Source organism: Frieseomelitta varia, unplaced genomic scaffold (genome assembly GCF_011392965.1).
Source record: "Frieseomelitta varia isolate USP_RPSP 00005682 unplaced genomic scaffold, Fvar_1.2 scaffold_560, whole genome shotgun sequence".
In the NCBI taxonomy this organism is placed as follows: Eukaryota; Metazoa; Arthropoda; class Insecta; order Hymenoptera; family Apidae; genus Frieseomelitta; species Frieseomelitta varia.
In genome coordinates, this window is record NW_025110324.1 from 140,027 (window position 1) to 352,111 (window position 212,085).

General features: G+C 29.3%; 13 protein-coding genes across 29 annotated transcripts; 8 read left to right on the plus strand and 5 right to left on the minus strand.

Moving 5' to 3' along the window:
* The first annotated feature begins 9,877 nt into the window (after positions 1–9,877).
* On the plus strand, positions 9,878–11,657 carry LOC122533904 (CCR4-NOT transcription complex subunit 11). The gene has a single exon (XM_043664049.1). It carries the CDS (start codon positions 10,184–10,186, stop codon positions 11,546–11,548), a length of 1,365 nt encoding a protein of 454 aa, XP_043519984.1. The 5' UTR covers positions 9,878–10,183; the 3' UTR covers positions 11,549–11,657.
* A 14,087-nt stretch (positions 11,658–25,744) lies between these two features.
* LOC122533895 (carboxypeptidase M-like) lies at positions 25,745–37,350 on the minus strand. Of its 5 annotated transcripts, none has more exons than XM_043664035.1 (11): positions 37,274–37,350; positions 34,615–34,872; positions 32,693–32,934; positions 32,371–32,504; positions 31,458–31,594; positions 31,074–31,261; positions 30,790–30,819; positions 28,699–28,994; positions 27,808–27,984; positions 27,474–27,566; positions 25,745–26,119 (listed from the first exon to the last, which is right to left on the minus strand). In XM_043664035.1, exons 3-11 carry the CDS (start codon positions 32,931–32,933, stop codon positions 25,934–25,936), a joined length of 1,482 nt encoding a protein of 493 aa, XP_043519970.1. In that variant the 5' UTR covers position 32,934; positions 34,615–34,872; positions 37,274–37,350; the 3' UTR covers positions 25,745–25,933. The 5 variants fall into 5 exon arrangements, with proteins under 5 accessions (XP_043519970.1, XP_043519967.1, XP_043519969.1 ...); XM_043664032.1 differs by lacking the exon at positions 37,274–37,350 and adding an exon at positions 35,017–35,169; XM_043664034.1 differs by lacking the exon at positions 37,274–37,350 and adding an exon at positions 34,975–35,021.
* Positions 28,919–52,647, plus strand: LOC122533892 (methyl farnesoate epoxidase-like). 6 transcript variants are annotated; one of them, XM_043664028.1, is made up of 9 exons: positions 28,919–29,001; positions 29,067–29,186; positions 41,424–41,721; positions 42,406–42,594; positions 42,679–42,865; positions 44,565–44,682; positions 45,841–46,021; positions 47,018–47,277; positions 51,905–52,647. In XM_043664028.1, exons 3-9 carry the CDS (start codon positions 41,603–41,605, stop codon positions 52,606–52,608), a joined length of 1,758 nt encoding a protein of 585 aa, XP_043519963.1. In that variant the 5' UTR covers positions 28,919–29,001; positions 29,067–29,186; positions 41,424–41,602; the 3' UTR covers positions 52,609–52,647. The 6 variants fall into 6 exon arrangements, with proteins under 6 accessions (XP_043519963.1, XP_043519959.1, XP_043519964.1 ...); XM_043664024.1 differs by lacking the exons at positions 28,919–29,001; positions 29,067–29,186 and adding exons at positions 39,971–40,037; positions 40,752–40,862; XM_043664029.1 differs by lacking the exons at positions 28,919–29,001; positions 29,067–29,186; positions 51,905–52,647 and adding exons at positions 39,972–40,037; positions 40,752–40,862; positions 48,571–48,766.
* Positions 52,648–56,235: 3,588 nt separating this feature from the next.
* LOC122533894 lies at positions 56,236–65,009 on the plus strand. Its single transcript, XM_043664030.1, has 10 exons — positions 56,236–56,450; positions 56,813–56,939; positions 57,557–57,700; positions 57,849–57,976; positions 58,655–58,846; positions 59,338–59,543; positions 60,287–60,436; positions 60,867–61,053; positions 61,187–61,514; positions 64,322–65,009. The coding sequence occupies exons 1-10, from the start codon at positions 56,301–56,303 to the stop codon at positions 64,675–64,677; spliced, it is 1,968 nt and encodes a 655-aa protein (XP_043519965.1). The 5' UTR covers positions 56,236–56,300; the 3' UTR covers positions 64,678–65,009.
* A 1,438-nt stretch (positions 65,010–66,447) lies between these two features.
* LOC122533890 lies at positions 66,448–99,066 on the plus strand. The gene is made up of 11 exons (XM_043664020.1): positions 66,448–66,994; positions 67,531–67,801; positions 68,875–69,038; positions 70,221–70,359; positions 70,717–70,881; positions 71,093–71,185; positions 71,271–71,457; positions 72,175–72,500; positions 73,569–73,760; positions 75,670–75,839; positions 99,021–99,066. Exons 1-10 carry the CDS (start codon positions 66,914–66,916, stop codon positions 75,819–75,821), a joined length of 1,770 nt encoding a protein of 589 aa, XP_043519955.1. The 5' UTR covers positions 66,448–66,913; the 3' UTR covers positions 75,822–75,839; positions 99,021–99,066.
* Positions 80,935–95,830, minus strand: LOC122533889. Its single transcript, XM_043664018.1, has 6 exons — positions 95,449–95,830; positions 85,803–87,875; positions 83,971–84,318; positions 83,387–83,620; positions 81,488–81,973; positions 80,935–81,381 (listed from the first exon to the last, which is right to left on the minus strand). The coding sequence occupies exons 1-6, from the start codon at positions 95,461–95,463 to the stop codon at positions 81,361–81,363; spliced, it is 3,177 nt and encodes a 1,058-aa protein (XP_043519953.1). The 5' UTR covers positions 95,464–95,830; the 3' UTR covers positions 80,935–81,360.
* Positions 97,114–102,971, plus strand: LOC122533891 (probable endochitinase). 3 transcript variants are annotated; one of them, XM_043664023.1, is made up of 3 exons: positions 97,114–97,444; positions 98,898–98,904; positions 102,742–102,971. In XM_043664023.1, the coding sequence occupies exons 1-3, from the start codon at positions 97,188–97,190 to the stop codon at positions 102,934–102,936; spliced, it is 459 nt and encodes a 152-aa protein (XP_043519958.1). In that variant the 5' UTR covers positions 97,114–97,187; the 3' UTR covers positions 102,937–102,971. The 3 variants fall into 3 exon arrangements, with proteins under 3 accessions (XP_043519958.1, XP_043519956.1, XP_043519957.1); XM_043664021.1 differs by lacking the exon at positions 98,898–98,904 and having other exon boundaries at positions 97,114–97,474; positions 102,711–102,971; XM_043664022.1 differs by lacking the exons at positions 97,114–97,444; positions 98,898–98,904 and having other exon boundaries at positions 102,375–102,971.
* A 2,204-nt stretch (positions 102,972–105,175) lies between these two features.
* On the plus strand, positions 105,176–129,321 carry LOC122533901. Of its 3 annotated transcripts, none has more exons than XM_043664044.1 (8): positions 105,176–105,658; positions 114,054–114,584; positions 122,893–123,171; positions 123,931–124,476; positions 125,174–125,410; positions 125,649–125,744; positions 127,259–127,360; positions 128,839–129,320. In XM_043664044.1, exons 2-8 carry the CDS (start codon positions 114,087–114,089, stop codon positions 129,046–129,048), a joined length of 1,968 nt encoding a protein of 655 aa, XP_043519979.1. In that variant the 5' UTR covers positions 105,176–105,658; positions 114,054–114,086; the 3' UTR covers positions 129,049–129,320. The 3 variants fall into 3 exon arrangements, with proteins under 3 accessions (XP_043519979.1, XP_043519980.1, XP_043519982.1); XM_043664047.1 differs by lacking the exon at positions 105,176–105,658 and adding an exon at positions 118,621–118,744 and having other exon boundaries at positions 114,408–114,584; positions 128,839–129,321; XM_043664045.1 differs by lacking the exon at positions 127,259–127,360 and having other exon boundaries at positions 105,179–105,658; positions 128,839–129,319.
* A 5,788-nt stretch (positions 129,322–135,109) lies between these two features.
* Positions 135,110–137,042, minus strand: LOC122533902 (60S ribosomal protein L11). The gene is made up of 5 exons (XM_043664048.1): positions 136,995–137,042; positions 136,414–136,566; positions 136,037–136,186; positions 135,819–135,966; positions 135,110–135,287 (listed from the first exon to the last, which is right to left on the minus strand). The coding sequence occupies exons 1-5, from the start codon at positions 136,998–137,000 to the stop codon at positions 135,160–135,162; spliced, it is 585 nt and encodes a 194-aa protein (XP_043519983.1). The 5' UTR covers positions 137,001–137,042; the 3' UTR covers positions 135,110–135,159.
* Positions 137,043–142,749: 5,707 nt separating this feature from the next.
* On the minus strand, positions 142,750–163,172 carry LOC122533896. Of its 2 annotated transcripts, XM_043664037.1 has the most exons (20): positions 162,964–163,172; positions 162,564–162,807; positions 162,246–162,290; positions 161,044–162,160; positions 160,235–160,598; positions 159,186–159,495; positions 158,283–158,785; positions 157,753–158,048; positions 156,637–157,144; positions 156,262–156,403; positions 156,014–156,187; positions 155,350–155,895; positions 149,598–155,213; positions 148,785–148,969; positions 148,518–148,672; positions 146,979–148,150; positions 146,304–146,515; positions 144,380–145,435; positions 143,308–143,751; positions 142,750–143,211 (listed from the first exon to the last, which is right to left on the minus strand). In XM_043664037.1, the coding sequence occupies exons 2-20, from the start codon at positions 162,649–162,651 to the stop codon at positions 143,128–143,130; spliced, it is 13,017 nt and encodes a 4,338-aa protein (XP_043519972.1). In that variant the 5' UTR covers positions 162,652–162,807; positions 162,964–163,172; the 3' UTR covers positions 142,750–143,127. The 2 variants fall into 2 exon arrangements, with proteins under 2 accessions (XP_043519972.1, XP_043519973.1); XM_043664038.1 differs by lacking the exon at positions 162,964–163,172 and having other exon boundaries at positions 162,564–162,837.
* A 1,063-nt stretch (positions 163,173–164,235) lies between these two features.
* LOC122533900 (RING finger protein 11-like) lies at positions 164,236–167,096 on the plus strand. Its single transcript, XM_043664043.1, has 2 exons — positions 164,236–165,098; positions 165,399–167,096. The coding sequence occupies exons 1-2, from the start codon at positions 164,967–164,969 to the stop codon at positions 165,750–165,752; spliced, it is 486 nt and encodes a 161-aa protein (XP_043519978.1). The 5' UTR covers positions 164,236–164,966; the 3' UTR covers positions 165,753–167,096.
* A 676-nt stretch (positions 167,097–167,772) lies between these two features.
* LOC122533897 (leucine-rich repeats and immunoglobulin-like domains protein 3) lies at positions 167,773–174,380 on the plus strand. 2 transcript variants are annotated; one of them, XM_043664040.1, is made up of 14 exons: positions 167,773–168,400; positions 169,478–169,549; positions 169,659–169,802; positions 169,901–170,038; positions 170,128–170,268; positions 170,355–170,642; positions 170,744–170,887; positions 170,965–171,203; positions 171,298–171,444; positions 171,532–171,843; positions 171,914–172,195; positions 172,293–172,568; positions 172,660–172,944; positions 173,030–174,380. In XM_043664040.1, exons 1-14 carry the CDS (start codon positions 168,105–168,107, stop codon positions 173,149–173,151), a joined length of 2,886 nt encoding a protein of 961 aa, XP_043519975.1. In that variant the 5' UTR covers positions 167,773–168,104; the 3' UTR covers positions 173,152–174,380. The 2 variants fall into 2 exon arrangements, with proteins under 2 accessions (XP_043519975.1, XP_043519974.1); XM_043664039.1 differs by having other exon boundaries at positions 167,774–168,400; positions 172,642–172,944.
* An 809-nt stretch (positions 174,381–175,189) lies between these two features.
* Positions 175,190–187,281, minus strand: LOC122533898 (trehalase). 2 transcript variants are annotated; one of them, XM_043664041.1, is made up of 5 exons: positions 186,463–187,281; positions 185,472–185,605; positions 184,118–184,671; positions 183,196–183,437; positions 175,190–179,454 (listed from the first exon to the last, which is right to left on the minus strand). In XM_043664041.1, exons 1-5 carry the CDS (start codon positions 187,203–187,205, stop codon positions 179,313–179,315), a joined length of 1,815 nt encoding a protein of 604 aa, XP_043519976.1. In that variant the 5' UTR covers positions 187,206–187,281; the 3' UTR covers positions 175,190–179,312. The 2 variants fall into 2 exon arrangements, with proteins under 2 accessions (XP_043519976.1, XP_043519977.1); XM_043664042.1 differs by lacking the exon at positions 175,190–179,454 and adding an exon at positions 180,907–182,456 and having other exon boundaries at positions 183,191–183,437; positions 186,463–187,280.
* Positions 187,282–212,085: the final 24,804 nt, after the last annotated feature.

Here is a 212,085-nt window from a genome sequence, read left to right on the forward strand (position 1 = left end):
ATTTTATTATATAATTTAACTACATATATATTTAATTGTATAATAATTGTATAACAATTTTTCACGTTTAACGAATTAAGATCACCTTTAATTCTTTATATATTTAGAATATAATTTTATTTGCATATAATTGTATAATTTTATAGTTATATTATTTTATTATTTATATAGCAATATAATTTATGTAATATAGTAATTAATACTATAATTCTATCTCTGTTTTCTTGTGATATCAAGACAAATTCAAACAAATAATAAATGATACCAATTATATATAACTTTATATTTAATTATATATAATTTTAATTAATATTTAATAATATTTAAGTAATATTTAATTATATATAATTTTATTATATAATTGAACTACATATATAATATTTAATTGTATAACAATTTTTCACGTTTAACGAATTAAGGTCACCTTCAATTCTTTATATATTTTAGAATATAATTTTATTTGCATATAATTGTATAATTTTATAGTTTTATTATTTTATTGCTTGTATAATACAATATAACAATATAATTTATGTAACATAGTAATTAATGCTATAATTCTATCTCTGTTTGCTTGTCATATCAAGACAAATTCAAACAAATAGTAAATCATAGTGTGGGAACGATATCAAGTGTGGGAAGATGAATTTAGCGTTCAACACATTAACTCGTTTTATCGATGCTGCTACGAGCGTTGCTCGAAATGGTACAAAAATGGGGCAGGACGAAGTATCCTTTGCTCGAGCACGTTTAATTTGTTTGCACACGCAGCAGAAATCTCGACCCCGCGTCGTTTTTATCACCCCGATGCAGCGAAACCGTGGCGGGCCAGGCCAACTTCAAACAATTCGTCTGTTAACATAGCCTGATGCCGCTGTAAACACGCGTCTATGTAAACTCAGGCTCGCGACACGGCGTCTAGTATAGTTCAAACTCATACGTTTGAGCAGCACCGTCCAAGAACAAACTCTGAAACCATCCTGAAATTACCGTAGAATTTGTACACTGCCGGACGTTCAACAACGTGCCCCCGGAAATTAAAATTCCAAATTGAATCTCGTCCGACACAGAACGATACGAATTCTCTTTGTAGCGCTCCACGTGAAACCTCACTCGCGTGATGCGATGTGATGTGAACGATATGTGAATGATAAGTTTATTCTCTCTTGATAATTTCTATCCGGTGATATCGTACCGGCGAGTTCAAAAGAAAAAGAGAGCGACGAATTATTGTATACGGTTCGGCCGCTCGTTATGGTCCGCCGAACCAGTTGCCAGCGCAAGGGGGTTAATCACAATTTTTTTTTGAGGTTATGTTAGTTGTTTGAGGTTAGTAGCGAGAATGAACATGAGTGCGAGTATTTTTTTTTTTTTTTTTTTTTTTGTTGACGTAATACTTCTGTGGAAGTAGAAGATCATTCTATGAGCGATATACAGAGATGATTGTGTGGTGGTAGAACGAAGGAAAGTAGGTGATTTTTCATGAGAAAATAAAAAGTCGAAAAGAACAAAATTTTTTTGCTTAAGTCTTCGTTTTCAAGAAACTCGAGTTTGGAAATTTGTCAAATATATTTGAATTTAGCCGAGTGTAGACTGATTTTACACGAAAAAATAAGTTGAAAATAAAGAACAAAATTTTTTTGCTTAAGGCTTCGTTTTCAAGAAAATTAAGTTTGGAAATTTACCAAATGTAATATTTGAATTTCGACGAGTTTAGATTGATTTTAAAGTGGGTGGTTTTACACGACATAATAATTTGGAAAGAAGAAACGAAATTTTTTCGTTTAAGGCCTCGTTTCCAAGAAACTCGAGTTTGGAAATTACAATTTTGAATTTAGCTGAGTGTAGATTGATTTTACACGAAAAAATAAGTTGAAAATAAAGAACAAAATTTTTTTGCTTAAGCCCTCGTTTTCAAGAAAATAGACGTTAAATATATTTAATCAGAAATTGATTTATCAATTAAATATAATTAAATATGAATTTTCAGAAATTTCGCAGGTGCAATAATTTCATTGCTCATTTCTAATCGTCCAATAACTTACAGTTGATAAATTCAATCAAGCTTAATATTCTCGAAAACAAAGAATATTTATTCTCCCATTTCCGGCTTACATTTTCTTAACAAGCAGAGTCACCCGCTTGAAAATTCACTCCGCGAAGCATCTTTCTTGCTGCGCATAATTTAAATAACAGTAAACAATTAACCGTCGACGATCGATCGACTCGTATCTCAATAGTAGTAGATTCAACGCGATAATTAATTAACATCTACTTTCATTTATCTTCTGTAATTGGAGGAACTCGATGGAAAAGTTGCTTTTGCAGCTGCAATTTGAATTTCGTACTTTCATACAATTAATTAAGCATCGACGACGAATTCCCCCTCCGTGAAGGGCGTTTGTAACAGGAAATTCACAAACACTCGTTAGGTGACACGCGTCGCGAGTAATCAAAATGTTCGTTGGACGATAACGCGGCGTGAAAGTTGTTGAATTAACGTTTGAAGACGGTTGCTTGCTGCGCGAACGTTGCTTCAACGACGTGGCTGATGAAATTCAACGCCACGTTGTTTTTCATTTTAGTGGAAATAAATTAAGGGAAGGCGGAGAAGGTAGTTTGGGAATGTGAACAGCGGCAATATTTGGGAAATATATTACGGAAGCTGTATAATTTACGAGGGGCGACTCAGCGAGAGAAATGGCGTTTCGAATGGAAGCGTCATCACGATTAGGCAACATCCGGTTGCCTAGAGAGAGAGAGAGAGAGAGAGAGAACTAACTCGAAATGCATACTGAGTTTCATTAGAAATTCCATAATTGTAACCACCTTTTTTTTTAAATTACTTTTCATTGCTTCACAACAAGCAAATTCCGTTTTTGTGTCAAGTGATAAAAAGTAATTTTTAATAAATTTTTCGTACATTTTAATATGACATACGTTTAGAAAAGAAATGTTAGTGTAATCTATCTTATTTGCTGCTCAAACTGAATTTTATATAAATTTACTTTCGTAAATAAGGATTGATAGAGATCCAGTTAGGTTAATAGTTCCTTCTTTGTCGCTCATCTTCCGATTTACATTTCGACCCATTACAAACGAGTGTCAAGCAAAATATCTGTCTCGAAAATCGTCAGCAACAGTCGCGAACAGCGAACAAAAGTCTCGTGATGATTTAATCATTTGCCTGCAACCTAATTATTTTCATCGCGATCGACGCGTTTCGGCAAGGTTCGCTTTCTTCCAGAGGTCGAGCAAACTCTCGATGATCAAGCCGCTGTTCGAAATCGAAGGAACCGAGAGAACGAAAGAGAGAGAGAGACGGAGAGGCAGGAAACGATTACGCCACCATGGAAAAAGAGTGGCCTCTGCCCACGGTCAATTTTTGTGCCCACGGTGCGCGCACGTGTGAGTCCGGTGGTGACGTCCACGCACGTGACTATCAGTTCGTGGTACGGCCACGTACGAGGAACACGATGGATATGCAAGTGTGAGTAATCTCGGGACGAGTGATCTTCCCGTACCACGCACCACGGCAATGCCGCTCCCTGTCGAAACGAATCTCTCGCAGCGTAGAAGAACTGGCGATGTTTGCCAGCCTCAGACAGAGATGTACAATTTCCAATCGATCGCGAATCGGATCGTGATCCACCAGCCAATCCTCCGCGCATCATCCACGCCGAGAGCAAAATACGATATTTCATTTGGCCCCATTCATTCTACCTTTATCATGTAAAATACCCCAGCTACAACACGACGCTGGCTACATTTCGTCCCATTCGTTCGTACGTTCGTTCGTTCTGCTTTTATCGCGTGAAATGTTGAGCGAGTAGAAACATACTGACACAGCTCGTGGAAATTTGTTTATGATTCTACGACGCGAAGTTTATTCTTGTTGCGAGGTAGGTGAAGATCGGTGCTGATCAGGATGCATTACGACGAATATTGGAATGTTGAACATCTTGCCACGCGCGTCGAGAATTTTTTTTTTTTTTTCTCAAAATTGCGCAACATTTTCGCAGTTTTAAGTATATATTTAAGCAAATAATAAATTTATCAGTTTCTAATAATTTCTATCCATCGTGATATCGAGATGCCGAGAAGTTCAAAAGAGAAAGAAAGCAACGAGTTGTATACGATTCGGTCGCTCGTTAAGGTCCGCAGTCAGTTGCCAGCGCAAAGGGGAGTTAAGCGGAGTTATCGAAGCGATCGATTTTTCGTGGAAATTCCATCTGGATGATTTATAAATTCTTTACTATGTTATGAACTTTTTCTTATTCCCTGTATAGTAATTTTTCTGACATAAGTTTTACGATTCAGTCGCACAAACTTCACGATTTAGTCCAGTGTTGATCTCTAAAATTGTTGTTTATTGAGACATTTTATGTAAAAATAATTATTTACAATCGACTGTAATCTAACCAACAATGCAATAAATTATTCCGATCATAAACGTACAAAGATCCACAAAATTATCATTTCCATAAATTTCATCAAATTATATTTTGCATATAAAATCAAATATTCCAAATAAAACTATTCTAAATAAAACTACCTTCGCAAAATCTTTTTCTAGAAAGATTGAAAAATTTTCTACACTTCATCAAAGTCTCCATTTTCAAAGTATATACCCGTTTCAAGAAATCTTCGAGCAAACTGTGAAACTGCAAAATAATATTCAAAAACAAACGAACTTCTCCAGAAAATCTCTAAAAAGAAATTTAACAAAATAAATTTGAAAGAAATAATAATATAATAATATGAAATAATAAAATAATAATATTAAGAAATAAATTTATAATTTTAACACGTTTGAACTTCACGTCTCGCGAGGTGAAATAAAAAAAAAAAATCTTCTCGCAAAATGGTCCAATTAACGTCACAACGATTCACCCTACTTCAACGAAAGTTTTATTTCCCGTATGAAGAATGAGGGAAAGGATCTCGACGAACAGACTGAGAAATCGCGCAAGTACACGGAAGCTGAGTTTGCGAGCAAAGCCTCCTTTCTTCTCGCGGATTCGATCGCTGGTGATGTCTAAAGTATGTTTGAAATTGACCGTTTGAGAGCACGAGAAAATAAGAGAGACCGGAGGAGAGAATAACGTTAGGGGGGGAGGGGGGAGAACTATTTCGATCCTCGCGATCCTATTTGCGAATCGTCGACGTTATCGTTCGTAGTAGGTTTCTACGTTTTATTGACAGTGGCAATAGCGTTGCTCCGTGTCCTTTCATTCGTGCCGCAAACACAGCAATCTGTTGCTGCACGTATCCGTCGAGGTTCGTTTACACGCTTGTGTTAATTAACCGTTTGCAACTGCACGAGAAAAATTAATCCAGTAGCGATACTTTGGTACTTCTACTGTTTTCTTTTTTAAATTAAAAAAAAAAAAAAAAAAAAAAAAAAAACACAAGATGATATAATATTCAATTTCTCCATTTCATCAATTTCTTCCATTCATTTCAATAGATCATTTTTACAATCAATAAGTTTTATTATCATTCAAATTTTCACAGCAAATTAAATCGTCTATAATAATTTGTAACAAAAATAGACTAAATTTTGTTGTCTTTCTGTATGAATAATAATTACAATTTATATATTGCAAAAATATTTATCCGTTAAAAATACCTTAAATATATAGGGTTTCATTTTTATTCTTCCAAACAATGTCTGTCAGCATGTACTATCAATAAGAAAAAAAATTTTATATAAACATAAAGTCGTATTTATAATATAGTTATAACAATATCAAAATAATAAACGATTGATTTCTCGTTTGAATATAAACGTTGTCAATATTTAACTGTATTAGAGAGGTGAGTAACAGACTCAATTTATCAACAATGTCAATTTTGTATATATATCTATATAAAAGTTAATCAATACTAAATATAAGTTATTTACAAATATTTATTATTATACTAATTATTATTTTTATTGAATAACTCAAATGTTTTCAACTAAAAATACTTATCATTTTGGTTGTGATTATCTCAAATTTCATTAATTCAGTATAAAATATATTGATAGGACAGGTGTAGTAACATTATTTTAAACAGATATAATTACATGGTTATGATTATTCATTTATATTTTCAATTGATAGCTTAATATATATTTTTATTATAACTTCGATTTATTAAATCTTTTTTAATAGTTTATTTTTTTAATAGGAAAAATGCTCATTTTTATGAATTAATTTTGTGCGTGATTTAAATTTTAAACAATATTAATATTAATAAATATTTATAAATCCAATTAACTTTTGGTATGCGAACTTTCATTAACGACTGATAGAAGTTCAAAGTACAGAAATTTAGACTTGATCAACTAATGGTGATTATATAACCGTAAAGATAAGTTTGTAATTGATCATTCTATTATTTTAATGACGAAAGAAATAATCATTTATTGAACAAGTTTCAATCTCGAAAAAAACCGCTTGGACAGACTATTACATAATCTGAATTGAGTCTTACTATATTTACTGCAGTACGTAATGTTCTATAGATACATTTAAAGTGTATTACGATTACACAAACATTCCTCTAACTGTCGGTAATAATTGTTTCTAGAAATTTTCTACTGAATTTCATCTTTAATCTAACAATGAAATTATATTAAGAATATTAACTATAAGTATTAAAAAAGTATCAAAACGCTCAAATCTTTTCCAGTTACAAATAAATGTATTATACAGTAAAAATTTACATCGTTGAGATTTACATTTACATATATCGAACGGTACGGTACAGTTACATAAGTTTATTTCAACTATTCGTTCCTAGACAAAAAGAGAAAAGAAAGAAGGACTGGAAAAATGTTTGAAAGAACTGGTTTATATCTCAGTATTTGCAATTTTTGAATCTTAAATTATTGTCAATATTCTCATACTATTTTCATATTTATCATATATTTTTTGAAATGAAGAAACAATATTTATCTGGATTCTATGTCGATATAACATACCACGTGTATTACATCGTTTAATCCTGAAAGTCGAGACCGAGGTAAAGAATGCATATTTTGTAGGAGCTGTTTTACATTCTAATTTGCAAACATCATTCCGCCAGATAGAGATTCCAGTGTATCGAGCTAGACTTTCGTGTCTTATTGTGTCTCTCGAGTGGCACTTCAAGGTCTACCTTTTGCGTGGATATACGCATCAATTGCGACGCAATAGTGAAACGGTTTATAATATGCGGCACACTGATAGAATTTATGAAATATCAAAGTATATTTTTTTTAGATTCTCTTTTTATCCTGATATATGTATCATAATCTACCTATTCGTATTAAACTTTTGCAACAATTTTTCGAAGACAAATTGATTTACTTAATAGGTCAATCAGTTTTACATTTTCATTTGATGTGACATTTCATTTTACGTTGAAAGATTCCTTTGCTACGGGAATACACGTGTACTTCTTTCACCCGTCAATTTATCTGTGCTCGAATTGTTCAAGTCTCGATCGATCGATTAGAAAACACGCACGCAATTATCTATTGTTCCGCATGCCAGGGTGGAGTTTCTTGAATCGCGCGTTTGGTATGTTTCTATTGAAACGTTGCGGGTAAGTAACGCTGTAGCAATGAATTCCAATTTATCGTGCAACAAATTCCATTCGGTTTATGTATATTTGTAGTGTAAAAGTATAAGTCGGCAAGCACGATAAGTTGTTATTCTCAATGATAAAGAATAATGGTTTTCCAAATTATGTAGTTGTCGCAAGAACGTCTGCCGCTCGAACAGCTAGAGCGCGCTCGAGCGAGCGCAAGACAGCAAAATGCGAACCACGATCTGTCATTACGACTTTCACGATACATTATTACCGGCAGGTGATGATATACATACATGTACGAAAAAAAATACAGAGAACTTACCCCTCTGTTTACGCCACTGTTTGTAAAGAAACGCAGCAACTAGCAGCAGGAGAATCGTTGTAATGAAAGTACCGATTACAGCCCCTGCCACATTTCCTGCCCCGAAACAGGTATCCCGCGGCTCGTCCTCCATTGCTCCTTCTTAAACTCTTCTCCGATGCATTTCCAATCTGGCTGCTGCAGTGGACCCACTGTTTCTTTCTCCGGGTTGAATCTTCGAACGAAATTAGACTTTGCACTGTTCACCGCGATTCGATTCGACGTGCACAAGAAGACATTATTTTCACTTTGTAAAGTCGTTGCCCTTTACTAAAGAATCAGCACCGCGATCAAAGACCGTCCTACTACCGTGGCACCGTGCACGATACTGAAGGGAAAGAGAAAGAAAAGCAGCAAGAGAAAGAGAAACGAGAGAACGGCCCCATGGATCGAGTAAAACAGGTAGCTGCGCAACAGGTGCTTCTGCCTATGAAGTGGGGATTCCATCTCTGCACAATTTACTGAGGGCCGGGGGCAGGAGTGGAACGAGTATGCGAAATCAGTGGGGGACTCTGGCATTCCTTCACCGTTTCAGAGCTGACCGTATTTCTCATATCTAGCCTAGAAGTATTGCACGAATATAAGCCGTAGGCGTGTAAAGAAATGATTCTTATATGGATTGACTTTTATAAAGTGTTTTTATAAACGTGCTATTGATACAAATCGCTTTTCAAGAATAATTCCAAGCGTAATCCTTGATCGACAGTATTTGTCAATAGTATTACGTTTGGTAAAATGTATTTAAAAAAATACATATAATGCAATAATTAACATGCCAATTTAGACAAATTAATGTCGATATATTATATAAGCAATTAAAAAAATGAAAATTTCAAGCGTTACACTTATCGCGTTAATCAATAAAAAAAGGAATAGGGTATAATTATTAGGGTATAAAAATTAATTTCATTTTGATTTTTTATGAAGATTACTGTTAATTAAATTTTAGATTACACGTAATGATTTACTAGCCAAAAAATGCAAAATATTGTTTGAAAATTATCGTAAAGCACAGTCAATATCTAATTATAAATTTCCTAAATTATCAATAATCAAACTTTATTCGCTCAGCAAACTTAATTATTTCGAATATGTCATAATGTGCCGTTTCTACATGATTCTTCCTAATTTATATGCATCAGATCGTGGTTTAGTTTCTATACACCGAAAATTCTAAGACAAAAGAATATAAATTATAATCTAAAAAAATTTCGTTTTCGTTTCAAAAATTAAAATTTAATGCATGTAGAATGTTCTGCAATATTAAATAATTATGAAACTAAAAAATATGCATTGAAGAAAATAATTAATAAAAAGATAGATTCAGATATGTAGTTAAGAATTTAGTATATATATTGCTTATTTATAATTAAAAAATAATATGTTAAATAAATTATTAAATTTACTAAATTAAACTTAGATTATAGATATGTTCAAAATTGATTTTAAGTAGCCATGGATGTACATATATATTTTATATATATATATATTATAATTAAAGAAAATTTAGTAATTAATTATTAATTAATTAACGATTAGTAATGTTTATCGATCTAATAATTACTCTTTATGTTTTTTTGGGTGAATAATAATTTTAATATTATTTATTGATGTAATAATATGTATTTATTCTTAGTTTTAAATTAATTAACAATAAAATGACAAAAAAGATAAAGATAGAATATTTTAAAACATTAATTATAAATAGATTTATAGATGTAGATTTATAAAATATTAATTATAAATAAACAAATGTATGAAATTATATACTTACAATGAATACATATGAATAAACAAATACAATGAATATTATAAATAAACAAATGTATGAAATTATATACTTACAATGAATACATATGAATTTTGAAATTAGCGCCATAGAAATACTGAAATAGATAGCGCTGAAGTTTGGTGTTATTGAGATATACAGTTTCTATTGCTTTTTCTGAAGTTTTGTGACCTATACTCATTGTCAGTTCCGCACTGCAATAGAAACAGTTCGCTATTTTTAGTTGAATATATAGGTTATACGCTATTCTAATCATAATCTATAAAGTGACGACTCATAATCTACAAAATGAAACAAAACTAAATGGATGTATAGTAACATGCTACAAGTTAAAAAATAATGTTGTACATAATTATTAATTTAAAGAAAAAATTACCGTATTTGAACCTCGATATTCATGAATATATTTGTAAAAAGAAAATATAATCGGGGTGCTGTAACTTAGTTCAATTTGTTACTAAGACATCATGACACTTACACCGAAAGATTTAACAAAATTATTGGATATCCTCGAAGAAGAAAATCTAGATACGAGTTTGGAGAATCTTTGCAACCAGTTACATCAAACATTTTCAAAAGAAGATCGGTTCAAAGTAGGAATGACATTAGTCCTCCTTTTACAACATATAGATTTATTGCCAAAAAATGTCCAACGTGTGATAGCAGTGGCATTGTTGTTTGATCTTTATAGAGGAGAAACTCTGGCCTCGACACCATTTGCTCCTATTTTTGTCCAAGTTTTAAAATTTCAAGAAGATACAAGTAATGGAGTATCAAAGGCTAATTTTTCAGAACATATACTAGTTTTATCACAATGTGAAAAAAATCTTTTAATAAGTTTACTGGGTTATAATCAAAAGGACATTTTAAAGAAAACTCCAAGGCAAATTGTGGATGAATTGTATTTTGTATCTGCACCACCTATTGACTTAAGTAATTTGCAAGTACAACTAGCAGAGCGCCATTCAGAATTACCTTCCATTGCCAAGTGTGGAAATTCTGTGATCTTATCTGATATGGATCATTCTAAAGTAACAGAGATTGATAAAAATGCAACAAAAAGCATGACTGAAGTTTTAATTGCCAATGATCCACCTTTATATAGTCAAAGTTATCAACCTGAATTTTTACGATTAGTACCTCCTCTGTATCGCTCAGTTGACGAATTACCATGGTTTAATGTTACAGAACCATCTCAATTTACAATTGAATATGACACTAATATGTGTGTTTCAAATTGTGCTGGTGCAGAAGCTCGTAGATTAATGGGCAAGGCATTTAAAAGTGTATTGACATTACAGCAACAACAGCATCTTGTTAATGAATTAGACAGAGATCCAAAATTGGTATATCACATTGGTCTTACTCCAGGAAAACTACCAGATTTAGTTGAAAATAACCCTTTGATAGCAATTGAAGTTTTGTTAAAACTGATGCAATCAAGTCAAATAACAGAATATTTTAGTGTTTTGGTAAATATGGAAATGTCACTTCATTCAATGGAAGTGGTCAATAGACTAACTACTACTGTAGATTTACCTACGGAATTTGTTCATTTATACATTAGTAATTGTATCTCTACTTGTGAAACTATAAAAGATCGTTATATGCAGAATCGTTTAGTGCGTTTAGTTTGTGTCTTCTTGCAATCTTTAATCAGGAACAAAATTATAAATGTGAAAGAACTTTTTATCGAAGTGCAAGCTTTTTGCATAGAATTTAGCCGTATTAGGGAAGCTGCAGCTCTCTTTCGTTTACTTAAACAACTAGAATCTGGTGATATTGGTGGATTAAATGCACCACCCACTAACAATAAATTGGATATGTGTTAATATCATTATAATGGATATTTAGAAAATTTTAACTAATATTTTGATTATTCAATTTACAATAAATTAAAAAATATGATTTGACAATGCATATTTTTGCAATTGAAAATTATAAAAGTTTAATGAAATTTTATATATAATTTTAATATTTGTAAATAAATTATAAACTACGATCCGTTTATTTTCAACTAATTGAAAATAACAATTTCATTAAATGAATTAAGAGAAAAAATGTTTTTATAATAATACGTCTAAAGTATATTTATTCATATTTTGTTAGAATTAAATGAAATGTATACTTTTATCATGGATGTATTATAATATATGATATGTGTTAAAAAATAATGTAAGTTATTTTTTAGTAATAATAAATTGTAAAAATTATTTTTGAAACAAAATAAAATAGATTATTATTTGCAATACAGAGACATTCCTTGTTATTAATGTTTTGAAACATTTTGTAATATTTTATATATTTTTCTAAAATAACACATTTTATATTTCAAAAACAAAGAAAAAGAAATAATATTTTTTATATTTTGAATATAGAAATTGAAATATTTTTTACATAGAAATAGGATATTAAGTTTCTATGATGAAAATTACCATAAATTATTCTGTTATATTTTTTAAATCTGTAAATGAATAATATATTGTATAAAAATTAAAAATTGTTCTTGTAATAAATTTTTTTTTTAATTAAATTGAATAAATCTTTATAAAATAAAGTAAATAAGTACTGATATTATGTAAGTAAGTAAATATTTATACTATGTTTATCATATTGATAAAATATCAGAATAATCCAAATTGATATAAAATAATAGTGGTGTTATTTTATTCTACAAAATACAAATATAAAATTTTAAATTTCATTGTGAAAATTACAAATGTAGACTGAATCAAATTAAATCAAATTATATGCTATAAGTAAGTTTGTAAAATAAGTGATATTAAAAATTTATTTAAAATTTATTTCATTTGTGTATTTTTTACTGGAAACACAAACTTAAGATAATAGTATAATTTATGTTTCAGTTTTGTAACCATTTTATTTTCACTATTTAATGTGAATACATTTTTTTAAAAGTTAAATATTTATTTATCATTTTTATTTATTACTAAAGAAAAATTTAGTTTTATTAAAATAAGTATTTTATTTTAATTACTCATTTAGTTTTTTATTTACTTTAAAAAATAATTATGTATATTATTAATTAATTCTTGAATTGAATTTATAATACTAAATTATATTTATTAGTTAAATTCTTTTTAATTAAAGAGAAATTCATTTTTTTAAGTAAAAATATATAGTTCATTTTTTTAATAAAAGGAAGTATAAATTTAATAACTTATTATGCTATAAATTCAATAATATTGTATCGCATTATTTTATTAAATTTTTACAATAAGATATTAAATTTATAATATTAGAATTATAAAAAGTAAAATATTTAATAAATTAGATAATATTTGATAGTTAAATGGAAATAACTGACAAATATTAAAATGGAAACTGATCTAAATAAATAAAATGATAACTACAGTTAATTCAGCACTGAATTATTTTTAATTTAATATGTTCAATTTAATTTTAAGATGTTATTAATTGTTATCATTGTAAAAAGGCTAAATATTTTATATATGTTAAAAATAATATTTTATTAATTTGTTTTACTGATTTGTTTGACTATTGAACAATTTTAATATCAATCCATATTCTCAATGATGTAACAATGTCATCTTTAAAATCATGTATTACAATTATATATAGAATTATATATTATACATTATATTAAGGAATTATTATTAAGGAATTCTAATATTTATAATTTATTATGTAATTAGTGGTTATTTGTAAATATGACGTTCAAATAAAATTACATGCAGTTATAAATCAAAATTTGTAAAATAGTATAAATAATATTATTATTACTATTATATTATATAATTATATTGTGCATGTATTAAACAAGATTTAATATTATATATAATGTTAAATTATATAGTGTATTATGCATCACAAGGGACAAAAATCTCAAGAAGCCAAATGAATTGTTCTCTTGGAAAAGGATTTCAGGAACTCCATTAAATTGTAATTACTTTAATGTTCAATTCAACTAATGTCTACATTTCATAATCAGGTAAAAAATAAATAGGTAGCATGTTATTAACAAGAAAACTTGCAAATGAAACGTATAGAAGTGTCTAGTGCTTATAAAGGTCACTTAGGTTTTCTTGATAATACACATATCTCGAAAATGAAAACATGTAACATGCGACCTTTATCTGTACAATCACAAAAATATCAGTACATACTTCGGGAATTACACAATAATAGAAATGAAACTGCAGTACTAATTTTAAATCTTCATAAATTTTCTCTATGGCTAAAAATCTTAGTATTACAGAAAATTTTTCTTCTGTACTAATTATATTTCTCATTATTGTGGTTTCCATTATACGAAATCGAATACACAAGGATTTTCGTAGTTCGGTTTATGACATATTCGCCAAGGAATGGTTGTTTTCGAAAAAATATATTTTTGGTATTACCAGCAATACCAATTATTCATTACTTTCAATACAATTAATCAATACGTTCAATACAAACTTACGAATTTCATTTTGTTTCGTCTTCGATAGTCGGTTATGTCATAAATTCGAGATTTGCGAAAGGATAGTACTTCATATATATGTACATATGTTATTTTCATATGTATACTATCTAGAGGAAATTTCTCGAATTTAGAAATTCTCATAACATTAAGGAAATTTCAAAGGACGAGCACACCAGAGAAACATACTTATTGTAAAATAATTTTGTGCAAACTCAATCAACGTGTCTATTTAAGAACAGAGCTGAATCGGACTTGAATCTCATATGCACACAGAATTTTATATAATTTTATATAATTTTGATCAATATCGTTAAATGTTTCAATATTATTAATTAGTATTTCATAGATTTCCGGGAAGGACTTTCATAAATAATATTCGATTTTGATTTGCAGTTCGCCAAGGAATTGAAAGATCGTTGTAACATAAAATAAACTACAACTCAATAAAATTTTTTCTTAGTTTAGTGTATTAAATCGCTGTATTTTCAATATATAAATATATTCAAAATACTCCATACATATATAAATTCATTTTTTTAAAATTTTTATTTCATAAATAACATAAAATTGTAAAGATGTTGAATTCATTTGATTCAACAGTGAACTCTATTGTCACATCTTTTTTGTGCTCGGGATTATCCACGTTGTGTCCATTGAAAAAAGGTGATTATCAGTGAGTTTATACTTTATTTGTGAACTACACCAAAAAATGTCGGAGAGATTCTTTTTGTATCTGAGAATTTAAAATTCTGCCTGATCTTCCCGCATTTCGTCCTCGAGGAAAATTGGTTTCTTCAGTAGGAAAAATCTTTCTGGAAAGGGATACTGAATTTCTTCATGCAGACAGAAATTTAACGATGAAGGGAAATTTTCACTTTTACTCATTGTCAGTGTCATTCATTTTGACAATCGCGTGGAAATTCTGAGATTTATGACACGGATTGATGACTCTACCAAAGATTTGATATTTCAAATCTGGTATTTGAGATTTTTTATAATCCAAAAGGATCTCAGAAATCTCAAAAAACAGATACAGGCCATAACTCGCCTTCATTGTTGGCTTTAAAAGCAGTAAAAGTGAAAGAAAGAAACAGTATATTTTTTTAACATCTTGAAAGAAATATTGATTGAAAATACTTTAAAATAATAATTATAATTGGAACATTAAATTTCAACCAATAATTTATAGTTTTAGCGGAAAGATGCTTTTATTTTATATATGGTATCATTTCATAAATTTTAATATGTTTACGTATGTATATAGAAACATTATTATATTCGAGATTAAAAATTTGGTTTTAGGAACTAAAATTGGAAATTATTCAAAATTCTTTTTTATCTTTTTCTTTTAATTTTGTAAATTATTAATAATGAAATTTATAAAAATCTGAAATTATGTAAAATATGAAATACTAATGATGCAAAAGCAATTTTAAATATTGATATTGGATGATGTAATGATGCAAAAGCAATTTTAAATATTGATATTGGATGATGTAATGATGAAAAAGCAATTTTAAATATTGTTATTGGATTATTTTAATAATATGTTATTGTTTATAATTATATCACTATTTTAATATACATTACTATAACAGTATAAAATTTAAAAAAGTATATATTGTGTGTGTGTCTATATATAAATAAATAAATGAAATTCAGTATAATAAATTAATAATATTCAATAAATATTTTTAGAATAAATAATAAATAATTAAAAATAAAGTAAATATATTCAAATGCTGTATTTAGAATATTGGATTTCTTCATTTATTTACTCATAATTAGAGTAGTTCTTTCGAACAAAATATTTGTATTTTAAGTAATATTTGTACACATTAATATTTGTATATGTAGTATTTATACATAAATTATAGCTACTACATATTTAATCATTTTTTATATTTGTATGTCATAACACCATTGTACAATAATAAAATTTTACAAAATATTAACATTTCATAGTCATTTATTGCGTGAAATAAACAATACAATATATATACATAAACAAATTGTAATATTTAGTTATATTACATCGTCATTAACGTCGCCTTTCTGGTTCAAACAAGGCAGTGTTTACTGTTTATGCAACACATTCATTATTACTATTTACTATAGTCTTCTTAATTGTTAGTATTTCTAAAATAGCTTCTACTATCCATTATATAACATACATATGTGTATATATATTTATTTATTTTTATTTCGTACTTATACGCAATTTATTTTTATTCGTACTTATACGCATATAATATAGACTCTTTTGAGTTTCGATGGATTTTACTTTATTACTATTAATGTTAATACTACAAAAGTACAAATAAAAGTTATGATCTCTGTTAGTAGGTAAACTATATAAAAATAGTGTATACATACAAATTATTACATTTGTCACTTTTGCAATAATTGCTAGTGTTACGTTTTCTATATATGTATACATGGTGTTTCAAATATAATAGTACAAAAAAAAGATGATTATACATGAAAAAATAAGTGAAAAACGAAGAATAAAATTTTTTTATGTAAGGCCTTATTTTTATGAAAATTGAGTTTGAAATTTTATCAAATGTTCTTAAAAATAAATTAAGAAAATAAAGTATAATTTTTTCATAAGACGCTTCATTTTCGATAAAATTATATTTGAAAATTAATTACATACACCTGTATCAAGCCAATTCTTAATCAAACACGTATTCAACTTCATATTCTCGTAAACAAGGCTTTAAATAGAAGAATTTTTTCTATAGTTCATACTTATTTTCGCAGGTAGAATAATCTTCTGTTCGTTTCTATTTCAGTTTAGAAATAGCAAAATTCAAATATGATAGTTGATAAAAATTAGATATTTCAAACACGAAGCCTTAAGTTTAATTTTTTCGAAAAAGAGAACTTAAATAAAACAAAATTTATTTCTTTTTTCGATTAATTTTTTCATGTAGAATCATCCCCTTTCTGGATTGCTATCGGATCAAAAATAGCTCATATAATTACATATAAAACTACTATTTATTTCAGAAATAACTTATCAATGAAAAATAAAACTTTTAATAAAATTTTTATTGCTAACATTCGTTTCGTTATGGTTTCATACAGTTGTTCAAGCGAACTAATAAATAATTTCAATGAACTTCAAGATTACAAGACTGAAAAATTATTTTTAAATACTTTGAGTGAAAATTAATATAATCTTTATTATCAATGAATTTTTAAATTCATTGTAATGTGTTTAAGTTCATATTTATGTTTTTAAGTTAGAATATTATATTTCTCAATATTTCTTATAGATATATAAAATTCTTATTTTAAAATTCACGCATGAATATATTTTCTTGTATAAATAATTGAACATTTGGTATAATTCCATTAAAATCTTGATATTTTTGTAATTTCGACCGTTTTTCTGCTATTAATTTTCTATAATTTTAAATTTCATTCATTTTTAATGCTTTTGTTAAGTTAATGCTTCATGTTCTGAAATTTCAACAATGAACATATATACTTAAGGTCACTTTTCAGAGTTCTTAGTTACCCAATTATTATATTAGCTGTCCTTTTTATTAATATTTATTAATTATATTTGTTAAAATAAAATTAAAGAGATTAATTTGAATTGTATTTTATATTACAATAATTTAGAAATGTCCAAATATTTATACACGTCAGTATATACTATATATATATAAATAAATTTTTCCTTGCGAGAAATATAAATGTGCGCGCTATTAACGTGCATCAAATTGAGTTGCTGCTTTAGAAATAATTTTAGTTATTGAATATTATGAAAATAATTTTGAAAGAAAAATTTTTGAATTAATTGAATTGATGATAGAAGTCATGGGAGTTATTTATTAGATATTATTAATTTTTAATTTAACTGTTTTTTTTTAAATTCGAATATCGATGAATATACAGACGTTTCTGATAATTCAATCGAAAGAGAATGTTCCAAATAAAAATTAGTCAATCTCTAATCGATAATAAATTGCAATACTAAATATTGTCGAAAAGTTTTTTTTCAATAAAAAAATCATGATTATCTTTATTTTTATTTCCTAATACCTAGTACATTAATACACAAAGTCAAATTTAGCTTCTGTAGGTCAATTAATTATTTGTAAAAATAAATGGCACTTTATATTATATAACTCACATAAAGATTAGTGATATGATTGATACGACTTGAAATACGATTTTTCGTCATAGCATACACCTAAGTCTTGTTTTTCGCAATCGGATGCGTTCCGTATAAAAAATCGTGTAAAAATGTTTGTTGAGAAAAATAAAAAAAGTTAATATCTTCTATAAAAGCCAGTGTTTTATTCATTATCGTTTTTCGTTATATTATACAGTGAATTCGATTTCTTGCTACTGAAATAGTGATACTGGAAAGTATCGTTATATGTTATCGTTCAATGTATCTTTTGTACTATTATTTTCTGTATATATATGAATTACATGAATTAATACATATTTTCAATTGTACTTTATTATAATTTAACTTTTAATTAAACATCGTTTTACTGTGTAACTGTGAAAAAAATTGTAAAATATTCATGTGATTAAAATATGTAAAAAAATCTGTGTAATTATAAATTGTACCGTATAAGAAAACGCGAATGAGGTGTATATATCGAGTTGTAAAAGCATCAATGATTAAACTTTGATTTATAGAAATTACCTCCGATTCTTATAAGTTGAATTTTCTTGAATTCGACTTATACAAAATTGTTATTCTTACAACTCAAAAAATTTTATAAAGATTATAGATATATTAGCGATGTTATTATATAGATTATGGATCTTTATGCTATACTTCTATATTTTTGGGAATATAATTGAGGAAACTGAACACAAACAAAAATTTATTTCCTCTATTAAACATTGGGTATATTTGTGTATATTTACATCTTTAAATTTCTTATAGAAAGCATAAATTAATATAAAATTCCATTAAAGAAAATTTTTGTTTTCAACTTAGTTAAAAGTTTTTTTGAATATAATGACTTTTTTTTGTTAAATAAGTTGTATGTTTAATGTTTTGTAACTGAATGTATAAAAAAAGAAATACATTTTCATGCATTTTTGACCTATATTGCATTGATAAAATTACATTTCAGAATGACTTAGTTATTGAAAGTTATTGAAAAATATTTACAATGTTATTTACAAAAATAAAAACAAACTTGATTTTTTACTGAAAAAACTTTTTAATGATTTTTAATATTGTAATTTATTAGCGATTGAATGTTGATTAATTTTTTGTAACAATATCATTCGTAGCAATGAACACCATGTATATTAAGATAATAATAATGAAGTAATAATTTCGTATTATAATAGACTACAAATACAAAATAGAAAATCCATTTAAAAATGTATTGAAAATTTATTTTCAATAAAAAAATTAATAATAATATATATCGTTTGAAGACATATTTAAAAGGAAATTTTAATTGAAGATAAATGTAGAGTTTTATTTTTTAATAAAAATCTTTTTAATTATTAAAATATTTAAGGCTGTTTTGAATTATATTTATCATACTTCAATGGAAAACTTTAATTTATAATAATTTTAATTTATGAAATAATACGAAAAAATGACTTGTTTGGAATATATAATTTAAGTACTTACATTTAGTTGATTCCGAGAATAATCTTCAAGTTAAACTTTTATTTCCGATTTGCTATTAATTTTTTAACTAAAATATTTGTAAATAATAATTGTGTTAAAATAATATATCAGAATTAATATTAAATTTTTGGAATTTTACATATTACGTATCTTATTCAATATTTAAAAAACGAAATTACAGAAGAGCGCAGAATTATAAAGGGTAATAAAAAAATAAAAAATGATTTTAATCTATTTGTGTGCAGTCGTTTTCACATTTCGCAATAAAACTACAAGATATGCAAAAAAAATTATAGTACGTTAATGATTTTCTTTTTTTTTTCATTATTGCTTTTTTATACATTCTATATAATAGTATTTTTTATATAATAATATTTTATATACAGTTTTATGAAATAGCCATGATTTGAGAGATTTGAAAACTTTGTTAATAAATTCATTTCTGTAACTGCGATAACACATTCCTATAACTACGATAAAACTTTAAGACGATTCAATAGACGATTCTCAAGGTCGAGAATATTACGTTTTAGAAACATAATAATCAAAACATAACAATTATCGCAATTTAGATGAAAATTATGTTGCATGAAAATCTTATTTTTGTATAAATAATAATGATTAAAGTTGTAGGGTCATAATGTTTCAACCATTTCAATAATGTTTTATGTTTTATAGTTTTGTTGCATATCTTTTTTTTTATGAAATTTAGTATTCTTAGTAATATTTAACACCACTGGAGTTATTGAAATTACTTTAAATATAACATATATATAATACTCCCATGAATATTCGAACATTAAATTATTCGATTTTTAAGAAATTGTTAATATTGTAAAAAAAAAATCGTAAAACAACATCCACTTGATGTTATTTTAAGAATTGAAGCCCCCATTTTCGCAAATCTGAAATTATTTTTTCAAAGATGTTTGTATATCATTTTTACATCAATGGGTAAAAGATGTTCAGAAGATATTTTTTCTTCTAAAATTGCTAATTGAAATCGAAAATTTAATATTTCAATGTTTATGATTAAATGTAGATATATAGCATTTATTAAAGAATTTTAACTTCGACAATTTTTTGGCAATATATTGCTATATGTATGTAGTTTTATTGCAAATGTATTATAAACAAATCTTTGTTATACTATTATGTATATTTCAATTTAAATTTCAAGTTCTTCTTGTATCTTTTTTTTTTATTTCAGTTAATATACGATATGTGATATCAATCAAATATCTCTTAAAATATAAAATTTCAAATAAAATATAATTAAGACCTAATTAAATTATATTGTATGATCTTTTTTTTGAATTAATGAATTTGTCTTCAGTTTAGTAAAAATATTAATAATAGATAAGTTTATATATGTATAATAAATTTAAGCATTTCGAATTTTTTATTTTAGATTGCGTCACATTTTTAATTTTGCAATATTTAATGATTATACTTTTGTATATACTTGTATTGTACTTTTGTATAATCATTAACTATTAATACTTAAATAATTTTCATCGTAATATATCATCAGAGTAAATAATACTTTTCAGAATAAATAATTAGTTGAAGTCAGAATAAATAATTGAAGATATATAATTTTTGAAGGCAATTATGTTAAAACACATGTTATATCAACATGCAAAATGTTAAAACATTTTAATTACCTTTTCTCATTTTCTGCAGATTTTAAAGTTAGATTAGTTATAAAAATTTTATTTGTAGTTATTAAGTTGCTCTTTCTTAATATGTCAATATGCGAAACAAAATTTTCAGTATCCTGTATTATAGGATCATTCTGTTGGAAATCACATTTTGAGTGACTATTATTAAATTTTTTATTATTTTATTGTTTATCGCAATTAATATTGAATAATTGCATTGAACACATACTTCATTACAATATACTGAATACCTCGTTTAAACTAATTTCAATTAGAAAATGTTAATATTAATATTGTTTTACGTAATTCGGTTATAATATAACACTTTTTTAAATATATTTTTAAATATATCTATAGTTTTTATATCTATAATTTTTTACTTTGGATGCTAAAGGCTCTACAAAAATATTATTTTTACATTTAAAGACGTTGAATAGTTTATAGTTATTATATTTATATTACGTAGATTTTCATACTAGCTATATCGCAACTTTCTTTTCTCCTATAATTGTATCTTGTCTTCGATTTAAATATCTTCTTTTTTAATATCGCTTCTATGATAAAATATTATACAACATGTTAAATATAATGTCGATATTGTTTAAAATTCTTTCGTTTAATATAGATATACAGCGTGTCCGGTTTATCTATGAACAGTAAAATATCTTGACAAATATGAATAATACGAAAAAAAATGTTATAAGAGAGACACCTGATCTTGCAATAACATTGAAACATCCTGTAAAGGTCATGTTAAAATTTTTAAATTTAAATTTTATACTTTTTATTACATTTTTTGTACGTGACATTCAAACGCCTTCGAAATATCATTATAATAACTTTTATAATAATTATAATATATTAATAATAATTTATTATAAACTTGTTATATTCGCATAAATTGTTATCGAGATGCAAGCATTTAAGACATGCCGCCTATTAGCGGCACGATACTCAATGTATACTGTGAAAACGTTGCTCAGTCGGAATTTTTGAAACAAATTGTTTATAACACTATAAATGATATTACAAACAAGAATCATTAACATATGGAACTATTACTTTGCAAATTTTAAAAAATATAGAAACAAAATATCTGCGATGAATATAGAGTTTTATGCTTTTCGAGTAGCAAAGGAAAAGTAAAATAACAAAAGTAAATGAAGCATTAAGAAATATCAAACTATTAAAGAATATTAAATACTGAATTTACTGAAGTTATTATACTGAGATTACTGAAGACGATTGCTAATTTATTTATCTTTTACAAGACAAATTGAACTATTCATATACATATATACAAAGTGAATCATGTAACTTACACACCTGAAATTGCACACAAAATCGGATCTTTTTACATACTATGTTCAAACGAATACTTTTCTTGTACAAGTATACAAGATGGTTCATCTAAGTGAGGCCACCTAAATATCTTTCAGAATTGTGATGATGTAAAAAATAAGTTTTGCCTAAGATGAGTGGTATTTGAAAGGTTAATAATTGGTAAAAATATTTTTTTCAAGGATTTTCCAAGCTCATTGATGTTTTTTTTTTCCATTATGAATTACTGACAAACTTTGATACACTGCTGAGGATTTCAAGCTACTAAAAGAGATTATCATTGACAATGATACCATACTCGTGGCTCTTCTCCTTTTTATCATATATGTATATTAACGACATGCCAAAATCGAAGAACGCGCACACGGCAATATACGCAAATGACACTGCTATCTTTGCCTCCTCCTTCACCATAAAAATCCTACTAAATACATCCAGGACCACCTAGATAAACTTCAGATTTACTTTCGTAACTGGAAGCTTAGTAGTCAATCCTACGAAGATTCAAGCCATCGCATTTACCAGAAAAAGAATCACACTCACAAACCAGGCAAAAGTAGCAGGACATTGTATCTCACCCCTATAGTCAATCTCCGAGTCATCCTAGACTCGAAAATATGGGCCCCGGCAATAACAAAAAGAACGAATCTAGCTTATTCCGCTTTAAAAAAAAGTTCTACCTTCTCCTGTCCAGAAACAGTAAACCAAAATTTCCATCAAACTCAACCTATACAAAATATGCGTTAGACTAATCATCATGTACGTATCAAATCTGAACGGTAGCGGCCAAAACTCACATTAATATGTTACAAAAAAATATAAAACAAATTTCTCCGCATTATCCTGAATAAACCGTGTGACATGCCACACCACGCAGCCAACATACAGACCATCCGGAAATACATCAGGGACTCAATGGAATCAGCCTGCGACACCAAATACCATAACCCACTAATTAGAAACACCGGAAACTATCATCTGACATCAATAACATGCCATTTAAAATAGAAACCAGACTACCAAACACGTACAATTTACACTGGTAGACTACGCACTGCATATAAGAAGAACTCAACAAAGAAAGCAAGTTGTTTGTAAATTACTCTAAACATAAATCTAAACTAAAATGATTAGAATAATGACAACCAAAATGATTAGATAAATAATGACAAACAAACCTCTCATATTAAATACAGGTAATAGGATAATACTATCCCAGACACTATTACTAGGACAATTTAGGATAAGACAAAAAAAAAAAAAAAAAAAAAAAAGAAGTGTCGTGACCGTCAGTAAATAGTACACAAAACTTAGCAAGTCACGATGTAACAAAGACGCGACCACCATTGAATTCCCAAAGATACTATTCATATTAGGCAAAAAATATTTGTTACATCGTCACAATTCGAAAAGATATTTAGGTGACTTACTTAATGGTAACAATAATAATGTTAATATCGTGGCATGTCGATTAAATAATAACACATATTTGAAAATTTGAAAACATATCTCAATAACAATTTACGTTGGTACGAATCATAAGAATATACAGAATCTTGAAAACATCTTGATGTTAGCTATGCGATTAGAAATGCGTAATGAAAAATATATGTTTCTATTTAAAATTTTAAATGTGACTTTTACAGGGTTTCTGAAGATTATTACAAGATCAAATAAATACCACCAACATATGTCGAAATGTTTTTAAAATTATCACAAGATCAAACAAATATCACCAACATATGTCCTCTAAAATGTAAGATATCTTTCGAGATATACACAGATAAATCGAACACACTATATGTGCTTTTAAAAAATATAAGTAATTTATGTTTAATATGCAAAGGAAAATATAGCAGGTCCCTTCGTTATTCGAATTTTCGACTTTTAGCTACTTTTATTATCATTTGCATGGCTAGCTTGAGATTTGTACGAGGACAACAAAATATAATTCGAGTAATAAATCTTTAAGGCCATTTTTTGATACTATTCCTAAAACGTGTAATACCAACAATTTCGACAGCGAAGGCACAATACTTTGGCATGCCTTTTGTACAAAAAACAAATATGATAAACTCTCTATTTGAAACATTGCAATTAAAAAATTATATTTTTGGATTTTATCTTATTATGCATAATAATTACAGAAATAATTGTTATTTTTAGAAGAAAATGTTGACAAATAATCTTTATTAAATATGAATCTATATTATTAAATAGTCTTTGTTATCAAAAAATAAATAACATAAATTTACACTTATCACGAATATCCACGGAAAAATTCTATTCCTTGTATAATAAATATTATTTCGTGAATTTTTTAGATCATTATATAGACAATTAATTGATATGAAATAAATTATGTACTTCTTATATTTTATATTGTGAGCGTTAAATTTAAATGAAATATTTAATTGATGTATGAAACATTTAATTTTCCTTTGAGTTATTTTTTAATTAATTTAATTTATAAAGTTTTAAAGTTCATTTAGTTAGTTTAACAGATGAAAATTTTATTCGTTAGAAGAAAATTAAAAACAAAATGTTGAACGGGAAGAAATATCTAGAAATAAAGTATATTTGCGTTGCACTGAAATAATTTTGTTCGTTTACAGAATCGGTGTAAAATAATTTTTAAGTGCTTAACATAATATAATAAGTATTTTTTCTAGGTCTAATAAATATTTTAAATCCTGTATAAAAATAAAAATAAAAATGACTAATACATTGATAACTTTTAAATAATATAAATAAGCAGTTTAAACATATATATAAAAAATAAATTATATCGAAATTATAGAGATATGTAAAATTAAAAAATATAAATATTCATTAATTGCATGAATTATAATATTTACAGATCAAATTATATACATTTAAATTTGAGGTCTTCACATTTGATTCAAATTTCTTCAAATAACAAAGGAAATTTCTTTGTTATTTGTTTTCAATTTTATCAATGATATCTATTTTATAAATTATTATATCTTCATTTAGAATAGAATAGCAGAATAAAGTAACAACTAATGATAAATATTTTCAACGCTGTTTCGTTTCTATTGATCATTATGAGACCAACATAATGCAATAATATTGTTAAAAAATTAGCTCTTTGCTAAGTTATAATTAATCACCCAAACCAATTATTGACGAAGGAATTGAATCCGTTACTAAGGGATGAAAAAATTCCGCTATTTGCTTCGGATGCAGTATTGGTTCCAGAATGTGGTCGAAAATGTATCACATGATCTCGATTAGTATGGTCCCTGTTTCCATTATAAAAATTGGATCCAGTTTCATCCTCAATTGGATGTCTCTATTATCAAAGTATGTAATAAGATTAAAATCAATTAATAAAAAAAATATGAATATTTCATATCGTAATATGTATATAGATTTATAGATATAGATTTATAAAACAGCCTCTCGTCGTTGAATTAGAACCACTCAAAATTTTCAACATTCTCTGTGTTCTAACAAAATTATAAAGATTTTTCAATAAAATTATTTTCTATTAAAATTAATTTCTCTTAATAATTTTCTAATAAAATTATAAAGATATAGGGAGAAAGTGAGGGATAACATGTTGAATTTGTGCTGTTTCGGTAGGTACAAATATTTTTAGCGATAATAAAGTTGCTATAGATGTATGCCAATATGACTATATGATATCGTATATGTGTATATATCGTGATATGATATCGATTATCGATAACATGAAACGTCTGAGTAATAATTTAGATAGCCAAAGACAATTTATGACATAATGTTGTAATTAAAACAATGAAATTTCTGCATGTGGTCCTGACTTTTCTTAATAGTCAGGAATTGTTTATTTTAAAATTTTATTATTAATGTAGAAATAAGTTATTTTTTATATGTCTGATTATTGACTAAGAAAGTAATTAAATTTAATTTATTTAAGTGTGAAGCTTGAGTGAATGTAAATTATGGACGTAGATGTGATAACAGGATACGATTAAATAAATAATTGAAAATAAATTGATTTAAAAGTTCAATCGAGTATAATTATATACATGTAATATTATAATTAGACCGTGGAAAATTTAAAAATGCAAAATCAGACAGAGAGCATAAAATACGTAAAATATCTGAAGTATAAATTTTATGATATTTAATAAATTAAATAAATCTCAATAAATTAAATAAATCTCGCGTTGTTTTTATTTTTATAACTAGTTTATAAAATTTGAATTTCCATACATATTAACAGTCTAGTTATAATGTTATATTTATTATGTATCTGTAATTTTTATAATATTTTGAATGAATTGAAATAAGATGACTTTTTTCTTTATATTCCTACATTAATAATATACTAGTTATATTGATATTTTTATTTTATAAGAACTTTTTTGAAAAAATTCATTTTCTTAAACCAATTCTAATTAAATTCGATATTTAATTAATATTTTATACTAGTGTATAACATATGTATCTAACTGTAGAATTTTTGATCTATTTCTTTCAAATTATTCAGTAAAAATATCAAAAAGAGACATTGTTCACAAAAGACCTTAAACTTGAACTAATAAAATTTCAAAATTAATATAAAAATACATCATTGAAAATGTAATTAAAAACAGTACATAATTGTAATTGTGAAACAATATATAACTATTTGCACTAATTTTTTAAATTATACTTACACTTGCTCTGTATAATGTTACATTGAAAGACGTTGGATGTTGTTCTACTACCCTAAATTCTACTTCGCGTGGAAGATATCCATTTGCATATACCTACAAAATATACAATAATAAAAATTGTACAAATAAGTTTATTACATACTATATTCTATTGTGTGATGTCATCGAGTGTATAAATATGATATTCTTAATTATAATATAATTAAATATAATATATTATCATATTATTATATATTATATAATTGTTTCAAAATTTGCTAGTAACATATTAAATGATATAGGCATAAAAGTATTGTCTATTTTGTTATTGTTAGTTTGATTTTCAGAAAGTTACCTCTAATTTGTATATTCCTGGTAGTAAAATTCTCCAAAATTCACCATATTTTGTAGTAAGAAAACTAACATCCCGTGATTTTACTTTGATAGATGCTCTCTCAATGGGATTTCCATTTTCATCGATAACAAATCCACGAACTCCTCTATGAGCTTCTGCTAAAAATTTAATGAGAGCCTAAAAAAGTTAAAATACATATATGAAATTTCTTACGTTTTTAACATGAAGAGTAAGTTGCGTGAAAAATGGTGAATGAAATATACGCAATGTAATTACAATAAACTGTATTTATATTATTTTATTATGATTTCTATTGGTTTTTGATATTAAATATCTAAAGGAAGAATTGCCGGAGGAATTCTAAGAATCAAGAAAGTGTGAATATTGCAGAGAAGATATTTAACAACATGTTTATCTTTTAAAATATATTCTTGTCATTTTAATTGATTAATGCCTTGGAGAAGTATATATATTTTGATTGCTGCTATTATTATCTGTCGATAAAATTCTCAGACGCTGTTCTTTGAATTATTTATCCGTTTGCTCGTCCGTGTGTAACATACATTCAAAAGTTAATCGTTTTAATCGAATATCAATTTTGTGCAAATCTTTACAGATAAGTATATTTATTTGTTTTGTTAGAAATAATGAAATGTTAGAGGCTAACGAGCGATTGATACAAACTGTTTAAATAGTTTGATAAACATTACAGTCACAGACTTTTAATGACATTGTCATTTCTTAAAAAATGTGGATGAATTCCATTAAGTACACTTCTCAATAAAATTTTGCAAAACCATTACGATAATTTCATATTTTAAATTTTAATTAATGCATTAATAAGCATTTAATTAATGCAATAATTAAGGCATTAATAGAATAATTGCTTACCACGCGATTTTCCTCCCAATAAAATTGCAAGTCAGACGCAGGAGGATATTTGCAGCACGAAAGTTCTAATGTAATTTCCATACATCCATTCCACACGTAGTTAAAATCTTGCATTCCACCGGTGAGTGGATACCATTGTGCTCCATTAGTGATACCGTTTTTAAATCCCGGCTGAGATGGCGAACAGGGCATTCCTTGGTACATAGATCCATGGTTTCGGGAATACACTAACGACAGGTGTTGAAATACATCATCATCTGGGGAAATACTTGGCGCCGAAGTGTAACTCTGAAACACTAAATTGTTCGTATAAATCTTGGACCTGATTTATCATTAAAAAGATTTTTAAAATTTTGAAACTTCTATAGCAGTCTTTAAATACATTACGAGTTATAATTTATCTAACCCATTGGAAATTTATCTCAAGAAACTCTCGGATACGCTGTCACGTCGATTCTTTGTATTCTACTATACCGAGATATCTCATTGTAAGTAAAATTTTATGTCGTTGTTTAATTAAAATAAAATATTAATGATAATCGTATTTTCAATAATAATATTTCCTTTTCATCTTTCTGTACAAAGTAGAGTAATTGCGAGAGAGATATCGTACAGTTGCGTTTTGAGTGTTTAAAATGAAAGTAATAAATCAATAGCATTGTTGATTATATTTGTTTAGAATGAGTTTTGTTTGTCTTTCGACATAAGTGAATTACATTTTGCCTTTATAATTATATTTATGTATTTATTTCGACTATCATATTATAGACTGATTACAGGATTATCGATTAATGGCGAATCCTATTTACATATATATTTATATTATAATAAAATTTTATTAGTTTATTATTTATAGATATTTTATTAGTTTATTAGACTCTTAGACTAATTGAGAACATTATTATTACACGAACGTGTTTTAAAGTTCTTACTAAACTTAATATTTTTAGGTCAATCGAGAACGTTACGGTTTATATATAAATGCATCTCTAAAAATACTGATTCAGATCCAATAAATCCAAACGTAAAAAAGTTACAATCATAAACGCCAGTTTTTAAAATTTATCTTACTATCTCTCTGTAGTAAATAAATTTGTAAGAAGTTCTTCGTTAATCGTCGTCAATAGCGGATACTGAATTCTACTGTAACTGACTTTTATTTATTTATAATATATATAAGGCACTGTAAAGTGCTTCTCTGTACAAATAAATAATTTTCGCAACACAACATGGAAATAGGAAAACGTATCGATTTTTAGATATTGCATATTTAATCAGGATGGATGCTGCACTATTTCTATGGAAGCTAAGTTGAAATGATACCTTTAATGTCTAAAATACAAAATAAATGTTTTAAAATAAACCATTGAAATATTTAAGCGTTGCAATGAAAACCTATTTATTTTCAAAATTTGATAATTAAACATATTTACGGACTTTTTGCTTATTACGAAGATGCCGATTCAATTTAAGTACAAAAATAATGCTAAGTTTAATTAAAAGAAAAACATTTACACTATAGACACTTACACTATAGAAAACAGAGGTAATTAATTGATGTTTCAGGATTTCAGAAAATAATAATTTCGTCATTCTAATTGCGTCATTCTACCTTTAATAATTTATTAAATAAAAAGTATCAATAAGCAAGTTTAAGTTGAAAATTTTTAATTTTTGAAATATAGCTTCACTCTTGAAAATAAGACGTCTCATCCTGATGTATATTAAACGTCATGTATATTGAAACTTTAATTTGTTTCAATAAAGTGATAGTACAAGTGCAAGTAGTAAATACAAATACATTTTCAAAAATGTACGACATCTCTCTTCTAACTCAATATTATTCTACATGTAAAAAAATGAAGAGATAATATATTTTTCAATAAGGCAAGTTAGATGTGTTTTGATTATAAATAACATGATTAATTGAAAAAAAGTATTGTATCAAATATTTAAACTATATACGTTATATTTTATTAAGTTACTTGACGTGAGAGTATGTTTGTTAGCTAAATATTTATTTTTTATTCCTACAAAAATAATATTGTAGAAGCGTTACGACAGATTTTCTGATTAGTAAATATACTATACCTGCACATAATGGCGCTGACCGGCATATTCCTGACAGCATGAAAAGTTACACAATACGATCAGATTGCTTTCAATTAGATTAATGAAGTAATACAATTCGCATCATAGCATTAATTTGCTATTGCAATATGTTTAACATACAGATGTGTACGTCGTTATACTTTTAATGATCTATTTTCAAAATGTAATATTGCAAATCTTTTAATTCAAATATGAAATACATTTCAATTATTTATGTAGTAAATCTCTTAGCAAAAAATGACTACATATAAAAACAGACTTACGCGAGTTAGGTGTGTTATCGAATGGATAACTTGCAACTAAGGCACCACCATGTAAACTTCCAGACAAAACGAACTGAATTTTCGAGACCCATTCCTTTACAGCTTCTGTCTCTGGTTGACTTTTTTTGTTATTTTGTTTAAAATAATCGGGGAAATTTCGATTTAAATCGAAACCACGTGCGTTATACCTAAAAAGACATTTACATATTCCTTTAAACATAAACAACAATTAAAGAAATCTAATCATTCAATAAAAGGAAATAGGAAAGAAATATTCATTTCATATATACAGCTTTTTACTGTAAGTTGTTTCTACTGATGAAATACCATTTTGTTTTATTATTTTGTTAACTTTAACAATATAAAAAAATTGGATAGCCTTACCTGCCTTGACCACCTTCGCAATATCCTTCTTTTGAAACCTCAAAGCCATCAGGGTTCATTGATGGAAGAATGTGAATTCTGGTATTGTCTAAAAGCCACGTAATATACGGATCTGATCCATAATTTGTCACAAAGAACTATAAATAAAAAATAGAATTTGCTTCATTAATACTGTTTTATGATAACGATATGATAATTGATGATACTGTTTACGATAATCTATGCGTGCATGATTAAAAATTTGAAGTGTATTATTCAATTACGTTCCATTATCGATTAATTCAAATATATATATTTGAACTTTTTTGATAAAAATTTTTCAAAATAATGTCTCCTCTCTTTTTCTTCTTCATTTAAAATCGAAATTTTTTTAAAAAATCTAATTCCTTTTTCTTAATTACCACGAATGTGTGTCAACTGAATTACAGTTTATTATTTCTTAGTCTTTAAATGAAAGAAGAGTAATAATTGTAAACAATATTCTCAGAAATTGTGAAATAGAATAATTTGTAATCATTCAGGATGTTTTTAAGATGCTTACGATATTTTCCTCAGCTTAAAACATATTAGAAATAATTAATAAAATTAACGAGTCGGTTTTGAAATATTTCACTATTGCGCAAAATTTTACAAACACATTTAATATAAAGCGTAATTCATGAAGTAAATATATTTAATATATCGAACGAAAGGAGTTTTATATAAGGAATGTTAACGTTTAACGTTTACACAATTATTAAAAATATTAATTATTGATATAAAATAGCTATTGAATTCTTTATACAAAATATATGTGCGTGCGTGCGTGCGTGCGTGTGTGTGTGTGTGTGTGTGTAATGTACGACACTATTTTTCTTGAAAATGAAAAATACAAGATTAGTAAAATTGTGACATGTATTATACGACTACTTACGTAAATCAGATGTAACATTAATTCACGGCCCACAGCTTCGTTCCCATGTATATTGGCCACATATTTTACGTCAGGCTTACCGATCATATGCTCGTAAGGCGAGGAAGAAACAACCATTACCCACAAATCACGACCTACGAAACACATCTTTTATACACATCTATACTCATATCTTTCGATCCTATGTCTAACATCAAAGAAATCAATGATTATCAACTGATATTTAATAAAGTAATTGCTTTAAAATCGCAATACGTAAATATCTGGACAAGTACTAAAATGGTAGTAAGTAGAACAAGGAAATGTTTCCTAGGGAGCATACCTTTTACGGATTTTCCTATAGAATATAAGGCAGTGAGGTTTTGAAATCGAAGAGACGTTGTTCGTAGAAAACGACTCATTTGCTCGTAATTATGATATGTGAAGTCGATACTGTACGGTTCTTCGTAAACGTGAAAACGAGCATTGTAGTGGTTCGTGAGATCTTTGTTAATGTGTTGCGAGGCAGCGGCAATTTCACGAAATGCTCCCAGAATGGAAACGAAGAAAATCGGTCCATACATTCTATGAATTGAACAAGAAACAATGTTTATTTCACAGAAGCAATGTTCCACTGTCACGAATCAATTGGTTTCGTTAGTTTATTTTTATAAATGGGATTTTATCTTTTCATGATATAACAATGATATAATGTGTTACCTATAATGTATTGTAACCATACGCACGTATGTATAGTTATATGTATAAGGAGTCTAATTATTATTATTATTGCTTCTCCCTTTCGTCATTCATTGTTTTTATACGTATGATACAGTTTTATATATTAACTATAATTTTATCATAATTAATATAAATCAGTTATGATTCATTTATGACTAATGCAAGACAATTTCTGTGATATTCGCAATTGCAAATTGTGTTCAACTTTTGCAAAATTATGCTTTATAACTTTAGTAGTACATAATAGATAAAACGACTGTAAAACGGTATCATTTCAAGCTCACACGATGCATATAAAATCAGATCAAGGCTTGATATCCCTCTATGTAAATTATAACGAACTAGTAGGAACTAAAGAAAATTGCAATGCTTTGCTATATTATATCAAGCATTTTCGACATACAAATTTGACTTTTATATGTTGTTTTCTTTATTTATATGTTGCATGCTATTTTCGATTCCTTTCACTATTTTTTCGTTAAAATCGATTTCTGTCGAAAAGGAGTATAATTATTATGTATTAAATGGAGTCAGCGAGAATCTAAAAATACAAGGCTTCGTAAAAAAAAAATTGGGTTACAATTATTGGGCACGGACAAAATTAGTCGTCGATCAATCAGAGAATACTTCTATAAAATCTCTGCAAAGGTTAGCTATATTCGTTAGAGAAAGTGTAAAAATTTAAATATACTATAAAACCAAATTAAATATCTTACAAATCATATTTTATTTGAATTAAATTGCAAGAAAGTTATATTAATTAATTATACAATACAAGAAATTTAATACAAAAGCTTATTTCTTTGTTTTTTTCAATGTTACATATAATAGATCATTATATTGAAAAATTATATGATATAACAATATTAAAAATTACTTACGTGAATACTACAATTTTTTTACGATCACAGCATGTTTTATCTCGTAATAATTTTTCTTCATCATTGTATTTTTATGATTATCAAAGTTTCATAAATTTGGTGAAATAATTTAAAAACAATATCATCGATGTTGAATTTAATAGAATTTGTAAATAAATTAAACTTATTTGCTAAAAATATATAATATAGTTAAACAAAATGTAAGATATTTATACTATATATAAACATTTTATACTTTTCAAAGGATTTTAATATACAAGCATAATAAATATAGCGGAAAATTAAAATGATATATTTTACAAAACTGTCCTCGCGTTTCAACTTGACCGTGTACTTTCTCATATATTTTTAAAATCTGTTTGTGTAATGTTCTTTACGAATGATGAATTTTTCACATACATCATTTTAAAAATAAAAATAATTAACAAAAATAGTTCGACAAACAGACCGATGATCGTAAAGCTTTATTAATTACTAATTAAAATTAGCGATGGTAACTAAATATTATAAAATGCAAGAAGGATGTGCGATGTGCGTTGTATAAACATTAGTTACGTGACTTCTTTATGTAAATCTCCAAATAATAATACGTATAAAAACAGTAAAATAATGTGCATTAGGTTTTAAAAGGAAAAGAAATTACCTGATTTGTTTAATAGGCGAAGCGTGAAAGTGCCGTTGGAGGAACTTGGTCAAGTCGTTGAAACCGTTCGCGCGGCGGATCGGAAAAATTGGGGGAAAAAAATCCAAAGGATGCGAAGCACGTGGCGACGGAAAGGTCGCGGAGAGAAATCTGATTCTTCGCTCGTTCAGACGGATCCTCTCAATGACATAGTACACTAGTAACAGTAGCAAGGCCGAGGCCGTCTCTCGCGGTTGAACACATTGGATGCTCGATTCTCTGCAAACACGGTTACACGAATAGTCATAGAAAAAGAGAGAATAATCCCGCGGATACGATGGACAGAATCGAATCACGGAGGAGAGGAACAGTTTATTTCACCTGCGAGAGTAACCCGAGGTGCGTGATACTGTGAGAACTTACAAAGAGAAGCGCGAAGTGTGCCGCGTGCTCACTACCACCACCTCCACTACTACTAATGAAAGCCACTTCCTTCGTCGCTAGCATCTGACGTTCTAGAACGGCTACCACTACACATTCGTCGTTTAGTAAATACGTAGTTAACACCATTGCGCCCTACTACTACCACTTTCGGCAAAACAATGAGTAACACACGAACGGTGTCATTCTGGCCCCTTCTCTTCTTTTCTCTTCTCTTCTCTTCTCTTCTCTTCTCTCCTCTGCTCTCTTATCGTCTCTTCTCTTCTGCTCTCCTCTCCTCTTCTATTCTCTTCTCCTCTCACTGGTACCTCGTCAATTCCTCATCCTCTTTTCCCACTTCTACCTGCCTCTATTTCTGCGTTCTCCAAAAAAATTTCAGGAAATCTATCTATTTGCCGGATATTTCGAAAAATTCCACTTTATTCTTCCTGTGCATAACACTGTATAGGCGGAAATGTCCATTGAAAACTCGATAAGTCACGCTTGACGACAGGCCTTTTAACATTTTTGAATTACCTACATTTCCTGACGCGCTTTCTTTTATTTCCTCGGTTGTGTCGGCGCGCATGCCTGTACGTTCGTTTCGAATAATTTCGTCCGATTATCTTCGTATGAAACACGTGTAATTTTTGTTATAAATTTTGTATTGCTAAATATTATTTAGTTAAACGTTTTCGCGTAAATTTTTCTCTGTCGTGTCGTTACTGTTTTTCTCTCTCTCTTTCCTTTTTTTTTTTATTTCATTATCAAGTTCTCGTGACTTAAAAAAAAAAAAAAGAAAGAAATAAAAAAAATCGTACCGTTTAGTCCTTTTTCTCGCGTACGCGCAACTTTTTTGAAGCGTCGTTAGTTCATTTCTGCAAATGGAGGCACTTCTTCCGTCAAAATCCGGTTTCATATCTTAGATTCTTGAATTTCAAATTTTTTGCGTGCGTATGACTGCATATCCGAGGGGAACTCTGGCGTAAAATGAGAAACCTACTTTACAAAATATGAAAACAGAACGCGACTTACGAGAAATGGTCGTACAAGTTTACCTCAAATAATGGTGTCGTACGAATACGAGAGAGAAAGTAAGTAGAACGAAATAATCGATATTCCATTCGGAATTTTCGAATAAATGAAAGCGTTTTTATTAATTTTTGCGTTGCAAAAATAAGCCGTTCGATGAAAACAAAATGTTTTTGCTAAAGATGTTTGAGTTTGTCTCACTTTTGAACAACAAATATCACCGTATATGAACACTTTTGGTTTTGTTGCGTGTTGTTTTTTTTAAATGTGATTAATATTATAAATTATCTACAAGTCCTATAAGAGCTACATATAATATATAATATATAATATAATAACGTATAATATACAATATATAATAATATATAAAAGTTATAATAATTTCAATTTCAGTAATATTTTATAATGGTGTGTTAGGTATATCAAACAATAAATAAACATGTAAATTTAAATTTAATTAAGTAAATCTTCATTAGTAATCTTTTACCATTAATGTTATAGTAAATGTTTCTAATTTCTAAATAAAACGATATCTTTCATATATCTCTATTCATATTCTTAAATTCTATTTGGAAAATCTAATTTCACTAATTTTCAGTGAAAAAGATAATTTTAATTGTTCAAATAATATTATAAGTAATTAATGTTATTTTAGAAAAATGTTGTAAATTTCTGATACTTAATTAAAATGAAATTTGAACAAGTTTAAAATCCGAACAAAATTAATACTAAAAGTTTCTATGCATTTAAGTTTTCAATTTTTTATTTCTCTCCTTCTTTTTTACGCAAACTTAGGAATAGTGCAAAAAATCTAGTGATAATTTACGCACATTAACAACAGATTTAAACACAACTAGTGAAAGTTGTCTAAATTTCTAGTTAATTATCGCTTTATTTCCAGAAACTTTCGCCCCTTTTCTCTGTTATTCACGTCAATAGGCCACCTTGCAATAAGTAAATTACTATTTCACCGCTGTGTTCGACATTTCGTGACAGTGAGATAAATATTGCGAACATCAAACAATTGCATATAGGGCAGTTGCATAGGCAATTGTATATATGTAAACAAGGTCGCATTTTTGCTAGGCTGTCGTAACGTGTCGTAACGTTTGATAAATGATAATCTAAAAATTGATAAGCTAGTAGGAAGAGCAAGCGTTACTTTCGAAGCAGCCCTTGTACACGTTCCAAGAGCTATCGAGACCAGTGTCCTACTAGCAGTGCTTACCGGGTAACAGATCATACTCTTGGATGGATCGTTGAACCCTGAAGTATGGAACACGTTTGAAAAAAATTCCAGTCAGAAGTGTGTCACAGCGGTGTATGATACTAGCTGTTGAGAGTGGAGGTGGAGGAAAATGGGAGTGTTGGTAAGGGGGGCAGAGTGGGGAGGCTGGAGAAGAGAACTTCTCACGGTCGATGATCTACCTTGAGATGACCACGGGACCTCATTCTTAAAGGTCAGTGGATATTTTCAGCTTCTAATTTTAATACACTTAGTACCACGTGTTTTATTTTATCAACTGTAATTTCAGATCGTTGATGCAATTTCGGTGTTCGGCTACTTAAAGGTTCCATTCCGCGCGGGGAATTTATGAACGGAAATGCGTGCACAGAAATGGTCAATGTTTGAAGAACGCTTGTGTACGCTTCTGAGGTATAGAAGAAAGGAAGAGAGCGCTTGAAGAAAGAGCTTCTTTATTCCTGCAATGCGCGAATGTTTACAATGATTAATATTGTCTTATTGATATTTTTGTTGCTGTTGAAGGTGTCTTCATTATGAATAAAAAATAAAATCGCAGTCGAATGGAACTAAATTTATTTGACCATGAAGGGATGAGCTATGGGTATTTTTATAAGATAATATTGCCTCATTGAAGTTGCCATTATATCAAATAAAATACCGAAGAAATATTAACTTAAAAGGTTAAATTGTTTTTAAGAGGTTAAATTGAAATATTAACTTAAAAGGTTAAATTGTTTTTCCATAAGATAAGTGTTCGTTAATTTCTTTTGCTTGATAATACGCACACATTTTCTTTTTTAAAATTTTTTTAAATTACCATTTTTTTTTGTTGGCAAATAATATATCATTTTATTATCATACATTTAGAAATCAGAAATTCTATTTTTAAAAATTTTTAAACTATTAGAAAAATTAGATGATAAATTATATTTAAATTACAAAGTCTCGAGTTTGTTTTTAAACGTTTTTGCAAATTATCATTATTGTATAATATTGGATTTCATAATCATAAGACACATAATTTACAAACTTTCTTTCTATTAAATCTATTTCTTTGCTTATAATATATGAGCAGAAATTCAGTTACATTTTGTTACAAATTATTAGAACAATATTGTTTTTAACGGAAATTAATTTTCCGTTTTTTTATGAAAAATTAAAAATATAATAGTAATACAAAAAGAAAGTATTCATTTTCCACTATTTTAAATAACAATAAAGCATAAAATTTGTGATTTTCTTGTTTATAAAAAAAAGGGAAACAAATATTGAAGCAATATAAAATATAAAATATAATAATTACTAGCGATAGTAGTGATTATATAGTAGTTAATACAAATTGATGTAAATAATTTAAATAAAACAAATTCGGCAATTTTTAAGTACTGTAAGCGTGCAACAAAAACAATACAACTCGAAAAATACTTGTAAATATTAGACTAGAATAAAATGATTAAAATAAAATTCGTACAAAAAAGACGCATTTATAAAAAAAGTACAATATCACATAAATTAGGAAGAACGATCTTAATTGCTTTCTAATTATGTCAAATTATGAAGATAAATGGACAAGATTTTCATGGTGCTAAATCAAAAATTACAAAATACATTTTGTCCAGTTGTATCACTTTTGTTGAGTGAGCGATATATAACAATATTTAATAAATAAAAACAATATTTAAAGATATTTCACAAAAAATATTGTAAATATTAAGTTTTTAAAGGTTTTGTTATGTTTTTTAATAACTAGAAAGATAAATAAATCTATTGCTCGTTAAATAAAGAAAATTAGATGTTTTCTTTTTTAGGGAAAAATATAAGTATTAAATGATGTTTGGTGTTATAATATTGTAATTAATGCTATATTGCAGTATTATAATTGACGTTAATTAGAAAATATCTTGTACTTACTAGTTTTATATTTATTGATAATTGAAACTATATTTTATTTATTTATAAAATTATATTTTATTTTTTAATTAAAACTTTGATTTGAATTATATTTTATTTATTGATAAAATTGTCTTTTATTTTAAAGTTTTGATTTGAAGAGAAAAATCTCTATGAAATTATCAGTCAAATTATTTTTTACTAAAAGATATATTGAAAAGAACTATATACATTTAAATTATTTTCTTAAAACATGTTATATAATTTAGTTTATTATTATTATTTTGTTGATAATATAAAGTTTATGATAAATAACAAGATTGACGTCGAACTTTTCAATTAGATAGGACAAATATCAAAAGTAAACTGCTACATAATTCTACAATTTGATCAATTTTTAACTTTAATTTGATTTTCAAATCAATGAATCTAATAAAAAGATATAAGTTTTCATATTTTATAAAAAATTGTAGCTATAAGTTAATGATTTCAAAAATATAAATTACAGAAGACGTGTAGATGAATGTTTTAAAAAAAATGTATCATGAAGTATTAAATTTTAAATTCTTATAATTTTGTAATACTAAAGAACATAATTAAATATTATTAATTTTACTAGAAAAAAGCATTTCTTTTATAATTTAACAATACTTTCAAATATAAAATGTAACGTGTAAACTTAAGCAGTTTATTTTATACGTATGTATATGTCAAAGAATTTCATCATTTCAAGAGGTTTAAAATAGACTTGGTATATACTCTTAGCCAATACTTTGGTGAAAGGACTATTTTCACTATATAACACGTTTCGAACTGAGTAGTGTGGCTTTTTGCGTTATGTCTTGACAAAGTAGAGGTAAATTATATAGTATTTTTTCTGACTGGTTGTGTTTTCAATTTTGTTATAAATTTTAAATAAAATAGTGAAAGTGATGAATTATATTTTTTCAAGTTCAAATACGTCGTTGTGTTAACATAATTATAAAATTATAATTTGGACAAATATTGCATACATAAGTATACAAAAGTATAAATATAAATATAAGGAAGATTATATTTTCAAATTTTTTTTTTATTCAACAAAAGGTCGTTTATTAAAATTTAAATACTTCTTACAATTTATAAAATTATTTATTTTGTGCGTAACAAAATTCTAGTGTTTCTGAAAACTTTTTAATTATCAAAATGTTTGCAGTGATATTTTTCTACTTTAAAAAGTAGAAGACATTTTCTACTTTTAAAAGTCGTCTTGTGTTTAAAAATTTATTGCTCTGACAAAACAAATTTAGATAAGAAGAAAAAAACAGATGTAATTAATTTTGTCATACAAGGATAATATATGTTTATATCAAAAAATATATTAACTTAGAAATTTATGAGAGAGTCTACAATTTTAATCAATCATTTATTTCATAATGAAAATAAGTAAAATGTCTTTCATGTTAGACAATTAAAAATACATTTTAATTTAAATTAAGAGTTTTAGATTTAAACAAAAATTTAACACTGTGTCAAAATTTGTGAAACTAATTCTATAAGATTCAATAATTATTTTATCATATATTTGAAGTTAGTGATTGTGAAGATTCAATGACAATGTGGATCATTATTCTGTGTCTCGTGATAACATTAATAATAAAAGTATTGTTCAACTATAGACGACCGCTAAAATTTCCCCCGGGTACCATTTTCTATAAAGTTATATATTTGTTAAGTGTATAAATTAATTAATGAAATAATTGCAATTTTATTTTGAATTCAAATTTTCTTATGCTCTCTTTGTGCCAATGTTTCAAATGAAGAAATAAAAAACAAATAAGTGTTATTAATTTCAAAAAACAGTAACATGCAATGTACCAATGTCTTCTTTCTATATTTCAATTAGTAATGTATTTTTTAGGTTGTTTTTTTAATTTCTCTCTTACGCAGAGTATTTATCTAATCCTCTTTAAACCACTATTTATTTTTATCATTTCAGTTGAAGAGCTTCAAAAAGTATTATTGAGTTTTTTACCTTAAAACTGATATCTTTTTGAAAAAACAGAATTCAAAAGTTGTCTAATAGGATAAATGTATAAAAAATAATGAAGATTACTTTCCAGATTAAAATATATCTTGCTATTTGTAAATAAACGATAAATTCATCGAAAAAAACGAATTTATCTGCCACGAATTAATTTATACACCTAATATATGCAAATAGTTATATTTTTAAAGATGCTTAAAAATGTATTGATTTAAGGTCCACGAGGTTTACCTTTCATTGGAAATATATTTGATATCGCAAGATTAGTAAATGAGACGAAATATTATTGCGATGCTTGGTGTCGATTAGCTGACAAATACGGACCTATTGTTGGTCTCCGGATAGGTTTCGATGAACCGCTAATTATAGTTTCTGGAAAGTCTGCAATTACAGAGATGTTGAATCGATCTGAATTTGACGGCAGACCAAATGGATTTTTATATAAACATAGAAGTGGTGGTGTTCGACGAGGAATATTGTTTACAGACACTGATGTCTGGTACAGTCAAAGAAGGTATCATTGAAATAAAATTTATTTCTAATTTATAAATATTATTAATAGATTAATATTTATATAAATGTAAATACTTAATAATATTTACATAAATACGTAATATTTATATAAATGTAAATAGTTAATAATAATATTATGGTTCTGATTTAGTTATTATACATTAGTACATAACTCTTTGAGTATTAGTCTGTAAAAATTACATAAATAATGTTATATATGGATCTTTTTTGCAAATCTATGTTTTAGAGACTCAATGAAAAACTAGAACTTTAGAACGATAGAAAATTATTTTCTAAATTAAATATTACAAAAAATACTAAATTTTAAATGTACTATTATACGTTTTCATATTATGTTCATTCTGTACAATTTTGCATTTCAAATTATTTTATAAATCTGTAATCTACTTATAATCAATAATAAAATAATTAGTTTATTTGTTAGAATATTTATTTTTATTGTTTATTTAATGAAATATATCAAAAGGCTGAGTCTGTTTTTAAATTGCTCCTTATTCAGTATTAAATTTTTAGATTTTTGGTAAAGGATTAAAGATATTTTTATCAATTTAAAAAAATTTAACTGAATGTTTTAATATCTATTTCTCTTGTTTAATATATATTTCTCCGAAATTTTTTGAAAATATTTTTTAGCATAATTGTTTTTATTTATTATTTTTAATAGATTTGCATTAAAAACACTAAAACAGTTCGGTTTTGGAAATAATTCAATGGAAAGTGTACTCCAACACGATGCAATTACATTGACAAATATTATTACTGAATTAACAGAAAAGGGAACAAGTACAAATATTCGATCCATCATTTCAGCAGCGGTTCTGTGCAATTTGTGGCTTCTCATAGATGGTACAAAGTATGTGATTAGGATAAGAAAGAAAGACTTGATTAGTATCACTCTAGTATTTGTTATTAAATTGTTACATGTTTACATATTCAGATTTGATGTAGGAACGGAAAGTACAAATTTAAAGGAAGCAATACATATATTAAAAGATCTTGTTAGAAGTACGAATGTTTCTGGTGGAATTTTAAACCAATTTCCCTTTCTCAGATACATATTTCCAAATTTAACAGGATATTCGATGTTTGTAGAACGTCAAAATCGTATAAATGATTTTTTTATGGTAAGACGCTATAAATTTACATATTAATTTGTTTCCTTTTTCGTAATAATCATTAATATTTCATTTTCAAATAATGATCAATCAAATATAAATATTATTTCCAGTTATAAATACTAATACTTCAAGTATTTTTTTTTCTTACAAAGTGTTTCAATTCTCTTTTTAATAAAAATTTATCAATATATAAGTAGGTATAAATATGGAGAAAACATTCTATAGTCTATATATATATATAGATCATTTAAAGTTTTAATAGTTTATACAATTATTATAATTATAAATGATTATATATTAATTATAGTTAATTATACTAATGAATTATCATAAAAATCGTAAATGTTATCTCTATGATGAGTTAATACTAATAATAATACAAAATTGTTTCTAGATGAAACAAAATAGTAATAAATTAAATCATTATTATTCTTACGTTTATTGATTTTGAAATGATATCCATTTTCAAAAAGGATACTAATTGAAAATATTGCACATAAATTTTAAATCTATTTTTGTATCATTACTATCATTATTTTATATATCATAATAATCATTGTCTATACAGAGTACTATAGATATAATATCTTCATCATATACATATGTATCATCATAAACTTTCGTAGATAGAAAATTTTTGATAATCTCAGGATCACTTTTATTTTTTTAAATACCATATTAATTTTTTTTAATTCTCTCTTTTAATAGCAAATATTTGGACTTAGATGATTTCAATGATTTATTATATAATACAATATAATACGATATTAGACTAAAAAATAAAACAAAGGATCCTACATTACAAAATATAATGTATATGACTCTTCTAATTAATTAATTTGATGACTCGTACATTTTTTATCTCTTTTTGATTGATTATAGCATATATTATATAATAGTTAGTTTTCTACGGGTATATAAAATAGTATTAATAGTTATTTTTCTATAGGTATATAATATTTTTGAAAGTTGCACAGAGAAAGAAATCAAGTAATATAGAGAATTGACCACGATATTTATAGATTTGGAAATATTCTATTGTGTATATATGTAACTGTTATATGCATATATACACACTATATATGGTTCTATTATGAATAATTCATGGGAATAAATTATTTTTTTGAACAAACTTTTTTTCCAGAACAGTCAACAATACCGACAGGATCAATTCTAAATAATAGAAAGTATACGTATGGAGTTCGGCAATCAAATTCTTTATGTAATGTCGAAAAATCTTGTATTAAAGATTATTGAAATCATTTAAACATTTCTATTCTGTGTTATTGACGATAAAAAAAGTACAGTATGTCGTTGAAAAAAATAGAAATGAATTCAAATCGTAAAGAAACATTGTTTATTAAAGAGTTATTTACTTATATATATTAATATTACAATTACTCGTGATTAAAATGTAAAACTTGTATCAAGAATATTAAAATATTTCAGGAAATTAAAAACAAAGTAGCAAAAAATATTAATGTGATAAAATACATAGATTTTTATTTAAAATATATATTTTATGAAAAAAATACAAATTTTCAAATATACAAAATTACAAATAGTCTTTTTAATCATTCTAATAGTTCTGGTGCTAAGACCCTCTCATGCAACATATTTCAAACCCATTGCAAATAATAAAGGGGAAAGTTTTTCTTACTGTGATACTTAATTTTGTTCTTATTTTTTTTACAATTAATTTCAGCACGTAATATCGAAACATAAACGTGATAAAATAAATGGAGAATATGCAAATTTTATAGATGTTTATTTACAACAAATAGAAGCACAAAAGATGAATTCATCTCATTCTTTGTTCAATGGTAATTATTTTATCTAAATCAATTTAATTGTAAGTTATCAATAAACAAATACAATGATATTTAATCAAATATCAATGATATTTATTTATTATAATGCAATCAATGTTAAAGTGAACAAATAATCCAATAAATAAATATTCTGAGACATTACTGATTATAAATTATAATTCACTATGAATTGTCATTAATTTTAAAATATAAAATTAAAATCGTTATATAATATTTAGTTTATGCAATATTCAGTTGCGATTTTATACATGAATGATGCATTATTCGGGTAATTAATTCTTTCTGTACATAACAGATTCTTAAAATTTAAAATTCTAGGATGGAGTTTAATATTTACACACGGAGTTGAATATTTAAAATGAAACACTATCTAAAATAAATATCAGTCTTATATGTCTATATAAATTAATTACTTTAATCTATTTAATTCAACTCAATTCATCATCGAATCTATTCTGCACACCAAGGTTGGGAAAATCTTTATTTAAATAAAGATGAAAAATAACAATTTGAAATAATCATTTCCACCAAATTAGTAATTTATTATTTTTATTTGAAATTTATACAAAAAAGTGAAATTTATACGATAGAATTAGAAATTACTTGAAAATTGTTTAAACAAATAGATATAAAATACAAAATGAATTAGGAAATTATTTTATTTGGTAGTCAAATAAGAAAAATTATTTGCTTGTTTTAATAAATTTATGTAAAATTATTTCAAGATAACATTGAGTCAAGTAAAGTGATATATTATTCAAATAATCATTTTTCAAATATTTTATTCAAATAATTTACCAATTTTATTGTGTTTTTGATTGAAATAATTCTCATTTATTTTTATAGTCCTATAGATATATTGAGCCAAGTTAAAATCCTGCGAAATTACTGATGAACAAAAAATAATTAAATTTTATTGTGCATTAGTGAATCGCAATTGATTATGAATTATAAAAATATAAAATTTAATTCGAAATAAAAGCGAATAATTTTATTATTAAAAATTATTGAATATCATTAAAATATAATTATATTTTCTTAGCAAATAAAACTTTATTTACTTCTTTAAAGTAAAATAAAATAAATGTCATGAAATTTTATACTTATTCCAGAAGTTGTGTATCTTTAATGAAATTTTTTCTTTTATAGAAAATCAACTATTATATGTAATAAAGGATTTATTTAGTGCTGGTGTTGATACTACTGACAATACTATCGGTTTTGTAATAGCATTTCTAGTAGTTCATCAAGATGTACAAGCTAAAGTATACGATGAAATCAACAGGGTTATAGGCAAAGATGTATATCCTTCTCTTAGTGATAAAGATCGGTAAGTTGTATTTAAATATTATAATAAAGATTTCTCAAAACTATCTTGTATAACAGATTATTAATAATTGCAATGAAAACGTTCATAATATTCAAATATAGAATAATTTAAATAATAGTTTTATATTTTTGTTTTTTCATATATTTTCAATTAATATGTTTATTTATATAAGTATACTGTCATAAGCTTTTACTTTAAATTTGAATCATTAATAAATTAAATCAAATAAATGTCTACAATGTATTTTTTTAATTTTATTAGATAGATATTTTTTTAATTTTTTAACGTACCTTTTCAAATTAACAATATTTTAAATTACGTTATAACTCAAATTTATATAAATATATTTATATAATACATTTGTAATATTAATAAAATTTGATGAATAATATTGATAAAATGAAATGATCTTTAATTATATTCATTAATGATTTAATGAATATAACTTGAGATCAAAACGATACACTTTGATTCAATCTCACTAAGTAAATGTGTATACGCTTTTATGGGAAGACTTTTATGGAAATGAATAGGAACAAAAGAAGACTAAAATAGTGTGTTTTTTGTGGACATATGCAATAAATTCGAAAGTAAATACTTTCTAACAAATATTAATATGACTTAATAAATAGGTGTTTTAAATTACTATTTTAATCCTGCTACGTTCTTCCACTCATTTTCAACCTATATATCCTTTATATTTCTTTATATTCCTTTATATTCTTCTCAAGTTTAAATAAAATATGAAGAAATTCTTATTAGTATGCATTATTCTTCGATTAAGTTTTCTGTCAAGCATCTTTTAAAAATATTATAAATTCTTTTTATTTGCTAAACTAAATATAAGATCGAAATATAAAAATTTGAAGATCGTGGCAGAGTTAAGCAAATATTATTATTTAAGAAAAAGAATTTAAGAATAATTATCTTCCTAACAATAAAAATATTTAAAATCCATTGAAATTAAGATACTGTTTTTACAATTATCGTTTGCAGATTACCATATATAAAAGCAGTTTTAGCAGAAGTATCAAGACTAGCCAATATTGGTCCAACTTCCATTCCACACCGAGCAATAATAGATTCCAACTTGCTAGGTTTTGAAATTAAAAAAAATTATACTTTATTAGCTAATCTTAAAAGTGTTCACATGGACAAAGAGCATTGGGGAGATCCGGAAGTATTTCGACCAGAAAGATTTATCGATGAGAATGGAGAATTTATTAATGATTCTTGGCTCATACCTTTTGGCCTAGGTAAGAAAAACAAATTGTTTGATACTTGATTGTATTCTTATTTGTATCTTGATATAATTGAAACATTTAGATATTGAGATATTTTATGATGATATTATGTTTTATCTTATTCTAAATAATATTTAGACATTGTCAGTTAATGTTGCAAAAATGAGTCCAGAGCCTCGAGCTTCGGAAGTTAGAATCGCGATTTAAGCCTTAAGGGCTAGAGCTGTCTCTGAACCTTGAGTTGTTGAAAAATTTGTTCTTAACGCTCAAATTCTTAAACTCGGAAATTCAAGCTGTCTGGATTATATACAACAATGTAAAGAGTATTGTAGACTGTGAAATGTCACGTATACAGATGATATTTAAGAAATTTGAGAGCTAGATCTTCTAATTAAACTTCAGTCTTAAAACTTTGAAAGCTTAAGCTTATAATAGTCTTAAAAACTCAGGTTTTGAAATTGAGTCTTGAAGTTTAGAAGGCTTAAGCTTTATACAATATTTATATTCGAAATATTTTAATTAGTATTAAAGAGAAATTTTTTTTTTATACAAAGTTTTAATCAAAACTAATAGAAAGTAAATACAAATGATAAAACTGATGTTTAGGGAAAATAAGTCCAATAACGTTAACCTTCACATACATTGTCAAGGACACTGTTCTGATTAACGATAAAATAGATTATATTAGTTTATGTTCAATTTCGGAGTAAGAGTACGGAGGGAGGGGTATGTGTTGGAGTTCTAAACAAATTTTTCATTTAATAATAATGAAATATTCTTATATCATAATCCTCTTAATTTTTTTAGATAATTTATCGATTAACGATTTATCGCTTTAAATGACTTTTTTTCAAAATAATTGCTATATTTTTCAAATATTTAGAAAAAAAATGATGATTAAAATCTCTTAGAAGTTACTTCAAGAATATGATAATACTTGACAATATATGTGAAAGACTTTGAATTATAATACTATAAGTCTAAATTCTTATAATTTAAATTAGTAATATTTTCTAAGTGTTGAAGGCTTTATATATTTTTCATGACCAACTATTATAACTTTATTTACTAATGAGAAATGACTTCATTTTAGTAATTAAGAAAGCAATAGTAGTAAACACATAACATAATAATTTTACGAGAAATATCATAAGAATGACACTTACATTATTATGATTCTCAATCCTTCATATATCAAAGTTGGACTAAACGTTCTTAAACGTCAATTTCATCATATATTTAAATCATAATATAATTATATTATTTCTTGTCATATAAAAATTTATTATATTTATTTTTTGACAGGTCGCAGGAAATGTTTGGGTGAAACTTTTGCGAAAAATACAGTTTTTCTTTTTGTGGTATGCTTAATGCAAAAACTTCATTTCATGTTGCCATCAAATCATCCTACGCCTTGTTTACAAGGTGTTGATGGATTTGTAATTGCACCACCTGTGATGGATATTATTGCTGTTCAAAGATAATGATTAACATAATAAAAGAAAAAATTATTTAATTAGAATTATTTAATTAGAAAAATTATTTGTCAGAATAATTATCGAAATTATTGAATTATAAATTATATACTGATAATATGATTAAAAAAAATTGTTATTGAAATAAAATTGTTATTTAGGAAATTCGCATCCAATAATCTTGATCTTTACATATCATAGCTTTGCAAAAAAAGTGACGCAACTCAAAAAACATGATTTTCGAGGTATTACAATAAAAATTACAGAAAGCCTTGATTAATTATGAAAATTTTATTCAATGATTTGATCGATAGAAAGAAATTGTGTGTCACGTGATGCTGTGTTACTATGAATTTTATCTTGACTATCATTGTGAATAAATGCATATTGATAACATGAGAAATGCATTACTTTGAATTGCATTGTTTTTTAAATTAATAAAATAATATCCAATTTTATTCAAAACTAGTTTTTTGCTTTTCCTGAAAAATATATTTTTTATAATTATGCCACTTTCTTTGCAAAGGTGCAATATTATTAAAATCACTTTCTTCGATGATGAAGAAGTTTTAACTGTTTCTCGTTACTCGTTAAGAAATTATTAACAAAATAATTTTCACAAGTAGAATGTACTTTTTTAACACTGGGTATATATTTGTAACATAAGTCAACTTTATTTTCTTTCATACTTATCCTACAAATATTTTAATTTATTTTAAACCTCTTATCGCAAACAGTAGTCTTGTAATAATTTATGTATATAGAAAAAAATTTTTTTTAAGAAATTGCAAAAATGAAGAGCAACTGATATCGATATTTGCTTTAATACCATCTTCAATTATGTTATTATTTTTAAAAGTTAAGATAACCCAGATTTTTTATTGAATAAACACTTTTTGATTATTTTTATTATAATTTATTACTTATATCTGTTTATTATCATTTGTTACGCAACGACATTGTTCGGGACATTTTTAAAAATTGTGGCATTAAAAAAAATATATATATATATTCGAAGCATACTCGGAGAATATTCAAAGCTGATTTATTAAAAAAAAAAATTTTATTCATTTTCGATTTATTTTTTTATGTATAGAATCATCTCCTCTTCGCCTGTGCTATCGACGCAGGGATATCTTGTATATATATCATATTGGAAATTGTTCTTTGATTTCTTAACTTTATTTATACAAAAGAAAATCCTGATTAGCAAACTCGGTATGTGTATTTACATTATTTTAGTTGAACTTTTTAAAGCTAAGACGAAGAAGTGGAAATATAAAGGAAATTAGGACATCTCACTATTAACTAATCAAGAAATAATGTTGCGTGATTACAAAATTGCGTAATTTAATTGTGCTTATAGAATGTAAACAGATTTTTAAATTCTTCCAATAAAAACGAGTTTAAATATTGTATATTTTCAATTAAATAATTGAATGTAAAGTTTTTGAGGCGATATAATTTCTCTAATCAAATTGTTATTAATAAACGCAAAAGATATTAAAATTGTTAAAAAAAAATAAAACAAAATTTTATTATATAAAAGAGTTTCAAACTCTGAAAGATTCGAAAGGATACATATATTTTTCTTTATTCTAGGTTAGTTTTTAATAAAAAAAAAGTATTGAAATATTAATATGTATGTTGTTATTACATACATGTGTCGATTATGCTATTAACATTGCATTACTGATGTAGTAGTAATGAGAAATTTAAGGTTGTAAAAGAATTAAAATATGATTCAATTTGACGAATTTGAAGATGAAATGTTTAAAATTTTTAAACAATCAGTTTCAATTCCTGTTTTGACACTCCAAATATAAAATTATGCATCATTGCGTCACAGAGATATATTATTTAAATAAAGATATATTTCGAATATATACGAAAAATATATTTAATTAAAATATTTAATATACTAAAGTAGATTGTTGCTTAGACAAAGATCGATTTAAAGTGCTACTTTACTTTTTTATTCAATATACTAAGATAAGGAATTGAGATTTAAAGAAGTTTAATATTTAAATAATTGTTTTATTTTTTTTGAAATTTTGTTGTAATTGAATTGCGCGATTAAGAATTATAACAAATATAGTTTTTGAATACTAAATTTTCTAATTTGTTATGCAATTTTATTATAACAATACCAATTTTACCTGCTTTAATATTTATGATGATAAAAGGAAATTGATTTATTTTTTATTTATGAAAAGATAAGTTCTATATATATATATATATATATATATATATATATATATATATATATATATATATATATATATATATATATATATAAATTTCTAATTATAATAAACACAACACTTGCATATTAATATAACGTAAAGTAAATAATAAATAAATTAAAATCCGCGCTCAAATTATTAAGGCGGATGTACAATGATAGGCAAATACGCATATTACAGATGTTCAATATAATTAATGAAAAGAGTAGTAGCAAAATGAGAGGGATTTGAGAGAATGAATTTTAAATTTGATTGGCTATAAGAAGATACAGAAGAAAATATTATGATTTATTCTTTAAATTTGGAATTTCTCATGCTACTTTGAATAATTAGGTACTATGTAAATACATTTCTTTTTTTGTATATGCAAATTAATAGGGGAAATTTTGCCTTACGTATTTATATTGTTAATTGACAATTGTATTTAAAGCTATATTTACACGATAATATTAAAATCGAATATGTTCTGTGCGCCATCTGTGAGAGTTTTATCATATATTTTTATTTGTTATTGTACGTGAGTTTCTTCTCTATTTTGTTTCAATTTATACGTTGTATACGAGAGGAATATAATTTGAATTTACAATTAATATAGAAGAAACAAGGATTGTCTGCTTTTTGTCTCAAAAATGATTAAAAAAAATTGTTAACAGTTGTTGTTACATTTCTGTGGTAATATCTGTTATACGTAGAAAATGTTATTAACATAAAGTAGAAAAATTATGTCATATACTGCAATATCTACTTGCAAAAAATAATCAAATAAATGACGTAATTCAAAAATGTTAATATATATTAAATTTTGTTCATTTGTTATATATATATAGTTTATTGTATTATGGTGTATAATCTTAGATGATTTACTTTTATTTACTTTTAATATATAATTTCAAATATAATTCAAATTTAATTTTTCAGATTTCCATCCATATTATTTAGTAGTTGACAATATGGCAAAAGATCCATCAAATGAAACTGTTTTGAGTTATTATGACTGTTTACTGAGAACAAGTGATGTTGCATTACTTCAAGGACCACATTGGTTAAACGATGTCATAATCGGATTTTACTTTGAATATCTGAATGAGACACTTAACAAAAATGAGAAAAAGGAATTATATTTTATCAGTCCTGAATTAACACAGTTATTGAAAATGACAGATCCATCGCAGTACAATATATTTTTAGACCCTTTAAATGTATCAGAGTGCAAATGTATCCTTTTCCCTTTGAATAATTGTGATAGAAAAGATGCAGCTGGAGGATCACATTGGAGTTTATTAATATTTTGTAAACAAGATAAAATATGTTATCATTTTGATTCATCAAAAGGGTATAATGGTAATATCGCTGCAAAATTTGCAAAGAATATAATGAATTGTGTACTTGATAAAGATGAATCTAACAAGTTTGTTGATGTAGATTGTCCACAACAAGATAATGGTTATGATTGTGGAGTTTATGTTTTATGTTTAGCAGATGTAATTACAAAGCATGTTCTAAAAACTGGAAGGATAGATGGATGTAATTATAATCAGATTAAAAAATTAGTGCATGCAAAACGAACAGAATTATTAAACTTAATAAATGATCTTAAATGTAAATCAAATATTGATAAATGATATAACATGCAATATAAACAAATAATTTATAATTATATTTAATTATTTTTGTATAATGTTATTTATTACTTAATGTTATTAAATAATTTATTTGTAATTCTGTGTTGCATTTATATATATGTAAGTAATAAATGTGTAAATATAATATATTACTATTTTTATTATTATATATTTATAAACTTAAAATGTATTATATGTATAATATATAGTATATGAATTTAAGTATACATGTCATTTAATATGATATAAAGTACAGAATGAGAAATATTCAAACGTTTATATTTGCAATTTTTGCTGTAGGATATCTTAAAAATATTCTATTAAAATTAACTCTATGTTTATTATCATCATATCATGATTATATTAATCACAAGAGTTTTCCATTGATATGAACTTCCATGTTCAAATTTATTATCTAATAAAATCAACATTTTAAATTCCTCAAATAACAATTAATTCAAATGAACTTTTTTTATTTCAATATCCAGTTCTAATTTTAATTTTATTCATTGTCATGTAAAGAAGAATATTCATTTGATTTAATGCCATTAACAAAATGTAAAGAATATTCATTTGATTTAATGCCATTAACAAAATGTAAAGCATTCGATCATTATTTTAAAAGTATGTTTTGATAAAATCCAAAGATAGAAGAGTTATAAAGAGTAACAAAATTAATGGCAGAGATGATATATAAAGACAATCAACCATTATCTATAATGGAGGGATAAATAATATGGAATATAGGATTTTGAAAGCTTAACCATCTTGAACCAAGGTATACTATTACAACAAAATATTTAAAACAAATAAAACAGTCTCAGAGTTATATGAAGAAATCAAAATAAAAGTTCAAAAATTATTGGAAGAAGTGGAGTTTGTTGGAGTTATAACTGATATGTGGACATTAATCTTCTAATGATTATTTTAGTTTAACAATATATTTTTGGAATAAAAGTTTTGAATATGTATTGTGTCACATTTATGTTTACAGTGCATCATTTCAAGAGATTTCACGTAAAACATATGCAATTTAAACCTTTATCATAAAAACTATTGAACAATGGAATTTTGTATATTATGAGGAATAACGAGCCAAATATCATTGCAGCTTTAGAACGCGCTGCGTTTATTTGTGTATCTTGTTCATTAATTTGAATTAGTCATTGAAAACGGATTATTGAACAAAACTAATGTCAAGTAACTAATTTGTTATAAAATAGTTCGACAGTTTAAGCATTTGTCCAGAGTAATGAAAGTATTACGAATAGCTCAGGAAGAATTAAATCTTGTCGCTTAATACAAGATCAATCAATAAGATGGAATTCTCAGCTTCATATGTTCTTTTGTTTCGTAGAATAAAGATAAGCTATTTTTCTTAAGCATTAAATTTAAATTTTTAATTAGATATTTCATTCCGATAATGAGTAGTTATTAGAGAAATAATTAAAATCTTAGATGTGACAAGGCTATCTTCGTAACTAATTATTCCCTTAGTAAATAGCATTATTAGTGCTATCCAAAAGTTTAAGTTAAATTTTAATTTCAGATAAAGTTTCCGATATGTTTTTGAAAGACAATGAATCAGAGAGAGAGAGAGAGAGAGAGAGAGAGAGAGAAACTGTACACTAGCAATCATATTAAATTTACAATTTAAAGCAAGTGTATTTCAAAATGAAGACAATTTCAGACAGGCAAAATTACTACTTATTGATGAAATTAATAGTTTGCAATTAAATGCTAAAAATTGAGAAGCAGCAATAGAAAATTTTTTAGACGTTGGAAACCATAAAATTTATGGTTGTGGAGTTTCTTTTGATAAATAATTTCTTTTACTTCGTTCATAAACAGTTTCTATAAGATTCCTATAAGTCCCTACAAGAAAAAGAAATAAAAAAAAAAATACCTTCAAGAGTCACTCTTTTTGAACTTGAAACATAACTCTCCGTTGGATAACATAAAATATCCAAATTTAAAGAAAGTATCAAAAAAGTATTTTATTATATCACCATCAATAATATTCTGAAAGACTTTTTAATATATCCAGTATAATCGATAAAAAAAAAAGTAAATTAGAGTCAGAAAGAGTCCGAATGTTAATATCTTTAAATAAGAATCTGGATCAAAAATTTTTATGTGTTATTATGTTTTTGTTTTGTATTTTATTTAGCCGATAGAAATTTATATTAAAAAATATTAATTGGAGTTATTAAAACAAGAAATTTCTTTTACAAAATAAAACTAGCATTTAAAATTTCAAGAGTTTCGAGACCTTACAAAGTTTCGGATTCGAGTTTCGAGAATTTAAAAATTAGTTTCGAATACATTTCGATATTGTTAGTAAATGAAGAATTATTGTTAAACGTTTCAAAATAACAGATAATCTGAGAAACAAAACATCACCTGTCATTTAAAAAGCATTAATTAAGCAAAAAAATTCGACTTTGAACAAGTATCGTACTACAATATTTTAATTAAAATATATTCTGAATTAATGGTTGTATATTCTTTTTATAGGAAATGACGAGTTGAATCGATTAGTATATTGACAAATATACAATTAATATATTATTGTACGATTAATATATTGAGAAGTTATGATTTTACTTAAAAGAAACAAATTTGACTTTCAAACGCTTTCTATGCATCCACACTAAAAAATAATTATATTAATTAATGTTTCTTTTAAAATTATTCAACTTTTGCCTAAAATATTTTTCAATAATTAATCATTTAGAAAATTTTTTAGTTTCTAATCTTAGGTGACTCACTTGTTTCTCTGCTTACCTCTATACTGATAAGCGTGCACTATATTGGTAAAATATTATCGCTTTTTTTATGTAAATGTTTTTACAACATGAGAATATTTTGCAAATAAAAAATTTACACTTGATGAGCTAATCATGATAATATTTAGTTCTGACGCAATCATTGAATATATACATAACTTCCAAGGTGCACAATTGGAAGCTAAGAAATATTGTCAAATATTAATCTCGGCCACTGTTAAACGTGAGTCAGTGTGTACGAAGTGTAGTATATATCTTGTATCACAATCGTACATACGCCAGTTTATACTCAGTTTATACTTCTTTATACTTCGTATATGCAAACTGTTTTTCGAGGATTATTTTCATTTTCTGAGTTTTTAATAAGAATCTTATTTTAACACAACAAAATATATTACAATCTAATTTATATGTTAATTGTGTTAGTGCTCCAAAAATAAGCATTTACTCAAGTAGAAATGAAAGTGAAATGAAAACCTTCAGTATATAGCAGCATTATTTATAAATTTTCTAATAATACCTTTAGTAATATGTAATAAATTGAAGATGATTTAATTTCTTCGATTTATTGCAATGAAATTTCAACATATCATAAACGTATGAAATAATAAAATATTTATCCCAAAAATATATAATTCGAAGTATTAAATTTAAGTAATAAAAAAAATTTTTCTAGTAATTGAATTAATGTGAGAGAATTTTTAAACTATCTTATTTATAAACTATTTTAAACTAATTAATAAAAATTATAAATAAAATAATCATTAGTTTTGATTTAAAATAACTTATATGTCTAATAATATGTTAAATGCTTTTTTTAGACACTAGTTCATACTAAGAAATCAATGTGAAATTAATAAATGTATAAATTTTCATGCAAATGTGAAATTCAGCCACGTAAACATGTCTGTCAAACAAAATATAGCATTTAATGAAAATGAAAAAAAATTAAAAGACCAGACAGAAAATGTAAATACAAATTCCAATGAAAATTTTGATCCACCTGATGGCGGCTGGGGTTGGATTATAATAGTAGCAGCTGGATTGTCTAATGTAAGTTATGATTAATTTTAAGAAATGTTTCGTATAGTACATATCAAGTTTTTAAAAATTCTTTTATGGTGAAACGTTAAATTAGTAATCTAATCTAATATAATGAAAAACATTTACTCTAAAAGTTCCTTCTCAAGTAAAATTTGTTTTTTATGTTGTAATGATTTATTTTAAATATAAATTCAATTTAATTATATTATATTATATTATTATATTATATTGTTATTATTATTAATTTAATTATTATTATAATTGATTATTAACTTATTAACTTATGAGTATCTTTAATGCAGAGAAACATTTTACATAGAAAATTATCAGTTACTAAAAATAAATTCAATTTTGACTTGCAATTCTTACAGTTTTGTATATTTTCGATATTGCAATCTTTCGGATTAATATTTAAAGACAGATTCGCAGAATTGGGGATCAATTCGTCACAAACGACAACTATATTAAATATAAATTTCGCAGTAACTTCTTGCATTGGTAAGTTATTTTCTAATTGTTCGTCTTTAATTGTTCGTCTGTAATTATTTTAAACGTTTCGTCATTGAACATGATGACATAATACTATCAGCTCTTAACGTATTTATCAATTTATTGATAAAAAGTAATATGATGTTATCTTAATACCGATTGGAGATTTTGTATTTTTTCATTATCTTATGATTCACTGTTAGATATAATCATTATTTATCATTTTATGTCATCTATAATAGTCATGCAATGTTGCGAAAGAAAATTTCATTTTTATTGAATTTAATTGATTTGAAACAATTCTCATTATTGTTATATAATTCTCATTGCTATTACACAATTTTTGAGAAGAATTGAAAATAGGAATGATACAGCTTACAATTAGTTATTTGTTCAGACATCAAGTAATGTCCTCTACAATTTATAAAATAAAAATTTAATTTATAATTCATTTATGTTAAACGTAATTTAGCATGTTTTTTACATTGTATAATGTTAATTTTTTATTATATTAATTGTAATATCATTATTATTAATTGTTATTCTTGTATACATATCTTCGTAATTATCAACAGAAATAAGTGAATCAATTTATCAGGTGTTCATTAATAGACTTTACGTTGCAGGTTTAGCTAATGGCCCTCTTTTTAGAAAATATAGTTACAGGCAAATAGCTTTCGTAGGCGCTTTAATTTGCGCTATATCAATTACAGTATTATCAATGACGAAAAATTTTACTGCAGTTTTAATTGTATTTTCAATTTTATATGGTAAGTTAATGATGACAATAGGAGACGAATAAATTCAGAATAAAGAAAAATATAAGAACCTGTAATACATATATGACAAAACGTATACAAATTTTAATGATATTTTGTTGATAATGTAGGTATTTAATATTTACGTTCCCGATTTTAGGTACTGGAATTGGTATAACAATGTCGGCAAATGCTTTAGCTTTAAATACATACTTTAAAAAAAGAAAAAGAATTGCTGTTGGTCTTAGCTGGACCTGTACAGGCATGGGACCAATTATCATGCCACAAGTAATTATAATTTAGATGAAAGAATGATAACCTTTGAATATAAATAAATAAAAAGTCAGATAGAAAGATCAGATATTCAAAGAATTCCATATAATTTTCAATTAAAAATTGTTTAATTTTATAGAAATTAGTGTCACGTAACGTAATTCCTAATTATTGATTTTACATATAAAATTTTTCTATAAATATAATGAAATTGAATATTTTCTAACAAAACAAGAGTACAAAACGATGTCGAATAATATTTAGATAGCCCAAGGACTCACATTTATACATATACATATATATATGATTGTTCTACTAGTCGTGAGACATAAATTGTGTTCGTGGTTAATAATATGTCAAGATTAAACGTTTTTTATGATTGCATTAGGAAATTATTCAAGAATTTAAAAGTATGGTCTATAAATCTGTAAAAGTATCAATTTTATGAAAAAAATATAATTTTAAAAAATTTGTATTATGTATGACAATAAATATTTAAAAAAATAAAAAAGTGTGTCATAAAATTATATAATAAAAGAGAATATAAATATAATTATTTTAATTCTATCAGATTTTTTTCATATAAAAAAACAACATTTTTTTATAATATTTTTCATAGCTTTTTTTAACTAAATTAATTACAGAACAATTAATACAAAATAAGACAAAACTAATAATTATATTAATTTTTAGATAGTTACATTACTAATGCCAATATATGGCATGGAAGGTACCGTTCTTATTTTTGGTGGTCTTGCATTTAACGCTGTAGTTTGTGCTCTCCTGTTACAACCTGTTTCTTTGCACGTAAAAAGAAGACAAAATACAAAAACAACTTTCAATAACGAAAATGTGAAGCTTGAAGAATTGTTAATAACTGATAAGGTATAATCTTATTATTTAATAACAAATTTAATAGTAATTATTTAATAGTAAATTTCATAATAAATGTTTGATATAAAATATAAAATAGTTAAAATATTAATTATTTCTTCAAGATATGTATTTTTATTAATTCTTTTTTTAAACAAATAAATTTTGCAATATTTATGTACATATCTATTTTCAAGATCTCCTAACACTTAACGGACAAACCACGTAGATTTACGTTTTTCCTTATATTTTGATTACTCTATGTTAGTTTCTTATTTTTATACCCATTTCATTCTTATTTATGCCTAACGATTTAAAACCATACATACGTTTTTATTTAATTTCTTAAAAAATTAACCGGAAACTGAAAAAGATAGAGAAAAAACAACCCGTCCGTTAAGTGTTAAAATAAATTAAAAGAAAACACAACAGCAAGAAGATTAAAAGATATTGTTCGATTATAACTATTAACGATTAGTGAAATTCAATCATATTTTTTATAGGATAGTCATAAAAATTACGAAAATACTTATCAAAATAAACCGTTAGAAAATTTTTCTGAGAATACGCAAGGTGGTGGTACTTTGAGTTTTGTAAAAGAAAAATTTGGAAGTCAGTATTTGTATTACGACGATGAAGAAGATGGTGCTTCCGGTATAGACATAATAGATCCTGGAACACCGATGATGTCCCGAGCTAATGACGGATGGTACGTATGAATAAAGTAATAATAAAGATTGAAGTACATAGTGAATCGTATATATAGTAAATCATTATAAATATACAATATAGAGAATGATAACAAAAGTAGGATAGCAGTTTAATTTAATACGAATGATTTTTTTAAAATTTAATATTATTGCTAGAAATTTAGCATTAAACTTTAAATTTAAAATATATGCTAAAATATAACCTGTTATATTATATATTATACCTTATTTCATTAATAATTATTATATTTTACTGTTTTATTATTTTATTATATCTTAATAATTAATTACTTTAATTATTTAGCATATAAGAATTATTAATGGTATATTAATACGTAAATTTATTTTCTTATTATTAATAATAAGAAAAAAAATACGTATAGATATAATAAATCAATTTTTATTGCAATAAACTGATATCTATATAATATACAATATTAGAAAAAATTATTTAAAAAAAAAATTTAAAGATTTATCTCTTCAAATTTTCTTTATTGCTTAAATTATGTAGATTAATTCATTCTTGGAAGCCCTAGAAGTTTAAAATAGAAATATATTTTTTATAAAGTAAACATTACAAATTTTGTAAAATTGTTAAATAGAAACTAAAAATTGTTTAATATACAAATGTTTTATTTATATATTTATATATTATATTTGTATATGCTTTCTATTACGTATTTGTTAAATTACATAACTTACATATGTATAATAAAATGTAGAAAATAAAAACATAAAATAGGTTTTCTAGAAAAAATACTTCAACTACATCGATAACGTCTAGATTATCAAAACAGGAAAGCTCTTTAAAAAATCAAAGCCGGACACCATCGTTAAATTTAAGTAGACAATCCAGTTTCAATAGAGGAATGTCGCTAAGAAGTCTTAATAGGTAAATACATATATATTTACTGTCAAATCTTACAAATTTAGTAATTTATTTTTATTATATAATTGTATACAGTATTAATTAAATAATACCTATTTTAATGATATCTTCTTGTATTTCTACAGTTTTTAGTAATCGTATTAATGATGGTAATTTGATGGTATATTAATGTTAGATAATAAAAACTTTATTTTAAATATCAAGTTTTCACTTTTCGAATACTTTAATCGTTAAATGAATCATTCGTATTTATAATTTCTAATTTTGTATATACTGCGTATTATACATTTATTTTGTAATAAATATGTTATATGATGATTATGTTAATTAATATAAATATAAATATGTAAGCATTAAATATACATTTCATATTGTCTTGTCTCTAAACAATTTTTCTTCTATTGCTTCAATATTTGTTCATAATTATTTACAGACAAAATAGCGAGACGGAAAAAAGTCGAAAAAGATTTTCGAATTATCAACCATCAACTGCCCCGTTGATTATCGTTGACGAATCTTGCGAAAATGGAGACTTTGAATATTGCAAAAATCCAAATTGTGATCATAAATTCCAACAAAAGCTACCCGAAGAAGTTGAAACTGATCAACTGTTGAAAGAAGTAAGTTTTAAGTTTTAATCATTTAAAAGTGAACAAACATGAACAATGAACAATAATAGACAATAAGTAATAAATAATATTATTTAAATCATGTAAAATGTATTCAACAAATAGAAAAATATATTCATTTTAGGAACTTGTCCAAGAAATTAGGAAGAAAACGTTTCTCGAAGCGCTGATGATTTTTTTCGATTTAGATCTGCTTCGTGATCTTGTTTACGTAAATATGATGTTGGGTATCACCTTCGCCAATTTCACAGAAATGAATTTCTCACTTTTAACGCCGTTTATATTGGGTGAATATGGATTCTCAAAAAATCAAATTGCAACCGTGATGTCGATTCTTGCTGGTTTTGATGTGTTCACTAGATTGACAATTCCTTTTATTGCCAATTTTATTGGATGGCAGAACAGGACGTTCTTCCTAGTCGGTATTTGCGGAATGGCAACAGGTCGGATCGGTAAGGAATTAATAGTTATTTGTTTGAAATTTAGTAATTTTCTTCTTTTAGTTTTATAATTACAGATATTGAAAATGTCTTAGTAATAACTAAGAAAATAAGATTATAAACTTTTGCTCATTTTGATATTCATTTTGACTGAAACTTCATTGACGTTTTACACATCCTCACGTTTTCTTTTCTGAAGTAGAGACTATGTATTTTAACGTCCGTTGTACTTAAAGAATGATTTCAAGATGTTGGACTTTGAATTATATCTGTTTGTTATTTTGTCAGTGTATGACATTCAAAAATTCTTGATATGTATAACATTCAAAAACAAAATCAATTTTATTCAAATATTTGCAGATAAGTATGTTGTACATATATTTCTTTTCTTAAAAATAATGTTTACATAACATATTCGCATAGTCTGTCTTTTAATGACAATATTATCAATTTGAAAAATATGAAAGAACTCAAGCAAGTACATCATTTTCTTTTTTTCGACAATAGACGCATAATGTTAATTTTCAAATGTATCCTTCATTTAAGATCCTTCTAATGAAATTTTGAAAAAACATCAATCACAATAATTCCAGATTTTTAACGGGCGCTAATGAGTTAATGCATTAAATGGAAAAATTTTATTTTTCATTAAAAATTTCAATAAAAATTTTATTTTACATTTTCGATTTACCTTTTCATGAATAATCATTCTTTGTTCCACTTCTGCATGCTGTAGAACACACTGTATATTTGACTACATGACAGTAGAAGTTTGTTGACTAGATGACAGAAGAATTGAACTGATTCTTATTGAATATGATATAGTGTTTACACGTGGCGTGTAAAACATCTGTAAAGTCCTAGCCTTTATCTATTTGATATACAGAGTGTCCATAAAGTCTCTTTACAATTTCAAAAATTTATTACAAAGGCAAATGAAAAGACAGATAAGTGGAAATTATTAAAAAATGAAATGTATATATTTAAGTTTTTTTTTTTTTTGCTACATTTAATATATCTCTATATGGACATGATTAGTTGCACGAAGCACATCAAGACGGTACTCGATTTCTATGTTCGCTGTAGCATACCCTCATCAGTGGTGGCAATGGCATCAGAGATCTTCTGCTTTAGATTAGTGATGTTCCGTACCATTTGTTCGATACACGATATCTTTAACAAATATATAATGTATTTTTAGAGATGTAAATTTTTTAATTTTAGGCTTTAGTTGTTGATTGTTCCAGTATTAATTGATATTCAATATATAAATATATTAAAATAATATATTTAACATATATTCAATATATAAATATATTAAAATATTTAAATATCAATATTTATTTATTAATATATTGTCTTATTACTTTAAATGTGGATTCTTGTATACAAAATCATCAGTTTTGTTTTGTGTAATACTCGAATATTACAGATTTCAATATTTATTTCAATATTTAAAAATTTTATTTTTTGGGAAGACTATTGAAAATCTTTTTAGCATAATTAAAAGTTGTGTTCTTTTTGTGCTTCAAAGCATCAGTATAATTTCATCATTTTTTCATTTGTTGTGTCAGTTTGTAGGCAAATTATGTCTATGGCATTTTCGTCACACATAAACGAAACATTGATTTATTATAATCTCATAATTAATATTATGAGTAGACTATGGATTTGTTTATTTATGAGAAATTAAAAATTGGAAAAATGCAGGCAGTGTGCATAATATGTAGAAATATATAAAATTTCGAAAATATGTAGAATATTTATTATGACACATAGCAATCAAAATTTAGAAATGTATGAAAATCCACAGGCTAATATGAGATTAATATTATAACATAATCTCTTACTTGCTCCATATTGTTTTTAGTAAAATTTTGTACCTCATATTTTAATAAGTTTTCTTTGCAGTTATAAAAAGTCACAACATAATATAATACATATAAAATAAATTGGTATAAGAAAAGATGGCAATACTACAGTATTCGGGAAGCAAAATTTTTTGTCCAAGTATTTACGGACATCATTATAATTAATTTTATTCACATACGCATATCTGTGATACAGCCACAAACATTAAATTTCTCACACAAGTAAAAAAAAAGATATTTCAGTTAATTTTATTTTACCTGGTCACCTTAGAGTCAATTACTTTTTTACAAATATCTATTTATTTTCGTCAAAAATGATCTTTAGGTTGCAATGTTCCAAAATATATAATAATATATCCAAAATATATAAAATTTTTCGAAACAAAAAATGTGGATTAAAAATTTTACTTTTCGAATACTGTACAGTAAAACAGCGTTTATATCAAAAGATTAAGAGACTTGATGGTTTATATAGAGTGTGATCGAATGATATATCAAGCGGGCAAGAAATATAGAGTAAAATCCTTTGATAATAGAATCAAGAAATATAGAATAAAATTCTTTTATACAATAGAATCAGAAGCTGAGAAATTTGGAAACGGTTACAAAATATAAAATGAAATAAAATGTTATAATAGCCAAGTAATCAAATAATTTAGAGAAAAGTCATTTGCTTGTTTAAATAAACTAACGTAGGATTATTTCAAGATAATATCGAATCAAACAAGATGATAGGTTATTTAAATAATCATTTTTGAAATATTTTATTCAAACAAAACCGAGATTGTTTATTACTAGTAAATATTCTGTTTGGATAGTAGTTTTACATACTCTGTATAATTTGAGTTCAGATATCGGAGAGTTTGTAGTCAGGATCTATCATTATATATTATATACTATGCAGGTAGAAAGATAAATAATTCGTATATTTTTATCAATTTTTTCTAGCACTAGCACACATTCAAGATTTTGGAGTTACTTTAGCAATTGCGGCTCTAATTGGTGTTGGAAAAGGTTTGCGAACAATTTTCATGGCTCTTGTAATCCCTACTCATGTTCCTCTATCAAGGCTTCCGGGCGCCACCGGTATCCAACTTTTAACTAGCGGTATTATTGCATTGACCTTAGGACCAGTAGTAGGTTGGATTAAAGATGTAACTTCAAATTACGCAATTATGCTTCACTGTTTAAATATTTTTACGTATTTGACTGTAATTTCATGGTCGTCAGAAATCTGGTATGTGAAACGAAAATCAAGGAAAACGGAAGAAGAAAAACAAATGTCAAATAAATTAAACATTTAAAACATCGACTGTCCGTGCTATTTTAACTCGGAGTATTATTCCTGTTCTTTTTCGTTCAATATGGAATGAATGGAAAAATTCTGCTTCCTTTTCTCTTGTAGATAAATATTGCCTTTCACGTATAAAATACTCTGATCAAAGTGTATTAGTATATTTAATTGTACATGTATTTCACAGAAAAGTTTCTAAAAAAGTATCTATTAAAATTGCAAAGAAAAATGTTTATTTATTTATTTATTATGTCGTAACTTAAGTTAGTAGAAAGAAGTTTCAGTTCAACTTACAATTAGATCATTCCCATTGAATTGCATCGATAATGTGTTAAATTTATATAATATGGTTACACTATAATTAAATAATCTTTAAACTGACATGAACAAATAAACAAAAACATATATTTTGTATTTATTTGAAATAAAAGTACTATTTATAAACATGTACATGTTATAATACTTGAATTAAGTAAATATATTAACTTCGAAAAGTTAAATACAAGTTTCTAAGAGATAAAAAATAAATATGATTACTTTTGATTGTCTATCTTTGTAGTAACCCTGCGAGCAATTTCGTCATAATCTGATTCGTTAAGTAATTCGATATATATCATTTTGTGTATGCAGGAATTGTACGAAATTAATATCAAATTTTGAATCTGAAATTAAGTCATTCTATATCATAATTACCTTTTTATGCTATGAAATTATTCATCTATCAAATAAATAAATGTTTTTTTAATATGTTCACGTCGTAAGTATTAAATTAATAAATTATTATCAACGCAAAAATGAAATTCAGTAAAGATTCTCTGTTATTATAACGACATCAGGCTGTTTCAATGACGAAAAAGTTCGCAATTAATTTTTACGAGTGCTAATATTCGATGGAAACGACATACATATTTTAATTTAATAATGTTTCAATGAGATTAATCAAACCTCAAAGTATATTGTTAAGGTATTTAAACAATTTATAGAAAAAAATAACATATCGTTATTTTCTTGATCACACATTACAGAATCCTGATTAAAAATAGTGCACTACTATAGCACTGTATGGAATGAATTCGATCGTAAAATGTCACAAAAATTAAATAATATAGTATTTGATATTACAAAAAAATTAAAATAATTTAATATTAAAATAATAATTAAAATTTAGAATTGTCTTAAAACATACAGAATGAAAATTAAATTCTTGGGAATTAAAAAAAAACTAATGTTATATATATAATTAAAAACTAATGTCATAGCATATTGAATTAATTATTATTACAAGTTATAAAAGCTATTAAAGTTTTTATTAAATATATATGATTTAGAGAGATTGTAATTTTATTTATACAATATCAATTTAATTTCTGATGGAAGTTAATTACTTAAACTTACTTATTATAGAATTTTTTAATTTGATTAAAAATTTTTTTGAATTTTAATAAAAAATTATTTACTATACTACTATTTCAGAATCTGAATAAATTGTATTATTCTTAATACAATTGTATTATGTTGTTTAACTTTTCATTTTTCATTTATTTTTGCTGTATTTTTTCTCGTTTTATTAAAATGATAAACGTTAATTTAATTGTTTAAAAATTAAATTAAAATTAAATTTCATTTGCTACGATTTTATGTTAGTAATAAGCTTGCCTGTTTTTGTGATATGCAATGACAAAGCAGTATAAAATCAAAGATTAGATTAATCACAAGTACTTACCTTTATCGAAGTATAATAAGTATAATCGAAGTATAATAAGCATTCACTTTGTATTAACATCTCTTAGAAACCTGTTAGAAATATGACTGTTAACGTAATTTATTGAAATTAATGTATTTTGTTACAAAAATTGTGTCAATTTTACCTGACAAATATCATTGTGAAATTGTGAGATATAACGTAATAATATAATTAACAATGTGATTTTTTTTATTTATTCAAGTGTGAGAGTGATTTCTAATTTATGTGTTTTATTACCAAAAAGTTTAGCGTACTTACTAAAAAATTAATTAAATTAATCTTAAGAAAATTTATATTGCAACAGTGTTATTTGTTGTTCTAAATATTATGAGTGTACGAAACATAGTATTAAGTAATATAACTATTAAAAAATAAGTTAACTAAACAATCGTGAAGAAGATTATTTAAAGGTTAATACATCGTTATTGTCAAATATCAAGAAATTGTTGCAATAACATTTTATTATGGTGTACGTTTGAATAATAAAGAAAGGACTAACAAGATGAATAAATCAGAAACTACCAAATTACCTCCAGATGGAAGCTGGGGTTGGATGATTGTCCTGGCATATTCATTAAATGGAGTACGTTAATAAACAATTAAAATTAATAATAAATTTATAGAATCTATTATCAAATAGCGAAATTGTAAAAATCAATAGAATCAAACTGGCGCTGCTATCATAGTTCAAAGTATACCAATCTTTTCTGATAAAATGTTGCTATGTATCTCCCTTAGTTAAAATAAAATTTCTATCGAAACATTTGTTTATCTCTAGTTACAAAATGTATTAATTAAAATTGATTTTCGATTAATATTTTCCTACTAGTTACGTGATAGTGTCATATTGTTATTTTATCATAGGGATGATAATTATTTTTGATTTCTTCGAGCGATTTTAAGCATCGATTGCTTGTAAAATAATAATTTCTATATAATTCTTCCATTGATAAAAATAATGCATTATTATTGAGTAGTTTATACTTGAAGATTTAATTACATATGTAATATGATTAAAATTATATCGCATATTTTACGATTATTAATAATACATATTTATCAATTAGTATAATTTAACATTGTATACTGTTAATAATACGGAATTTTTCTTATATGTAGATATGTACTATATCCATTATGCAAGGATTTGGATTAATATTCAAAGATACTTTTCCTCGTTTGGGGTTCAATGCGACGGAAGGAACGATCATCCTTAATACGAACTTAGCTTTTGGTATGATACTTGGATTGGTAAATGGTCCTTTTTTACGAATTTACGGATATAGAAAAATGGCTCTGGTCGGTAGTACCTTTTTGAGTAGTGGAATAATTACAACAGCATTTGCCAAATCTTTTACCACTTTAATGATATCTTATGGCATACTCGCATGTAAGTAAAATTTACATTGTATGCTATTATGATAGAATATGTATTTAAATAAATAATTAAATATAATTAAAAGAATATGTTAGTAGATTACGAATGATATTTTTGAAAACATAATTGAAAGGATGGAAACTCAAAGGAAAATTAATTTACGTATTAAAATTTAGAAAGCGCTTGGATATTTCACTATAAACATTTTATAGATTTCCTCGTATTTTGTGAATTTTGCACTTTGCAATTTTGTATTTTGAGATTTTCTATAAATGCATGAAATTTCTATAATTATTATATAATAACTATTAACTATTTCTATAATTATTATATAATATTAACTATTCAATTCTTTTCTATTGAATGAGTATTGGGTTTTTCTACTAGATTTCTATTCTTCTTTCTAGATTTCTATTTTTTCCTTTTTTCAATCAATTAAGACACAAATTATTATGTTTCATGATAGTTTGTTTATTTTACTATTTATTAAAAAAGTAGAATTATCAATCATTAGATTGATATTTTATTTTACAATAAGCAAACGTTCTTATAGAAAAGTACATCCTTATAAAAAAAATACTGCAAGTGCTAAAATTGAGTGAAAGTAGAAGTACGCGTCAATATTTTTTGTAAAACTAATATGGTAACACAGCATTTTCATTATGCTTAAATTAAATTTTATATGTATAACTTAAAATTTTTTAAAATTAAAGTTTTATATATATAACTACACGTTATATTATATTACATAATATCATATCATACAATTTATATTAAACTAAATTAGGTTGTTGCGTCAAATATATTATTATAATATATATAATTATTATATGATATTATAATATACATATAATTTAAACAAATTATAAAAATAGAATATAGATTATAAGTATGTAATATAGATATAAATAACAATTTATTTATTACTTATTATAATTATTTATAAGAATTTTTTAATGAAAAAATATTATTAACATTAGTATTATCATTATTATCAATATCAATTGATAATAAATTGTTAAAATTCATAAAAGACATGTATGAAATGATATTTATCTTTATTTTTTTTTTTATTTTTTATATAGCACTGGGTACGACTATGACGCTGTCTGCTTTTTCGTATGCATTGAATTCCTATTTTACGAAAAAAAGAGGACGCGCAATGTCTTTAGCAATGACACTTATTGGAGTGGGACCAATAATTGTACCTCAAGTGACTACTTTCTTAATTTCATATTATGGATTTCAGGTATTTTTAAGTATTTAATTTAATTTTTATGTTTATATTATATTTAATTTTTATAGCTATATTTACACATTAAGATATGAATTTTTATAGCTATATTTACACATTAAGATATGAACGAAATAGCTTTGTATTAAAATATGATGTGAAATTATAATATTCGTATTAAATATGTGTAATATGAGTACTATTTTATTATAGGTAAAAATTATTTCATTGTAACTACTATGTGTAATATTTTGAATAATAAATATTCCAATAAAAAAAACTTATTTTCTTGGCATTAGAATTACAAACAACTTAAAAAATAATTACGATTACAATTAGATATTGTAAATAAATAAACACACAGTAACTATTAATCACTCTTGTTATTATTGTTATTATCTGTTTCGTTCTGAGATAATTTAAAGAAATACTCTATCATATTTAGCCTAGGAAAAAAATATAATATTTATATACTCTGTATAATGTTATATAATACTATGTTTATATACTATGTATAATTTATAATATAATTAATTAATAATATAATATAATATAATTTATATAAACTAAAGTAATAAAATATATTTATTAACAGAATAATTGCCAGTCATTTGAGATCATAAAAATGTTTAATTGAACAAAATGATTTGATTTTATTTTGTATGTATAAAATGCTGTATAAAAATTAAATGTAAAAATCATTATTTGCAGATTGTTTGTCCTTACAATGAGTAGAATATAAAAGAAAAAAAATTTGAATCCTGAAAATTATATTTAAGATTAATTTTGCACGGAACTTTTTTTACAAATCTCTACTGATCTAGAGATGTAGAATTACATTGTGGTTGTTTTTACATTTAATTTAACACTCTGTGAATAAATATGAAGATATTTAATAAAATGTGAGTTTTATATTAAAATATGAATTATATATTGAAATATGAGTTTTCTAGTTTGAAATTGGACATTGAACAATGTGATGAAAAATTATTTAAAATATCTGATTGTATTATCAATTTATCAAATCGAATATGTCAAATTATTGCTTTATCTCTTTACGGAATGGAAGATTTATAATACAAAATTTATAATACAAAAATTTAACTATTAATTAAAATTAATAGATTTGTCAAAGCTCTGGAATTCTTGGAGAAAAATTATTTTAAATGTTTCAATCTTTACAATTTTCAATTTTAGGGTACGATATTGTTATATGGAGCTTTCACTCTACATGGATATGTAGGTAGTTCATTACTTCATCCACTTAAATGGCATACGAAAAATGCAAAATCGGAAACAGTGAACGACGAATCATTCAACGAAAATAAAATGACAGGTAACAATTTTTTCAGAGAATACAAACAGGAAAACAAAATTTTTGTTTTTATTCAATAATTATTTAATTATTATTTAAAAATTTATAATTAAATTATTTAATTACTATTTAAAAATTTACAATTAAATTATTTAATTATTATTTATAATGTAATTTATTTTGTAATTACTATTCAAATTTAATTATATAATTAATTATATTAAAAATAAGGAATTACTTTTTATTTTTTTATTGATCATTTAAAATCGTATTGGTTATTTGAAGTACATTATTATTCGTAATTATTTTACGTCATAGTTAATCAGATCTTACATCAAATCGTAAAAATTCTAGATTAAAATGTTTATTTTGTTTCAGATCGAGAGAACAACGACGAAGAAAGTCTGAATTCAGTATTAGATTTAACTAATAAACAGAGAAGAAGGAAAACTACTATTTCAAGTATCGATCACGATGCAGAAATTGGAAGTATATATGGTTTGGATATACCCTATGCTCGACAAATATCTGAAACATTGAATAGTAAGCGATTTATTAATATGATATATAATAATAATAATTGGACGAAATCAAAGTAGTCAAGGTAGAAGCTTTACGCTTTGTAATAAGATCAAGTGGATTGTTACATATTTTTTTTGAAAGTATAACAGTTTAAAGTATCGACAATTTTTCATTGTTATGTATATGGTACTGTATATGAATATTACTTATTAAAAGGAATGTTAATTTTTAGTTTCTTTAGGAGAAAAAGATGTTGATAAATATACAATTATTGAAAATGGCCAAATGGAAAAGGAACGCTTAAGAACTCAACGTAATCGTCGATGTATGTATGTTTTCGGAACAAAGATAATTAAAATATAAAGAAGAAGAAAGAAAAAAGTAATTGAAAATATATATACTTGTTTTAGTTAAAAGCATCGATACAATTAATCTAGGCAGTAGTATTAAAATTTTTGAAGAGAAACCTTTGAGAAAATGCAGTAGCATAAATGAATTTGAAATGAATAATCATCAAATTACAATGGAGAACGATACATTATTAGCACAAAGTAATGGAAACACAATATCAGATGCAAATATTGACAGTAATGAGAAGTATGTATTCATATTCAAATTAATAAATTAATAAATTTAAGGAAATGAAATCTGTTTTGGACGTTAAATTAGTATAATGCAAAGTACATGTGAGCTTAAATATAAATTTCTAATAATTCGTCATATTAGAAGTGTTGGTTTTAGGTAATTTTTTTTTAATCCATTTTTTAAATATTTTTATGCAAGATCATAATTATAATTTTATCACTATTTCTTTTTTGTTTTATTTTATAATCCCTTATTATAAATTGTCTTCCATTTTTTGCTAAGTAGATACTCTGTAGATACAATTTTTAATGTAATAGTAAAAATCAGTTCGAAGTACAGAGAAGTGTACTTTGAAAATGAATATTATTCTTAAATACATAATTTCATACTTACGTGTTCTTTTAAAGAAAATTATATATTTAATGCATTTTAGGTAAACTTTAGTTTTAATTTATTTACACAATATAAATTTAGTAAATAATACTCTTTCTTAAAATATTATATTAGATATTTCTTTTGAGGAAGAATATTTACAATAAATATTTGATTTTTTGGATCTTCACGGATATTTTTTTAAGCTGATCTTTCTTTCCAAATATTTAAAAGTGTAATAGAGATATAATAAGTCCAAAAAAGATTAAAGTATAATATTTTAAATAAAAGTATAATATTTCAATTGCATCAATATCAACATTTAGTCAACTTTATTATTGTTATTACTAATTATAGATCTGAAAAGAAATCGACCATAACACGAATACTCAACACAATATCAAACTGTTTCGATTTGGACTTATTGCGAGATCCAATTTACGTAAATATGATGTTGGGAATGTCTGTCGCTATTTTTGCCGAAATAAATTTCTCTCAACTAACACCTTTCTTCCTGATGGACATGAAAATATCAACTAATCAAATTGCGACGGTAATGAGTATTACTGCCAGTGTAGATCTGGTTTTCAGGACTCTTGCTCCTTTTATTGGGGAGTGGCTTCATCAACCACCGAGAATAATGTATCTCTTAAGTTTGTGTATGTTAATTATCAGTCGGACATGTAAGTATCTCTTATCTCGTAGTTCATTATATGTTCAATAAAAAAGCATTAATATTTCCATAAATATTTATATAAAAATAAGATGGGACTTGATAAGCGAAAAATAAAATAAAATTTAACAAGCATTGCTTTATTAAAAAAGAAGTTAATCTGTAGCTTTTTATAAATATACATGCTTAATTTTCCAATAAACACACGCATATTAATAACTTATAGGACAGTAGAACTTTCTATATTTGAATTAATAGGGAGACAGAAATGTTAAGTTAATGAAATGTTCCTCATATTGAATGAAGTTCACTATTACTATCCGACTTGAGATTAAGAAAATTGTCAATTTATTTCGATATTTAAGAATGCTATATTTTTTTGGTTGTTGGATTATACAGTCTCCTTTAGTATAAGTAATTTTGCAGAATTACATTCTTTTTATGGTTGAATATGTTGACGTAAGATAGTCTCATCATAAGTAGATATTCTCATCATTTTTGTTTGTTATCGAAGTTAGTTTGTAAAAAAGTTATGTTTTCGACATTTATGAAGTATTTTTGTTTGTTCTGTATTATTTTTCTAGTAAAATCTTGTACAATTTAAATCTGATATTTTAGCAAATTTCTTTTACAATCATGAATAATACATACATAAATCATAAATAATACATGTAAAATATTTTAGTACAAAGAAAGGCGTCTATTACTAATAAATATTCGTTCTATGTAGAACGTTCGGATATTAAAGTATTCGAATAAGAGATTAGCTTTACTGAACTTAAATCTCTATGGACAAATAGGGTCGTTGATGATTGTTTAATTTTCATATTTTTATTTTTATTAAAATAGTACTTGATGGATGGTTATATAATCTGTCAATTTTATTATTTAATAGAAAAGTTACGTTTGAACATGTAATTACTAATTGTAAGTCGGTCTACCAAATATTAAAAAATATATTTGTTTACGGCTTATAATAGAAATCATTCGAAATAGTTTATTTTATTTTTATTGGTGTTGAATATTTTTTACTATATGTTTTTATTTCGTAACATGAATTTATTTAATTCTATTACAGCTTTATTGTTCGTAAATGGATTTATTTCGTTGATAGTCGTTGCTATTGGTTTGGGGGCTTCTAAAGGAATACGTTCAATATATATGAGCTTGGTAATACCTCATTATGTGCCAATCCATAAGTTACCTAATGCATCAGGAATTCAAATGATTGTAAATGGGGCAATACTTCTGTCTGCTGGTCCTATGCTTGGTACGTACAAAAAATAAATAAATTAAGAATTTTATTATGGATTAAAAATTTATTTGTTCGATACTTTCGCCTTGTTTTTCACATAGAATCATCCCTTTCTTGGTTGTATCTTCAATATTGTGATATTTTCTATTATAGTCTACTATAATTCTTTTATAGGAAATAACGAATAGTATATCATTTAAAAAGCAAGTTGAATTTCATATGTTCTTTACGTGTTTATCTAAAAAAAAACTTTATTACATTTTCTCCAACTGTAAATCTTTCATTTAAAATGTTTCTTGATTTAATCAATAGTAAAAATATCCAAGAAGATCGATTCAAATTATTTTATTGCATACATATTGTATGCAAAATAAATATAGTGTTTCAATCTTTCTAATCTAACTTTGGCACAATATTCTAAAGATTATATAAAAATAATAAATGAATGATGAATTATATGAACATAATAAAAAAAACTAAATATTCGGGAATATTTGGACTATCCATTCATTCTTCAGTTAAAATATCTTTTATTCTATTTAAAAATCTATCTTTTTCGATTAATATCTTTATCTCTTCTTCGGATAACGAAATTTGGTTTTCGTTTGTTTAACGAAATTCACTTTTCAAATTTTTATATAGCCTCATTTGTTTATCTGAACACGTCGAGAAACAAGGCTGTATAGATATAATATGATCACTATTTTCAAAAACTGTTCTTGTTTTTGCAGCAATAAAAGGCTATGTTCGGACAATAAAAATTATGAATATGTATACTTGACGGTCAGCATTAACTGATTAGTGCAAACGAGGTTCTATTATAAATTAAATTTCTTAAAAAAATATTTAAGAAATTACTTTAATTGTCTATATTATTTTTTTTTAAATTCGCCGACTCTTACAGTTTGGAAATCAAGATAATTTTGACTTCGTGTAATGAGAGAAAGTTCTATAACAGATGTTGAATGTCAGCAATGGTAGTGGTAATATCCGTTATGTTTTAGAGTTTAAGAACCTATATTCTTTTGGCTATTGACGATACGAACAATATGATCTCTATTTATATAGAAAGATCTACTTTTACTATTAGCAATAAAGCCTTCGTCTTAATTGCTTCGCAACCACAAACGAGTTATTCTGCGATACAATATCTCTTGAATGGTGTAATAGTCGAAATATCTCGTGTGTTTCTTTATTAGAACGAGAATTATATTATTTCGAAGAAAAATCAATGCACGAAATCTCGTAATTTCACCAAATTTTATCAAAAAAGCATCTGATTAAATTTGTATTGTATAAAAAATATAATTAATATAAAGAATTTACTAATTGAGGCCAACATAGTTGTCTTAAATCTTAAATTACTGATAACCGGATAATTCGGACAATTAAACACGTTTATAATTATAGGAATTAAGTTTAAAATTAGTTATAGAATGCAAGAATTATTGCTGTAATTAGATTATTAATTAATTTTTGAAGAAACGCTTTGCAATAACAATATATAGTGACTCACATTAATATTCGGATACCAGGTATTTAAACTGCTACAATTTCGTAAAGAAAAATCATATAACAATAAATCTGGATTCATTTTAAGGTTTGAAGGCTCTACTCTGAAAATTCATCATTCACTTTAAGATGTTTTTATATTATATAACAGGTAGAAAAGTGAAAACATTTTTCTTCCCAGAAATGCTATAAATTGTTATAGTACGTAAAAATATTGAAAAATTTTTTTATGGCTGAATCTATAATAGATTTCAAGATTGAAATTTCTGTTACTTCAATTTTGAATATTAAAAAACGAATATAATGACGAAAGTGTTAAAATTTCCCAAATTTTATCTAAGCCTAATATTACATATCATCTGAGCTTAATAATACAATTATATTTTACTTTTTCTTTTTATTATTCTTGCAGGTATAATGCGTGATAATCTTGGAAGTTTTACACCTTGCATAATTGTAATAAATTGTGTTACGGCACTTACAGTGATAATGTGGACAGTAGAAATGTTAATCATCCGAAAAAAAAAATTACAAAACCAAAAAGAACAGCAAGAAACTTCTTGATTACATTACGCCATACATTTTTGTAGCCAAAAAATAATTTTTTTATTTAAATTAATAAATAAAATATATATTTACATGTATATCACTTACATGTTATCAACTCGATAATTCAATTAAAAAATCCATTTATATAATATATAAAAAGATGTGTTTTAAATTCGAAAGTAAAAATTGACCAATAAAGAAAGGAGAGAGCAAATATATTCTTTTATAAAAAGAACTCTCTTTTTTTTTTATTATTGAAAGTTGGTAGTGTTTTTTAATAATCAATGTTTTAAATTTTGAAAGAACGAAGATTATTTATAAATTTTTGCCAAATAATAAAACATTAAATGTGAACAAATCGCTCCTAATTTGATATTAACAACAATAAATATTATATAAAGTGCACAATAAGTATACAAAGTGCACAATAAGTAGATGAATTTAGTAAAAAATTAACACATGACTGTCACGATAGACACTGATGACGGCATTTCTATTATTAAAGATATTTTAGAGCGATTAAAATCATCAACAAAACTAGATATGATAATACTAAATTTAGTATAAAATAAACTATACGCTTTTATTACACTTTTATTGTTACATAAATAATTTTATAAAACTTAAATATTCTATCTCATAAGGGAAATGTGTAAAGTGGCAATCAATGTGTTAAACATATTAATGTATGTACAAGATTCATTCGTTTGTGACATTTGTTCGAATATTAGGTACTCATTGAACGTTGATTTTCAATTCCAATTTTAATTTTGGAGAAAGAAAAGACACATCTAAAACTAATTAAAAGAGTAGGACGATATATTAACTTCGTGCGAGTACAGTGTTGCAGTCATGATCTTGAGCACTTCGCATTTAGTTTCACACTATTCTTGTTACCGAATAAATAAGATTCTCATCCTCAATGTTACAGAACTGTCAGTTTTATGTAAATTAGTCATTATCGTAATCAGTCATTACGCGGGATTCGAGGTCGATTTTTATTGTCTGTGTAAAATGAATGTTTTTACTGTAATTATTATTAATATAATTTTGTTATAATTTTCTTTAGTTTTGTGCAAAGCTGAATATTGAAAAAATTCTGACAACATCTAAAGATGGAATTGACAGATGATATTTACTAATTAAGACGTTAATTAGAGACATTAGATTATACTTTAGTGTATTCGTTAAGGTAATCCGTAATATATTATTTTTACTAAGTATATCAGAGATTTAATTTCATTACTTTTTGCTGCATTGTATACATACAATAGCAGATCTCAATAAAAGAGATTTCATTTTTCAATAAAATTTGGCTCTTATGTGGCTCTCAAGAGAAATTTTACTTGTGACATACTATGTCATTTATTATATTCACTAAACATTCAACTATGATTCATTCATTTTTTAAATTAAATCTTTACAAATATTTTGTTAAAATATTAATGCTAAAAGTACACTACTACGAATGCCAGCAAAAGGGCTTGAAAGAACTTATCACTGAAAAAGATGAAAAATATTTTGAATATAATTATAAAATTATTCAATGCTAGCTCAGAAAGCAAGGGTATATGTATTATTCAAACTATGTATATAAAATGCTAATTTTTATAAAGTTTAAAATTTTGCTAAAAACTCAACAAAACTTTATTAAGAACTTCATGAAATATAATATGTATAGAATAATTCTATAAAATTTTGAAGTATTTTAACTGACAATGAGTTTAAAAATTATATGTACCCATATGTATGTTTGCATATGTATAAGCATTATTTGATGCGAGTATATTTAAAGTACTTATATAATTATATTTGTTTTATAGTACTGACTTTGAAAAAATCTTAATTTAAACTTTTTTTTTACACATAGTCTTTATAAAGTAAAAATTTGTATAGCACTTTCTATACAGAACATAGCAGCTGCTATATCATTTCAAGTTTAATTAAGGTCGTGTGCTTATTCAATGTCGTTCGCCACAGAACAAACTTAATGATGTGAAGTGTTTCGTTACCGCAGTTCAGGCTCCTTAACGATCACGATCTACCGCGGAAACAATAGATTGTTTCTTTTCAGAATCTTCCGGTAAAAGTTTTCACACGCTATTAAAGGAATAACACGAAGAATTAAAAGTTGTATTTGAAAAAAGCTGATTAGACGAACTTATGTAAATATTTGAAAATGAAGATAATGATATCAAACTTCTCGAATTTATTCATAACACGAATATTTCGAGAATAGATTAAAGATTTTTAATAATTAAATTAATTATTTCATCAGAGTGTATATTTTTATATAGGTATGTTATAATTTAATTTTATAATACTATCAATCTTCGAATTTTACGATCATATATTATAATTTTCAAGAATTTCCTTTATATCCATTATCACTAAGAAAAGACGGATACAGTTAAAAAATTCTGTTTGAAACAAGTTAATTTTCATCACAAAAAAATATATGTATCTATATTGGATTACTTTGATTTGTTCTACAAGTTATTATATATGTATGTTTATATATAAATAACAATTTATATATGTGCGTTTATATAAATTGTTCTATATATGTGTGTTATACGAATTCTTAACTTATTTTTAATTTATATTGATTATTATTATTTGCAAAATAATTTTTAATTACTGTTAAAAGATTTTATTTATTTTATTTCTTATATGTAATAGCAGAATTAATCTATTTATCAATATCCCAATTATGGAAATAATGTATTGAAGAAATATTGTATAGAAACATTTCATAAAAGTTAATGTTTCTTTGAATGTACATATGTTTATGTCATCTACATCTATATACATATCTTATATTTTATTTTAAAATTATGAATAAAAATTGAATTAATTTCAATATATAATATTCATAAATTCAAATTACATAAAAATATTTACATAAAAATTCCACTTTATGATTTAAAAGTAAGAAGTTATATACAGTATATAGCATATCGTTTCTTTAATTAATGAAAACTAAAAAGAAAATAGTTTTTTTTTTAAAATTGCTTAATTTTCTAGAACATGTAAATCTTTTTAAATTGCTATTTATAGAAATTTCAGTATCAATAGATATGTTAAATTATATTTATAGATTTATTCATAACGTGTAATAATATTCATGTTATAATTGTATGTATATGAATATCATGTTATATTTGTATATATATTGTACATATATATTATTTACATTATATATATAATATAATACATTACATTATATATGTATATATACATATATATAAACATTTATGTTGTACATAATATATACGTATATAAAAATAATAATATTCATGAAATGAGAAACAAAATTGATTTTGTTTATCAGAGTGATTTCCAATCTTTTTATTTTACACACCTTTTCCATCATATCTATATGAGGATATAATTTTCCCCCCTACTTCTAAAATATAGTGACTTTTTTATATTTTAAATAAAAAATAAAAAAGATCTTATATTTTGAGATATTAATACTTTAAATATTAAATAAAAATTCGAGTATTTTTATAATTTATTTAAGTGCATTTAATTCTATTAAAGCTAATGAGATAATTAACGAGAAACTTCTGATTGTCTTTTTTTTGTGCACATACATACATACATATTTCAATCTAGTAATAAATATAATACACGATAAAATTGCTTCCTTTATAATACACGATGAAATTGCTTTTTCAGTTCACCAGAATAATTATAATATCAATTTTAGAACAGTATAACTGTAGCCTTTATGTATAGTATAACATACGTTAAATTATAGCTTGATTTTACTGTAAATTGGTACAAACTTTGCAATGAAACAATTTGCTCTTAGATTTTTTGGCAATAAGTAACATTATTAAGATTTTATATTTTTATCAATTAATTAAAAACAATATAATTACATTATTCTAAAATTTAACTCATTTGTTTTTCATTTCATGGTTCACACTGTGATAAAAGATATCAACATTTGCCACCAACTCTTTATAAAGACAATTGTTCAAAAATATTTGTTATACTCATCGTTATGTTCATTTTGAAATGTAGAATAAAGTGAAAATAATAAAAATATAATTGTATCGAAAACAATTATATTTAAATCAAAATATCAATTCAAATATTTTATCAAATCTTATACAAAATTAAATAACTTTAATATAAAACAATATACACATATATTTATTATAGCATTATAATGCAAGATATTCATACTCCAATTTTTCAAGTTTTGTAAACGATATTACAAAGGTATGGATAAATTGTGACCATTAAATATTTGCACGGAATAGGAAATCTTTAACTAAAGTATTCATAAAATGTTTGAATCTTCTGTTAAAGGTTTCATCTTATTATATGTACATATATTCCTTATATCCTTTATATTATTTTCAAATGTTCATTTGTCTCGTCTCAAAACATCGTCTTTTTTTTGGAAAAACTGAAATTTTCTAATTAGATTAGAATTTTCAAATCTATTTATAATATTCTTGATACAATATAATTAATTTAAACGTCTTTGTTAAATATTTCTTGTATCATTCTGTAAAAGTTTAAAGCGCAATAAAAGTGGAGAGTGTCGTCTTAAATTTCAGTCACGAAATCATGGTAAAATGGTCGTACTTTTCAATTGATGAAACAATGTGAACCAGAATATCTCCTTTCACCATATAACCGGGAAAGTTTTAAACATTGTCAAACATGTAGTACGCGGAATACGTATGAATGTGCATCACTATCGCGCCTGAATACAAATAGCTCATTTTGGGTGGCTTCCAAATATGCAAAATCATCGAAAGTGATACTATAAGGAAACATCTACTTAATTATGTATTCAGAGAAGAATTGAATATGTCACTCAAAAATAGAACTAAATTTTTAACTTTTAAATGTAGGGTATTTAATTTAAATTTAGTTGAAGTAAAAAGTTGGTTCTAAAAAATAACAAAGCTAGCTTTTAATTTTACAACGATACTTTTTATGACAGCACAGTTAAAAGAAAGTTTCAACAATGTTAGAATAACAATTAATGTTATTAATTGTGCTCTAATTTATTTGACGGTCTAAATTTCATTGACAATTATAATTCACAATTATAATTACATTTAGATATAACAGCAGGTACTTAAATAATTTTAATTAATTAATTATTATAATTAATTTAATCCTATTTATTAAATTTACAGTATATTTACTTTTACGTATTTACAAAGTGATACACAATTAATCGGCATTCATATAAATGATATTTTTATAGTAATTCTTCGTATATAGGAAAAATAATTTGAAATTGAAGTCTTAATCGGTTACACAATCTCGTTACACAAACACGTTATTTCTTTCTTTGCAAAAATATCTACTTATGTTACAAATAACTAAATTGTTCACTTCATACAAATACATGTAAGTATACAAAATTGGTAAATATAAATACACTGGCCATGATGAAGTTTAAATTACGCACTTGAAACACTGAAGAAAGTCTTTGAAATTAAAACAATAGAATAGTTAACTATTCACAACTAAAAATTGTATTATTCAGCCTCCAGATTTAAGGAATATTTGCATGTCATCGTTTAGCTCGTGCTACCTATAAAATTAATTTATAAGAAAAAAAAGAGAAAGAGAGAGAATTATCAATTAAATCGTATAGAAAACATGAGTGAGTATTTTCAATGTTTTCGATAATTTGTTACCTTTGAATGTCCAGAGTAAAGTACCGGTCCGTCCACAGTATCTTCCGCCGCTTCTTCGTCGTTTTCATTCAAATTCAACGTAGCAAACTCTTCGTGCTCCATAATTCCCCACAAAGGAATATTTTCCTTTCCTGTAGATGCAACAGCAAGATTATTTACTGCTTGCGGAAGCACTTGATAGGCTTTCTCGATCGCTTCAAATTCGCTGAAGTTATTCTTGCCGTTGCTCACGTCATTGGTGACAGATTCACTTATTCGCTGTGAATGATCTCTTTTCCCTTGTCCCTTGCGATTTTCATACTCGTTTCTCGAGGGTACTTCTAGTATCGGCTGTGGAGTTACCACGTAAACTCGTTCTTTATTTAGAGGCGATATCGATACAGAGTGTGTCTCCCACGTGGAATTTTCTTCTAACGAAGATTTATTTATGTCGTGCAAATCATTGGCTGTTATTTTTGGATTATTTATTCGTACAACATTTATAGCCTAGAAAGCAAAGTTTAGAAAAAGATAGAAATTAATATAAATTGATACGAATACATAACTTTATTATTAATTCTCATCTGTCCCGCAGTTTTTGAGCTTAATTTATCCTTTGGTGTCAAATTGACACAATCGTAAAAAATTAATATCTGGAAATTAATATTTCTTAGTAGAAAGGTAAATTTTATTAACAATAAGTAGTTTAAATTTTTATTTGCGTTGAACAATTCTCTCACGTATCTTGCCTTTTTTACTTTTGTCTAATATGTATGATTATAGTCATTTATTTGGATCTTGCTACAACTTGCTATATTCATTCACTACGACTACTACACGATATCAATTCGTATTAACGAAAAGACATTAAATGCATAATTGTAGTGTAATATAATTAGATAGGCAATGTACTGCTTGTTCAAGAGATTTGAAAGTGAATATTGCAATTTTGACTTTTTTTATTATAATATACATATACATATATGTGTTGTATGTTAGATATATATTATCTGTATAATGTATATTATATATTAGTAAAATAAATGTTACAGAGTCTATACATATATGCAATACAATAGTATAACATTTTTTACGAAAAATCTGTCAAATTGATACAAAGGACGAGTGATGGCTAATAGCAATTAATATCATTGAATAACGTCATTAACAAATTAGATCATAAATAAAAATATAGACAAGTAATAATATTCACTAATACTATATATTAAAATACTATATTGTACTGGTTGCATTTTTAAATATGTAGCCCGCAGATTGCAAGGGTAATAGATGTCATGACTGACAATGAGACAAAGCAGACTTAAGTACATTTTATATAGAATAAAATAAAAATTTCAAATAACATTTAGCTAAGTAAGATAATACGTTATTCAATTCATTATTTTTTAAGTATGTTATTTGAGAAAAAGGACGTCTCGGGGGTCTGCAATAATAAAAAATTATTTATCGTTCCGTGATAATGTAATAATCAAAAGGTTAAAAAGCAATGATATAAAAAGCACTAACATATTATATTAGTATATATCATTATATTAATTATATTTATATATAATTTAGTATATTATATTAATTATATTATTATACAGTTAATAATTGTCATATTATTAAAACTTATTACTAATGCTAATTAGTATTATTAAATAATATTACTAACAGGTTAAATGACATAATGATTATTACTGGACTGCAAATTTTTATGCATGAAATTTTGCAGGAAATTTTAAAGCATGAAATTAAATGGAATACACGTAATATGAAAAAATACATAAAATATCCAAAGGATTAATTTTCTAACAAGATTCTACTTTTCTCATTATATTCTTGAAGACATAAATTTGCATAAGAATTCGCAGCCTAATTATTACAAATAGAAAAAGTAGAGTTCACACATTAAATTACCGGTTGAGTTGTTTCAGTATGGCTGCTCGCGGAGCCTTCGTGTTCTATTTCGTTAAAGCTAAACCCAGCCAAAGAGTACGTTTTCACACTTTCATTATGATCTTTCAATCCGTTTATATGATCACTTGGTTCTGTTGTTGTCAAATATTCCGTTGGTATTTTCTTTGATGGTGAAAGATAAGGGTGCAAAGAACTGGGTAAAATTGTGCTAGATGTTGTAGATTTTGAATATTCCTATGAAAAAATATACGAAGACATTCATTGTAAAAAGGCATCGTTATATTAAGTATCAATTTTAACAATACAGAAAGGTTTGAAAAATATTGTGAATACTGTGGCGTATTAACTAATACAAAATTAGTCCAAAATTATAAATTAGTCTAAAATTGATCTAAAATTAAATAGACGAAATTTTTAAAAATCCTAATCACTGCGTACATTTGAATTTTGATTATTCCCTGATGTAATGCAATAAATAATGAAATAGAGAAAATTTTCTTTTAAGGAAAAGAAAAAGATATGATAATTGCATGGCATATATTAATTAAATGTTTCAGACAAATTTATTTAAAAAGGAAACTTACTTGTATTGTCCAATTATCGATATTTTTTTGTAACCTTCGAACATCAATCGAAGTATTTGCTTTTGTTGTAGTGCTTTTTAAATCTTCTGCTGTAGTTAAAAATGGTCTTATCGATTGCACATTTAATTTCTTTGAATTACTGACGTTAAATTGCGATTGAAATTGATTAACTACTTGAATATTATTCCTAGATTCTTGTTGAAGATAATTATTAACGTTCGATTCACTCCTAGAGGGAACTTTTCTCGACTGCGTATGTTCAGAATTAGTTTTAACACTCCAGTCTCCGTAGGATTGTTGAAACGGGATTGGTGTATATTCTGACGTGTATGGTATAATAACCTGTACCTAAAATATTATTATTTTCATGGATTTGTCATTTTTGTCATTAGATATACTTTTTACAAGATGTACTTTTTATTTTACGATAAATTAAATTTTTAAAGTGATGATGATGCAAAAGTTTTGTAACTTTTGTAAATTTATGTCAGCTAATACTCATGAATTTAATTTTATAAATTACTAAACTTTTCTGTTAATAAATGCATAATACGCTAAAAGTGATTCACTTATAAATTGATATATGAATAAATTATATAATATACAAAGTATGTTAACACAATTTCAGTGTTGGATTCATCATATTAAAATAAGAAAAAAATGTATATAAACATATGGTCGATGTGGCTTCGTTCTTGAGATATAACCACTATTTACTTGTTTTTACAAAAATCTCTTTCGCTTGAAAATATGCTTCTACGTAAGTGCTTTGTCATTGGAATTCTGATTCGATCAAAGTTGTCTGATATTGTTCAAATTTCTTCACAATGATACATTTATAAATACGTTTAGAAATATTTATAATATTTATAAACAATTAAATAAAAGACTCAGTTTATCAAAAGAATTGGAAAATACGAATTCGATTCTATCTCAGAAACAAGATCATATCATGCATATGTTTACATGAATTCTTTTTTTTTTTCTTTTCTTATTTTAGTGTGCTGAATCCTCTCTCTTATACATTATATAATAATATAACAATAAATTCAATAAAAGTTCCCCATATCTAAACATTATCCGAATAATATCCAAATGTTTTCAGAACATCCTATCATTTAAAAAGAATATTTACTAGTAACTGATGCCTTTTCTTGTACTAACTATTCTATATGATTATTATTACTTATTACTATAATATCAAATGTGAGATACAAGACTTTACTAAAAAAAAAAAAAGAATATTGATGAAATGTAATGTAAGAACTTTAACTTTGCAATAAACGTTTTGAATGACAAAGATATCTTAAATATAATTTTTTCGTACACTAAAATATAGCAAATGAAAATAACGAGGACATGTCTTTCGTTAAAAAAAAGAGTTTGCTAATTCGAAGTACGAAAGGAATGTAACTACAGAATTATGTCTATTTCAATTTCTGTTCTATCATTCGAAAATTCCTTAACCGAACGCTTTTAGTTCGAATATTGGAAATTCTATTGTACTATTCATACGAACAAAATATATTTGTGTCACTGAATTATTTCAATGATTTTATAAATTGTATTTCATTATCAATTACTTGTAAATATTAAATTTTAACGATAATGAATTTTACACAATTTTTATAAAATTTCTAGATTATAAATAAAATAAAATAAAATAAATTATATAATAAAATAAAATTTCAATAGAAAATTATATATAAGATATACTTTTCTATAAGCAAGTAAATGTTTTACATTATTTGTAAATAATCAAACTCTGAATTTTTCATTATATTTAAATTTCGTAATATTATAACTACATTTACACGAATAATTCTATTTACTTGTTTGTTTCTTTTTATATTTTGTTGCCTTTGAAGCGTGTTTCTTGTATCCTTTGAATCTACATCATCTTGCTTTTCAGAATTTACATCTCCCGGGAAAGAATCATTCCATTGTGCAAGATGATTCAAGGAACCGTGATTCTTCGAAGAATCATTCTTCAAATTTGACGTGTTTATTAACAAACTTGGCCACAAATATCCTGGTTGTCCGGATGGTGGAATATACGAAACATCTTGTTGATTTGCATATCCTCTATTACTAGTTGATGGTTCAACGCGTTGATTAACATTCGAGAAATCCGCAGTTGTGGATGTCGAAGGCCCGAAAACACTATTGATATTTTGAATATCCGAAGATGAATAAGATTCGGTCGACCTGACGAAGTTGGACGAATCTTCAAAAAATATACTGTCGGTCTCCAAATTATAATCTGTGGTTGCCTTCGCTGTATTATCACCGATGTTGGTATGCCCGCTAGTGGAAGTTGTCCTTGGCGTCTCAGTTTGACTATCACCTTTTTTCGTTAGATCTAACAACGGCGATTCTTCGAAGTGTATCGATTCAAGAGAGCTCACGAGGGACGGTTGCGTGGTCACTTGAGAATCTTTAACGACACTACCGCTAGGAGATAAATCGTCAGAATACTGATAATTCGAACTATCACTCTCTTGATTGTGAAAAGTGGACGTTCCAAAGCTAGCCGAAGGATTCAAATCTGGCGGTAGATAATTCAAATTGGTGTTGGGACCTGAGTTTGAATTAAAGGGTTCATGGTACTCGTTTTGATTAGGTGACTCGTAATTTGACGAACCAATACCATGGAGAATAGCCTGATTATGATATGCAGGCTTATTTAAAACTCCATCGTCATTTTCTTGTTTCAAAATTGGAAAATTATTGAAAGACGTCTCGGATACAGGAAACTGAGTATCGGGAATCAAACTACCAAATGATTCTTTGTGATTTGCGGGTTCTTTGTTGATTTCGATCTCGTGACTCTGGGATATGGCGTTTACATGTCCTTGATTCACTTCTGTTCCAATGGATCTTAGATCGTCATTGCCATTGGTGTTATAATGCTCGTCGTTAATTTCAGGATTTTTGTGTTCTTGATTAGCTAACGACGTTACAGGCAAAGGAGGTGGCTTGAGGCGCCCCAGATTTTCAATTGCAGAAGGGTTTTTAAAAAGTTCTGTCTTGTAGAGAGGAGGTACCGAATCGGGATGCAACGCTGAATGTGGTAATGCGTTGTTAAAAGGAGTTTGCTCAACGAGTATTTGGGAAAGTTCTGATATTCTGATTTCGTGCGAAGCCGCGTATTGGGCGTCGTGATTCCCTTGATTGCTAGGAGGAAGATAACCATTCGAAAGTTGCTGAGGGGACGGATACTTCTCTGAATGATGCCCATCACCTTGCATCGGAATCCAAGGAATTTTGTTGCAAAGATTACAGTGTTTCCCTTTATTCGGCGGTATGTAAAGGCCGCGGCTATTCTTTGGACTTGGGAAGCCACGTTGCGTATCGTGAAAGGTAGCTGAGGGATTGTGAACTTGTAAAGATGGACCAGGAGGAAGGCGAAAAGGCGGAGCGGAATGTACATTGAAGGAAGGTGCAAGAGACAAGCTAGAATGTTGAGCAGCCGGAGGTATGCCGATAGGAGGATAGATAGGTGGACCAGGTTGAGATTCAAGCGGAGGATGAAGAAATGGTTCAGGTTGCAAAGCAAGATGCAAATTAAATGGTGGAGCACCGTAATATTGAGGTGGTGATTCGAGGTGTGCTGGAGTCTTTAGAGGCGTCGAAGTCGAAGGACCATAATTAAAGGGATTTAACCAGCTCATCAATTGCGAGAAATATCCTGGAGCTTCCGTTATCGAAGGATTTACTACTTTTCCAGACCTCACCGGATAAGCTTTTGGTCTTGGAGGTGGGACTAAATATTCGTTTAATCCGTCCCTTCGATTGCCTCGAATAATATTTGGACCGTTATCGAAGGATGCTTCATTTCGATCATTTTTCAAGCATGATGATGTACTGCATACAAAGATGAGCAATAATAACGTTGATGTAACCTAAAAGCATAAGTTGTTAATTGAACACCGAACTCAAATTTCTTGTTTCTTATGTTTAAGTATATTATATAGATATATAGCGCGTGTCACTTAAAATTATACATCCAAAAATTGTTAACATTGAAACCATTGTATATTCGTGAACAGAAATCGTACAGCAACCAATTAGGACTTATTTTAAAACGTGAAATATGATTTAATAACATGTAATTGCAAGAGTGGAGCTGTACCATATTTCTGTTTAATAAAATAATTAAAAATAATAGTACATCAAATTTTGGAGACTTCAATCTTTAGATCTATAGTAAATTTAGTGATAAAAAATGTTCAATGTTTTTGCATACTGTGACAATTTATAGTATTTTCGAAAAAAGAAATACACAGTCTCATTCATTACATAATGTACAGAAAAATATCTCAGGAAAAAATGAACAAGACATTGTAAAGATTTCATGCTCTAAAATAAGTTAAGTTATAACAATGACAATTTTTGGGTGACATTCACTATAAATAATTTCAAAATGCAGTATAAGTAATTTTGTCTCTTAAAATATTCGACAGATATACTATTAAATATATTATTATTATACGAGAAATAAGATATGTTTAATTTAATGATAATAATTAAAATATCACATTTTTAACAAAAGATGAAAATTCGGGGAATACATATGTTTAAAGAATCATGTACATTTCTCATAATGGTCAATGACCATGGAAAATAAACACAGGATAAACTAAAGTGGGTCATTTTCTTTATGACAGAACTGTGCAATTTCACTTGATTAAACAATTACATACTTTGTGACAATTGAATCATTTATAAAACTTTTTATTCTAACTTTTTTCATATATGTAATTTGTTATCGAGTTAGTAAAATATAAATAATTAATCTTCATTCAATTTTATTACTTTTTATTACTTTTTAAAATAATTTCTAGGAAATGATAGACAATTTCTAGGCACTTACAGAACTTTCTAATTTGAAAATTTCAATTCAATGTACATAATCTAAAATTCTCAATAGAAAATGAATTGATTTCGTAGAGAAACATTTTTGCAATTGTAAGTATGATGATAGGCAGACAAGTAAAAAATAATTAGTAATCTTTTTCTTAATTATTGTGTTTGTAAACTAACATTCAGCTAAATTATCGAAAACAAAGGGTCAGAAGTGAAAGGGGAGCAAGTATGGCATAAAATTGAGTGCAGAGAAGATTTGAGCGACCAACTATTGCTGACGAGTTTCTCACGAGACATAAATTCAATGGTGTTCCCGTGGAACTTCACGTGCTATTTTACGTTTACCGTGAAATATGCGGACGTGTGAGAGAGAACGAGAGTACTCGCGGATCACCGTATTTATAGCGAGAACCGGAACTGCATAAGAAAGTGAACAAATGGAAAAAAAGATACAGTCCCCTCATATCACTTTTAAACTTACTAGCGTCAGTGCGCTTTATATTTTTAGCGGATAAGAAATTGTTACTCAAGCGAAAGTAGCAAACAATATCATTTTGTATTATTACTTTGGAACAAGTTTCAGAAGAAAGAACTACTTGACCCGTTTACGTTTATAAATGAAATTAATCGGATAAAACGTATATAATAAAATTTAAATTAAGTAATAAATTCAATGAGTAAGACAGTCTTCGTGACAAATAATATTATAAACAAAATAATAACGTTAGATTGAAAAGTTTCAAAAAACGTTTTAAGAAGCTTAAAAATATTTCTGCTGTTACTAGTAAATCTATCAAATGTATTTTACAGACATTTACAAATATAAAAATATTTAATTCAGGTAGAATATTAATTTTAATACATAACTCTGGAAAATTATTTTCATTATTTGAAATACATTTTAAAAATCCAAGATATCTGTCATAAAAATTCAAGATAGAACTGTTTAAATATATCTTCTGGATAAATAATATGAATTTTTTTAACTAATGAATATTTGCAAATCTCAAAGTTGTAAGAAAATAATCCCGAGTATTAAACATATAGAAATATTTGAATTAACCCATTTTTGTCTTTTCGTATAATTTGAATTTACTACTAGAAAAAAAAATTGTATATTTCTAATGTTTTATCATTACGTAAAGCATGTTCATTATAAATTTATTACACATCCGTCAGAATGGAAAAAAATACTAAAAGAAAGTTTTAAATTACTAATCCGGCTAATACGATTTGATTAATAAGGATTTAAAGAAAATTCTTATTACGGAGATCCAAGGAAATAATTGAGTCATTAGAATTATTGTCTAGTTTTGGCTATCGAAAAGTAGCATACGTATAATCGACTGTGTTTGATCGTGAGATAGATTATTTTCCGTTGAAGAGTAGGTGGTTCACATAGTGTAATAGTGAAATATATGAGAGAGAGAGAGAGAGAGAGAGAGAGAGAGAGAGAGAGAGAGAGAGACTTGTAGTTGTAGCAGGAGTAATGTAGGTAAGTGGGCTGTGAGTATTACGAAAGTCGACCTATAGTGAGAAGATGTAATGTGTGGTTGCATGTAATCTGTATAATGTGCATTCAACAAGGTGTTAGTGTGCTCGTGTGAGCAACACGTGTGCTAGAATGAATGCCGTCGTTAATCGAGACTAACTAATGCCAATAATGAATCAGCAATTTTTTTTCTACTTGGTTATCTTAAATTGAAATAATATTGTCGTTTATTAAAAACAGTTTTAAAGTAATGTATTTTAAAAATCCTATTTCAGCAGGAGATTCTATTTTGCTTACTGAAAATAATTTATAAATCTGTTAATTATAATTCTAATGAGGACAATTTCAAAGTATAATATTTATTTGTAATTTTTTACTGACTTTCCGATAAAATTAACAAATTCAATAGATAGAATTTTGTAACATTTATACGTATATTTATATGTATGATTAGCATGTAGAAGACTAATTGAAAGAGTGATAAATCAATTAAAAGACTGATAAAACAATTTATTTCTATAGTATTTTAACTGTAATAGTAGATTGTATAACTAAATAAAATTGATACTAAAGTGATAATTATAATCATGTGAAAATGAAACTGTATAGGTTAAATGAAATTGAAATGAATATTGCAATATTTGCAAAAACAAAACTTATTTCATTAGCGAGTTTTTCATATTTCATACATAGTGTTGGATATAAATACATAAATATATATGGTATATATAACTTATATTTTTATATAAATATAAATTATTTTATATAAATTTTATACAATGTATTATATAAAATGTCCAAATCTATTTGCTACTACGTAAATCAAGTTTTGTTTTATTTATATCAAAAAATTATATTGTAAATATTCATTTTGATTACATTTAATTTATATATTTTAATTTTTATTTAATTACAATTATCATTTAATTTTATTTAATTATACAATCATCACAGTACATAATTCATGTATATATATGTATGTTTGTATTATGTATGTATATGCATGAATAATATAATTTACCTTAAATTAAACATAATATACCTTCAATTAAAGAGAAAAATTTTAATCTAAATTTTACATTATGGTTATCAATTTGTAGTTTTGACTAATAAAAGTAAACTTTCAAATAGGAAATTTATTAAGAACTTAATGAGAATAGATAAAATAAAAATCTATAAATATAATTTTTAGAAAAACCAAATTCTAATGATTTTAACGAAGTAGCGTCTAATGAGAAAAATAATTATAAAAATACTTTGGCAACGAGAGATAATATATTGCATGTATTGGATTTTTTCAAAAAATAATAAATACAAAATATATTTAATATTTTTCTTAATTTTGTGATCAATGAGTAAATTTTATTTAATATTTAATAGGTTTATATTACGTTATAAACCTATTCAATATTATATAACATTTAATATAACATTATAAAATTTAATATAAAATTAATTTTTCAAGAACTTTTCTTTTTTTAAATATAAACATTAATAAAACTAGCAATAAATTATGTTTTTTATGTTTTTCCTCGAAACAAATATTTTTCAAACATTTTTCTTTTGGGTACAATAATCAATGCTATGATTAGAATGTTATCTATATACCTGTTACTAATAAATACATAAAACTCTTATCTCTTATCGTATCTCTTGTATAATAATTACGTATAATAATGATGTACAAAATATTATATACATAATTATAATAAAATATATCATAATTCACTAATTAATTATATCAGTTGAGTGACAGAGTTGCTACTATTCTATTATTACAATTAGTTTAATTTATAATTCTATTACTACAATTAATTCCTACAAATGTTACAAGTTTAATTGTAATAATCAACTTATAATTCATAAAATGGAACTATACTTGTAAAATTATTTATTTTGTTAATCTTGTTAATTTTTCTTAAACTAATAAAAAAAACAAGAAAATATACTAACAGTGATAATTTAAACTTATAAAACTAACTTATAAAATTTGGTTAATGAAAAGACAATTAAATCAAGACAATAAAATTTGGCTAATTGTTTTATTGAATGAGAGAATCTCATTGTAGAAAACATAAAACGGATAGCATTAAATATTATCAGTCACGTGACATCTATGCAATGTATAAATATTTGTCAGAACACGGAAGTAAAGTATTCGTTTGCACGAATTGAAGACCATAAAGTTTATTCGAGGAAAATTTGTATTGACACTGATAAGAGGAAGAAATGTGTAAACTAAAAGCAACAGATTTAGGTCATAGACGAAAAAGTTTCGCTCCTACGTTGGCACTGTGCCAAACGACGAAGATCATTCGAAAGCATACGTTTCCCTCACATCGCTCACGATGTCCTTGTTGGATCATGATTGACAATTCACGATGTATAGAAATCAGTCTTAACTTTCGAAAGCTTTTGTAAATGGATATTTCTGTAGATTAATTTTTTTGTTTCTTGAAGATTTGCCAAAAAGTTTGTTATTAGTAACAGAATTTTAAATAAATGTTTAAATGCTATATTATATTATCAAACAATAATATGTTATATCTAATTATAAATAATAAACGTTTCTTATGTTTGTTAATATGTATTATTTATGGTAATCGTTCTATTTTAAAAAATTAACATTCAGATGCAAAATATATTGACGAGTTTTAAAGAATTTTGTCTACTTATATTCGACAAAATATAAGTTTACAATGAAAAATAAAAAATTTCGTTCATGAATTTTATGTGTTCCTTTTATTAAATATGTATTATACTGAATTCCAATAAAGCTACAGTTTTATTCAAATTATAATTAATATTTTCATTTGAAATAAATATTATGTCTTAATACTGAAAATATTGTATAAAATATTATATAATATGTGTCCTCATGGATTTCTTAATACCTTTATTTTTATTCTTATTTATTCTTACTTTTTTAACTTTTATTAAATCATTAGTAATGATGGTGTACGTATTATAAGTACCTATTATATATACCTCAGAATGTTACTCTTAAATCAGAATAAAAATATAATGAAAATTAACGTTACTGATATTGTTACTAATTTTTTTAGAAATATAAGAAGCTTCATAAAAAGCAAGGTGATATGGGTTTTATAAAAAGAAATTTAAAAAAAATAATTTCACTTCTTCATAATCTTATATAAATTATCTACTTAGACTAATTTAAAATTTTTTACGTTTATTAGTGGTAAATTAATACAAATAAAAATATTGATTTCCGCTTGGAAAAGAAAAGGAATTAAATACTATAATAATGAATTATATTATAATAAGGAATAAAATATTATAAGAAGGAATTAAGTATTCTTTAATATCGACAATTTTAACTAGTTCATCGCAAATCGGAAATAGACTAATCGAAAGTGGATTTCTTAAATTGTTAAATTTGGTCATGTCGTTGTGTTACCAAACTTTGAATTGCTGATTTTTACCTTTCGCCTTGTATGCTCTGCATGATAAATCAAGCATATGATCTTATAAAGAATTCTATACAAAGCAGAAACATTGTCTTTTTTAATACATTACACATTTAAGACTGACTCCGGTTTTATTTATTTTCACGTTACTGTATTCTTATTCCATTTAATGCTTTTTGGTAAAATATATGAATAAAAGCTTGTATTCATTACTGCATTATAAACTCTTTCCTATCCCTTGCATTTTTATTTCTTCGATACAAAATTTCTACCTGATTTGTCTTGCAATTCTAGTGTTAATACAAAAATAGACAAATAAACGATCGCCTTTTTATTATGTGATACACAGTTAAATCGTAAAATGAATCTGATTTCATTATATTTTTGAAATATAATACAAATAGAATAATTTTTATGATATATTTGAATTAATTTTAACTTCTTCTTAAAATATAAAATTAAAAAAGAAATAAAAATATGCTTTCTTCTAAGAAATAAATCATTTTAATTAATAAAATAATTTTACTTTTCTACTTTTTTAATTTTTATATTAATTAATTAAATATATATGTTAAAAGAAGACTCGGGAAAATTTTTAGCGAAAATAATAGCAAAGCATAATTGGTAAATATATTCACTAACGAATTTAGCTAAAAAAAAAAGGTAATTTATCTCCGTCAGTATAGCTTTCGCCTCATAAAATCTATGGTTAAAAAGTCGAACATTTACTCTCACAAACACAATGTAAAATCAATGGAATACATATATATAGAGTTCCTAATTTTTAACTAAAAGTATATTTGTATAAAAAAAAGTTTTAATCGAACAAAAATTTATTTCACAATATTAAATAAATCGTTTATGCTGTTATAAAACAGATTAATTTGTAAATGTAAAATTATAAAAATATAAAACGATGTAAAACAAATTAGAAAGATACTTCTAACAAAAATATTTATTCATCTCTTGAAATTAAATTTTTAACACTGCAATAATTCATTACAAAATTAAATTGTTAATAACGAATCATGCATTTTATTGTATTAGTTTATTTAATACCTCTAATAGATACATACTTCATACATAGATAGTATATGTATAAACAGATATATATAGATAACATATAGTATAGTATATATATGTATTAGTTTATATATGTATATACTTAATGTATATATAGTATAATATATGATAGATATATAATTGATACTGTAATCAACTTGTAAATAGTAGAATAAAAATAAAGTAATTTTGGTATATTTTCACAAACATTTTATGGAAAAGTATGTTGCTCTGTAAATTTCGTAAAAACAAATTTATTGAAAAGGTTCAGATCGAAAATTTTAGACTTATTTCAACTCTATTCTATTCTTTAAAAATTGTTTTCAAACTTTTACTGCGTATAAATACGATATGATAATTAATTATACATATGTAAGGAAATATATAAATGTAGAATTTAATAGTAAAAAAATTGTAACATATAATAGTTATCCAAAACCTAAAAAATGGCATTCTAACTCATTATCAAGATTTAAATAAAATTTGTATAATACTTAATCGATGAATTATTGCTATATGATAATTATGATAATTATAACAGTCATAATAATTAAAATTGTCGTTATTCAAAATATAATATTATTTAACAAATTTGTAATATGTGAAAACGTTGTTTGTACTCACGCGAAGAAAATTCATGATTGTTATTTAGATCCTTTCCGTCAGGAACATATCACAAAACCAGATTAAAACTTCTTTTTTTTATTTCAATGACCACACTTTTATTCAATAGAAAATTGTTTGTAAAATTCACGTAACTGAGATACTGCTTGAAATCTGCAACGAAGATACAAACTCAATGTTTCATTTTTATATCACATAGTCGGAAAGTGCGCGATGCGGAGGAACTACTGCTACTTCACGGTAATGTAAAGGTTGAAGAACAAGGACGCCAGACAGAAGGATCGTAGAGGAAAACTTCGGAGAGTAAGGAGAACGAAGAAAAAACGAGAAGAAAGGTGCACGCTTCAGTAGGGTCAAAGAGAGAGTCCATTGGCGCGTCTTCCATGCAAGTCGCTTATATACATTTGCTCCTTCCTTCCTTCCTTTTTTCTTTCTCTCTTTCTCTATCTCTTTATCCTTTCTCTTGCTCTTGAAGAATCGGACTCCTTTTCTACCTACCAATTTCTCTCTCTAACCTATGGGCTAAAATTGTAAAGCCTATGGCTTTAATTTTCAATAAATTCAATTTCTCCCTCACAGTGAATATCTCTATGAAAGTTCTCTAACCCTCTGATAGAGAATGATTTGATTTCGAGGAAAACTTACGCGGGGTTGTTCGAAGGAACTGCGAATTCCAAGAAAAATAAATTTTTACTACATCATTATTATACCTTACCTGAATATTTACCTATCTTACATGTGTTAATTGATCGAACAACAAAGATCTCCTTATTAAACTCGAAAAAAATAAAAATTTTCTAATTTTATATCTAAAACAAGTTTTATAAAATATAACGAAACTTGAATAGATATCAAAATAGATATCATTTCAGACAACTAAATTTCAATTAATTGGACATATTAGTGACACTTCAATACTAAATTGTGAGATAATCAAAAGAAAACTGAAATATAGAAAATCCACTTCCTTCGATATGATAATTTTTCAAAAATTTTGTGATATTTTTCATTGCGTCTATTAACGTCTGACAAATATATTATGTATATAAGTTGTTTGCTGAATTTCAATGCTTACAATGGGCCTAAATAAAGATTCATTATACATATTTAAATAAAACTATTAATGAAAACGATCATAAAGTATGTATTTCAATGAAGTATGCCAGTTTTGTATTACATCATGAATGATAATAGAATTTAGGCCAAAATGATTGTTATTATAATGATATAATATAGAACAATATAACATGTCATATTTCGCAGAAAGACTTGGAACGGCGCAAGTAACTAAAAGTACAAAAATATATTAAAAATGTTAGATGCTCATATTTGAACTATATGAAACGTATATTATTTGTAATAAAAAACTTCACATTATTAACTATAACTTTTGGAAACATTTTGAAGCGACTGTTCCAATTGTACGTTTTTGTATTATTCACAAAGAAGCAATAATAGTTCTCATATCTCTTTCACTTATATAAACAAAGTCATAAAATATTATGAGATACTTTTAATTCACATTTTCTCAGAATTTAGCAGATATATACGCCATATATATACACTGCAATGAAACAATAAATTCAACAAGGGTTATATATTCGGTCTTTAGCAGATATATACACTGCAATGAAACAATAAATTCAACAAGGGTTATATATTCGTTCTTAAACCAAGGAACATATTCTCTTTGATTCTTGGCAAAGTATAATTTTCTACACATCAGTGCAATACGCAAAATGAACATATTCTTCGTTGTGATTGGAATTCTTCTCATCTTTAATTCGATTTCCATTGGATTATCATTAACTCCTTCTAATCGAAATTGTACAACAGTAGAACCAACTGCAATTGACGATGCAGAGTGTAAAAAATATTACATATGTATTTATGATGATACGGGATCATTGGTCTCGTACGATACATCATGTCCAACTTCGATGGTATTTGACCCTTCGATCAAAAATTGCGTACCATCTATGAACTTTGTTTGTAAAACAAACTTAACAAGTGCAACAGCAAGTACAAAACTAATTAGAGCATCAGAGCCATGCAATGGTAGATTTCCAGTGACAGGAGATGCTCCGTGTAAGTATTATAGATTCTGTTACACAGATGGTGTAACCACCATTACATATCCTAAGTTGAAGTGTCCAAATGAGCTGCAATTTAATTCAATAACGCAAAGATGTGTATCACCTTGTGCAATTCCTAATAAATGTCCACCATGTTCATAAACTAAATAACTATAACTAAATAAATTATAATAGAAAAACAATTGTTTTCAAATAGTTTATAATTGTTTATTAAACTTTCAGTGTATACAATAAATACAATAAATTCAATAATCGTTATTTTGAAACTAATAATTGTTATTTGAAAACAATTTACGATTGTAAAATTTTATTTGTGCATATATCTAAGTTATAAATGCGAATATTTGATCATATTTGAATTTATATATATATAAGTATTATATGTAAGATATAAATAAAAGACATGTTGCATATTATAATATTTAATAAGATATACATTGTGTTTTATTATTTTGTTTCAATAAGATTTCTATTAATTTATTCTACTAATAGTTATCAAAAATATATGTTATCCCAACAATTCCGTAAATTTATAATAATATCTACACAATTCCAATACTGGTAATTCATGAGTAAAAATAAATCGAAAATGTGAAATTTTTTTCATACAATACTTTATTTAAATAGATACTTACATTCTATTGAAGCGAAAAGCCTTAGTTAGATATTTTAAAAATCTGTAATTTAATATCGGCGAATATATTTTTATCTGTAATAGAGCGTTTATTTTATTGATTAGAAATACTATGTTAAAAATTAAAAAATTAATAATAATACGAAATATTCTCTTGGTATTCTATCACTGCTTACATCGTAATCTGTCACCAACTTGTTTTTTAAAATTCTTTATATGAAAAATCATTTAGATTATCTAAATTAAATATTTTTTCATTTAAATTTGTTTCATTCAGTGATTTATAATATTATCTTAAAATTCGCATTATCACGTTATCAATTATTTTTTGAAAAATAATAATTAATACTCAACGAAATTCTTGATAAAATTATTTATTACATTCCTATAGATTGTTAACTTCTTGAAAGTTCCTTACTTCACGACTGTATCATACGTGATTAGACAAAAATTTTATGATTTTGATAATGGAACAACAAACGAATCTGTTTAGTCGCCTATTTACTTTGTATAATACTCTGTATCACAGTGACGATCTAACAGGATGTAACAAATAAAGTATATTGTAATTAGAAAAGATATATATTATAATATATGTAATGTTATTGTATATTATTATTATTATTGAAAGTTGCATAATTATTGTAAATAATATTTGCGAATTTAGATCTTCTTTTATCACGGATTGTAATACTGAAATACAAAATATTTAATAAATCATTTGCAGATTTCAAAGTGATTATATATATATATTAATTTTTTTATTCAAATATTTTAATAATTTTAATGATTCTCATTAAATGCCGCATAAACCACATATTTATATTTCTATGTATACATATTTATTTTTGAATAACTGTGATAATACAGTTTATAAAACATTACAAACTACCATTATATGCTAATCAAACTATTAGTATAATCACATTAATTCCCTTTTTAAGGGAACCACAAATCTTTATGATAGAAATATAAATATTGCATTTAAAAACAATTACAAAAGTAAATATTAATAGTATATATTAATGCCAAAAGTACGTACTATTGACATGAAGGTGCTAATTAAGAACAATTAAAAATATTTATTAAAAATCTTGTTTCTAATTTTTAATTTAAAATACGTTCTATATACGAAAAGTATATTTATATAAGTATATTTTTTTTTATTTCAATTATCGATTATGTAAAATAGTATCGTTATAAGAAAACAATGTTCACTAAAATTTTCATACAATTAATTTAAGAAGCATACAGTAGCAGATCATTTCTTCAAACGAATTTTTTCCTGACGAATAGAACTATACTAGAAATTATCCGCCAGGTATGAATAGACATTGCATCTTACGGACTTTCGTGGCCCGTGACCTGAAGTACCGACAAACTAAAAAATCATGTAACGACATCTACTTCTGCTTGAACCAGTATAGTGACGCCTCTACTTCCGCTCAATCATTCCGCCAAAAGGTACGTTTCCGGTAGATGGACAGCGCTACTTTTTACAGAGCAAGAAACTAGAAAAGCGCGGTAAAAATCTTCTTGCTTCTCGATCGCTTAACGGAAAGTCTTATCCGAATAATCGCCGAGCCTTATCATAGCAACCGCTAAGCGAACAAATACGTGTAGCCGAAATAATACATCGCAACAAGTGAACATATTCGTTGCATATATATATTTATATCAATTTGTGGGTACTCGGATCGCGTGAATTATCGACACAGTACCTACAATCACTGGTTTTTTAGCGCACTCTACGTTTAAACAACGATGAGTTGGGAAACTAGTGAATGCTCCAGTAACATGATTTTTTTAGATCCATTGCAGTGTTATCAAACTTTCATTACCGAAATGTGAAGTTAGTAACTAACAGAAATTACTGTGATACTGTGTATCAGAAAAGGCTCTATCCATTTTTTACAACTTTTTTCAATATATAGTAAATTAAAATTTTAAAATTATTAATACATGGTTTTATGTATAAACGATTTATATTTTATTAAACATTCTTAAAAACAATTTTTAACTAACTAAATTTTAAATTATTTTAAATTATTATTAATATTAAAATATTAAAATATATATTTCCTCATTTATGTATTCCTTATAATTACATATTCAAATTTATATTAAATTTTTAACAATTTTATTATAACTATGCAGTTCATTGGTTATGACAAATAATTCTATAATTCTAATTGAATTCTATAATTCAATAGTTAAAAATTACGTTTATTAATTAAAATATTCAAAATTTTTCTAAAAACCTTGTCTATCAATATTACATAACAAAACTTTGTTATTTATTTAAATAAATTATCATCTTTCGAAATTAAATTTTCAATACTGAAAAATAATTAGTTACAAAATTAAATTTTTAATAATGAATCATACATTTTATTTTATTATTTTATTTAGTATCTATAATAGATATATACTTAATATATAGATAGTTTATATATGAATAGTATTGTAGCGGCTAGCCACATGTTCGAAAAAGTTATTTTTCTAGAACGAGAAAGTTAGAAAAATTTACGACACACGCGTCAACGAAGCTATTGAATTGAGAAAGCCAAGTTCTGTTCTTTCAATGTGTAGAACAATATTGTCCTTTAAGTTTTAGTGAAAGGTTATAATAGCATTTGCTAGCGTCATCCGTGATTTCCGAGGGTCAACACGCAAGTGTCAATATGCTCTATGTGTCATACGGCCTATCTGTCATATGTTCTATGACCAGGAGCCATCCCACTACTTTCAAAATTATTATAATAGTCCATATAAATACAGCCCTAAAAATAAAGAAGACAGTCAGTCTGTGAAATCTAGAACTTCATTCTTTTTCATTCTGTCCCATCTCGTCGCTCATCTGTTTTTTTGGGAATTCAACCGGATTTCCACTGTGACACAAGCTGAGAGGTTTATGAAACATTAGCTCGCCAGTGTAGAGTTGGGCCCGGAACTCCGCTGTGTCACCAACAATTAAGTTTCAAATGTTGCAAACATGAATAAGTAAAAGTCATATGGAGATCAATTACGTTTATTTAAAAATTAAAATTAAAATCAATTTTTGCGGTAACAAATATGTTTTAGAATGTATAGAACATATCCTGTTAACATGACATGTTCTAATACCGGATGTATAAGATAGAAGATAAGAGAAGGAGATAAGAGGAACATAAAAATTATTGACTGTACGAGATTATTTTGTTTGATACCTTAAAATATGCTTATTACATACGCAATAAAAGACTTAATCATTTAGAGAACAGTATTGTGAGACAATCAAAAGAAAATTTATTTCCTTTGATATGACAATTTTTCCAAAATTTTGTGATAATTTTGATTGCGTCTATTAACGTCTGACAAATATATTATTTATATAAGTTGTTTGCTGTTTCAATGCCTACAATATCTTGATAAAAATTTATTATACATATTGTATATTTAAATAAAACTATTAATGAAAACGATCATAAAGTTTATATTTCAATGAAGTATGTCTCAATTTTGTATTACATTATGAATGATAATAGAATTTAGGCCAAAATGATTGTTATTATAATGATATAATATAGAGCAATATAACAAGTATACATTTACCATAATAGGGTCAAGAACAAACTTACTAAATTTTTGGAAATCATTATCTCGCTTGAAATTTTGTTTGCAAAAAAAATTTCATATATTCAATATTATACTGACAATGAGTTACATATAATGAAAATATTTTTTTTCCCGTATACAGAGCGGGTACAAGAAAATGTTACAAATTATTAATTCTGAGAACATTACAGATATTGATTTCAAGTTTTACAAGTTTTCGAGATCATATTTCGCAGAAAGGCTTGAAACTACGTAAATAACTAAAAGTATAAAAATATGTTAAAAATGCTGGATATATCATTTAGCATATTTGACCAATATAAAAAGTATATTATTTATAATAAAAGACTTACTACATTATTATTATTACATTATTAACTATAACTTTTGGAAACATTTGAAGCGACTGTTTTAATTGTACGTTTATTCACGAAGAAGCAATAATAGTTCTCATATCTTTTTCACTTATAAACATAAATTATAAAGTATTATGAGATACGTTCAGTTCACATTTTCTCAGATTTGACAGATATATTCGCCATAATACACTGCAATAAAACAATAAATTCAACGAGGGTTATATATTTGCCCCAGTTCTTAAACCAAGAAACATATTCTGTTTGATTCTTGGCAAAGTATAATTTTCTACAGATCAGTGCAACACGCAAAATGAACATATTCTTCGTTGTGATTGGAATTCTTCTCATCTTTAATTCAATTCCCATTGGATTATCGTTAACTCCTACTAATCGAAAGTGTACAACATTGCTACAAACAACTGCAATTGACGATGTAGACTGTAAAAAATATTACATATGTCTTTATGATGAAACTGGATCATTGGTCGCGTACGATACATCGTGTCTAGCTTCGCAGTCATTTGATCCTTCGGCCGGAACTTGTGTACCATCTGCGAACTATGTTTGTAAAACAACTACAACAACTACAACAAGTACAACACCACGTACAACACCAACGCCATGTAATGGTAGATTCCAAATAATAGGAGGTACTTGTCAGGACTATTATTTCTGTTACACAGATGCTGTAACCACCATCAAATATAATTTGACATGTCCAAATAATCTGCAATTTAATCCAATAACGCAAAAATGTGTATCACCTTGTTCAAGTCCTGATAAATGTCCACCATGTTTATGAACTAAATAACTATAACTAAATGAATTATAATAGAAAAACAATTTTTTTCAAATAGTTTATAATTGTTTATTAAACTTTCAGTGTATACAATAAATACAATAAATTCAATAATCGTTATTTTGGAACTAATAATTGTTATTTGAATACAATTTACGATAGTAAAATTTTATTTGTGCATATATCTAAGTTATAAATGCGAATATTTGATCATATTTGAATTTATATATATATAAGTATTATATGTAAGATATAAATAAAAGAGATGTTGCATATTATAATATTTAATAAGATATACATTATGTTTTATTATTTTGTTTCAATAAGATTTCTATTAATTTATTCTACTAATAGTTATCAAAAATATATAAGTTATCCCAACAATTCCGTAAATTTATAATAATATCTACACAATTCCATACTGGTAATTCATGAGTAAAAATAAATCAAAAATGTGAAATTTTTTCATACAATACTTTATTTAAATAGATACTTACATTCTATTGAAGCGAAAAGCCTTAGTTAGATATTTTAAAAAACTGTAATTTAATATCGGTGAATATATTTTTATCTGTAAAAGGGCGTTTATTTTATCGATTAGAAATACAATGTTAAAAATTAAAAAATTAATAATAATACGAAATATTCTCTTGGTATCCTATCACTGCTTACATCGTAATCTGTCACCAACTTGTTTTTTAAAATTTTTAAAATTTTATGTGAAAAGTCATTTAGATTATCTAAATTAAATATTTTTTCGTTTAAATTTGTTTCATTCAGTGATTTATAATATTATCCTAAAATTCGCATTATCACGTGAAAAAGTATTTTTTGAAAAATAACAATTAATGCTCAATGAAATTCTTGATAAAATTATTTATTACATTCCTATACATTGCTAACTTCTTGAAAGTTCCTTACTTCACGACTGTATCATACGTGATTAGACAAAAATTTTGTGAGTTTGATAATGAAACAACGAACGAATCTGTTTAGTCGCCTATTTACTTTGTATAATACTCTGTGTAATATCACAGTGACGATCTAACAGGATGTAACAAATAAAGTATATTATAATTAGAAAAGAGTTATATATTATATATATTATAATATATGTAATGTTATTGTATATTATTATTATTATTATTAAAAGTTGCATAATTATTTTAAATAATATTTGCGAATTTATATCTTGGATATTTATATCACGGATTGTAATACTGAAACATCTAATACTTCATACATATAAATACAAAATATTTAATAAATCATTTGCAAATTTCAAAGTGATTACATATATATCTATTAATTCAATTTTTAATCAAATATTGAGTCTCATTAAATGCAGGATAAACCACGTATTTCGTTATATTTTTATGTATACTTTCTTATTTTTGAATAACTGTGATAGTACAGTTTATGAAACACTCATACACTAAACAATAGCACAGACAAGGTTTATGAATAATTAATTAATTCTCTTTTTAACAAATTTTTATGATAGCAATATAAATATTGCCTTTAAAAACACAAGGTACAATAGTAAATATTAATGTCAAAAGTATTGATGACATGAAACTGCTAACTAAAAGCAATTAAAAATAAAAATAAAATAAATTAAAAATTAAAAATAATTATTTATTAAAAATCCTGTTTAATTTAAAATACTTTTATATACAAAAAAATTATATGTATATTTTTTTTATTTCAATTGCCGATCATATAAAATAGCATCTTTATAAGCAAAATAATTTTCGGAGGAATCTTCATACATTATACAATTAATTCAAGAAACAGATCATTTTTTCAAACGAAATTTTTCCTGACGAATAGAACTGGTGGATTCATTAGTTCCCCAATTTACCGTTGTTTAAACGTAGAGTGCGCTGAAAAAAACCAGTGATAGTACGTCGGTATTTTAGGTCATGGGCCACGAAAGTCCGTAAGATACAACGTCTATATACCTCGTCTATGGCTATAGTGCAATACTTGCCTAAGTCGATACGACAGAATGTGACACGAAAATAGTAAGAGGGTCATATGACCCCCGCCCCTATCTTCAACACGAAAAACCATTGGATGTCTGGTCTATCCTATTCTTAGTTAATGGTCAATGATATCTCGTCTGTGGTAACTAGAATTATTTATTTTAATCAGTCTGATTTATCTACAATCGATTAATAATTATTGTATAGAAATCATTGTCAGATGGCGTTAATACACCAAAATCATGATATTGTCAATGAGCAGTGCTCATGATACGACATCTCGCGATCATTGGTCGTTGTAAGGCAACACTGCTTGCTTGAGTCGTGTTAGAATTGTCAGTGATTACTAGAATGGTCAGGAAGTGAGCATGTTTTTTAATCCTGTTTTGAAAGTGTTCGAAATATTACGAGAATAGTGTTTAGTGGCTTATGCGTCGGATGTCCCTTAAATAACTCGTAGACATTACTCGTTTACCATGAACTTGTTATTATTGTAGTTTACATTGTATAACAACTAGTACCTGCAGCTATGTTCAACTTTTACACGCGATAAGCCCGCGTGGCACGAATTAATAGTGAAACCAAATGTTCCTTATCGATAATTTTTTCGTTTTATCGTCATTTTTAAGTTTATAATCGTAGTAATTGTACAAAAACATACACAATAAATATTAAGATCTCTCGAAGATTTGTACAAGTGGAGAAATCTCTTATAATTCCGAGTTCATGTTTCAAAGGTAAGATACGGTTTTTTAACTGATTTAATTACTACTTTCTAATTGTTAATTACTTCCTATGTTCGCACAATACGTCATAAGAAACTTACAAAATCGGCAGCTGGTACAACGTACGCAAACTTCATTTACGTAAATTGTTCGAAGTCAGTCATGCATATGTCAACTCAATTTCTAACATTTTTTTTTCTTTCATATTTTGTAAGAACGAACGTAAGATTATATAATAGTTGCTAAGCGCTTAGCGTGCACTTTTTAAAGGAAAATTATAACTTCTGAATTTTTCACTTAAGGGACGATAACGTTACAAGATAAAAATTAAAAAAAAAGCTATCGCTATCAATACATGCAATTACTTCTCAATTAAAAGAAAATTGTAATTTTGAAAAACAATATTGTTTCAATAATTTCAAGGATGGTGTGGACGCTGCATAATGCCGCAGCATGTTCTTGAAATAGGACACCAAATGATCGATTACTTTATTCCAATAGACTTTTTCCTACTCTAATTCGTGTCAGTTGTATGTGACACACGAATTTTAGTTACATGCCAGATATTATTAATAACTACAAATATTCTGTGAATGAACGCGCGATCGCCACGCTGAATGTAATAATTTATATTTTCACAATCCTCGTGTAGCAATAATGTACATTAAAATATTTATTGAAAAGCTACACATACACGTTTTTTTTCGACACGCGTTATTGTGCTAATCTTAAAAGCATGAGATAAAAAACGAAGAACGCACAAAAAATAGATAGACAGTATTAACTTGATCAAATATGTACTTATAATCATAATATCATGCACATCTAAAAAAGCTGTTGATAATGCAAAGTTTATTTATACATGACCGATGAAAGACTTGTACCATATTTTGTAGTATTTAATCTTTAAAGTTTTCATTACATGATTATTTTTTTTAATAAAAAAATATTACTATTCTCAAAATAATATCGCAAAACATTTTTAATGAAAATGGAACGAAATGGAATTGTGTATTTTGAAATATATAAGCTTTCCTAAAATAAAAAATATAAAAAAAGATATAATAGAAAAGATATTAAAAATTATATGAACAAAAAAACAAATCGTTTAAATTTCATTTTATTTTTTCAGTTGCTCAGGATAATTATTATAAAATCATAATTTTATGTTATTTAAGAAAACATCATCAACGCTATTCATATTAAATGATGACATTAATTAAAATCTACAATTATAATAAGGATATAATCCCCTTAACTTGTTAAACAACAAATCCAATTTCTTTTTATTTGTTCCTGTTTTGACGGGTTATTTTTGAAGCTAGAGGAAATATTTCCTTTACATGATTTCATACTAAAATGTAATTAAATTATTTTATGAAAAGAAAAGTAGAAAGTGTTTTTATTTAATATAAATAATTTTTTTTTAAATATAATCGTTTTCTTTCATACAGTTTTCAAACAACATGCATGACACATATAACACATACACGTAATGTTTAATTTAATTGCATTTTTAATATCCATATTATTTCTTTTGCGCTATAGTATGCTTAGGTATTTAATATTTTTAAATAGTAACTACGTAAGCAGTAAATAGCATTTTTGATTTCAAATTTTAAATTATTTGCGAGTTTAATGCGCGCGCAACATTTCCATTGGGCATGTCATTCTTCTCTGAAGTATTAATATCAAGAATGATAATAATAATGATAAATATTTTTATCCAAGGTTATATTTAGAAATATTGATACGTTTATTTGTATAAAAACCTATTTTAAAATATCTATAATTTCAGAAAATTAAACTCTAATTTAATTTAAATTAAATTTTACGAATTTGTATGTATATGAATTATTAATTTTATAATGCTAACGATTTTAAATAAATATTTCATATCAATTAATTCTATAAATAAATTTAAAACAATGGATTTTAAAAAAGAAAAATAGAAATCTTAATAAAAAGAAAGCAGAAAATAATTGTAGAAAATGAGCAAAAATACATCACGAATATAAATTAGTGATTACGTATAAATTTTATATATATATCATTGGTACATACATATATAATGTTATTATCAATGATATATATATCATTGGTTTATACATATATAATGTTATTATGTATGTATATATATATATACATGTAATATATAATAGTATATAACATTTGATTTTTCTTGTACGTGTCAAGTCTATTCTGTATTTATAACGACTATTGAATTAAAAAGACATTATTAATATACTTAATTTTCTTTAAACAATAATAAATTTTTATTTTCGGAATAATTGATCGTGCAAATGTGTCTTCATTCACGTTTAGATGATTTTTAATCGCAGGAAGAATTTTTACTAATATTATACAATATTATTTAATTTTTATTTTATAATAATTTTTATAATAAAGAATTATTTATTTTTAATTTTAAAATATATTGTAATACATTATCTATAATTTTCTCTACGTTTTCTTTATATTTTCTTAAGTTTCTGTAAGTAATTCATTCTTTAATATAATATGAAGTTATAAATATACATATAATATAGAATGTACTGTCTAAGATTATTCATTTTTGTTATATAATCTTACAAGAAAATATTTGAAATAAAGGACTTAATTATAAACAGCGATAAAAAAAATTTGTGTTTTCAATAAAAAATCAAAGACATCTTAATTTTTCTGAGTGGCATTATGTATTTTTGATTTGATAGGATTGCTGTCACAACGAATTTAACGATCTATTACTCTGACTTTCATAACCTTGAATTCAAAAATTTTAGCATAATGATTGAAAATATGAAAAATTATTCTATTTCAAATGTATTACATATTCAAAAGAATACTGAAATTGCCAACCTAATAAATTGATTGAACAAAATAAAATAAATTAAATCTATAGCAAATTATATTATATCCTATGTTCCGACTGTAATCCATTTGTGATACCTAACTTCGCTAATACACTTCTAGTTGTTGCGCCAAGCGAAGTGTTTCGATTTATTGTTACATACATACATAATACATATTGTATTATTGTTATCGAATTTGTGAATTTGTTTACTACTTTTATTCGTTTCGTAAACTTATTGACAGTTTTATTATTGTTTTGAATATTCAGTTGAATCAAATTCAGTTAAATCAAATTAATCAAATTAAATTCAGTTGAAATAAAGTAATTTTCACACATTTCTAATCATTAATTTCTGAATTCAAAGTCATGTGGCGGCCATAGTGTAGTAGATCGTTAAATTTGTTTTGGACCTATCAATTCGAAAATACATTTCGAATTGATAGGTGTCATTTCGAAAAATCGCAGTGACCTCTTTATTGAAAAAGCAATTTTTTGAAAAATTCTTTTATTACAATTTATAGCCAAGTTGATACTGATCAACTTTTATTTCAAATATTTTTTGTGAAATTATTTAAAATAACAGAAAAATTGCTCTGTATATACATATATATTAGTCTATATATCAAAACAATTTGGATAAATATTCTAAACAATTCAGCAATTTATTTGAATAAAATTTTGTCAAAATCAATAGGTCCTACAAATGAATCAAATGAATTGTTTATCATATTCATAATACATAATGATATTTTACATATGTATACATACATAATAGTAAATATCATAGCGTCATTCTACTTATTTTCATTTAAAAGAGAAAGTGGTACATATATATAATGGAAAAATTAAAAATGTCGATAAATTAGAGTATTACAATAAATTATTTTAGATCAAAAATATATATTGCAGCCATATGTAAGTTTAACATGTAATGATGTAAAAATTAAAACTGTTTATTTATTTATATGATACAATCTTAAATTTATTTATAATAAATAGATAGATATTTAAAGATATAAATAGATATTTAAAAGTCTTGTAGAACCTTTTTTGATGCTAATAAGTTGTTTATAAGTAGATATAGAAATTTTATGACTGTCTTAACGATTATATGACATGTTATGTACGAGAATAATATAGTTTACTAGAGATACTTGTAAAAGAAATCGATCAAACATATATATTAATCTATTTCAATAATTTTTCTATCATGAAACGTAATAATGAATATCCATCTTTTAAAAATGATATTTACATATTTTGTTCTTATAAATATTCAGATGATTATTATGACGAAATTATGAATTCATAATAAATGTAATGAACATTAAAATAAACGATAATTTTTCCAAATAATATTGGTGATAGGAATGAGGATTCCATATCATCAACATTAAATCTATCCAAACACCAAATAATTTTAGGAAAACACTTTATTTTTGAAGATAAAAATAAATTCTCTGATGAAGTGTTCTTATGTTTTATTTTGAATCATTAGATATAAGGACATAGATATAAAGAAACAATGGATGTAGATTCAATTAAGACTACTTAAATTAATTGACTAACTTTTAAAAAATCATCTAAAAACAAAACGGGGTATTACTTTTATTATTCATATAATAAAAAGCGTTATTCATTGATACAAATTAGTAAAAACTGACGATAATGAAGCAGGAATTTATTATTCATTGACCATATCAGTAGAATATTTTTTATTAATTTTGGTTTCGGTAAAGTCCTAGATAAAATATATTCTATGATAAAATGAAGCAGGCTTATGCATTAATCGATATAGCTCGACAATCTCTATAAAGAAGTATTAACTTATGTGTGTCGAAAAATTATTTGCTTCCGTTTTATAAAATCTATCATATGAAAGACGAAAAAAACAAGAATGACATTCTTGTGTTCATATTGTTCTTGTTTCATACAAGTTTCGTTTAATTGAAATTAAAATATCTTCTAAACCAAGAATTTTTATGTACTTGTAATCAGTGTATTAGTTCTTTATCATTATAACCATAAACAATTTACTTACAATTCATCATTATAACCATTAACAATTTATTTAAAAATATTTATCTATTCTTTTATGCAGATGTTTCGAACTTTGTCGATCTTGCAATGTTATCAATCATAATAATTTTCATTTGCATACTTACATTATATTACCAGATTCTTAAATATATTAGAAAAAATTAAAAAAGGATTGTTAATTTGTATATTATTTTAAATTTATTATTTAATATATGTTTTTTTAATTTATTATATAAACATAAAATATTTTCTAACGGAATTACATATAGGAGAGCATTGAAAAGAACTACTACAAACGGTAAACAGTTGTCGGTAACTTACACAAACATAAATAACAATTTATTCTTATTTTAAAGCGTAAAACCTTTGTTTTGACAGTCCTTCTTTCGTTCTCTTTTTTTTATCAAAAAAAAAAAAAATAAATAAAAAATTTTTCAATGTTTTTAGAGACATTTGAATTTTTATAAGTTGAAAATCTTTACTTCTCCACTCGCTACATGATGTAAACATCTTCGATAAAAACGAATTCGGAACTGTTTTATTTTGTTACATTTAAAAGTTAAATTCACCTAAAAAAGATACTAGAATTTTTTTATTATTAGATTCATGATTCATAAAGATAGATATTTATACTTGAATCAAAATGGATATATATTTACATACATATGTGTATTAAAGAAATAGCAAATTATTCATACAGAGATTACCTTTTTTTTTTTTAAATTTAATCCGTTGCGTCGTATTAATATTACAAACCAATATAGTATGTTTACATGTGTTTCCTTCAGTTGCATATAAAATATAAAATTTGAAAATAAACAATATTACAATAATTTCTTTTACAGAAGCCTAAAATACAATCAAAAACTTCAAAAAATAATAAACGGTGTTCTATTCTGTTTGTTTAATAATAAGCATTGTTATGAAATTCTAATTTTAAGAAATATTTAAATATCACTGATATCTTTTGCAAATAGTACAAATGATGCACTCCAAAATTGCTGTAACTCCCGTCGTTTGATTGAGGATCTTGAAATGTTCGCAAATTATGCATTAGTACATGTAATCAGATATGATTCCATTTAATGAACGGGATAGATTCTCGCATAGTGTATGATTAAACTGCTCAATTATAAAAACTAAAAAAAATATATTTATTATTAATTATGTATTGTTATTTGTGACATATGTCATAACATCTGAATATTAATAGTATATTATATTTTAGATTTTACTTATTAATAACATTTTACATTTAAAAGTTGTTAATGTTTCTATATATTTTGTATATTGCATATTTCTACAGTTTAAAGTATCGGATAAATTATTTTCCTTGCGTTAAACTGAAATTTCTTTTTTATATGTTACTTCAAACTTAATTTAATTGACACTGTGCTATGTTAATTTTTGTAAAAATAAAAAGAAAAGTACAATTAAATTATTTTTAATGCAATAATGAAAAAGTAATATTACTTTTCGCGATTATATTATATTAAGTAACGTTTGTAGAGATGAATTTATTTAAGTTCATAGAAAGTTTATAAATATTAAAATGACATAAATGATATTAGAAAATATTTAAAATTCTGAAAAAAATATCCTAGAATTTTTACAAACTTGCTATAACTTGCAAACTTGCTATAATTTACTTTAATCTCCCAACTTTAACTATGAAACTCATTAAAATAATAGGTCCTAGATGTCCTTTTTTTGTTTTTTAATATAGATTTAGATAAAATGATAGATTCTCATTTATTTTTGTTTATTACTTTGTTTATCACTAGTTATCATCTGTGTGTCCATTTGCATACACACGAAAATTTTTTCCACGAATATTTATATTTAAAAATATTTTTTTCATAATAATAGTATATTTAATTCAAGTAAATACTTTTTTATTTCCATGTAAAATAATCCGAGTAAAATTATTAATTAAATAATTAAAAATTAAGATCATAATAAATAATTATTAAATATATAAAAAAATAAATAAAATTGATTAAACATGGATAATAAATGAAAATTAACAAAAATCTTTATATAATTAGAAATATTAATTTTTATGGTTCAACAAAATCAATTATTTGTATTTAGCTAGAAAAAAAATTTTTTTTTAAACATCTTCTTATGTTGCGGATTTTTATGTATTTTTAAATCTTTTTAGACATATTAGAAGAAAAAATGGAATTTTAATAAAAATTTTGTTCATATAAATACTTTGAATATTTTTGAATATTATATACTGTTCATTCTGTATTATATATTGTATTCATTCTTTGAACTTCTAACTTTCTGATAAGTACATAAAAATCCGCAATTTCCTTATAATAGTAATGAACACATACGTAGATATAATCATAAATAAATTGTATTATTATTTTCAAAATTCAATGTAATAAAAGTAACGTTACAAGTGACATATTTTGTGTTTTTGTTCATTTCTAAAGTTATTTTAATCTATCTGCTTAATAAACAGCTTATACGAACTATTCTTAACGATATTATCTATAGTCAAGTAATGATATCAAAACTTATCTGAAACTGAAGTATTTTCATGCAGAAAATATTATATCCTTTAGTGTTTTTAGTAAAACGGAATTCAAAATATGATTTATTCTTCATAAATATAAATAAAATGTATAATTATCATTAATTGAATATACGAGAATTGTATAGATATTAATTGTTAAGCAATAACATATAATAATAACATACCATAAAGAAATCGTTCTTTACAAAGAAATGAAATACAATAGAAAAAATAATAGATAAGAATAAACTTAATTTACATGATCTTAATTATTATTATATTTTTATTATTAGATTGTTATACATATATGAGTAATAATGTATTGTCAAATCAGTAAAGATATGATCATAAAAAAGATTTTAAACAAGTATTTATGACTACGAAAAAATTGATATTGCACTTATTTAAAGCTAAATGAATGGAAGTAGTAAAAGTTTAAATTAAAATAAATTTAGTTAAATACAATCAAGGTCATAAGACATCTCGTGTATGTTTCATTCAATTTGAGAAATTATAAATATGTCATTAAAAATTGAATATGTATGTCTAATGTATAGTGTCAAACTATTTTATAAAATTCGCAAATATTTAATTTATATAATTAAATTACTTTCGTAGTGGAATTGATAAATCTTGCACAGATGATTTGCAAATTTACTGAAATCATTTATATAAATAATTTTACCAATATAAATATAAAGAAAAGAAGAATAAAAAATATGACAAATAAAAATTTATTTACTTTTTTATAATTTATGTAATTTATTTATATAAATTTATAATCTATTACAAAATCACTGTAACTATCATCAGAAGGATGTTACTTCTTTTTGAAGTATTTGAAAATACGTAGTAAATACAAAGTAAAGTTGTAGTCTCATTAATTTTAGAAAGAAAATATATTAAATTGTGTTAGTGATAAAAATATGCTGTATATTTTCTAACAAGTGGAACTCAACATAAGTTTGATTCTTTTCACACAGGAATTTTACAAAGCGATGAAATAAGCTGAGAGGATGGCTCGTCACGGCAGCGAAAGGTCCTTGCATTCCCCGCAATCGATGCATCCAGGAGACTCGGTCTCTGTAAACAGCACTAACGAATCACCCACGACGGAATTAGCACTGTCAGAGTCAGCGACATGTACTGACAACAGTAACAGCACGATCAAGGTCAATGCCGATAACAACGTGGTCTACACGACAGGAAGTATACCGGGTACCGTTCCATCACCCTCGGCATCCTCGGCATCCTCTCCGTTGGATTCTCGTATTCCACGTCCCTCACCTATAGGTTTGCGTCGCTCCGTTAGTATGCGCATGCGTGGTGAACGAGTTTCACCGAATCACCCACCACCACCACCCAGTACCGCGGTCACCGCGGCTCTGAGCAGATCCTATCAACAGTGTCGTCGCTTCAACTTCCTGCACCATCAGCAACACCATCACCTGGACCATCGCATTTTTCCCGTCATCACGGAGAATGGAACCGAATCACCCAGACAACGATCTCTCGTAAGTATCAACCTTCGTGCCAATCGATATTAACTGTCATTTATTATAAGTCATTCCTTTGAAAAGTTGCTCCAAGTGACTTTCTTATATGCTTCCGCAATATTACGCCGTATTCTTCGTTCGATGCGGATCGCAGATGCGTGCTGACAATTCTGTCTTATTGACTGTATTCCGGCTTGATTCCGTTTTCATGTGATTTATAACATGTGATATTAAAAGTAAAGATATTGAGGAATGGAAAGAATATAAAAATACGTGCATATAAGCATACGTTCAAACGAGATATATATGAAATTTTTCTGTTTATTTTCGAATATAAAAGAACCTGTCATCAGACATTATGTTTCAAGGTAGTAAATTATCATTTTATTATTGATAAAATGATTGAAATGTAAAATAAGTATACATATTTTTGTTTCTTTGTTGTTAAAACTTCAAAAAACATGTATTTTTTATGATTGTTTAAAAATATTTTTATACGTGACACATATGGAATAGAAAAGAATTTAACGTAAAAGATATCACAAACTTAGTAAACTTTTCATGTAACAAAATTAATTTTATTAATTTTTTTAACATTCACAAATATTTTAGATATATTACTCAATATTCACGTTAATAATTCACATTAATATATAAATATATTTTTTATTTAATGACAACGTCCTGATATTTTTTATTAAAAATATTAATCGTAATCTTCAGAATTATAATTTGCTTCATAACGAAATTTTAATAGTAGCAGTAATATATATATATATATATATATATATATTTATTTACTTATTTATTTATTTATTTATATATATTTATAATATATATAAATGTATACTGAAGGAAAATGATGAAGTATTAATAATTAAATTGTAGTAATTTTAATAATTTATAGAATTCACATATGCATGCACATTGTTTGTTAGCTTGTTTTCAATGCAATCCTTTAAAAGTTCGCATCACTCAATGCGTTTTAAGTAATTTAAATCGGTTAAGAAAAAATTTTGATCAGTTAACTCGTACATCATAAAATAACAAGAAATAATTTCCCAGAAAATTCTATTCGATTCGCACAAATAATGAAGTAATAATAATAGGCAATTTGCCAAATCCGACCTTCGTGATTTCACGTTAATAAAGTATTTTCAAACCATTTACTGTGATTAAAAAGTTCACTTATTATTAAATAAACAGCTTCATCAAATAACAGTTCTGACCTGAAAAGTAAGAAATAATTGTGGAAGGTCATGTAACCATCCCTCTGTACGGGCCACCTTCCTTCCCGGAATCAGACAAAAGCAAGAGGGATGCGTGCGGGCATGAAAAGATGTCTGCTGCTTAGCTAAACAAAATTTGAAATATTAATTGTTTCTTGGTTCAAGTACTTTCAAGATAGCTAATGAAATGTAAAGGTAGTCTGACCTTTGTACGAGCAATGCGTCGGCGCAAATGAAACCTCTCCATTGCTCTTAGATCGTAATGCTGTGGGAAAAAACGATCGTGCCCAGTATTTATCGTCGATTTAATCCTAATAGACGTAACGTCTATTCGTTTCTAATGCAATTATTGTATTTCTAACATTTAGTTTTCATTCCACACGGTTTCTAAATATTATGTACTAATGTCAACTATAATTTCTGTAAATTGTTGTAAATTTAGTAAACTCACTAAATTTTATTTTAATTTATTATTTTATCATTAAGCTTTAGACGTACTTTTTTTTATGTATTACAATGATTTTATTGTTTGAATGCTATTTTGCAATCTGTATAATCTTACTCTAATATTCTACTCGGCCAATCTAATGAAAGTATTCAAAGTTTGAGTTACATTTTTCAAATATAGATGATATAATAATAATTCATCTTGTTGCAGTTGTTTCTCAGTAAGTGTTGGTTTAGCTAATTCACATATTTGATGCTAATAACGTATAGTTATTTATTTTATCGACATTTAATAAAAAATAAAAGATAAAAATTTATATCCACTATATGAAAAATAAAAATGTTTAAAGAATTTTACACCCCATTATAATGAAAATTCTGTCAAACATTATTTTCAATATCTTATATGTTGTACATTTTTTTTTAATTAATAATTTCAATTTTTTTGTTAATTCTTTATTTAAATTTTCTAAATGCAGCTTTCTCATAAGCTACTGTATTCGAAATAATAGAGATATGACTGTCTAGTTAAAAGAATTTTCGAATAGTAACATTTCAGATAAACATTCGCCTTTTCTCATAATTATTATGCTATACATTTAAAAAAAGAATAATACAATGACAATTACAAAAAATAAGATGTAATATAAATGAAATAATTTTTTAATTATTCACGGATCCTATATTTTTGTTGCTTCAAGATCACACAAACTTTTTAATATATTAAGTTTAGTTTAATTCTATCATTTCATTTATATCTTCTATTTATTATATCTTATTGTTAATTTTATTGCTAATCTCTCTAATGCTATAGATGCTTCAAAATATGAAGTCATATCTTCATCACTATTTTCATCATAATTTTCTTTTTGTTCATTGTGAATTTATAATGGTACTAACAATATCAATAGCAATAAGATCTGCGATATTTTGATCAGATTAAAGCCATTGTGCTATATCATTATTATGTGATAGTAGAGGATCGAAAAATATATTGTTCAAATAATAGAACATTTGAATAATGAAAAGTCTAGATATTAAAACGTTCAAATAATACTATAATAATTACAATTGTAATATATATATTATAATAATTAATAATTATTATTTAGTAATTTATAATTACGTAATTTTCTTAACTATTTCAAAAATATAATAATTTAATTGTATGATTTAAAAAAAAGAAAGTTCATTTCATTATAAGCATACCAATTATTGATTCGCAAATATGTATTTAAAACAAAATATTTCAATAAATATATAAGGTGTACTGAAAATCTTGACATAACCGACCAAATGGTGATTTTATATGCAAAGATAGATCAAGGGAAAAGAATAACATTTTCTCATTTGAAGCTTTGTTTCTTGAGAAAATCGAATTTAATTTATTTGTCAAATATATAATCGAATTTGACTGATTCTGGATAGAATAAATGAAATAATTAACACTAGAATTCTACGTTTCAAAATAAAATAAAAATGTCGAATAAAATTTTTTCACACGATCTTTCATTTTCGAGAAAATTCAATTTTAAAATTTTCAAACGTGTATAACACGTGGTCAAATTCTACTTTTTTGAAAACGAAACCTTAAACGGAAAAATTTTATTTTATATTTTTTATTTATTTTTACGTGTAAATTATTGATCTTCTGTCAATTATTCATTCTTCTCTAGTCTGGAGTTAGTCAAATTAGTCAAATTTAAAATATACGTGACAAATTTTAAAAGTCGGTCTTCTCGAAAACGAAGTATTAGATGGAAAAATGTTACTCATCTTTCCGGTATGCCTATGATATATTTATTGCATAATAAAAATTATTCAATCTAAAAATCTATTGATTTATATCCATATTGTATCTATATTATTATATACTGATAAAATATTTAGATTTTTTAATAAAATTTTATAAAATACTTTTATAAAAAAGAAATTAAAATTATATCTGAAAATCATACGTATATATATATATATATATATGATAAAATATTTACAAATAATAAAGTGTATAAAAAAGAGAGGAAAGATTTTTCTATGTGAAATTTTGACTATCAAAATATTGCTATAATATGTTTTTTTTTATATGTGTTAAACAATATTTTGGAAAGTTGTAACAAAATATACACCTTATTCATTTATTTGTGATCTTATTATTATAAATGAACTATAAAGACATAATATTATATATAATAATAATAATAATTTTTTATAATTTTTATAATAATTTTTTTCAAACGTGCTTAATTTTCATATACTCAGGTTTACAAATTTAGTTTGTCACGAAAATAATAAATTTAAATTGAAACATTTGTTAAACGTAATGTATTGTTGAGAAAATATTCATAAAATATTTTTATTTGAAATCTGTTCCTATACAGATTCGACAAACTTCTCGTCTTTAAAGAAGAGTCTCATATCTTTCTGCTCAATGGGGTCTTTGATTTTGCTTCACTTTCAGACCAGACTAGTCACAGAGCAAGAAAGCTTCTTCTTAAGCTTGAGGTAAATTACCCTTAGGGCAACTGTGTATAAAAATGATGAACTGTTCTTCATATTTGACCTTTCAAATGCAACCTTAATGTAAAAATATTTACTGATTGTGTGAAATAAATATTCTATTTTTAACTTTTACCAGTAATTAACAGCAATTGTAGTAAATAAATAGAGACTTTTGCAAACTTGTAACTTAAAATTAATACTTAAAATGACAATTAATGGGAAATTGATTAATTTTAACTGTCTGCAACATTAATTTATTTGTTAATTCTATTTATTAATTTTTCTAAACTAATTGTAATTTTTTACATGTAACCTTTTCTATAATTAGTTTTCTATAAAGTTTTTATGTAACTTTTTCTTTATATTATTATAATTTTAATCAAACTATTTATCCAATTTATGTTAAATGTTTATTAATAATATTTTATTTACAATCTAAATGTTTAATTACTATGCAATTATTCATAAAAATTGTTTTCTGTTTTATGAAAGTTTGGAATGTTACTTATTTCATATATATATATATATATATATCGCTCATTTACTGCAATAATGACATAATATAAAAATCAAGGAAAATAACTTTAAATTCTTTTTGTTATAATTCTGTTACAACATGACATCAAAATTCTTATAATAATATTTCCAACATGTACACTTATTAATGTGATCTGTCTAATATTAGATTATTTTTTAGATAAAAAAAGGCAAAAAATTTGTCACGAATTAACAATACAAAAATATGTGCTAAATCATAAATATAAATCATAAATATAAAACAAATATTTATTTTATTAAGTGCATCAGAATTGTAGAAGTGTAGGCAGAATCTACGTAAAAATATAAGTTGGAAATCTAGCACAGTTTACTTAGTACACGTGCAGTTATACATCATCCCATTTACACCTACGTTTAACTCATCGTTGCTGAATTGCTGTTCGAATTTATTAAATTAAGTAGTAAAGAATGAAAAATAAAGGAAATATATATATTCTTTATTCGAGAATCTTTTGTTTTCTTTCGTTTGTTCATCTTTTTTTATCTGTGTATTTGAATGATTACGTTAAATTTTAATATCTATTCTCTATTACAATACTTACACATTATCAAAACGATAACAAGTAATTAGTTAATAATTAATTCAGATGCTCTTTAAGTTTTTTAAAAGTTTATTATTTAATTAGTTGTTTTAGATAAATTTGCTATTTATTTATTGGTTTTACTTTCTAACAAGAAATTATTTTTTGGATTATGCCATATTGTGAAACAAATTCTTGTATTTGTTGAGGGGAATTTTCATTTATTAATTGTTCAACTTGTTCAAATTTTCAATTTTCAAGTTTTTATGTCGGAATATTTATATTATATCAGATATATTTGAATAATTATTAAAAAATCTTTCATTGAGACCCAGAATATATATATTTTGTTTCTTTTAATAATCTACAACGTTTTATAAATGTGACGATTTGTACTTTAAAATTCTATGCAAAAGTTAAATTAATTTTTACATATATTCATAAATACGATATAAATATAATAAAAACTAATCAATAATATAATTAATATCATCATGAATTGTACAAGAGAATTTATTTTTGAGTTTTACCAATATAATGTAAATATTATGACAATGACAACAATCGCTTAGTTGTAATAGATAAAATGTAAGAAATAATATGAGTACATATAATTACATTGACAACAATGAAGAAAAATCAAATATTATGAATGTTTAATAAAGAAATTGTTACTCTATGTCACATTATAGATTTTGCCATGATAACTTTTTTCATCAAGTAATCAATTTCGTAGAGTAGTTTGAAGAATCTAAAAAAACATATATTAGTGTTTTTTCATAAAAGAACAAAAATGATTGGAAGAATAAAGTAAATAATTTATTTAATTTATTCATAAACGAAACGTAAATGCACAATTAAGGAAATAATAGAATGATTAAAATGATTAAATTATAGATAAATATACTGCACTTATACGAAAAAAAGATATATAATTTTCTTTTAATCATTTGAATGCCAAAATACATTGGAAAAATTGTATCGACTGCGCTGTGTGGCACTCAAATTGTTGGATATATACTGACTTCTTATATGACTGAATATACAACATTCAGATATCAAATCTTGTTTTTCATTGCAATAAAAAAAATCCATTTTAAATCCTTATTAAGTTGTCGACTTTAATATTAATTTTTTTTATTTCTAAAAAATAATATTCTATTTAAAAAGCTTAAGATGCTCTTTCATACTTGGTATATGAATAATGTAGAAAAGAAATTATTATTGCAATTAATATAATGATAGTATAATGGTGGCACATAAATTTTATTTGACATATTTTGTATTATTCTTTGCAATAATAGCAAATTTCTTAATTGTGATTGAAATTTTATTTACGTTTAACTATTTACCATAATACAAACTCTTTTGTATTCTTTTCTTATTTAATACTGTAATATTTTAAAAATATAATTTTACTTGTGAAGCAATAATGTATTCAAAAAATAATTCGTAAAATCATATATACGAATCTTAAGATTGTTATAAGTTAAAATATTTTCAAAAACTGTTAGTTATATCAAAAAAGGACTGTTCTATTTCAAGAAAGAAATAATTTATTTAGTTATTTTATTAATTAATAATTTATAAGTTATTTTGTAGGTGATGGAAAATATGTGAAGATCAATTTTATCTTTTTTAAATAGAACCGAAAAAAAACTATCATATCATAAAACTAATAATTTTGCAGATAATTTAATTTTAATTTTGTAAAACTTATCATATATGAAATAAGAAAAAAATAAAGAAAAACAGCGATATAAATGGAGACAAGGACAACGTAAATACAATACTATCGTGTTTTTTTTTAACCTTTATATAACTTCACTTATAAAGGTGCTACTTATATTGGATAATATTTTTATAATTAATCCCTTAACCGCTTAATTTTTCCATGCCAATGTTAAAATAGCTACATTTGAATGATAATTATTTTCATAAGATAACGACATAACGTCGTCATAGTGTACGTCGTTATGTCATGATGTTAATATATAAAAATAATGATGTTAATATGTAAAAGTAATGAGATGGTTTTCTTGGCATAACGAAATTTTTCGTCACACGCGATTAAGGGATTAATAGTTTCGACAATGTTTCAGCTTTCAGTCTTAGGTGATTCATACTATATAAAATATAACAATATATTAAATATAGTATCTAAAATATAACAATATCTTTGTAATAATATACGACATATATATAAGTGATAAATTTACAAATTATAAATATAAAGAGATAATTTCTTTATTGTGATTTAATCTTTTATCGTGAAATTACATAATTTAATTTTCAACTAATGTTTGTTCAATGCTTGTGGCTTCAATTAACAAAGAGATAATTAACAAAATTAACTAATCATAATTTTGACGAAAAAATTAATCCCTTAAAAGCTAACTAAATTTTAAAAAGACGTATAGCGTATTAAGGAAATAGATGGCTAAATTTTGACATTGTATTCTACTACAAAGTGATGCAAAGCAAAAATATTTTTACAAAGTAAAAATATCAAATAAACATAAATTCGAAAATTCTTCTTTTCCGAGATATTTCCTATTTACATTAAAAATTCACTAAAACTGTCAAATGCAAAATTTAAATTTTTATTTATAGAAACATTTTGAATTCAGTTTAACTTAGTTTAGAAAGTAGTTGTAACTTACTTTAGTTTAGAAAATCTCAGTCAATTTTTAAAATGTCGATAAGAAGCAAGTATTATTATAGAAGAAATGAATTTTCAGCAATTTCTTTAAAATATAAAATATTATAATATACTTCATCATGATCGAAAAGTATTTATATTTCGAAAAGAAAGAGTTTTTAGACTAAAAAGATCTTTTTTCTTCATTCCTTAAAAGCAATAGAATTCGGTGTCAAATTTCGATTGTCTATTTCTTTGATTCTATATATACGTCTATTTTTTACTTCATTGCTTTATTATATAAATGTTTATAAAATTATGTATTAAATCCAGCTAAGTAATATTATGGAGATACAGTTTTAACGAAAATGGTACTCTTAGTGGGTTAAATTACTCGAGATTAGATAACGAAACTGTCGTCTATTTTACAGAGCCTTTCATTGACCCCGGCGAGGCCGCGCCCTGGACATGCGGCCTCCGGAGGATCAAGCACTGGAATTGCCGATGACAGTGACGCGGAAAGTGTAAAAAGTTACGGAAGTGCCTGCAGTACCGCAAGCGCCTGTGACCATGCTACATTTGCTCTCAACGGTACTACGTGGTCTGGTAGATCACGAAAGTACGTTGTTCATTGTTCAAACCATACAGGTGATAATGAACAGTATCTTACGCCTACCCAAAGAGCAGCTAGACAAGTTAGAAAATTTCAGGTAATTTAATTTATGTTTTATTTTACAATAATTAACCCATTTGCAACGACATCAGTCTCGCACGCGATCAAATCGCATACCAACACTAATAGAGAATACAAATCGTCTAAATCTTCAGTCAAGATGTAATATTACATTTTATATTATGAGTATATATTTGTCATATTTATTATATTATTATATATTTATAATATTACGATTATATATTTGTTTTGAATATTAAATGGACAGACTTTATATACAAAAAATATAATGCTTTTATTAAATCAGACATAAATTCTTCAAATTTACATAGATTTTTAATTTGCCTTATTTTAATAGAGTCTTAAAGCACAATAAATTTTGAAGTTTTGTACATTCTTCTTTTTTTTTAATATATATAAGATAATATAAATTAGAAATTATTGTATTTTGATTTTACAATTTTAACATAGATAATATAATATATAATATATAATATCAAAATATAATATATAATATATAATATCAAAATATAATATATAATATATAATATCAAAATATAATATATAATATATAATATATTACATTGACGTTGAAATAATGAACAAATCTCATTAAAATGAGATATATTTTTTGCTTTTATTCTTTTATCTTTTATTATGATAATTAATTATCTTACATATATTTCCATTTTACATATCTTACATATATTTCCATCTTACATATATTTTCTACTTTTAATTATAATAACAAAAAAAATGCTTATTTTGCACAGTAATGAGAAGTTATATTATTTAGGCTTTATTAAAGGAAGCGCGAAAAGAAATTGAAGAGAAGGATCAGGAGATCTTTCGACTAACGAAGGAAGTAGTGGAACTAAGATTATACAAAGCTTCCCTAAATAGTCCAGATGAAAGAACGGATAGTAGCGATGCTCTCACCGTGCGAGAAAACAATCCTTTTTCACCAGAATCTCCAAGTAAGGATTTACCAGATGAAGGTACACTACAGAAGATCACAAGTCCTGAAACTCCAGAGAAACGTGCCCCATCTGACCTACCTTCCTCTCTTGCGGACTCGGGTCATTTTGAAGACGGATCCGTCCATTCGAAAGATTCTGTATATATACCAGAAGTGCAACGAGAAAGTATTCATGTTACTACAACGCCTAATACAATTCCCGAAAGCAACACTTCCGATACATTTATAAGATCAGTTACAGAAACACCAGAAAGAGATGAAGAGAGACGCAAGTTGGTGAATCTTTATGAAAGTAGAATTGAAGAAATGCATCGTAGACATATTGATGAACTTCAAGAACTGAAGCAAAAACATAATGACAAGGTATATCTTAATGGAAGCATTCGTGTATATGTATAATTTCGTGTTCGTGTTTGTAATTGAATAGAAAATGAAAAAAAATAGCGTTATGAATAATTACTTATAGGAACATTGAATAATTAACAAAATACAGAGCAATGAAAAGCATAACAGAACTCAGTAATCACGAATTTTTGTATAAAACAAAATTAAACCTTTGCACCACGTTTTATATAATACAATATTTAAGATTTAATATGTTCTTAATATTTTATGTACAACATATTCGCTTTTAAAGCAGTATTAATAGATCTTAAAACTCTTAGTGTTATATTCAGTGTTAATATTAAAATTCTTAGAGTTAAATTTTAACAATAATCTAAAAATATTTTTTTTACGGTTTTATAATCAAGATACCAAAAATGGAAAATTTTGAATTTTGAATTCTGTACTCTTTTAGCTTTTTGTATATTTTAGATTTCGATCATCATTTCGATTTAGACAAATAATATTTCATCAAATAATATTGAAAAGATGTTACAAAATATCCTTGTATAAGTATTGATTCATAATAGGGAAGCTATAGTGGAAATTCTAAATTAATTTCTTTTTTGAAATACAACTAAATTCTGTATGGAAATTACTTTATCATACATCATACATGTATAATAAGTATTACACTATTCAAAAAATTAGCACAATGAAATGTTTTAAATTTCAGGTAGAGAGTTTACTGAATCAATTGGCTGAAGTTAATACACGTTACTGTGAAGTAAGACCTTCTGTTGATGCTGCAGAAGCACGTGCTCGTGAATTAGAAGTGGAATTAGAAGCTGTGAAAACGGAGCTTTCTGAGCAAAAAGCTTTGTTAAATGAGCAAGAAGAAAGAAATAAACAAATGTACCTGAGAATGTATACCAAAGGTCAGGAAGCAGCGCGACTGGAACAAGCTGATCAGGTATGATCACATTATTGTTATCTTGAATGTGTAAACATAAAAAAAAAAATTCATAATGTTTATAATATATATTACGAACTGCATTATTTCGTTAAGAACTAATAATACTTTATTAATAAATAACAACACTTCATATCTAGTTTTACAAATTTTTAATATTTTTAGTTTATAAATATTACATTATACATTTTAATATTTTTTTATGTAACATAAAAATTAAAATCGATACTTATTGCAGATATATGAACATGCACATCAATCACCACCGAAGGTTACTGTTGCAGAACTACTTCAACAATTAACAATTACACAAGCAGAATTAGAAAATATCAAGGTAAATGTTTTTGTTTTAGTCACAATATTTACTTTTATGTAGAGAGATCCTCTCATTAGTCAATACAAAGACAAAATTGTATCGTACTGCAGATATATTTTCATTTTATGTGTTATATATATGTTCAGTAAACATACAATCATGTCCTAACACAGAGATAGTATTTGCCCTTAAACAGATTATATTTACTGATATAATATCGCTGCCGCGATATGATCATTGACATTGTTTTTGAGTTAACTAGCAAAAGGATCACTCTATATAGATAATATTATGATTGTAATATCATATATACAGTGCACATTAAAAATAAAAGAATAAAATTCTTTATGCCTGATGTTATTTATAATTGAAGCTTTATTTTTATTGCTATATAAAATAGCATGGATTTCATTTTAACACATTTATTACTTTGTATGAAAAATTTAAGTATTCATAATAGCAAAGTACATTCAATAACTACTGTTTATTGTACTTTTAATTTCACCGAATTCCTCCGAATTTGAAATATATAATGAATTAAACTAAAAAATATTTTATATATTATTTGCAAATATTACTAGGTTTTGTCAATCTCTTTTTTTGTGTATCTACTATTATTTAATTGGGTCAATCTTATCAGTCTTGTTTGTTTTATACAAGGTGAATCTTAAATGAGTGTCTATATTTTGAGTGGTGAATCTATATATTAAAATACGTAAAAAGCATTAATCATAATCTGTAAAAATCTATGCTGTACATATCTTAGTTTTCGATTTATAAATAATTGAAGAAAATGTTCAACGTGTGCTTCATGCCGTGCCATATGCCTCAACACAATATACTACTATATACCTTAATGCCAACTGTTTTATAACTATTAATACCAAGTATTTTTCGAGTAATCTCAAATAAATTCTGAATTCTTTCTTAATAGATTTTAAATTACAACAAAATAAACACCAAAAATAAAAATTTATTGGATTAAGTTTTATTTAACTTATATCGACTTACTAAAGCACAAGATGGATACATTGAACATTTTTCTCACTCATCTGTAACTCAAAACTTAAGATATAGATTCGTATAATATTTTTTACTTTTTTATTTATAATTGTAAATTCATCATCCAAAATATGCATTTAAGAATTACTCTGTACATGATGTAAATGAATGAACTGTTTAATTTAATATAATACAAATATAATAAACTATTAGTTCACTTCCAAAATCCTAAGAATATTCCAATAAAGTATTTTACAGTTTGCAATATAATAATAATTTAAAATTATATACAGTCATTTATTATTCTATATTTTTCCTACTTTTTTATATTTCTTTATATTTGGACTCTCTTCATATAGGAATTTAACAAATTATATCTTTTAGTTTAAAATAATACATCAAAATTTAAATAAGAAAATACAATTTAGGAATCACTGTTGTTCGTGCGTCACTTTCTGTACATCACTGCTGTTCACAAATCTCTTGTACTAATAATGTGCCACTTTTTTTGGTCGCCGCTCACACTCCAGGACACGAGCTACTCGCCTGAACCTCACATTTCAGCCGATCGTAGCCAAAGTTTATTAAGTGCTCAGGAGGCTGTTTCTCTCTGGGTCCTTGGCACACGTAAGGTCTGTATTTCTTCTAAATCGCCACGTGATGCAATTCTCATTCACTGTTTTTTAAGCATTAATGTGGTATTTGTTTATACAAATGCACAAACAAACATTTTTTTCTTTTATATTTTTGCCTTTTTGAAGTTTTTTTTTTTTTTTTACAAAAAAATGAGTTTTTATATCGAGTGTTTGTTGATAAAATATCTGTATATTTCTAGTCTATATCTTTAGTAAGAAACAAAATTGTTTATTTTGCAAATTATATTTTTTCAATAAACCTTATTGTTTTTCATCTGTTTCTATTTTAGTTCTGATATTGATGTATTTCATTATTAATCTTTTATTAATTTCAAATTATTATTCAAAACATTTATACCTAACAAATTTTTTCAAATGTTTGTACATATTGTATTTCAATTTACTTTTATAAATAATTTCTTTTGTTATATATTGAACAAATTTATTTACAAAATGTATATATATTCTATTTTCCAAGCATGAAATTAAATATGAAATACATGTGTTAGCATAGTATTAAATAGTTTGTATGAAATGCCTATTTTTTTTGTTTTGAGAATAGTAGTATTTAATCTATAGTCATATTGATTTTAGTTAGTGCATCAATTTTACAAATTTAAATAATACTAATATCAATTATAGTCAATATATTAAGTATTTTTCATGATGATTAATAATATATTTTTAGATTAATGTAATTTTTCAATTGTGGTTAATTTTTCTAAAATCCAACTTTTTGATAATTATACATATACGTATTTACTTAGAAAAGAGAATTTTATCACAAAAAGATATGAAAACTGGAAATTATTCTAAATTATAAATACACATGATGAAGAGATTGTATCACTTTCGTATTTAGAAATGAAAGTAACTTTTAAATTTAATAGTGGCAAGAATTGATTTTACGTGCTTTCATTTGTAAGTTATATTATGAACATATATATTTACTTATGAGAAAATGTATTTATTAAAATACTTTGTTACAGCGATTGCATGCCGATTGTTAAGCACAAATATAAGTGATTCCTGTTATTATGCAATATTATTAGGCCCAAAGAGATTATTTTGTGCACTTGAAAGAAACAGCCTCTTATTATACTTTAGTTAATGTAAATTTGCACGTGCTTAAGCATCACATGCTTACACCAATTCATGCAAATCACAACACTAAAATTATGTTAGATTCTAAAAAAGTGACGGGTTCATATACATATAGTGCGTCTGTATTTTATTGTACTAATATAATTTTTTATTTAAAATAAATGTGTATTTATAGCTTTCAATAATTTATATTGATGGTTATAAATCTAATTAGTTGCTTATTTTTTAATTCATTTGATATATCTGAATATATTTCTAATATATTTACAGTACACGATCAAGGAATATATACAATTTCAAACATAGTACATAAATTATCATGTAAGAAAATTTATTAACGAGATTATTAGCATATATAATTTTTTCAACAGGCAATGTATCGACGTATCATAGAAGCACGAAATAACCAAGGTGCCCTTGATCCAGAGATCACGTTGCAGTTCCTAAAATCGGCGATTTACTATTTCTTAACGGATAAAGAAAATCATCATGGGCATTTGAATGCAATTGAAAGCATTTTAGGATTTACAGAAATTGAAAAGCACAACATTGATAAAATATATCGATCAACGAGAAAATAATATTTAAAATTTTTTATTTGTTAAATAGTTCAGTTGAAATAGTCACAAAATCTTGAGACAATTTAATGTGAATTTTTCTTATTGAATGCCAATTGAAGAATATATGATTAAGTACAAATTTTATTTAATCTGGATGTTGTTCCAAATTAATCCATATAAATTATGAGTTACATATAATAACAATATTACTATATATATTACTATATATTTTTTTATAACTGACAATGTGAAATTCTATTCCATTAGTATAAAACATTTGTATCATGTATTTTATTATATTTTTCTTTTATTTTAAATCCTTTTAAAAATCATTTAAATAAGAAAGTACAATTGTCTAGTGATTTTATTCATTTTGCGTAAAATTATTTAGTAATTAATTGTATTACAAACTTTGTATATTGATATTTTGCAGAAGTTATTTATTACATGAAGGAAATAATAACTTACGATAATAAAAATATTTTTTACATTACATTTCTGACTTTAGTACAGTATAAACATTTAATGGAATACAATTTCATGAATAATGAGTATCACTTAAAATTGAGTGACTTAGTATTTATTACGTTTTGACACATAAATTTGTTTTTATTATATGATTTATATATAAATAGTAAATAATTTCTACATAAATAAATCAGTATATTTTTATTTGATTAAATTGAAAGTTCCATTCATGAAAAAATAAATTAAACATATTTGAGAATAACTAACCATTAATAAAAGTAAATGTAATCATAAATAAAAAAAAATTATTTGTTTGATATTTTGATATTTTGAAAAATAACCACGACTAGCTTCAATATGGTATGAATAATAAAAAGTAAAACTAAATTTTTACAAATCTGTGAAATGAATATGTTTATAACATATTTTTGTCGAATCTGTGACAGTTTTACATTTAAGCTGGTGCACGTCAATGCTCATCAGTTTTTTTTCTTTTTTGTTATTGAGATCAAAATTGCCGCAGATACTGCAACAGCAGCACTAAATTTTGTTAACAAATGTCTTGCTTGTTTCACATGAGACAACTCGATTTAGCTTATAGTTGAAGCTATACGAGAAAACTTTACACTGTCCGTTTACAGAATGAAAAATGAAGAGAATCTTAAATGTAAGTTCATATTGTGGCTAATAGATCTATACAATATATAAAATACGTAAAATATGTTGTATAAACTTATGTTCGAATTATGGATGACTGAAGAAAATGGTCAGTGTGGTTTTGTATACGCTACTACACATTGTATTCTGTCAAAATCTTATTTAATGTTTACAAAAAAAAAAAAATATCTATTGGTATGAGGTAAATAAAACTCACTAAATACACTAAATTTTTATTTTTGATGCAATCTATTATATATTCAATTGAAGTGAATAATGTTCACGAAATAATGTCTACGGAAAATAGTCAGAATAGACTTGAGATTATTGGAGAAATATTTTCATATTTTCAAGTTCAAACATTTTCAAATATTGATTAATAAATTTGCTTTCTTAAATTTTTGCTTCCTTCTTCAATGTAAAGAGTGTGTCAATAAAAGTTATAGAATGTTTTAAATAAAATTCAAAAATCTTAATTGTCTTTATTTTAATATATGTATATGAAACAATATGAAACAATTTGTCTGCAAACATTTTCATACTAATATAAAAAAAATTACTTAAATCTTAATCTGTATTCTTAATATTGTATTCGATATTTCGTCTGATATTATTTTTTATTTCATTTAATGTACAATCACTTAATGACAAGTATATTGCATAATATTTTTACTTCTGTTAACAATTCTGTAATTTCAATATTTTATTATATATTTATTATTTTAGTAATAAATTTTTGCTTGTAGTTGCACAATACATTTGAATTAAAAAGAAACTCGCAGAGAGTTAACCATTAAACACAAGAAACTTAGGTATTTTGTATATATACAATTGGTTTACTACATATTGCTTAATAACATGTTTAATTTATTTTTTGCGAATCGAATTTCCATATCACAATTGCCATATATTAAATAAATGTAACAAACTATTTATTATATATTATCTTCATTATTTTAATAATTATGCATTACATTAATTAAGTGATACTCTATATATTTAATAGTTGCAAATATATTGTGTTATATATATAAAGTATAATATTTGAAATTTTTTTTTGAACTTAAATAATAAACAAGAAATTTGAAATAATATTTTCCATGTTTTATATGCTTGATATAAAATTTATGACAGAAATATTGATTATGAATTGTTTCAAATTAAAATTAGGTTTTGTATAATAAATTATAATGTTAATTTTCTACAATTTCCTATTATATGATAAGATATATACAAATGAATTTCATAAGTGAATTTCATCAAGAATTTATAAATTATATTGCATTACTTCAGTAATGGAACTTTTTGTATTGTAGGAGTGTCAAATGAAACATTATTCTTTATGTTTATAATTTAGTAAAATCATAAATCAAATACTTTAGAATTTAATATTATAAGTTTAAAATATACATATATACATTTATGTCCCATACATTTTTAGAAAGAATGTTATCAAAAAATATTCACATGATTTTTAAGAAAATGACATAAATAATTTTTATTTCTTCAATTTTTGTCTTATTAAAGTGAATATTAAGTATGTAAGAAAGAATGTTAAAGTGTAAAAATATGAAAAATAACGAAATAGCCTAAAAAAATACACCATTAAAACAATTTTCATACCTCTGCATATGTTTTCTAAATGAATTGCATTAGATAAAATTGTTTTTGTAAATCTATAATGTGTTTAGTTAACATGCAACCTAAAAAATGTAAGATAATTAAAAAAAAATTTTAACTAATTTATTATATCGTTTATGAATAGAATTTTATTTTAAATTATGCTTACTCTGTATATAGGTTTTCAATTTAATTACTTCAATTCTTGAAATGAGTATATGTAAAATATATATTAAATGTTTGTTTCAAAATATTCGTTTAATATGTCTTATTTTTAAAAATATTTGTTTAATATATCTTATTTTTAAAAATAAATTGTCAAAAAAATTGAAGAATTAAAAATATTATCACAACATATTATGAGTTAAAAAGTGAGTTTTTTTAATTAATTTTATTAGTTTATTATTTAATTGATTTTAATAATATCAAGAGTTATATAAAATGTATATACACAAGTGTACAAATGTATAAAGTACAGTAAATAATTTAATCCTTTGCATTGCACCTGAAACTATTGGTTGATAATATGTTGACTAATATATTACAACTGCATATGTAATTATGATAATCACAATCTTACTATAAAAAATAAAAAGTTTTTATAAATGTACATTATACATTACATTATGTAATATATGTACAAACTATACTATCATATTCAGTATTACATATTTCATATTAAATATATTCTATATTGTATAAAATATATTTCATATAATATATATGTTTAATGTACTAATTTTATTTATCCCAATGCAAAAGATTAGATATATTTACTTCTTTATAAGAAGAAAGAAAATTTATCAATTTCAGGATGAAAAATAGAAATTATTATATATATAATTTACCATATATTAAATTTTGAAATGCAAGGTTATTTCAATTCTTAAACATAAATTATCTAAATTTATGTATACATATATCTACTTGTTATTAAGAAAGATATAGTATATATAAATAGTAAATTAAATCATTAAGAATATGGCGTCCAGATAAAGGAACAATTTGGAGACTGAGGGAAAAAATATTTTGCCTTTTTATCTGTCTGATTACATCAAGTTAAGTAGATATGAGAGTATCGTAGTGCAATTATTTATGGACATCATATGAATATTGCAAGAAATACATTTCTTATATATCTGTTACAATTTTATTTCACATGTTTTAAAATGATTCGCTATATAGCATTGAATTAAAACCAAAGATAAATTTAACTAGTAAAAAATAATTAAACATAAATCACAGCTCATGAAAAGGAATCATACATATATGCTTTGCTATATTGTTGTCAAATATTCTAATATCGATCAGATAATATGGCTAAAAAATTAACTTTATGCTTTAAATGTCATTACTATTTAATGAGATTGCTGATTTTTATGCATTTAAAAAGATGCAAAATCTCTTTAATACGTATAATAGGCAAAAATTGAAAGTAGAATATTATAATACTTAGATAAAGAAAATTAATTTGTTTTTAGATTTCATTTCTTTAGATATATTTATAAAAATTTTAAAATGTATAAAAATCAACAGTCTATTCATAATGATATTAGACTACAAGGGTATTGGAATGTAACAAGTTTATATGATCTATATATTTCAAAAATTAGAAGTTGTATATAGTATTTTATATATTTGTTTGCATTTAAATTAAATTAATATAATAATGTAGTTTTCCAGTGCCCTTATTTTAAAGAGATTTGTCAAAGATAAAATATAATAACTAAATCAAATATTAAATTTTGATTTCTATTTTTGAAAGCATATTTAATATATGTTCATAATGTGAGTGAATGTACATTTTATTTTCATTACTTACAATTGAATCCAATATATTTCATGCATATCACAAAAAATAGAAAATAATAAAATTTGATATTTGAAATTAGGAAAGGAAGTGTGTAACAAACGTAGTTTCAAAGAATGTATTTACATTTCTAAATAGCATCTTTATTATGGAAGATATATACATCTACAACTATGAAGTTCTTTTTTGAAGTTCATTTAAAATTAATGTTGTGCGCGTTTGAGTTAAGATATTTAATAAAGATTCAGTTTCCATATTAATTTTTTTTTTACTCATAAGTTTTTGTAAGAAGTAAATCATATGTAAAAAATAATACATAGAATTATATACACTGATGCAAGGCCTTCTGTATTTCTACGTACTATACTGTTACTATTAATATTTTTTTCCAAGTGACTCTAAAATGAATTAATCATCAAAAGTGTTAATTGTGTATAAAATATTCTTAAATTATCTTCTTTATGGAAACATGAATATATCAAAATATTTTACTTGTACATGTAACACACTGGTGATATGATATAATGGTTATTAATAAAATGTAATAAGATTCTAACTTATTAGCATATAAGCATTTGTTATAACCTATCCTTTTTCATTATAATAAGAATTATTATTGAAAATTTTGAAGAAAATTAATAATTGAATAGCAGAATAGTAGAATAATATATCAGATCATTAAATTTTCTAGATTACTCATAGATGATTCTAGATTCTAGAATATGCTAGTTTATATGATTTATAGATTTAATATTAATTTTTATTTTTAAGAATATAAAGCGAAATTTATTTACAAAACCACAACTACAATGGAAAAATTTTTCTCATTCTGTTTATTCTCTGCTCTTTCATATTACCACTTATTTCATTCTATATAAAAGGATTTAAAAATTTGATAAAATCAAAAATTTATTGTGAAATGGTAAAAAAAAGCTTTTCATGATTTCGATTTCATTATTTTGATTAAAAAAAAAAATCGTAACAATATTATCATTAGTATTATTTTAATCTCTTCAGTCTTTAGCTGTGATGCGATTTTTAGCAAAGCTATACTTCTGTGTCTGATCTGATGTAAACTATGCAAAAAAATGTAATGAAATTTATATTCAACGGTGCTTTAATTACATAATCATGCTAAAATAAATTTTCAATAAATTAAAATTGATATTGAAAGAATAAATACATTAAAATTTTTTCTATGTACAGAATTTTAAAAAACCATAACAGATTGATGTATACTGCTCTTTTCAACTGACATGAGAAACAGATGAGTACTATAGTAGCGTACCGTTCAAAAAGGTGATATACACGAAAATCATTATAGTGGTGTTCAGTAACTAAGAGATTAATAAATAAACTATAGTATAAAATTCGTAGAACTTGGACTCAACATAATTTACGAAATTGGTTCTAATATTCTTATAAAATATTAATATTATAAAATTGAATATCAAAAAAGTTTTAAATATATCTTTTATGATATTGAAATATGTAATGAGGATGTTAATAAAATTATTAAACAGATAATTTATTTTTAAAATTTTTATGAAAGAACTCTAAAATACAAAATATGTATATTACTTCTTTCCAGCTATAATAATACCATCATACTTCTGTTGGAACCATTTCATTGCATCTTCTTTGGTAAGTCTATGTTGAAAACCGACTTTTCCAGTTTTTCTTCTTCTATGAGCTACATTGAAACCTTAACAGAGGAAAAAAATATAAATTATATATAAAACAATTTTTATTATATTGTTTATAATATTTATAATTACAGCAACAAGAAATTTTTATTAATTAAAATAAATAAATGTAAATGAAGGCAACGATGTCTCTATAGTTGCTAAGGATATCACATTTGAATCATCTACAAAAAATTACTATCAAATTCGAATTTCATTATTGAACTTGAAGTAGAAAAAATTCATTCTGTTAAAAAGATGAATTACAAAATAAAGTTTAAAATATCAAGTAGATTTTGAAATAAAAAGTAAAAAAAACTCTCAATTTATCAAAATATTGACTATAAAAATATTGAGTTAATATAAACTGTTGCTTCACTTAAGTAACACACCCAGTATTATAAGTGGGCATGAGTTGCAAATATGAAGCTTATATTCTAGCACATATTATATAAATATAGGTACAACCTAAACATAGTAGCAACTATAATGCCAAATGTGCGTATATTTATCATATTGATTTATTCTAAAATACCAAATGATAAACAAACCTGGTCGTCCAAGTACAACATAGAAATCCAAGCCATAAATACCAATACTGGGATCATACTTAATCCCCAAGTCAATATGTTCCTGAATACCAAAACCGAAGTTTCCAGTGCCAGAAAAATTTTCTTTCCTCAATTCATATTCTCGTACCTTCAAAAAGAGAAGCAAAATTAGATAGCTAGAAATAAATGGACATTGTACATATAAATAATAAAATTACCTTCAATCCACGTTCAAGAATTTCTTCTGCTTTAGCACCTCGTACTGTACAATGCACTGCAATTTTTTCATTACGGCGAATACCAAATGAACGCACAGTATATCTTGCTTTAGAAAAGACAGGTTGCTGTCCAGTTAATTGTTCCAATACCTATAAAAATTGAAAAGATCGTAATAAAAAATTTATTTTTTAGTATAGAAATCATTATTTACAATAATATAACTGAAAAAAAAATTAATTTATAAAAAACCAACTTTGTCAACATCATTAAATAAGGATACATAAAAACATGTATTTATATAATTGATATAATAAAGGAGAATGAAGAAATTATAGCAATTTCAATTTGAAATAAACATAACATCTCTAACAAATACCTTTGCAGCACGAGTGAGCCTATCACCAGATTCACCGACGCAAATGTTTAAACAAAGTTTACGAATGCGTACTTCACGCATCACATTCTTGGCTGCATCCTTTGGCTCCTTTCTCCCCTTCTTTTCAACCTTTTTTTCTACTTTCTTCAACTCCTATAAATAAAACAGAAATAATTTACCAACATGCTTCTTTTAATGAAAATTGCATATTTTAATTACTTTATATAAACATTAAAAAATATTCAAAATATTGCCTTATTTTATAACAATAAATTACAATATTAAAATATTTAACCTTTTCATATTAATTTCTCAGACTAATATGTATGAAAAACTATTTTACATATTTTACAAGTTTTATAAACATGAAATTTAGGTTATATTCGCAATGCATGCTGAACATAAACCTCATCTGTCATAGAACTTTATAAATTAAGATATTAATAAGAAATAAATTTATCAATGTTAAATTAATAATAAATATTTGTTTATAATATATAAAAAATCCTTCTTTTAAGTACGATGTCTTTGATATTTAAAGATTATAAAATTTATTTTTAAAATAAAGACTCTGCACTCACCGCCATGACGAAGGCAAAAGAACGAAACCGAAATGCATTCTGGTGAGTACTAGGAGAAACTATCTCTCCAAGATTACCAAATTAATAAAATTAAATTTGGAATAATATTAAAAAATATAGTTTATCCACATATAATTTGATAACATAAAATATAGAAATACCATTATTTAAGATGTATTTAAGATTATAATTAAAAGATGTTTAAAGATTTTAGTTTCTATTTATAAATTATAATTAACTTTTTTTTTTACGTGAAGTTATAATTAATACTAAATTTAAATAATTTAATGTTCTATAATGTATATATATATATATGTTTGTATATATATTACATATAAAATATTTAGTAATATAAAAATAAAAATTATTTGACAAAGAAAGTTAGTTGTCAAAAACGACACAAAAAGAACGTTTCTCTTATAATGAAGTAGTTAGCTGAAACGATAGTTTCAAACAGTACTTATAACAAACATATTTTGTTAAATATAATAGAAATTAATTTAAAGAGTAAATCGTAAATTACTTTATAATTTATATTTGTCAAATTAATAAGACTTACGTGCGTTTGATTTAGATCAGAGCTTCTTATTTTTTGTTCCGAAAATCAAAATTTCGTACGAAACGTACATATTGGGCTTAAATTTAATTAAAGATTACAGCATCAACGGTGAAATACGCATATATAGTTGCCACGATTCTCAAACGATTGATATTTCTCATAATCAAGCATACTTCATCTGTGAAAGAAGTATTATCCAGAAGATTTCAGGTAAAAACTTAAATTAATAGTTATTAGATTTGTGTTTTTATTATGAATTTTTAAGTTAAAACTTGCATTTTTTGAATGCATTGAAATCTACCAAAAAAGAATTTTCAATAACTAAAGAAGTAATAGAATATAAACTTTTGAATAGAACATACTATGCTAAAAATTATTTATAATTTTATATCAAAATTTAGTTTCAATTCTAACCAGTACAAATTTTGTAATATTGATTAACTTAGTCATTTATTTATTCATAGACAGGATGTGATATGATGACGAAAGTGGAAAAAGGATCCTAGAACCCCGGAAATGTCAAATAAATACCAAAAAAATACATTGCATGTTAAATCTATTCATATACCTCATCTGTGATATTTTTGCACTTGTAATAGATGGTAAATTATTTAATTCTTTTACTTCTATCAGTTCTCATAAGAAAATCACTGAGAACAGTCGCAGATGAAATATCTTGATAGAAAGAATTTCTGAATTTGAATTTTAACATTTAGTAATAAATTATGCATTAGCATATACGATAGCACGATGTGTAGGATAGGTAGCTTATTTTCTGTGTGTCTGTGTTTAGTTACAAGTAGGTACAACCAGGCAGATTGGCAGTTTCTGGGCAGATCTTCCTTTCATATGTACCTATTTCTGGAAATCAAATTTGAAGAGAATGCTTTTTGGCTTTACCTATTGATTTTTCGAATTTCGTGATTTTTTGTAATCGTGGAATAAGAGTCTCGAAAGCAACATTATATATTGCTCAAGCACGTGCGAACGGACAGTGATCACTATGATCGATAGTCATATCATGATAGGGTCAGCTTTCACAATTTATATTATTAGTTATTTTTTTAGTTTGCAATTAGAAAGACTCGAACTAGATATAAGTTTCACTGGGAATTGCGATCGAAGAAGAGGTCGACAAGATTCGGTAAAGTGAAGAGGGTTACAACAAATGGCCTTTCATCCTCTGGATCATTTAAATGATTCCAGAGGATGGGAAGTCATTCTCATTACTATTTTGTCATTATTCTCTTTTAATATTTATAGTTGTATCTTTTTTTCTTCTTCATCGTTTTTTCATCATCATTTTGGGAAAATTACGGTTTTTCTTGTTAGAGATTAATTATGGGTTAAATTAGAATTACAAAATAGTTTCACGCCTATTTATTACTGTTGCATGAAATTGATTATGTTCTAAATTAGAATTGTGAAAAAATGACGATCGTGTTTGCTTTAGAGTTGCGAATTATGATACCGCGATTGTCTTTTGCAATTTTAATTATGAATTTTTATTTTTACAATTAGTGTTATGCATTGCAAAATTTATCTTGTTTTCTATTGCTTTAAATTAGATTATAGAGTCATTTTAATCAATTTTAGTGTTTGTTGTAACTTTTTGTTCGTACGTAATAATTTTTATTGAATTTAGTTTTAGAGTTAGTGTTGCGATATCATTTCATCGTGATTTCCAATTATTTTTACTGTTGCGACATTGTTCCATCACAATTTCCAATTACGTTTCCTCTCATTGTTAGTGTTACGATAATGATCGTGTTTTTTGAAATAGCATTGCATTTACAAAAGCCCTAAATTCTTTCACTGGATTTGTGGAAGGTTGTTCCTGCTCTTGGATCACTTGTTGCAAGTACAAAAGTTGCATAAAAGTGGTCATTCATCAGCGACCTTCAGCATAGTTGCACTGGACGCGTCGCAATTAGTGTTGCGTATTTCTGAACATGACTATAGATTAATAGTGTTACGTATTTGCTTTGCAAGTTTTAAACATTACGAAGCACTCTTCGCGTTTAATTTTGAAAATTTTCTATCCCATAATTAGTATGTGTTGCGAAACAAGATATAGTTTGTTGTTCGGGTTCATATTGAATATAGATAATTGTACAGTAGCTCTTTTGATTACTGTATTGAATAGGAAATGCTTGTTTTTTAGTAGCCCTTCTGGCTACCGTATCGCGATTTCTTTTTAAGTAATCCCTCTAGCTATTGGTTTAGATTTTCTTTTTTACTGCTAAAAAATATATATAATTTTTATTAACTATAACTTTGTGTCAGGTTTTAGAATGCAGAATTTTGTTATAAATTTAATATATATTTATATTTATATTTCATATTATATGAAAGTGTTAGCGATTTTATGTGTCATATATAAAATATATATAAAGTGAGAAAAGTATTTAAAAATATTGCAAAATATTTAAATATTATAACGAAAATTTGAAATTTTTTAGATAATTAAATTAATGGAGTTTATTTCGAAATATAAATTAGTATCCAATTTATTGTTATTTGAGTCGATAATAATGATCGTTCATCATCAGGGTTATTTTCATATTACTTTTTCTTTTTTTGTCTGTTCTAAATATTTTAACAATAAAGCAAAATTTTATAAATATTCGAATTTAGCATAAAAAAATCAAAGTTTACTTGCGATCGTCATTTATGTATAACAAAAATCTTGCAATAAACACGTTTTGCACATTTTTCTTTCTATTCTTTGTACTATACATACACTCAAAAAAGTCTCCGTACAGTACCATATTTGAATTTTAACTATGTGTAATTAAAAAATTATACTCGATATAAAAATTTTCGATGTATCATTTAAAATTGTTTCCTTTCATTAACCAGTATACGTAAACTTATGCAAATCCTGCAATCAGTTTTGCTGTACTCAAGTTTTAAATACAAATTGAACAGAAATTGCAACAAATAAGTTTCCGTACACTATCATGAAAGTTCATGTTGTCAATGAACACATCGAAAAACTCGAGTCATACGATTCATGGAGGTCATATTTTCCTTCAGTTTTGTATTAGCAAGCAGAAAGTACGTAAAAAATTCATAATAACGTACGGAAATGGAAAAGCCGGTTCCAATCCGCGAATTGATTATAAAACTGCGAAAGGATGGAAAATTCTTAAGAGCTATTGCTGAAATAGTCACAAAATCTCATTCTACAGTGCAATATATTATTAATAAATATCAGAAAACAAATTCTGTTGAAAATCGCAAACGTACCGGTCGTCCAGTAAAATTAGAAGACCATCACAGTCGTGCAATTTTGGAAGTTATACGCAGTGAACCAAAAACAATTGCTCCTAATCTTGCTAATGTGATTGATAACGTTTATGGCATTAAGGTTGTTCCTCAAACTATATGTAACAGGTTAAATACCAAGTCTCTTATGCCAGCACTCATACATCCCCATACTAATACACTCCCTCCAACGTGTTTAATGGTTGCTCGCATATTCTTGCATTCCATTTCTGCATTCTTCTTTCTTCAAACTTTTGCACATCCATTGGACTCAAAAACGTTAAATTTACATTCATTGCTAAATATCACTGAATGCCAAAACTCTGTTGCCTCATTCATATGAACTTTAGCAAAGTCCATACGTTTTTGCTTATTTATCATACTAACAAATGGCTTTTTTCTTGCTGTCCGACCATTGTACCCTGCATTTTTTAACACGCTACGTATAGTTTGAGGAACAACCTTAATGCCATAATCGTTATCAATCACATTAGCAAGATTGGGAGCAATTGTTTTTGGTTCACTGCGTATAACTTCCAAAATTGTACGACTATGATGGTGTTCTAATTTTGCTGAACGACCGGTACGTTTGCGATTTTCAACAGAATTTGTTTTTTGATATTTATTAATAACATATTGCACTGTAGAATGAGATTTTGTAACTATTTAGCTCTTAAGGATTTTCCATCCTTTCGCAGTTTTATAATTAATTCGCGGATTGGAACCGATATTTCGATTTCCGTACATTATTATGAATTTTGTACGTACTTTCTGCTTGCTAATACAAAACTCAAGGAAGATATGATATCCATGAAGCGTATGACTCGAGTTTTTCGATGTGCTCATTGACAACACGAACTTTCATGATAGTGTACGGAAACTTATTTGTCGCAATTTCTGTTCAGTTTGCATTCAAAACTTGAGTACAGCAAAACTGATTGCAGGATTTGCATAAGTTTACGTATACTGGTTAATGAAAGCAAACAATTTTAAATGATACATCGAAAATTTTTATATCGAGTATAATTTTTTAACACATAGTTAAAATTCAAATATGTACGGAGACTTTTTTGACTGAGTGTATATATAATGAGTAAATATATACTATACATATATATAATGAGTAAATATGTACATATATGTATATATACACGGTGTTCCCAGGTTAAATCGTCAAACTTTAGATATGAATTTGGGACCCCAAAACAAACAAATCTTTTCCTCTGGAAGTATGATTGCAAATGCTTCTTTCACGACATATTTACTACTAAAGTTGTAGGACTTAGTAATTTGGCGATTTAACCCGTTTGGGTATGTGTGTATATACATATATACGAAACTTTAGTCTACACAAATTTTCAATTCTAGAAATAGAATTATTTTTTTTCGTTTATATATATATATATATATATTATTTATTTTTATATTATTTATATATATATATATATATTACATTATTTATTTTTACTTCTGTCGGTTTTTCGTACTTCAGAATATCTTTAAAAAAGGACAGGCTTGTTAAAAGGATGGGAATTTAGAATCTCATATCAGAAGATCTTTGCCATAATTTAAACGTTATTGAAAAAACTTTTAAATTATACGTACGTTATTCTTATTTAAGTTATTTTATGGTCAACTTATAAAATGATTAAAATGTATGATACTTTATTTTTCGTCAATGTTTCAGTTGATACCCGAACGAGTGATACTGCATTTATATACGAGAATTTGATCGAATTATAAAAATGTCGGAAGATTTACTTGCTAGATAATTTTTATGTTGAGAAGGATCAACTGAAAATTGTATAAAAAAGTAAAAGATACAAAATAAGATAGGATAAATTATACTCTTAAGAGTTTCATAATATAAATTATACTCTTAACGTGTGGCAAGGATTATCATTATTTACTCGATATTGTTATGTCTTTTGTCAATTAAATTTAAAACGACGTAATGCTTTTCTCATTCTTCAAGTTCAATTTTTTATTAATTTTAAAAACTTGTACACGGAAATGTGTAGCGTCGTCGATTAATAAACGAGACTGTCTCTTTCTTACTTATACATCTAATACATCTAAATATAATATTCCTTTCGAAGTAAAGATCGAACCAAGTATTATTTTATAAATATATAAAATTATATTAAACGTATAACATCATATGTGATATTCTTAGATTCACAATACGTCTTGAATACTTATTGTCGAAAGATGTATGTTATATATACATTAGTAAAAGTTTTTCGCTGAAATAAAGTAAGCAATATAAGGTATGTAAGAAAAAGGAGGAATACAAGTGCTTTTTCAGCTATCATCGATATCGATTTGGCCGTAATCGATATTCAATGGGTCCAAAGATGCCAACGAATCATTCAAATTAAACGTTTCCTGTAAAAAAAAAAGAAATAAAAATAAAGAAATACTATTGAGTCAACGTAGAAGCATAAATGAATAAATAAATTGAAATGGAAAGGAGAAACTTACATAATCGACAGAAACCGGAGTTGGATATATGCAAGGGATACACTCCATACGTGTAACACCACTATTATCAGCGGTGCACTCACAATTTTGACAAGGATTAGGCTGCGCTGTTAATGCTACCCTCTTGGAAAAGACGCTAGCAAATTTTTTGATCGAAGCTAGTTTATCGAAACGTAATTTATCACCGCTGAATATTGTTCCATTGATCTCCAGAGATAAAGGCGTACAATAACCGAGTGCGCTTTTCGAGAGTTTCACTTGCCTTCGTAGATCGATATCGCCAGTTAACGTTCTGGCATCTTTTTTCGTATATGATTTCGTCGCGTCCAAACCATAGAAAATCTTGTTCAGCCTCTCTTTTTCGAATTCGAAATCACCATCCATCAATATATGAAGTGTGATATCATGTTCCAATAATACTTCGTGTATCACCGAATAATCCAACTAAAAGGAAAAAAATTCTTTTTTAAATCAAGAAGTAACAAGATTGATCGAAAGAAAATTTAAAATATCCTGGGAGAAGGTGATTCAATATGTCAATATGCTTATCAGCCGTTTTTCTTTTATTTTCTCAATGACAACTAAATTAATCTTTGATTAGTCAAATAAAATAACAAGTTTACACTTCATTAGTAAAGTGTTTCAAATTAATTGAAATTAAATAGCTTATTTATAGTGAGAATAAAAATATTTTAAATCAACTAAATTACAGTTTCACTGGGATGACAAGATTTCAAGTTACTCGAATTTATAAGTTACTTCAATTTAGATTTAAATCAAATTCAAATCTTGATTAATTTGAACAAAGCTTCAGCCTTGAAAGAAATGTTTCATTTTATATTTCAAAAGTGATATTTTAAATAATTGTAACAATATTTACTTATTGTACTATTTTTTTTTACTCGTCATACCTACATTCAATATAAATTAAATTTCTTTTAGATATCATTTTCAAGAGAAAAAGATTTCTCGTGCTATATGATTTACATCTTTCGAATGTACGAAATCACCGAAGCTGAAATGATTTTCACCAAATTGAATCTATTTGGAGGAATATCCTCAAGCTACTTACTGTCTGATTTTCCGGCTCGCAATGCGAGCAGGGCATTAAAATGAAAGTCTTCGACACACCGGTTCTGAACACGAGTTTCGAGGCAAACGCAATCGCTGCAAAAATATCGCGGCTCCCATCGCCAACTTGCACGTGGTCAAAGTAATCAATAAATCGTGCTACGTTCTTAGTGAAGAGTTGCCCATCGAAGACGATGCTCCTCGGATGATCGAACACTCCGTCTGCCCCGAAAGTAACCAGAGACCAACGATTGTCCACCAGACCTTGATCTTTGAGCTCTTTACTCAACTGAGTGACCAACTGTTCGATACTGCGATTTTCTCTCACGCCGCGGTTGCACTCCTTCCCTTCTACTATGAATACCACATCGGTCGATCTGGGTACTCGATCACCCTCTAGTTTCGCGAACTGTCCTTCCGCAATTTGATTGCCATCAATCATACTGCAACTGCTACATATGTCCGGTATTCTGAGGTACGTGTCGTGGAACATGCAGATCTGCATGTAGGATAAAGCCACCGTGCACGCTTCCGCTCTACTCTCGCTTGCGGTACACATTTTTGAATATTCTTCCGGTTCTATTATGTCGAAACAGCCGAGGAATTCAGAACTCTTGTTTACGAACAGATCATTACAAAATTCTACAACCGTGAAATTTCCTTGCGATTTTGACATTACGTTGGATGTCTCGGCTGTTTCAATCGCGTGAGAATTATTCATCGAACAACGATCACTGGCATCTCGATCGATTGACCAACTTTCGGCAAATGCTTTCACATCTTTTGTTACGATTCCATTCGACGCGGTGGTATCGTCTGTTGGCTCGTAGTTCATCGTTCCAAGAATACCAGCTGTTTTGCCGTGATACCAGCCGGATAATTCCAAGGTGCACAGGTCGAATTTCAAGTTGCATTCGAGTCGGAATTGATTTTCCTTGCGCTCCACAGTTACCACACTTTCTACTTGATAAACGTACGTAGTTCCATTTTCGAGTTCAGCTGGGAGTACAAAATTATTCGTTGTGTCGGACGACTGCTTGGAAATGAACTTGATAGACTGCAAAAAGATAAACGCATCATTAATTAATTGTTACTTCATGAAAGGAAAAAAGGACGATTTGTTACATCTTTTTCTAGGAAAGCAAAAGAATATTTTAGGATAATTAATTTCTGTTCGACAGAAATTCGTTTCAGTTTCTTTGAAAGATTCATCATACATCTATATAATTACTCATACATAGATACAGGATATTGTAGGTTTTTTCCAGCCAGAAATTGTTGCACCTCAATATTCTACGCGTCAAAGTAAAAAAAAAATGTTACATAAATATGTATGACCTATAACAAAAAACCGATATATACAAATGATAACAAATGTATGTTACTACAGCATAACATATGAACAAATCAGAAACATTTATAGTCTAATACATCTAACAGTAGCTAAAAGTTATCATAATATTTCTGGAATTCACCATTTCTATCAATGCAATAAGGCTAAAAAGAATTCACCATTTCTATCAATTGACAAGGCTAAAAAGAATTTATTACTCTTTGAAAATAATTTTAATTATGTTATTTAATTCAACGAATGAATAATTAATTCGTTATGCGTAAAAGTCTAATAAAGCGAGATCAGGCGATCTGTCAGACGGAGTTATAGTTCGAATTGAAAAAAATATTATATAATATCTATCTTCTGATTACTATTAGATATAAATTTTTCTGATTTACTTATACATTGTACCATAATAACTGTATGCCTTTTTTTCAGTCATAATACTTTCACGTACGTACATCCTTTTTTTATATCTGCTTAAACCTATTATTAATTAGTATTATCGTTTTCATAATTATTCGTATCACATAACAATTATATCGTATATTGTATTAGTAATTATATTATTATTGTTATCATTACTAACGTCATTGAAGAAGTCGAGTTCGAGAGCATCCTTCCCGAGTAATACGATAATTTTGTGTGTAACTCGATCAAATTGTTGCTGATATTCCAAGAGGATGGCAAAAGTATCACGCACAAAATCACGAGCCAATAAGTATGTGCAAGGTCCCATGAATTCTACGTGTCTTCCATCAAAGGTAATGAAATGTTGCAAACCAATGATCATCGCTTGTGCTGAAATTAAAACGAGCGAGATTAAATGGTCCACTAAATTGACAAAAAAGGAGAAGGCATAAATGAAAATTAAATAAATTTAATTAAATCTACGACATTTAGCAATAAAACTATCTACGTAACATAATTTAAATACATATATATATATTGTTTAGTATATTATTTAGTAATAAGTATCTACGACATTTAGCAATGAAACTATCTACATAATATAATTTATATACATATATATATTATTATTATTACTAAATAATAGTAATATATATAAATAAATAAATATATATATTAAATAATAACAATAATAATATATGTATATTAAATAATTTATTTATATATATATTATTATTAAATTATATATATATATATATTAGTGAAAAAAAATTTTTTCTCATTTTTTTCATTATATATTTATAAAAATAAAGATTCACACGAATAATTCGTAGTACAGAAATCATGTGATTACCTCTGAATGGTGGCAGCCAATTCAACGGGTCCATGTACGGTTTGTATCGGTAGAATCTCCAGAAACTCATGTCCGAGGACGTGAAATACGAACTCGCGTCGGAAATGGTTCTGAATTCAGGTATCTCGTGAAACTCGGGTGTTTGATTGAACGAGTGCCAAGACATGGGAAGTTTCTGTTCCAGGCACATCAAGCCTTCTCTAGGATCGAAGATGAACTTCGTTTTGGCCTCTCGGTATCTGCTTTCAGCTTGTAGAGCTGTCTGACTTGCGTCTATTAATTTCGAATGTATCAATCGGATAATATTTTCCACTTTGGCACGTATCTCGAAGTATTCGTAAACGTAGCACGCTCTGTCGTACACTTGTTGCATCTTCTCCAGACCGTAACGTATACTCGGTAACTTTTGCAATTCCTTTAGCTCGGTTACGATTTCGTCGACCACGTCTTTCAATTCTTTGCCAAATGGCACGAACGTGAAGTATCTGTCCTTCAAGAACTGTATCGTCAGACTCGAGTACTTCTGAATGTTCGTTACAATATCGTTGCCCTTGATGTCACGGTAAAACCTGTCGATGTCTTGGGTAAAATTGGAGAAACGGTCGAAATAAGGAGAGGAGATGAGGTCGTTCCTTCGATCGTAGAGGAAGTCAACGATCTCCTTGCTCGCTTTCCAAACAACGGTCTCTAGATAGTGAATGAAACGAATGAATATCGGCTCTATCATCAGTAAAAATCGATTCCATTGTTGGGAGATCGTCTGGGAAATCTCTCCCCAAATATTGCCTATGTACTTGATGAACGACACGTGTAGATCCTTCACGAACTTGTCGTACTTCTCCAGCAAACCATCGATTATATTGGCCACTTGAGAAATCATGTCGCCCCTTAAAATAGCCGCAGTGATCTCCGGGATTTTGTTCAACGCGTTTTTTATCGTTTCAATGACCCAGAGTATAGAATTCCTGATCGCTTGCCCGGATTCACCCATTAACTCCCATATTTCGTTTAGGATGTTTGGCAAAGACTCTATGTGGCTTCGTAACGACAGCTCATCGATTATATACGATCCGAAGAGGACGATATCCTTGATGTAAAAATCGTTCGCGTTGTAGGATTTGTTTAAATAAATCTTCAACTCCTCAAAGTCTGTCTCAAGCTCCTTCAAGTTGCTGTGACACAAATAAACGATGACTACGTATTACTATGGCCATCGTGCCTGTCATTTAAATTCTTAAAGACTAGATTTCAACTAACAATGAAATGTCTAAAACACATGTAATTCGAAATCTTGTTGTAAAAGAAAGTGAAATCTATTAGATTTTCAAGTAGTCTCTTATCAATATTATCCAATATACCTGATTTATTGGTAATCTTATAATAAAAGATGTCTTTGATATTTTTGACAAATAGTGTATGTAAAATATGTAAAGTGCAATTCTTATTATAATATTTAATAATTGAAACAAATTCTCTAAGTCTCATTCTTTTAGTTATATTTATAAAAATATATGTACGCAGTTTATTGATAATACCCACTTCCAATCATCGACAAATCCTTGAATATCCGACTGAGCATCATCCCAAACATCCGAGATTACGTTCACAGTTTCGATTTTAATATACTGCTTCCAATAATAGATATCGTTGTTTATGCCATTGTATGTGTCCATTGCTGTATTCTTCACAAGAGCCTGGAACAAATGGAATATAAAAAATTTTTTTTCTCCTTTAAGAACTAATTTTTTTTTTTTAATAAAATTTGGAAATTTGGAAATTAGTACAGGGAGAAAAATGATTGCGTACAATAATGTCAGCCTTAAGTTCGGGTCTCCAGCGTAGGGTGGAGGTAATTAGCCGGGAATGATTGAGTTTCAAGTAGAAAGAGACGTCTGACACAGTGAAATCTTCCTCGTACGTCCTCCAAATATCAAATACAGCATTTCGAGCGTCAGGAATATTACCGTACATTCGTAAACTCTCCACAGCATCTGAAAAAGGGTATTTATTAAATATCTAATAACAAATATTTATTAAATACCTAATAATAAATTATTTGTTAAATACCTAAACGTATTTATTAAGATCAATTACTATTATTATTAAAATAATAGTATATTTGGAAAATAATGTTATATTTTAATATTTGTTATTTTTTATTTTTATTATTTATTAACCTTTGTCTTTAATTATTATTTGAAGTAATAAAATATTTATTAAAATAATAAATAAATATATATGTATATATAATAATAATAATAACAATATACAATGATAAATAATATTTTCATCAAAATAATAAAACATCAATTCGAAATAATTTGTTTCTCTACAAGATTTTGAAATTTATTTGGAAACAACTTGTCGTCAAATACCTAAATTCATTTGTATTACGTAAATATTATAACATGTAAAAGCTAGGACAAATGCAATGCGAAATGTGCAATGTAAAAACCAAAGTTAATTTCAAGGCCAAAGAGGCTGAAATAAAAATATATAATACAATACAAAAATAATACCTAAATTTATTTGTTATTTTATCTGGAATAATTATTCATACTTTTTTAATTATTTATATTTTTTTACACATCTGAGAATTACAATGGTATGAATACTAACCTGGGGTGTAGTTGAGCATCATCCACGTTAATTTTTCAGTCGGATGGAAGAAGAAGGCGCCGGTAGCATTTAAACCCGGGGTATTTATTACACTACCGTTCACGACATATTTACGATCGAACGAATAATACCGAACGTTCAAATACTTCACCGCGTCGTTGTACTCTCGCTGGAACAGCAGCTCGTCGCGATTGAGATCCAATCGTGCATTTAATTTTCCCGCATCCCTGGTCGTGAATCTACGGTTGTACCGTCCGTTGTTCATCATTTCGAACAGCGAACTATTACGCTCGTACACAAATCCTTGGACATCTAGTTCGAATCTCGTACTTGGATGATTACCCGCTATCTTGTAGGAATGCTTCTTGAAAATCGGCGGCTCGCTTTCGTTTCTATACGACGCCGAAAACTCGAACAGCTTGCTCGGATCAGTAGAATAATCAGCGACAAGGCGGACGTCCACCGAGTCTCTGAAATTGCGTGTCTTTATCTCGCCGGTCAGAGAGGTTTCCTTCAGGAAACTCGGATGGATCAAAGCGAAGATCGCTCTGTGATGCATGCCATTATCTCCCGACGAAAGTTTCGTCCAGTTGAACAATGCCCCGACGGTACGAGGCCTCGCGGTCTCCTGGTCCCAGTCCAGTTTCACCGCAGACTTCAGCTCCTCGCTGCTGATCCAATAAGAGCCATCGAGGCTGAAGTTTCTTCGAGGATAAGAGACGTTGAGAACCAAGAACTGATTGCTCACCTCCTCGGTGGTTTTGTTCAAGATGTTGACGCTGTAAGAAACCCAGGCATCCTCGGCCAAGCTCAGCCAGCTGGTTTGGTCGAACTCGCCCGGTAGAACCTCGTACTCGGTCCTCAGTTGCAACGTCTTGTTCAAGTGTATCGCTTTCAAATGAATGTCCTGGCCCGTGTGCGTTGTTCTGATCCTCGATTCGCCGGTCACGTTCAACGCCGTTCTGTTGTCCAATCGATAGAGATTCACCTGCTTGAGCTCGACAGTCGGCAAATTAGTCCCGGCGTTCCCCGCGCTGTACTCGTACTGATTTATGTAGAGGATGCCGATCGGTTTGTACATGTTCTCGATGGTGATCTGAGTACGATCCTGCTCGAAACCGGCTCGCGACTCGCTCTTCAAATTGTACTGGCCGTGAAGGACTTTCTGACCGTTGTAAGTCAGTTTCGCGTAGCCAGTCGTTATTTGCGGCCGTTTCTTGTAACCGTAGGTCAAGTGGCCGATGTGACGCGTATTCAGGGGAACCTCCGCGTGCAAAATCCCCTCGAAGTCCGAGTTCAGATTCTTGCTCTGGTAATTGTAGTCTGAATTCACTATCGCGGTGTTCCGCGGCCAATACAGTTTGGCGTATCTTTTATTCCGTTGCGGAGTGGTGAGCACGATGAACTGGCAGCCCAGCGACGAGACGTTCGCCACAGGGAAAGCGGTGTTGATCGTACCGTTCACGTTCAAAAAACTTTCGTAAGACACGTTTGCCGAGGCTATTCGCGTGCTTGCTGGACAATAAATCTCAGCGTTTATCAACCGTTTATTTATGTCCTGCGTGCCGTCGTAATTGAACAACAAAACCAATGTCTCCTGTTGCTCCTGGAACTTCGGAGTGTACAGAGAGTATTTCAGCTCCACCTCTTTATTGTCGAAGCTTATGTTTAACAGATTGTTCACGGATTGAACGGGCAACATGCCCCAGGAGGCGCGGAGGTGTCCGTTGATGTCTCGCGTGCCCATGTGTATCGAACCGTCGGATGCGTAGTTGGTCTTCGCACGAACAGCGTTGTAACCGACCACGTAGGATGCGTCCTTCATTCCTTGGTTGGCGTGATAACTGATGAGAACGCGGTGATCGTCGTTGTTAGGCGGTGGTAATCTGACGGCGAATACTCCGTCGATGTTCTCTTGATTTCGGAATCCAACGGTAGCGTTCGCTCCGAATTTCCACTTTTCACGGTCGACGTCCAGGTCGAAGCCGACGTCGACGTTCCTGAACGCGCGGCGAGGATTCTTGAAGAACAGTCGGCCGTCGAACAGCTTGCTGTCGAGATTCGGCCCTTCGGATCCGATCAACGCTCTCCCAAACATATCCGCCATGTAGACGAATCTCCATTGGAGAATCATTTGCCGAGCGTGCTCGTTCAACCAACCGTTCGCTCGGATGTCACCGCTGTTGTTTGACGTCAACACGTTTCCGATAAGTGTGACGTTCCGAACGTCCGGCAACGGTGTCTCCGCGTGAACGTAGAGCGTCGTGTTGTCGTTCACCTGAACGTTCATGAACGAGACAAACCGGATCACCGCGTCATCATTCTGGTTCGGGAGGTTCGCGCGTGCCCTCACGTCCCAGTTCAAAGAGTTCACGAAGTTCGCGTCCAACGATCCGTTGACCGTACGACCGATCAACGCAGCATTCAATCCATACTTCTCCCTCTTCAGTTTCAAAACCAAATCATCCTTTTCGCCGACCTCAGCTCCCTTCGGCCGCGCTGTCGCCTCAAACGCCCGCAAAGTACCATTTTTCGTCAGTTCGACGACACCGGAAACGGCGTCCACACTCGAGTTCACACGGTTTCGCAACTCACCGTCGAATCTGTGCAGAGTGTCGCTTTCCTTCATCACGTTGCCGTGAAATTCGAAATGCGGCTTCCCGTTCGAGCAAGGCGTGTATAACTCGGCCTTGATCACGCTGTCGCTGTAGTTACCGAGTAATTTGTACTGCCGATCGAGTTGATGCCTCGCCAGAACGTTCAAGCTCGCGGTACCGTTGCTAGCAATCGCGTTCGAGTAAGATGCCTGAACCTCGACGTTCCTCATCGACTCTATCCAAGACTTGAAGACGAGGAAAGCTTTCACTTTGTCGTCTTTCGCGTACCAGCTCGATTGAAACGAGAGCCCGACAGGCTCGGCGATGTCGCAGCCGATCTTCGCGTACTTCTCCTTCGCAGTGAAGTCTCGTTTCGCGGTGACGGTGGACCTCGGCACCTTCAGCAACGGCGTATTGACCTCGACGGTGAGCACCGTGTCTAGTAACGTTTCCTCCGTCTCCAAAGATCCGAATAGATCGATGACGCTGTCCGGGGCGCGGATACCGACTTTAGCCCTGTAGAAGTTCTCGTCGATGTCCAAACTGGTGTTCGCGTTGATAAATTTCAGCGAGTCTATCGGAGTTTTCACGTTCAGGTGGAGCACGTGCAGCTGCGAGTCGTCTACCTCGCTCTCGTGGTAGATGTAAGTGGCAAGCAATCCGGTCTCGTACCACGTCACGTTTCTACGCACGTTCACGACCGCCTCCATCTTGTAATTGAGAGTTTCCATGTTCACGATGAACGCGTTCGAGCAAACGATCTCGTTGAACAGTTCGAACGGGACTATTAGGTTCAATTCGTTTTTCATGTTGAAGAGATCCTCCATCCAAAACGTGTTCTCCAGCAGGATCTTCTTCTTTTGCAAATACTGCAGCCCACCGGCGATCTTGTAAGTCGGCCCGTCGCTGTCTACGTCTAGCTCTCCCTTTATGGGTTCGATGATCACGGGATAGATCTCGATCTCGCCGTGCCAATGGAGGCTGGTTGGTTCGTCGTAGTCCTCCGACAGTTGATCCAGCTCGGTTCTCTCCGTTGTCAGTTCCGTGTCGTCCAATTTCGTCTGATCAGCCGTGACGATCGGTGATTTGATCGGTATAGTAATCGGCGCCGGCTTTGAACCAGCTCTTGCTCTAACACCGAGCTTCATGTCGCTGAACTTCTTGTCGGACACTCTTACAGAGAATTCTGTGTCGACGTCGAGACGGTCGTCCTCGGTACGCGTTAGAATTAATTTGGTAACGATCCCGGTTTCCTCGAATCCTTCGAGAGGCGTGAATAGCATGTAACTGTAGTGAAAATCGGTGATGTTGCGATAACGCCAAACACCCTGGAAACCAGCCATTATACGATTGTACCCGACTCGGAAGTCCGCCTCTCGGCCGTTCAACTTGGCGATCAGAAGCAACTTCTGAAGTATTTCCAATGGCGTGGCGAGCGACAGTCGAACGTCAAAGTCGTGATACGGCGTGAAAAATTGGTACAGTACCTCGAAGCCGATGGAGTTCGCCGGAGTAAGCACCTCCGCGACTACGTGTCTGTTCCTCTGTGAGAAACCGAATCTTCCGCGAACGAAGGCAAACTTTTCTAACGGTGTGGTGACGTTAAATTCCACCATGGATTCCCTCAGACGACGAAGATCACCGATCAGTTTACCGGTGTAAGTTTTCTTGTCCAGGTTTAAGTTAGTCGCCCCGAGGAATTTGCTGTCGGGCAACACTTGCAGCTGACACCTCAGATCGGTCACTTTGTAGCGAGTCACCGGCGACTCGAGATGCAGATTACCGGTCAGATTGAAAATGTCGTCGGATTCCTTGTCCAAATACCAGACACTCCAAGCGTCGATCACGTTATCGGGATGGTATTTAATTAGTAGATGAGTGTCCGCAGTTTCCGAATGAATTATCTTGTGAGTAACGTTGACAGTGGTTGATGAAATGTCATGCACGGTGCTGCTTATTCCACAATTGGCTTTCCATTCTTTAACGTTATCGTGTTCCGCTACAATGCCTTCTAGCTCCGCGATTAATTTCTGTGAATCTCTCCAGTGAGCACTGCCGTCTAGTTTCACCCTATTTTGTTCTTGCTCGTACCTAACGCTTAAAGCCGTGTTCTTCCAATTTTCAAACGGCATGAGCAACCGAGTGTCCAGACTGACCGACTTTATCCACCGGTTTACGTTGTATTCCGTCGCGACGAACAGTTTGATCGTTTCCTCCGGGTTCCAATCAACTGCCGCATCTACGATGTAATCGTAGTACCCGCGCGCGGTCACGTGGCAGGAACAAACGACAAATCGACCAGGATAGGTCAACGTGACCATCGTACTAACGTTTCGTTCAGCCAATTGTTCCTCCGAACTCGAAAGAGCCGGTAATTGAGCCGTTTGATGGTCCAACGAGAAGAAGAACGCTAGCTTCAACGCAGGATCTCGATTCGCGTCCCATTTCACTTCCGCTCCAAATCTCTTCTTGTTCTCCTCGTTAATACCACTCAATATCAGATGAACGTCTCGCCACTTGTCCAAATGTATCTCCATACTAATTTCTCGCCGCGTATCGATTTCGGTCATCACCGAATACACGTTCCCTTTGTACCTCCCTTCGACGTACGACACGATATTCGTGGGCGTCACAACCGTGTGAGTCAAGATGAAGGCGTACTTATCCTGCTCCAGTTGCTCCACGTGCAGATCGATTCTAACGTCGCTGTAGTTCCGATACACTTTGCAATTTATCAGAAAATCATTGGCGAAACTCGGAGACTTTAAAATCAGCTTCAAGCTATGGTTAACTATAGTGGCGATCGATCTGTCCGAGTAGGTGCCTCGTGCTGTCATGTTGTGCCCGCTGAACCATGTTCCAGCAAGGTCCAACTCGTACGTTCGCTTCGATCTCTCGGTGATCCGTACGTCGACTAGCATGGAGTTAAAATTTGGAATTGTCAAGTTTATGTGACCCTCCATGGCAAACGTCAGACCGCGAGGCATTATTAGGTTCACCATCAGGTTGATTTCTTTTCCTAAACAGAGAAAAAAATTTCGAATAGAAAATAAGGCAGGATTCTCTTCTGTTTGAGGATAGAGAAATTGTACGAAAGAATTTGAAAACCTCATTCTTACAGTAAAACTAAAAAGAAATTGTAATAATTGACCGACCTGGAGCGTATCCTATCACCAAATCCGTCTTCGATTCCGGTACCATGGCACAGTGATTAATTCCGATTTTGACGTCCAAGTTTTGAATGGGTTTCGTTATGGCGAACAACGCGCTTACTTTTGTATCTTGATTTTGGAAATACATTCTTGAATAGAAGACGCTCAACAGAGCAGTGAGTTTGTGACGGTCGTCCTTGAGATGCGGCCTCGAATTTACTTCCGCGCGCAACTCCAACTGACCAAGTGCCTGTTTGTACGACGCTTTTATCTCCGTGTTCAATTGAGGATACGCGCTGGACTGCAACTCCAAATCAACCGTTTTATGCGTGATAGGTTTTAACGAGCGATTGAAAGACGATAGCTCGAGCCGAAGGGTCTCCTTTTTCGGCATTCGTTGTAGCTGATACTCTAGTTGAAAGACACTGGTCAAGCTGACGTTTCTTCGTACGATATAACCGCCCAATTTACTCCACACTCGTTTCGTTTGAAAAGTCAGGTCTACGTCGCATTGAGAAACGTTGTTTTTTTGGGCGTTTCGAATTGTACCTGTATAACAATATCGTGTTTTTAGTTATTTTACTTCAACATGAATTTCATTTCTATTAATTTTATTATAATTGCAAAAGTATCAACAGTCACTAGAAACAGTCTAATAGAGATAAACCTGAGAAAGCAGCAACCCGTTCGTTGTTCACGATTAAATGCATCTGTGGGCTGATCGTGTGTCCATATTGAAACTTCTTGATTGCGTAACCAAAACTTGCGTCCAAGTGTTTAGTACCATTTATATCGAAACCTATGTCCACGAATGTTTCATTTTCCGTGCTTTTATAGGTACCTAAGGAAAGGAGGTGAAATTAATTACGATAATTGGTCAGTTTATTTGATGTTCTGGTAACGGTACAAGCTTACCTTCCGCCACCAGAGAATTTCCAGCAGATTTTAATAAAACTGTAACATTGTGAGTGTTCGTGTCAAAAGCAACCATTGCGCTTAACTCTCTGTTAACCAACGATCCAGGTGTATCAAATGCGACTTTGAAAATATTATCATTCTAGAATGAAAGGAAAGAAAACATTACATATTAGATTTCATGAGTGATACAGTTTTTTTTCAGAGAGTTAAGTTTAAAACAATGAGAATTTGTTACTTAATATCATGCTACAATCACATGTGGATATTTAAAACAGATATACTGTATGTTTATATGAACTTATAATTAGTCTAATTAGGTTTGAACTCCTAATTATACTTTGTTATACAGAAAATGAAAATAAGGGAAGATACCTTTGTTTTATTCCATGTATACATGAGCAGATAATCTTTGGCGGTTGGATCAGCTTTAATCAAGGAAATTTTGAAAAGTGCAGGCCCACTCAATATAAAGTAAGGCGCGTTAGGATTTTTCGTCACGTTTGACAACTGATAATCAACGCAAAACTTTAGTCCCATTAATCTGTCGAGAGCTGTCCATGTACAGCTTGTGTTGCTAATCACATTCTTCGGAATCTGTATCAAAGCTCGATCGTTGCTGTGTTGACCTGCGATTAAAACGTCCAGTGACTTCTCTTCGATATCAGCACCGTTGCTTCTTGTTAGAAGAATATCCGTGCCAGCCGAAAATATTTCCAAGCGTTTGTTCGGCAAACCCAAGCTCAATTTAACCGAGCGTATTCCTTTCACTTCCAAATGGATTTTAACAGCTCCAGAAGAGTATACATTCGATCGTAATTTAGTTCCAGCAGTTTTGTAAAAAGCGTCTACGGTCATGCTGCCGACGACGTCGACGCTCATGCTGTTTTACACATATATGAGAGAAGTTATTACTTTTCTTCCATAGTGATTACTGGATTGCAGATTTTTATGCATTTTTAAATTTTTATGAATACTAAATACACATGTAACATTTTAGGCTTTGACATATCTTCACCATAACTATTTTCAGATTTTCTATTTTGTTGCAGACAGATTTAGATTTTTTAATCTAAAATTATTAATAATTAAAATTAATAAAATTATTTATAAATTCTTCTAATCAATTCTTTATCTCTTACCAAGACATACTATACTTCTGAACTCCTAAATTAATTTAATCGATATACCAACAATGTCAACTTTTTCTCTTGTTTGAGTTATATTTGGAATGAAGTTTATTGTCCTTCAATACCGCGGCACATAATAACAATTCTTTTTTTTCTTTTATTTTAATCTATTGGAATTTGTTCGTTATCAGATCAAATAATAAAAACAGAAGTTTGTTTCTATCTCTAGATATTATAATAAATATTCTATTTCAGATATTTTATGCATTTTTGCATGTTACATGGAGGAAAAAGGAAATTGAAGAAAGAAAGGAAAAGAAAAAGATGGGAAAAAGAAAAGAGACGACGTGTTTAATTATACCTCGGTGCAACGTTGCTGATTAACTCGAGCTCTCCCTTAGAGATCCCCTTAGTATCCAATAATCCTGACATTTTAAAATTGCAAGCCGCAGAACCAGCAAAGTCCAAACGCACCGGTAGCCCTGATATCATTGGTGCGACGTAAGTGGAATCCAAGAACATTATTGCATTTTCGTAGTGAATTTCCTTTCCAGAAGCGATTTGATGGAACTTCTCCCATGGATTTATGCGTGTTAAGGCTTCTCTAATTTCGCGGTCGTTGTTATACATCGAATATCTCAGGTCGCTTCCAAATATCTGCAAACGAATAGAAAAATCATCAGTTTTATAATACGTTATATAAGGCAATACAATATAACATGGAAGTTATCAACGTATGTCTCACCTACTGTATATGCAAAATATACGTAACATTTTTTGGAGCAATAGTTCAGGTTAAAATTTGATTTGTACTTTCAGAGAACTATTATTTATTTATTTATTTATCGTTATTATTTATTTATTTATCGTAAATTACGTTCTTTATCTCACCTTGTAGCTAAAACTGATTCTGGGTTCAATGAACTCGTTGTCGATAACATTCGGCAGGCTTTTTACACGTTCCCAATAGTCTTCTTTTTCTTCCGGGGCCGCTCTGAGGTTTCTGAATAAATACTTAAAGAAACCCGATACTTTCTCGTTACTATACGGTCCATCAGGACCAAAGAATTTCTCTGCATAATATTCAAAGCCCTCGAGCCTGGTGGTTAATTCGAAAACATTCACCGATTCGCCGAATAGGTCGAAAGTCAAGTTGAACGTGGCGGTTCTAGGTATATATGATTTGGGAGAAAAGATTAAATTTCCTTGATAATTGGCGCCGAAATTGTATTCCTCTGAGAAAAAGGATCCGTCATAATTTCGTGAAAATTTCCTTCTGTCCTTGTTAAATTTGTCGTCGAGATCGCGATCCGTTAGGAGACTTTGAATCTCGACTCTGGTCGGCGAAGCGGAATTATGTACATTTGTCAAATGACTCCAAACGAACGTTCCAACTGTAAAACAAAATTTCAAAACGTCGAAATCGATTCTACTTCAGAGGAAGACTCTAGAAGAGAATTCAGATTTAAATGGGATTTTTTTAAACGTGTTACGTAAAATAAAGTTTTTAGTCTTTATGAAATAAAGATATCTACGAAATATGAAAGGGATCTGACAGATTTTCAATCATTTTTTACTTTGTATGTTACAATAAAAATCCTTGTGTAATCTATGAAGAAAAATAGATTATTGATAAAATATTTTATCTTTTTCGAGGTCTTCCTATTATTTTTCTCGATGCCTGTACCCAATAACAAATTGCTTAAAAAAGATCTCATCCAAATCCACAAGAGAATAATTTTTTTGACAAATATCTCGATTAATTTCCTCAGAGTAATAAAATTTAACAAATACCTTGATTAATTTCCTCAGATTTTAACGTGTGCTTGATTGTTTTAACGACATTGTAATCGGGACAACGCATCACTTGTAAATAAGATGCGATACGTAATTCCGTATCCAAACTGAAATTTCGGTAGTAGTTCAAAAAATAGAGATCTCGTGTTTTCTCACAGGATGGCATTCTACGATGAGCGTCGATACTTGCTACACGAATCTCCATGGGTAAAAATCCTCCTACGTCGTCTATGCATTCCTTTAATAATTTTGGCAGTCTTTTTGTTTCCAAGCCCATATTTCCGACTGCTTTCAATGCCTCTAATGTCTGTAAAAATAAAGAAGAATTAAGTAGATTCAATTACAATTGGAGAATTTCTTGGAATATTTTGAATTTATGCTCGTGGACCAAAATTGATCCTATGTTGATCCAAAATTTAATCCTTCAACTTCTATAAACACCTACAGATGTCGGCTTTCAATTATTCGATAATATAATTATAGCGTCTATCTATTCGATAGTTTATAGCGTCTAACTTGTTATTGTAGTTAATTTAATGTTTGTTTTAATTAATAAACGCTAATTCATTGCAAAATCTTTGATTTCATTCATTTTTCAATCGCTTTTTTTTATTATAAAGCTAAAATAGGAAAATATAGTAAAACCATTTGTAATTTATTTTAATAAAAATAAGAATATTTTACACATAAACTACACGTTAAGAATATTCGGACGATTATTAAATGTAATTTTATCAATTATTATATTATGTATTGTTATATTACGTATTGTTATAAATTAAATATTAATTATTGACTTAAAAGAAAAAAAAGGAATTCAAACTTGTTCTTTCCATATAAAGTGCTCGATTTCCGTACGATACTTATGAATAATAATGTATTTTAATGTAATGTATTTTAATTTAATGTATTTTAATATAAATTCTTGAAACTTGTTGTTTTGTACAATAGATATAAAAGTGTTCAAATTTCCTCATCTAACTTTCTTTCATGAAAATTGAAGAGTTAAATAAATAAAAAAAAGAATATCTTGAACTTTAGTATACCTCTTTGACTGTAGAAACTGAATGCGTCCGAGGTGCACATCCCTTTTCGATTTTCTGCTCCAAGTATGAAAGCAATCGTGTCACTTGTTCGATGTTGGTGCAATCGACGTCATGAGTAGAACAAAAACCATAGATCGTTGTGGAATAGCTCAAAATGAACTGAGTATCCGGAATGTGGTGATGAAAATCGAGAAGGGGTGACAAAGCTCTGATTGTATCCTGATTTGGTCGAGGAACTAACGCGAAAGCGATAACCCATTTGTCGATTGTCGCATGATCGACGTATCGTTTTATTATTAAATCTTTCATTACATTTAAGGCTGCATTACTGCCAATGAATGGTAATGCGTCGACGATGTGCTTCCTACGGAATAATTAATAAAAAATAATATTAATATAATGTAAAAAATATAAAATGTAATGATATAATATAAATGATAAAATAATGTAAAAAATAATTTGAAAAATGTTTAGATCGCGTGCGGTTATTATTTTGAAAAACTGATGACCAACCGAATAAAATTTGATAGATATCATCGGAAGAAATGACAAACGCGAAGTATAGTATAGTATCTCAACATGTAAATATTGAAAATGAAAAATAAGTATATAGAAACTTTTTATAAATATATCACATATGTTACATGAAGCATTTTTTAGAAATTTAGAACTATAATGAGCCACGACTATCGTGGTTGTATCAGTAAAAATTTAAAACTCAGATTTCATACTTCAGTCCATCATTTCTCTGCGTGATCCACCTGAATCGATCATCAGTCCTGCAAGATTTTCTTTTTAATGTTACTCACTTGCCAGTTTTGCAAATACCGTGAGCTCTGACAAATAATTGCGACAAGGAGGAATAGTCGAGAAGCCGCGCCGACTGAATAAACGCAGTGAACGTCTCGGAAAATCGTTGCTGCAACTCATCCACGCTCATTCCTAGTCTACACATTGTTTTCAACAAATCTCTGGCACTCCTCAACTCGCCGTGAACGGTCTTCGGTGTTTTCGAATAATCATATAACAAATTCGTTCTTTTCGTCGATCCTCGTCCATGTTTATCCTTTTCATTCTTTCCTTCATCTTCCTCCCGGGTAGCTCCATAATCGTCGCTTTGTTCATACTCGTCGCTATAGCTGTAATCGTTTCTGGACTCTTTGATCAATTGAAGTGTAGTCGTCGATTTGGTTCTTGCGCCTGTGTTGCCACTCGACAACGGTGTCAACAGATGAAGCTCGTTGCATACAATCTTCTCGTAAACATTGTGATCAATCGTTAATTCGCAATCGCTTCGGGATTGAAGAAGAGGGTGACGAGGGCCGCTAGCATCCGATCGTGGACTCTTGTAAGCGTTCGAACGAATTACAGAGAAGTGTTTCGCCCCGTGCAAACAGTTCGACAGATTTTTCGTTTTCTTCACGATCAGACTGGTCTGTCTCACTTCGTGGAAACGATAACTCGTTTCGCAGATGCCATTCACGTCTAATTCATTCGCACGGTAATCCACGTCGAATCTGTGCATGGTGTTTTGCAGCATGGACAACACGCCTCTTTTCAGATTCAAGGCCCAGACCGGGTCACGTTTGTCCGGGCAAAGTTCTTCAATCCGTCCGTCGTCGAAGGCAAACCTCAATGAGAAACGTTCCAAATTCACTTTGAACTCCGCACCAGCGCGATCGGGGAATTCTGGATTGTATTTCCGAGGGTCGTGACTTAGGCTGGCATTTTCGAATTTCAAGCTACCCTCGCAAGGGCCGCTAAAACGAACTACCAAGTCCGTATCCAATCGTAGCGTGGACTCGTTCCCAAGAAAATCCGGTAACGATAACGACGACACATTGCCCAGATTTGTGCTCACGTCTACCGAATATCTGTACCAGTACGACACGTTCTTTTCGTATTTGAATTTCTTGTCCGCTCTCACTGTGAACGTTGATCAACAACAGTTATTACTTTCCTCCCTTCTACAGAATTATAAAAGTTTCTTAAACCATTTTATATAATTTACCTTTGCATTTTGTTCGGCCGCACAACGTAGAATCTCTGACGATTTCTGTAACGAGATTTCGTGGTTAAATTATTCACCCAAGACTGCGTTTCATTCTCAGAAATGCGTTCTACATTTGTCGCGCTTTACCGATAACCGATGTAAATTCTTGGAAAGAAACGTTAAACAATACGCGGCGCCGATAACCGTCCGATGAAAAAAAGAAATCGATACGAATAACCGATAAATTGCCCTATAAACGAATTTCATACTGTTTCGTTCGAACTTGCGTCAATCGAACGTCATCGATTGATCTCTCGTTGAATTAAAAAAACTTACCCGACTTCACCGAGGCGAAAACAAGAGAAATCACGAAGAGAAAAAAAATAGCGACACGTCCCCGTGTCTGTCGATGATGCCAAATCATTTTAATTCTTCGTTATCCGATCGATCGTTCACACTCGCTTACTTCATCCCCTTGAGTACGTTGTAGTCTACTCGCAGCTTTGAGAATGAACGAGTTCGCGCGTGGTTCAGCACACTTTGGTGACCGGAACACGATATCGTAAGTGCTCGAACCCTCCTGCAACATTTCGATCTCGTTATCCCTCTCCTTCTTCCCCCTCCTCCTCCCCTTGTCGATTCATCGCCCCTTGAACTTCGATTACAAAATAATTTGTAGTAGAATGTCAACGATAGATTCCAAACACTGTGCGAAAGAAGATAATGAAACTCGTACCGTGTGGAAGACGATGGAAAACAATGCGTGAAGAAATCACTCGATCGATGCGGAATAATCGAACTAAGAATGGGATTGGGGTGCAAAACAGGCCGTAACTGTACGCGCTTGATAGGAAACACACGGCTGCGCGATAGATCGTTTAAGTAAGTGTTTCCTGCCCCGGCTATGTCCGCTGACCAAATGGACAACGGCACCGACCCAACTGCGCTGTCCCTCTTTTCAGAGAGGAGAGGGTCAGGACCAAAGGTCTTCTTGCTTTTATTATTTACTAGAGGTTACGGGTCAAAACTAGATAAGATAACAACGAAAGACATCTCTCCCAGGCATCTAAAATTCTTATGAATATTTATTACTCGCAACAATATTATTTCGTTACAAATTTTCGTTATCTACGGAATGAACGATACGACTATCGTTTTATCTGTATACTTATCTGTATATTTTATATTTTATTTCATTATTATATTTATTATATTATTATATTTATTTATTTTATATTTTATTCTATTCTAGTTTATTCTATTTTATTCTATTTTATTCAGCATCCTTAACAATGCAACAAGTATGTATATGCTCCTAGCATTATTTCGAACTCTAATATTCTCGTTAAGATTATAATGTTGCCTCGAAAGAAATCCGCTTCGGCTATCTGTATTCGTCTCCGTATTATAAAATCATCAATCGTTGAAGTCTAAATTAAAGATCATGTAACAAAGAACAAATGTGTAAATCATACCTGCTAAGTGAAGCTAGCACACTTTCGAACATTATACATATTTTCGAATGTGCATATTTATTGCGAAACGGAAGTCTGAAGTAATCGAATATAATCGTTGAATGAAATTGCAAGTTACGAACCATTCGAGATATCAGCGTGCAAGGTCGCCAAAGGGTATGATAAGGGAACGATAAACAATCATCTTTGCATAGTAAAACAAATCCAATTCTTCGAATTTTCAACTTCCGTGCTTTTCTTTAAAACGGCCGAACATCAGATGACGTCAATGCATACGGAAAATGTCGAGAACGAACGAATAGAGGCGGAAACGAACGAAGATGTACGAACAGTGTCAGTCGAGCAACGTTCGTGTATCCAATCTTGTACCTCGTGTTGTCTCTACGCGGACTTTGCATTGTGTTATATTCTACTGTCAATATATCTATTCGAATTCGTTAGTCATGTGATCAGTGTGTACTTTGTTATATAGTATCAGTCAACGTATTTTCGAAAGATCATGGGAAACAACTGAAATTGAAGGAAAGCGTGATCATCAACGTTGATTTTTAAACTAAATCATCATATGCATGTAACTGCATGTTGATTTAAGCTGAATGCACAGTGCATAAACAGAGCTTCGTTCCGTGACGAGTCAGGCCAATCGTAGGTTAGTTGCCGAGTGTCTTTCGAACGGAATGTACGTAACACTACGGAAAGAGGTGCCCTCCCTCTTGTAGTGACACTTCGGGTGAAATCTTCGTGTCCGCGCGGTGTCTTCGATCGGTGATTGGACGTTGGAAAATGCGACACAGTCGCAACGACGAATCACGGTGAGGTATCTTCTACGCAGTAGGATGAAAGCAACGGTGTGTACTAAACGTTTAAAGAACGTCGCGCGAGGGATGTGAAAAGTGTTTTTTTCACAACCTGTGACTAAACTGGCCTGTTTTTTTTTTCACCCCCCGTCTTGTTACGTCTCGTCGGATGCGTCGGGCGCTCAGCTGTGGCATGGGTATGCGACGACGGAAGATGTTTTGGTAGTAGAGAGATTCTGTGCACGAGACATTCCAGCCGAGATACGAGCTGTCATCTCGTTCGAAGACCGAGACAGGCTTCGTTACGTGCATCGAGGCGGCGAAACAAGGGACTTATGATGGGGACAGGCCTCGAGATATCCCACGTCGAAGCAATCGCGAATGTTTAATCGCGACGTTGGGATTCAAAAGAAAGGAGAGACCACGCTGCCCGAGAAACGCAGAGTCAGAGCCGACGTTCCACCAAAATGGGAAATTGCTTGAAACGCGCTGGAAGCGGTCAACAGGACAATACCACTTTGCTGAGTAATAATTCTGATCCTCCTACGTTAACTAGCGGCTCTTTGCAAGAAGGCCTTGGACCTCCGATACCTAACAATGTAATTCTCATTTCTTACTATGCTTCGATCAGTCACGATATCCCGTCGCCCGTTCCTCTATCCCTATTGTTCGCGACTATCTACTCGTTCGATTTCTTTGATTTCTATTTTTAACGACGCGAATATCTCTTGTAATAAGATGCAATTGAGATACACAGACAAGTGACAATAACGTCCGATTTTTGTCACGTTAGATAATGTTAAATTGAATTTTTGACAAATTTTTGTTGCTCGTACAGTTAATAACAGCTATTGACATAAATATCTAGTTACTGTATTCAACAAAACTTGATTCCACAGGAAGCAGTTACCTTTTCATATGCGCCAGTTTTCACAAGAGAACTTCACCTTCAACAAATTGGCATCGGTGTTAATCTAGGACCAGGTACTGAAGAAGAACAACAAGTTAGAATAGCAAAACGCATTGGACTTATTCAACATTTGCCTATGAGAGAGTACGACGGAACTAAGAAAGGAGAATGCGTGATATGTATGATGGAGCTCCAAGTGGGTGAAGAAGTGCGTTATTTACCCTGTATGCACACGTATCATGCTGTATGTATCGACGATTGGTTGCTGCGTTCCTTGACATGTCCATCGTGCATGGAGCCAGTAGATGCAGCATTGATTAGTTCATATCATCCAACCACTTAACACCATGGAAGTGGAAAATGGAATAGCTAATCGGTAATCAAACAATATTATTGTGCTGAACAGAACAATTGAAAAAAAAATCCGTTAATTTTATTACTACATATAATGGCTTCTAACTAGCAAAGGGGCCTTTTCTTGTTAATGGTCGATTGTATTTGCCATTGTATTCAACATACCTGCTCGCATGCTAAGTAATAATAATACTTGTATTATAAAGAGTTACAAATGTCTTCTACATAGGTCATTCCCTCTTACAGGGTAATGTTCTGCACGTGGATCATTGAAAAAAAGTAAAGTGTATTTACGATCAAAAAGTAATCGCCATAGTTCTTAATTTTCTGCTAAATCCAACGTAGCTTTTTTCCTATGGCTGCAAAAGATCTCTCTGTTTTACGCTCGAGTAAATGGAGCAACCAAAATACGTAAGATCTTGCTGAAAATATTTTGAGTTGAACGAAGAGTAGCATCTATTTGACTTTGATGATTCGGTCAAGTAGTCATAGACAATTGTATGCATTGTGAATATCATAAGTAATATGTACCAGAAAAAAATATTATACTATGTATATTTTCAACCATATTTACGATGGTTTCATATTTCCAAATACTGAAAACCTATTTTCGGAACATATTTTGTGGCATATAAAATTAATCTTATTATTTTTAAATATAATATCTCTTATTTTGATGTGACCTGGTCTTAGGATGTGAATCTCTGATGAAAATAGTGCGTATTGTAGCTGAAGAAATTGTAAAACAAAAAGTATTTGCTTCTTATCTGTATTTCAAATTATTTTACATAAAAAACGAGCTGTTTGGATTTTATGTTTACTGTACTATCCACTGGATATCATTTAGTATGTTCTTATGTGGACATAGTTGTTATATTACATTCAAATTATTAAAAGCTTATGTTAATTAGGCTCTGTTGGCAAAATTTTTATACGACATAGCGAGCATTATACATATTAGTATTGGTGCTTTTGTCATAAGCAATGACAATGCAATTATCAACGTCTTGTTCAGTTAATTAAACGTTTTATCACTGACCTTCATTGCTGTCAGTGATCATACAATTGTAGTAGATATCTACGCATAAGAAATTCATTCTTTATTTTTATAAAAAATGTTCAAGGATATACATTTTGGGACTCTGTTGAATTATTATAAAATTCAAAATACAATTTCAACTACAAATGGAAGAACGTAATTTGTATGAACTACTTTAAACTTGATCTATTCCAGTTCGATATAATCGTAACTTGAGCAAAATAATTGCACGGTTATTTAATTCAAATTTCCACGTGGGCTTAAAGCCCGTAAATAAAATTTTCGTGATGAAATGAAAAAAAGAAACTGCAACAGTTATGATAGTTTTTTCGATGCATAATGTTAACAAAGAATTTGAACGATCGATTTCATATAAGAAATATAAATGTATATATTCTTTTAAGAATACATATATGCGTATATATACATTTCCTACTTGGACAAAAATATTTTAATGTTTCATGGAAGCTTCATGTGTAATGTTAATGATTTGTTTGGGAGAAAAGTAAGTGATGCTGTGAAATAGTGATTTATTGACAAGATATAAATATACAGATAGAGAGTGAGTAATAATGATAATGATAATACAAATATAAATATTTAGTAACAACCGATGACTTCTTTAACAACACCTGTCCTTATTTCAAACGGATATCACTCTATTTTCATAATAAATCTAGAGTTGATCCCAAGAGATTTGGCTAAAATTATAAGGAACAAAAGCACACAAATACATACCAAAGATTAAGCTAGAGTATGTTTATGCTGAAAATAAATTCATTCTTACGTTTCATACGTGTATTGTACTATTAATTATTTAATTTTTTCATTTTGGAGACGCTAGAGGTTTCAAATATTTTAAACTTGCTTCGTACGTACATGTTAATTTGTTTTTATAATATTTGCATGCCATTCGTACCTTTTTATCGAAAAATTCGAAAGTACATTCGAAAATATGTTTATATATATTTTCAGTACTTTCTCGGTGTATGTGTATACTTGCTATTGAACGTGGAATACGTTACTAGCTAGTGATTAAATTTCTAGTGACATAGAGGTTGGAGCGTTGCAGGAGACGCAACAGAGAGAGAGAGAGAGAGAGAATGGCATCGCGCAATCAGTGAGGGAGTCTCGGCATCGGTCCGTGGGCGTCATCATGGTGTGTGGGCCGAAGCGTTTTTGAGAGAGACGAGTTTGTTTTCAATCGATGGGACACAGGCATTTTTATTGTTACTGTAATGCTCTCGCGAGGAATGTCGTCGTTGTTCAGCGAACAGCTATGGGGAAAATCGTCGGCGCGCGATGTACAGTTACGAAATAAATTTTAAGCGGAAGGATACGACGGTGCGTACGATGTCGAGTACGAGGCAAGTTTCTCTTGAGCCTCGACTTGCGCAGAGATACAAATGGATGACTGTTGCATTATCGGTGTTGCTCGCAGCCTCGCCGAACTTTACGAAAGCCGACGGGATAATGTACGATATCGCGAAGGATAATCAGTGTCCTGTCGAGTGTTCGTGCCTTGGGAACGTGGTTGACTGCAGTAGCTTGCAATTGATCGGGGCACCCAGCGAACTACCACCATGGACAGAGATCTTGTAAGTAAATAATCGCTCGTTATTCTATTAGGGGACAACAGTGCATCGTCACGAGACGACGTCTTACACATTTCGCGGATAATTCCACTCGATTCATCTTTGAAAATTCATCCGCCTTTTCGTCTCAATGTTGTTGATTATCATTTGAAAAATCATACAAGTTCATTTTTTCTTTCTTATTTTTTTCTCAATAGTAATCCTACGAGTTACATTTATAACAGTTATCATTAAGATTTACAGTGAAAGCTATACGTGTGTGTATATGCAATGTAATATGATCTAGCCAGATAAGATAGTGTATCATGAATTTGTAACAAAAATATTAACAAGGTTGGTTTTATGAATTAAATGAGAATAAATACTTTTTTTCTTGTTATCCTATAGATACTCCTGTTTTTGTAAATATTCTTATTCATTCATTATGTATTACATGTATAACATACTATTATGGTATTTACATACTATATCCTATATATTGTAGCCTTTGTATTCTTGTTATTAACTTATACATGACAAATAATTTTAGAACTATTTCCCCAGTAAGATTCCATTTAGAATAATTTGTTAAATAAGTTAAAGATATATGATATTAAAATCATATGGTCGTAATAATAATACTAATAATAATAAGAATATTTGTTAAATAGTTGAGCTGTGTTAGAGCAGTCAAAATAGGCTTTGTACTTAAATAAACTGAAATAGTATTAGCAAGACATATGTGTGATTTTATTCCAAAAATGGAAAGACTTCATGCTGAAAACAGGTTTTTATTTCCAAATATGTTGGCAAGGATTTTAAACTGTGTGCAGCAATATGCATTGACGTTTGAAGCTGTGTTTAGAGAATAGTGTCTAAAGTCAAGGAAATCAAGATTGAAGTAAAAATCCTTATCTTTAATTGTTTTAAGACCACTTATTATCTATCACTGGCAATTGTGTTTATAGATATGTATATAAATATTATGGAGAACTAAAGATAATAAATGTATTAAGTATATAATATTTTTTTATTAAAGTAAGAAAAAAAAGAGAAATAAAAGAATAAATATAACGCCAAGAATATTATTTCTCTTTGCAGAGAGTTGAGGGAGAACAACATCGCTAGCTTGGAGCCTGATGTATTATTACATTTAACTAAACTAAAGGAATTGTGAGTAGCCTTTGCAGTAATATTATTTTAACTAATAACTAACAAACATTTTCAACAAGACTGCTTTAAATTGTCTATATGCTAATATTTTGTCTGGCAATCATTTAAGGGATCTTAGTGCCAACAAGCTTGGAGATAATTTTACAATTGTTCTATCAAAAGATGCATATTTACAAGGGCTTAAAATAAATAAAAATCAATTAACAGAAGTGCCAGATATGTTCTTTGTCAAGAATATAACGCACCTTGCGTTGTAAGTATATTGTTTATATCACTGAATGTAATTGATTGTAAATGTAAGCACAATTTTTGCTTTTGCAATATAAAAACAAGTGATATTTTGATTTATAGAGCCCATAATTTAATTACCGATATAAATGGGACTGCTTTACTCACGCTGCAACGACTACAAAATTTGGACATTAGTGGGAATAAAATAAACGTTATTCGAAACGGGTCTTTTCTTGCACCAAATTGCCTTACACATTTGTATGTAACTATTTATTTATACAATTTACATGTTGTTTTGTAACAATAATCGCAACATGAGAACTTTCGTTTTTCTACTTTTCTTGCAGAAACTTAAACATGAATCAAATAAGGATAATTGAAAATGGAAGTTTAGGTAATCTAACATACTTGGAGGAATTACGTTTGAATAAAAATCACTTGACTCAACTGAAAGATCTTTTTACGAATTTGAAAAAATTGCGTATATTGTAAGGAATCTCGTTTCGTGATTTTTTTACCACTCGTTGGTGCTTGTGATCGCAACAATAACAAAAATACGATATTCTTTTTACAGAGAAGTAAATAGAAACGAATTGCAAATAATTCAAGGCCTTAGCCTTACAGGCTTAAAAAATTTGAAAGAATTGCGTTTAAAGAGAAATAAGATTGAAACGCTACATGATGGTGCCTTTTGGCCACTTGGAAATTTAACGATTCTACAACTTGACTTTAACTTGTTGACCACAGTGAGAAAAGGTGGTCTTTTTGGCTTAGAGCATTTACAAAAGTTCACATTATCACACAATCGAATACACACCATTGAAATGCAAGCATGGGACAGATGCAAAGAGATCGTAGAGTTGTTAGTAATATTTTCATCCTGTGACATATACAAATAATAATTGGATTAAGAAATTCAAAATGTAGTACATTCGATTATATTAAGTAAGAATTTGTTTGCAGAGATTTATCACACAACGAAATGACGAGTATTGAAAGAGATACTTTCGAATTTTTGGAAAAACTGGAAAAACTCAAACTGGATCACAATCAAATCATTTATATTTCAGATGGTGCATTTTCTTTTACTCCTAATTTGCAAATATTGTATGTATTTATGGAATGAACGATACGAAAATTGGAATTTCCATAAGTTCTTTATCTAATGTATTTTTTTATTAAAGGGAATTGAACTTCAATAAAATTTCATATATGGTGGAAGATATTAACAGTGCCTTCAGTTCACTTGGACAATTATGGAAACTAGGATTAGCACACAATAAAATAAAATCGGTAAACAAGAATGTCTTTACTGGATTAAATAGTGTAACTGAACTCGATTTAAGTGGGAACAATGTAACGAGTATCCAGGAAAATGCATTCATTTCAATGACTAGTCTAACGAGATTGAGAATGAATACAAGTACGTACGAATGTAAAACGTGTATTTTTGTGATATGACATAAATGGAAACGACTAATCAAAAATATTTGCATCATCTTTCCTTGTGTGTTTAGAAGCTTTAGTTTGTGATTGTGGCTTGCAATGGTTAAGTATGTGGTTACGTGAACACAGCTACAGTGACACGGAAGTTTATTGCGGATTTCCACATTGGCTACAAGGAATGTCGTTGATTCAACTTCATCATAAAAATTTTACATGTGGTTAGTATGACGCTTTAAATTAGAACTCGGACCTAACTTTATCATAGATTAATTACTAATAAGATTTTGTACGAATATGACGATTAGACGAATATCCAAAACCAAGGATTACCGAAGAACCTAAAAGTCAAATGGGCGTTAAAGGCAATAACGTAACGCTAGTTTGTCGAGCAACGAGTACTGCCAGTGCGCCATTACATTTTACCTGGAAGCATGGTAACGTTGAAATGAATGATACCAGTCTACAAATAAACACCTCTGTAGAGAACGGTGTAACAGTGGCAACTTCTATTTTACATCTTGTTAATGTTACTAATGAAAATGCTGGAAAATATCAGTGTATGGTGTCCAACACTTATGGGACGACATATTCTACTAAAGCAAAATTAAACATTATAAGTAAGTTTTTGTTGAACTTTAATTACAGCGTGTTAGCAATACTACTAATAAGTTCTTTTTCCGTTTACAGTTTATCCATCTTTTTCAAAAATTCCACACGACATACGTATAGCCGCTGGCAACACTGCTCGACTCGAGTGTTCGGCGGAAGGGCAACCATCGCCGCAAATAGCGTGGCAAAAAGATGGTGGTAACGACTTCCCAGCGGCAAGAGAAAGACGAATGCACATGATGCCTACTGACGATGTACTGTTCATCGTCGATGTGAAAACTGCCGATAGCGGCGTTTACTCGTGCACTGCGCAAAATCTTGCCGGTAAAATCATTGCGAATGCTACTCTTACGATACTGGGTAAGTATCATGCAACTTCACGCAATGCAATTACAACTGATTAGCATGAAATCAATAATCACATATGGTGGTAACTTTTTCTATTTTCTTCCAAAAGAAACACCGTCATTCGTAAAACCAATGGAAAATAAACAAGTGACAGTTGGTGGTTCGATTGTATTGGAGTGCATGGCAAGTGGTATGCCCAGACCAAAACTATCCTGGCGCAAGAATGGAGATGCTCTGCAAGCGACTGAACGGCATTTCTTTACAGCCGAAGATCAGTTGCTGATAATTGTCGACACTAAAATTAGCGATGCTGGTAGCTATGAGTGCGAAATGAGCAATTCATTGGGTAGTGTCGTTGGTGAATCCCATCTTACAGTCAAACCAGGTAAGAAGGTTCTAGCGAGTTAGATCTTTTCTTCCTTTTTTGTTTTCTCAAATCTAAAGTAAAATGTATGCAGAAATACTGCGTGTTGCAGCTCCTAGTCCTAACGAGGACGATATATTAGGTTTGATAATAATCACTGTTGTATGCTGCGCTGTTGGCACGTCCGTAGTATGGGTGGTTATAATTTATCAAACTAGAAGACGATTGAACGCTGTTGCACAGACCACAAATTCACAACCATCGTCAGCTATAGCAGCTACAGTCGCAGACACGCAAACACACATATATTTGGAAACGAGTTCTCAGCATAGCAAAGACAGCGGTACAGGAGACAGTACCAATCCTAGTAGCGATCAGTTACAATTATGTTTACCCGGTACGTAAATATTTTTGTCCTCTGTGTATCTTCTAGTTTTCTGTTTCTTTTTACTCTAAAATTTATTTCTGTTTTTCATTTTCAGAAGAGATCGTTACGTGTTCAGTGAACAACGAGGAGGAAACGAATGCAGTGATTGGGGCACCATTGCTACGGTACACGAACCACGAACGACATATTCGGGAGAATAAAGACTGCGCTGTTTAAAGAAATGGAAATTTTAAGTAATGCCTCTCTTATGATCGTTTCATCGTAGCCCGTGCACGAACGTTTTCCTTTACTGCGTGCAAGAGAACAATTGAAAAATCGTGCGCGATCAAACGTTGTTTGAACCATTTGATAACAAATTACGGTACAGCAATTTGTTAATTTGTGACTCATGAACATTAATTAAGTCGTGATGTGTACGATAGATGTGCGATGAAAGTACAAGCGGCAACGATCTCGATCATTGCCGCATTTATTACAAAAACATTTGTTAAAGCAGCGATACGTAAACTAGAAAGTACTAATTCTAAATATTTGACGTAAGAATTGGTAAGAAGGTGTGTGACGTCGAGAGAAGAGTAAGGTAACACGAATACTTTGCAACACCGGGAATTACCATAACCCGCAAAAGCCACTTATATTATAGATCGTCTTTTGTGATAGATATTTATTTTTAGGATTACTTAATTACTATTAGGCAACGTTTATATTTATAATGTCTCATGACACAAGTTTGCCTCGAGCGGAAAACAAAAAGAAAAAAAAAATAGAAAAAAAGAAAAAATCAGACGGAATGAGAAAGAGAAACGTATACGTACACAAATCTACGCACACGTATTTTACATATGTAAACAAATGTTAATTGCGCGAGCGAGCGGGTGTATATATATATATATATATATATATATATATATATACATATGTGCGTGTGTGTGTGCGCGTGTGTGTATGTGTACAATTGTTGCGCACCAAAGTGCTGATATAGACACTTGATAATTTGTCTTCCTCTTTATTTTTTATTTATAGTTAATCGCTACGTTACACCTAGATAAACAGTTCGAAATAATTTAATCAGCTAATAACGATTGCTCATCACCAGATAGAGATATCAGTACCAATTTTCAAGTATCTGTCTGTGTATTATTATCGCTTGGAGTCAGTGATTTCCCTTTACTATTTAATTTACTAAAACTTGTAGCGTCCATTCGTGTGCGAAGAATAGCGTATTAGTTGGAGTGAGTTTGTTGATTCGCAAGTGTCGAGCGTCGTTTTAATCGAGAAGGAATTAATACGAAGAAACATTTCTTTCCTTTTTCTTTTTTATTTTTTTAAATCAATACTCCGGTTTTTTGTGCATTTCATTAGAAAATTTGAACACAAGTAGAATTAGTGAGCATAAGTTGAACATTAGTTGAGCGATCTAGCGACGAAACGACAGCCTTATTGTGGATTTAATCTTTTTTCCTTTTCTCAAAAGTTCAAGCTAACTTATGATATTCTGTATAAGAACGATTTGATTTAAAATTATTGCGAACACACATGATAAATTATATTGAACGAAGATGCAAATCTTTGGTAAGAGTTATAGCTTCAAAAACATAATTATTCATTGTTCTGTATCATGACGCGGTTATCTTTCATAATCACCTATATTTTTTTAAATCTTGTATTCTGAAGAAACGAAAAGGAAAAAAGTTTGAAAAAATGTCATTTACAGTACTATACTGTGTATTGCAACGTATCCGGTACGGTCGTTTGACCACATTCTCAAATTCATGCGTTCGTTCTCTCCCTTTTCGTTATCAATGACTGTTTTTTCGTTTTTTTCTACGGAAATGGATTCTTCTTTTTTCTTTTTAAGAAATATTTGGTCGTCACCTTTTGGATTCGCGAACAGGAACTGCGAATTTAACATTGCGTCCAGCAGTACAAGCAGATCCAGCAAGATCATGCAAACTTACCCGTATTACAAGTATTAAAACCGTATTTTGCCAATAAACAAAAGAATCGCGAAAAACGTTGAGTGACTCCGTGCCTGTGTGTGATACACCTAACGTAGGTGGTCCTTGTTTAATTCAGTATTTCTCCTTGTTGTTACGTGGTATATTATAAACAAATACAAGTAATCTATCAGAATGTAGTTATATATATATGTAGTTATAGTTGTAGCAGGCGTTCACCCATCCGTCATCGATCACAAGACACAAAATAATAATCTCCGTCATCATCTCCTCTTTATTTAATATTTCGTTTCTTCTTCTTTTGAACTTTATTTACCAAACGAGCATTACTCTGTTAAAATATACAATTGCTGGATACATGTACACGTATACAGGGAGAAAGAAAGAAAACAGGAGACGGATTCGGCAATCATCTTCTTAAAAACATTGAAACGATACGCCAGCGTATCATAGACACCTCTTGTTTTTCTTTCTTTCTTTCTTTCTTTCTTTCTTACTTTCCATACTTTCTTCCCTTTTACTCTTTGCTTTCAATACCTGTATCTGCGTATCTGTGCGGATGTACGTATTCAACGCGGTCGTAGCTATCCCTCCGATTTCGAATATTCCCAGTTTACTACGCTACATATCGTCGATCAGGGGAAAACACGCATCACAAGCATATTTTATACAAGTATTCTCCCAACGAGATCCTCCACGTCTCTAACAATAAGAATTAAAAAATACTTCGATTCGCGTTCAGATGATTTTTGATTATCAATCCGATGGCGTTGATGTCAGCCACGAGGAACAATCGTACGATCTATATAGGAACAGATTCCTTTCGATGATTTTCTTTTACACACACACACACTCGCGACTCGAATCGTTCGAACAGAAAATGTGAGGGAGCGAGGTCCGATTCGTCAAAAAATGAAGATCACAGGAAAAGAACATGATAAGTACTCTTTTTTTTTCTCTCTCTCTCTCTCTCTCTTTGAATCTTAATATCGCTCCATGATTGAAAACGAATATTTCAATGTGATTTCAATGATAACTAAAAATTGGAGAAAATCTTGGCCAAAAGTATCTATTGTTGAGACGAGGACAATGCTTTTTAAGTGAAATGATAATTTTGGTAACGCAGAATTAATTAATCAATTAACATTCTTGAAATTGACGTGAAAAAAAAAAAAGAAATTAGAAAATACGACTTATCGTGTTTTTCCTCTATAGTCTTCAAACGCGAACGAAAGAAACACAAAAGACGCTTGGAGTGGAAAAAAAAAAAAAAGAAAAGATTAAGGTAAGAAAGGGACAAAGAAACGTAATACATAACGGCACGTCGGTAATTACTTATTTCCAAGTATCACAATGATCAAAGTATCGTACATATACACAGTGTGTATCAGGACTCTCGTTCAATTCGTTGTCGCGAGAACTGACCGTCGTTGACAACTAGATTGCGGATGTTCATGCATTTATGCAAGCATTAAAGTGCAAGAAATTTGCATAACGCGCGTAATAGGAAACGGTGTATAAGATGTCGAAAAGTACGAGGCAGACGTATTCGGATTGCTTTTACCTTCATCGCACTTGGCAGAACGAAACGAATCTCTACTTATGTTGTTAGACACTGTTTCTTTAATCATTCTGATGAAATGAATTTGCATAAATATCTGCAATCCATCGATGACGTTCATTTCGCGCAATAGTAAAACAGAAGCGTGATTTTTCCTCGACGCGGTGAAACGAGGGGGAAAAAACGCGCGAATTGTGACGCTTCATAAGGACGAACGACATATAAATAAATAAGAGGATAAGTTAGTTAAATAAGATGCATACGATACGTACGATTCCCTTTAATTTGGGAATAATAACGCCTCCCAATACTTAAAAAAAAAAAAAAAAATCACGATATATATCGCATGTTTGTTGTTCACAATGGAAAGTATTTGCTATCATCTAGGCTGCTCGGAAAATTCACAACGTTAGATTGAAAGAAGATTTAATTACTTCTCTATGTTGACGAAAAATTTGTCATCCCCTTCACAGTAATGCATTCCTTCAAATAGTTCTTAGAAATTCATTTCATTTGTTCGTGTCTCCCAAGTAAGTCTTGATAATAGGACCACGAAAAAAAAAAAAAAAAAATAATGAAATTATATTCGGTGAACGAGGGAAGTAAAAGTGAACACTTTAGTTACAACTAAAAAAAAAAAAAAAAAAAACTGATTAATATGAAAATCACCAAAATATTGTGAACTTTGATTCAATTTATCGATTTGAGATGTAAATTTGAAGTAACGATTCTACCTTACATGATCAATAATATTTCACGAACGTAGATTTATAAGGCAAGAGTATCAATTAACCATAGATAAAATGACAGAAATTCACAATAAAGGCTGCTACGAATTTTTCGAACAGCTCGATAACGCAAACAGCTGAAAAAAGTGAAAAAGAAAAAGGGATCGTTCGTTTCCTTCTCTCTCTCTTTTTTTTTTTTCTTTTTTCTGCTTTCAAGTCGCAAATACAGTTTCTTAATATCCTGCTTGCCGAACGTACGAGGCAATCCGTTTCCACTATTAGACAGGAAACGCGAAAACAATAGATTCATTTCATCGCAAAATAATATGTACAGGTTTTTCGAGTGAGTTTTCGTCGGCCACGGAACACGCATGCGCGGACGATCGCGATCCAAGAGAGCACCACGTGACCGCGTCGTCATCCTCTTCTCACGATCCAAGTGAATTTCTCATCGTGGATCTATCTTACTCTCGACACGGTCTCTCCAGCCGATTTTCACTCGCAAACACAAAATTCCCTATCTATTTATCTAACTATCTATACATGTAATGTTCGCGTCGCTCACGATAAAACTAACAGTGTTTAAAAATGATTAAAACGCAATGATCGTCGATCGATGCTGGATCAGGCTTCTCCACCGCGATCGATCAACGTGTACCAATGGGCTGAGATAGATTGCATTCTCGAGTCTCGAACCAGTCGATCTTCGATTCGTTAATTAGCTCGTTCCTCCGCTCCTGCGAACTTTCCATCTATTTCGTTCGTAGAAACCCAAACACACAACAGTTCTACGGCTTTGGCCGATCGCGTTTCACGTTCCAAACAACACACAACAGATGCACGCGTTATTATTTACAGGAGGGATCGGACGAATCGTGGAATTGGGGTGAGAAACGACAAGTCCTCTTCCAAACGGACGACGGGTAAGGTAAAACTCGACGGGTCTCTCGCTTAGAAAACGGATGTACAAAGCGCCCAGGTTCTTCGAAATCTTGTAGTTGGTCGTACGCCGGATAAGATCTTGTTCATACCGATCGTAAGCTGATCGCCCCGGAGTAAGTAATTAGCAACGATTGGACGCGAATCGCACGCGTTGTTCTCTCTCACTAAACACACGCAAGCGGCTACACGGATCTCTTTATATACAAAAATATCCGCAAAAATACAATATTATTTTTTTTTTTTCTTTTTATCTACAGAATCGATCATCGACTATCTAAACTCACCTATAAACACACGCAGGAGGAGCACGTGCACGCGAGAAGCTCTCTCTCTCTCTCTCTCTCTCTCTCTCCGAAAATCCCAGATCTTCTTCCACCGTGCTCGATCGTCAGTTTGTTAAATTCTACATCCTTGCCTCAACTTCGAAGGTATCCGCTCGTCGGAGAAATTCCAAAAAAGCACGTAAATCGCGTGTTCGCGGACCGCTGCGATTGTGATTAGGCCGGGCGACGCGCGACGGAAGAGAAGGGATAAAGGGGGGCAGCAGAGTGGGAGAGAGAGAGAGAGAGGAGAACACGAGAGTGTACACCGGCTCGGAAGTCGCGGCGAAGCTCGGGGCGACGAGCTGAGACGCACCGGGGCTTTTCAGTGTCGCGCTGTGCCGCGTTCCAAATCGTTTCGCGTTGCTCGTCTCCTCTTTTCTTCTCAGAGGTTTCCCTTCGGGAAAAGTCTTCGGAACTACCATCGTCTATCATCGTCGTCAGCCTTGGATAGAGTCGCTCCGATCGAGGAGTTGTTATCGCGCAAATCACCGTGTCGTCACCGTGTATCACCTTCCCCGCGAAAAAACGAAGAGCACGCGCGCGATCGACTCTACTCGCCGAACGAAGAAAACCGAGCCGATGTCCGCAACTATTCTCAAACATTCGAACGTGCGAAACGAGTGTTTCCGCGTAGTCGAGGACGATCCGAAACCGCAACGCGACTGTTGGTTACCCGTTTTCACCTACCTTCTCTCTAGCCTTTGGCGAGGTAAATTGAAAGCGAGCATCTTCTTCACGATTCTCGATCGCGATCGGTAAATCCGGTGGCTGTTCTGGCTTCCAGATGACGTCCTTTCCCGCGGCCTAGTGCTGTTTACCAGTCGCTTTAAACAACGAATCGGCTTTTCTAGAAGAGCAACGATCGTCAATCGTTGTTCATGTCTCTCAGCTCGGTGTAGGCGATCCTCTTTCGATAGAGATTCCCACTCGGCGAGATCACTTTCCTCTTGTTCGGCATCGTCGACGGTCCAGGAACGTAGTAGTGCCGCCTCTTGTACACCACCATCCTGTAGGAAACGATTCGATTAGAGATCCTCTGTCAATCGTCAACGATTCGATCGATTTGTTAGTGAATGTTTGTTTGAAATTCGTTTCCGCAGTTTGCTATCGACTTTGTTGAGCGTAACATTACGTAACATTACGTTCTGTTCGAGAACGAAGCGAATGTTGTAAATCGATAACGCGTCAATGTGGCGTCGGTGTGTGTCTTTCAATTCGATGTTGTGAGATACTCGTATCGATACAAAAGTTTCTAACATCTAAAAAGTTCAAATATCTAAAATATCTTAAAATAGTTTGAAGTTCAAAATATCTGAAGTTTCGTTACTGTCGTTGTGACAATATACTTTTAAACTAATGCGAAAATTTATGTTACGGGACAGTTTTGCTGTTTGCGAAAGTTTAGTATTTAATAAAAACGTCAGGATTAAATTAACTGATAATAAACTGCTCAATTGATTTGACTTTTGCTCAGGTAATATGTTTGTAATATAAATATCTTAATAAATGTTTTTATGGTGCGTTTCAAAGTTTACCAAAATGCCACCATTATAGAAAATTAGAATTTCTATGAGTGGTCGAATGCTTTTACAAGTCATTGTATACGTGTCGTATATACATATATACATACATACATACATACATACATACATACATATATATATATATATATATATCACGGGATTGTATGTAGATACAAAGCTACATGTAAACTGTATTATTCTGCTGATAAACAATGACTGGTAGACGTTTCTTCGATTTTTTAATATTAATAATTTTTACAACACGTCTTCAGTTTACCAATGAAATAGATCATGTGAATTAATGGATTTCGACGAAACATTTTACCTCACGTTTGGTTTACCGCGACATATATATTCGAGAGGATCCTCCTCGCGACATATACCGAGCGCACGTTAAGTACTATCATCGCGACTTCCGGTGCTTCGTACACGTCGCCATAAAATCGTCGTAACTCCCAGATAGTCAGTGTCGATTGTTTCGATTAAACCTCAATGTCGTTTCTTTCCTCCAATCTCGGAACGAGTACACTATTTGCTCGACGATAACGAGGACAGAAACAGACGAAGGAAAAAGCCGCTTTTTACCACCTATTGTTGGTACCACGTATATATTTTATACAGTGTCCAACAAGTCATCAACTTGTAGACATAATTTTGTCATCCAGAGAAACATTTAGTTTCCAAGCTAAACAACTTATTCCTGGCAACAGGTTATCGGCTTTGAATCGCATTTGAAATGCATTGTTAAACACCGACAGAATTTACTTTTTATTATACGCGATGTGTCGTGTTGCTGAATGAGGATGAAACGAAAGTAAAAAGACGGGACAGATAGCAACTCTTTTTTTCACAGTGCACAGAACGAACGAGAAACGATGAAGAAAATGTTGTCGGTTATTGTTCTAGCGGGTTCATAGAGGAACAGGTTAGGTAGAGTTTCTGGTTTGAACTTTATATACTTTATTTAAGAGTCACCACACAGGCAGGCAAACCTAGGTAAAGGGCGATAGAGCATGCCGAGTATCATTGATCGAAAAACAATCGGAAACAGTCTCTCGTTTACCTTACAGGTGACGTTTCTCTCTCTTACTCTTACTCTCGTTGTTATTTCTCATTTCGTCGTCCTGCAACGACAGGTTACGCAAAGTTCGAGCAAGAATCGATGCGTACTTTGCTGATAAACTTTATTTATTTCGAACGATTCAAACTATACTACGTATCACGAAACGTGTTCGTCTAATTTATAAGCGTGGAGACGAGATACCGGCGAGATAACGCTTGACTCGGTATCTTTTATTAAATAAATATATATTCAAAACATAATAACGATAAATCCCTAAGAACGAGAAAACAAACAAAAAAAAAAAAAAAATCATCCTGACGTACAAGTGCAAATGCAACATAAAAGCGAACTTACACGCTACGTGACCAATACTTCGAGATCCTGTAAATCTAACAGTGGCGATTATTCCGGGAAAATGAAGGAAGATCGTTGCCGCGGGAATGGTCGTAGAAAAATAAATACTTCTCGAGTAGCAGCGAGAATTCAGGGATGTTTCTTGAATTAAAAAGGCCTCTTTGGTATACACACGATGTAACACGAACTGACTAGACAAGATCCGCGCTACTAATTTCTCGCTCTCGATCTTTTCTCGTGGTATTTTTCTCTAGTGCAACAACAACTGTATATCTTTTCCAAAGTCCATGATAAATCTGCAACATTTCGTTTGCATCGTATCTCAGCGATGCAACGCGCGTAATTCGAAACAACACACCGTGTACCATGCGGTACCTCGCTCGTTTCTTTCCTCACTTCTCTTACCGTTGATTCTCAAAAAAAACTTTCCCCTCGCTTTTCAGCAACCTCGAGCTGAAACTGCACGACTCAAACATAATAATAATACTGAAACAACTTATATGGCGGAATTTCTTCGTTCTTCCATGCTTTGAACTTAAATGCGGACACGGTCGTGTCCGCGAGCTCAGCCGAGTCGAACCGAAAGATCGTTATCGTAGAGAAAAAGCGCGTCCTCGGCCAGCGAAGAGGCGTAAAAATCACAGAATATTACTGCAGGCACGCGATGTATAACTATAACAACAACAACAACAACAACAACAACAACGTTTATCACGATATTACGACCTCGAAGGGAATGCCCATCGCCAATCGATCGATCGCTCGATTCGTTTGTTCGAGGTTAGTGTTAAAATTAAAATAAAAATTATTATCGGCAAGATGATGATCTGACAAACCGTTTGCAACCATTTGCAACAATAGCCAATATACGTTTCCGCTTTAGTCGCCGAGCTATTAACGCAATTGGAAACAAGTATGTCGATAGCAAACAGGGATATTCTTGGATCTTTACGATCGATTAATACTACTACACAGTAACAGATAAAATGATACGGCTTGTTGTGTAAAATTCGCTCTAAAAGATTCCCCTATAGATCGATAGACAGACAGACCGCGTGCGTAAGGATATCTGAAACATAAAGCAAAGAGGAGAGACGAGTTATGTATCATTCTCAGAAGGTAGAAGGATGAGCTGTTAATTCCACACGCGTATTATTGCTGCATTTGACATTTCTGCGACCAATTTTTCAGCCATTTACGATTTACGCGAATAAAAAGAAGCTCTAAACCAAAATTTACTATTAAATAATAATTTGATAATAAATTTAATAAAATTCATATAATAAAATAAAATAAATTTAATTCATTTTATTGAATTTAATGATAAAATAATTTAATAATAAATTTAATTTATTATTAAATGAATAATAATAAATTTAATTAAATAATTAATTTCTACTAGCGTCGAGTAAACAACAAGTGACAAGTTTCTATAGCGAAACCAAAGTCAGTAAATACCGTCATTCGTTCGTTACTAATGAATTTTGGTTCAAGATATTTCTGTTACATAATCCAAAAACTATAACTGCTGATACACTACTCTACGCAAACGGTGAAAAATTCATCACGTTAAATCACGTTAAAATGGAATTTCCTATGAACGTAAGACGTACGCATTTACACGATGATGAACAAGTGCATGATCTTAAGTATCCTTAAGAATGCTGTCGAAAATCTGACTGTTATATATACGTGGAGACGCGTGGCGTCTGATGCTCGTAGGAAATCCTAGAACCGGCCTTGATGGTTCCGCGTGTCGAATTAACGTAAAGGTGCGGCGAGATGCAAGGAACGGAGGCTCACCTCACCCGATGAATCCCGCGGCTAACGATATTACGAGGGCGAGAATACCGGTCATCACTTGACCGGCGGTCGACACGACGACCTGCGGCGGTGCCGTGCTCTGCATTATTACAAAACGGTCCTCGGCTGTTAATCTGTCTCCGTACTTGTCCAGCAAGTCCATGATGAGTCCGTTACTCCAACCGAAGCCTAGTTGGACCTCGTATTCGCCGCCACCTCCGTGACCACCTGACACCGTAGCGTCGTACTGCGGAATCGAACGATATTGCAAACGATCCAGCTATGAACTATATGATGTTGTACGAATCGCATTTATTAACGCCGTCTGGCTATTCTTTCGAACGGCACCGGTGTGACTGTTGGAAATTTGGTGGAATGGAAAGAAAGAGAGAGAGAGAGAGATATGAAATGTCTTGAACATGCGTGATAAAATTATTATAAATCTCGCTAAAGGGATTGGAATCATTGGTACTGACCAATTTGAAAGAATTGTAACTTTAGAGATGCAGATTTAACCTCTTGCGCCACGGAATCACGTGCCACGCACGTCGAGAATTTTTTTTATTACAAAATTGTAATATTTCCCCAGTTTTAAGTATATTTAAGTAAAACAAAACAGGCAAAATAAATAATAAATTTTTAAAGTTTTAAATAATAAATAATAAATTTGTTACTTCTCGATAATTTCTATCCAATGAATATCATACCGGCGGAGTTGAAGAAGAAAGCGACGAATTATTGTATACGGTTTGGTCACTCGTTATGGTCCGCAATCAGCGCAAGTGGTTAAAGTACACAGTATCTTGTGTATCTCTCTCTGTATGTTCACATATTTCGTATTTCAGCTCGTCAAATCCCCATCCCGGTCTCTCGTCTGTCGTCAGCCACCGATCTCTTTCGCAGGAATGCACCACCAATTTTTTTTACCTTCTCGAACATGCTGTGCGTTTCGTTGAACGCTTTCCAGTTACTGCGTACCCATCGTTGGCTAACCTCGTAGGCAAGCCTCTGCGCCCACGGGTCCTCCGTGTTGTTCAACGACATGACGACGAAATATTGCAACGGCGGCCAAGCGTTCGGGTAATCCCATTGTTCGCCCGAGTGTTCGAGCGTGGTCGGTATGCCGCCCAGGTTCAACATGATCTGGTTCTTCTCGAGATACTTGAGCACCTTCGACACATACTCCTCCCTCTTCGCGATGTCGTAACAATCGGTCCAAAGCGGCAGAATGTTGGTCGGATAGAAGTAATCTCTCTTGATGTCGTTCAGTATGTCATAGTCGAGCCAGACGCCTACCTCCTCGTGCCACAGCACGGCCGTGACCGCTCTTTTCCATTCTGCCGCTATTTTCCGGTAGTACGCGACCTTGGATTCGTTGCCCATTCGTTGGTTGTACTGCGCCAGCAGCTGTGCATTCCGATATATTATCGAGTTCAAATCGACGGGGATAATGTATCTGGCTTTCAAGTTCGTCAGGTTACCTAAAGAAGAACTTTGTAGAGTGGCCATGTTGTTCCACACCACGCGGATAAAACACGATGCAACGCGACGCGACTAATCTCGTAATTATTACGTTCTGGATATTCATAAGATCAATATCGACGATGGCCACCAATTGCTTTAATAGAGAATAGATATTTAATAAATATTTCATCGATAAAGTATAAAATTTTTAGCAATGGATAACAAATTATTAATAAAATAAATTATTATTAATTAATTTATTAATAATTAAATTATTAATAAAATAAATATTGGTATTAAAGCTCAGATAATTTCAATCGTATGATTTTTTAATAAAATTATAATATATTATAATATATATAAATAAAACCGATATAAGCATAGATATATCATGTAGGTCTTTACATCGTGCGAATGCCTCTATATTTTTTTATTTCAATTCCCTAACAAGGAAAACCGATATTTGTTCAATCGAGAGAATTTAAAGGAAATGCGTAATCTATCATCGAGAAGAAAAATACGTCGAGCAACGAGGGCAATACTACTGTATTTACGCTTTCACCTGCAAAAGCTGACGTCACTCGAGTAAAAACATCAAACGACACCGAGATATCTCGTTCGAGATATCACACTGATAAGCGCGTGCAACACGCGACACGACAATTACAGACATAGTTTCTAGAAGCGCCCATATGTTAGAAAAATCTCGAGAATTTTCTGGCAACAACGATGCCGTGTGCATTAACTTCGTACCATCATTTTACATTTCAATTCATCTTCGGCTAGTCAGAAACAAACGACAAACAATTTCTTTTACCTTTGTTCGTGCCGTCTAGTATGAACCATCGACTAGAAAAATCCCAACCGGACTCGGCGGCAGTCTTCAATTCCGCGTAATAGTTGTCCTTCTCTTCATTGGTGCGGAAACTTTGGCTGGTAATGTAATCCTCTCTGGTCGATAGAAATTTCCTCGTTAGAGCGCGATCGCGACGGAGGATCGGTAAAAATCGATCCGAGAAACAAAAGAATGAATGATGCTAAAGTATCCAGAGAGCAAACATTTTCGTTCGAGTCATGTCATTTTCCAAAGTATCGCGAGTCGCTAAAGTCGAAGATGAAAATTATTTCCCACGGAAATGACATTCGTTTAAAAAAATTCTTAGCTTTTTATCGTTTGTTGACGCATATAATTTTTTTAAGAATCTTAAAGATTTTAATAGCGTGTACTTCCAAACATAAATCCACTATAATTGTAGCTATAATGCTTTTTATTATATTATATATTTATTTAAATATATAATATTTATTATATATTTATTTATTTAAATATTTATAATATTATAATATTAATTTATTATACATTTACTTATTTAAATATTTATAATATAATATTTATTTATTATACATTTATTTATTTAAATATTTATAATATAATATTTATTTATTATATATTTACTTATTTAAACATATAATTATTTATTATACATTTATTTAAATATTTATAATATTATAATATTAATTTATTATACATTTATTTATTTAAATATTTATAATATTTATTTATTATATATTTACTTATTTAAATATATAATATTTATTATATATTTAATATTGCAACAGGACATTTATTTTTCAACTTTAGCGACCCAGAGGGAAACAACACATTCTGATCAAAAAATTTTTCGACCGGTGGCTTTATGATAAAACAAAAAAAAAAACAAAAAAAGAAAAAACAGAGAGGAGATTCGTAGGAAAAAAAAAATGAAAAGTCGACTGGTCTCGTAGGAGATTCTGGTCAACTTACTTACTTGTAGGATTCTGGTCGAGGCCCCGAGGACTCCTCGTAGTATCTGGCCAGAGTGTACTTGACACCGTCGACCTCCACCTCCACGGTCCTGTTGGTCATCCAAAAGTCGAACTCCTTCTCGAGAAGGTGAAGATTGTCTTCCAGCCACATGTAGTCGTGCGTTGTTTTCAGGTACTCCTCGACCATCGGTATCAGCATAGGCGGCTGCGATCTCATGGTGTAATAAATTCTACCACCGTTTGGGATGAAGCCGATCTTGTCCACCACCGAGACGAAGTTCGACAACATCCCTTTCACGGTGCTGTACATCTCCGAGAGCAGCAGCCCTTTCACGATCCAGTACGAGTCCCAGTAGTAAAACTCGCGGAATCGACCGCCGGGAACGATCACCGGATTCGGCACGTAAATGATCGAGTATTGATCCTCGTTGATCCGGACGTCGTCCTTCATCTTCCGGCCCAACATCTTCCAGATATCGTTCAGATCGGCGGCGAACTTTCGTAGATCGTCGTCGAGGATTTTGTTGAGGAACTTGGGCCGAGTGACCCAGTCGTCCGGGTCCCAATCCTCGAACTCGGATCCCTCCGGATCGAACGTATCGTTGACGAACTGCTCGATCTGATGCCTCGTCGGCATGTGATCGTTTCGTTCCATGAACTCCCGGAACAGGAGCAACGTTTCGTTCGGCGGGTATTTCATCTTCATGTCGACGAACGTTTTCGAGTCTTTGTAAATGGACGCCATCTGGATGGTGTGCAGCAGCTCGCCATGGCAGTAAATATCGCTGTAAAGCCACAGACAACGCGCACGCACGTTCGATCAGTACCGAATGAATTTTTCTTTCTCTTTTTTTTTTTTTTTTTTTTCATCTGATCGTAAATTAACCGAACACATTATCTCAATGCCAGTGTCCGACTTGATCTCGATCAAGCAGACAAGTAATAACTGGGAATTGAAATTATTAACCAAATATATAATATAGTCGTGAAACATAGCCCCGGCGTTGTTCCTCGTTATATAACGTGTAAGTAGATATCTGACGACGGGGTAACAACGATCCCGACAAGCGCTGAGAATCGCAGATTACGTAGGAATCGCTGACTTGGTTTGCTGTCTTTTGTGGCCGGATTATTGTAGCTTGTATCCTGGCGGACGGGCTCTCGCTGTCGTCGACGTTCGAATTGCTCGAGTCCGCTGAAAATGCGGGGCAATAAAGTCTTCGCTGCCAGGAACGTTCCGCAATGACGGTGCCGCGATTAAGAAATTTCCTTTATCCCCCAGGTCCTTCAGTTTTATCGGACGATCGAACAACGTCCGACATGAATTTTTACAGCGCGGCGAACTGAATTGGCTCGTATCTTGTCCACGAACACGTACACTCAGTACACTTTAGCACGTTACTTGGGTAATAGTTTTGTAAAATAACGAACAAACGAAAGGAAAGAAAGAGAGAGAGAGAGAGAGAGAGAGAGAGAAAATATGATTTATGAGATAGAAATTTTCGCAAATAACGTCCAGGTTGTGTGACATTTACCTTATTGTCCGTAGAAACTAAGAAAGATGAAGAAGAAAAAGAAGAAATAAAAGATACTGGGGAAATCCAGCCGAATGGAAAAATAGTCGATATCCGGCTCTGTTGTCTCGTTCACGTTTATGAAGCCATGGAACTTGCACACCCTTGTGTTTTCTATCCAGTTACCGTCCATCCTTCGCGCTGTGGCCGATATTATACGAATTACATTATTCATGCTCTCCCTTTATCCGCGCTCTTCCGGCAATGAGGACCGCGCGACGCGACGACTATACCCACGGCCACGAGAAGAAACGAGAAACAATCGACGATGTGACGGAAGGGGATAAAAGGAGACGGCGCCTTGGACAATTTTAACGAAGCAATTTAAGCGTCTGAGTCGTCCGCTGGTCGTGTTAAAATATGTACATTCAACGAGGAAAGGCGGCGGAGAGCTAGCTGATCTGATTTTTTTTTTTTTTTTTCAAGAAACTAGCTACTTCCTGAAATTGTTGTCCTTTCGTGTATTTCTGTCGTACAATGCGACCGAGGTAGGCGTTGAAAATAAACGTGGCGTCGAATTTACAATTACAATCATTAATTAATAATAGAAGTCGTAAATTCAAGTCAGTCCAGTTATAGAAACTTGGCACAATTGTCTTGTCTCAGACGGGACTTGTCTGTAAAATAAACGTCGTAATTTCGATTGTTGAATTTACAATTAAAATCGTTACGATTAGTAAGCAATCAAGTCGATTCGGTTATGTAAACTTCACACAACTCGAGACTTATCTGTAAGCGTTGAAAATAAATACGGCGTCGTAGCTTAGACAGTCGAATTTACAATTACAATCGTTGATTGTTAAGAAATTGTCGATTCAAGTCAGTCCAGTTATAGAAACCTGGCACAATTCGGGACTTGTCTGTAAAATAAACGTCGTAATTTCGATTGTTGAATTTACAAATAAAATCGTTACGATTAGTAGGCAATTAAGTCGATTCGGTTATGTAAACTTCACACAACTCGAGATTTATCTGTAAGCGTTGAAAATAAATATGGCGTCGTAGCTTAGACAGTCGAATTTACAATTACAATCGTTGATTGTTAAGAAATTGTCGATTCAAGTCTGTCCAGTTATAGAAACCTGGCACAATTCGGGACTTGTGTGTAAAATAAACGTCGTAATTTCGTTGTCCAATTTACAATTAAAATCGTTACGATTAGTAGGCAATCAAGTCGATTCAAGTCGGTTCGGTTATATTATGTAAACTTTGCGCAACTCGGTGTGTAAACAAGTACGTATCTCGAACTCGGAAGAAAATACGTAGATATAATATCTTGAAGGATACGGGGATGTTGAGAGAGGCAGGGGAAGTTCGGAAGATCTCTACCTCTCGTTGAAGCGATGGAAGATTGCTTTAACAGAGCCATGACTCGCTGCACCTTTTGCTTTCGGGCCATCGCATCGTGTCCGCCGCTTCCTATTCAGGCGAGATCGTTGTTCCATTTCTAATAACGGAGAGTGCTCATCGTGCTCGGATGATTCTGAGAAACGCGCGGGGGCTGCGCGTGTGTGACAAGGTAGCAAATGGACTCCGCACCGTGTATCGCGAGAATGAAAGGGAATGATATCGCTGGGCGGACGTTGACCCCTGAAAATTTTCCGGGTATCGTTCGTATTTTTCATTATCGAGGAATCGGAAGCATATTCTCCGCCGATTTCTTCGAGAAGTCTCTCCTCTCGCGGTTCAAGAGGCAGACGCGTCCTAATTACCGCAAATGGAACCACATCGAACGCTCGGCCGTGCAAGTAGGATCGATGATATTCGCGGGGAGGTCAAACACTGGTCACGTATTAGCATATACCGGACTATCGTAGGGTATTTCATTTATTTAGCTTCGTAATAAAAAATTGGATATCACAAGAGGTTATGTCTCTTAATTGGACCTCGTACAATAAGAAAATGAGCAAAATATTGTATGGCTTACGGGAAAATAAAATTTTTTGGGGGAGGGGGGTACACAAATACCTCATGAGGATGAGTATACATCATCAAAAGATGTATAAAATAACACAATGTAGTAATAAAATTTTTATTTCTGTTAGGGACGAAATATATTTAGAATGGACCAGATATTTAATTAAAAGGAGATATGGAATAGGTCTGTTGCATTTTACCAAATCATATATTTTGAAATATCCATTAAAATCTAAAGCCTATAATTGTATAGAATACGCTCACAGAGAATATACAGATATCAACTATCTTAAGATTAACTAAAACTAAACGCACGCAACTTAAAACTAAGACGCACGCATCCCACGATGTCCCTGCGACATCCCTCGTCGTCCATCGGTGGCCCGCTGGGGGCCCAATAGTTTACTTATCGACTAATTGTACCTACAGTTCAGTTTAGATCGTGAAATGAAGAAAGGAAAAAAATTTCCATGGTCTAAACTGAACTGTAGGTTGCGTAGTTTTTAGCTTGATATCGTTTTATAAGCATTAAAGTTTGTAAAACTCTAACGTTTGTAAAAAGATATCAATTACCAGGTCTCACCACGAGGAGGTAACTACGCATGAGACCCGCCCGGGCCTTAATCCCAACCACCCTCCATTACATACAAACAACTTGGCATTCTTAAGGAATGCAGAGATTTTATTTTACTTGGCCCGGGGTTACGAACAAAAGAGACAAACGTTCCATAGTTCAATCTCAAAACTTAAGTCTAAATCTTAATTCTAAGGCGCATGTGTGAGATTGAACTATGGAACTCTGTCTCCCGAACAACGATCGCGTTAACAGCCATACAATACATATAATCATACAATCATACATTACATACATTGCATACGATCATACGTGACATACATTGCATACAATCATACGTTACATACATTACATACAATCACACGTTACATACATTGAATACAATCATACGTTACATACTATGCGTACAATCATACATTACATACATTACATACAATCATACATTACACATGAATGCAAATCAATATGTCGCAATCACTCGCAGCCCTTTATACTAACCACACACTCATCCAACATAAAAGTTACACAATAATTGTACAATAATTCGCAGCGCTATCAGCGCATTTTGTATCAAAGACACATTTATTAAACTTTGAACGAAATTAGGGAAACGAAACTATTGAAACGTTTCAATATCGTGCCTTGTAAGAGATGTAACGCGAAATGAAACCGCGATTTGTCAGTGTACCAAATCGGGTTCCGAGCATTTAGAGGCAAGTAGTTTTGCGCTACCCTCAACGACACAGTGGGGTTCCGAAGAACCGCTGAGCCGAATTACAAAGGACGCCAGACTACAAGAACCTACCTCGTCCTTTCGGACGAGGCTGCAGTCCTCCGATTTGACACACTGACAGCGAAAGGTGGAAACTCTACTCTAGTACAATGACAGTAACAAATGTAACTCTACTCTAGTGCAATGACAGAAACAAATGTAACTCTACTGTAGTGCAATGACAGTAACGATAGTAACAACGAACGAAAAAGGAGAGGAGGTGTCCATAATTTCGTCTCAAGTTAAATAAACGTGTCTTTGTACAGAATGCGCTCACAGTGAATTTACACATATTAACTGTCTTATGATTAACTAAAACTAAACGCACGCAACTTAAAACTAAGACGCACGCAACTTAAAACTAAGACGCACGCATCCCACGATGTCCTTGCGAGATCCCTCGTCGTCCATCGGTGGGGGCCCAATAGTTTACTTATCGACTAATTGTACCTACAGTTCAGTTTAGATCGTGAAATAATAAGGAATGGAAAGAAATTTTCACGATCTAAACTGAACTGTAGGTTGCGTAGTTCTTAGCTTGATATTGTTTCACAAACATTAAAGTCTATCGTTTTACAATTTAGCTTGATAACGTTTTACAAACTTTAATGTTTGTAAAACGATATCAATTACCAGGTCTCACCACGAGGAGGTGACTACGCACGAGACCCGCCCGGGCCCTAATCCCAACCACCCTCCATTACATACAAACAACTCGGCATTCTTAAGGAATGCAGAGATTTTATTCTACTTGGCCCGGGGTTACGAACGAAAGAGACAGACGTTCCATAGTTCAATCTCAAAACTTAAGTCTAAATCTTAATTCTTGAACTATGGAACTCTGTCTCCCGAACAACGATCGCGTTAACAATCATACAATACATACAATCATACAATTATACTTTCCATACATTCCATACATTCCATACATTCCATACATTACATACATTCCATACATTCCATACATTCCATACATTTCATACATTACATACATTACATACATTACATACATTGCATACATTCCATACATTACATACATTACATACATTACACACATTACATACATTACATACATTACATACATTCCATACGAATGCGAGTCATACAATATGTCGGAATCACTCGCAGCCTTTCATACTAAGCACACACTCATCTAGCATGAAAGTTACACAACAATTGTACAATAATTCGCAGTCCTAACATCGCATTCAGTATCAAAGATACGTTTATCGAACTTTGAACGAAATTAGAAGAACGAAACTATTAACACGTTTCAGTATCGTGTTTTACAAGGGATATAACACGAAATGAAATCGCGGTTTGTTACTGTCATTGTACTAGAGTAGAGTTTCCAACTTACGCTGTCAGTGTATCAAATCGGAGTTCGAGCACTTAGAGGCAAGTAGTTTTGCGCTACCCCCAACGACACAGTGGGGTTCCGAAGAATCACTGAGCCGGATTACAAGAGACGCTAGACTACAAGAACCTACCCCGTCCTTTCGGACGGGGTTGCAGTTCTCCAACTTGACGCACTGACAACGAAAGGTGGAAACTCTACTCTATCGCAATGACAGTAACAAAAGCAACTCTACTCTAGTGCAATGACAGTAACAAAAGCAACTCTACTCTAGTCCAATGACAGTAACAAATGTAACTCTACTCTAGTGCAATGACAGTATCAAACGTAACTACTCTAGTGTAATGACAATATGAATAGTAACAACGAATGAAAAAAGAGAAGAGAGGAGGTGTCCATAATTTCGTCTCAAGTTAAATGTGTTTTTGTACAGAATGCGTTCACAATGAATTTACAAATAATAACTATCTTATAATTAACTAAAGCTAAACGCACGCATCCCACGATGTCCCTGCGAGATCCCTCGTCGTCCCAGATATTAACGATCTTATAATTAATTAAAATTAAACGCACGCAACTTAAAACTAAACGCACGCAACTTAAAACTAAACGTACGCAACTTAAAGCTAAGACGCACGCATCCCACGATGTCCCTGCGAGATCCCTCGTCGTCCATCGGTGGCCCAATAGTTTACTTATCAACTAATTGTTCCTACAGTTCAGTTTAGATCGTGAAATAAATAAAGGAAAGAAATTTTCACGGTCTAAACTGAACTGTAGGTTGCGTAGTTCTTAGCTTGATATTGTTTCACAAACATTAAAGTTTATCGTTTTATAATTTAGCTTGATAACGTTTTACAAACTTTACGTGTTTGTAAAACGCTATCAATTACCAAGACCCACCACGTGGAGGTGACTACGCACGGATCTCATTATATTGAATTATATATCAGTACTGTTTCATGTATTTCTCACGCAGGTTTCAACTTGTATTGAATTTAAGTAATTTGTTAGAAAGAGGAATGGTATTCGTAAAATAAGGCATAATTGTTTGATCGATCTAATGAATAATTTTAGATATTGAAGAAATATTCTTGTTTGACTAATTAATAATAATGTACTAAATTATTTTCCAAATTATAGATTCAAAGAGAAATTCTGCAAGTATCTAATAATATTTAAATAGCAATAGTATTGTTAGACTAATATTATTTATATACATGCAGAAATATTACGTATATTGTGGTAATTATTAGAGGATCGTAACTATCATAGTATATCTTGTACGACTACGATACGAGTCATGGCAATTGAGGTCGTATTCAAGTGAAAATAATCATAATGATATTGGAAAAAATTAAATAATTATAAAAAGTAATTAAAATAATTCGTTAATGATGCCAAACAGTTAATTAAAATTTCTTAGAAATGTATTAGTGGCTCGATTACTACAAATGACTAATTGAAAATTTGAAATAGTACTTAAAAATGTTATAGAAGAGAATTTACTGTTTGAGTTATTAGAAATATTTAAACAATTATAAAAAAGAATTTATTGTTTAATTGTTACAAATAAATTATTAAAAATATCGGATAATATTTAAACAATTATAAAAGAGAATTTATTGTTTAATTGTTACAAATAAATTATTTGAAATATTGGATAATGTTTAAACAATATAAAGAATATTCAGAAATATTATTTAAAAACTCACTTCTAAATTTTGGTCGATGTGCACACGACGAAAGTTCAATTGGTAATGAGTCTCCGTACCGATGAAGGTTAATTTTATGTTTCGATCGTCAGGAACTATTGATAATTTTTTTTTTGGATTTCGAGAAACAATTCTTCTATTGTACTAATCAATAGTTTTTAGATTTCTATCACAAGGTTACACTTTCATAAATATATTATAATGTCAAACGTACAAAATAATTTATTAATTTTTTTATCTATAACTGCCTAAAACTAAATTTACACTTGCATGATATTAATTTTTAAGTTATAACTGCATTGATGTATATTAAATAGAAATTTATGTAGAGAAAAGTTATGTTGTCAAAAATCGAGTTAAACAATGATCGTCGCTTCAAAATAACATATAAGCGCGACATATAAAAATTTTCGCTCGTTTATTATTTGAGACAGCAAGAAATATATGTATTACGTAACTATCTTTTCCGTTATTGTAAATAAAACAATTTAATTATTATAAAATTATTGAAACTATGAAATAATGCTTGGGAATTCAGTCACTGATTCAATTGTTATAAGTAAATAGTTAAACTTGTTAATATACAAAAATATTATTGAAATGCATTAATTTACAGTTTGAATAATTCATTTGAAACAATTAAATTACTTCTACAATATTTATAGACGTTATTCAATAATTTTCACAATTTTTATATTACGATTAAATAATTAAATTAATCATTTCATTCAATGAGTCAAAGTCATTTCTCTTAAGTACATTGTTCAAGATTCTTATAAATTATTAGTTAAAAATTTTAAATAACACTTAGAAACATTACAGAAGAGAATTTATTAATTGTTATAAATTATTAGAAATATCAGATAATGTTTAAATAATTAGAATAATAAGAAATGAAAGTTTAAATAATTAGAATATTCCGAAATATTATTTAAGAATTTGCTTCTAAAATTTGCGTCGATGCGTACGCAACGAAAGTTCGATTTATACTGAGCTCTTATGTCTGTACCGATCGAAATTTATATGATCGCGTTAATCGGTCGGTGAGAAACAATTTATTAAAATTTCGTAGAAACGTATTACTGACTCGATAGCTACGAATGATCAACAAAAAGTTTTAAATAATTGCTGGAAATGTTATTGAAAAGAACTTATTGTTTAATTGTTACAAATAAATTATTCGAAATATCAGATAATGTTTAAACAAGTAGAATATTCAGAAATATTATTTAAAAAACTCACTCCTAAATTTTGGTCGATGTGCACACGACGGAAGTTCAATTGGTAATGAATGGTTGTCCGCTGAAAGTTAATCTAATGTTCCGATCGTCAGTGACCCGGAACTGTTGATAATTTTGTTTTTAATATTTCGAAACAGTTTTTCTATTATACTAATCGATAGTTTTTAGTATTTCTATCGTAAGGTTACACTTTCATAAATATGTTGCTGTAAGTAAATGGTTAGAAACGTTAGATAATGTTTAAATAATTAGAATATTATTTAAAAATTCATTTTGAAAGTTTAATCGATGTGCACACGATGAAGGTTCAACTTAGAATGACTATTTTCCTGCTCAACTTTCAGGCAAGGTCAGTGATGCACAGCAGGCGATAATTTTTGTCGACGCTTCCAAAAATACTTTTTCTATTCAGTAATTCTAATCAGTAATTTTACAGTTTTATTGTTTTATTCCATTAATTAAAGACAGCGATAAATACTGTAATGCTTATATTGTTTACAAAGTGAAACTAAGTTTACACGATTAGTTTTTAAGTTATAATTATTGTTGAGCTGTACTAAATGCTAATTTATATGTCTGTGTTTATGTAGAAAATAATTATATTACAGTCAGAAATTAAATTGATCGCTCTCTTGAGAATAGCCATGCAAATAAGAAATCATTCACATTTAATTCAATAATTTTCGATGTAGATGTAACATTACTCCACAGACAGAATAAAATGTTAATATTAACATATACTATATATCTTACTTAATGAAACGAAAATCGCTTATAAAATATTCGTCGCCCTCTTCAATATTCATTGCCCCGAACGCATTAGTTTGCCAAATATTTCATATTTATACTCTAATCAGAGATAGAAAGGTGAAAAAAGCGTCAAAAGACTCTACAAATATTAGAATACGAATATACTTCTGAATGGCAATGTCGAAACACTACAAAAAAAAAAAAAAAACCAATCACTTCATTGCTCACAAAACGTTGAAATTCTTCGAGTCGAAATTTTGAACTCTGTTCGCGCGGGAGATATTGCTCCGAAACTTGTCACGTAATTTCGTGGGCGCCGAAGCTCTTGTTTTAGAGAAACAACGGTACTTGGTTTGATCCTGCTTTCCTCCACTGAAGAATTCGCGAAGAGGAGTCAATCGGAGAACACGTGTAGATGGAGACAAACGATCTGTCTCTCTCTCTCTCTCTCTCTCTTTCTCTTTCTCTGAGAGATAATCGAACCGATCGTTACTCGTCTCTCATAATTCGGGTCATCGGAATTACCGCGGCCAGCAGAGTCGGGCATACGTAGCGTTTTATTATGCAAAGTGCGCCAGCAGTTTTCGGGATAACGAGCGATAAGCAGACGGGGGAAGAGGGAAATCAAGCTTTACGCCTCCTATCGCTCCTCTATATTGCTTCTTCTCGTTCTTTTTCTTGTTTCTTTTTTTCCTTTTTCTACGTCGTGCCTCGTAAAGCTCGTGCTCTTTAACTTTGGCGAGGCATTAAGTTGTCAAAGCTCTCGATCGAACGTTTTATGGAATATCTATTCGGGAGAGTGTCTTAAGAGTCGCGAAATAATTAATTGTCGACAGCGTGTCTCGCAGCTTTTTCAATTAGATGGATTATTATCGTTTCCTTTTCTCCCCCTTCTCGTAGGGTTTAACCTGCCACACGCAGCAATGTAAAATTCAAAAGATTCTAGAGGGAATCGTTCCGAGCTTGCGACGTAAGTTGTGTAATATGACATATATAGTTATCGTCAATTGACGAATAATACTACCTACGTTGCAACGGGGAACGATGTAAATTTCATTTTGAAGTTGAACAGAAACCACGTCGTTCCGAAGCGGCGAGCCACAATACAAAGAAAACCAGTTAACAATTCCTCTTCGGCAAACTTTCAACAACGATGCTTTCCTAAGAGCGACCGGAAATTGCAACGGGTTGTTTACAAAGCGGGCGAGGCCGTTCTTTGTTTCTGCTGATCTCGATAAGGTTGGTCTGTTGAAGGGGAAGCTTTTTCCATGAGGTAAGGCGGCGGTAATGCCTTGTTACGAAAATACCTTGGTGAATTCGGTCGTTGAAATTTGAATCACGATATTACCGATCGGCCAGAAGTCGTTTCAAACACGTCGCGCGACTGTGTTGTACAGGGTGGAAAAGAAGTTTGTCCGTGGCTATCATACCTGAATTCTTCTTCACCTTCGATTTGCTGCAAAAATTGATCTTAACCTTAAATTTCAATTTTCTTCTTTTTGTTTTTTTTTTACATTGTACTCTACTTGTCAGAAAAGTAAAACTTTTTTAAGGAATCATAGGTCGCAGCCTAATAGTTTTCTTGAAAAATGGCAAGAAAAGTTTGCGCGAGTCCTAACAGCGACTTTATGTTTCCAGTAGCGTAGATATCCATATTTACGTAATTCTCGTATTACGTTTCACTAATATTTGGTTTATCACAGTTGTAGCATCAGCATGAATCTAAATAATCAAATGATAAAACTAAGTGTTAATATGATTGAAGTATAAACATCCGCCATAAAGTCGCTGTTAGCACCCATGAAAATCGAAGTCGATTCATTCAAATATTTCAACTGACGAGGGTACAATGAGTTTGTGTCAATTGAAAAGAAAAGAAAGTTGATTGCTTTGAATTACAGTAGCGACAGCGACACCGAATAAAGTTTACTATTTTTTTTTTTAAATGTAGTTATTATTATTTTTCTTTTTTTCTCCTATGCGAAATAAATATGCGTTTCTATAATTTATACTAGCTTTGCTTTCCAATATTTTGTTTTCTTTTGCACTGGCGAATCTACTTCGATTATTTTGGACAAAACGATGCAAAGATCCGGCTCGAATATCACGATGAGAAATCATACTCACGTGCCTCGCTTGGCAAAGCCAATTCTCGTCTGTGTTCTCCAAATGGTTTGGAGAAATTCTTGAAAAATTCATTAAATCCGCGAACGGCGGTACGATAATTACCAACGAGCAGCCGACTGTTCGGCGTATTGGGGGAGGGGGGAAAATTTCACCCGATGTTTCAAAGATGCAAATGGGGCCGGTTCCCTTTTGAACTCAACCGCCAAGATTACGCGGTCTGAAACCGATTACTGGCTCAAACATCAAAAGCCACTTATCATTCGTGGAAATATCCACCTCTCTATTTCCTATAAAAACCACCCCTTTATGCTCCCATCGGCGTGCGCGATGGAAGGCATTAATGGGAGGGTCGGCGAAAATGACCAGTAAAATACATACCTTTATTATTTCGCGTTCGTTTCTGTTCGTGCCCACTCTTTCCAACCCCTCGAAACTGGAAATACATTTTATTGTACAAACAGGACGTATACAGAAACACAAACACATACATACACACACACACACACACACACATACATACGTGCGTGTGCGTACATTGAATTGCCTTATTCCATTTCGTACGGTGTCCGCTCAGTCGGCAATGGGATTGATCTTGGTCGTACAGAATGGAACAATCTATTTACTCGTACGACCAAATACGACTATTGATATTCCTCGACCTGAAAAACTACTCTGATATAGTTATACGTTTGCGTGTGTTTTGTACCTGGCTTACGGAATACGAAATAATAACACGCCGCGTTTGCAAACATCTTGTTGCTCTTTAGGTTTGTAATTAACAAACAGCCATTGGGGATGTGCGGACATTTAACTATAGCAGATCGATCAACGGATGATTGTGAATTTGCGAAAGGTTTCTCGATCGACGATAAATGGCGCGCTTTCTGATCGACGTTTTTGGTTGAAATGTCCAAAATTTCTAGAGATCTGGTAAACTCAAGTTTCTTCAAAGTGTCGCCGACACGACTGAAAGAGGGATATATTTATCGTTAAACACCTGGAGTGATTGCTTCGTTCGGTATTTATGCCTCGGCTTTTTAAGGCGAAGTCTGTACGGAAAATATACAAAATGGCCGGGCGGGGTGCCAGCGGCGAGTGCATTTATGCAAAGCTTTTGTGATTCGGAGTCAGAAACAACGAATTTCTGACGTTCCAGAGAGTTTCCACGGAGTTTCCATGGAAAGTTGCTGTTGAAGGAGCAGCCTCCCCGTTAAATTCAGTACGCTCCGGGCGAAAGTTGCTAGTCTCATTTCGCGTGTCGGGGACCCTATTCGTCGCCGCGTCGCGCGACAAAGCGTTTAAATTCAATGCGCGCGATCCGATAGGTCGTCGCCGTTAAGAGCATTGAATCGAGCCGAGTTTATGACACGCTCGTGCTTCGCTATTTTTCGCTTCGTTATTTTTCACGCTCCCACCGAATTTCCCACCGGTTGCTTGACTTACCGCCGGTGAAAGCTTGAACTTGATCGTGCCGCGAGAATGCCGCTCGATAGAGTCGAAGACTCTGCAAAATCGTGCCACTCGTTTATCTCGCGGCTAAAAAATAACAATGAAAAATGTCACGCAGGTCTTGCACCTCGAAACTAACCATTTTTCACATCACATTCACTATAAATTAATCCTCCGTTATAAATTAATCCTTTTTGCGAATCAAATTCACCTAGAAATTTCTTTCCTTAAGCCATTGTAATGAAAAACCAAATCCGATGTTATTACTCGCGGATGGAAATTTTGTACATGTGATAATACTGAAATGAAGAGTAACATAAAAATACTTAACGGTAAAAGTATTTGAATACGTATATGTAGATTCATCTAATAAATAATAGTTTTGTATACATACTTATATAATAATTATGATTAGCCTGTGGGAGCGATAGTTGCAACAAAATGATTAATAATAGATCCACTAGGATCCAATAAATCCAAGGAGTCAGCTTTTATATTACATGCTGGTAAAAATAGTAAAATGTAGTTTGTCTGACCAACAAAATCACTTACTTTTTGAATTTTGTGCATTAATTTGTACAAATAATTACGAATAAAGTGACAAAACACTACAAAATGATATTACTTCACTTTTCAGTCACCCGCAAAGGTTAGGTTAGGTATAAATTAGGTTCGCAGATTTGATCTGTGCAAGAATGCATGTAATTTGCAAAAAAGCTGAATATAATCTACATGAAGATTAATTTGGGAGTGAAAAACCAAATCCGATGTTATTACTCGCGGTTGGAAATTTTGTACATGTGATAATACTGAAATGAAGAGTAACATAAAAATACTTAACGGTAAAAGTATTTGAATACGTATATGTAGATTCATCTAATAAATAATAGTTTTGTATACATACTTATATAATAATTATGATTAGCCTGTGGGAGCGATAGTTGCAACAGAATGATTAATAATAGATCCACTAGGATCCAATAAATCCAAGGAGTCAGCTTTTATATTACATGGTGGTAAAAATAGTAAAATGTAGTTTGTCTGACCAACAAAATCACTTACTTTTTGAATTATGTGCATTAATTTGTACAAATAATTACGAATAAAGTGACAAAACACTACAAAATGATATTACTTCACTTTTCAGTCATCCGCAAAGGTTAGGTTAGGTTTAAATTAGGTTCGCAGATTTGATCTGTGCAAGAATGCATGTAATTTGCAAAAAAGCTGAATATAATCTACAAGAGGATTAATTTCGGAGTGAAAAACCCGTACTAAAGATAATCGGTAATGGGTCGGAAAAAATTCGGACGTTTGAATGTCGATCCATAAATTCTCAAGACACTTGGCGAACGAACGAACGTAGGGCAGGTGGCTATAGCGATTTCTGTTACAACGAACGAAGCGATTCTCCGATGATATCTTTATTTCTGACATCCTGTTCTCTCCCCAAGATTTATCCAACGCGAGAACAGAGCTGAAGCAATCAATCCGGGATATGTATTTATCGTTAGCCGAGAAGGGTTATACGATACAGCGGATCATTAACCGAATCGATACGCGGCCAAGTGATTAAAAAAGCTATTTGAAGCAAGTTCATTGTCAGCCGGTAGTTTGCACTCGATATTCAATACTCGATCGTATCATTCGTAATTAAATTTTCAATTTCGTGGCATTTCTTTTTTTTTCTTTTTCCATTTTTTTTTTTTTTTTTTTTTCGGCTGCCGATAGACACCCGACGGAATATCGAAATATATATCGGGAAAGTGCGGGTAATTGACAAGCGTACAAAGAACGTGTGCAACGTGTGCACATTTTCGCTTCTATGATACGTCACGGTGTAGCCAGCGAAAAATTGAGGGCCCTGCCACGCCGATAACACACTGCGCGTCTTAAACAATATGCATCGTCAGGCATACGTGATGTCTATTACCTTCTCTCTGTCGCAATGACAGATAATTTAAGTGGGGACAGTTTGAGGGGGGGGGGGCCTAAAAATTACGAATATTTTGGAGAGCTAGTGAAACAAAAGTACATATTTGATCGGCATGAGATTTCGTGGTTTATTTTAACACATTATGAACTATAGAAAGCAACATTAAACGGCCGAATGGAACATCCGATCGTGCTCGTTCGAATGCGAAACTACATAGGGACAGAATCTGCGGTCGCTTTTATTGCAGGTTTTACCCGGCGAAAGGTCGCTAATTGAAGTTCATGCAACGAACTGGCCGAATTTCTCGCTCGATTGTCGCGCATTTCGACGCAGATCGGTCGAATAAATGCGACAAAAGGCAATTGTCCCGGCAATTTTCATCCCGGACCCGATAAGATCGATCTCGGTCGTGCACGATCTTTCGTTTTCTCAAAATCGTTTGCTTGCTATCACGTTTGCTACCACGATCGTTTTTGTCTTTCTCTCGCGTCAATACGTTGTTCTCCTTGGATTTTAAGAGGTCCTCCTTTGGACTTAAGGGGACTGGACAGTGTGACGTACTTTGGAGGGCTAGTAAAAGAAAAACTAGCTTTTGTGGTTTATTTTAACACACTACGAACTATAAAAAGAAACATTGAAAAAGAAAAAGAGAGGGCTCTTATTTAGCTTTCTAACGGCATCCTTTTACATAACTTTTTTTTACATTGCCTATCGGTGCGCATGATTCCAGCCAGACAGGATTAGTTGCAAGAAAAAGGCAAGAAAAGTTCAAAAGTAAACAATATTCTCTAAGGATTGACGATCCAACATTTTCANATTGTTAAAAATTAAAAAATCGTTCGATCGTCAATCCCTAGTAAATATTACGCTAAAGATACGTACCAAGTTTCACAGTAATCGGTTGGTTAGATACCGAGATATCTTGCACACCGTTTCTAAAAACCTAGTTTAGAGAAAAAGGCGTTTAAAGTTTCAGAACGCCATTTGTCATATGTATCGTTTACTTACTTTTTTCTACTTATATATCGCGGTTCACAATTTTTACAATTCACAACTAAATTGAGTCCAAGTCCCCTAATATTCGATTCACCAAATGTAATATTGGAATCGCACGATTTACACTTTATAATACTGCTTAAAGTTGTAAACAGTGATACAAATTCAATTATTCTGTAACCGCGAATTTATTATTATACCCCAAAGTAAATCGTTTTAAAGACTAGAACCTTTTGTATCTTCAAACTACTATTTGAAACAAAAAAAAAAAAAAAATCGATTTTTTGAAAATTTCAAACTGTCCATATATTATTCAAACGTGATTATTTTACAGTTGTTATTTTATTATTTAAACTCACGGCATTTAAAACAAAAAAAAAATTTCAAACTGTCCTGACCCCTTGATCCCTTCCTCGCTGCGACGAATCGCACGGTCGTGCAGCAACGATTGAAACATCTATACAAAAATTACAACTGGCTCAATTTGACAAAATCTCTCCCTCTTTCGTCGTTTCAAAATTTCGCTTTTTTTGAAACTCAACAGTCTTCAGCTTCTCGTCGACGAGGTATCATTTTCGCCAATGGTGTAAATTTGTCAGTGACGCGTGCTGTACGCGCGCCGCGGTACAAACTAATTTTACACATACGCTGCCCTTGACGCGCCTGGAAATTGCGAAATGAATTAAACTTTGGATTCGCAGTCAACTATTCCCAGAGCGGCGCGCCCCGCTGGATAGTGTTGTAATAACGCGGCTCTATCGTCGCGTTGCATAAACAATTTGGGAACTGAGCAATTTCGTCGTTTTGCCTAGGAATTAATCCTAATTTTCGCCGTCGTTAGAATTTTCCAACAACGACGAAGCACGCAAAAGAGAAACTCAAGCTGTAATAAAACAATCTCCGTGACCAAACAAACGTTCGTTTATGTTTATTTTTCCCCGGTTGTGCCGCGCAATGGGTCTCGGAAATGGGTCGAGATGTTGGAGATGTTCTACTTTAGCGGATGGGAAAGGAGAGAGAGAGAGAGGTCACGTTTACAAGTATCAATTCGAAGATTTTATCACCGGGAGTGCAAGATCAATCCATCTATAACGCTTTCACTTAGCCAAGCCTCCTTTTTCGCTGCCGCTCGACCCAGGCGGCGGGCACTGATCTCATTTGCATTCCTTTGCGCATCCTTCGTCCTCTCATCCTAGCCAATCGCGACACCACACGCTGGAGTACCCTGCGAATATCAATGATTCGTCCGCCGAGCGAATCACTTTCTTTTCATCAACGTCTCTTGTAAGAGGAAACGATCACCGTTTTGTTATTTATTTCGAAACGCGTTCGTCGACGTGATTCGAGAAAAAAAAAAAAAAAAAGAAGAAAATAAGAAAAATGTATCGTCGTGTGTGCAGACGATATGAATACGTTAGTCGGTATATAAAACCTTCTTCAACGTTGTAATTTCAACGTTGGAACTTTTAAGAGTTCTCGAGACGAAATATGTATTCCCGACTTTCGAAAGTCGAAAATAGATATTCGCATTTGGTTTTGACGTTTGCAAACGGCGTGACAGATTGTAACGGCTGTAGATTTAATTTGTGTCTGCGATTGTTCCGTAGCCTCTATGTTTTTTTCACACTTTGGGGGATAAAAATTTCGACAGAATGAAAACTTTCTTTTCGATAGCGAAAATTGTTATGATATAAAAACCGACGATTCATTTTTTCCCCTTCTTTTTTTTTTGTTTCTTTTTTTTCTTTTTTCTTGTTCGAGATGTGAAACGTTGTTGGAATTTTTCACGTGCTCGCGCGAATCAGAATATTTTTTTTTCCTGTTTTTTTTTTTTTTATGATTCGACTATCTGCTCTACAGAGATGCACGATCATAGTAATAATAATGGTAGAACGGCCAATAATGATCAAAAATGTTGTTTAGTTATATATAAACGTTGGTACTTGCGATCGAAGCAACGTATCTTATAAATTCACAAAAGGTGTAAATTTTTTTTCTTTAACCGAACAACTACTCCCATCTTTAATTTTCTCTTGCATCTTTCTTTTTCAAAAACTTAAACGTGTCTAAGAGTTGTCGGAAACCTTTTTCTCGGAGATTCGACTTGAGTCGAGATTTTGGTGAACGTTAACTGGTGAACTGGCGGACTCTTTCATCCAACGGTTACTGAAATCGAGCAAGTTCGCGGTGCTGCGCAAACGCACGACACGTTTGTAATTCCACAGAACTGGTTTCTTTTCCCTGAGGAAAGTGTATTTCTCACGGCTCTCGGACGTCGAATCACCGAAACAGAAATTATCCGACGATCCGTTTGTCAGTAGCGCCAGTTGCTTCCGCAGTTTCGGCTCGGCGAGTCTCTTTACGTCCGAGGAATCGACTGTCTTCCGGTTAGCTAATTGGATTCTATCTACTTCCGTCAACATATTCCTGGAATTTTTATTCTTGGTACGTAAACCAGGCTGCAGATCGAAGCACCTCTTGCTCTCTTTGTCGACGACGTTATTCAACGAGAATTTATTAAATCCTTTCCCTTGTGCATTTTCGCGGCGGTATCTCCGTTCTCTCTCGCCCTTGTTTCTTTCCGACAAGCGTCCCAAAGACGAATCACGTCGGACTTTCGATCTCTTGTTCTACGTAACAATGCAAGAGTTTGTCTTGAATTTACGTACACCGCGCCAAGGGAAATGTGCGATGAAATTGATCGCCCCCTCGCGCGCAATCCTATGGTATTTGATTTCAAAATTTTCACACGTATCTGTCACAACGTACCTCGTTCGCATCGACGATACCGTTTTCCGAGATGGCGGATCCTTTCGAGTAAAACTTCGTTGCGCAACAGCCTTCGATGAATTCTAATTTCTCTTTCTCGCGATGCTCGGTTATCGACGAATCCTGGGTATCGAGCGTAGCGATCTGCATAGGTAGAAGATGTCTCGAAATAAATCAATTATCAGTGTTTATCGTAGGTAAAAACAACACAAACTTAACCAAGTGGTTTAAGATAAATACAAAGTCTATTAATTTAAGGAAATCTGAATTAAAGAAAACTGAATGGATCTAAATAAATAAAATAAATATAAAGTTTAATGAGTCTAAATAAAATAAATATAAAGTTTATTAATTTAAGGAAATTTGAATTAAAGAAAACTGAATAAGTCAAAAACAAATAAAATAAATATAAAGTTTATTAATTTAAAGAAATCTGAATTAAGGAGAACTGAACGAGTCAAAATAAATAAAATAAATATAAAGTTTATTAATTTAAGGAAACCTGAATTGAGGAAAATTGAATGAGTCTAAATAAATAAAATAAATATAAAGTTTATTAATTTAAGGAAATTTGAATTAAAGGAAACTGAATAAGTCAAAAACAAATAAAATAAATATAAAGTTTATTAATTTAGAGAAATCTGAATTAAGGAAAACTGAACGAGTCAAAATAAATAAAATAAATATAAAGTTTATTAATTTAAGGAAACCTGAATTGAGGAAAATTGAATGAGTCTAAATAAATAAAATAAATATAAAGTTTATTAATTTAAGGAAATTTGAATTAAAGGAAACTGAATAAGTCAAAAATAAATAAAATAAATATAAAGTTTATTAACTTAAGGAAATCTGAATTAAGGAAAACTGAACGAGTCAAAATAAATAAAATAAATATAAAGTTTATTAATTTAAGGAAAACTGAATAAATCCAAATACGGCAATGACAAAGAGATGTTAAGCTCTCAGTATACCTGCACGCTGTCACAACTCGCTACTCTCTCAACATCTGTATGCTTTCAGGACTCGTTACTTTCTACACTTGGATCTACACGCTTTTGTAATCTTATCTTCAAAATCTTCGGCTTCATACATTCACACACATGCACAAAATACCATACCTTTAAATTTTACGTGTTAAGACAGAAGTTGGCTAACTGGCGGCTCGCGGACTCTTGCCCCCACTTTCCTGGTCGCTAGCGTTATCCCCACCACTGTATCGATCCCCTCCACTGCATTGAAATTTTCTTGTCGTGCTTGAGCCCCACTACTCCCAGTTTGTTGATTTCCCTACTAAGCAGGTGGTAGTGGAGGGGGTAGCGCTGGCGATCAGGAAAGTGGGGGCAAGGGCTTGCGGACCGCCAGTTAGCCACCTCTGTTTTACGTTTTAAGACTTGCTAAAACAAACAGTCCCAAACCTGCGCTGTAATAATGAAATGAGGTACGCAGCGGCCGACAATTGCATTTATTGCATTTACCCTCTCACCTTTTTAGGGCTAATGGAATTTCTTGTGCAGGCGTGCAATTCCACGGGGCTTGATTTGACGACGTTGGAATTGTCGTGCAATGGAGATGAATCATTATAGTCACGCGGAGGTATGAAAGGACAGTATTTCCGAAATTTAGTTAAAGGAGCGTATTTGAAACTCTCTACAGGCGAAGTTGGAGGAGCGACGAACTTGTCGTCTTCTTTCTGTTTGTATACACATATTCCTTAAATAACATATTGAAACAATGCTTGTTATAAATGATAGATTTTTTAAAATATATCGAGGATAGATTCATTTACGAATTTACACGCGTACTTTGAGTTTAAAAATCAACGGGAGGGAGAATAAATGTTTATTAACAGTAGAACAATCGGCCTCTGAAACGTATCAAAATATTCTGTACGTAAATTATTATAATTTGAACGATAATAATTAAAATAAGTAGATTTATACAATTGTACTTTTATTGTTTGAGATCAGAAAGAGAAATCAGTTTTTTTATATTTTTTTCAAGCAGTTGTAAAGAAAGAAACTCTGAAAGTCGTATCGACCGGTTATTTGAATAATAGTGACAGCGAAAGGAAATACGCAGAAAAGGACATACAGAAAATGACAGTTGGCTGTACAGTTTACAGGTCAGAGTGTCGTCGAATTCCACCTCCAACTTCCAAGGCAACGTCGCAACGTTTCTAGGAGAGAGAACGCTTCCACGTTCCTTCATATTCTCGTCGGATTAAAACGTTATTTGATTAAATGTGTCGATATATTTCGTCACTGGGAATCGCGTGAACGTGTGCAAAATTTCAATAAAACAGACGGTCGACGATGATACGATTTCTTCTGTGGCTCGAAACAATATCAGTTTATCGGAAAGAAAGAGAAAGAAAGAAACGCGACGCGCAAGAAAAACGGAGTCTCCGTCGAAGTGAATGTCGTACGAACATTTCGAATCTGACCTGCAATCTCTTTGTACTCGAACGACAGATTAATTAATCCTTGGTTCGCTCGGACGTTCGTTGGTCACCTGCAACGAGCCCTTTTCATCCCCGTGAAAGCATCCGGCACGGACGCGACACCTTCGCGCGACTAGTAATAACGCTCTAGATTCTAGATATGTACATATACATACATGTACATACGTACGTATGCACGTGCTAATGGTAATTCGAAAGACCTCGAATGGATGCGACGATGGTGAAACGTCGATGTCCTGGCTGTGCAATATCTCAAAAATTTCGTCGGTGGTCAGTGTCAGCGATCAACGCAACGCATGTATGTACAGGGTGGAAAGAAAAGTTGGTAATTATTTAGAAAAATGGGGGGGAATCTCACCGATTTCGATGACTTTTGAATATGTTGTAGAAATCAACATTTTGAACAACTTCTTCCTATGTATGTAACCGCCGTTCGGCCTTAGTTTCCGAGATTTTTGCAAAAAACTATTGTTACTAACTGCAATGAGTATTGCCTATAGCTACGTGTCTGTGGCAACGCGTATAAGCGCTAAAAAAAATCTAACCTGAACCTAATCCATTAAAGTAGTTACTAGGTAGAACAGTTAGATTTAAGTAAGGTTCGGGTTTTTTTAATAGTTATATAATAATAATAATTAATATATAATAATAAAAATTACAAAACAATTATAAAATAATAATAATTGTAAAATAATAAATTATAAAATTATAAAAATTATATAATAATGAAATTATATAAAAATAATTATATAATTATTTATTAATATTAATTTATATAAAATTATAATATTATATAAAAAATTATATTAAATTAATATTATATTAAAAAATTATAATAAAATTATAATTTTATAGTCATAAATTATTTTTATATAAATGTATAATTATAAAATTATAAAAATTAATTATAATAATAATAGTTTTTTGCAAAAATCTCGGACACTAAGTCCAAGCAGTGGTTTTATGTATATATATATATATATATATATATATATATATATATAGGAAAAAATAATAATTTTTACAACATATTTAAAAATCGTCGAAATCGGTGACCTCCCCTTTTCTAACTAATTACCGAAAAGTTTTTAGCGAGTTATCGATGTTACTCACGGGTCGGTTGAATTTTGGTTAATGCTGCTGAAGTTCTCGAAGTCATCGGCGTGTCATAGGATCATTGTTTAGGACGATGCGGAGGACGCATGCTGTGTCGCGGGACTTGTTAATGTCTCTGTTTCGCGTGATCATTAATACGACCGAAAGTTGTCGAAGCGATTTCATCGAACCGAGAGTAAAGATCTTACAGTTGTAGACAGTTCTAGAGTTACGATACGCTGCGGATTATAAAGGATTACTTGGAACGCCGACTAAATTCGCCGATGGCGTAGGTAGCAGATTAAAATATACACAGCGTGTGTGTGTGTGTATGTGTGTGTAGCGTGGGTCACATTGAAAGCAATGGCGAACCTTTCACCGAGCGAAACGTAACTAACAAGTCCACCGATGGACGTCTAGGTATGCAAAGATACGTCTAATAGACGATGCTTTGCATACGTAAGCGTGCATGTGTACGCGGATATGTTACCGGACGTAATAGCAACGAATCTCCCTCGAAAAAGATCGTGCTCGAAAAAGATTTCATTTCAAGAGAAAAAGAGAGAGAGAAACGAGTCGGTTGGAAACGAGTTATTTCGGAGGAGAGTGTGGCTACCACCGCAAAGGGAAACGCGTTATTAACGAGAAATTAGAAAGAGTGTGGCGGAAAGGGAGGAAGAAAGTGAGATGAGGCAGAGTGATGAACCGTTGCGTCCGTCTCTCCCTCTCTTTCACTCGAGTATAAAATACTAACGAGCCATACGTTAAGGTGGTGCGGGAATAATTAATGTGTCGGTTCACGAGCAAAGGGACTCGGGAAGCACACACGCGGATCGGCTCGGCTCGGTTCGGCTCGGCTCGGCGAAGCGCAAGAAATCGGCCGGGCAAGGGTAGGTAACGAACAATCGAATTATCAGTCTGTTGCGAGCGAAACCATTTTTCTGCTTCGTTTTCTTCCCCTCCCTGCGCGAGCGCGCGCGCGCCCGAGGCTTGTAAAACTTTTAGCACACACATAGACAGAGTCTTTCCCTCCTTTGCCCTCCTCCCTCAATCCACAGATCCGCTCGTCTACAGAATGCGGATCACGGTTTTACCGTGAAAACTGGAAAATACGGCTTCGTTAATCTAACAAGATAAATTCGTTCGACGTATTCTTCGAATCGCGCGAACCAACGCGGCGCGCGTCGGGCCTCGTGTCACCGAGAAACTACCACCAGCCAATCGAACCACTTCGAACTACATGTTTCGTCAAGTTGTTTGTCGTTTCTTTATCTCCGTTTCTTTCGTCGAATTAAAGATTACGATCGACACGGACAATATAGCGAGAAAGATCGATCCTTCGGGAGAAATAACTCGAGTAAACTTAATTCTTTAAAGTTTATCTCTCCCTTGTCGAAAAGCAAGGCTCGTTCACGCTGAGTTCTCCTTTTTTTTCCTCTATCTTTTTTTCTTTTTATCAAGTATTTAACGAAGAACAAGCTTTACGAATGGTAACGAGTTGATCGACAATGGTTGAAAGTTTATAAAATTTGGACGAGCGCGAACCACTTCGATGTACACATTTCGTCAAGTTGTTGTTTGTCGATTCTTTATCTCCGTTGCTTTCGTCGTTCCAAGAATTAGAGATTACGATCGACACGGACAATAGCGAAAAAGATCGATCCTTCGGGAGAAATAAATCGAGTAAACATAATTCTTTAAAGTTTATCTCCCCCTTGTCGAAAAGCAAGGCTCGTTCACGCTGAGTTCTCCTTTTTTTTCCTCTATCCTTTTTTTTTTTTATCAAGTATTTAACGAAGAACAAGCTTTACAAATGGTAACGAGTTGATCGATAATAGTTGAAAATTTCTAAAATTCGGACAAACTCGAACCCCTTTGAGCTACATATTTTGTCAAGTTGTTGTTTGTTGTTTCCTTATCTCCGTTGCTTTCGTCGTTCCAAGAATTAGAGATTACGATCGACACGGACAATAGCGAGAAAGATCGATCCTTCGGGAGAAATAAATCGAGTAAACATAATTCTTTAAAGTTTATCTCTCCCTTGTCGAAAAACAGGGCTCGTTTTCGTTATTCACGTTGAGTTCTCTCTTTTTTCCTCTATCTTTTTTTTTTTTTTTTATCAAGTATTTAACGAAGAACAAGCTTCGCGAATGGTAACGAGTTGATCGATAACGGATGGTTAAAAGTTTATAAAATTCGGACGAGCGCGAACACGGAGCCATACAGATATTTTTCCCCTGGATAAAAATTTGAAAAATATTCGACCAGTTGCAGTTGCTACCGTAGAGCATCCTCTCATGCCGTAGAACACATCTGTGCTACGTTCCTGTCGAACATTGGCGCGGAAGAGTTTGTACGGAGAGATTCTATTCCTTTTTTTTTCTTTTTTTTTTCTTTCTTATCGTCTATATACAGAGTGTTTCGTAACTTGTGGGACCCACTTCGGGAGCTGATTGTACGCCTAAAAATAATGAAAAGATGTCATACAAATATATGTCCTATCTGTCTTCGTTTATGAGATATAATGAATTTTATAAACAGAGCAAACTCTAGTTAGCTAGTTTTACCAGGGATGGTACATTCAATTTTCATAATAATCATAATTGAAATGAAGAAAACCCACATGTTGTGCATTCAAGACATCAACACCAGTTTAGTTTAAACGTATGGGCAGGAATAATTGATAAATTTTTAATTGGACCTCTTTTTCTTGATGAGAAACCAACAGGCATAAAGTACGTTGATTTTTTGAGCACGCGTTTATACGAAATATTCGAGGAAGTTCCAGTCGATATTAGACTTCGTATGCGATTTATGCATGATGGAGCTCCGCCGCGTTTTAGCCGAGTGGCTAGGCAATTTTTAAATCAACACTTTGCAAATAAATGGATT

What these genes read in the sequence shown, in the direction of transcription:
- LOC122533900 (XM_043664043.1), top strand. Translation starts at nt 164,967, where the DNA reads ATGGGAAATTGCTTGAAACGCGCTGGAAGCGGTCAACAGGACAATACC. An exon ending in GACCTCCGATACCTAACAAT is followed by an intron (nt 165,099 to 165,398) that starts GTAATTCTCATT and finishes TTGATTCCACAG; the next exon opens with GAAGCAGTTACCTTTTCATA.
- LOC122533901 (XM_043664044.1), top strand. Translation starts at nt 114,087, where the DNA reads ATGGCTCGTCACGGCAGCGAAAGGTCCTTGCATTCCCCGCAATCGATG. An exon ending in CACCCAGACAACGATCTCTC is followed by an intron (nt 114,585 to 122,892) that starts GTAAGTATCAAC and finishes TCTATTTTACAG; the next exon opens with AGCCTTTCATTGACCCCGGC. An exon ending in GGGTCCTTGGCACACGTAAG is followed by an intron (nt 127,361 to 128,838) that starts GTCTGTATTTCT and finishes TTTTTTCAACAG; the next exon opens with GCAATGTATCGACGTATCAT.
- LOC122533897 (XM_043664039.1), top strand. Translation starts at nt 168,105, where the DNA reads ATGTACAGTTACGAAATAAATTTTAAGCGGAAGGATACGACGGTGCGT. An exon ending in TTGAAAAAATTGCGTATATT is followed by an intron (nt 170,269 to 170,354) that starts GTAAGGAATCTC and finishes TTCTTTTTACAG; the next exon opens with AGAAGTAAATAGAAACGAAT. An exon ending in AGCAAAATTAAACATTATAA is followed by an intron (nt 171,844 to 171,913) that starts GTAAGTTTTTGT and finishes TTCCGTTTACAG; the next exon opens with TTTATCCATCTTTTTCAAAA.
- LOC122533898 (XM_043664041.1), bottom strand. Translation starts at nt 187,205, where the DNA reads ATGGCGTCCATTTACAAAGACTCGAAAACGTTCGTCGACATGAAGATG. An exon ending in CGCACAGCATGTTCGAGAAG is followed by an intron (nt 183,438 to 184,117) that starts GTAAAAAAAATT and finishes TCGATTCCGCAG; the next exon opens with TACGACGCTACGGTGTCAGG. An exon ending in TTAGCCGCGGGATTCATCGG is followed by an intron (nt 179,455 to 183,195) that starts GTGAGGTGAGCC and finishes CGTTTCCTACAG; the next exon opens with GATGGTGGTGTACAAGAGGC.
- LOC122533902 (XM_043664048.1), bottom strand. An exon ending in GGCTCACTCGTGCTGCAAAG is followed by an intron (nt 136,187 to 136,413) that starts GTATTTGTTAGA and finishes CAATTTTTATAG; the next exon opens with GTATTGGAACAATTAACTGG. An exon ending in TTCTTGAACGTGGATTGAAG is followed by an intron (nt 135,967 to 136,036) that starts GTAATTTTATTA and finishes CTCTTTTTGAAG; the next exon opens with GTACGAGAATATGAATTGAG.
- LOC122533890 (XM_043664020.1), top strand. Translation starts at nt 66,914, where the DNA reads ATGAATAAATCAGAAACTACCAAATTACCTCCAGATGGAAGCTGGGGT. An exon ending in ATCTTATGGCATACTCGCAT is followed by an intron (nt 67,802 to 68,874) that starts GTAAGTAAAATT and finishes TTTTTTATATAG; the next exon opens with CACTGGGTACGACTATGACG. An exon ending in CAACGAAAATAAAATGACAG is followed by an intron (nt 70,360 to 70,716) that starts GTAACAATTTTT and finishes ATTTTGTTTCAG; the next exon opens with ATCGAGAGAACAACGACGAA.
- LOC122533894 (XM_043664030.1), top strand. Translation starts at nt 56,301, where the DNA reads ATGTCTGTCAAACAAAATATAGCATTTAATGAAAATGAAAAAAAATTA. An exon ending in CGCAGTAACTTCTTGCATTG is followed by an intron (nt 56,940 to 57,556) that starts GTAAGTTATTTT and finishes TTTACGTTGCAG; the next exon opens with GTTTAGCTAATGGCCCTCTT. An exon ending in TCCCGAGCTAATGACGGATG is followed by an intron (nt 59,544 to 60,286) that starts GTACGTATGAAT and finishes AACATAAAATAG; the next exon opens with GTTTTCTAGAAAAAATACTT.
- LOC122533895 (XM_043664035.1), bottom strand. Translation starts at nt 32,933, where the DNA reads ATGTATGGACCGATTTTCTTCGTTTCCATTCTGGGAGCATTTCGTGAA. An exon ending in TGCGAAGGTGGTCAAGGCAG is followed by an intron (nt 31,262 to 31,457) that starts GTAAGGCTATCC and finishes ATGTCTTTTTAG; the next exon opens with GTATAACGCACGTGGTTTCG. An exon ending in ATTGGGAGGAAAATCGCGTG is followed by an intron (nt 27,985 to 28,698) that starts GTAAGCAATTAT and finishes TAACTTTTTTAG; the next exon opens with GCTCTCATTAAATTTTTAGC.
- LOC122533891 (XM_043664021.1), top strand. Translation starts at nt 97,188, where the DNA reads ATGAACATATTCTTCGTTGTGATTGGAATTCTTCTCATCTTTAATTCG. An exon ending in ACAAGTGCAACAGCAAGTAC is followed by an intron (nt 97,475 to 102,710) that starts AAAACTAATTAG and finishes TTGTAAAACAAC; the next exon opens with TACAACAACTACAACAAGTA.
- LOC122533896 (XM_043664037.1), bottom strand. Translation starts at nt 162,651, where the DNA reads ATGATTTGGCATCATCGACAGACACGGGGACGTGTCGCTATTTTTTTT. An exon ending in ACGGGTTGCTGCTTTCTCAG is followed by an intron (nt 155,896 to 156,013) that starts GTTTATCTCTAT and finishes ATTGTTATACAG; the next exon opens with GTACAATTCGAAACGCCCAA. An exon ending in AACTCGACTTCTTCAATGAC is followed by an intron (nt 145,436 to 146,303) that starts GTTAGTAATGAT and finishes ATCTTTTTGCAG; the next exon opens with TCTATCAAGTTCATTTCCAA.
- LOC122533892 (XM_043664024.1), top strand. Translation starts at nt 40,772, where the DNA reads ATGACAATGTGGATCATTATTCTGTGTCTCGTGATAACATTAATAATA. An exon ending in CTTCTCATAGATGGTACAAA is followed by an intron (nt 42,595 to 42,678) that starts GTATGTGATTAG and finishes TTACATATTCAG; the next exon opens with ATTTGATGTAGGAACGGAAA. An exon ending in GCTCATACCTTTTGGCCTAG is followed by an intron (nt 47,278 to 51,904) that starts GTAAGAAAAACA and finishes TTAATTTTTCAG; the next exon opens with ATTTCCATCCATATTATTTA.
- LOC122533889 (XM_043664018.1), bottom strand. An exon ending in ATATAAAAAGAAACAAACAA is followed by an intron (nt 84,319 to 85,802) that starts GTAAATAGAATT and finishes ATAATATTTTAG; the next exon opens with GTACAGGTTATTATACCATA. An exon ending in ATACTGAAACAACTCAACCG is followed by an intron (nt 81,974 to 83,386) that starts GTAATTTAATGT and finishes TTTGCTTTCTAG; the next exon opens with GCTATAAATGTTGTACGAAT.
- LOC122533904 (XM_043664049.1), top strand. Translation starts at nt 10,184, where the DNA reads ATGACACTTACACCGAAAGATTTAACAAAATTATTGGATATCCTCGAA.